We start from the raw sequence: 288358 nt of genomic DNA on the forward strand, positions 1-288358 counted from the left end.
CTGGGAAAACCCTGAAGTAAGTAAAGAAGATCATTCTGTGGAAGTATTTTTAAATGTGTAAGCTCACATGTGCCCATAGAAGTAAACCTATGATACTTCTACATAAAATGTTTTAAAATCATATACTGTCGTGGTATGATGGCCCTAAGGATCATAACACAATAGCATTTCAGAAAACATGACGTTGGACAATGATTCTTTGTCTGTCAGTCTGCGACAATCTTAAATACTTCTTCTTTTGAGAATAGACCAACTTCAGGGCCACCACACAAGTGTCAAAGTCATTCAATTAGTGCACAATTAATGCAAACCCTAGTGCCCCCACTGGTCCGAGATGTCAGCATATCACAGAGTGACTCCTAGGACCTAGCATGGTTTATTCCCTCACTGTATTAGGGGTGTGCGTGAGCATGAACTCATTACATGTTCATGGGAGAAATTAAGAAAAAGTTTGATTAATGCCACACTGGTGTTTGTTTTTCCATCTTGTGTCAACACAGGTCTTTGACCCACTGCGTTTTCTCCCGGAGAATGTTTCCAAGAGGCCTCCTCAAGCATTTGTGCCCTTCTCTGCTGGGCCAAGGTTTGTCCTCATATGATACCGTGTGACTAGCTTACAAAAAATAGGGCTACAGCTAAGTTTACAACACATTACAATACAATAGCCCTGCAGTAAAAACATATTTGGCAAACACGAAAGGCTTACTGAAAGGCTGTTGCTGTTGCCTTCTTGTCCAACCTATTCCAATATTATGTCAATCAAAAATATATATATTATTTGGTATTGACTGTTCATCTGATTTCCATAACCTTAAGTGCTGTCTTCCTATATGATGTTACTTTAAAGCTTAATTTGTCACCATATTCCACTCATGGTGCTGTTTTCCTCACTCAGAAACTGCATTGGTCAGAACTTTGCCATGAACGAGCTGAAAGTGTCAACAGCGCTGACACTGCAGAGATACCATCTGATCGAGGACCCGACGCAAACACCACAGATAATTAATCGACTGGTGCTTCGTTCACTTAATGGCCTCCACATCAAAATAAAACCTGTAGACCCATGAGTGAAAATGGAAATAACTGTTGAAAGAAAACCTGGGAAATAAATGACTCATAAGGGAACTTCTTCTATGATTTGACTAAACTTTTAAACTAACAAAGAATCATAAACAGATACTAATGAAGTGATTAACTGTTAAGTATTTTATCAAGTATCTAATCATTATTTACACTGGAACCTGTGTTAATGAGACATTTATCGCACTTGACTTTACATATAAAAGGAATATGACTTTTGTGATCGTCAAAAGGAAAACCTAAGTAACATTTTCATTTCATCATTTATAATTGCATCTCAACTGGTTTAGCTGATCTTTGTACAGAGCACCTTGACTTATGTAAATGTATCATGGAAATGTTAGTGTGACCTTTAACAGGTCAGAGGCACTCTTATTGCATCTAGTACATGTTTACCTCAGGAGAAACCTGATTGGAGTTATGCAAAAACATTTAGCTTACCTTTGCTCTCATTCTGTGTAGGGTTTGAGTCGTCATATGATTAGCTGACACTGTGCTGCAATCCCTACTCCGAAATATTATGTTACTACTTAAACACAATCTAAATAATTGACAATGTAGAATGCTGTAAAATCGTTGTACTTAAAGAATGCAGGTGTTGGGAGACAATAGGCGCGTTCACACCGGAGTACTTTTACCCGTACTTTTCCCGTTTAGTTCCGTTAGTGCCTGGAATTTTGCATTCACACCAAAAGAGAACTTAGTTCAGAGAACTCTTACCCCCATTTTTACTGCCTGCTAGAGAGGTGGGACTATCCTGGGGAGAAAAAAGTACCAATTTCTGATTGGCTGGGCGAATTGCAAACCACGGCCCGTAAAACTCTGAAAAGTTTTTTGAAGCCGCCATTGTATTTGCTGACATTAGCATTATTAGCATTAGCCCCCCCGTTGACAATTCACTAGCACCCCTCCCCCCATTGACAATGCACGTGGTGGGGGGTCGCCAGGAGAGTACCACCTCTCAGCAGGCACTAAAAATGGGGGTAAAAGTTCCCGGCACTAAGTACTCTTTTTGGTGTGAACGCGACATAAGGGGTACTAACGGAACTAAACGGGAAAAGTATGGGGAAAAGTACTCCGGTGTGAACGCGCCTTAGTGTTCTTTTTAACCAATATCTCTCAGAGGGGCGTGGGGAGTGGCTCCTTATTTTCATACTTTACACCATAGACCAGGGGTTCCCAAAGTGGGGGTCGCGAGATGAAAACATTTTTTTTAATTATTATTATTATTATTATTAATAACGTGTGCATAGAAATTTTTCAGGGGCGGACTGGCCATCTGTAGAATGTCCCCGCAGTAAGGCTCCCCCCGTTGACAATTCACGTGGTGGGGGGGTCGCCAGTCTCTGGCACTGTTATTTTGGGGGTCGCGGGCTGAAAAGTTTGGGAACCCCTGACAAAGGTTTTACACCCGAAAGAAGGGAGCCTCCTTCGGCTGTGAGTATGACTACTAGTGATGTGTCGGTCGCGAACGAGCCGATTCTTTTGAACGGCTCTTTGGTACGAACGAGGGGAACCGAGTCGTACTTGGTGAGAGCCGTTCTTGTTATCGTTCAATCGTTGGTCCGCACTCACTGCCTGCCAAAATCCACTCGCCTTTTAAAAAGCTTGATTTTGTTCCCCAAACGTATTCTGTGAAGACCCGCCCCTACTCTGATTGGTAGGTTTCAGCACGAGGAGTGAGATGGGGTGGGTCTTAACGGAATATGCGAGAGAGAGAAGTCATAACAAGTGGTACAGGACAGGTAGACGACGTGTTTTTCGGATGGAAAATGAGCCAAACACGAAAACGCAGCAGCATTTGGATGCACTTCAAGCAAAACCCAGGCAGTGATAAAGCTCACCATTTGTAAAGGCAAAATATCCTTTAAAGGGCCCATGTCATGGCCATTTCCACTGATCATAATTACATTGTTGAGGTATACTAAAATAGATTTATACTGTGCAATTTTCCAAACTCACATTGGTTTCGCATACAGCATCTCTGTCAAGCATGTGTATTCAGCAGTATTCACTTTCTCCACTAAACGACTCGTTGGAGCTCTTGCCCCCCCCCTCCCTGTGAGCCTAGTGTGCTCCGATTGGTCAGCTCGGCCACTCGTTCTGATTAGTCAACCACCAGAGAGGCTGCGCCCATGTCTAACAGTGCTTTTCCCGGCTGCTCTCAGCGTAACATCAGTCTTATCATGGCGTCGGTACAGCGGTATATTTTATATACATATATATTTTTAACTGTTGTTATAGAAGAGTGTGACGGCCCCAGGGCCTTTGTCTTACGATGGGGTGGAGCTGAAGAGGCTAATCAGCACGATCACGGACACCTCCGGACACTACGGCCCCAGTCTCTCTCCAAGCGGCTGCAGGAAGACTAACTCTGCGATCCTCTCAACCACCTATCTTTGCATTTACCACAATAAATGTGCCGTGGTTTTGTAAACTCGTGTATGTCTCCTTGTCTTTCCGTTGTGGCCTACGAGCTACTCTCATAACAAAGAGTAAGTTATTTTTAACCCGTTATAAACTACTACTGTTTGATGAGAAATCAAATCATGGTTTGCTATATATGAATTCAGGGAAGAAAGGATAGGCCTACTAAGTATTTCCATTAAACTTTATTTTTAGAAATGTACAAAATGAACATAAATATACATATATACACGGTATATCATCCATTCCTCCTCTTGCCTGCGCACAGCCGGTGCGGTGCGGTGCCTTTTAGCACGAGGCCTCAGTAGTAGTAGAATCCCTTCCCCGTCATGGATTGTCCGCCAGGATCTGGCTGGACGAAATCAAATGCAAATCACAAAATATTAGAGAAACTTAGTTGTTTTAGATTCGTTAGTAGTAGTTGTGTAATGAACAGCTTGCCTGCTAATATGCTAACCTAGCTTTGTTTACCTTGGTAGCTAACACGATATGAACGTTAGCTTGGAGGAAAGGCAACTATAATGCAGTGTAATAAAACTACTATGAACAAAAGCTAGTGGTTCATATTAGGCTAGCAATAACGTGTTTATAATTGCAATCGTATACGGGTATTCTGCTACCATACAATGTAACTTGCATGAATACATTGTTTTGCGCTAGCATACAGCTAGCCTCGTTAGCTACATGCAGTATATGTACGGTCACAATGTACGGTAAACCGGAGTATACTGTATGAGTATTCCGTGTGTGTGACTGCAGACATTCTCCTGCCATGACAAACATGTAAGGCCATCTGCTGACATTGTAGTTGATATATTTAAACGCTAGCAACGTAGCATCACAAAAATGTTTTTCTGACCAAAACTAGCTCTAGCTCCGTGTGTTAGATCGCTACGCCAGCTATAATGTAATTATGTTTCGCGACTGACCGGCAAATCACCCGCAGTATACTGTCAATAGGTATTTTGTGTGTGAATGCAGACATTCTCCTGCTATGAGATACATGTATGCAAGGCCATCTGCTGATATTAGAGTTGATATATGGAAACTCTAGCAACTTAGTTAGCACAGTTAGCACTGTGTCAATGGCTTAGCAGTCCAACACAGTTTACACATTTAAACAGTCTTGTTTGATAAATACACAAATAACAATGCAAACTTACAGGTTGTATACCCAGATCTTCCCCTGCTCCAAACGGTCCAAACAAGCTGTGCATATCCGGCCTCAAACTGGGCAATGTTTTGGAAGCTTTCGTCTGTGAAATGCCGGTTCTTCGAACCTCTGGAGGAGGAACACGCCGCTGCTGGTGTGGCAATAGCTCTTCGGGATTGGTCCATTTCGTTCCGGGTACCGCATGACATCAGGCGGTACCCGGAACTAAATGGAAGACTCAAATGGGCAGTGACGTATCTCCAACGAGGCGTTTTGGGGAGGTATTTTCTGTGTTAGAGTTTTACTCGCTACAGGGTGTACTTTGAGGGTTTTGACTCTGCACACCGTTTACATGCATAAAAACCTTCATAACACTGTTGATAATTTGTGATCTTCTCGCTCCCAGGAAAGAAACTTAAAATAACGAGACTAATGGAGTCTCTGAAAAGGTTCAAATGGGTAGTTTAATTAAGTAACGTGGTTAAAGCACAAGCATGGTGAATGGAGAGACAAAGCCGGTGTTGTCTTGAGGGAGGCTGCAGCGAAGGGAAGAGAGTGCGTTATCTTTCGTCCTGCCTTTTTATCCACGTCTCGTTGTCCCCCGCTGTGCAAATAGTGGGTGGCCCCCTACTCATTTGCCGGTTCGATATCGCGAGAGCACAGATGATTTCGACATTGATATTCTCTGCCTACTTCCTTAAGCATTTTCTCCTCATTATCTCTGTCATGACTTTCTATTTAATACCTTATAAACAGCTGTAATACTTAGTTTAGAAGTCCTAGTGGTTCCGCTCCGGCACAGTTCTTATTTTACGGAAATTCCCTCTGACGTCATAGCTTCTCACGTATCTGTAAACACTACGATCGACTAGACCTTCATTTAATATTCAGCAGTAATAATATCTTAACGTCTATCGATGTAGTGTTAAAGTCCGTACGTTTGTGTGTAACACTCCAAGTCATTTTCACTTTACATTCAGAAAACGCAACATTAGTCACAAGCTAACCGGATAAAGGATTTTTCAGAATAAAAGCTTGGCATTGATTTCCTGAGAACTTCCGGGCTTTTCCACAATAAAACAGCTTTAAACTGACGATATGTTTTAGACTGAATTATGCTGTTTAACATTGATTTTAATTTCTAACAATCCCTCCTTTCACACCATTTAAGGTGTGAACACAATACTAAAAGTAATAAGTTCTTCATCTGACTGCTTTTAAACTGACGGTATGTTTTAGACTAAATCATGCCATAAAACATTGAATTTTAATTTCTAACAATCCCTCCTTTCACACCTTTTAAGGTGTGAACACAATACTGAAATCAATGAGTTCTTCATCTGAACTTTGCATAGTACATAACTCATATCAAAAACATACTATCAAAATGGAATGGTTCAAATAACCGTCATCAAAAATACAAACAATACATTGGTTGGTCTTCTGGTGTAAAAGTTTTCCCTTGTGCATAACTTTTAGTTTTAACATTCAATATCACTTTTAAAATAGCAGCAACTTGTGGTATTAGAACATTTCTTACTCCCTCCTTTCACAGAAACCGTTCCCATACCACATTCAGTGTTAAGGCACTTGTTTTACAAAGTATAAAAACATACTATTTAAAAAATCACATCACTAATAACAGTATAAAACATAAAAGTTAGAAACCTTTTTTTGAATAGTGCAAAGTAATACCACTTTGTAGCTGGTTCTTCATTCTAATGATTTCATCATTTGAAATATATTTCATCATTTGAAATATCACATGATTTGGACATTCTTTGAACAATCTCATCATTTATCATCCATATCATTTAACATCATTTACACACTGTCTTCATTTTCATCAATATCTGTATATGGGTTGAGTCGTCTTGTTCTGCTAGCAATTGAAACTGTTCCCTTATGAGAAATTTACCCTCCCCCCCTTTCATACTTTTTAAAGTATGAAAGTAATATGTTCTCTAGAAAAGGCCGTGGTGATCAATCGGTACGTTAGGGTGCGGGTACATGGAATGCAACTCCAACATCTAGCACTCCCCTGGGCACCCCTATGCTATCCTTGTACACTGTCGAGCCTAAACTCCCTCCTTTGACTGGTCTCTTAGCCCTACTGGTTTTGGGGCGTTTCGCCATGTTAATTAACTGCCCCACTGTCATTGGTACTGCATATAAAACATCACTGGCTGTACAAGTGCACAGGTCCCAGTCTAATCCTGTAGCAAGACTGCATACAAGGGTTTAGTTCCATGATACCATCAAACATCTACTCTGGGATACGGCATTTCAGACAGTCATTTCTGGGAGAAGATTTTGGTCAGTTACAACAATTGGAGAATTTCATCACTTATGGTTCCTACTTCAGTACCTTTTGGTGGTCCGTTCTAATGCAGTGATAAAGTTCCTTAAATGGTGTGAAAACCGGTGGAATATCAATAACTCATTTCACTAATTTATCTTCAATTCTAGTCTGTTTAAAGAACTATGCTAACCCCTTTAACAGTGTGTGGAACCTTGGGTGTCCGAGCATGTAACAGTTACTCCCTCCTCTATCAAGGATTTTAAAAACAGTAGTTATTTCATCCATGGTTTGTAGTTCAATTTAGGAATTTTCACTTATGGCGGATATGTTTCTACTTTAAATAACATCTCTAAATTTCAGGTCATCCCTGATTAAATGGATGACCATCAGGAGGTGGTGGCGCTTGTCTTTTAAACTCATAATTTGGTGCCGTGCGCTCCCTGTGAAGCTACAAGTAAGATTTAAAACAACTGCTGGGTGGGTTGAGTGACCCCTTCTCTCTAAACGATATGGGTTGTCAAAAATATGCATCATTGCAATGAGTGATCCAAGGCCCCGCATGTATTACTCCCAATTATATTGCTTTTTCCAAAATTAAATTTGCAATCGCTCTTTGCCCAGTGTCCTTTAAAACTCTACATCTTGGACAAACAAATGTTATTTCCACCTTAACAGTTCTCCTATGGTAATAACTATGCTACAATGGCGAAAACAATACTTTAGATTGGGATACTATATTTGGCTTGGTATTAGCTCTCCCTTTAACATTGTCCAACTAACACAGATTTGTCTGTTCTTATAGAGTGGTCACTAAAACTATCCCTTTAGCTGTAGATCAATATTGTAACACATTAGATCTCTACCAAATTCACCCATGAATAAAATCTTTTAGGGAATAATTCGTTTACATGATGGAAAGATTGAAAAATATGTTCTACTCCTAAGTTCCACAACACTCACTGCTTATAGTGTAAAGTGTGGTGAATATTTCCATCATGTCTACCCCTTTATCTCACAGTACCCTCAGTGTGTTTTAGGATTATTTCCTCATTTTACTTTAACAGTTTCCTCTTTATTACTATTTTAATTTACCAATTTATTAATTCATGGCTAATAAATCTTTTTGTCTTTACGTATTTATCAAGTCAATTCAAGTTTGTTTGTGAATAAGTGTGTTTATGTATAAACTCACTCACTCCCGTTTTCCTTTTCTCCTCCTCTTGTTGTCTCAAGCCACGACCCCCTCACATTCTGTTAGACCATGCCAACTCCTCTGGTTCCGTCTTCTCCTCAGTCCATCAGCTCTTAAATCCTTTCGCTGGTACTCTTTTCAGTGGCCCAACTGCTTTGCATTTCATCTCCTTCTTTACAGTCTCTTCGCTGTTGTATGGAGGGCGTATTCTGCTTTCATGTCCCACACTCTGCTCTTGTGCCAAATCTCGTGGCTCAGCTTGGAACTTCATGTCCTGGGTTAGGGACTGATGAGAGTATGCCTCTTTATGTCAGCATGCTGTTCTGGTTCTGGATGCCGCAGGTGGAGAAGGTTCTGGATGCAGTCTTGTCGTTGTTGGTTCAGCTCTGGTTCTCTGTCTGTTCGATGGAGGAGGAGGAGGAGTCTCCTGTAGTGAGGTCTTTTGTCTGATAGGGGTCGTAGCAGTCTGACAGGCAGAGAGAGAGAGAGAGTCCAGGTCTCGGGACGCATTACCTATAGAAATTCTAACACACTGAGGTAAAGTAAATCTAACCTTCTCCACTCTATCTTCTAATCATACTATCTGTTTTAAATGTTAAATGCCATCTAAACACAATTAATGTCTACTAATAAATGTACTATATCTCTAAACATTGTTTTTTTCTCCCACTGTAACACATCTACTCCAAATAACTCTTTCAGGAAACCATTTTCTTCTATAAATTGAAATACTTACATGTTTCAAGCACCACATGTTTCACACACTATAAAAGGACGTCTCCATATATTCTCCAATATGTTAAATCTCACTATTACTTAGAACAATAGTAACTTTTGTGACTGGATACATCTGTGCAGTCGCCACAATCTGTTGGGGAATTTTGTTCATAGAGTTTGTACATACAGTTGTCCTCGTGGGTTAGTACCCTGTTTATACTGTAATAACTTTTCAATAATTTTGCTCAGGTCACCAGTCGGTTGTCCATAGTCTTAACGGGGGTGTTTCTGGTACAGACTAAAACATGGATCCAGTGTATTTGGAGATTCCCCTAAATTGTAAATTCCCATCACTTAAATATTCCGATCACTTAAACCCATCTCATCATTTGATACAAGAACTGCATATAGGGGGGGTGAATGATCTTGATTGTAACCTCCTCATCTTTGGGAACGAGTATTTCTAACTCCTCCTCTTGTTGCTCAACTGATCTTTTGGCTCTGGGGATAAGTGAAAGTCTCTGAAACACAGCTGGTGTTTTGTTAGTGATGTGGGCATTTTCTACGAGTGAACTAATGGATCCATGTCTTTCATGATATTGTACTCCCCATCCAACCAGAAAGGTGCCAAGTGTAATGAGCACAATCAACAATGCTATTCTGACTCTTATCCCTAGGGGACCCCATAATTGCTTTGGCTTTGTTCTTGACATTTTATCCATGGTTGTGTCAGTTATAAAATGTAAATGAGTACAAAAATAACGTATACGAAAATGGAAACAAAACGTTGGACTCTTTTTCAGGTGAAAAAACAAAATAGGTTTTCACTTTAGTGTACAATCTATAAAAATCTAAAGACAATTCGTCTCTTGAGCTGTTGATCTTAATCGTATTTCTATTTATTGTTTTTGTTCCAGCTCTGCCAAATCAGTCCTAGCTTCCAATAACTTCTCTGGAAGTTGCCAGTGAAGGGTGACAATGTGTGAGGTGGTGTCAATTTGCTCCTTTTCCTTTACCTTTAAACCGGAGCGCGTGGGAAGTTCTTTACAACTTGTCACGGTTCCGACCACCGGGGATCAGCCCACTGTGTTTTGGGAACTTTCACCCTTACCCAATCACCTGGCCGAACAGGAGTCTCTTCTGATGTCTCGTCTGGTATCTGTGCAGTCTTTCCTAGCCTGTGTAGACAAAAACTTGGAAAATATTACTCAAAGCTCTGACATATTCATCCACTTCTATTTGTCTAATATCTAAAACTGGACCACTCCCTCCTTGGAGGAGGCCCAAGCTTTGGTATACCTTTTGTTGTTATGCGACCTATTGTTGACAGCATGTTAGTATTTATCAACTACAACGTTACCGAAATCCATTATCTGACTAATCATGACCTTCCCTCCTTTGAGCATAACATGCTCAATTAATATCGCAATGATTACTCTATTATGAATAGGACATGGAAAACCCATAACGTCGTAGCAAACACATATAAATCCTCTGTGTACCCACAAGGCGTACAAAGATGTTGTGTGATGTATCGTCTTCCAATGGTATAATGCACCTTGACTAAAAATCTGTCATTAGTACAAAAATATAGTTTACTTCTTGTTGGTTCAATAATGGCTTTTGTCATGGTACTATGTATCAGTGTTGCTGCGAAAAAACCACACTGGTGTTGCTAATACGTCTTAATAGCTCTAGTATTAGAGATTGGCTGACACTGTTAAACAAACAAATCATGACAGAATAATATGTCTTTAAACTAGTGGGAAATACGAACTACTCTCACAGAGGGTTGCACGCAGAAGAACATGAAGGGCTGATGTCCCTCACTTAAAAATAGATATTGCTTTATGCACTACTTTATAAATCAACAAATTCACTTGAACATAAATAAATGAAGACTGATTCTTGAAACTGTTGTAAAAAAAAACCCTACAACTTCTTCATCCAAGCTCAGTGTTATGTTATTTAGTTGGCAGCTCATGCCTTAAATCAGAAACTTCAGACCTATTATAAAAATGTGTTTATGAGAGAATGTAATCTGACTCCATATATACCTCAACTTAATAAATGAAGTTCCCCTTTAAACACAGCCCCGGTCTTCTGACGGGGTCTATCTATGGTGGCTGGTAAATGTTGTGCCAGTTTCTGTCACTCTGTCACTGTTCTCCCGCTAACAGTCACTCTCTAGTTCTGCTGGGTTCTTGTTGACTTCTTCACTGGTTTGAGACAAGCGATCTTATTGAAACACCTCCCTTTGTAGCCAGACTTCACCACAGCAGAATCGAGTTTCTGTTTTTTGGTCTTAGCAGCTGCACATCAGGTGTAGCCTGTACTGCCCCTTGAACTGCAGTCGATTTAAACAGGAGGACTTGGTAAGGACCCTCCGTCTTGGGCGAGGACTAGGCTTTCATCTTCATCTTTTGGGCGTAAACCCATTTTCTTGACCTCACTAGCTGTGTGGGCACAATAGTTTTCTGTGTGGGGGAACAACATCACTCGTAATCTCTTTCCTTCTCATAATTACAAAAATAGTCTGCTAAATTTTCTACTATGTTTTAATCTTCTTATACTAATCTGTGGATGATTTATATTTAAATGCAGTATGCTACTCACTATTATTAAATAACATTCAACACATTCATGTTTGGAAATACTATTCCTCTTTGCCATCCCTGAGACCCCCTGCCTCTGTTATAGTCATGGAAACCTCCCCTTGGGTAACTTTGTGGAGGGCCGTTGTTTGGTGCAATGTTCTGCGGACACTCTCTGGACCAATGTGTCAGCTGACCACATTTGAAGCATCCTTCACTTGGGAACCTCTTGCTGTTGATTGAAAACGTCCTCCTCCTCTGCCCCTTCGTTGTATGGGAGGGTATACCTGTGTTTGCGGCTGTACTTGGGTAGGAAGATACACAGGTGCTTGCTGTTGAAGATACTGTGGTGCTTGTGGCTGTACTTGGGTAGGAAGATACACAGGTGCTTGCTGTTGACGGAGTTGTGTGGGACATTCATTGGACCAATGTGACGTCTGACCACATGTGTAGCAGCCACCATTCTGGAAACGTCTTCCTCTGAAACTTCCTCCTCCGCTTTGTTGGTTCTGCATTTGATTCTCTGGTTCTTCCTGAGTTTGAACTGTTGGAGGTGTTCGCCCTGCCTTCTCTGGTTCTATGGCTATCTCTGAAAGCTTCTCCTCCCTTCTCCTTGTCTTCTTCCTACAAGCCTCAATGTCTTTCACAGCTACCTGTATCTTCAAAAGTCTTATCTGTAGCGCTTCCCGCTCTGTGTTTTGTGTTTCTCTTTCTCGTCGTCTTTCTTCTGTGATTTCTTCTAATCGTCTTTTCTCTTCCATCAGCTGTTTGGATTTACTGGTTAGCACTCTTACTTCATACTCCAATTCTTTGACACTTTTGTCCGTGGAGACTCCATTGAACTGCAATACTTCTATAAATTCAACACTTGGAAAGGGAGGAGGGACTTCGGCCAGGCTTAGATACAGCTTTGGAGTTTGGATAACTTGAGCGTCTTTAGTTTTTTCTGCTATGTCTTCCTTCACTGGCCGATCTGCCGCTTCTAACACATGTATGCTGTTTGTCAATCCCTGGCTGGCATATTTCAGATGGAGCAGCAGACTTGTAACTGTCGTTTTTCTTTTTTCAGCTTTGTTCATAGCGCTTTTTTCAGGTCCATACCAAAAGGGGTGTCTGGTGTGGATCCATGCTTCTTGCTGGTCTAAGTATCTCTCATTCTCATAAGCAACTACAGCTTTTCTATGGGCTTTTGTTGGGCCAGGTTGATCATCTGCTGGAATCAATCCTCTCGTCTGCCATTGATCAAACAATTCCTGTATCTGTTTCCAGTTGTTTTCTCTGTCTGATGCATGTGTTGTGGCATCTGATCTGACATGTACCTTTGCCTTGATGTCTGCAGTTGACCCTGGCTCTGCGGGTGCTCCTAACTTAGTGTATTTTGGCGACATATTGCTTAAGTAGTTGGATATAGTTATTAAATGTATCCAAGATGAATCACTAATCTTCTGAATAGTACCTTCGCTCCTGATAGAAAATATCCTATGTCATCCGAACTTAACTTCAATACCTGGGTTTTTTTTTTTTTTTTTTTTTAAAGATTAATAAAGTAAATAAAAATATGCAAAAAAGTTTTTAATTTTTAATTTTTTTTTTTTTTTTTTTTTTTTTTTTTTTTTTTTTTTTTTTTTTTAAACCTTGTACAGTGGCTTGGCTTTGAAATATGCAAATAGAAATCTCGTAAAAATCTAGCTTTACTGTGTATAGTGTATTCCAAAGTGCATGAAATTATGCTAATGTCATAAACTATGTTTTTACTTCAATTGTGTGGTGTTTAGGTATTCTACAGTCTAGGTTGAAAGACTTATGTAAGGTTTCTTATCTTAATATCAGGAACCACCTGTGATTCTATCTATGTGTGATGAAGTACGTGTTCATCTATAATACTTGAAAGTAAACCTTAGCATAATTATAATCAATTGGTGTTGTATTTATACGTTTGTCCTTTTACCCCTATTTCTTGTGCAACAATTCTGTACAACCAGCAGAGTGTGCTGTTGTAATTTTTCAGCTTTTTTCCACCCTTTTTTAGCTCTTCTAAAAACGGACTTCTTTTTAACAAGAAGCTTATTTTCTTAATAACTACCTTTGATATGGGAAAGAAATTGACTTTATGATTAAACAGTCAAACTTAAACCAGCGAATACACTTGCAATCACAATGTTTCGGATTAATGGACAAAGCATAAAAACAGCCATCAGCACACACAATTTTTAGGATTAATCAACAAAGCATATCCCAGCCACACCACATTGCACAGTATAAGCATAAGCAGGTAAAACTCCTTTGCAAGGACTAATATTTCAAAAATCAGATTTGAGCTTTTTAGAAAATACAATAATCTTTTTCTTCAAAAACCAAACTCCAACGGTATAGATAACCTGATTCAGCAAAATGGAATATCTAATTCCAACTTTGACTCAAGAAGAATGATTTTTTTCTACACACTATGGAGGTCATGAATATTGAATTAGCCTCATGTGAGTGAAACTGAATGGATTTCAAAAAGACAACAACTGGTCCTCTGAATTTACATTTCACAGAATGGCGACTGCCATGTCATTGTTTGTCAACATGAGGTCAAAACAAGATGGCAACTGATTTCAAATGCTGACCTGCAGAACAAAGAGTTTTTTGCAAGAAGAATGGCTGTCTCTGATGCGTTGAAATCCTGGAGGTGTTGATCTCAACAAGGAGACCTCATTCCAGGCTAAACTTCAGAGCAGTATAACAGCACGACGCTCTCAATATGCTATACAATTTAAACAAGTTAATACAAAATAGTTAGAGACCATCAAAACTATTTAGCCTATGGTCGTCTGAGCAACTCTCACGCTATTATGCGACCAAATGGGAAGCCAGTCAAACACTATTAGGAGAATATCGTCTATCTAACGCACGAATGCCGCATTTCTTTCCGTAATGCACACGCAATGATTAAAGAGTATACTTCAGACTTCCACAGACTCTTATCACCAATTAAACAAGAGACCATCTCACTTATTTGGGACAATGAAACAAGACGATTCCATCTGATCTTGAGACTAAAAACGAGACGATGCCATCAACTCTCTTTAACAAGAAGATTCCATCTTTAACTTGCTAATAACGAGAAAAGATACCATCTATTTCTCTGTCAAGAAGATACCATCTGTCTTGAGAATATACAAAACGACAAGAGTCCATCTATAAGTCGTCAAACACAATATAATAAGTAGTTTGGATATAGTCCTTAAATGTATCAAAGATGAATCACTAATCTACTGAATAGTACCTTCGCTCCTGATAACAAATATCCTATGTCATCCGAACTTAACTTCAATATCTGGGATTGGTTTATTTTTTTTTTATTAATTTTATTTTATTTATTTTTTTTATTATTATTTTTTTTTTAAAAGATTATATAAATACCGGCTTAAAAGCACATTAATATATCCGGCTTGGAAAACACACACATTATAATCATGCAGTTGGTTTAAAAAACATGCAGTTGGTTAATGAATCAAAGAAAGGAAAATAGACTCACCCTGCTTGCTCTAAAACAACGCCACGTGGTTTGGTTTAAATTTATATTTAACATTAAATTAACAGCTGTTCTCAGGATGTCCTGCTCGCCGCAAAACACACAAATCTAAATGGTTCTATATAAGCTATTGGAGAATTTGATATAACTGGCTTCTCCTTACCGTTCGCATATGGGCCCTTTGTGTGTCTTTTGGTTGGCGGAATCTCCGTCGAAACTAGCGATTTCTCTCCCAGTGTTGATATCACACGTCTGGGTCAGCCAAATGTTGATAATTTGTGATCTTCTCGCTCCCAGGAAAGAAACTTAAAATAACGAGACTAATGGAGTCTCTGAAAAGGTTCAAATGGGTAGTTTAATTAAGTAACGTGGTTAAAGAACAAGCATGGTGAATGGAGAGACAAAGCCGGTGTTGTCTTGAGGGAGGCTGCAGCGAAGGGAAGAGAGTGCGTTATCTTTCGTCCTGCCTTTTTATCCACGTCTCGTTGTCCCCCGCTGTGCAAATAGTGGGTGGCCCCCTACTCATTTGCCGGTTCGATATCGCGAGAGCACAGATGATTTCGACATTGATATTCTCTGCCTACTTCCTTAAGCATTTTCTCCTCATTATCTCTGTCATGACTTTCTATTTAATACCTTATAAACAGCTGTAATACTTAGTTTAGAAGTCCTAGTGGTTCCGCTCCGGCACAGTTCTTATTTTACGGAAATTCCCTCTGACGTCATAGCTTCTCACGTATCTGTAAACACTACGATCGACTAGACCTTCATTTAATATTCAGCAGTAATAATATCTTAACGTCTATCGATGTAGTGTTAAAGTCCGTACGTTTGTGTGTAACACTCCAAGTCATTTTCACTTTACATTCAGAAAACGCAACATTAGTCACAAGCTAACCGGATAAAGGATTTTTCAGAATAAAAGCTTGGCATTGATTTCCTGAGAACTTCCGGGCTTTTCCACAATAAAACAGCTTTAAACTGACGATATGTTTTAGACTGAATTATGCTGTTTAACATTGATTTTAATTTCTAACACACACAAGGGGACGGGTAATAACCGGAAAAGCATGACATGGGAGCTTTAAAGCAGGGTCAACAAATAATCTCCATCGCCACTTAAAAACACACTATCTAATATTAAGAGTTGCATGAATTTCATTCCAGGCAAGGCAACTTTATTTACTTAAAGTGGACCTATCATGCTATATTTGAATAATATAGTGTAGGACCATACCTATATAAGGCATATTTATACTTTTTTTTTTTCAAAATACCAAACAGATCATGCATTTTAGCCATGCCTCATTTTGCTCAATTTGACAATTTATAGCTCTGTTTGTGCAGGGGCAGATTCAGTGAGAACAGCACCATCTACTGGCCTGGCATATGTACTACAGCGTCTCCAGCGCTTTCGAACGGCAATGGCCGTGGCGGTCTCCTCCTGATTGGTGGAGTTGGCCCAATAGCCGTAGCGCCACCGTCCTGACGTCAGGACAGTGTTCAAATCTGGATCAGTTTTTATCAGATCCGTTGCAGCCCCTTTTTTAGAGATTTGGGTATGGAGGAAAATAGAGAGGGTTGTGTTTTCTGACACTTGGTGAGTTCCCTGAAACACCGGGGATACATATTCATGTATAAAAGACGTACAAAAGTGCATTTTGCATGATAGCCCTGCTGAAAAAACCAGCTAAGACCAACAAGGCTGGTCAGGCTGGTCAGGCTGGTTTACCTGCTGTAACCACAACAATTTCCCAATTTGGGATCAATAAAGTACTATCTATGCAGGACGGAGTCCAGAACAAAATGTCCTTACGGGGACAATAAAGTATATCGTATCGTATGAAGATTAACTTTGAAAACAGTTATTTGTATTGAGTCAAGCTTGCACAAATGAACCTGTTAACCTTCATGATTTGAATTATAGCAGCAGGTTTGCAAAATTGTCTCAAACATAATATATTAATTGTTTTTCCCTGCACAATCTTATTACAAATACATTTTTGTTTTGCTCTTATTTGTAGGGAGTCATATTGGAACAAGTGTGTATTCGCTTCACAGGAATGCAACTGTCTGGGAAAACCCTGAAGTAAGTAAAGAAGATCATTCTGTGGAAGTATTTTTAAATGTGTAAGCTCACATGTGCCCATAGAAGTAAACCTATGATACTTCTACATAAAATGTTTTAAAATCATATACTGTCGTGGTATGATGGCCCTAAGGATCATAACACAATAGCATTTCAGAAAACATGACGTTGGACGATGATTCTTTGTCTGTCAGTCTGCGACAATCTTAAATACTTCTTCTTTTGAGAATAGACCAACTTCAGGGCCACCACACAAGTGTCAAAGTCATTCAATTAGTGCACAATTAATGCAAACCCTAGTGCCCCCACTGGACCGAGATGTCAGCATATCACAGAGTGACTCCTAGGACCTAGCATGGTTTATTCCCTCACTGTATTAGGGGTGTGCGTGAGCATGAACTCATTAAATGTTCATGGGAGAAATTAAGAAAAAGTTTGATTAATGCCACACTGGTGTTTGTTTTTCCATCTTGTGTCAACACAGGTCTTTGACCCACTGCGTTTTCTCCCGGAGAATGTTTCCAAGAGGCCTCCTCACACATTCGTGCCCTTCTCTGCTGGGCCAAGGTTTGTCCTCATATGATACCGTGTGACTAGCTTACTAAAAATAGGGCTACAGCTAAGTTTACAACACCAGCACCATCTACTGGCCTGGCATATGTACTACAGCGTCTCCAGCGCTTTCGAACGGCAATGGCCGTGGCGGTCTCCTCCTGATTGGTGGAGTTGGCCCAATAGCCGTAGCGCCACCGTCCTGACGTCAGGAGAGTGTTCAAATCTGGATCAGTTTTTATCAGATCCGTTGCAGCCCCTTTTTTAGAGATTTGGGTATGGAGGAAAATAGAGAGGGTTGTGTTTTCTGACACTTGGTGAGTTCCCTGAAACACCGGGGACACATATTCATGTATAAAAGACGTACAAAAGTGCATTTTGCATGATCCCCTTTAACACATACAGAGGGTAAATTCAAAGTAGTACATTCACTGACATGAATGACATGGATATGGCGCCACCTTGTGTCATGTTTACAATGCAGATTATTGACATTACGTCTGGCAATACAGTCAATCATTATCCTGGTGATTATTTCGCAGATAAACCTAGTAACCCCGCCCCCTTTAAAAAAAAACGGCTCTTTTGAACGGCTCTTTGAAAGGAACGGAGCCATAAGATCCGGCTCCCTTCAAAGAGCCATAATTCCCATCACTAATGACAACAGACGGAGCTGTAGTGGTGTTCGGGGCAGGCCACATTCTCCACCCACATTCCGGTGGTTACATCACACACACTCACACACACAAAACTAGGCTTGTTTGAGACAAGCGAGACCTGCGCAGATCTGCGCAATTGCGATCAACGTCTTGCTAGTGCGTTGCATGATGGTTAGTCATTTTGTCCGACTTGCTCAGGAGGCTCGCCTACATGAGTCGTTGAAATCTCGCGGGACAAAGACGCCCGCAGACTTGAGAGCGAGGCGCGGCGAGGCGGCGCAGTTTCTCTCCACGGGCTGCGGAAGCTAAATGCTTGATGGGAAACGACCATGGATGTATAATAAGAACGGAAACGACTCGCTGGTATCTCGAGCTGAACGCTCATTGGTGGTTTTTACCCCGTGCTGGTGATGAAACTCTCCATTGGCTCGGCAAAAGTTTGTTGTTGTTTTGTGTCAGTTTTACGTCGCCACTTCCATTCACATTTTTCATCATTGTTCCACAATGTTTATCATCATGACATTAATATCTATATATTTTATACTATACTGTTAGAAATGAAAATCAATGTTTAAATAGCATAATTCAGTCTAAAACATATCGTCAGTTTAAAAGCTGTTTTATTGTGGAAAAATCCGGAAGTTCTCAGGAAATCTCAATGCCAAGCTTTTATTCTGAAAATCCTTCATATCCGGACAGTATGTAGAATGTAGCTAACAATGTGTTTTCTGAATGTAAAGTGAAAATGACATGGAGTGTTACACACCAAAACGTACGGACTTTAACACTACATCGATAGACGTTGAGATATTATTACGGCTGAATATTAAATGAAGGTACAGTTGATCGTAGAGTGTTTACACATACGTGAGTAGCTATGACGTCAGAGGGAGTTACCCTAAATGAGAACTGTGCCGTAGAGGTGTTTCTAGGACTTCTAAACTAACTATTACAGCTGTTTATAAGGTATTAAATAGAAAGTCATGACAGAGATAAGGAGGAGAAAAGGCTTAAGGAAGTAGGCAGGGAATACAGAATGTCGAAATCATCTGTTCTCTCGCGATATCGAACATTGAAGATGAGAAGGGCGGTCCCACTATCACCACGGGAGAGAACGAGAAGAGGATAAAGGAGATGTGGGAGGACAACCCGGGCTCTTTTCCTACGCTGCAGCTCCCTGGAGACATCACCGGTTTTGTCTCTTCCTTACCCTTTGTTTGTTTCACTACCACGCTGCTTAAATTAAAGTAACCAATTTGAACCCTTTCAGAGACTCATTTGTCTCTTAATCTTTAAACTTCTTCCTGGACGCGAGAGAATCAGCACACATCAATAATACTTGCACTGCTTACCGTTTTCATACTTTATATATCTTAGCATATTCATATCCCTCACTGTGTATTCGTCATTCAATTCATTCTATATTTTATTCTGTAGATTGTGTACATTACTTTTCACTTTACTGCTTTTTGCACTCCTGGTTAGAAGCTAAACTGCATTTCGTTGTACTGTAATCTGTGCAATAACAATAAAGTTGAATCTAATCTTGAGCAGGAACAAATGTATTTACTTAGTACATATCTGACATTAACGATTAAACACATTTGTGCATGAAGAGAGAAACTTGCTCTGTCATAGGCCTACTGGGTCAGGCTACAAGGAAGTGGAGAGGAAAATATCACAAACAGAATACTACAGGATTGCTGGGAATATACAAAGTTCCAGGGGCGTGGGTTTGGCTGGACAAGTAAGGAGAGAACGAGGGCATATGGAGTGGAGACCATAAAGTTTGCCAAAGCAAGCCCATTTAGCAGTGTTCCCCCATGGCTTTCCCCAGAAGCTAATATAGATGTGAGTATCATAGAAAGGAAAAAAGAGTGGCAAATAAATGAAGTGGGAATTAAAACGAGTATGTACCTGAACGAAAAGTATTACAATTACCTCAAAATGTATACAGGTGGATCTAAGAAGCAAGAATGCGTGGGGATAGGCGTTGTATATACCAGAATTCAAAATATCAATCTCAAAACGAGTGTCACATAACTTATCAGTTTATACAGCAGAAATACTCGCAGCAATTATTGGACTACAATAGGTTGAAGAGACCTGATAGGGTGGTGATATGCACAGACTCACGATCTGCTTTGGAAAGCATACAGTCCACAATAACTGTTAGAGAAGATTTAATCATTGAACTTAACCATTGCTTACTGAGACTTCAGAGGAGGGGAATAGATGTGCAGTTATGCTGGGTGCCTGCACATGAGGGGGTTCAAGGGAATGAGCATGCTGATAAATTAGCGAAAGATGCGTTACAGAAGGAAATAGCAATACCAGTTTCACTTGGAAAAGGAGAAGGAAAAGCAATAATTAAGAAGAAGGGTATGGAAATATGGCAGAAAAGGTGGGAGGAAGATCAGAAAGGGAGGAGATACCACAAGTTACAGAAATCAGTCATAATAAAGATCTATACAGAAAGGAACAGACGGGAGGAGATCATCATCACTATAACTCAGATTGGATCATACAGGATTAAACGGCACAATGTTTATAATGGTAAAAGCGAAGTTGAAGAATGCAGGGGGTGTGGAGTGAAAGAAAATGTGGAACACATCGTATTACACTGCAACATGTACAAAACAGAGAGGGAAAAACTAAGAGACAGGGTCAGAGAGGCAGGAAGGGAGTGGAGCCTGATGGGGACACTGGGGACAGAAGGTGAGGGCGTAAGAGCTACCAGGAAGGCCATTCTTAAATATTTGAATGAAACAGGATTGATTGGAAGAATTTAAAACAACGTAAATACATGGTATAATTCCACAAGTGGTGATAGGATGATATGGTGATACACACTCTTGTACAGTAGATGGCGGTATGCACCTTAAAGTTGTTTGCAATCCGCCAAAAAACCGAGAGAAGAAGAAGAAGCCGACTCCGAGCTGTCCGACTTCAGGCGAGCTTTTTGAGACCTCCCCCGGCTGCAATCGGCTATTCTCGTCTACTTTCGAGACGAGCCGCAGCTACAACAAGCCTACTGTGTTGTGTGAATCACTGATCATCATCAAGGAAGTCGCAAGCATGGAGTCAACTGAGGGTTTCGTGAAGTATCAGCTGGGCTTACCCCACATGCACCACTTGATCGCGGTGCTCTGTGTTGTTGCCGTTGTTTATAAGTTGACAGTCTTGCTCGCCCAAAGAAGAGCTGCGATGCAAAGTATGGAATTGTTTCCAGGACCACCGTCGCACTGGCTTTTTGGACATCTAAAGGAGGTAACGTGTATAATGACTGCTCAGTGACGCAGAAGCAAGTGCAAGAATCAATTAATAATAATAATGTATTAATAATAATAGAATCTCTGACTTACTGACCAATTTATTTTAATACCCTCACACTCACGCAATTGTTTAATACTCAACAGAATTCTACAAATGGTCTTCTTTAGTATTCACTAAGCACAAGAGCAGACAACAAACTAGTACAATTAATAGTTATTAAATGAGCAGCCAACAATCAAAATTATGAAGTTACTGTTTAAGGACATTACAGGCAAAAAGATCGTTTTTTCATGTACTTGTTATTTTGGTTTATTTTGCTTCCATGTTTTCTTTCACTCTAATGGAAATAAAACTTCCAAGAAACACATATAAATGATGTTCGTTTTACTACCCTGTCATTTAAAGATGATTAAATGTAACATATAATTTGTTTATTTGCATGGGAGAATGGTCATTTCAGCAGCAGATATAGAATGTGTCTTCCTGTCCTCACTCTAGCATGTTTCTGATCAGAGGAATAAGAATGAATGCAACCACTGCAAGTCCACTGAGACAAATGTAACATTTGTGATATTGGGCTATATAAATAAACATTGATTGATTGATTGATGAACCGTCCCTTTTTGCAGCTTCCCCAGTGTTGCAACTGTCAAAGGTCATCCCCAGTCTCATCATGTGCCAACAGACTCAGATTTGCAATAAGAAAAGCCTGAGAAAACACTGCGAAAAAAGGAAATTCAAAGCGTATTCTTATGTTATTATTATTATTATTGGTGTTATTTAATTTGGGTTGTCCCTGATTTGAACTTCTTTACATTTATTTAAGTAACAATTTGGATGCAATTAAGGCTTAAACTTAGCAGTTGAGTATTAGTTTATAGAGCATCACAACTCAGGGGATAACTTTGTCCTCTTCAGGCTCCAGCATATTGGTTAAGCTTAATCTATGTTTTTATGTTTTCACTTTCAGTTTAAACAGGATGGGTCGGACTTGAAAAAGATTGTGAAATGGGGACAGCAGTACCCTTATGCTTTCCCGATGTGGTTTGGTCCCTTTCTTTGTTTCCTCAACATTCACCATCCAGACTATGTGAAAAACTATATTGACATCTACAGGTGTGTGAGCCATTGTTTTATATCTTTACTGAAGTCATAAACCTTTACAATGTAGCAGTTAAGTCAAATTCATCTTTTGACAATGCTTTTTACTACGTCGTATACATGTAGACTCATATTGGTTTATTATCTGCATTTCAATAAACAAAGGTCAATGTAACATAATCTGTAATTGTTTGTTTCGTAACAGAGCCAAAAGATAATATGGCATATACTTTTATTAAGCCTTGGATTGGTAAGATTGCTTTTTACTTTCTCCCTACAGCATATTTTGGTTTACTGCACAGTATTTTCTGTTAAGCTGCTTCCCTCACTGATCCATACTGCCTCTGTCTGTCTTCAGGTGATGGCTTATTGGTGTCTGATGGTCAGAAGTGGTTTCGCAACAGAAGGCTCTTGACCCCAGGTTTCCATTTTGAAGTTTTGAAACCCTACGTAAATCTGATGTCAGACTCTGTTAAAACCATGCTGGTACGTTAATGACAGTTTTTTTTGTTTATAAAATCAGTGTCTGTTTTTTTTGCCAAGTTGCATTTCACATAATTTGTACAAGGAAAATGCTTTTGTGTAAAGTGCTATAATAAGTAGTCAATGGTGAAGTGATGTGGAGGAAATATAGGCTTAGGCTTTCCAGATGCTGCAGCTATTTTATGTCAAAGTTGTTCCAGCTAAGTGTGTTGAAGTCTTTTTCCACGTCCTGCTGAGACCTCACATCCGTTCTTTCACTGTTGCCAGGACAAATGGGAGAGTTATGCAAAAACCAATGAGTCCTTTGAATTGTTTAACCACGTGAGCCTTATGACACTGGACAGCATCATGAAGTGTGCGTTCAGCTACAACAGCAACTGTCAGACCGAGAGGCGGAGTCCATACAAACGTTTTCCCGCCATTCACAATTACAGGTTTATGTTCTCAGTTGTCTGAAACTGTTTGTCTACGTTCTTATTTCAGCGGAACAAATGAATACATCAAGGCAGTGTATGAGCTCAGTAATTTGATTAACCTGCGGTTCAGGACGTTTCCATACCACAATGACCTCATTTTCTACCTCAGCCCACATGGCTTCAGACTAAGAAAAGCATGCAAGGTGGCTCACAGTCACACAGGTAAGATGTTCACAGATATTACCTTCATGACAATCTAAAACTGAATTTAGCTTGCCCATATATCGAAATTGTATAGGCTCTAAACTGTAGGTTTATGGTTGCTGCATTTTAAGAGTTACTGGGGATATGCTCATTAATTATTCTCTTATTTTGAAGGGGAAGTCATACGAAAGAGGAAAGAAGCACTCAAGGAGGAGAACGAGCTGGATCGCGTACAGGGAAAGAGAAACGTGGACTTTCTGGACATCCTTCTCTTAGCGAGAGTATGTTATGTGCCATGTATTGAATTCACAAAATGAGACACTTCTGATCAATGAAAAAAAACAACATACGTAAAAACTGCAATTGTCAAAGCAGCAAGCTCTCTATAGAGATAATGAATTAATAATCGTGAACATTTTAGTAATGAGATATTTAAAGCATGAACAGTCTTAAAGTTGCCGCACATTAAAAAAGCGTAGTTGTGTCATGTTTATAACCTGAGATGACGCAAATATTATACTGTATGTGCTTAACCTGCAAGGGGCAAAAAACTAGGGCAAAAGGAAACGCAGAAGGTTTTTCGAATGAGCATTGATATGCTGAGCATGAGGCCACTGGTACAAAGGCAACAGTCTGGTTATTTTACTCTTATGAGGGACTCTTGAGCAGCAACTTAAAAGTTATACATTTCTGTTGTGCACATATAATCAATATGACACAATAAGCTACTCAAGGACACCTCTGTAACTCGGTAACTAAAATGTCAAGTCCTTTCTTTCCAAACACAGTTGACCTGTAAAAGGATCGACAGACATTAGCTGTTTCTGTGCCAATTCCAATAGGCCTGCAACTTGTACGGTTTTTAATTGGAGTAGTAGTGTCACATTAAGACATAATATGTTCATTACTAATGTTTTAAGTTTGCCTTTTATTTAAGGATGAGAACAAACAGGGTCTGTCAGATGAAGATATACAAGCAGAGGTGGACACCTTCATGTTTGAAGGCCATGACACTACAGCCAGTGCCATGTCCTTCATCCTCTACTCTCTGGCCTGCCACCCAGAGTACCAGAAGATGTGCCGGGATGAGGTCCTTCAAGCCCTGGATGGCAAGGACACCATGGAGTGGTGGGCTTACATTTGAAAACAATGCAAATGTATGTCAGTGCTGCCAATTGTTGAACTAACACTTGTCTGTTTACTTTTTAGGGAGGATCTCAGTAAAATTCCATACACTACAATGTTCATAAAAGAGTCCCTCCGCCTTTACCCTCCGGTACCAGGAATGTCCAGAATCACCAACCAAGACCATTACCTTTTTTGATGGAAGGACTTTGCCTGCAGGTTTGTCTTTAATGGTTCTTTGCAGATGAATGTGAATAAAACAGCATACAGTTGCATGCATCAAACGTTTATACCCTGTGGTAAAAGATAAGGTAAAGGTATGCGGAACTGCAGGACGGAGTCCAGAACAAAATGTCCTTACGGGGACAATAAAGTATATCGTATCGTATGAAGATTAACTTTGAAAACATTTATTTTTATTGAGTCAAGCTTGCACAAATGAACCTGTTAACCTTCATGATTTGAATTATAGCAGCAGGTTTGCAAAATTGTCTCAAACATAATATATTAATTGTTTTTCCCTGCACAATCTTATTACAAATACATTTTTGTTTTGCTCTTATTTGTAGGGAGTCATATTGGAACAGGTGTGTATTCGCTTCACAGGAATGCAACTGTCTGGGAAAACCCTGAAGTAAGTAAAGAAGATCATTCTGTGGAAGTATTTTTAAATGTGTAAGCTCACATGTGCCCATAGAAGTAAACCTATGATACTTCTACATACATTTTTTTAAAAATCATATACTGTCGTGGTATGATGGCCCTAAGGATCATAACACAATAGCATTTCAGAAAACATGACGTTGGACGATGATTCTTTGTCTGTCAGTCTGCGACAATCTTAAATACTTCTTCTTTTGAGAATAGACCAACTTCAGGGCCACCACACAAGTATCAAAGTCATTCAATTAGTGCACAATTAATGCAAACCCTAGTGCCCCCCACTGGTCCGAGATGTCAGCATATCACAGAGTGACTCCTAGGACCTAGCATGGTTTATTCCCTCACTGTATTAGGGGTGTGCGTGAGCATGAACTCATTACATGTTCATGGGAGAAATTAAGAAAAAGTTTGATTAATGCCACACTGGTGTTTGTTTTTCCATCTTGTGTCAACACAGGTCTTTGACCCACTGCGATTTTCTCCCGGAGAATGTTTCCAAGAGGCCTCCTCACGCATTCGTACCCTTCTCTGCTGGGCCAAGGTTTGTCCTCATATGATACCGTGTGACTAGCTTACTAAAAAATAGGGCTACAGCTAAGTTTACAACACATTACAATACAATAGCCCTGCAGTAAAAACATATTTGGCAAACACGAAAGGCTTACTGAAAGGCTGTTGCTGTTGCCTTCTTGTCCAACCTATTCCAATATTATGTCAATACAAAAATATATATATCATTTGGTATTGACTGTTCATCTGATTTCCATAACCTTAAGTGCTGTCTTCCTATATGATGTTACTTTAAAGCTTAATTTGTCACCATATTCCACTCATTGGTGCTGTTTTCCTCACTCAGAAACTGCATTGGTCAGAACTTTGCCATGAACGAGCTGAAAGTGTCAACAGCGCTGACCACTGCAGAGATACCATCTGATCGAGGACCCGACGCAAACACCACAGATAATTCCTCGACTAGTGCTTCGTTCACTTAATGGCCTCCACATCAAAATAAAACCTGTAGACCCATGAGTGAAAATGGAAATAACTGTTGAAAGAAAACCTGGGAAATAAATGACTCATAAGGGAACTTCTTCTATGATTTGACTAAACTTTTTAAACTAACAAAGAATCATAAACAGATACTAATGAAGTGATTAACTGTTAAGTATTTTATCAAGTATCTAATCATTATTTACACTGGAACCTGTGTTAATGAGACATTTATCGCACTTGACTTTACATATAAAAGGAATATGACTTTTGTGATCGTCAAAAGGAAAACCTAAGTAACATTTTCATTTCATCATTTATAAATGCATCTCAACTGGTTTAGCTGATCTTTGTACAGAGCACCTTGACTTATGTAAATGTATCATGGAAATGTTAGTGTGACCTTTAACAGGTCAGAGGCACTCTTATTGCATCTAGTACATGTTTACCTCAGGAGAAACCTGATTGGAGTTATGCAAAAACATTTAGCTTACCTTTGCTCTCATTCTGTGTAGGGTTTGAGTCGTCATATGATTAGCTGACACTGTGCTGCAATCCCTACTCCGAAATATTATGTTACTACTTAAACACAATCTAAATAATTGACAATGTAGAATGCTGTAAAATCGTTGTACTTAAAGAATGCAGGTGTTGGGAGACAATAGGCGCGTTCACACCGGAGTACTTTTACCCGTACTTTTCCCGTTTAGTTCCGTTAGTGCCTGGAATTTTGCATTCACACCAAAAAGAGAACTTAGTTCAGAGAACTCTTACCCCCCATTTTTACTGCCTGCTAGAGAGGTGGGACTATCCCTGGGGAGAAAAAAGTACCAATTTTCTGATTGGCTGGGCGAATTGCAAACCACGGCCCGTAAAACTCTGAAAAGTTTTTTGAAGCCGCCATTGTATTTGCTGACATTAGCATTATTAGCATTAGCCCCCCGTTGACAATTCACTAGCCACCCCTCCCCCCATGACAATGCACGTGGTGGGGGGGTCGCCAGGAGAGTACCACCTCTCAGCAGGCACTAAAAATGGGGGTAAAAGTTCCCGGCACTAAGTACTCTTTTTGGTGTTGAACGCGACATAAGGGGTACTAACGGAACTAAACGGGAAAAGTATGGGGAAAAGTACTCCGGTGTGAACGCGCCTTAGTGTTCTTTTTAACCAATATCTCTCAGAGGGGCGTGGGGAGTGGCTCCTTATTTTCATACTTTACACCATAGACCAGGGGTTCCCAAAGTGTGGGTCGCAAGATGAAACATTTTTTTTTAATTATTATTATTATTATTATTAATAACGTGTGCATAGACATTTTTCAGGGGCGGACTGGCCATCTGTAGAATGTCCCCGCAGTAAGGCTCCCCCCGTTGACAATTCACGTGGTGGGGGGTCGCCAGTCTCTGGCACTGTTATTTTGGGGGTCGCGGGCTGAAAAGTTTGGGAACCCCTGACAAAGGTTTTACACCCGAAAGAAGGGAGCCTCCTTCGGCTGTGAGTATGACTACTAGTGATGTGTCGGTCCTGCGAACGAGCCCGATTCTTTTTGAATGGCTCTTTGGTACGAACGAGGGGAACCGAGTCGTACTTGGTGAGAGCCGTTCTTGTTATCGTTCAATCGTTGGTCCGCACTCACTGCCTGCCAAAATCCACTCGCCTTTTAAAAAGCTTGATTTTGTTCCCCAAACGTATTCTGTGAAGACCCGCCCCTACTCTGATTGGTAGGTTTCAGCACGAGGAGTGAGATGGGGTGGGTCTTAACGGAATATGCGAGAGAGAGAAGTCATAACAAGTGGTACAGGACAGGTAGACGACGTGTTTTTCGGATGGAAAATGAGCCAAACACGAAAACGCAGCAGCATTTGGATGCACTTCAAGCAAAACCCAGGCAGTGATAAAGCTCACCATTTGTAAAGGCAAAATATCCTTTAAAGGGCCCATGTCATGGCCATTTCCACTGATCATAATTACATTGTTGAGTATACTAAAATAGATTTATACTGTGCAATTTTCCAAAACTCACATTGGTTTCGCATACAGCATCTCTGTCAAGCATGTGTATTCAGCAGTATTCACTTTCTCCACTAAACGACTCGTTGGAGCTCTTGCCCCCCCCTCCCTGTGAGCCTAGTGTGCTCCGATTGGTCAGCTCGGCCACTCGTTCTGATTAGTCAACCACCAGAGAGGCTGCGCCCATGTCTAACAGTGCTTTTCCCGGCTGCTCTCAGCGTAACATCAGTCTTATCATGGCGTCGGTACAGCGGTTATATTTTATATAAATATATATTTTTAACTGTTGTTATAGAAGAGTGTGACGGCCCCAGGCCTTTGTCTTACGATGGGGTGGAGCTGAAGAGGCTAATCAGCACGATCACGGACACCTCCGGACACTACGGCCCCAGTCTCTCTCCAAAGCGGCTGCAGGAAGGGACTAACTCTGCGATCCTCTCAACCACCTATCTTTGCATTTACCACAATAAATGTGCCGTGGTTTTGTAAACTCGTGTATGTCTCCTTGTCTTTCCGTTGTGGCCTACGAGCTACTCTCATAACAAGAGTAAGTTATTTTTACCCGTTATAAACTACTACTGTTTGATGAGAAATCAAATCATGGTTTGCTATATATGAATTCAGGGAAGAAAGGATAGGCCTACTAAGTATTTCCATTAAACTTTATTTTTAGACATGTACAAAATGAACATAAATATACATATATACACGGTATATCATCCATTCCTCCTCTTGCCTGCGCACAGCCGGTGCGGTGCGGTGCCTTTTAGCACGAGGCCTCAGATAGTAGTAGAATCCCTTCCCCGTCATGGATTGTCCGCCAGGATCTGGCTGGACGAAATCAAATGCAAATCACAAAATATTAGAGAACCTAGTTGTTTTAGATTCGTTAGTAGAGTTGTGTAATGAACAGCTTTGCCTGCTAATATGCTAAACCTAGCTTTGTTTACCTTGGTAGCTAACACGATATGAACGTTAGCTTGGAGGAAAGGCAACTATAATGCAGTGTAATAAAAACTACTATGAACAAAAGCTAGTGGTTCATATTAGGCTAGCAATAACGTGTTTATAATTGCAATCGTATACGGGTATTCTGCTACCATACAATGTAACTTGCATGAATACATTGTTTTGCGCTAGCATACAGCTAGCCTCGTTAGCTACATGCAGTATATGTACGGTCACAATGTACGGTAAACCGGAGTATACTGTATGAGTATTCCGTGTGTGTGACTGCAGACATTCTCCTGCCATGACAAACATGTAAGGCCATCTGCTGACATTGTAGTTGATATATTTAAACGCTAGCAACGTAGCATCACAAAAAATGTTTTTCTGACCAAAACTAGCTCTAGATCCGTGTGTTAGATCGCTACGCCAGCTATAATGTAATTACGTTTCGCGACTGACCGGCAAATCACCCGCAGTATACTGTCAATAGGTATTTTGTGTGTGAATGCAGACATTCTCCTGCTATGAGATACATGTATGCAAGGCCATCTGCTGATATTAGAGTTGATATATGGAAACTCTAGCAACTTAGTTAGCACAGTTAGCACTGTGTCAATGGCTTAGCAGTCCAACACAGTTTACACATTTAAACAGTCTTGTTTGATAAATACACAAATAACAAATGCAAACTTACAGGTTGTATACCCAGATCTTCCCCTGCTCCAAACGGTCCAAACAAGCTGTGCATATCCGGCCTCAAACTGGGCAATGTTTTGGAAGCTTTCGTCTGTGAAATGCCGGTTCTTCTTCGAACCTCTGGAGGAGGAAACACGCCGCTGCTGGTGTGGCCATAGCTCTTCGGGATTGGTCCATTTCGTTCCGGGTACCGGCATGACATCAGGCGGTACCCGGAACTAAATGGAAGAAGCCTCAAATGGGCAGTGACGTATCTCCAACGAGGCGTTTTGGGGAGGTATTTTCTGTGTTAGAGTTCTTTACCTCGCTACAGGGTTGTACTTTGAGGGTTTGGACTCTGCACACACCGTTTCCATGCATAAAAACCTTCATAAACACACAAGGGGACGGGTAATAACCGGAAAAGCATAGACATGGGAGCTTTAAAAGCAGGGTCAACAAATAATCTCCCATCGCCACTTAAAAACACACTATCTAATATTAAGAGTTGCATGAATTTCATTCCAGGCAAGGCAACTTTATTTACTTAAAGTGGACCTATCATGCTATATTTGAATAATATAGTGTAGGACCATACCTATATAAGGCATATTTATACTTTTTTTTTTCAAAAATACCAAACAGATCATGCATTTTAGCCATGCCTCATTTGCTCAATTTGACAATTTATAGCTCTGTTTGTGCAGGGGCAGATTCAGTGAGAACAGCACCATCTACTGGCCTGGCATATGTACTACAGCGTCTCCAGCGCTTTCGAACGGCAATGGCCGTGGCGGTCTCCTCCTGATTGGTGGAAGTTGGCCCAATAGCCGTAGCGCCACCGTCCTGACGTCAGGACAGTGTTCAAATCTGGATCAGTTTTATCAGATCCGTTGCAGCCCCTTTTTTAGAGATTTGGGTATGGAGGAAAAATAGAGAGGGTTGTGTTTTTCTGACACTTGGTGAGTTCCCTGAAACACCGGGGATACATATTCATGTATAAAAGACGTACAAAAGTGCATTTTGCATGATAGCCCTGCTGAAAAACCAGCTAAGACCAACAAGGCTGGTCAGGCTGGTCAGGCTGGTTTACCTGCTGTAACCACAACAATTTCCCAATTTGGGATCAATAAAAGTACTATCTATGCAGGACGGAGTCCAGAACAAAATGTCCCTTACGGGGACAATAAAGTATATCGTATCGTATGAAGATTAACTTTGAAAACAGTTATTTGTATGAGTCAAGCTTGCACAAATGAACCTGTTAACCTTCATGATTTGAATTATAGCAGCAGGTTTGCAAAATTGTCTCAAACATAATATATTAATTGTTTTTCCCCTGCACAATCTTATTACAAATACATTTTGTTTTGCTCTTATTTGTAGGGAGTCATATTGGAACAAGTGTGTATTCGCTTCACAGGAATGCAACTGTCTGGGAAAACCCTGAAGTAAGTAAAGAAGATCATTCTGTGGGAAGTATTTTTAAATGTGTAAGCTCACATGTGCCCATAGAAGTAAACCTATGATACTTCTACATAAAATGTTTTAAAATCATATACTGTCGTGGTATGATGGCCCTAAGGATCATAACACAATAGCATTTCAGCAAAACATGACGTTGGACGATGATTCTTTGTCTGTCAGTCTGCGACAATCTTAAATACTTCTTCTTTGAGAATAGACCAAACTTCAGGGCCACCACACAAGTGTCAAAGTCATTCAATTAGTGCACAATTAAGCAAACCCTAGTGGCCCCCCACTTGACCGAGATGTCAGCATATCACAGAGTGACTCCTAGGACCTAGCATGGTTTATTCCCTCACTGTATTAGGGGTGTGCGTGAGCATGAAACTCATTAAATGTCATGGGAGAAATTAAGAAAAAGTTTGATTAATGCCACACTGGTGTTTGTTTTTCCATCTTGTGTTCACACGGTCTTTGACCCCACTGCGTTTTCTCCCGGAGAATGTTTCCAAGAGGCCTCCTCACACATTCGTGCCCTTCTCTGCGGGCCAAGGGTTGTCCTCATATGATACCGTGTGACTAGCTTACTAAAAATAGGGCTACAGCTAAAGTTTACAACACCAGCACCATCTACTGGCCTGGCATATGTACTACAGCGGTCTTCCAGCGCTTTCGACGGACAATGGCCGTGGCGGTTCTCCTCCTGATTGGTGGAGTTGGCCCCAATAGCCGTAGCGCCACCGTCCTGACGTCAGGACAGTGTTCATAAATCTGATCAGTTTTTATCAGATCCCGTTGCAGCCCCCTTTTTTAGAGATTTGGGTATGGAGGAAAATAGAGAGGGTTGTGTTTTCTGACACTTGGTGAGTTCCCTGAAACACCGGGGACACATATTCATGTATAAAAGACGTACAAAAGTGCATTTTGCATGATCCCCTTTAACACATACAGAGGGTAAATTCAAAGTAGTACATTCACTGACATGAATGACATGGATATGGCGCCACCTTGTGTCATGTTTACAATGCAGATTATTGACATTACGTCTGGCAATACAGTCAATCATTATCCTGGTGATTATTTCGCAGATAAACCTAGTAACCACCCCGCCCCCTTTAAAAAAAAAAACGGCTCCTTTGAACGGCTCTTTGAAAGGAACGGAGCCATAAGATCCGGCTCCCTTCAAAGAGCCATAATTCCCATCACTAATGACAACAGACGGAGCTGTAGTGGTGTTCGGGGCAGGCCACATTCTCACCCACTTCCGGTGGTTACATCACACACACTCACACACACAAAACTAGGCTTGTTTGAGACAAGCGAGACCTGCGCAGATCTGCGCAATTGCGATCAACGTCTTGCTAGTGCGTTGCATGATGGTTAGTCATTTTGTCCGACTTGCTCAGGGAGGCTCGCCCTACATGAGTCGTTGAAAATCTCGCGGGACAAAGACGCCCGCAGACTTGAGAGCGAGGCGCGGGCGAGGCGGCGCAGTGTTCTCTCTCCACGGGCTTGCGGAAGCTAAATGCTTGATGGGAAACGACCATGGATGTATAATAAGAACGGAAAACGACTCGCTGGTATCCTCGAGCTGAACGCTCATTGGTGGTTTTTACCCCGTGCTGGTGATGAAACTCTCCATTGGCTCGGCAAAAGTTTGTTGTTGTTTTGTGTCAGTTTTACGGTCGCCACTTCCATTCACATTTTTCATCATTGTTCCACAATGTTTATCATCATGACATTAATATCTATATATTTTATACTATACTGTTAGAAATGAAATCATTTTAAATAGCATAATTCAGTCTAAAACATATCGTCAGTTTAAAAGCTGTTTTATTGTGGGAAAAATCCGGAAGTTCTCAGGAAATCTCAATGCCAAGCTTTTATTCTGAAAATCCTTCATATCCGAACAGTATGTAGAATGTAGCTAACAATGTGTTTTCTGAATGTAAAGTGAAAATGACATGGAGTGTTACACAACCAAAACGTACGGACTTTAACACTACATCGATAGACGTTTGAGATATTATTACGGCTGAATATTAAATGAAGGTACAGTTGATCGTAGAGTGTTTACACATACGTGAGTAGCTATGACGTCAGAGGGAGTTACCCTAAATGAGAACTGTGCCGTAGAGGTGTTTCCTAGGACTTCTAAAACTAACTATTACAGCTGTTTATAAGGTATTAAATAGAAAGTCATGACAGAGATAAGGAGGAGAAAAGGCTTAAGGAAGTAGGCAGGGAATACAGAATGTTCGAAATCATCTGTTCTCTCGCGATATCGAACATTGAAGATGAGAAGGGGGGCGGTCCCACTATTCACCACGGGAGAGAACGAGAAGAGGATCAAGGAGATGTGGGGAGGACAACCCGGGCTCTTTTTCCTACGCTGCAGCTCCCTGGAGACATCACCGGTTTTGTCTCTTCCTTACCCTTTGTTTGTTTCACTACCACGCTGCTTAATTAAAGTAACCAATTTGAACCCTTTCAGAGACTCATTTGTCTCTTAATCTTTAAACTTCTTCCTGGACGCGAGAGAATCAGCACACATCATAATACTTACTTGCACTGCTTACCGTTTTCATACTTTATATATCTTAGCATATTCATATCCCTCACTGTCCATTCAATTCATTCTATATTTTATTCTGGTAGATTGGGTACATTACTTTTCACTTTACTGCTTTTTGCACTCCTGGTTAGAAGCTAAACTGCATTTCGTTGTACTGTAATCTGTGCAAATAACAATAAAGTTGAATCTAATCTTGAGCAGGAACAATGTATTTACTTAGTAACATATCTGACATTAACGATTAACACATTTGTGCATGAAGAGAGAAACTTGCTCTGTCATAGGCCTACTGGGTCAGGCTACACAGGAAGTGGAGAGGAAAATATCACAAACAGAATACTACAGGATTGCTGGGAATATACAAAGTCCAGGGGCGTGGGTTTGGCTGGACAAGTAGGAGATAACGAGGGCATATGGAGTGGAGACCATAAAGTTTGCCAAAGCAAGCCCATTAGCAGTGTTCCCCCATGGCTTTCCCCAGAAGCTAATATAGATGTTGAGTATCATAGAAAGGAAAAAGAGTGGCAATAAATGAAGTGGGAATTTAAAACGATTATGTACCTTGAACGAAAAAGTATACAATTACCTCAAAAATGTATACAGGTGGATCTAAGAAGCAAGAATGCGTGGGGATAGGCGTGTATATACCAGAATTCAAAATATCAAATCTCAAAACGAGTGTCACATAACTTATCAGTTTATACAGCAGAAATACTCGCAGCAATTATTGGACTACAATAGGTTGAAGAGAGACCTGATAGGGTGGTGATATGCACAGACTCACGATCTGCTTTGGAAAGCATACAGTCCACAATAACTGTTAGAGAAGATTTAATCATTAGAACTAACCATTGCTACTGAGACTTCAGAGGAGGGGAATAGATGTGCAGTTATGCTGGGTGCCTGGCACATTAGAGGGGTTCAAGGAATGAGCATGCTGATAATTAGCGAAAGATGCGTTACAGAAGGAAATAGCAATACCAGTTTCACTTGGAAAAGGAGAAGGAAAAGCAATAATTAGAAGAAGGGGTATGGAAATATGGCAGAAAAAGGTGGGAGGAAGATCAGAAAGGGAGGAGATACCACAAGTTACAGAAATCAGTCATAATAAAGATCTATACAGAAAGGAACAGACGGGAGGAGATCATCATCACTATAACTCAGATTGGATCATCCAGGATTAAACGGCACAATGTTTATAATGGTAAAAAGCGAAGTTGAAGAATGCAGGGGGTGTGGAGTGAAAGAAAATGTGGAACACATCGTATTACACTGCAACATGTACAAAACAGAGAGGGAAAAAACTAAGAGACAGGGTCAGAGAGGCAGGAAGGGAGTGGAGCCTGATGGGGACACTGGGGACAGAAGGTGAGGGCGTAAGAGCTACCAGGAAGGCCATTCTTAAATATTTGAATGAAACAGGATTGATTGGAAAAATTTAAAACAACGTAAATACATGGTATAATTCCACAAGTGGTGATAGGATGATATGGTGATACACACTTTGTACAGTAGATGGCGGTATGCACCTTAAAGTTGTTTGCAATCCGCCAAAAAACCGAGAGAAGAAGAAGAAGCCGACTCCGAGGTTGCATTCGAATAGTCCATTTAGCTTAGGAACCTTCCTAACGGAGTGAAATGACCCGGAAGTCCCTCAGTGGCAGCCATGATAAGTGCCGTTCGAATTCTCTAAATTAAAAGGAAAGGAGGTTTCAAACTTCCTTTATAACCTCCTTTAGCTTAGGAACCACTGGACCTCCCTAACCGAAAGGAGAGGAGAAAATGCTAACCCACAATGCCTTGCAGCCGCAGCATTTGCCGTCACAACAGTCGGCCGTTCACGGAAACAACCGATTATGAACGAGAAATGATATCGGTATAAAGTTACGGTGCTTATTAAGCAATTTAAAACGTATGTGGTAAGTTGCCAAAGTGCTTTGTTTTGAACGTTCATCAGTATTATAATCAAAAAGAGAAATATGAACGTTAGTTTTTACTGAAATGATCAAATAAAGTCAATTTTCACAGTCTTTACTGAGCTGTGTGGGGTTTGTTCAACTTTTAAAAGATGTTTGAATGGTGATATACACAGTGATAGATGTTAAGGACTAACGTTATAATAAATACATTTGTATTGATTTTAAGATCTTTTCATACAATCATACGTATTGGGATCATTTGTATTAATGTGGACCGGAGGGAGAGGGTGACGAGCATAAGTTTCACTTTCCTTTTTTATTTCAATTCCAACTTTGGTCATGAAGAATATGTTTCTCTGTTGTCCCTGTTCATAAAGCATAAAACAACAGCATCAGAGCACGGTGCGGTGCAGAGTCTCTAGATGAGTTTACAGTAGTCCCTCGTTCTTATTAAACATCCATGTTGTAGTCCGCTGTATAGAAAACTGTAGTTTCCATAGTTTCCCCACAGCAGCAGGCGCACATTTATGACCTCCGCTGGCGCATCATAAACACGTCGGATAGTGAAAGTGCAGTCGGATTCTCTAAAGTGCCGCAGTCTCTTCTCCTAAATCCTTTTGAATTCTCCTATCCACTATCCCTTAACCCCATGACGTTTCACTCCGAGGTCAAGGAATAGACGATAGGGTTAGAACTTAGGAGCTGTTTTTTGGAGTATTCGAACGCAACCCGAGCTGTCCGACTTCAGGCGAGCTTTTTGAGACCTCCCCCGGCTGCAATCGGCTATTCTTGTCTACTTTCGAGACGAGCCGCAGCTACAACAAGCCTACTGTGTTGTGTGAATCACTGATCATCATCAAGGAAGTCGCAAGCATGGAGTCAACTGAGGGTTTCGTGAAGTATCAGCTGGGCTTACCCCACATGCACCACTTGATCGCGGTGCTCTGTGTTGTTGCCGTTGTTTATAAGTTGACAGTCTTGCTCGCCCAAAGAAGAGCTGCGATGCAAAGTATGGAATTGTTTCCAGGACCACCGTCGCACTGGCTTTTTGGACATCTAAAGGAGGTAACGTGTATAATGACTGCTCAGTGACGCAGAAGCAAGTGCAAGAATCAATTAATAATAATAATGTATTAAATAATAGAATCTCTGACTTACTGACCAATTTATTTTAATACCCTCACACTCACGCAATTGTGTAATACTCAACAGAATTCTACAAATGGTCTTCTTTAGTATTCACTAAGCACAAGAGCAGACAACAAACTAGTCAAATTAATAGTTATTAAATGAGCAGCCAACAATCAAAATTATGAAGTTACTGTTTAAGGACATTACAGGCAAAAAGATCGTTTTTTCATGTACTTGTTATTTTGGTTTATTTTGCTTCCATGTTTTCTTTCACTCTAATGGAAATAAAACTTCCAAGAAACACATATAAATGATGTTCGTTTTACTACCCTGTCATTTAAAGATGATTAAATGTAACATATCATTTGTTTATTTGCATGGGAGAATAGTCATTTCAGCAGCAGATGTAGAATGTGTCTTCCTGTCCTCACTCTAGCATGTTTCTGATCAGAGGAATAAGAATGAATGCAACCACTGCAAGTCCACTGAGACAAATGTAACATTTGTGATATTGGGCTATATACATAAACATTGATTGATTGATTGATGAACCGTCCCTTTTTGCAGCTTCCCCAGTGTTTGCAACTGTCAAAGGTCATCCCCAGTCTCATCATGTGCAACAGACTCAGATTTAGCAATAAGAAAAGCCTGAGAAAAACACTGCGAAAAAAGGAAATTCAAAGCGTATTCTTATGTTATTATTATTATTATTGGTGTTATTTAATTGGGTTGTCCCTGATTTGAACTTCTTTACATTTATTTAAGTACAATTTGGATGCAATTAAGGCTTAAACTTAGCAGTTGAGTATTAGTTTATAGAGCATCACAACTCAGGGGATAACTTTGTCCTCTTCAGGCTCCAGCATATTGGTTAAGCTTAATCTATGTTTTTATGTTTTCACTTTCAGTTTAAACAGGATGGGTCGGACTTGAAAAAAGATTGTGAAATGGGGACAGCAGTACCCTTATGCTTTCCCGATGTGGTTTGGTCCCTTTCTTTGTTTCCTCAACATTCACCATCCAGACTATGTGAAAAACTATATTGACATCTACAGGTGTGTGAGCCATTGTTTTATATCTTTACTGAAGTCATAAACCTTTACAATGTAGCAGTTAAGTCAAATTCATCTTTTGACAATGCTTTTTACTACGTCGTATACATGTAGACTCATATTGGTTTATTATCTGCATTTCAATAAACAAAGGTCAATGTAACATAATCTGTAATTGTTTTGTTTCGTAACAGAGCCAAAAGATAATATGGCATATACTTTTATTAAGCCTTGGATTGGTAAGATTGCTTTTACTTTCTCCTACAGCATATTTGGTTTACTGCACAGTATTTTCTGTTAAGCTGCTTCCCTCGCTGATCCATACTGCCTCTGTCTGTCTTCAGGTGATGGCTTATTGGTGTCTGATGGTCAGAAGTGGTTTCGCCAGAGAAGGCTCTTGACCCCAGGTTTCCATTTTGAAGTTTTGAAACCCTACGTAAATCTGATGTCAGACTCTGTTTAAAACCATGCTGGTACGTTAATGACAGTTTTTTTTGTTTATAAAATCAGTGTCTGTTTTTTTTGCCAAGTTGCATTTCACATAATTTGTACAAGGAAAATGCTTTTGTGTAAAGTGCTATAATAAGTAGTCAATGGTGAAGTGATGTGGAGGAAATATAGGCTTAGGCTTTCCAGATGCTGCAGCTATTTTATGTCAAAGTTGTTCCAGCTAAGTGTGTTGAAGTTTTTTCCACGTCCTGCTGAGACCTCACATCCGTTCTTTCACTGTTGCCAGGACAAATGGGAGAGTTATGCAAAAACCAATGAGTCCTTTGAATTGTTTAACCACGTGAGCCTTATGACACTGGACAGCATCATGAAGTGTTGCGTTCAGCTACAACAGCAACTGTCAGACCGAGAGGCGAGTCCATACAAACGTTTTCCCGCCATTCACAATTACAGGTTTATGTTCTCAGTTGTCTGAACTGTTTGTCTACGTTCTTATTTCAGCGGAACAAATGAATACATCAAGGCAGTGTATGAGCTCAGTAATTTGATTAACCTGCGGTTCAGGACGTTTCCATACCACAATGACCTCATTTTCTACCTCAGCCCACATGGCTTCAGACTAAGAAAAGCATGCAAGGTGGCTCACAGTCACACAGGTAAGATGTTCACAGATATTACCTTCATGACAATCTAAAACTGAATTTAGCTTGCCCATATATCGAAATTGTATAGGCTCTAAACTGTAGGTTTATGGTTGCTGCATTTTAAGAGTTACTGGGGATATGCTCATTAATTATTCTCTTATTTTGAAGGGGAAGTCATACGAAAGAGGAAAGAAGCACTCAAGGAGGAGAACGAGCTGGATCGCGTACAGGGAAAGAGAAACGTGGACTTTCTGGACATCCTTCTCTTAGCGAGAGTATGTTATGTGCCATGTATTGAATTCACAAAATGAGACACTTCTGATCAATGAAAAAAACAACATACGTAAAAAACTGCAATTGTCAAAGCAGCAAGCTCTCTATAGAGAATAATGAATTAATAATCGTGAACATTTTAGTAATGAGATATTTAAAGCATGAACAGTCTTAAAGTTGCCGCACATTAAAAAAGCGTAGTTGTGTCATGTTTATAACCTGAGATGACGCAAATATTATACTGTATGTGCTTAACCTGCAAGGGGCAAAAAACTAGGGCAAAAGGAAACGCAGAAGGTTTTTCGAATGAGCATTGATATGCTGAGCATGAGGCCACTGGTACAAAGGCAACAGTCTGGTTATTTTACTCTTATGAGGGACTCTTGAGCAGCAACTTAAAAGTTATACATTTCTGTTGTGCACATATAATCAATATGACACAATAAGCTACTCAAGGACACCTCTGTAACTCGGTAACTAAAATGTCAAGTCCTTTCTTTCCAAACACAGTTGACCTGTAAAAGGATCTGACAGACATTAGCTGTTTCTGTGCCAATTCCAATAGGCCTGCAACTTGTACGGTTTTTAATTGGAGTAGTAGTGTCACATTAAGACATAATATGTTCATTACTAATGTTTTAAGTTTGCCTTTTATTTAAGGATGAGAACAAACAGGGTCTGTCAGATGAAGATATACAAGCAGAGGTGGACACCTTCATGTTTGAAGGCCATGACACTACAGCCAGTGCCATGTCCTTCATCCTCTACTCTCTGGCCTGCCACCCAGAGTACCAGAAGATGTGCCGGGATGAGGTCCTTCAAGCCCTGGATGGCAAGGACACCATGGAGTGGTGGGCTTACATTTGAAAACAATGCAAATGTATGTCGTGCTGCCAATTGTTGAACTAACACTTGTCTGTTTACTTTTTAGGGAGGATCTCAGTAAAATTCCATACACTACAATGTTCATAAAAGAGTCCCTCCGCCTTTACCCTCCGGTACCAGGAATGTCCAGAATCACCACCAAGACCATTACCTTTTTTGATGGAAGGACTTTGCCTGCAGGTTTGTCTTTAATGGTTCTTTGCAGATGAATGTGAATAAAACAGCATACAGTTGCATGCATCAAACGTTTATACCCTGTGGTAAAAGATAAGGTAAAGGTATGCGGAACTGCAGGACGGAGTCCAGAACAAAATGTCCTTACGGGGACAATAAAGTATATCGTATCGTATGAAGATTAACTTTGAAAACATTTATTTTTATTGAGTCAAGCTTGCACAAATGAACCTGTTAACCTTCATGATTTGAATTATAGCAGCAGGTTTGCAAAATTGTCTCAAACATAATATATTAATTGTTTTTCCCTGCACAATCTTATTACAAATACATTTTTGTTTTGCTCTTATTTGTAGGGAGTCATATTGGAACAGGTGTGTATTCGCTTCACAGGAATGCAACTGTCTGGGAAAACCCTGAAGTAAGTAAAGAAGATCATTCTGTGGAAGTATTTTTAAATGTGTAAGCTCACATGTGCCCATAGAAGTAAACCTATGATACTTCTACATACATTTTTTAAAAATCATATACTGTCGTGGTATGATGGCCCTAAGGATCATAACACAATAGCATTTCAGAAAACATGACGTTGGACGATGATTCTTTGTCTGTCAGTCTGCGACAATCTTAAATACTTCTTCTTTTGAGAATAGACCAACTTCAGGGCCACCACACAAGTATCAAAGTCATTCAATTAGTGCACAATTAATGCAAACCCTAGTGCCCCCACTGGTCCGAGATGTCAGCATATCACAGAGTGACTTCTAGGACCTAGCATGGTTTATTCCCTCACTGTATTAGGGGTGTGCGTGAGCATGAACTCATTACATGTTCATGGGAGAAATTAAGAAAAAGTTTGATTAATGCCACACTGGTGTTTGTTTTTCCATCTTGTGTCAACACAGGTCTTTGACCCACTGCGATTTCTCCCGGAGAATGTTTCCAAGAGGCCTCCTCACGCATTCGTACCCTTCTCTGCTGGGCCAAGGTTTGTCCTCATATGATACCGTGTGACTAGCTTACTAAAAATAGGGCTACAGCTAAGTTTACAACACATTACAATACAATAGCCCTGCAGTAAAAACATATTTGGCAAACACGAAAGGCTTACTGAAAGGCTGTTGCTGTTGCCTTCTTGTCCAACCTATTCCAATATTATGTCAATCAAAAATATATATATCATTTGGTATTGACTGTTCATCTGATTTCCATAACCTTAAGTGCTGTCTTCCTATATGATGTTACTTTAAAGCTTAATTTGTCACCATATTCCACTCATTGGTGCTGTTTTCCTCACTCAGAAACTGCATTGGTCAGAACTTTGCCATGAACGAGCTGAAAGTGTCAACAGCGCTGACACTGCAGAGATACCATCTGATCGAGGACCCGACGCAAACACCACAGATAATTCCTCGACTAGTGCTTCGTTCACTTAATGGCCTCCACATCAAAATAAAACCTGTAGACCCATGAGTGAAAATGGAAATAACTGTTGAAAGAAAACCTGGGAAATAAATGACTCATAAGGGAACTTCTTCTATGATTTGACTAAACTTTTAAACTAACAAAGAATCATAAACAGATACTAATGAAGTGATTAACTGTTAAGTATTTTATCAAGTATCTAATCATTATTTACACTGGAACCTGTGTTAATGAGACATTTATCGCACTTGACTTTACATATAAAAGGAATATGACTTTTGTGATCGTCAAAAGGAAAACCTAAGTAACATTTTCATTTCATCATTTATAATTGCATCTCAACTGGTTTAGCTGATCTTTGTACAGAGCACCTTGACTTATGTAAATGTATCATGGAAATGTTAGTGTGACCTTTAACAGGTCAGAGGCACTCTTATTGCATCTAGTACATGTTTACCTCAGGAGAAACCTGATTGGAGTTATGCAAAAACATTTAGCTTACCTTTGCTCTCATTCTGTGTAGGGTTTGAGTCGTCATATGATTAGCTGACACTGTGCTGCAATCCCTACTCCGAAATATTATGTTACTACTTAAACACAATCTAAATAATTGACAATGTAGAATGCTGTAAAATCGTTGTACTTAAAGAATGCAGGTGTTGGGAGACAATAGGCGCGTTCACACCGGAGTACTTTTACCCGTACTTTTCCCGTTTAGTTCCGTTAGTGCCTGGAATTTTGCATTCACACCAAAAGAGAACTTAGTTCAGAGAACTCTTACCCCCATTTTTACTGCCTGCTAGAGAGGTGGGACTATCCTGGGAGAAAAAAGTACCAATTTCTGATTGGCTGGGCGAATTGCAAACCACGGCCCGTAAAACTCTGAAAAGTTTTTTGAAGCCGCCATTGTATTTGCTGACATTAGCATTATTAGCATTAGCCCCCCCGTTGACAATTCACTAGCACCCCTCCCCCCATTGACAATGCACGTGGTGGGGGGTCGCCAGGAGAGTACCACCTCTCAGCAGGCACTAAAAATGGGGGTAAAAGTTCCCGGCACTAAGTACTCTTTTTGGTGTGAACGCGACATAAGGGGTACTAACGGAACTAAACGGGAAAAGTATGGGGAAAAGTACTCCGGTGTGAACGCGCCTTAGTGTTCTTTTTAACCAATATCTCTCAGAGGGGCGTGGGGAGTGGCTCCTTATTTTCATACTTTACACCATAGACCAGGGGTTCCCAAAGTGTGGGTCGCAAGATGAAAACATTTTTTTTAATTATTATTATTATTATTATTAATAACGTGTGCATAGACATTTTTCAGGGGCGGACTGGCCATCTGTAGAATGTCCCCGCAGTAAGGCTCCCCCCGTTGACAATTCACGTGGTGGGGGGTCGCCAGTCTCTGGCACTGTTATTTTGGGGGTCGCGGGCTGAAAAGTTTGGGAACCCCTGACAAAGGTTTTACACCCGAAAGAAGGGAGCCTCCTTCGGCTGTGAGTATGACTACTAGTGATGTGTCGGTCGCGAACGAGCCGATTCTTTTGAATGGCTCTTTGGTACGAACGAGGGGAACCGAGTCGTACTTGGTGAGAGCCGTTCTTGTTATCGTTCAATCGTTGGTCCGCACTCACTGCCTGCCAAAATCCACTCGCCTTTTAAAAAGCTTGATTTTGTTCCCCAAACGTATTCTGTGAAGACCCGCCCCTACTCTGATTGGTAGGTTTCAGCACGAGGAGTGAGATGGGGTGGGTCTTAACGGAATATGCGAGAGAGAGAAGTCATAACAAGTGGTACAGGACAGGTAGACGACGTGTTTTTTCGGATGGAAAATGAGCCAAACACGAAAACGCAGCAGCATTTGGATGCACTTCAAGCAAAACCCAGGCAGTGATAAAGCTCACCATTTGTAAAGGCAAAATATCCTTTAAAGGGCCCATGTCATGGCCATTTCCACTGATCATAATTACATTGTTGAGGTATACTAAAATAGATTTATACTGTGCAATTTTCCAAACTCACATTGGTTTCGCATACAGCATCTCTGTCAAGCATGTGTATTCAGCAGTATTCACTTTCTCCACTAAACGACTCGTTGGAGCTCTTGCCCCCCCCTCCCTGTGAGCCTAGTGTGCTCCGATTGGTCAGCTCGGCCACTCGTTCTGATTAGTCAACCACCAGAGAGGCTGCGCCCATGTCTAACAGTGCTTTTCCCGGCTGCTCTCAGCGTAACATCAGTCTTATCATGGCGTCGGTACAGCGGTATATTTTATATACATATATATTTTTAACTGTTGTTATAGAAGAGTGTGACGGCCCCAGGGCCTTTGTCTTACGATGGGGTGGAGCTGAAGAGGCTAATCAGCACGATCACGGACACCTCCGGACACTACGGCCCCAGTCTCTCTCCAAAGCGGCTGCAGGAAGACTAACTCTGCGATCCTCTCAACCACCTATCTTTGCATTTACCACAATAAATGTGCCGTGGTTTTGTAAACTCGTGTATGTCTCCTTGTCTTTCCGTTGTGGCCTACGAGCTACTCTCATAACAAAGAGTAAGTTATTTTTACCCGTTATAAACTACTACTGTTTGATGAGAAATCAAATCATGGTTTGCTATATATGAATTCAGGGAAGAAAGGATAGGCCTACTAAGTATTTCCATTAAACTTTATTTTTAGAAATGTACAAAATGAACATAAATATACATATATACACGGTATATCATCCATTCCTCCTCTTGCCTGCGCACAGCCGGTGCGGTGCGGTGCCTTTTAGCACGAGGCCTCAGTAGTAGTAGAATCCCTTCCCCGTCATGGATTGTCCGCCAGGATCTGGCTGGACGAAATCAAATGCAAATCACAAAATATTAGAGAAACTTAGTTGTTTTAGATTCGTTAGTAGTAGTTGTGTAATGAACAGCTTGCCTGCTAATATGCTAACCTAGCTTTGTTTACCTTGGTAGCTAACACGATATGAACGTTAGCTTGGAGGAAAGGCAACTATAATGCAGTGTAATAAAACTACTATGAACAAAAGCTAGTGGTTCATATTAGGCTAGCAATAACGTGTTTATAATTGCAATCGTATACGGGTATTCTGCTACCATACAATGTAACTTGCATGAATACATTGTTTTGCGCTAGCATACAGCTAGCCTCGTTAGCTACATGCAGTATATGTACGGTCACAATGTACGGTAAACCGGAGTATACTGTATGAGTATTCCGTGTGTGTGACTGCAGACATTCTCCTGCCATGACAAACATGTAAGGCCATCTGCTGACATTGTAGTTGATATATTTAAACGCTAGCAACGTAGCATCACAAAAATGTTTTTCTGACCAAAACTAGCTCTAGCTCCGTGTGTTAGATCGCTACGCCAGCTATAATGTAATTACGTTTCGCGACTGACCGGCAAATCACCCGCAGTATACTGTCAATAGGTATTTTGTGTGTGAATGCAGACATTCTCCTGCTATGAGATACATGTATGCAAGGCCATCTGCTGATATTAGAGTTGATATATGGAAACTCTAGCAACTTAGTTAGCACAGTTAGCACTGTGTCAATGGCTTAGCAGTCCAACACAGTTTACACATTTAAACAGTCTTGTTTGATAAATACACAAATAACAATGCAAACTTACAGGTTGTATACCCAGATCTTCCCCTGCTCCAAACGGTCCAAACAAGCTGTGCATATCCGGCCTCAAACTGGGCAATGTTTTGGAAGCTTTCGTCTGTGAAATGCCGGTTCTTCGAACCTCTGGAGGAGGAACACGCCGCTGCTGGTGTGGCCATAGCTCTTCGGGATTGGTCCATTTCGTTCCGGGTACCGCATGACATCAGGCGGTACCCGGAACTAAATGGAAGACTCAAATGGGCAGTGACGTATCTCCAACGAGGCGTTTTGGGGAGGTATTTTCTGTGTTAGAGTTTTACTCGCTACAGGGTGTACTTTGAGGGTTTTGACTCTGCACACCGTTTACATGCATAAAAACCTTCATAACACACAAGGGGACGGGTAATAACCGGAAAAGCATGACATGGGAGCTTTAAAGCAGGGTCAACAAATAATCTCCATCGCCACTTAAAAACACACTATCTAATATTAAGAGTTGCATGAATTTCATTCCAGGCAAGGCAACTTTATTTACTTAAAGTGGACCTATCATGCTATATTTGAATAATATAGTGTAGGACCATACCTATATAAGGCATATTTATACTTTTTTTTTTTCAAAATACCAAACAGATCATGCATTTTAGCCATGCCTCATTTTGCTCAATTTGACAATTTATAGCTCTGTTTGTGCAGGGGCAGATTCAGTGAGAACAGCACCATCTACTGGCCTGGCATATGTACTACAGCGTCTCCAGCGCTTTCGAACGGCAATGGCCGTGGCGGTCTCCTCCTGATTGGTGGAGTTGGCCCAATAGCCGTAGCGCCACCGTCCTGACGTCAGGACAGTGTTCAAATCTGGATCAGTTTTTATCAGATCCGTTGCAGCCCCTTTTTTAGAGATTTGGGTATGGAGGAAAATAGAGAGGGTTGTGTTTTCTGACACTTGGTGAGTTCCCTGAAACACCGGGGATACATATTCATGTATAAAAGACGTACAAAAGTGCATTTTGCATGATAGCCCTGCTGAAAAAACCAGCTAAGACCAACAAGGCTGGTCAGGCTGGTCAGGCTGGTTTACCTGCTGTAACCACAACAATTTCCCAATTTGGGATCAATAAAGTACTATCTATGCAGGACGGAGTCCAGAACAAAATGTCCTTACGGGGACAATAAAGTATATCGTATCGTATGAAGATTAACTTTGAAAACAGTTATTTGTATTGAGTCAAGCTTGCACAAATGAACCTGTTAACCTTCATGATTTGAATTATAGCAGCAGGTTTGCAAAATTGTCTCAAACATAATATATTAATTGTTTTTCCCTGCACAATCTTATTACAAATACATTTTTGTTTTGCTCTTATTTGTAGGGAGTCATATTGGAACAAGTGTGTATTCGCTTCACAGGAATGCAACTGTCTGGGAAAACCCTGAAGTAAGTAAAGAAGATCATTCTGTGGAAGTATTTTTAAATGTGTAAGCTCACATGTGCCCATAGAAGTAAACCTATGATACTTCTACATAAAATGTTTTTAAAATCATATACTGTCGTGGTATGATGGCCCTAAGGATCATAACACAATAGCATTTCAGAAAACATGACGTTGGACGATGATTCTTTGTCTGTCAGTCTGCGACAATCTTAAATACTTCTTCTTTTGAGAATAGACCAACTTCAGGGCCACCACACAAGTGTCAAAGTCATTCAATTAGTGCACAATTAATGCAAACCCTAGTGCCCCCACTGGACCGAGATGTCAGCATATCACAGAGTGACTCCTAGGACCTAGCATGGTTTATTCCCTCACTGTATTAGGGGTGTGCGTGAGCATGAACTCATTAAATGTTCATGGGAGAAATTAAGAAAAAGTTTGATTAATGCCACACTGGTGTTTGTTTTTCCATCTTGTGTCAACACAGGTCTTTGACCCACTGCGTTTTCTCCCGGAGAATGTTTCCAAGAGGCCTCCTCACACATTCGTGCCCTTCTCTGCTGGGCCAAGGTTTGTCCTCATATGATACCGTGTGACTAGCTTACTAAAATAGGGCTACAGCTAAGTTTACAACACCCAGCACCATCTACTGGCCTGGCATATGTACTACAGCGTCTCCAGCGCTTTCGAACGGCAATGGCCGTGGCGGTCTCCTCCTGATTGGTGGAGTTGGCCCAATAGCCGTAGCGCCACCGTCCTGACGTCAGGACAGTGTTCAAATCTGGATCAGTTTTTATCAGATCCGTTGCAGCCCCTTTTTTAGAGATTTGGGTATGGAGGAAAATAGAGAGGGTTGTGTTTTCTGACACTTGGTGAGTTCCCTGAAACACCGGGGACACATATTCATGTATAAAAGACGTACAAAAGTGCATTTTGCATGATCCCCTTTAACACATACAGAGGGTAAATTCAAAGTAGTACATTCACTGACATGAATGACATGGATATGGCGCCACCTTGTGTCATGTTTACAATGCAGATTATTGACATTACGTCTGGCAATACAGTCAATCATTATCCTGGTGATTATTTCGCAGATAAACCTAGTAACCCCGCCCCCTTTAAAAAAAAACGGCTCCTTTGAACGGCTCTTTGAAAGGAACGGAGCCATAAGATCCGGCTCCCTTCAAAGAGCCATAATTCCCATCACTAATGACAACAGACGGAGCTGTAGTGGTGTTCGGGGCAGGCCACATTCTCCACCCACATTCCGGTGGTTACATCACACACACTCACACACACAAAACTAGGCTTGTTTGAGACAAGCGAGACCTGCGCAGATCTGCGCAATTGCGATCAACGTCTTGCTAGTGCGTTGCATGATGGTTAGTCATTTTGTCCGACTTGCTCAGGAGGCTCGCCTACATGAGTCGTTGAAATCTCGCGGGACAAAGACGCCCGCAGACTTGAGAGCGAGGCGCGGCGAGGCGGCGCAGTTTCTCTCCACTGGCCTGCGGGAGCTAAATGCTTGATGGGAAACGACCATGGATGTATAATAAGAACGGAAACGACTCGCTGGTATCTCGAGCTGAACGCTCATTGGTGGTTTTTACCCCGTGCTGGTGATGAAACTCTCCATTGGCTCGGCAAAAGTTTGTTGTTGTTTTGTGTCAGTTTTACGTCGCCACTTCCATTCACATTTTTCATCATTGTTCCACAATGTTTATCATCATGACATTAATATCTATATATTTTATACTATACTGTTAGAAATGAAAATCAATGTTTAAATAGCATAATTCAGTCTAAAACATATCGTCAGTTTAAAAGCTGTTTTATTGTGGAAAAATCCGGAAGTTCTCAGGAAATCTCAATGCCAAGCTTTTATTCTGAAAATCCTTCATATCCGAACAGTATGTAGAATGTAGCTAACAATGTGTTTTCTGAATGTAAAGTGAAAATGACATGGAGTGTTACACACCAAAACGTACGGACTTTAACACTACATCGATAGACGTTGAGATATTATTACGGCTGAATATTAAATGAAGGTACAGTTGATCGTAGAGTGTTTACACATACGTGAGTAGCTATGACGTCAGAGGGAGTTACCCTAAATGAGAACTGTGCCGTAGAGGTGTTTCTAGGACTTCTAAACTAACTATTACAGCTGTTTATAAGGTATTAAATAGAAAGTCATGACAGAGATAAGGAGGAGAAAAGGCTTAAGGAAGTAGGCAGGGAATACAGAATGTCGAAATCATCTGTTCTCTCGCGATATCGAACATTGAAGATGAGAAGGGCGGTCCCACTATCACCACGGGAGAGAACGAGAAGAGGATCAAGGAGATGTGGGAGGACAACCCGGGCTCTTTTCCTACGCTGCAGCTCCCTGGAGACATCACCGGTTTTGTCTCTTCCTTACCCTTTGTTTGTTTCACTACCACGCTGCTTAAATTAAAGTAACCAATTTGAACCCTTTCAGAGACTCATTTGTCTCTTAATCTTTAAACTTCTTCCTGGACGCGAGAGAATCAGCACACATCAATAATACTTGCACTGCTTACCGTTTTCATACTTTATATATCTTAGCATATTCATATCCCTCACTGTCATTCAATTCATTCTATATTTTATTCTGTAGATTGTGTACATTACTTTTCACTTTACTGCTTTTTGCACTCCTGGTTAGAAGCTAAACTGCATTTCGTTGTACTGTAATCTGTGCAATAACAATAAAGTTGAATCTAATCTTGAGCAGGAACAAATGTATTTACTTAGTACATATCTGACATTAACGATTAAACACATTTGTGCATGAAGAGAGAAACTTGCTCTGTCATAGGCCTACTGGGTCAGGCTACAAGGAAGTGGAGAGGAAAATATCACAAACAGAATACTACAGGATTGCTGGGAATATACAAAGTTCCAGGGGCGTGGGTTTGGCTGGACAAGTAAGGAGAGAACGAGGGCATATGGAGTGGAGACCATAAAGTTTGCCAAAGCAAGCCCATTTAGCAGTGTTCCCCCATGGCTTTCCCCAGAAGCTAATATAGATGTGAGTATCATAGAAAGGAAAAAAGAGTGGCAAATAAATGAAGTGGGAATTAAAACGAGTATGTACCTGAACGAAAAGTATTACAATTACCTCAAAATGTATACAGGTGGATCTAAGAAGCAAGAATGCGTGGGGATAGGCGTGTATATACCAGAATTCAAAATATCAATCTCAAAACGAGTGTCACATAACTTATCAGTTTATACAGCAGAAATACTCGCAGCAATTATTGGACTACAATAGGTTGAAGAGACCTGATAGGGTGGTGATATGCACAGACTCACGATCTGCTTTGGAAAGCATACAGTCCACAATAACTGTTAGAGAAGATTTAATCATTGAACTTAACCATTGCTTACTGAGACTTCAGAGGAGGGGAATAGATGTGCAGTTATGCTGGGTGCCTGCACATGAGGGGGTTCAAGGGAATGAGCATGCTGATAAATTAGCGAAAGATGCGTTACAGAAGGAAATAGCAATACCAGTTTCACTTGGAAAAGGAGAAGGAAAAGCAATAATTAAGAAGAAGGGTATGGAAATATGGCAGAAAAGGTGGGAGGAAGATCAGAAAGGGAGGAGATACCACAAGTTACAGAAATCAGTCATAATAAAGATCTATACAGAAAGGAACAGACGGGAGGAGATCATCATCACTATAACTCAGATTGGATCATACAGGATTAAACGGCACAATGTTTATAATGGTAAAAAGCGAAGTTGAAGAATGCAGGGGGTGTGGAGTGAAAGAAAATGTGGAACACATCGTATTACACTGCAACATGTACAAAACAGAGAGGGAAAAACTAAGAGACAGGGTCAGAGAGGCAGGAAGGGAGTGGAGCCTGATGGGGACACTGGGGACAGAAGGTGAGGGCGTAAGAGCTACCAGGAAGGCCATTCTTAAATATTTGAATGAAACAGGATTGATTGGAAAAATTTAAAACAACGTAAATACATGGTATAATTCCACAAGTGGTGATAGGATGATATGGTGATACACACTCTTGTACAGTAGATGGCGGTATGCACCTTAAAGTTGTTTGCAATCCGCCAAAAAACCGAGAGAAGAAGAAGAAGCCGACTCCGAGGTTGCATTCGAATAGTCCATTTAGCTTAGGAACCTTCCTAACGGAGTGAAATGACCCGGAAGTCCCTCAGTGGCAGCCATGATAAGTGCCGTTCGAATTCTCTAAATTAAAAGGAAAGGAGGTTTCAAACTTCCTTTATAACCTCCTTTAGCCTAGGAACCACTGGACCTCCCTAACCGAAAGGAGAGGAGAAAATGCTGCCCCACAATGCCTTGCGGCCGCAGCATTTGCCGTCACACAACAGTCGGCCGTTCACGGAAACAACCGATTATGAACGAGAAATGATATCGGTATAAAGTTACGGTGCTTATTAAGCAATTTAAAACGTATGTGGTAAGTTGCCAAAGTGCTTTGTTTTGAACGTTCATCAGTATTATAATCAAAAAGAGAAATATGAACGTTAGTTTTTACTGAAATGATCAAATAAAGTCAACATTTCACAGTCTTTACTGAGCTGTGTGGGGTTTGTTCAACTTTTAAAAGATGTTTGAATGGTGATATACACAGTGATAGATGTTAAGGACTAACGTTTATAATAAATACATTTGTATTGATTTTAAGATCTTTTCATACAATCATACGTATTGGGATCATTTGTATTAATGTGGACCGGAGGGAGAGGGTGACGAGCATAAGTTTCACTTTCCTTTTTTATTTCAATTCCAACTTTGGTCATGAAGAATATGTTTCTCTGTTGTCCCTGTTCATAAAGCATAAAACAACAGCATCAGAGCACGGTGCAGAGTCTCTAGATGAGTTTACAGTAGTCCCTCGTTCTTATTAAACATCCATGTTGTAGTCCGCTGTATAGAAAACTGTAGTTTCCATAGTTTCCCCACAGCAGCAGGCGCACATTTATGACCTCCGCTGGCGCATCATAAACACGTCGGATAGTGAAAGTGCAGTCGGATTCTCTAAAGTGCCGCAGTCTCTTCTCCTAAATCCTTTTGAATTCTCCTATCCACTATCCCTTAACCCCATGACGTTTCACTCCGAGGTCAAGGAATAGACGATAGGGTTAGAACTTAGGAGCTGTTTTTTTGGAGTATTCGAACGCAACCCGAGCTGTCCGACTTCAGGCGAGCTTTTTGAGACCTCCCCCGGCTGCAATCGGCTATTCTTGTCTACTTTCGAGACGAGCCGCAGCTACAACAAGCCTACTGTGTTGTGTGAATCACTGATCATCATCAAGGAAGTCGCAAGCATGGAGTCAACTGAGGGTTTCGTGAAGTATCAGCTGGGCTTACCCCACATGCACCACTTGATCGCGGTGCTCTGTGTTGTTGCCGTTGTTTATAAGTTGACAGTCTTGCTCGCCCAAAGAAGAGCTGCGATGCAAAGTATGGAATTGTTTCCAGGACCACCGTCGCACTGGCTTTTTGGACATCTAAAGGAGGTAACGTGTATAATGACTGCTCAGTGACGCAGAAGCAAGTGCAAGAATCAATTAATAATAATAATGTATTAATAATAATAGAATCTCTGACTTACTGACCAATTTATTTTAATACCCTCACACTCACGCAATTGTTTAATACTCAACAGAATTCTACAAATGGTCTTCTTTAGTATTCACTAAGCACAAGAGCAGACAACAAACTAGTACAATTAATAGTTATTAAATGAGCAGCCAACAATCAAAATTATGAAGTTACTGTTTAAGGACATTACAGGCAAAAAGATAGTTTTTTCATGTACTTGTTATTTTGGTTTATTTTGCTTCCATGTTTTCTTTCACTCTAATGGAAATAAAACTTCCAAGAAACACATATAAATGATGTTCGTTTTACTACCCTGTCATTTAAAGATGATTAAATGTAACATATCATTTGTTTATTTGCATGGGAGAATGGTCATTTCAGCAGCAGATATAGAATGTGTCTTCCTGTCCTCACTCTAGCATGTTTCTGATCAGAGGAATAAGAATGAATGCAACCACTGCAAGTCCACTGAGACAAATGTAACATTTGTGATATTGGGCTATATAAATAAACATTGATTGATTGATTGATGAACCGTCCCTTTTTGCAGCTTCCCCAGTGTTGCAACTGTCAAAGGTCATCCCCAGTCTCATCATGTGCCAACAGACTCAGATTTGCAATAAGAAAAGCCTGAGAAAACACTGCGAAAAAAGGAAATTCAAAGCGTATTCTTATGTTATTATTATTATTATTATTATTGGTGTTATTTAATTTGGGTTGTCCCTGATTTGAACTTCTTTACATTTATTTAAGTAACAATTTGGATGCAATTAAGGCTTAAACTTAGCAGTTGAGTATTAGTTTATAGAGCATCACAACTCAGGGGATAACTTTGTCCTCTTCAGGCTCCAGCATATTGGTTAAGCTTAATCTATGTTTTTATGTTTTTACTTTCAGTTTAAACAGGATGGGTCGGACTTGAAAAAGATTGTGAAATGGGGACAGCAGTACCCTTATGCTTTCCCGATGTGGTTTGGTCCCTTTCTTTGTTTCCTCAACATTCACCATCCAGACTATGTGAAAACTATATTGACATCTACAGGTGTGTGAGCCATTGTTTTATATCTTTACTGAAGTCATAAACCTTTACAATGTAGCAGTTAAGTCAAATTCATCTTTTGACAATGCTTTTTACTACGTCGTATACATGTAGACTCATATTGGTTTATTATCTGCATTTCAATAAACAAAGGTCAATGTAACATAATCTGTAATTGTTTGTTTCGTAACAGAGCCAAAAGATAATATGGCATATACTTTTATTAAGCCTTGGATTGGTAAGATTGCTTTTACTTTCTCCTACAGCATATTTTGGTTTACTGCACAGTATTTTCTGTTAAGCTGCTTCCCTCACTGATCCATACTGCCTCTGTCTGTCTTCAGGTGATGGCTTATTGGTGTCTGATGGTCAGAAGTGGTTTCGCAACAGAAGGCTCTTGACCCCAGGTTTCCATTTTGAAGTTTTGAAACCCTACGTAAATCTGATGTCAGACTCTGTTAAAACCATGCTGGTACGTTAATGACAGTTTTTTTTGTTTATAAAATCAGTGTCTGTTTTTTTGCCAAGTTGCATTTCACATAATTTGTACAAGGAAAATGCTTTTGTGTAAAGTGCTATAATAAGTAGTCAATGGTGAAGTGATGTGGAGGAAATATAGGCTTAGGCTTTCCAGATGCTGCAGCTATTTTATGTCAAAGTTGTTCCAGCTAAGTGTGTTGAAGTTTTTTCCACGTCCTGCTCAGAGCTCACATCTGTTCTTTCACTGTTGCCAGGACAAATGGGAGAGTTATGCAAAAACCAATGAGTCCTTTGAATTGTTTAACCACGTGAGCCTTATGACACTGGACAGCATCATGAAGTGTGCGTTCAGCTACAACAGCAACTGTCAGACCGAGAGGCGAGTCCATACAAACGTTTTCCCGCCATTCACAATTACAGGTTTATGTTCTCAGTTGTCTGAACTGTTTGTCTACGTTCTTATTTCAGCGGAACAAATGAATACATCAAGGCAGTGTATGAGCTCAGTTATTTGATTAACCTGCGGTTCAGGACGTTTCCATACCACAATGACCTCATTTTCTACCTCAGCCCACATGGCTTCAGACTAAGAAAAGCATGCAAGGTGGCTCACAGTCACACAGGTAAGATGTTCACAGATATTACCTTCATGACAATCTAAAACTGAATTTAGCTTGCCCATACATCGAAATTGTATAGGCTCTAAACTGTAGGTTTATGGTTGCTGCATTTTAAGAGTTACTGGGGATATGCTCATTAATTATTCTCTTATTTTGAAGGGGAAGTCATACGAAAGAGGAAAGAAGCACTCAAGGAGGAGAACGAGCTGGATCGCGTACAGGGAAAGAGAAACGTGGACTTTCTGGACATCCTTCTCTTAGCGAGAGTATGTTATGTGCCATGTATTGAATTCACAAAATGAGACACTTCTGATCAATGAAAAAAAACAACATACGTAAAAACTGCAATTGTCAAAGCAGCAAGCTCTCTATAGAGATAATGAATTTATAATCGTGAACATTTTAGTAATGAGATATTTAAAGCATGAACAGTCTTAAAGTTGCCGCACATTAAAAAAGCGTAGTTGTGTCATGTTTATAACCTGAGATGACGCAAATATTATACTGTATGTGCTTAACCTGCAAGGGGCAAAAAACTAGGGCAAAAGGAAACGCAGAAGGTTTTTCGAATGAGCATTGATATGCTGAGCATGAGGCCACTGGTCAATGGCCACTGGTACAAAGGCAACAGTCTGGTTATTTTACTCTTATGAGGGACTCTTGAGCAGCAACTTAAAAGTTATACATTTCTGTTGTGCACATATAATCAATATGACACAATAAGCTACTCAAGGACACCTCTGTAACTCGGTAACTAAAATGTCAAGTCCTTTCTTTCCAAACACAGTTGACCTGTAAAAGGATCCGACAGACATTAGCTGTTTCTGTGCCAATTCCAATAGGCCTGCAACTTGTACGGTTTTTAATTGGAGTAGTAGTGTCACATTAAGACATAATATGTTCATTACTAATGTTTTAAGTTTGCCTTTTATTTAAGGATGAGAACAAACAGGGTCTGTCAGATGAAGATATACAAGCAGAGGTGGACACCTTCATGTTTGAAGGCCATGACACTACAGCCAGTGCCATGTCCTTCATCCTCTACTCTCTGGCCTGCCACCCAGAGTACCAGAAGATGTGCCGGGATGAGGTCCTTCAAGCCCTGGATGGCAAGGACACCATGGAGTGGTGGGCTTACATTTGAAAACAATGCAAATGTATGTCAGTGCTGCCAATTGTTGAACTAACACTTGTCTGTTTACTTTTTAGGGAGGATCTCAGTAAAATTCCATACACTACAATGTTCATAAAAGAGTCCCTCCGCCTTTACCCTCCGGTACCAGGAATGTCCAGAATCACCACCAAGACCATTACCTTTTTTGATGGAAGGACTTTGCCTGCAGGTTTGTCTTTAATGGTTCTTTGCAGATGAATGTGAATAAAACAGCATACAGTTGCATGCATCAAACGTTTATACCCTGTGGTAAAAGATAAGGTAAAGATATGCGGAACTGCAGGACGGAGTCCAGAACAAAATGTCCTTACGGGGACAATAAAGTATATCGTATCGTATGAAGATTAACTTTGAAAACAGTTATTTTTATTGAGTCAAGCTTGCACAAATGAACCTGTTAACCTTCATGGTTTGAATTATAGCAGCAGGTTTGCAAAATTGTCTCAAACATAATATATTAATTGTTTTTCCCTGCACAATCTTATTACAAATACATTTTTGTTTTGCTCTTATTTGTAGGGAGTCATATTGGAACAAGTGTGTATTCACTTCACAGGAATGCAACTGTCTGGGAAAACCCTGAAGTAAGTAAAGAAGATCATTCTGTGGAAGTATTTTTAAATGTGTAAGCTCACATGTGCCCATAGAAGTAAACCTATGATACTTCTACATACATTTTTTAAAAATCATATACTGTCGTGGTATGATGGCCCTAAGGATCATAACACAATAGCATTTCAGAAAACATGACGTTCGACGATGATTCTTTGTCTGTCAGTCTGCGACAATCTTAAATACTTCTTCTTTTGAGAATAGACCAACTTCAGGGCCACCACACAAGTATCAAAGTCATTCAATTAGTGCACAATTAATGCAAACCCTAGTGCCCCCACTGGTCCGAGATGTCAGCATATCACAGAGTGACTTCTAGGACCTAGCATGGTTTATTCCCTCACTGTATTAGGGGTGTGCGTGAGCATGAACTCATTACATGTTCATGGGAGAAATTAAGAAAAAGTTTGATTAATGCCACACTGGTGTTTGTTTTTCCATCTTGTGTCAACACAGGTCTTTGACCCACTGCGTTTTCTCCCGGAGAATGTTTCCAAGAGGCCTCCTCACGCATTCGTACCCTTCTCTGCTGGGCCAAGGTTTGTCCTCATATGATACCGTGTGACTAGCTTACTAAAAATAGGGCTACAGCTAAGTTTACAACACATTACAATACAATAGCCCTGCAGTAAAAACATATTTGGCAAACACGAAAGGCTTACTGAAAGGCTGTTGCTGTTGCCTTCTTGTCCAACCTATTCCAATATTATGTCAATCAAAAATATATATATCATTTGGTATTGACTGTTCATCTGATTTCCATAACCTTAAGTGCTGTCTTCCTATATGATGTTACTTTAAAGCTTAATTTGTCACCATATTCCACTCATTGGTGCTGTTTTCCTCACTCAGAAACTGCATTGGTCAGAACTTTGCCATGAACGAGCTGAAAGTGTCAACAGCGCTGACACTGCAGAGATACCATCTGATCGAGGACCCGACGCAAACACCACAGATAATTCCTCGACTAGTGCTTCGTTCACTTAATGGCCTCCACATCAAAATAAAACCTGTAGACCCATGAGTGAAAATGGAAATAACTGTTGAAAGAAAACCTGGGAAATAAATGACTCGTAAGGGAACTTCTTCTATGATTTGACTAAACTTTTAAACTAACAAAGAATCATAAACAGATACTAATGAAGTGATTAACTGTTAAGTATTTTATCAAGTATCTAATCATTATTTACACTGGAACCTGTGTTAATGAGACATTTATCGCACTTTACATATAAAAGGAATATGACTTTTGTGATCGTCAAAAGGAAAACCTAAGTAACATTTTCATTTAATCATTTATAAATGCATCTCAACTGGTTTAGCTGAGCTTTGTACAGAGCACCTTGACTTATGTAAATGTCTCATGGAAATGTTAGTGTGACCTTTAACAGGTCAGAAGCACTCTTATTGCATCTAGTACATTTTTTTACAGTTATGCAAAAACATTTAGCTTACCTTTGCTCTCATTCTGTGTAGGGTTTGAGTCGTCATATGATTAGCTGACACTGTGCTGCAATCCCTACTCCGAAATATTATGTTACTACTTAAACACAATCTAAATAATTGACAATGTAGAATGCTGTAAAATCGTTGTACTTAAAGAATGCAGGTGTTGGGAGACAATAGGCGCGTTCACACCGGAGTACTTTGACCCGTACTTTTCCCGTTTAGTTCCGTTAGTGCCTGGAATTTTGCATTCACACCAAAAAGAGAACTTAGTTCAGAGAACTTTTACCCCCATGTTTACTGCCTGCTAGAGAGGTGACACTATCCTGGGGAGAAAAAAGTACCAATTTCTGATTGGCTGGGCGAATTGCAAACCACGGCCCGTAAAACTCTGAAAAGTTTTTTGAAGCCGCCATTGTATTTGCTGACATTAGCATTATTAGCATTAGCCCCGCGCACCAACGGAGAGAGAATAACTTATGGCAACACACAAAAAAACATGGGAGCGGTGGAGGTGTCGGCGTTCTGGCGATTTACTCGGAAGGCTTCAGTAGAAGCTGCTGGGAGTCCCAGCAGCTTCTACTGAAGCCAGTCCCCAACTCCGGGGACTTCCGGCCGGGGACTTCGGGTGGCAGTATACGCCGTGAAGTTGTTTGCGGCCTGCCAGTAAACCCAAAGCAGAAGAAGAAGAAGAAGTGACGTCAGCGGCTCATTTGCGTAATCTTCCCTCAGGGAACTTATTCCGGTGTGAATGCGATCGGCTCTTAGTTCCATGGGGGTACTAAGTGCTTGGAACTAAGTACGGCAAAGTACTTGGTGTGAAAGCGGCTAATAGGCGCTTTCACACCAAGTACTTTTCCCAGGAATAGTTCCCGGAACTTTTCCCCGGAACTATCTAGTAAATCGCGTTCACACTGGAATAAGTCCCTGAGGGAGGATTACGCAAATGAAGCATGAAATTAAGACGCTGACGTCACTTCTTCTTCTGCTTTGGGTTTACTGGCAGGCCGCAAACAACTTCACGGCGTATACTGCCACCCTAAGTCTCGGAGTCCGGGACTTTGGGTGGCAGTAAATCTCCACCCGAAGCCCCGGGCAAATCACCAGAAGCGCCGACACCTCCTCATCACTCCACCGACCCCACGTTTTATTTTGTGTTGCCATAAGTTAGTCTGTCTCTGTTGATGCGCTGGGCTAATGCTAATGCTAATAATGCAAGGAAATAAAATGGCGGCTTCACAAAAACTTTTCAGAGTTTTACGGGGCGTGGTTTGCAATTCGCCCAGCCAATCAGAAATTGGAACCTTTTTCTCCCAGGAAAATGTCCCTCCTCTTTTTGGTGTGAACGCAACATCCCAGGAACTATCGGAACTATTTCTGGGAAAAGTACGGGAAAAGTACTCCGGTGTGAAAGTGCCTAATGGCCTACAAATCATTTAAAACTCAATATACTGTGAAAAGACAAATATTATGATCTTACTGCCACGTTCATCGAATAGCAAGTGTACATTTTGACCAAGGTTAAGGTCGGTGCAACAGGCCTGACACAAATCTGCAACCAAACTTCTCTGAAAACTCTGATCATCGTGCACAAGTTGCCATCTAGTGGCTTAGTGGACAAATACAAGACATTTCAGTTGATGTAATGTGGTGTAATCGTTCACAATGAATCATTAGGTTTTCAAAATCAGCCGTGTTTTGATTCTTTAACTTTCCTGACTCCTCACGTTAAATATTTTCTAATAAAGCACTTTTTCCATTCTATTCATTTTCCATTTTTTTTAAATCAAAACACAGAATAAATAAAACATTTGAAACGTGTGAAAAATTAATTGTTTCATGGTGTATAGGCAGATCATATTGGCACAAATGAAACATTATTATAATCCCGGCTAAAAACATTCCAGAGTTATGATTCAAAAGTAATTCATTTTTTATTTACAGTCATATGATTACAAAATCCACACTCCTACAAGGACATTTAGTCACCAGCACAGTTTGTAAACGTGAAACACCTCGTTTTTTGTTGATTTATCATATCTCCAATCTTTCGAAAAGATCCCATGAAATGGCCACTTGAGCTTCCTATAAAACATTAAGGCCATGTGATATTTCCATCAACTAAGGCTCGTTTTTTAAACAACAACTCACCCATTTGTTTACAGCAAGATTGATAGCTTATGGTTTAATGTCCCCCTGTGATAAGGACTTCTGTTCCAGGGCACTTCCCCCTCTCCTCCCCTTCATTTCCTGTCCACACTACAGTCAAGCTTTGAATGAAAACCCCAGAAGTAAGGACACCATTTCATGGGATGACAGTGTTCACCAGGTGGACACTCGGATGTTCTGCTACTGTGCAAAGGCTGTTATGTGTCACTGTCAGTTAAGGGTCAAATGCACCGCACTGTTTGATTTGAAAATATCAACACACTAAATTAACATTAAAACGTATTAAATCTGTTTTGTTTTCACTACCTTTTTTGATTGTACAGCAAAGTTTGTTTTTGTTACTGTGCTGCCATTTCAACTCTTCAACACTCTGTTACTACGTAGCGTCAATCCAATGAATTGCCAACATAGAAACTGTCAAATCCTTGTAGGTATAGTATGCGGAGAAAAACCATTTTCAACTCATTATACTGGAAAAGCACTACTTGAATGGGATACCAAGTATTGGCCAAAGGTTAAAGTTAGTGCAACAGGCCATCGACTGCAACTAAACCAGACTGAAAACTCTGACCATTGTCTACAAGTCGCCATCTAGTGGCTAATTGGACAAATACATAACGCAGTTGTGATAATAACGGTCTAATACATGTATTGAAAATGTTTCACATTGAATCATTAGGTTTTCCAAATAAAAAGCAGCCCTGTGTTGTGAAACTGACTTCATGTCTGGATTCTCTGACTTCTCACAGTCAAATATTTTATATAAAAAGTACATTTGTTTAACAGCATTATCAAAACATGGGAGTGAAAAGAAAATCTGAAACATGTTAAGTAAAAAAATTCCAACGTTACATCCAAAATATAACTCAGCATCATCCATCCCACCCAGGTAGCCGTCACTCACACACCGACATGTGTCACTCCGAGACTCGCATGCTACGTCCTGTAAATGTTCGTTAATTGTGTTCACAATCAACAAGCCTTTGCCGTTTTCTGACCAACTGCTGCCTTGGTGACGTACAGTAGATATCTTATGACAGACCACAAGGACATTGTGTTGATCCTTTTTTCGATGACAACGAGTAACAAATTAAAAAAAGGAGATTGAGAATGAACGACTCCATCTCAGCCAGGTCACAGTCCATGATGTATCTGCTGGGAACTTCAACAGACCCGTTAGATGAGTAGTGAAGGGGTGGGTTTTTTCCCCGGCCAAGCTTCTTTGGCATACTTCTTTTTGCGTGGCTCGTTGTGGGTCTCTGGAAGGTAGGGGGCTATGACGGGGGTGGGGTTGAGTGTGATAGGAGGCTGGTGGGCTTCTCGGTCCAGGTCCACCTCTGGTGCTGGGTTAGGGAAGGGCAGAGGAAGCCCTCCCTGCATAGAAGCCCCTCCTGGAGCTCCTGTCGGCTGGTTCTCATGACTGGTGGGAGGCAAGTCCCCGTAGAGACCACTGCCCAAGTTGTAGCTGTGGATGCGCTTTGAAGTCATGTCATCGAGACCCAGCGTGTTGTGGCCCTCTGATCTGCGTTTCTGCAGCAGGGAGGGACAGAGTCAAGTCATTAAGGATGGACCAAATACGTTTCCGGGGTTCAAATGCAGCAAACACTGTCATGTGGTGGCTATTAAAACGTATACCTTTATTACTGTAGCACTATGACAGATTTACACTCATCAGAATCGGAGAAGGAAGCTCAGGGGTTGGACTGAGAACAGCACAGGCTAACGGCTATTCCACTAGCCAGCCTGCTCATGGCTGATGTTAGTCACAGGAAAATAAGACTCAGGCTAACGCAGTAACGGGAGATTTGGCCACATTTTTTTACAGACACCTGGCTCCATCGTGGCATCTCGGGTCAAGCTTTTGGCTGGCGAACCACAAAGCCAAAAAGCAGGAATTTGGAGGAAGACTGAGTTCCTATTTGGTGCTCATATGTAGGGCTGCTCAATTAATCGTATTTCAATCGCAATTACGATTTTGGCTTGCAACGATTATGAAAACAACATAATCGTTGCAATTATTATTTTTTATTGGTTTTTCAGTTGAATTATACTTAAAGTTCAGGGTAATCAACTGTTAAAAACATACTGTTCCAATTTTTCTTTTCAATAAATGGATGTTTTCAAAGTAAATGGATAATCGTTTTTAATAATCGTGATATCAATTATTGACCCAAATAATCGAGATTATGATTTTTGCCATAATCGAGTAGCCCTACTCATATTCACCAAGTTGTTCACATTCGTCCTGATGCTAATTTAAAAAATGCACTACAGGAATGCACTTCTCATTTTGTTTTACCGTGTTTTTTGTGCAAATCAACTACAATTGCATTTCGTTTTGCAACCCTGTCTGGTACAATAACAATATTCTTGAAAGCCTGAAGCAGCTCTTATATATGGGTCAATTAACTTGCCCCACTTTGTAAAATAGTTTGTAATATTGTGTTGCAATAAATAGGAAATGGTATTGTGTTACAGTAAAACGGTTATTAATGCAACATTGGACTTTAATTAGTCAACTCTGGGCTCTTGTGTTGTAACACCACGGCGGATATTTATATGTAACCAAGTTTATTTCATTGGCTTATTAGTTTTACTACATGACATTCCTCAAACTTTAAAACTGGATGAAGCCCCATGTTAAGAGCCAAATGACTTTGAAGCTTTGGACATCATCAGTCACATGGCGTTAGAAATGAAACACAAGCTCCTAATATATCTAAATAGTGTGTTTGGCAGCAGTAAAACAAGCTTTGTTATTATTCACAAAGCTCTACAGGTCACACATTTAGCCCATTCCAAATAATCAAATTGTTATACAAAATGAGTAAACTTTTTCATTGAAATGGATTAGTTATACCAGCTGCATCTGACATTTTGAAGGACAAAACTGAAGCTTACCTTGATCGGGATGACAGCAGTCTGCACCATGTTTCTAAACCGTCCCACCGAGGGGTCTATGTCCTCTGTAAGAATTTAAAAGAAAGTGTTACAACGTATTTGACAGTGCATTTCTTCTCTTAAAAGGTAGAACTGTACGGGGAATAGCTTGGTTATATATTTACAGTAAGCAAGTTAGATCACTTAACTAAAACACATTATTAATGTTACCTGTTTGTAAAAAATCTAATCCTCTTTAATCATTTCTTTCTCAGTTAAATGAAACGTCAAGATTCTTACAAATAATTTACCAAGGGACGACTTAAAAAGGAGAGCAATCAACTACAAAAATCCGTAACAGTTAGAAGGACAGATGTTTTGTTTTTACAGTTATACCGCCTGTCACTTTTGCGGCTTTCACACCAGCGCTTTTCCCTTTCTAGCTCCTAGCTAGAGCTTTTCTGGTTCAGCTCCGGTTTCCCTTTTCAGCTCCCGCTCTGTTCACACCGCCCAGCTGCCGCTGCTGCGTCATGACGTCACCGTTTACATCGCTGATTTTCTCCCCAACGGAGCTCAGAACAACAACAACAACGGGGGGGGGACTGCGTCGGGTCGATGATCGTGTTGCTTTTAATCATACGAAGCCAGATTAAATTAAATAACGACTTCTCCAACCTTATACTTTTCTCCAGAGTGCCGTGGTTCATTGTTTATTAATGTGTTTCAGCGGCATTTACCGACCGCTGCAGTGCTGGCTGCTCTTCCACGGGAGTTTATTCTCCCGTTAGCTCCGGGTTAGCTCACACGGCTCTAAAGTATTCACTGTCTGACTGTCACGCAAGCAGCTGATACATATCCCCAGTTCCCCTCAAGTGAATGTGTGTCAGTCTGAATTGACGCTGTTTGGCATCACAACGCTGTTATGAAAGTTTCTCTGGTATAACATGGGTGATGTTAGCATAGCAACCGAAGCTAAACTGACTACTTGCTAAGCAGTTTTCTACAGGCACATTTTACCGGCGTATTTTTCATTATGATTCTACTTGTGATAGTCGGACATGACAACCTGTGCAGCCCATGTATTGATTCCATCCGATAGCTGCTATAATAACAAACAAAACGTCTGCCTGCTCTCCACAATGATCAATAACAGCGAACGGATGGTCAAAGTAAGGTACAAATAAACAGAATCACACGAAGCCTGGTTAGTGTTGCCTGACTTTATAAAGTGTGTTTTTTTTTTTTATAGGTGTGTGGTTGCCCTCTAGTCACTTTGCTCAGCGCTACTGCTTGTAGGCAGGCATGACGAGACTCTTCAGTCAACCCATGTTCAGGGGAGGTGGGTTTAGTTTCCTGCACGCCTCGACGTAAGAGAGACGTAAGCGACGCCGCGTCATAGCTCCGAAGCTCTTGCCTCTAGACCGACAATTTTTTGGAGCTGGAAGTGAACCGCATTCCGGAGCTATGACGCGGCGCCGCTGCGGTGTGAACAGGAAAAACCGGTACTTTTCAGGCTCCAGCTCCGAGCCGGAGCTGGAGCCTGAAAAGCGCCGGTGTGAAAGGGGCATTTGAGTCGTACCTGGGTTGATGATGGAGTCGTCCTCGTTGAAGGTGACCCTGGAGTTTCTCCGTTTCCTCTTAGGTCTCTGGATTTCCAGATTGCCCTCCTCGATGGTCAGTAGGGAGATGCGCTTGTTGTGTGCCGTGTTGAACTCCGTCAGGTTCTGAAAGGAGGCAGACAGAAAATATATTAATTTCAAGATGTAACTACTTTACAACAGGACAAAATACCAGAATGAGTCGGTTAATAAACAGCTTCATACACCCAGGAAAAAGACAGCATTTGTTAAGAGGAAATAAACAGGAATTGTAATCATCTTAGGCTCTAGTGCGTTGGTGTGGCGCAGTGGAATTGTGCGTTGGTGTTCGGATCAGGGGAGCACAGGTTCAAACCCCACAGCAGTCAGCATGTCGTTGTGTCCCTTGGCAAGACACTTCACCCCAAATTGCTCCTGTGGGGATTGTCCCCATTGAGTATGTAAGTCGCTTTGGATAAAAGCTTCTAACAAGTAACATGTAATGTAATGTAATCTTATGTTAAAGGTAGGGTAGGTAAGTTTGAGAAACCGGCTCGAGATCGCTAGAATTTGAAAATACACAACCGGAGAAAATCTACCACTTCCTTACAGAGCTCCTCCTCCAACACACACGAACGCGCACATGACCAATGAGGGCACGAGATAAGTTTGTACACAGATGGAAGGCTGACAGGCAGGTAGGCCATCCAGTTATTTTAGCCGGGCCGGCTAAAATGATTGGTCGTACTTGTTACAGTACTACGGCTTCCACAGATGACATTCTTTTATGGATTTTTTGTCAAAGCACTTAAGATATTCATTGCTATCGGGATGTTAAGAGCATTCCATGGAATATAACAAAAAGTGTATCTCGAGCCGGTTTCTCAAACTTACCTACCACCTTTAATGCTATGTTCCTCAAATTGTGGCAAACGGATTTGTGCTTTTCTACCACTCATACAAGCTTTGAAAAGATGACACTGATATCTGAGTAATCTAAACTGCTCGCAGTCACACATTTGACTATGAGTTTGAGGCTATCTTTGGAAATGACATTTTGGAACTATGCTAATCATAAGGATATTTTTTGCACATCAAATTCTAAATGCTGTGAACCTGATATCTAGGAAAGAGGAACAGATTTGACTGAATAATCGTATCTTTATTTATTTGAGTGAAAAAGGACTGAAACATATAAACAGTGTGGTGCATCTATTACACTGTTCCCATCAGCAAAGACACGTCGGTTTGCTATCCTGGCTCCAAAATGGTGGAATGAGCTCCCCATTGACATCAGGACAGCAGAAAGCTTACACATCTTCCGGCGCAAACTGAAAACTCATCTCTTTCGACTCCACTTCGAGCGATAGAATTACTAACAAAGCACTTATATGCTAACACTTATCTAAAGCTAGTTGAGTAGCACTTGAAATGGTTTGGCTCTATGAAACCTGATATGATACTTATATGATTCTGTTTTCTTCAAGTTTGTATCTAGTTGGTCGAATGCACTTATTGTAAGTCGCTTTGGATAAAAGCGTCAGCTAAATGCAATGTAATGTAATGTAATATTAGCAGTCTACCTAAAACAGCAATTTGCAGGCAACAAATGTTATAATTAAAACACAAGATGCATCCATTTTATTTCTCCTTTATACAGTTCATGTTTTAGAGCATGATGATATTGTTATTATTGAGAAACTAGACGTACCTCCAGCTCTGTCTCTTCCTCAGGAAGCCCTAGCAGTCCTTTCAGCTCCTCATCCTCTCCGGTCTTACTGTCTCCTGTGCCGGCGGTGCCCTGGGTTTGGGGTTTCTCTCTGATGGTGTAGGTTCTTGTTGACGCCCCAAAAGATATCGTCGAGTCTATGGGAACTTGCTGAGGCTTTTGTCCCTCCAAACGGATGTGTCCAAGGTAGGTACCGTGTGCTAAAATAAAAACAATTCAATAAAGAGGTTTGCATATGTAAGGACAGATTACTTGACAGATTTGTTACATTATAGTGGAACTGAATGAAATGTGATTCATAATTATTACTTTTTCTATAAACACAGAAACGAGATGGTTAAAAAAAGTCAATTACAATGTTTCCAAATCCAAAAGTAAAATGCTCCAAATGCTTTTTCATTTCAAAATCAAATGAACACTTAAAGATGTTTGAGACAGAAGAGGTGGAACACTTGAGGAGCAAAGTGATGTTAACTAAATTACAAAAGATATTACCAGAATAGTTGCAAATACATGTTCTGTCAATCGAGTCTCAAGCAAATAACCTCTGATAGTTGTATTAGTTTTTCCGCCATTTGAACATGTATATCAAACATTTAAAGTGTAACGGAGAATGATGACTTACTGCTGTTGAGGTCAATGAGAAAGACCCTTTTCAGGTGTTTGTGGTAGATCAGGGCAGCGTGGACACGCGAGCACGACTGATGGTCGATGGTGAAGTCGCACCAGTCGGGGTTTCTCCCAAACAAGTAATACTTCTTTTCGTCTATGATCAGTTTCTAAAAGGGAGAGACAGTTTCTATAAGTCATAGTCATTTTCAAACTGGGTAAACATTTCTGTAAACACTCCGCAATCTGTCTGTGCCTCTGAGCCATAACTCATACAGTGTTGCTTTCCACTGAAAAGCTTAAATGTCAGGGCTGATTATGTTCTCGCACCATTTGAAGCCATGCAGCCATAGAAAGTCCCAGAAGTGTTCAACACCTCTGGGACCAAGTGGACTGTCAGGCGTGTATCTGGTGCATTCAACTGTCCTACAGTTGTATCAATTACATGCAGCGGTCCAATGTAGTGAAGTACATTTACCCAAGTATTGTACTTAAGTACGATTTTGGGGTACTTGAGTATTTTTATTGTATGCTTCTGACTCCTCTACATCTTGGAAGCCAATACTATACTTTTTACTCCACTACATGTATTTGACAAAATGAGTTACTAAACTAACCTTACAGATGTATGGCAAGGTCACTGATACATGAAGTAAAAAATAAAACCTTAAAAGTTACCTCCATTAATTTGTCTCCCTTCATCACGTCTAGATGGAGTCCCTGGGGTGGCTTTCCTGCCCTGAAAGGAAAAAGATTATGAACTTTTTGAACATTTAAAGAGTCTACCTTTGGTGCATTTGTGCAAAGGTGGTATTTAAAGGTTTGTTGCTGTAAATCATCTCATGAAAACGTTAACATTGAAGCGGTCGTCATCTATGCAATGCTATAACAGACAAATACAATTTTAAAACGCCCTATCGTTATAACTGGACGGCTTCTGCTCATAAACGACACTTTTAAAACCATGCATATGCAGCAACTTGTTTAAAAAAAGACGAAGAAGAAAAAGGACACCAGCGTTCATTGGTTAGCATGCTAGCTAGCTTAGTTGCTAATGATAGCTACAGTAACTACAAGCTTTTCTCTAGGTTAAAGGTCAGTTATATAAATGAGGGTACGCGGCTCTGCTCATGTGCCTTTGGTATGGCATTACAAACAAACAGTTACAACTTTAGCATGTGCATTTTGCTCACCATGATGGACAATCAAAGGGAGGAGCACTCTCTTTGCTTATTTTAGTCGCCATCTTGCCTCATCTTCTCACAGCCGAGATGCATGTTGGGAAAACGTCACTTTGGTTAACTGGCCTGGGAGTTGTAGTCTTAAAACTCTCTCTGTCAAACTCAAATACACAGTGGGCCAACATTTAAAAAAACGGTACTAGTCGAGGGCCGGACTGGTTCAATGTTTATTGCAAAACGTATTGAAATGAACTTATTGCACATATTAAACCTGGAACTAACAAAGCTTAAATGATTGCATATAAAAACAACATTAAACATTGAATAATCAGTAGCATTCATTTCTTATGGCTCTATCTGCAGCTTTTCCGGAGTCATTTCTTATGATTACATTTTTCCACAGGCTAACAACAGCTTCAAAAAAACAATTTCCCTCAAAGAAAAACCCAAACATACACTGTTGTCGCAAGAAAAAAAGTGCAGAAGGAAACATCCATTGAAACTCAGTTTGCTGAGCGGAGGAAATCCTCAGGATTGAGTGAAGGTGTGTGGGCCAGATCTAATAGTAATTAGAAATTATCCTGCGGGACGAAATTAAATCTACCAAGGGCCTGACTTGAGTTTGACACATGTGCTCTAACACGTTACATAAAAATAAAACCATCAAATATTTTAAATGAAACTTTTATGTCCACGATTTAAACTGAATGAAATTTAGCAAAGTTATCATGATCATAGTCTCCCTGTGTTAATTTCAAATGAGGGACAATACAGTAAACAAGACTTTACTTGTAATAAACCTAACTAGGCCTATGTATACTGGAGGAGGTTCTCATATTGTAGACTTCTGACCCAAAATAGGCAGAGGTGGAAGAAGTACTCAAATGGTATACTTATAAATACCAAAGAGCAGGAATACTCAAGTAAAAGTACTGCAATCAATATCTTACTAAAGTAAAAGTATAAAAGTATTGGCATCAAAGTACCAAAAGTTCTGCTCATTGAGCAGATTGGCCCATTTCAAAATATGCTATATGTTTTGATTATAATTATTGATGCAATAATGTGCTATCACGGTGCAGCTCATTTAAATTCCTTTGTACAGTGCAAGGTAACAGGTGAATGTGTCTCCAGGTGTAACTAAAGTCTGATTTAAGTGTTGATTTTATTTCATAATATTCATTAAAATCTGGAAAGTAACAAAAGGTATAAAAGAAATGTAGTGGAGTAAAAGTACATGATTTACCTCTGAATTGTAGTGAAGTAGGAGTACAAAGTCCCTCAACATTTTACTTATGTACAGTACTTGAGTAAACATCACTGAAAATAGGTGTGTTGCAGAAAGAAAACTGATTTGAGTTGTTATGGATTGGAGAGCTGGTGGTTTTATAAACCTGAAAAACACAAGTTTGTCTGATGTCATATTTTGTTGCAGGGCGCTTTGCATCTTAATTCTCGACTGTGCTTGCTGAATAACACATACATCCATTTCAGTACATGAGTGGTTTTGTAAAGATAGCATTTGGGGCAGGGGTTGCTAAAGAGATTCAACAAGGGTTTCATTAGGAAAGTGTCGTGGGTTTTGTCCGATACTGCAGGGTTATTGTGTCGTGTCATAGAGGTGGGAGGAGATCAGCAGAAGGAAGTGTGGGTGCTGTCTCTTTCTCAAGTGAACAGAGGGTACGTTCCTTGCATGGAGGCTGTGTCATAGGGTACTTTGTAGGACTAAAATTAGCTCCTAAACAGCTCAAGGAAACCCTTTTCTGGTTGTCTGGGTTAAACATGTAGCCTCTGTCATTTCTGTCAAGTACAAACTATTATTTGTGTGGTTTTGTGTCAGTGTTTTGCAATAGATTGGGGAACAAATGATATTCGGCCCTGTGAAATCCTTCCGCACAGTCTATACAAGATACAACACTTTGTGGTTTCAGCAAGACAACGTTTGCACCTGCTCGACATGCAACAACATGATGATGTGTCTTGGAATTTTTAGTCCTTGAAACTACATTTATTACACTTGTCATATATGTACATTTTATTGTACCAGGAATTGTAGCCTATGTATGTATTGTATGTATCAACACACAAACACGTGTGTAAAGTTTGACCCATTTCCTTTAAATAGTCTGGATTAGAATATCAGCTTCTATGTTCTTTATGTGAAAACAAATCAATTTATAATTTAGAAATATTAATTACACATCAACAGTACTACAAAGAATTACTCATAGAATCGGTCCTCCGCCTGTACATGCAACGTGCAAAGATATCCTGTTACTTCCTCATTCAATTTTGTGGTTTTGACTGAGAGGCAACAACCTTTTATGCTTGGGTTGTCACTCTCTGTCAGCCTTCACTTCTGATCGCAGCTCACTGAAGCAGCAGTGATGGCAGGCACGACTGCGCTGTCACTTCAACAGTTCATTGCTTCATTGGACAAATCTTGTCTACCAAAGATTTTACAAGTTTGCTCTGGAGTGTATTTCCAAGGTAGGCATTTGATTGTTTTATTCATTGTGAACTGATAATGTGAGAGTAGATGAGGTGAGGACAGAGCTGAGTGGGTTAGAGATTATCTGAAGAGATAAAATGGCTACACATGGTAAACTGTCTGGATTGTTATATTATCTGTTTATATCTATACTTTTAAATCTATATTGTATTTATGTTTCCTTCTTTGCCAAATCCCAAATCAGACCTATTTGTGGAAAGACACAAAACACAGAGCATTATCTTTTTGTTGGTTATTCGTGCTTAAAATATCTGCTCACTGTTAAATGATGATCTTGGTATTTAGCTTTGCTCTATTTCCCATTCTCCGTTTCAGGGTCTATATATGAACTTTCTGGGAGTGAAGTCTGCTTTTCTACTGGGGATCTAATAAAGGTCATTGACATTGAGCTCCTATCGGTTTCCTGCGAAGACATCAGCAACAATGAGAAGTTTGAGCTCCCTATCAACCACACAGGTCGGTCTGAGCTACAGATAAGATTCTGGTGAGAACAGCTCATTTTGTGTCTCAGCTGAACACCGACACTTGTTTCTCTTTCTCAGGTTTGTTCAAGGTTGTTCCAGAGGATATGCCGTACACTTCAGTGGAGGAGATGGTGAGCCTGAGGCCCCTGGACCTGGAGTCCTGTCTTCCCTTCACTTTCACCAACCGCTCAAAGATAACTGTTGGAAACTTCACACTGGGGGCAGGCCGAGCTTTGACAGTGCTCTCCATCGAGCGGCGTGAGGGTGAGGTGGATCATGTGCGCTGCCATGTGAAAGGACAACAGGAAACCTCTGCAGAAGTGTGTATCCCACTTTCTGCCCAAGGGGAGTTCAAAGAGTGTGAAAGTGAGGAGCGCTTCACTCTGAGAGAGATCATGTCCTCGCAATGCCTGTGCAGTCGAAAGTTTCGCTTCATCAACACAACCAAGTGTGATCGGCCCCTGGTCCTCTGTCCAATATACCAGGTCCACGCCATCATGAGCAGTAAGAATACCCTAATATTTTCTTTCAAAAGTGATCTGCATCTGGGCTATATCATGGTTATTATTTTCACTTTGTTTATCTGTTGATTGAAATTGAATCAAATGAATGTAAATGACATGTGAATGTACTCAAGTACTGCACTCTATTATGATTAATAATTACAGTTTTAAATTGTAACTATTTAATGCCTCACACATCTGAGAGGTAATTTTTTACTTTCACCACCACATTTAGTAGTTGTATAGCTATATATTTGACAAAATCAATGTTGATCTCATTATAGGGGCCCTAATATGCTCATTTTCAGGATCATATATTTTGTGCCTCTACTGAGACTTGTTTATATGCTCTAATGTTCAAAAAGTGCTTAATTTTTTTCATACCGCCTCTTTTCACCCTGAAAGGAGAGCCCAGTCTGCTCTGATTGGTTAACTTGCCGGCTCTGTTGTGATTGCTCAGCCTCTTAGAGATGTCTTGAGGAAGTGAAACTCTCTTTGGAGGGAACATTTGGGATTTTAGCCTTTGCAGAGTATTAACATGCACGAAACCTATATAACACACTAGAGGAAAGGGAAAGCTCAAAAAGCATAACAGGGCCCCTTCTAATATGGTGCATTGTTTTAGATGACATTACCTGACACTAAATAGAGTATTACAAATGTGAGCCACCTTAACCAGGGTCAATACATAAGTGTTCAAAAATATAATACACTCAATAATAATATACACTCATCTTGACAGATTGTGATCTGCATAATGAGAACTTGTGAGTGGGACTTTCCGAACGGTCTGATGTTGAAGACCATATTAGGTTTATTTACCTAATGGAGGCGTATTTTTTAAACAGTACTGCTAAATGTACACGCACTACCAATACTTAGAGGAACAGTTTTTTCATTTTTTTCCATCACTGATAAAGCACAATTGTTTCTCTTTTACAGTGAGGAAGAACGTGTTGAAGTTTCCCTCCAGCTTAGAGGTGGATGTGGTCGATGCCACTGAGCTGTGTGAGGACGTGAACTTTGTGACGCCGCTCAGTCTGACAGAGGTCTTTTCCCAGCCGGAAGAATCCTTCCCTGCTGTAGTGGAGATACTGGAAGTCCCTGAGACGCGCTCTCTGTTCAAGTGCAGCTGGCTGTCAGAAATGAAATTGGGCAGTAACCTGATTTTCCACAAGAAAAGCTCCACAGCCATGGTTCTGTTATCCAGCCTGAAGAGCCGAAAGTCTCAGCAGTTCTTCCTGGTGTCTCAGCAATACAGTGGACGATTCCGCAGGCGGCCAAGAGAGTTTAATTCAGTGTACGAGCTGCATGTTGCTTCATCCCAGGCACCAGCTCTGAAAGTGGGTGTCACGAGGAGCTGTGAGGAGGTGGAGGAGGAGGGCCTGCCTGCGCTCAGTGTGGGGGATCAGCTGGAGGTTGTTCGCTGTGAGACCATGAGGCTGCCTTGTGAAAGCAACAAGGAACAGACGCAGTTTGTCGAGGCTCTGCTGTGTCGGCGTCTCCAGGACCCAGACGATGGGGATGATGATGATGATGATGATGAAGATGAAGATGAGGTGAAGCAGGAGAATGGCAAAGAGGAGATTTTTCTGCCTCTGTACATGCAGGGTCACTTTGTGGAAGTACTCAGTGATAGCAAGAAATACAAACTCAAGGACTTGGGTAAGGAGTTTAGTTTGCCCCTGAATGTTAAAGTGGTGAGCCGGGACACTGAACTCGAAGCCGATCCACTCGCTGGGTTTGCGTGTCTCAGAATAGAGGCTGCCATGTTGGAGCCCACCATCCAGGCAAGCTTTGCACACAGGCCGGAACACTGTTTTGAAATCCCAACGGAGTGGCTCTCTATGTCTGTCCATTTTACCAAGGACCCCCTTCCATGGCCCAGCAGCCAACCCCCTAAATGCCATTTGGACAGAGTCACTGAGGTGACAGACATGTTCTTTTATGAATTTCGCAAACAGGGCAACTCCGACGCAGCTCCTCCACCCCGACCCCCTAAGCGAAATATGTCAACTTCAAAGTCTCTCAAAACCCCATCAAAACCCTCAAAAAAGTCAATCAAAATGTCATCCAACAAGAGCGTCCCGAGCACAGAGTTAGCCACTTTGACTTTGGATAGCAAGCGAAGGCCCCCAGCCCCCCCGGCTCCAGTAAGTATGGATTTTAGTTATTTATTTGTGCATTTCAAATGTAAGAGTGGAAATATTATTAAGTAAATGCACAGGAGGGATAAACAGTAACCTGAGGGCTTGTAAAAGGAACCCACCAACACTGATATTAAATAGAAAAAAATAACTTTATACTATAGAAAAAACAGTGAGATAAAAGTTGATCCGAGACATAGTTACCATGAAACTGTTTCAGGGAATATGGAAGTGAATTGTCAAGAAATTGAAATACAGAAGTACCCATTTAAAGAAAGAGCTGGAGAAAATGAGCTTTTTCATATTCTTTTGTGATTAAAACATTGAATGGATACTAGTTTTATATGTCCATATTTTAAAGTACTAGCAATTATGTGTTAAAGAAACAAAATCATATTTAAGTACAGAAATATTACTCATTAGGCAGATGATAAATGGTCAATGTCAGTGTATATTATTTTACAGTATACCGTATTTAGTTTACTTTAATTCACAAGGTATGTAAAGATATAATATAGAGTTATTAGATACAGAAAGTTTTGTATAGATAACATGTTTTAATTGCCAAACAATACCAATATTTCAACAACTTTTTGGACACATAAAAATGTTTTCTGGTAAAGTAGATCTTAAATGATTTACCCTTAAATCTTTGCATGCAACTTTTCATGCAGGAAACAGGATCTATTCGAAGTTGTGGTTCGGCGGTCTCTTTTAACATGTTTCTTGTCATGTGTCTCAACTAATTCTATGAAACCCACCACAATGTGACTTTTGACTTAGAGAACACATTTTTCTCTCTCAGTGAACTGGACAGAAACAACATCTGAGTATTCAAACTCAAACACAATGCTTCCACTTTTCGCTGTGGTGAAGAAGTGGTGTGTTTAATCAAGCTGAATGTGTCTAACTTCCTCTTTTTGTGCAGGGTATTTTGACTGGTCAACCTCCACCATTAGTACCCCGAAAGCACTCAGCGGCTGAGGTGACTAAAGGCAATGCTCGGCCGAACACCTATGTGCAAAGGGAGGACTCCAAGAAAAAAGGTGGAGAACCGGATGCAGAAGTTCAAAAATAAATTGTTTCTCATTAAAAAAAACTAACACTATTGTTTGTAACTCAAGCAGGAGGAAATGTATTTGGGTGTTTTTTCAGATGCAAATTAAAACACAGTGGTTCTCTAGTCTAAATTGATTCATAACACAAGGACAGTGTATGTGGCATTGACACAACATCCCTAATATCAGATACCCATGTGAACAAGGAAGTCGAACATTGTGAAACATTGAAATAGAGCTCGATGACTGAGAGGATTAGCCTTATCATATCAACTCATTACTTGTTTGTGTTTATTGGATTTGCTGACAAGAGGAACAATATTGCAAATAAACAACATTACTGATTAAAAAATAAACTGTACTTCTCTTTTCCCACAGTGCATCTGCCTGAAATCGCACCAGATGTGGACAGCGACCATGACTACGAAACTGTGGATGAGACTTTTGTCACGATCCTGAAGGCCGCGCAAGAGAATGTCATGTTTTACTGAAATGATGTTCTGCCGCGACAGAAACAAATCAAATATAGGCTGTGGGAACTGAAAAGAAAATGGCATATTGCAGCTCTTCCATCTTGATTTATTTTAGAGAAGAATGGGTTTAAATAAGGTTAGATATTTCAGTTGAAGAGGCCCTATCATGCTTTTGGGGGTTTTCCCTTTCCTATAGTGTGTTAAGATAAGATAAGATAAGATGGTACTTTATTGATCCCAATTTGGGACATTTTTTGTTAAATGGGTTTTTGTGCATTTAACTGAAACGCCTCAATTGGACTCCTTTGTTTACGTCTGTAACATAGTGACATCACTCGTTCTTCTGTAAGCTAGCGCTCCATCTCTAAGCGGTTGACCAATCACAACCAGCCCAACATACTGGGCTCTGGTTTCAGACAGAGGGTGAAAAGAGGTACTGGCAGCATGAGAACAATTAAGAGCTTTTTGATCATTAAAGCAGGGACACATGTCACAGGAGAGACATTAAATACAAATATGAAACTGAAAATGAGAATGATATGTCCTCTTTAAATATTAAATTAATCAAACATAAGCTCCTACCGGTACTGCATTTGATCATTTACAGGATTTATAACACCCCACAGGGCTTTTGGTGGCTTGTGTCCTGACTTGTTTTAATCAGACGTTTACCAGAGTGCAAACAAAGTGAACAATAGGCAAGAACATGGGAAGTCATTCAGTTTGGGGACAGTTTGATTAGCTGATGTTTGCCCACACATTGTCTCGCAGTGTATCAAAACATACCAACCTTGCTTCTGATGTGGTCAGCGAAACACTTTCAGTCTCCAACCATTTGTTTCTGCGCTCTAACCACTGTATTCTCCTCATGATTGAATGTGGCTGCAGCTGTGTCGCAAACTTTGATCATAAACATACTGCCCTTGTCATATTTATTGTTGTTGTACCATTTGTTGGACTATGTATCAGTATATTTGTGCTTTTTAATCAAGCTTGTGAGAATATTGTGTACTATATAAGAGTTTAAGGGGCTATAGCTTGTCATTTTGTGTATAATAACGTCTGATTGTGCAATACAACAGCCGTTACTCTGAATATACCATCCTGAAGAGACAGCAACGCTTCCCAGTATTACACGACAACCCTTGTAAAACACGTGTTGAATATTGGGTCAAAAAACGCATATTTACGAGTTTCGCAATGGGAACCTTCAACGTGCAAACTTCACAGTGTATACGAGTTAACAAAAGCTGGGTGGGTCTTTCTTAACCACATTTACCACAAAATAGCAGTACTCCCCTGGAAGTCACAGCAAACAAATGGGTGAGAAACATTGTAACACTCTTTTTTTGGTATTTATGAAATGAAAAAGTTAATAGTATTTCCCCATTTCATTAATTTTTGGTTTATATTTTTTCTTCAAATACAAACGTACTGTACATGTATTTGTCTGTATTGTTATTTTGTACTTAAGATGTTTGTCTCAACAACATTGAGGCTTCATAATCCACTCACTCGTTTGAATTTTGTTAAAAACAGTTGAGCGCTCCAACACACTGTACAAGACATCTCTAAGCGGTTGACCAAACACAACCAGCCCAACATACTGGCCTCTGGTTTCAGACAGAGGGTGAAAAGAGGTGCTGTTTAGATATTTATAGTCAGATATTTTTGCTCTACATGTCTGCATCCTGCCCACAACTGAACTGAACAACAGGTGGACTTATTCAAGTAAAGACAGACATCTGAAGTGGGAGGATAATAAAATGTGGCTGTCACAACTTAATACTTGTGTAAATAAAGTGCTCCTGTATTTTAACACATTTCTACAAATTGCTTGTTGTTATTGAGACTTGTGTGTTGATGGCTCATTGTCTTAAATTCAGATTTAAAATGTCTTGAATAATCTCTAAACAGACTACATGAAGTAAGAAGAATATCACAAGTGTTAATTATACAATATTTTATTATGGCAAAAGTTAGTTAAACAGACAAAGAAAACGAAGTACTTGCTTTCAAAATCTTTTAAAATTACAAAATGCTTTACAAAGAAATGGTGGGAAATACAGAAAAACAGCATTTACTACCAACAACAACTTCCTCAAAAAGCAACACCTCTGGGACTGGCAAAAATACAGAAGCAACCTTAAGGATACAGGATGTGTCAGCCAACAGCCTCACCAACATAAACCATGTGTTCTTCAACTAACACCGACCGCAGTGCCGTGACTCACACGGATCATGGGAAGTCACTCAGTTTTAGCATTGGCACGGGCAGAGAGGTTGTGTTTAAGGGGAAAGCTTTGAGTTATTATTAAACAGATACTGAAGGACATATCAGATTCAACTCAAACAACTGGATCTAATCATCGCTGTCTGTCGATTTGTAGTGATCTTCGTCGATGGTGGAGAAGATGTGACCTTCGTTGCTTAGGAATTCCACTGCTTGCCTGTTAGAGAACGAAGAAATACAAATGTTTTAGGGTCTTTTCATATGAATTTCAAGCAATACAAATAACATGGTCAACATTTACAACGGCAGCTGCAACCATAAGTACATCAAGAGAAAAATAGATTGGCTATTTTTTATAACATTTTGCCTCTTCTAGCAAAATATGCAAAACATTTTTGTTGGTTCCAAGCTCTCAGCCGTGAGAATGATACATGATGAAGTAGGAAGTGATTCAAAAGAGATTAAAAGAGTATAGATTAGAAAGAAGACTTTAAATCACATGTGTCAAACTCAAGGCCCGGGGGCCAAATCAGGCCCTTGGTGGATTTCATTTCGGCCCGCAGGATAATTTCTAATGACTATTAGCTCTGGCCCGCCGGTATATTGCACGCACACCTTCACTCAATCCTGAGGATCTCCTCAGCTCAGAGCCTGACCCCAAACATTGATGAACTTGCACCCAAGATGAGATGCCAAGTATCTGGCTTAGTGTGCATCACAGAGCAGCACACTGAGTTTCAATGGATGTTTCCTTCTGCACTTTTCTTCTTGCAACAACAGGGCATGTTTGTTTTTTCTTTGAGGGAAATAGTTTTTTTGAAGCTGTTGTTGGCCTTTGGAAAAATGTAATCATAAGAAATGACTCCAGAAAAGCTGCAGATAGAGCCATAAGAAATGAATGCTACTGATTATTTAATGTTGTTTTTATAGGCAATAATTTAAGCTTTGTTAGTTCCAGGTTTAATATGTGCAATAAGTTCATTTCAATACGTTTTGCAATAAACATTGAACCAGTCCGGCCCTCGACTAGTACCCATTTTTTAAATGTTGGCCCACTGTGTATTTGAGTTTGACACCCCTGCTTTAAATAGTATAACATTCATCATATAAAATTAATACAAATACAAATAACGAAGTATAAAATAGAGACATATTTGGGATACCATAAAGGTAAATAACAAAAATAAATGAAAGTCTATCAAATAAAAAGTGACTGGTTGCCTGGCAGTTTATCAGATTATATTTAAGCCACTTTTACTCCTTAACATAAACAAATAACAGCTACCAGGTTCCTAAATCTTCGGCTGATCCAGGGCCTGTTCATGCTGAAAACAAATAGTTAGTAGCATCATTCAAATAGGCAGCTTCCCTTTCCTGTAACAGATGTATTCTTACCCAATAAAGCCACCCAATGGTGCAGGAGAGCGCCCTTACAATGTGGATAAGCTTCTGTGAAAATCCTGACTATGCATTATATGCTAAAGAACAACAAGCTTTAATATTTGCATTATATATCATTATTAAATCGTTTAGGATTCTTCACCCCGTTTGTCTCTTCTTAAAAGGAAAGCTATGAAAACAAAGTGCAAACAATGAGATCATTGTCAATGAGTCATCGTCTAAAAGTCCCCCGATAGCATCACTGATCGGACGCTCGGATATTAATATGGGTGCGACGCAGTAAATAGACTTCACTTTTTGTTTTGTTCACAAGATATAAAAAAGGGGAACTTGACTTACTTTATGACAAGGAGACTCGTTCCTCCCAGTCTCTGCTTCAGGTCCTGGATGCTGATGCCCTGCGGCTCGGGGCAGCCTCTTATCAAACTCAGCACCTTGTGAGACGAGAAATGACACATTCAAACCTGCACGCAGCGTCACAGAGGAAATACAGAAGTATCCTTCAGCTCCAGAAACTGAAACCAAATATAATTTGTTCCCCTCAGTAAACCATGTTCATGCATTTCAGATATAATAAGGAGGGGCAAGACATAACAAATTACACATCTTCTTAATGTCCTTCTCCACATTCATTTGTACGCTTGTCTGATAATAACTGCAGCTTTTCTGTCCAGAGATCATTGTTGAATGTGTTCGATTCAGAGGTTGAAACTGTATGGTTCTTTTGCGTGCCATTTTTCTTAATTATTCACATCTATTTTAACTTTCATTGTCAGTGTTAGGTCAGCACACACCGCCTGAGTATGGTGGCTGTGGCGCAGTGGACTAGTGCGTGGGTGTTCGGATCAGGGGCCCTGTGTCCCTGGGCAAGACACTTCACCCCAAATTGCTCCTGTGGGGATTGCCCACAGTACTGAGTATGTAAGTCACTTTGGATAAAAGCGTCTAACAAGTGACATGTAATGTAATGTATAAGGAGTACTACCGAATACCATTGTATTCTCTCATTGTTTTCCATCAGGCTGTCAGGAGGCTGAACTCCCTCCCCCCTGCCACTAACTCCCCACACACTCAGACACTCAATTCCAGCGCCAGACACTTTTTACGCTGCTATGGACAATCTGACTGTTATTTTGTATATATTGATTGTTATGCTTTTAATTGCTCTTAATGTGTGCACATGTAAAAAATGTGATTCTGTGTATATAGGTATAAACACACACACATATTTTTATATACATTTGTTTTTATATTCGGGATTGTGGGAAACGGTATTTCGATGTCTCTGTCTGTACACACAAACTGGAAGATTGACAATAAAGTTGACTTTGTAATTCTAATTGACTACATCGTTAAGGCTCACCTGATTCTGGTTTGCACTCAACCCGTTGTTAACCATGTCAGTGGCGCCTGCATAGCCTTCTCCCTTGCTTCCTGTGTCCTGTCGTGAGGTGGGCATGACCTTAGCGCCCCCTCCAGCACTGAACTGAAAGAGAAACAAAAATAAATTCTGTCAGCATATTGCCTGGCAACAGCACAAAAAACATCCCTAAAGACAATAGTAAGACAGATACTTAGAAACATGATATGATCAAACGTGACTTCCTCATGTCCCTTCAGGGAAAAACACACAGTTTACTCTGCTCTGCTAGAGGGTATGCTACTCACGTCATTCACAGAATGGCAATCATTTTCAGAATCAAACTGATGTGTTTCTGTATTGATTAAAATAAAGAATACTTTAACATATTTTTAAGCACTAAGAGCTAAACTGTCTTCCTAAAAAAAAAAAGGGGGTTTTCAGCAAGCACCAATTTCCAGGTAGCCGGACGTTTTTTTAAATGGCTCGAGGAGGGAGTTCATCTCCATAGACCCCGATGTTAAAATTCCTAATTTTACTTAAAAAATAAACATTTTAACAGCCTTGAATAATGACAGTTTGGGTTATTATATTCATGATAACTGTATCCGGGGTGAATTTATATTTAACTCATCAGTTAAAACTAGGGCTGTCAAGTTAACGCATTAATAAAACAATTTTTTTTAACGCCACTAATTATTTTAACGTGCGATTAACGCATGTGTATTTGTCCTCGGCCCGCCCCGTAGTTTCAGAGCCCAAAGGCTTGATGTTGTTGTTGTTAGTTGGATGGAGGCAGATTCTAGCGAGAGATATGGATACAAAAAAAGGTGTTTTAAACAGCAAGCCAAGCACACAGCTGATGCTGACAGCCCCGCTCCTGCCGCTCGCTTGCGGCAGACCACGCTTGAAAGTTTGCCGGGGAGATGCCTGGACACGGCGTCTACGAGCAGCAAGCTTTCAACAGCGATAGCTAAATGGGTGGCGGTGGCTACAGCTTGCAGGACAATTAACATTGTGGAGAACGAGGGACTGTGTGAGATAATTCGGATCGCATCCAACGTGTCGACTGCACATCACAGCGCATTATTTTGACCCACAGTGGGAACTTCAGTCTCATGCTTTGACTGTTATGAAGACAGAGGAGCGGCATTTCGCCGACAACTGTAAACAGGCTTGTCTGTTTGAGCAACTGGCTCAGTGCAAAGAAGTAGACAGGGTTGGGAGAGAGTGAAGAGAGAGAGAGGTTCCAGGTTGTTGTGTTGAGAATATTCAGGGGAATATTTGTCATTGTTCCAATGATAATAAACAAACATTTGCATAAAGCATATTTGTCCACTCATATGTTGATAAGAGTATTACAAATATTCCTCTAAGGTACATTTAGAACAGATAAAATATGACTTAATCGCGATTAACTATGGACATTATGCGATTAAATATTTTAATCGACTGACAGCCCTAGTTAAAACGTATCTTAAGGCTAAAAGGGACACATTACTAGAGGCGTGGTTGCCTCTTCCGAAACCGTATCAGATGCTACGTCTATACTTAATACAGTCTATGGTTTGCTTCGACCATGAATAAAGACTGCAGAGGTTTATGCTTCAGATTGCCCACCTGGCTCTGAGGTTTGCCGAGCATCATGTGCGCTTGAACGACCTCCAGCATATGAGAGGTGATCTCATTCATGTCCTCCAGGGGCCTGACGCCAAAGGCCACGACAGATCTGTGATTCTGAGAGAGGAAACAAACGATTCACACTCTCGCTTAGCTATAAAACAGACACATTTACAGAGGAACTACTACGCTATAAACTAGAATAACATGAATAAAACTGCTCATGAAACAAGCTTATCTAAAAGCAATTGATCATAAAGTTAAAGTTCCTATTAGTTTCTTGTTGCTGTGGAGAGGATGCGAGGATGGTAAACTCACCTGGAAGGAGCGCAGGTTCCCAGAGACTTTGACATACGTGCCTGGAGGCAGAACAGTGCTGTCCACACTGGGATCCTGTACAAACAAAACACATTCACACATCGTACTAAGGGACTTCCCTTGTGAAGTTCACCAAAATAAGATATGCTAAACCATCTGAATAAGTGAGAATACAACCATGTCTTATTTTTTTAAAGGACTATGTTGAGTTGTTGCAAAAGAAGAGGGATTACACCACAGCATCAATTATATCGCAATATAATTTAGTTTGAGTCTTGATTTCACATTCTTAATTTATGTAGTTTTAAAGTGTTTGTTATTGGATTATTTTCAATGTACTTTATAAAGGATGAGAAGTGAAACTAAAAGCTGACTATCATTTCTGGTCAGCATTGAGTTTGAAAAATGAGAATAGCCCATTTCTTAAAAATGTGTCCAAAGAACCGCAGAAGAACAGAAACCCCCAACTTTGACTTCTTGGTATTGGGTTTTAGTAATCTCGTGTTTAATACATTTTATTCTTTTTTATTTTTTTTAAGGCACCTTTCATGACACCGTACAATTAGTTAAATATTCTAAGAGGTAAAAAGCAAGTGTCTACGGCTCTCTCACCAGGGATTGAAGGTTGTGTGCAAAGATAAAAGCAGCGTCACTGACCTCTGTGTCGACCCACTGCTTCACATCCATGGGAGCGCCTGTCATGTCGTCCACCTTGTACTGGATGTTGGTCATGGATTTGTCCGTGCTCCTGATAATACCCACAATGGTAACCTAGGATACAGAACAGGAAATGTTATCCAAAAGTGAGATCGACAAGTTTAATTGTTACATTATGATTATAGCGGTGAAGACATAGAGAGGCCCATGGGACCTTATTTCGGAAAAATTATGTATTGAAGTCAATGGGGAGAGAAAGATTATCTTTCTATCCCGTTTGAATTGTGCCACGAATTACACATATGATGTTTGTCAATCTTAAAAATTAATTTACATGTCAACAAAGTCAGTTTGTCATAAAACTGTTGAAATATAAGACTATGAAAAATATGCAACTAGAAAGACTACAAATACCAGAATCCCGGTCCCGCATGCTGGCTCTTACGGAACCGACTAACTCCCCTTTTGTGTATGTGCAGCTCTCAACATGCCCAGACTTGTAGTGATTTTCACCTCGTTTAATACTTTTCGCCTCATACTGAAAGAAAGAAGTGAAATGTGCCAACGTGACGGCCGTCTTGGTGTGTGGTGCGAGACGGGAGATGTAGTTCATTGAGCGGTTTCACACAAAAAAAAGTGTTACTTCACATTTTTTATTTTTTTACTTGCAAAATTATCTTTTAAATTGACAAACATCACATGTGTAATTCGTGGCACAATTCAAACGGGATCGAAAGATAATCTTTCTCTCCCCATTGACTTCAATACATACTTTTTCTGAAATAAGGTCCCATGGAGGTCCCCCGGAAAGGGAGGGACTTCGCCTCTCTATTGGTTGTAGAGTTACCATCTCTTAAAGAAGTTAAAAATGCACCAAGAAAATGGATCTATTTCCTTTCAATTTGGCGGTTTTACTATTTTACCTAATGGTTTATTCTCCTGGAACTGTAGTCATTTTCAGTGAAGTGAAAAGTACCGACCATTTGAACCACTATAATCTCACAACTACAGAAGCTACTAACGATTGTTTCCAGTAATGATTGATCCATTGATTGTTGATCTTTATTAAAAGTCCGAAAATAGATGAAAAAAGGTCAATTAGTTTTTTTCTCAGTACCCATCATTTTGAATTTGAATAGCTGGTTTATCCAACAGTCCAACCCCGAGATGTTCAATTTAATATGATATGGTTTAAGAGAACTAAACCCTCCCACATTAGAAGCTACACGCTGTAAACATGTGTCATTTTTTTCCTTGAGGATTTACTGATACAATCAAATCAAAATGGTTACAGTTTACCTGGGTCACTTCCACATCGCCCACTTTGAAGGACTCTTCAGCCTGAGAGGCCGACATCAGTTGAGACACGTTGCAGGGGATTATCTGTGTGGCACGAGTTCTCTGCAAAACACACACAAACACAGAAGTAAGCTAATAGTGTAAATACAGTATTATAAATCCAATGATGCAAGAAGTACGAAATACAAGTCATTGTCAAAACACTAATCAAACAGACATTTACTGTATGTTATTGGATTATACTTTTTTTTTCTAACGTTGCAGCTCGTTAAGGCAGGGCTCATTTGAATGACTTAATTTAGTGTTGGGTAGGTTAAGCTGTATTGTTTTTAACGGCTGGTATTACTAATATAAATCCAAAAGTAACAAAAGCTTTACAATTAATGTAGTGAGAGTAGTGGAGTAACAATCACAATATCTGCGTCTAAATGATAGTGAAGTAGAAATTAGGTAAAGCTAATGTCTAAAAAAACTAGTACTTGAAGTATATTACTAACCATTTGATTAATTTAACCAACTTAAAATATGAATGTACAACTTAAGGGACAATGTATCATTGATTGGTTGATGTTAAGCACCATATGTCATGCTTTATATCAGTTTTAACATTATGTGTTGTGTAGATGTGGCATAAACAGTCATATAACGCAAGATAATTAACTAGTGATACTTTTAAAGCGAAAAATAATAGACATTTCTGACGTTTTCTTTGTGTTCGTGGTAAGAATTAGTACATTTTAGTTGCAGTTTAGAGAGCAATGTTGTGCTTTAGTACAAACCCCTTTCTTCTCTCCTCCCTGGGAAGCAGCAGGTGATGCAAAGCCTCCTGGAGACTGAGTGTAACCTCCAACTGTACTTGAGTCATTGTTGGACCCTCCTGGAAAACAAAACAAGGCAGAGATAAGCTTAGATAAGGAGGTTAAGGTTCTTTATTCCCATGTAAAACAGTCGTTTTCACCATCAGAGCCACATCAACAAAGAGGCATGTCAAGCTAACGTTAGCTGCAACCAGACAACGTCAACAAACCGAGCTGAACATTTTACTCAAAGTAACAGTGAGGACATAAAGCTTACCTTGATTCCACATGCTGGCAACGTTTTATTAACTAAATGAAGTCAAATGTAAAATGTTTCAAACACTGTGGAGCAGAGACAACAGCCGCACGGAGTTCTGTAGACTTCCTTGAGCAGTCCCGCGCGCTAAACTCAATATACTGCGCATGCGCGTAGCAGAAGTCCCGCGAAACCTACACAAGTCGGCCACAGGGATATTTCAGCCCCGGTTTTAGGCTCTCAGGCAGTTTGGATACGTACAATTGTTGATTTTACGGAGGATCTTAACCTTGACAACGGCCCTTAACATACACAGCGCGTGTTTTTAGAAATGCGTTTTGATATAGCTTGTTGGGGAGCGATTTAATCAATTTCCGAAGGGAATGCCTAAAAGGCAAAGCTTGGGGAACCAATTGTGTTCGTAAGGTGCCAAGGCGGTGCTGCCTTCAAGTCCTGTTGGAAACATTGCGTTTGATACTATGTAAAAGAGGCAACGCTTACTATTTTCTTTGCCTGTTTACTTTATATCCTGTTTTAATATTTTGGTTTTGTGTATGCAGGCCAATATATTACATTTAAATCTCAACAATAAGGTCAATGGCAATATTACGACCCGATCTCCGGGAAGTACGTGCATCCCGCGAAGGCAGCACGCCTACCTCAAAACTGCTCGAGAGATGCTTCTTTATATTCAATAAACACTACATTTACAATGGAAAATGGAAACTCTACTCGCTAACTAAAGCAACAAAAGCGCACCCATATATGCTGTGATAGCCCAAAGCTCAATAGGTCACCTGAAAACTCAATAATGTATATGCCATAGCATAGAGTACAATTCAATTAGCCTACTTTATCTTTAGCCCACATATAAATGTTTGTATTAAGGGATGTATGTGTCTGGTGCCTTTAAATCAGGGGTCTCCAACCTTTCTTCATCTGAGAGCTACTTTCAAAAAATGAAAGTGGCCAAGAGCTACTTGCATCACATCGCTTACATTTATTCACATAGCCCTCATCAGTTGAATTAAGCTATACTTTTGTACACGTGTGAAATTGCAATACCTAAAGCTTATCAAAAATAAGGTCCAAGAAAACGAAGATTTCTCACATATTATTATGGCCCACATAATAAGTACATCACTGAACATTCACATAAGTGTCCTTAATCACCACCTTACAAGCATTTCACTCTTTTGTTAGTGAGATTAATGGCACTGCATACAGTCCACCATAGAGGTGTATGCTGGACCCACTTAGGTTCACTTAATAGAGTCATTTAAATGTTCATCAGTCGGTCTTGTTCTGTATTTAGATTTCATTCATGTCAGAAAAAGCTGCTTCACAAAGGTATGTAGAACAGAACCAAATAAAGCAGACATTTTCAGTGCTGCTTGGTGAATGTTCTTATAGTTTTCTGGGTCTACAAGGCTCCAGAAATGTTGTGAGTTTTGCTGAGACTTAAGCTGAACATTATTTTGGAGATCTCCACAGGATTGACACTGAACAGTTGTTCAGCCATCTTTTTCTTCTTCTTCTTCGTCTTGACATTAAATTATAAACCATAATAAATCAATTGTATAGGTCTAGCCTCCCTATATCTGTGTGTGAAAATGGTTCCATCCTCAAAAACAAAAAACTAATACTTCTGCAGTCTAGCTGCAGCTTCTAGCTACGGTCTTCTGTTAAAAAAAAGACACACATGACTTGAGTCTGAAAACAGCAGGAGTATTTACAATAGCATTATTAGCACACTTACATTCTCTGTCTTACTGTTACATAAATCCCATGAATGTATGAGATTAAGTTAGCTTCATCATATCTCAATCAGTGATTAAGTGAATAATAAAGTTTCTATCGGGTCACTATCAGCCTGTCACTCATTATTTTCAGGGAGGGGGCGGGGTTTGGAGGAACGGAGAGGAGACGGTGATCGCGGAAGCTTTCCTCCTGCCTTCACAAACTTTACACAAGTATTTATCAACTGAAAATAGCAAGAGGACATTCATACTCTGCAATCCAAGACTTGATTAAATCCACCAAAAACCTGACATGACGATAACGAGTGTTTTTCAAAAAACACAAATCCCTCCCTGTGTGTCTGTGAGGCGCAGCGACAGGGCCTGATTCAGAGCGGGTCATTCTACTGTTAGTTCTGGACTCGTGCTGGTGGAGAAAGCAGACTGCTCCGTGTGTGTTGTCGCTGTGCTGCTGTCACGTCTGTTCCTTGATCTCTGCGTCACCGACCATTTGATATTCGTGTGACAGAAAAAAATCTAAAATAAAAAAACGTTATTGTCCAGCCGCGGCCGAAAAATCAATAAGCAACCTTACTACGCTATAATCGATAATCGAGCGGCGAGCTACTGAAAAGCTGCCCGCGAGCTACCGGTAGCTCGCGATCGACGTGTTGGAGAGCCCTGCTTTAAATATATCGTCATTACCATTATCATTATCATTAAATCTTTGGAGCCTATACATTGTTTTTGCATAGTCTGACAACTTCATTGTGGCCTACTACAGTTGTATGCTTCTCCTGCTGCAAATAAATAATAATAAATAATGTCCTCCCACTTCTCCTTTTAAATCATAAAACAAATCCCATTGGGGTTTAAAAAAAAATCTTAAATAGAAGAAACGAGGTGTAACCTGCAGAGGAAGTAGTAATCGACCACCTTCAGGCAGAAGACGCGTCATGATTAACTCAGTCTTATCTTTATAGACTTACCTCTCAAACCTGGACTTGACTTGACTTCTGTCGGACTTTTGCATTCCTCACTTATTTCAACATGTCCACAGTAAGGCTGCTCTTATCGTGTCTGCTTTTTAAGGAGGTCATCTCATTGTCAGGTAAGAAACCTGGTTATATTGTTGTAGAAAAATGTTTACTGGTAAACTCACGTAATCGTGGGGAAAAGACTCCATGTGCGCAATTACGCATCGTTTGTATCCAGGAAACTTCTGGCACATCACGGATCTGCACTGGGACCCGACCTACGAACTGAGCGATGATCCTCAACTGGTTTGCAAATCAAGTGGCAAACGACCCGCAGCCAATGCTGGAAAGTTTGGAGACTATGCTTGTGACTCGCCATGGCTCCTTATAAACTCCTCTGTGTATGCCATGAAGGATATTCTACCAGATCCGGACTTCATCGTTTGGACAGGGTATGTATATGCTTGAGGTTGATAGTAAAACAGTTTAATTGTTTGGTGCTGTTTTGTTGAGTCCCAAGTTCATTTAGAGAAATGCATCTTATCTTAAGTATCTTCTATCTTTTGTTTTGCTGCACAGAGATGACACACCACATGCAGATCTGGGAGAGGAAGTAGTGCTTCCCATTATCAGCAACCTTACCCACATCATAAGTCAAGTGTTTCCAAGTAAGTGGAACCTCAGGGACTCGTTTATTCTGGGAGAAAAACCCAACATTAACTTGTATCATTTATGAACTGATATTATTGATGAATACTTTACACCCCTTCCTTCCTTAGACACTAAAGTGTACTCTGCCCTGGGCAACCATGACTTCCACCCTAAAAGCCAGCTTCCTGCAGGCCCAGATGACATCTATGACCAAACAGCAGAAATGTGGCAGGACTGGTTGGATCCAGCGTCCAAGGAAACTTTTAAAAAAGGTGGACAGAGCCTCTTGCAAATAACACATTGAGATTTGTTGTTTGGATATATAAACAGTTGCCTTCCTGAGAAAATCAGCTTTTTGACACATGGCATTTTGCATTTAAAAGCACACGTCCAATTGTGTCATGCATGTTCTACAAATCTTTTCTTCACATAGGTGGATATTACACCGAGAAGCTGCTAAATCGAACGGGTTTCAGGATGCTGGTACTAAACACAAACCTCTACTATGACCAGAACAAGAATATCAAGAACATGGTGGACCCAGCGGGACAGTTTACCTGGGCGGATCAGGTTCTTACAGAGGCCGCCAACAACAAAGAAAAGGCAAAGCATCTTTACTACCGTTGCATTGCAACAGGGGTTAAATTGGATCTAAAGTCAAGTTTGAATTACAGATTACTAGGGCAAACAAACATTCAATAAGTAATAAAAACCTCATTCCTCTTTTTAACATGGTTACCAAGGTAATTAGGAAGTATATTTTGTATTTACATCCCCAGTATGAGTAATTATCTCACAGGAAGTGGATCTACTTTTACAACAAGATACTCAAGCATTGCAAAAACGATGTATTGATCTTTAACTACTTTACATGAAATTAGACTATTTTTGCCAATTCTACATCGGTTTCTCTCCCAGGTGTACATCATTGGCCACGTCCCCCCAGGTTTCTTTGAGAAGAAGAGAAATAAGCCGTGGTTTGTGCCGGGATTCAACAAGCTGTACCTGGATTTAATTCAGAGGCATCATTCAGTCATAATGGGACAGTTTTTTGGCCATCATCACACCGATAGCTTCCGAATGTTCTACAACTCAACGGGTAAGGATGGACTGTGTTATATTGCTCAGTCGTGGAAGAAAATATTTTGTTAAGTTGAGGTTGCCAGAAAAAAAAATCCTGCATGTTACTTTCACAAAGGTACAAAAGAATAAGCATCATATTGTAATTTAAGTACTTGAAGTTTAACTTGTCACTCCTTTGTAAAAGGCATTTTCTATGTGATATACTGCTGGGCTGGGGAACTTAACCTATAATAATACAACATACTTTATCAGTTGATATATGCTTTCTTCTTTTATTCATTTGAACTTGAAAATAACTAGTAAGTTAGTAAGTGAGGTAAAATGAAGCTACAATATTAATATAATATAATAATAAGATAACATTCCACCCCTGATACTAATACTACTGCTTTTCTTCTTTGGTTTGTATTTAGGTTACTTAGTTTTTACTCTTCAATGCATTCAATGTGATGCACAGTGATTCTCACATCTCATTTTGTGCTTATTATTGTGATAATCTGAGGTGATGGCCTTTCTGTTTCCACAGGCTCTCCCATCAGTACGATGTTCCTCAGCCCAGGTGTCACACCGTGGAAAACATCCCTCCCTGGAGTCCTGGACGGAGCCAACAACCCTGGAATTCGTGTCTTTGAATATGACACCCAAACACTCCTTGTCAAAGTAAGTAACAGCCAGTCTGCAAAACATCCCTTTACATGTAGTAGCTGCAATATAAACCTTCTGCAGAAAAAAAAAAACATCTCTCTTATGACTCTGGTTTCTATTTCTTAAACAGGATGTGGTGACTTATTATCTGAACCTCACTCGCGCGAATGCAGGCGATGGGCGCTGGGAGGAGGAGTATCGCCTCACAGAGAGCTTCAGACTGCCAGATGCCTCCCCGGCCTCCATGCATCAGGCTCTGGGGCGCATTGCCTCTGACCGCGGCTACCTTCAGAAGTACTATGAGTTCAACTCTGTCAACTACGATTTGACAGAGTGCAACAGTGACTGCCGTGTTGACCACGTGTGTGCAGCCAGGGAGGTAGACTTTGACAGGTATGAACGCTGCCTGGTAACAGAAGGGGCAGCTGCCATTTACAGCGGGTTGCTTCCTGTCCTCTCTGTGGCTGTAAGTGTGCTGCTCGCCAATTGGTAAAGATATTTGACCTATCGCTGATGTTTAAAATGTATTATTGAAGCTTCAAGGAGTCATTGAATGGACACTGATATTTAAGTTCAAGATAATTGAGGTCATGTAAATATTTAACATCACAGGAAATGTTTTTCTTGTTTTAAATCATATGACATCTATAATTCAGGTGAGTCACGCCTTAAATATACTTAACCAGGGAAAAACAACCTTTGGCTTCAGCAATCTTTGGTTGACCTTGGTTTATTTGTTGTGGTTGCTTCCCTGTCAAACTATACTATATTTAATAAAACCAGAAAAAGGCCTAAACTGTTTCTTATTGGTTGAATGTTTTTTCGCAGCAAGAATCAATGCACCGTTAATATCAGTATTGTCGCAAGGGTACATATTTTAATGAATAACAATTGCACTTACTCATGCCCATATAACTCAGAAACAATTAAACATTTACCATTTGATATGCTGCATTATCTTGGTTTTATAATGCTTCCTGTTATGCCATAGCTTTATAAAGGCTTAGTGACTTTTGAATACCTGTCGGTAAAATATCATAACGTGAAAGATGCTGGACTTTGAGCCTGTTGTGAGGACACATTTATTGACTATGTGCTTCATTCACACATTGACAATAATGTGGCAGTCTTCGGGTTACACTTTGGTCATGAGAGTGAAGTGATTAATTAGTTGGTCTGTTCACATAATGAAGACCTGTTTAGCCGAGGTGAACGGCTGCATAGCTGCGTCCAGAGCTTTGTTGAAGTCTTGGAGGCTGACCTCAGTGCAGGCAGGAGCCGTCAGCTTCCCCTGCCGGATGAGCTGGCACAGTTCATCCAGCATGGCTCTGAAGGCCCTTCCATCTAAGGGGAAATGTCATATCATTCAATTTAGTCTTCAAGATTTATTTCACGAAAGAAGAAATGTAACGCAATGTAACGCCATCTCACCGCTCGAGTGATCTCTCTTCCACTGTGTGACCCAAAATCCTCGAACCTTCACATCCTTGAAAATAAGAGCGCTCTGCAGAGAACAAGTTCAGTTCAGTTTCTCTGTAAAATGTAATGTTAAACCTAGGAGGTCGTACAAGCTTCCATCTTACCACAGGAACAGTGACTGGCTTTTTGGCCATCCCTCCATACGTCACCATAGATCCTCCAAACCTGGAATCAATCAATCAATTAAGCTTTATTGTCCCCAAAGGGCAAATCAGGGGCCACATAAAGACAACAAATGGGGATAAAAGTACTGTACATTAGAAAAAAGTAAAACACTAATAACAAGACGTATACTGTAGATACAGCAGCAACTAAGACCAAAATAACAATTATTAGCAGACATTAATTTAGCAATGATTAAGTTCTAGTATGTACTGTAAGTCTCTTGGAAAATAGACAATGTGGCATATAATCAGATATTTTCTTTAGTGTAAGATATTTGATCATGTCAATAAAGATGATCCTCACTGTAGATGACGGAGCAGCTCTGTTGCACTCTGGCCTCCGACTCCATTCAGCGCCAGTTTAGGCTTTGGGCAGGTCTTTTTAAAACAAAAAATAAAACCCATTATGATATGATAAGCAACAGTGTTTGTCAACAAATACCCAAAGCCACATGATGACTTTTTTAAAGATGTCTTCACAGACCTTGAACAGTTCCCTCATCTCAGGCCGCCTCAGCACTTCTTCTTTGATCACATGAGTGCCTCCGATGGCCTTCAGCCTATCACTGAGCTGTGTGAACTCTGGCCTTTGAAAAGGAAGAAACAATTAGGAAGTTCATTACACTCGTAAATTACAACACACACACAACTCTTTCTCTCTGTTACCTTTGGACAAATACCGAATGTATGTAAGTCGCTTTGGATAAAAGCATCTAACAAATGACATGTAATGTAATGTAATATACTCGAGTCACCTGTCTCTGATGACGTTGATAGTGTTGATTCCCCTCGCAGCAGCAATCTGTATCACAGCCTGCCCGACTCCACTGTTGGCTGCGTTCTGGATCACAGAATCACCTGCAAGAGCAACAGATCGAGGAAAACTGTCACATGATGACTAAAACAGCTGCACAGCGTGTGGTGTTTTAGAGATAACTGAGGCAGGATTAGTGCATCCTCATATCTACTCCAGATTAGTACTCAACAGGTTTATAATGCTTTGAAGGTGCAGAATTCTTTCTTAATCAATTTCAAACTTCAAATCCCGGTCCATACATTTAAACATTACATTACATGTCATTTGTTAGACGCTTTTATCCAAAGCGACTTACATACATTCAGCACTGTGGACAATCCCCACAGGAGCAATTTGGGGTGAAGTGTCTTGCCCAGGGACACAACGACATGCTGACTGCAGTGGGGTTTGAACCTGTGACCCCCCTGATCCGAACACCAACGCACAACGCACAACCCACTGCGCCACATGCCTCCACTTCAAATCCCGGTCCATACATTTAAACAAACTAAATTAACCGACTGAAAAGTAAGAACTACTCTGGTTTGAAACACACATGATAACAAATGAAAATTGAATATTTAAAAATGGGGGTAGTAGGCCTGAACACTTACTCCATCAACAAAAATGTATTACTTACAACATTTTGTTCCTAGTTGGATCTTTGTCAAGTAAAAATATAGTCAATAAAAAAAACACTTGTTGAATAAAATGCAATTACACCCAAAATGCCCCTTTTTAAAGTAGAATATTACTTTTGTAAAATATCTCTAGCTTCTACTTCTATCTGTGTATAGAGGCTTGTGAATCTTTAAAGAAAACAACCTTATCAACCTTGATTTGGTGATAAATACCTGGCTTGAGCTCTTCAAAGTCAGAGAGCATCCTGAAGGCGGTGCAGGGGTTCACTCCCAGGGTTGCAGCAGACAGCAAGGGAATATCATTTGACAGCGAGATGACATCGCCCTCTGCTAGCACCGCCTCTGTCCTCCACGTGCCTGCTCACACAAACACACAGAAATCCTAAGAGATCATGTTGAAGACACAATTGTGACACTGGATTTATTCATGTGATTAAATCAGTTGTTTTACCTAGACCAGCGTCTTTGGGAATAACCCAGTCTCCTGTTTTTAGGGAGGTTACGTTGCGGCCCACTTCTACCACCTGGGCCACGCCTTCGTTGCCCCCGACAGCTGGGAGGTCAGGGAGGATGGCATAAGTACCTGATGGGAATATACTCAATAAGTCATTTCCAACCCTTTCAACAAAAAAAATATGTGTTTGGTTTTCTTGGTTATATTGTTACTGTTGGTTTTGTTTTGTTACCTTGAATCATGTTGATGTCAGATGGGTTGATTGGAGCTGCCAGCATTTTAACAAGAACATCCTTTTCACCTATGGGGGGCAGATCTACATCCTCTAACCTGGCAACCAAATAAGAAACCTTGCATGTATTACAGCTTGTATACATATAGTCATTTAAGGTTTGGAGGCAGCATTCTCATGTATGAAAAATATCACATTTTGTCACAGATACAACAACTGAGTACAGGAAATCTTTCCAATGTGGCCCCTGGTGTTTATCAATAGGTGACTGGTTTAACATGTCTGACCAAATAAATATTGGCAACTTAAAAAGGGAAAATTGTAATCCTAAAGCATACAGATATTTAATAAAAAGCAGGCTTAGTATCCAAGATATTCCATACCATACAAATCCTAGACAATTGATGAACACATTGATCAATAATGAAAAAGGTTGTTAGTTAAAGCCCTAAATAAAGTGGTATTCAGTTTAGCTATAACGCTCACTATTAGTTTTAAGCAGAACATGGCACAAAACTAAAATCATCATCTTCTGAACTTAAAAAGTTTAAATAAAATAATTGTAATAAAGCATAAAGGTCACATGTGTTTCCCACTCAGACATTATTGCACCTTGGGGGGTGAAAAAGACAACTACAATTTTGAACAATTTATTTATACTGTATCAAAAGTCTTTTCAAGCTGTATTTAGCCATTTTATGAGAGAAAGCACTTTAAGAATGAAGACTCACTGGTTTCTATGGGAAATGCACGCCTGTTTATTCGCCACACCTCCAATACAGAGCATGTCAAGCCACATATATCAACTGTAGCTATTGCATTTGCATGTGTCATATAAACAATGCATTTATTTAAACGGACTTACTGTATGACTTTAGAAGGGTCTCCGTGGTTCCTGAACTGAAGAGCCTTGCATGTTTGTGCTGCAGCTGAATGACTGAAGAGAGACACGTTTTCCCTGTGCTTTGAACATTTTAAAAGAGCACTAGCAACGCTTCTTCTGCACACTGTCCGGCTTCCTAAACACACTGTGTGAAAGGGCAGCCACATTGTAAGCCCAGCAGTTCACTTAAATAGAAAAATAGCCCCCGCTAAGCCAAACTGTTTCTCATTTGAACTATGAGTTTTGTTAGCATTCCTCTCACTGTGCGGCCATATTGGATTTGAGGTTGTGTCATTGAAACATAAACAGAGAACAGCGCCTCTTGTGGTTAAACACTGGTATTCGCAAGACACAGTACTTTTGGTTGAGTACCAGCAAAAGAGGAACTCGTGGTTTTTCTGAGTATTCACTGCGAAGTAACAACGTTTCTCACACTATTTGCAACACCGGGGTAATGAAACTCAATTCACTCAAATGCGAATCAATCTTGTGGTGTATTTCCTGGAAGTCTTCTAACGGCTTCTTTTCATTTAGTACATTTAACAAGGAAGTATTATAAGACTGCAACACGTGAAATTGTAAATAGAATAACACAATCGAATGATTTAGATTGGATTAAACTATTTAAAACATATTTTATCATGATTGTTATGATGCCATCAAAAATGTAGGACTCGTGATTTCATCTTCATATCTATGTATGTCAAACAAATAAATAATACATGTACAATGAATATAGTTTAAGGTGAAAAGCAGTACATTCTAATTTCTAAGGAATGAATGTGTGTTATTTTGCTTGATAAAGGACTCAAAGGATGAATTGACTAGTCTGGCTTTACGTATTTGGCCTTCATTTTCTGTTAAAGTTCCAGCACTACAGTCTCTTCCGTTTACACTGCAATATTTGAATGTTAATATGGCTTACCTTTAATTCTTTTTGTTTTTAATTCAAAGTGTATTGCTATTTTAATATTTCAGCATTTCAATCAGGAGAGACTTCATTTTATTTAAAGAACATTTATTGACACATGTCATGTAAATATTTAACATCACAGGAAATGTTTTTCTTGTTTTAAATCATATGACATCTATAATTCAGGTGAGTCACGCCTTAAATATACTTAACCAGGGAAAAACAACCTTTGGCTTCAGCAATCTTTGGTTGACCTTGGTTTATTTGTTGTGGTTGCTTCCCTGTCAAACTATACTATATTTAATAAAACCAGAAAAAGGCCTAAACGGTTTCTTATTAGTTGAATGCTTTTTCGCAGCAAGAATCAATGCACCGTTAATATCAGCATTATCGCAAGAGTACATATTTTAATGAATAACAATTGCACTTACTCATGCCCATATAACTCAGAAACAATTAAACATTTACCATTTGATATGCTGCATTATCTTGGTTTTATAATGCTTCCTGTTATGCCATAGCTTTATAAAGGCTTAGTGACTTTTTAATACCTGTTGGTAAAATAAAAAATATCATAACGTGAAAGATGCTGGACTTTGAGCCTGTTGTGAGGACACATTTATTGACTATGTGCTTCATTCACACATTGACAATAATGTGGCAGTCTTCGGGTTACACTTTGGTCATGAGAGTGAAGTGATTAGTTAGTTGGTCTGTTCACATAATGAAGACCTGTTTAGCCGAGGTGAACGGCTGCATAGCTGCGTCCAGAGCTTTGTTGAAGTCTTGGAGGCTGACCTCAGTGCAGGCAGGAGCCGTCAGCTTCCCCTGCCGGATGAGCTGGCACAGTTCATCCAGCATGGCTCTGAAGGCCCTTCCATCTAAGGGGAAATGTCATATCATTCAATTTAGTCTTCAAGATTTATTTCACGAAAGAAGAAATGTAACGCCAACTCACCGCTCGAGTGATCTCTCTTCCACTGTGTGACCCAAAATCCTCGAACCTTCACATCCTTGAAAATAAGAGCGCTCTGCAGAGAACAAGTTCAGTTCAGTTTCTCTGTAAAATGTAATGTTAAACCTAGGAGGTCGTACAAGCTTCCATCTTACCACAGGAACAGTGACTGGCTTTTTGGCCATCCCTCCATACGTCACCATAGATCTTCCAAACCTGGAATCAATCAATCAATTAAGCTTTATTGTCCCCAAAGGGCAAATCAGGGGCCACATAAAGACAACAAATGGGGATAAAAGTACTGTACATTAGAAAAAAGTAAAACACGAATAACAAGACGTATACTGTAGATACAGCAGCAACTAAGACCAAAATAACAATTATTAGCAGACATTAATTTAGCAATGATTAAGTTCTAGTATGTACTGTAAGTCTCTTGGAAAATAGACAATGTGGCATACTATAATCAGATATTTTCTTTAGTGTAAGATATTTGATCATGTCAATAAAGATGATCCTCACTGTAGATGACGGAGCAGCTCTGTTGCACTCTTGCCTCCAACTCCATTCAGCACCAGTTTAGGCTTTGGGCAGGTCTTTTTAAAACAAAAATAAAACCCATTATTATATGATAAGCAACAGTGTTTGTCAACAAATACCCAAAGCCACATGATGACTTTTTTAAAGATGTCTTCAGACCCACAGACCTTGAACAGTTCCCTCATCTCAGGCCGCCTCAGCGCTTCTTCTTTGATCACATGAGTGCCTCCGATGGCCTTCAGCCTATCACTGAGCTGTGTGAACTCTGGCCTTTGAAAAGGAAGAAACAATTAGGAAGTAAAACACACACAACTCTTTCTCTCTGTTACCTTTGGACAAAACACCTCATTATCTCAGTTAGAAAGACTGATAACCTGAGCCAGTGATTAGGACTGTAACATTTCGTTCGTGAAGAGACATGATATACTCGAGTCACCTGTCTCTGATGACGTTGATAGTGTTGATTCCCCTCGCAGCAGCAATCTGTATCACAGCCTGCCCGACTCCACTGTTGGCTGCGTTCTGGATCACAGAATCACCTGCAAGAGCAACAGATCGAGGAAACCTGTCACATGATGACAAACAGCTGCACAGCGTGTGGTGTTTTAGAGATAACTGAGGCAGGATTAGTGCATCCTCATATCTACTCCAGATTAGTACTCAACAGGTTTATAATGCTTTGAAGGTGCAGAATTCTTTCTTAATCAACTTCAAACTTCAAATCCCGGTCCATACATTTAAACATTACATTACATGTCATTTGTTAGACGCTTTTATCCAAAGCGACTTACATACATTCAGCACTGTGGACAATCCCCACAGGAGCAATTTGGGGTGAAGTGTCTTGCCCAGGGACACAACGACATGCTGACTGCAGTGGTACTCGAACTTGCTACCCCCCTGATTCGAAGTCCAGCACACCACCCACTGAGCCACAGCCTCCCAAAGCAGTGGCTTTAAATTAACCGACAGAAAAGAAAGAACTACTCTGGTTTGAAACACACATGATAACAAATGAAAATTGAATATTTAAAAATGGGGGTAGTTACATTATGACTGAGAGTTGGTGTTATGAGATGGAGAAGATCAATTACTAACACACATTACATTACATTACATTACATGTCACTTGTTAGACGCTTTTATCCAAAGCACAATACTGTGGACAATACCCACAGGAGCAATTTGGGGTGAAGTGTCTTGCCCAGGGACACACCACATCATAGGTGCAAGGCCCTAAAAAAAACAGCATCAATAGGGAAAAGGGAAGGCCTGAACGTCTTACTCCATCAACAAAAATGTATTACTTACAACATTTTGTTCCTAGTTGGATCTTTGTCTAGTAAAAATATAGTCAATAAAAAAAACACTTGTTGAATAAAATGCAATTACACCCAAAATGCCCCTTTTTAAAGTAGAATATTACTTTTGTAAAATATCTCGAGCTTCTACTTCTATCTGTGTATAGAGGCTTGTGAATCTTTAAAGAAAACAACCTTATCAACCTTGATTTGGTGATAAATACCTGGCTTGAGCTCTTCAAAGTCAGAGAGCATCCTGAAGGCGGTGCAGGGGTTCACTCCCAGGGTTGCAGCAGACAGCAAGGGAATATCATTTGGCAGCAAGATGACATCGCCCTCTGCTAGCACCGCCTCTGTCCTCCACGTGCCTGCTCACACAAACACACAGAAATCCTAAGAGATCATGTTGAAGACACAATTGTGACACTGTGGATTTATTCATGTGATTAAATCAGTTGTTTTACCTAGACCAGCGTCTTTGGGAATAACCCAGTCTCCTGTTTTTAGGGAGGTTACGTTGCGGCCCACTTCTACCACCTGGGCCACGCCTTCGTTGCCCCCGACAGCTGGGAGGTCAGGGAGGATGGCATAAGTACCTGATGGGAATATACTCAATAAGTAATTTCCAACCCTTTCAACAAAAAAAATATGTGTTTGGTTTTCTTGGTTATATTGTTACTGTTGGTTTTGTTTTGTTACCTTGAATCATGTTGATATCAGCTGGGTTGATTGGAGCTGCCAGCATTTTAACAAGAACATCCTTTTCACCTATAGGGGGCAGATCTACATCCTCTAACCTGGCAACCAAAAAAAAAACCTTGCATGTATTGAAGCTTGTATACATATAGTCATTTAAAGGTGGGGTAGGTAATTTTGGAGAAACCAGCTTGAGTGCGCTAGAATTTGAAAATACACAGCTGAAAAAAATCTGCCACTTCCTTATAGAGCCCCTCCTCCAACACACACGAACGCGCACATGACCAATGAGGGCACGAGATAAGTTTGTGCACAGATGGAAGGCTGACAGGCAGGTAGGCCATCCAGTTATTTTAGCCGGGCCGGCTAAAATGATTGGTCGTGCTTTTTACAGCGCTACGGCTTCCACAGATTACATCTTTTTATGGATTTTTTGTCAAAGCACTTAAGATATTCATTGCTATCGGGATGTTAAGAGCATTCCATTGAATATAACAAAAAGTGTATCTCGAGCCGGTTTCTCAAACTTACCTACCCCACCTTTAAGGTTTGGAGGCAGCATTCTCATGTACGAAAAATATCACATTTTGTCACAGATACAACAACTGAGTACAGGAAATCTTTCCAATGTGGCCCCTGGTGTGTATCAATATGTGACTGGTTTAACATGTCTGACCAAATAAATATTGGCAACTTAAAAAGGGAAATTGTAATCCTAAAGCATACAGATATTTAATAAAAAGCAGGCTTAGTATCCAATATATTCCATAGCATACAAATCCTAGACAATTGATGAACACATTGATCAATAATGAAAAAGGTTGTTAGTTAGAGCCCTAAATAAAGTGGTATTCAGTTTAGCTATAACGCTCACTATTAGTTTTAAGCAGAACATGGCACAAAACTAAAATCATCATCTTCTGAAATTAAAAAGTTGAAATAAACTAATTTTAAAAAAGCATAAAGGTCACATGTGTTTCCCACTCAGACATTATTGCACCTTGGGGGGTGAAAAAGACAACTACAATTTTGAACAATTTAGTACCAGTAGGTGTTATTCGCCCTCCGACCTAAGGGGGGCATTAATGAGCACAGTAAGAAGATGTCGCACAAAAAACTACAAGTGTCAAAAAAAGGATGATATTTATACTGTATCAGAAGTCTTTTCAAGCTGTATTTAGCCATTTTATGAGAGAAAGCACTTTAAGAATGAAGACTGACTGGTTTCTATGGGAAATGCACGTCTGTTCATTGGTTTATTCGCCACACCTCCAGTACCAAAAGCACGAGCAGTGAACTCCAGGCCCACGTGACTGAACTAAAAATTGAAAGAACTAAAAATTGAAAGAAACAGACTAAGAAATGACGTAAGCTCCATGATCAAAACTGCCAAAAAGAATTTCATCAATGACAAAACTGAGGAAAACAAAAATAAACCCCGTGAACTTTGGAAATTACTCAATAACCAGCTTGGCTGCAGTAAAAAACTCAAAACGAGATTTTCAAACGTAAACATAAAGACAGATAACAGGCTCATCACAGACAAACTGGATGTGGCCAAGTACTTGAACATTTTTTTCACAAACATAGCCACAACTCTTGTAAATAAATTACCCTCCCACTCAGGGCTTTTTGGAGTAGATCACATCATGACCTACTACAAAAACCTAGGGGTACGCAAAGATGATTTCAGTCTAGCAAGGGTAACAACAGCAGAGGTACTCATTAAACTGAGCGCCCTCAAACCTAACAAGGCCACTGGCCACGACAATATCCCCTCCAAATTCCTCAGAGACACAGCAACCGCCATCTCACCAGTCATAGCTCACATAATTAACCTCTCCATAAAACAGGGAAAAGTACCCAAAGACTTCAAAATTGCAAGAGTAACCCCCCTGCACAAAAAGGGCAGCAAATTGGACCCAGGCAACTACCGCCCTGTTTCTATACTTACCTCCATCTCGAAAGTCATGGAAAAAATAGTATATGAACAGGTCGAAAAGTACCTCGCAGAAAAGAAACTAATCTATGAATTTCAATCTGGCTTTAGAACATCCCACTCCACTGACACATGCCTTCTTTATTTGACCGACCACATCAAACAAGAGGTGGACGAGGGTAAATACTGCGGCATGGTGATGCTGGACCTACAAAAGGCTTTCGACACTGTCAATCACCCCATTCTGATTGACAAGCTAAAAGCAATTGGTTTTGATAAACTATCGGTGAGCTGGATGCAATCCTACCTGGAGGGGAGAGAACAGATGGTGGAGGTAAACGGTACTCTGTCCCCCCCCCCCTCCCAGTGAGCTGTGGTGTTCCACAAGGAAGCATATTAGGTCCGTTACTGTTCCTAATTTATGCAAATGACATGTCATCAGCATGTGACTGCAACTTGTTCCTGTTCGCGGACGACTCAGCCCTGCTGGTCTCTGACAGGAGCAGATTGCAGGTTGAAAAAACCCTCAGCTCCGAGCTCGGCAGAATCTGCACCTGGCTCGCCGATAATAAATTATCATTACACCTGGGTAAAACAGAGTCCATTCTCTTCGGTTCGAAACATAATCTCAGCAAATCCGACGACTTCTCAGTTGCAGTGGGTGACATTATTGTCACAAGTAAGAAGGAAATTACATACCTAGGATCTATTCTTGAGGCAAACCTCTCCTGTGACAAAATGGCATCCAATGTAATAAAAAAAGTCAATCAAAGAACTAGATTCCTATACCGGATCTCCTCTCTGGTAAACAAAAACACCCTGAAAACTCTGGCAGGAGCACTCATTCAAGGGTACTATGACTATGCTTGCACGTCATGGTACCATAGCACCTCCAAGGCGCTAAAAACAAAACTTCAAACATCGCAAAATAAACTGGTCAGACTACTGCTTGAACTTTCATCTAGAACCCACCTCACCTCTGCCCACTTTGACAACCTAGGATGGCTTAGAGTAGACGACAGAGTACAGCTACTTGCAATGGGCCTGGTCTACAAGATCCACTACACCTCTATGGTACCCATGTACATGTCAAAATTCTTCCCAAAGGTCAAGGAATACCATGATCATAACACCAGAGGGAGCTCCACAAATCATGTAAAACCCAGATTTGGCACAAAAAAAGGGGAATACACGTTTCGCAATTATGCCACATCAAGGTGGAACGCTCTTCCCACAACTGTAAAGGAAAGTAAAACTATACTTACCTTCAAAACCTCTCTTAAAGAGCACCTTCGGGGGAAAGCATTGCAAAACTGGCCCCGGTAATGGTACAAATCTCAACCTGTCGTACAATGGACAGCTTCCCCCCCCCCATCTATGTATATACTCGCATTTTAGACTCTGTTACTAACTGTATATCTGTAGACTTGGTATGTCTTAAATGTCCGGTTAGGATGTATTAGAACGAAATCTAAAATGAAAATTGTAAATAATCCATCTGTATGTAAAAAACCACCTGTATGTAAATTGTAAATAAGCCATCTGTATGTCATATATGTCTTATATGTCTTAAATGATATGATGAATTGGAAATGGGGGACCCTGATGTAAACAAGACGAAAGTCTTTCTCTGGTCTGCATCCCCTTAACAATTGTATGTTTTGAGCTGTACTGTACTGTACCCAATATACAAGCTGTTAATAAACTTTTCAATCAATCAATCAATCAAACTGTAGCTCTTGCATTTGCATGCGTCATATAAACAATGCATTTATTTTACTGATGACTGACTGATTCTATAATTTAGGGTACATTTCTCATCAACAAAACAGTACAACAAAAGTGTTCTTTCTCAATAGAACAATCAGTGGTTCAAGTTAGTATATTCCTCAGTGTAACATATCCACTAGTTGCAAAGCTTAAACATTTTTTTATTTTAAAGGATGTTTTCACTACTCAGTTTGTCAACTATGTTATGGACAAACTTGATGTCATTACAATCATTTGATTAAGTCCTGCACTTCAAGTAAAATACAACTTGAAAGGCTATACCATCCAATCATTTTTAAAAGTTAAAAAAATAATTGTATTCAAGTTTTGTTTTTTCATGTGATATGTTCAGCACTGTCATTAAGAATAGGGATATTTTTTATTATAAAAACTACCATACAGGTCATTTTGATAGTTTTAAGAGATGTCATGTAAAACTCCAACCTGTGTAGATGTACATTATACTATAAAGGATATCAGAAGCACTATTTTAGATATTTAAAATTTGAAAGAATGAGGTGCAACATAGTTGACAATGAAAGTCAAACATTTGACGCAAATAACTTAGTTGACTGGACACATTATTAACCATCAGCACTATGTTCATTTCAAGGCAGAAGTGCACAATTCAATTGATAATGATGTCTACATGTCATTCAAATTGTCAACTAGGTTACCTGTCAACTAAGTTACTACAGTTATTACAGTACTGGGTAACTTAGTTGACAATTTCCCTATTTTGACCCATAATTTCAATGGTAGGTTTCAACAGGTTAACATCACATTTGAACATATAATTGAATTAAAATCATTAAGCAATTGTAAACCATAACAATGTACGTAACATTGTTGATGGTCAATTAATATACTCATTGACAATGTGCTATTATACATAGAATATTGTAAAAAATTAGAGGACAATCACCACAGTGTGTTCAAAATGTCTGCCAAAGAGGAACATGGCATCATGTGATGCTGGTGACATGGTATTGGGACAAACCATTTTTGAGTTAGTATTTAGACTTTTGAAATAAATGAATACTTTTTTTAATTTACTTTAATGGTTTTTATTCATTATTTTGAAACCAAGACACCCTCAACTGAAAAACGGACATAGCAAAAACTGACAATTTAAGAACATCATGACACATTTCAAGCTAAATAAAGCATAGGATGCACATAATGTGTGTGATATTATAACAAGCTTTCCAATAATAGGCAAAATATGATATTTATGAAGAAAATAGTTAGAATAATTATAATTATCATCAATGGACATCAACGGACATGGAATGTACCCTAAATTGTAGAATCACTGTTAAACGGACTTACTGTACGACTTTAGAAGGGTCTCCGTGGTTCCTGAACCGAACAGCCTTGCATGTTTGTGCTGCAACTGAATGACTGAAAAGAGACACGTTTTCCCTGTGCTTTGAACATTTTAAAAGAGCAGCAGCAACGCTTCTTCTGCTCACTGTCCGGCTTCCTAAACACACTGTGTGAAAGGGCAGCCACATTGTAAACCCAGCAGTTCACTAGAAAAATAACCCCCGCTAAGCCAAACTGTTTCTCATTTGAACTATGGTTGCAGTCGAATAGTCCAAAAATCAGCTCCTAACGTCTATCCCTATCGTGGGTGCGTTTCACTTCTCTTATTTTTCATTTCCTTCCTTGCGTCTCTCTGGCTGCGTCTCAGGCAGTAGCGTAGGCAGAAATGTACTTTAGGGTGGGCCAGCTTTTTCCAGGGGGAAAAATGACTTTAAATTAGGCCTGGCCTATAATAACAATATATAATAATGCCCATTGCCAAGCATCGTTGTATAGCATTTCCCTCCGAATAATGGTCGAAGACCTGACTGATGATATGAATTCATTGAAATCTCCAATATCAACGTAAGAGCTATAAAGACACAAAAATAACAAATACATAGGCTCCATCCGTATTAGAATCACTTTAGCATACTACCAAAAGTGAACTGTAAACAGACAGCAAAGCTACAAAACAGCATACAAACGAATTAGGACACAACCTACATGTTTATATTATAGTTAATACCAACCTTGTGCCTCTAAACTTAAACATAAACTTTATCCTTTACTTTTTCCGTCTTAGATGTCAACCAACCACATGTTGGTGGTCTACCATATTAGAGAAATCAATTTGACTTGTATGTCATCCTAAGGAGCCAGTCTGCCCGATGATTTACTTTTGAAACCAATTTGACTTGTATGTCATCCTAAGGAGCCAGTCTGCCCGATGATTTACTTTTGAAACCATAACACACCCTGCCGATAAAATGTGTTCACATTTATACCAAAACGATTTTCAATGAAGGATTTTCTCTTTGTAAGAGCAGGAGAACAAAATCAAACACAAGACACATGAATATTGATATATTTACTAGGAAATGGAGCAGATCTTTACATATAGAAACGTAATCACAGTAATACTTTGAAAAGCCTACATGCTGCTCATCATTGACAAATTAGCCATTAAATCAACATAAGATAGATCAAGATAGACGTAGTTTCATGGCAGTAAACATTGATACAATCATCAGTAATAAATGCACATATTTTTTGGAAGTAGCTCTAGCCAATAATCTTATAAAATACAACACCACAGATTAATGGCTGATGGTCACAAACAAGATGTACCATGAAAAGCACACATAGCGCAAACTGTGGTACAGGATGCTTCGATGTGCTTCAAATGTCTCCCTGAGCACATAGTCTTACAAATCCTTGGATTTTCAAGGTATATCTGACCCATTAAACATCCCACATTGAAATCACAATCACACACCACTGAGGGGTCAAACAGGTTTGTTGCAGTCAGAACGGACTTACTTCTAATGGATTAGTTTCCAAATGATACTTTGAAAACACCACTAAGTTCAGCAGAATGTTGCAAACATTACAATACAACACTTTCATTCAACCTTTATCAAAGTAGTGGGTGTCAGAATCCAAGTTTGACAGTCAGTGGTTTCGGGGATTTTAAACAAAGTTAGTTACAGATTGATCACAAAGTCATCCATGTATGTCCCTTTTTAAATGGAGAGAAAGTAAAGTGTTCAAGTTAGAGAAAATACTGGCACTGCAATCATAAAAGGTCATTTCAACATAAAAATAGACAGAAATGTAAACCGTTCTATCTAATCAGAGCACTTTAACAATCTTTCTGTCAATCAAATCCTGAGTGTAGTCTTCAAAACTGTTTTTTATTTTTTTTTTAAATCAGGTATTAAACGTATATATATATCATCACCTAACAGCAGAGTAGGAACGTTTTTTTGAGTTTTCATCCATGACACATTCTTTTTGTCTTAAGCATTGATAGTCTGAAACACTAAAGTCTTGGCCATGTGTTGAGATGAGACAACCCCAGATTATATACTACTAGCCCCCATCCCTGTTACAATATTCTACTACATCCCCATCTACAACGATTATAGAGGAAAAAAATACAATAATAGTGGAACATTTTTCTTCATATCATGTCATATCACGGCAGGTTAGGTCAAAGAGGAGAAAATATAAAGATCATCATCACACGGGAGGCATGGAAAGATGACAAAGTATAAAAGTCACGCATAAAAATTTCAACGTGACCATTTCACAAATTATTGAATTTTGGGCCACAATCCTAGTTATTTTTTTCTTAAAAAGGTCAAACAAAATTGTTGCACCATCATATTACGAAAAACCCCTTTTTACTTTGGCATCTTTATCATACGCTTCACATCGTGCGGATGAACATTCGGTTTCTACTTTTTCCTGAATAAACACTCCTCGACTCCTTCTAAGCAATCTGAAGCATTCCCTGAGTTTTCAGATTGGCAATTCCTGAGGTGAGCCTAAGAGTGGGTTTTTTATTTATTTCAACCAACCAGCGACTGACTGTATGTGGTATATGAAAATCTAAAAAAATACAATATAAAATATGCAACATATATTTGAAAGTAAAGATTGAAATGAATACAAAAATTAATTAATGCATCTTACACATGATTAGTGCAGAGTAACATTGCATTGGTTTTGGCATAGATAAGAATAACAACGGGGCTCTCTTCCGAGAGGCTCATTGTGAACAAAAAACAAAGAATTTAAAAAAGAAAAATCATACAAGGCAAAAAAAAACAAACTCAGTTACCGTCACTCCTCATAATACTATGTACCTGCACAGAATTGACTGTATAATGTTACTTGTGCGTTGCAATATATTACTGTTCAATACGGCTTTGAACTATTGTTAAGGACAATGATTTATCAAGCACTTTTGTACACAGCAATACAAGTACCTGGTTGTTAAAATGTGTTACCCAAATATATTCTCATGTCACATATAGCTTTGAATGACATTTGGTTGCTGAGAGGCTTCAACAGGAGCAGAAGGGGGAAGCTGCAGCACTCTTGGATGAAAATAAATAAGTAGAATGACTTTTTAAAAAGGCTTTAGAATAATTTCACATATATATTAATTCGGTGTAAAAGTCGTGTCAGCGTCTCCTGTAGAACGGGAGTAAATCGCCGAGTCGCTAGCTAGTTCTACATGCTCCTCCGTGCAGGCTTGGTGTTCCTGAGCTATAACCCTCCTAAGGGTCATAGGGAGGTAATGTCTTAAATAACTACCTAGAAATGAATCACACTGAATATAAACAAAACACCAGCCATCCCACTGGCGACATCCTGTTTGATTCTGCCTAATTTTATTCAAGTATCAAGAAGAGAGCTCATTCAGCCATTGATGGAAATTAATTAAGCTCCCGGAAACATAAAAGAGAAACTAGACTAATTGAGGGCCGGCCTACAAAAGAAAACGGACTTTCCTTGTTAAACCGTGTTGACCAAATTTGTTATCGTAATTATCTAAATTGATGTGCCCATCATATTCTCTATTTTTCCCAAACCTGACATTAACATGTTTTAGGAAAGGTGTTAAGTTCATCCTTAATTGGGTTTTTATTCATTTTAGTGGAAATTCTGTGTAAATACTGTAGTGCAAAAAGGATTTGATTTCATCCCAATAATCTCCAAAGCTGTATTATGAGAATATTTGGTTTACCATCAGCAGTTAGAATGAGTTTTGGTAGCAGACCATGAGGTAGATCGGCACATTTAGACAGCCAGCAAAAGGCTGGACGAAAATAATGAAAATGACAAAAAAATGAATCTGACCGACAGTTTGAAAAACCACTTCTGGTCTGACATTCATTTCGCCCCAGGATCACTGGATGGTCGATTGCAATATTGACATACGCCAATACATTGCCTAAAGCTATACCGTAAAACCCATCCCATATGTTTTCACAAACCCTCCCTCTCCCCATGCGATATGCAAAGTAACATTCATTACAGAGGTCCCAACTTTAAAGTCTCTGCCTTGTCGGATAGTCAGGTGTAACAGTCAGGAAGGAGACTAATTGGTAAGGCAGCAAAAGTGTAACTCTAATACTTAAACACACTTACTGAGTATTACGCAAAAAAAATGAGGTAGACCACCCACTGTAAGGGCAGTTTCACATAAAAACAAAACAGATTCTACTTAAAAAAGATAATCTGTTATATGGCACTACAATCTCAACGCCTCAAACAGCAGTGATTCGAACATTTAGAAAGCGTCCTGAGTGCAATAATACAGCAGTATTCCTGAGTGTTACACCAACGTAAAACAAATCAACAAAAACTTTAGCAACATTCTTCATCAGCATTTTTTTTTTTTTTAACCTGAGGTAGTTTCAAAAGCAGCTTCGACAGGTGGAAGGGGATCCACGTGTCCCGTCTCACCATCGAAGCAGTTTGATTGGCCTCTGCCCTTCCCCGATAACTCGCCTAATCAGAGGCTTCGGGAGGGGGTGCCGCGAGGCTGTGCTCCTCCTCCTGCTCCACGTTGTCTCCTTTCGAGGGGGACGGTTTTTCCTGAGATCCTGGCGACGACTGTTGTGCTTTGATTGGGCAGTTGGCAACCATGTGGTCGATGCTCTGGCAGAAATGGCACTTCTTGGGCTGGGGTGGCAACTTGCACTCTTTGGCATGGTGGTCCAGGTCTCCACAGTTATAGCACCTTAAAAAAGAACAGAGCAATACATAAATTGCATGTAGTGTGTGCTTGAGAATGCAATAATGTATTGTTTGGCCACTTTGGGGGTCGCGGAAAAGAAGCTTGGTACACAATAGAGACATCATTACAGGGTTTTAGGATGAAATGACCGACTACAAGTTCTATAGAGCAACATTTTTACTAAATTGAGTGTCTTATTGGTGGCCACCTGGTCATTTTGAGGCCAATATTCACTCTAATTTATCTCAGTTTTTCATCTTATTCTTAAAAGGAAATATCTGTCTCTTTAGCTGCTAAATACTGCTCGGATCTGTCTTCTACAGCTTTACAAAGGTCCTATAGAGCCATGGGAAACTAAAACAACCTCTCCAAAAAAGTTGAAATATAAAGAAACACCCCCTAGGAGTCACAGTCATTAATTGTATGAATGTCGTTAATTGGCTCGGGTGGTTTTGGTACCCGTTTTCGCATTGAAAGAGAAACCAGGTGAGCCAGGGAGTGAATATTTTGGGTTGACCGCTCAAATGCAAGACATTGTAAGACTCAGTAATGGGTACCTCTTGGATTTTTATGCTATTAGGGGTCAAAACACTTTTTAATCAGTCAATCTCATAAGCCGCGTTCACACCAAGTACTTTGCCGTACTTAGTGCCCCGGCACGTATTACCCCAGGGCACTAAGTACAGATCGCGTTCACACCGGAATAAGTTCCCTGAGGGAAGATTACGCAAATGAGCCGCTGACGTCACTTCGTCTTCTTCTGTTTTGGGTTTACTGGCAGGCCGCAAACAACTTCACGGTGTATACTGCCACCCGAAGTCCCCGGCCGGAAGTCCCCGGAGTTGGAGACTGGTAAATCACCAGAACGCCGACACCTCCTCATCTCCACCGCTCCCATGTTTTATTTTGTGTTGCCATAAGTTAGTCTCTCTGCGTTTGTGCACTGGGCGAATGCTAATAATGCTAATGCGAGGATAATAAAATGGCGGCTCTACAAAACATTTCAGAGTTGTACGGGGCGTGGTTTGCAATTCGCCCACCCAATCAGAACTGGGGCACTTTTTTACCCCCAGGAAAGTACCATCTCTCAGCAGGCACTAAAAATGGGGGTAAAAGTTCCCGGCTTGAAGTACTCTTTTTGGTGTGAACGCGACATAAGGGGTACTAACGGAACTAAACACGAAAAGTATGGGGAAAAGTACTCCGGTGTGAACGCGGCTACACAAAGGCCTTTAGTCTTAACACAAAAAAGCTACATTAAATTGATTGCTAACCAGACACCATTCTCACTGAAATCCCAAATGCTTCAATACATTTTTTAACTGTAATTAATAATTGCTATATTCAATAAATGTGCTACCTCAAAAATGTGGACACATTGAGTATTGAATGTTGATTGGCTTCCAAACTAATCTTCAGCAAATTCATCAAAAAACAGCTTTCTAGTGTGAAAGTGCACAGTAAATATAAAACATCCAAATGAATCCACAATAGCCAAAACACGATTTTGAGTAGAGGGGGATTTCAAGATGCTCCTTTTTGCCACTAGATGGCCACATTTCACCTGGAATGACTTGACATAAATCTTGCAAGGGGCATTTCAGGTCACACCACACAGCTCAGTGGAGGAGCACCCTACTACAGAAGGTCTAAATGTGAAAGTGACCAAATGGTGCATTTATGACATTAGAATCCTTAAAGCGAGAAGTTTTTCTCCAAAGTTTACCAATGAAGTGGACTATTATAGTCTTATGCAAGAATTAACTGGCAAGTCTCTTATTACATGGACCTGGTATGGTTACCATGACTCATTTACTCAAGCTATCCCCAACAGCTTGTCCTATTTGTCAGTTTGTCACTGCAGAAAGCTTCCCATTGGCCTCCATTGTACCAAAGTAAGACATGTGTTTCATTGGCATTGAACTTTAGAAATGGACAACTATAAGGCGTCAGCGGGAGCCATCACGGGGGCCATCGGCCAACCTCTGTTCAAACATAACACTAAAGAATGGCCACGCGTGCAGGGGCGTAAGACAGATGGGTGGTGGGCGTGGGGGCGATCACTCTGTGCCACTGCGGACCCCCTGCCACCATTGTAGTAGCAGATGACGTTTGAACGGGGCGGCTGCCGAGGGGTCAGTGTGGCCGTTGGGGCCGGTGTCAAGGTCTAAACCATCACTTCACAGAAGCTCCCCACATCAGCATCCATCAGGAGGAAAGTGGAGGGAAGGGGAAGTGGTCCCTTTGTCTAAAAAAGCTGCAGTAATGACCTCTGAACCCTGCCCTCCCCGCCCTCTCCTCACTTCTCTAACCCCCCAATCCCATCCCAGCCCCCAGTCCCTCCTTTGCATTTACTCATACGATGTTGCCATGGTAGCAGTGACCTTTCACCCCCTCGCCCGGGCTCTTACATCTGTTATCAATTAAATGGACAGGAGCTTTTTTTCCCCACCCTTACTCATATATATACACACAAGCACTCACAAAGGTGGTCTATAACATGTTGGACGGAAAAACAGCTGTTCACTTTGATGGTGATGGTGGTGGTGGTGGCAAAACCACCCTTGTATCAAAAGAGATCCATGGTCTTGATCAATCAATCGCAAACCAATGAAATCCAGTTGCATATTGAAATACGCTATAGGGGAACGATATCTTATCCATGGATCAGTGTGGTCCAGGGAGAGGTATTGAGCCACAGCAGGCCTCCCAGGACTCTTTGAGGCGGTAATGATCTCTGTTCTCACACCGGCTACTCTCTGGCTCTAATCACAACTGACAGGGAGGTGAAGTTGATACACCTCTAACCCTACATCGATATTCAAAGAAGGACCAAAAAAATCAAGATCCCTGTGGCTCTACTTTCTTTCACTTGGGGGACAATGTTGCCTTTTCATGAAACCCTTGCACCTTCAGAAGAAATGCTTCAAAAATGTATCTTTGCTGATTGATCACCACCAGGAACACTTTAAACTAGGTTCAGATAAAATGAAAATATGTTGTAAAAACACGTATTTTGCCGTGATGAGGAATGACCACAACATAAAGTTGGTATACTTGATAAAATAACTAAGCAAACACAATTTTTTTACATTATTCAAATTAAGATAATCTTCTTTGTTATGAGATTGGTTTTGGAGTAACAAATCACATTTGTGGTTGAGGAAGGGAGAGAGAGAGTCAGTGGGTGTGAATTCACCAGGGGCCAGCAGATTTAAACAGTTATTGATCCAGGTCACACGTCAAGCCTGCTGCTGTGACCCTTGCTAGGGCTAGGGCTAGAGGTGGGGGTTGGGGGTTGAGGAAGAGGAAGCAAAATGGGGAGAAACTAAAACGTCGTCGTATATCCGATCCCAACTGGAAACAACAAAGAGTCTACATGTTTGAAGACTCCTGAGAAATAAAGCCTCTAAGGGTGTCCAATGTAAAAGGTGAGTCATCGTTTCTTGGCCAATGAAAATCATACATCTCCACATTTGATTCAGATTTGTTTTTAGATAAATAGAGGTTTTTTCCACTTTCTTACCTATCTCCCTTTGAGCGTCGCTTCTGGACCTTCTTGCCTTTGGGTCTCCTCTCGCTGCCCACACAGTGGATGCCATCGGGCCCGGTAACTTGCTGCGACTCCAGGCCCTTTGATGACTTCTTGAAGCTAAAATCGACCGCTTCGCCTTCCTTCAGGCTGCGGAAGCCCTCCATGTGCAACTTGCTCTGAAAGGAGACAAGAAAAAGGGTTCAGCATCAAAAATATTGTTTGGTGGGGATTTTATTACGTGTAATGGTGACTGAGGTTTACCGAAACCTATGGCTTTTTCCCATGAAATTGATCTTATTGTAATATATGTAAAGAACTGATTGTGTTTTTCAGAAACTGCCATATTACCCAACCAGTGACCAAATCACCCCCCCATTGCGCCTGTGAATACTTTAGAGCAACCCCCCACCCATTCCTAGCTGAGTGATACCATCAGAGCCCTACAGGACTTATCAGGTATTTTAATGTGATCATGATGTCCCACCTGATAAACAAACGCCACAAAGCTTGATGTCTCCCCCCTCCCTCTCTACTGACATTTACACACACTATACCTTGAATAAAAAGGCACTGTTCTCTTAATGCTGCATTGTCTTTTTGCAGTGTTTGAGTGGTAAACCTGACTAGGATAACCTTCAACCCATCCCCCCCTCCGGAGGAACGGCATTCCTCACTGCTGCCCCCACCCCATCTCTCTTCCCACCCACATCACAAAGCTCCACTAACACACTGACCACCACCACTAACCCTAAACTGCAGGATGCAGGGGTTAGTGCAGCAGTTGGGGGTGGGGTGAGAAGGCAGCGTGGTTCTCTGGGAGGTTGGGGGTCAGGGTGACATTCCTTGGATAGTTGTTTGGCAGAAAGACGTGGAAGATAAAAGTTAAAGGGAAAGCACAATTGATTGATATCTTCCTTTGATAACAGAATGTGAATGGCTAACATTTTTTGGGGAAATGAATGACATGATCTTATTGCATTTGCTTATAGTGAACATTTACTTAGCCTCCTGCTAAGCTACATATTCACTGAGACTATATTTACCTGAAGTGACCTTTCATACTTTCAAACCATGATGAAGGGAAGGAAAGGTGTGGAGCAGTTTTAAGGATAAAACTCAGATTGGGAAACATGGGAAACCCCTCTCTGAAATTCCCTTGGTGGGATTGTGAGATTAACTTGTCACAACTATAGAAGCTGTTTACACAAGAACAAAGATCTATGATGTAGCAGGTTTGTTTTGATAAACATAATCCCATTTTCTTTATCTCATTTTTGAGTAAAGTCACATCCATCATGAACGATGAGCTGCACTCTGTGTTTATCAAAACCACCGGAGATCAAAATGATCTTCTCAAAGCATCCAGTTTGATGTGAGGATAGTCTAGGCTTAGCTTTAAACTGAATCCAACAGAAGGATCCTTTAGGACGGTTTAGTAATTAAAGGATACAAGGGGGTACGATAATAACTACTAATGTTGTATGCAATTAGAAAACAAAACCAAACAAAAGCACCATCCTTTCTAATCCTGCGACAGTTGTGAGCATCTGCTGCAAAAGTAGTGAGCCATGACATCTGAGTGGCAACAAGGACGTCCACAAAGCCTCAATCCCATCAGGCCTCTCTTCTTTGGTGACCGTTAACCCACTTCCTCTTCCATGTGTGACCATCCCCACCCCCATGACAGACCCTCAATAGCCACATCAGGTTATCCACACACACAGTGCAGGTACAAGGGCTTAACTTCAATTATGTAATGTCCAGGTGTATTTTAGGGGGTCTACTGTAAACTTTAACCTTTTCCCAGAATGTGTCTAGAAGCCAAGTGAGGCAGAGAAAGACATCAGAGCCGAGGGGGACAAAAGCAGGGCTGCTGCTGAGACAAAGAGGGGCTTGGTCACGGCCGAGGGGTGCTTCATTCGGATGCATGGCTCTATTGTCCACCTGCACAAAGGCCAGAGGACCCTGGGAGTTCATTTTCCTTGACACGCGGCCACTAATTTTAGGGTTGAAGCCTTTTACGTTGCCATAACCTCGCAACATCTATCATTGACACGCGTCTCTCTTCCTTTTTCAGTGACAGAGATGCAAGTACGTCATTAGTTGCCCATTTCTTGTGAATATATTGAGAGCACAGTGTGGGGTTATTGCTGAGAATGAACCGTTTTCACTTTAAATGTAAGCAAAAAATCAACTGTTTTCATCAAAGAAATTGAAGTTTTTTTGTGGAGATGCAAATAATGAATGTTCACTTCTAGTAGAACATCTTGTTCATCTCAATTTTCTTGTTAAACTACCTGGGCACCAAACTGTAGGTTTCTGTCTCGTGTTGAACTCATGTTTTGATTTGCATTATGATTAATCAGGCACCCACTTCCTGTGTATAGTCAAATAATATTCCAGTTACAACGGCTGCAAAGAGCAATTTCTCAATATGCATCATCAAAAGCAGAGAGCAGATAAAACAGAGATGAGTAAGAGTGGGAAACTGGCTTCCACTTAATTTGAAAATGCAGGTTTTTAAGACTAAAATGTAACCTCATAAGGATATATATAGCATATAAAGTTATATCTTTAAAAAAAGGGCACTGTGGGAGACAAATGTCCCCACAGCATGAGGTCCTGGGGGGTCATGGCCTGGTGTGGCCAAGGGAAATTTACCTAAAATAAACCCTGATATCTTCTTCCCTCTTTAAAGCTAGTATAACAGATGCCACACACACTGAGGGGGTTGGGCAGACATCAAAGAGCCTTTAATCACTTTATGACAGGAACCTTGAGGTGAATGAGCAGCTAGTGAAGACGCCTCTCATTCACATGCTAAGCTTTTATCTTATCAGACGGCAATGGAGACGCTCACCCACATGAGAAGTAGGGGGGAAATACACCCCCACCCCCCAAAGCTCTCTACCTCCCACTCGGTATGTAAGAAGGTGAATGAAGGCGTTGGGTAAACTTGGATGAAGTGAGAAGTTTTCTTTTATCTCTTCAATTTGAGAAAGAAACAATGAAATCTCGAGTGGAAACATCACCAACCATAACATTCACAGTTAGATTTGGCCCAAAAATACAGTCAGGGTGGTCATACATGCATAAATGTGAAATGATTGTTAGCCTGGTGAAGTCATACAAAAGGCAAAATCATTAATATTGCCAGACAAAAGGTGTGTGTGTCTAAGAAGCATATTCTAACCTTTAAAAATAAGTGGTCAATAATCAATGTGGAGATGGTGTGTCTTTTCACTGAGGTCAAACAATGTATGACTAATTTGAAAAGCTTCCACTTTGTGAAAAGATGTAATGCTAAATGGGAAATCTACTCCTCATTTTCCAAACAAATACTTCATTATATCGATGTTGAAATGGCTTCAGGAGAGGATCAATTGAACGTTTCCTTCTTCTTAAAAGAGCAGTTTTCATGCAGCTCACACAGCACTCACTGGGATCTATATTCACCATCTTATAAGCATTGATGCCAACCTATTGGAGCGTGCAAGCTCTAACCACAAGTTGGTTTTTACCTCACATAAAACAAATCACGAGGGAGGCCGGCAGATCTCCTCTGGCTGCAACACGTGTTCCCTGATGGAGAAACACCCACCACACTACAAACACCCGGTTAAAACATCTCATTTAAATTAACTTGAATCAACCTTCATTGGGTATTGAGTATTAGGTTTTCGGTTAACTTAACATGGCAATTTTTTTGGGTGTCGTTTTTCAAGGACTAATGACTCATTGGTGACTACTGACTAGTTTCAACAATGCAAAAAAAAACACACATTTATCTGTATTAGAAACGGGTGGGACGATCTCACTGTTGCTGGTTGGAAAGTGGATTTTCAGCCCCCCAGGTGTTGATACTTTTTTTTGCAATGTTGAGATGCATCTCCAGTTTGGGGTTTCCGGCCATTGAATTTCACAATTTTCAAAAGGCACCGAGATAAAGTCATCCTACCTGATGGACAAATACGTCGACCGGTTCTTCCAGAGGCACTCCCTCTCGGTCCGTCATGGACAGGAACCCGAAGCCCATGCGGACGTTGAACCATTTGCACACGCCGACTCCGTGGAAAGACTGGCAGTCCTCCTCGGTGCACGGTCCTTCATCCTCCTCGGGCTTACACACTCCTGCAATACATAAAAAATAAGCATTATTAATGAAAAACCTACTTATTTTTCTCTTAAAATAATACTGTTTTCCAAAAAAAAGGCTTCATTTCAATAGTGAAACTTTTCTCCCCTTTCTTTCGCGTCGCTGCATCACCAATCAATACAAATCAATGAAATGAGTAACAAGCTGAGGCTGCATTTTGGCTTCATTTCGATCATCACAAATGTCATAAAAGCAACTAATCAAGATTATTTCTGAATGACTATCCCATTTTTCTGAGCTAAAAAGGCGATTTACAGGGTTTTCAGGATGTAATAATCTCTACAAAACCTATCGATAGTCGCTCGTATCGACCCTCACGTGCACGAACAATGCCTTTTAAATTATCCACTACGATCAGGTAGCGAAAGCCCCATCAGAAAACAAGTTAATTAACTCGTACAAAAACAGCAAAAAGCAGTTTATTTTGTTACTCCACCTGGGAATTCCTGGTTTGAAACGGAGCCCATGTCTTCAGTTCTGCCTTGAGTCAAAATAAGCACTCAAGCTACAGTAGGCCTATCCTTTTTCTCTAGCCCTCAAACTGGGTAATCCTCACAGATTGCCACTTTCATGCAAAATGCAGCTGAAGCCAGAAACTGTGCAGTGAGAGGGAAAGCGGGAGAGGGAGGTAAACAAAAGGGGGCTGGCAACCTATTCCTCCTAAACAATGAGAGGTGGAGGGGGTGGGGGTCATCGGGCAGGCTTTTTACTGAAGAATCCCCCCCCCAAAAAAAGGAAAAACTTGTAAAACAATGCAAGAAGAGATAACTCCACCCCAAAGCTCCCAACATACCTTCTGCCATGTTTGTGGGCCAGTTTACTCCTGGTGTCTTTCTTTCTTTCTTGCAAAGCCTTTTCCTCCTCTCTCTCTTCTGCAGTGGTCAGCTCGGTGTGTTGGTCAATACAAATGACCATTTCTCATCCAACAAACCCCCCACACACTCTCGGTCATGTCCACGTGATTCACAATTATATTCCCCAAGGATGTATTGGATATTGTGTGATAGAAGGGCCTAGATGTGGGAAGTGACCAACACTCCTCACGAAAAATGCTTAGGTTTTAATGGTATTTCTTTCAGTTTTAAGAGACTCTCAGGAAGATAGTGTCTTAAATATTTTTACAAAATACCCTTTTGTTTAAAAATGACAATTTGTAGTAATTTGGTTGAAGGACAGGGCTTATTTATGTATAAAACAAGTTAAACCTCCTTTAATCAGGTATTTCTCAATGTCCAACACCCAATAGATAAATGTTTAAATCATATCACGGAAATAGGCAGAAATAAATAACACATTTTACATCCTTTGAAGTGTGATCAAAATGTAGAAAATACTAAGGAAATAAACCTGAAACCGACAGGGTTTTTTGTAAGACTGATTTGGTTTAATATATGGGTTTTACTTGGTTTAATTATCTTTAGGACAATATGATTTACTTTATTGCAAGTTACCTTTGTCCATTTGCTTATTTTATGTGTTCCACTCATGGCAATTAAGACACAAAAGTGTGCTTGATGTAATATCGTGTTTTGTTTCTCGTCGTGATTGCGTTTGTTTCTTTGCTATCAGTGGGCTGCTGTCCTAGCAGAGGTTTGTAATGCTAATCCAGATGAAACATGGCGGGGGGAAGTGTTGTCCTCCCAGGAAGGAGCGGAGAAGCAGCTAAACTGACTCAAACCTCCGAGGCAAAGACCTTCAAATATACAAGAAAACGAAAGTTAACTTGACCTAAACAAGACACAAACGAATAAATAACTGATATTTTGTTTTACTCCCCAAAATACAAGATGGCAGCATGTAAACAAGCCAAGCTGGCCAAACGAATTCATGGATCGATAGTGATTGATCACATGCATCACGTAAAGATGTTGACTCGTGTCCTTGTAGAGTGATGGATGAATCAAAGACACAGGAAAGTGATCTCCCAACCAAGCTTGAAAGAAAACCATCCAGCTACGAAATAACCAACATGTAGGCCTAGCTTTTTTTGGTATAATTAAATCCTATTAAATAAGAAGTTTAGCCTAATTGTCCTCCTGTGAGAAGGAGAAATACCTTCAGTTCAATTAGTTACAATTATCTTTACTTAACTTTACCAGGTATCAGTCTTTTAAAAAATATATTTTTTGGTGAATGAAAACAGCTCCACCTCTGTGTGCGGCCTGATGGGTGTTTCAGAGGTGACCTGTCGATTTCATCACAAGTACACAACGACCCCTTGTGGACCCGCAAAACACCGATCTGTGGCTCCAAACATTACATAATCGACAGAACTACATTTACCACATTAGATAAATGACAAAAGGATAAATCAAAGAAAGCTATGCACAACGCCAAAGTGTTAAGTAGTGCTACCAATAAACTCTTTTGAAAAATACATCAACATCTTTGAATAAAAATATGTTTATAAACAGGCTTCCCTATACAGATTTAAGCTAAAACATGTTTGTTATTTAGCCGATTATAACCACGCAAGCCAACATATAGATTTGTACCAGAAATGAAGTCGTTTTTATGAGTTTGGGAAACTGGCATTCTATTATGAGATGGTGAAATTTAAAAAGGTCTTTTCATGTGGTATTTTTAAATCTCAAAAACGACGGGCATATTATAAAAATCTTGTTGATCCTGCAGTTTTTGAAGCTTTAAAAGTACCTCTGTGAATACAAAAATTAACTAACCAAGAGACTAAGAAGATAAGAAAAAACGATCCATCTAATCTATTCATTTTTGCATCTTTTGGAGATAAACATACATAATTTAGAATTGTAAGAACAAACTTCACATTATAAAAGCTGTATATTTACGCTACATTATTATACATTTTGGTATCATACTTCATGTGTCCTTCAACAATTTGCTCGACAATGGGATGGAGTTTTTTGGACAAATCTCTGAAAATGTCAGTCATTTATATTTAATTAAACGCCTAACACCATATATACACTCAAAACTTCGGTTGCACGAATATATAACATTGCATGCCTATAATAAACTGCTCAGTAGACCATTTAAGTACACTCTAATGAAGTATCATGAGCCGGATCATTTTCAGTGGAGGGGTTAGTATTTGAAGTGCTGCCTCAGATTATTCTGGCTTGAAGCCAAGATCTCCCTGCTGGACTCCAGCCACGGTTCAACGAGTTATGAACTGCAAAGATGACTGTCTTTTGTTAATTAATCAAGTGTGTTTTTTTAACTAACATTGCTTTCCTTTAGGCAATATGAATTAGAGCAAACCGCAGGAGGTCCTTCTGCCGATGTTACTTTCTAGGAATCCTTCTAAACTCCAGCATTGTTCTGCCAGAAGTCATAAATACAGAATAAATGGATACATGCTTTCGATCAAAAAATTAATTAATGATAATAATAACAATAATATTAATAACATATTATTTGAAATCACTCAATAGTAATATTTTCATTATTTGAAACTACTACTAATTTTCAACACAGTTTTTCTAATTCCGTATTGTATGCTACGTTGTACTTCTACTCCAGAACAATTCAGAGGTGAATATTGTGCTTTTACTCCACTACATTTATTTCATACCTTTAGTTACTTTACAGATTTCGAATAATGATGTGAAATATATTCAACACTTAAATCAGACTTTAGTTCCACCTGGAGTACATTTACAAGCTACCCTGCAGTATACAAAGTCATTAAAACTAGCTGCACCTTTACCAGCTTTTATAACACTTTAATGCATCAATAATTATAATCAAAATATATAATATAGTAGTATTCTGAAATGGGCCAATCTGCATAATGAGTACTTTTACTCCTCGTACTTTAAGTATATTTTGATGCCAATTGTTGTACTTGAGACACATTTTGGTTGAAGGACTTTTAGTTGTGAGAGAGTATTCCCATTAGATAGATCTGAGTATTTATCTCTCTGCATATTAAACATCACAGCATCTAGAAATCTATATCCCGGCAGTACCTGAAGGCAGCACTGTGAAGTAATCGTTGTGTTTAATGAACTGACCGCTAGATGTCAGTATAACTCTGAACTCACTGTGTAGTCAACACATAAATGTGAAAACCAATTCTCACATTTGACAGCGTGTGATGTGCTAAAGAGATTAGTCTCTGTTAAGAGTCATAATGGCATAAAGGCTGTACTCTGTAGCTTGTGCGCAGACAACACTTACATTTTTTGTTTGTATAGATTTGTGTATGCGCATGGTTTTGCAGCCACTTACAAAAAGCAAAACAGAGATGAGATGAGCCCCGCCTGTTTGATATCCTAAACGCACTGTGTGGAGCAGAAACTAACCAACCACGGAGGCTGGACAGTCCCCCGGACACCATCACCGGATAGCATCATTCACCGGATAGGATCACCGGATAGCATCACCGGATAGCATCACCGGAGAACCTCAAAGTCTGCATCCCAACACCGGTCGCCTGTCCGGGATCAGCTGCTGGGTGGGACTCTGCAGCCAGCTGGAGGATTGACAGTTTGGAGATCAGTGAGTGTAGCGTTTGAATGGAAACGGCATCGGCAACTTCTGTCCGGATGCATCGTTAAAATACAGCATATTTCTAGAAAGTCTCCCATCAGCTGTAGAGAGAACACGTTATTTGCTTATGTATTCCCATTGTAAAGTGCGTAACAAGCGCTTTGCAAAGTGAGTTTCCTCACAGGCTTCACTACGCAGTTTAGCAGAATGCAAACCATGAAGCTGCAGAAGAAAGTTAGAGATCTAAAAGCAAACTGCGTCAGATAGTCTGCTGCTACTAGACTGCAACCATGTAGCTAGTTTGTTTTGGTTATTCATTCAGCAGAATATGACATTTGCAGTTACCATGCAAGACACTTTTGAAGAGTAGCCCGTAGGTTGTGAGTGAACTATAGGAAGCAGAATCAGTAAAGAGAGGTTTATCTGCGCTCCCATCCACGCAGTTTGCAGCTTCTGCTCCTCCTGACAAACATGGCAAGACTACGGAGGAAAGCTTGCATAGCTCTGTTTCTCTTTACGCTGTTTATCTTTGGAGCCATGATGGGGCTGCGGACCCTGAAGCCCACTGACGGCTTCTCGGATCTGTCTCCGGGCGTGGAGCTCCTGCCGATGATCGGGGGGAAGATGGACCGGAGATCCGTGTCCCGTGACGCCTCCGCTGCTCCTGGTGAAGCCCAACCGGGAGCTAGCAACACCAAAGCAGTTCTGTCCAACTCCGGACCCGAGGGGACTATATTTTATGATGTTCATATTTTTTACTACACCTGGTACGGTAACCCAAACTTGGACGGTAAATACATTCATTGGGACCACATACTGGTTCCTCACTGGGACATCAAAGTAGCTTCAAGCTATCCGAGAGGGAGACACATGCCACCCGAGGACATCGGTTCCAGTTTCTACCCCGAACTTAATCCGTACAGCTCGAGGGACCCGGACGTGTTGGAGTCCCACATGGAGCAGATCGGGGCATCTGCTGCAGGTACAATACAGTTCAGAGAAGCAACGGACTTATGTTGAAAAGATAAAGAAAAAACAGAGTGTGTTCTCTGTAGCTACTTGAGGGCTAAACTCATTTCAGCACCACATCCAGTGGACAGCTCCCTACACGCTCAGCTCAAAGTCCTGAAAAACCTGCTGCAGCACTTTTTCTGCTGCACAGGGATACACTTTATGGCTTTAAAGGCTACAGTAAGCAATATATTAACTCTTTAAGACTATATTATGTCTAAACTACATTTCCTGGCTATCACAATAAATAAAAAAAAGAGAAGTGTGATTCAATTTAGTCTGTTTTCAGCATAGCATAACCCTGGGCTGGGTAATATCAGGATTCAAAATACTTTAAAAAATGTTTCACATGGAAAAGTCATAATTTCAAATCTTTAACATGATTTTCCACAATGAAAGATACTATACTCAAGAACTCAAAGGAAATAAAGATATGGAATAGGGAAAAAGAATAGTGCAAAGAGACATTTTGATGCATTTTGAGAACTTAAGGCTCAGATCCCTTCATTGGACATCTCTTGACAAATTGATCTGTTTGTTGTCTTTTTAAAAACACATATGGCTTCCCTAAAAGAGAGCAAAGTCCTGCAGCCTGGTGTCGAGTAACAGCCGGGTGTACCCAGCTGTCTGCAGCCTACACATGATAGGCCCTGATGTTTCCGTCATGCGGCTCACGAGGTTATTGTACACCATGCGTAATGACCAGGCCAACCATCCCTTTTGTAACATCAACTCCCTGACAGATGGATCATGGGAGTGCTGGCCCACAATGCTTAGTAAAAAGAATCCATTTAATTAGACACCACAGTCTGCCAAACTCTAAATACTTCCATTTGGCTTGATGACTGATTCCCCACCACTTCAGAAGGCCCATAAATAAAAGGAATAGCAGCGGCCATATACTTAATACACACAGACATAGTTGGGTATTGTAATCTAACAGTCTTACACAAAACAGACATACATTGAATGATTGAGCTCTTAGTGCAGTATCTGATGTGCCAAATCCTCTCTGGTCTCAGTCGCCATTGTGGCCAATATGTTTCTCTGTCAGAGCATGAGGACGCATTTCACTACTGGAATTTATGAGCCGTCATAAACTCAAACTGCGTGGAGAGATTGCCACTAAAACAAAAGATAATAAATAGTTCAAAGTTGACAGTTCATATTCATCAATCAGGCACTGGATGAGTGGAAAGAAGGCATTCACTCTCCTCCATACAGCCATGAATGGATTACTGAACTGGCCTACTTTGACTCTATTTGAAGTGAATGTCAACATTTGTTACGGGCAACAAACTGACGGCTTGTAAGAGTGTTCCTATGTCAAAGCAGGTCTCATAATTAATGCATAAACAGCATTGGAGCAACAACCAACACAAATAAAGGTAAAGAGAAAAAAAAACACCATACAGAGAGACGATAAACAAGCAGGATTGAAAAACGAACACCAAAAGTTGCAAAATGGCCACAAAGAAACCCAATACGATCACAAAGAGACATGTTTTGCTCCTTTTTAGATGGGTTTACATATTGGTGCCTAAGGATCCACAGTCGTATAATTTATCCACGCTTACAGCATCACATCACACACCTTACCAGCATCTGTCTGCTCCTATAAAACATAACTACCCTTAGATTGTAATTACCCTAATGGATTACCAGGGCAGAATTCGCCCAGTGTGTTCATTTCATTTAATTTAATTTCAAACCTTTATTTAACCAGATTGGTCCCATTGAGATCATAGATCTCTTTTTCAAGGGAGACCTGCTAATTCAGTTCAATAAGAGCACAGCTGAATGTGTTCGTTCAGTGGTCTCAAATGTAAAACTGTGTAAAGGGCGGCATGAAAACCTCCTCGTAGATTAATAAAAGCAAACATTTTTCAGCTCAGGTTCCTCCCCACAGGGTTGTCAGCATTTTTTAACAATGAGCATGAAATCTATACGTCATTAAAACAATGCCTCAGATAACACTTTTATTGGTTAATTTGCATTTTGGACATCAGCAGTAGGTGTTCTATGAGGTATTACCAGTGTCTTACGTAGAGGAAGGATGATCAGACTCATGAGTTTCTGTGCGTCTCCAGGGGTTCTGGTCCTGTCCTGGTATCCTCCGGGCTTTGCTGACGACAACGGGGAACCCACTGAGGATTTGGTACCATCTGTACTGGATGCTGCATATAGACACAACCTCAAGGTAAAAGGCATCAGTACATTTTGAGTGAGTGTGTTGGAAAGTGTGTGTGCGTCAGATATGAAACAAAGTGGGGAAAGAGTCCAAGGCTGGATGAAGAGCAATAAATCAAATCCTTTGTGAGTCATGACATTCAGCTCCCTCTTTACGCACACTGCAAGTTGTCACAGGGAAATGAGTGTTGATTTTTCAATGATTTGTCCATTTTGAATCAGCAGCAGTGAGAGAAAAGTTGGTTTTCCATTAGTAATGCTGCAATGGGCGTTGCAGTGGGTATTCCAAATCGTATCTTTCTTTATTGTTGTATTTATTTAACATTTACATAAACAGGTGAAAAACATTGAACCAGCCTCTCTTACATGAAGACCAGAGAAGACAGATAAGCAATACTAAAAACACATAATACTAAAAACAGATTGAAAGCAGCCAAAACAAATGTTACAGAAGCTATATGTCTTACAGGTATTTTTTTTAGGGATATATATTTAATAAACTCAGAATGGGTTAAAAAAAAAAAATGAAAATATACCATGGACAAACCGGATGTCTTAAAAATGTGATAACTTCAGTCTCAGGTTGCTTAAAAGAAGACACACATCAGGCCACATATCTATATATTGTAACAAGTAACACATTATGAAGTCTTTCCCTTAGCTGTAGGCTAGCATTATAAAACAACATAGTTAGCGTAGTTAGGTTAGTTATGTAGAAGTTAGCTTTTATTGAGTTTTGTACTAGTTTGAGTAGTGATCACAGATCGCCAAATATTAAGGGTTGACTGTATTCATTAAGTGTATCTGGTAGAGAAGATCCACAGCTAAACATCTTATCATATGCATAGATTTGATTTGTTAAATGCACATTAAAGCCTAAATCGTATAGAGAAAATAAAAGTAGGCCGAGCACAGAACCTTGAGGAACTCCATTAACTACAGTGCTTTTTTTCAAACACAACCAACTCAACAACCTAAAACAAGGCAACAACTTCCACAGACAATGTGCTATATGGCAAGCAGCTTGATCAACTTCAATGGCAATGCTTGGACAGATCCCTATCACTTCATTTCTGAATCATTGCCAGATCGATGTCTACATTTGACAATCTGTCTATTATCTCTCCATCCATTTATCTCACTAAGAGCACAGTGACAAAGGGGCTAGAAAAAGGATGAATGATGCTTCACAGAGGTGAGCAGAGAGTTTCAAACTGCACATGGTAGTAATCTCAACACAGACATGGTGCTGTGGGTGTTTCTCAATGTCGAGGACGCTTCCTTGGTAAGTCCCTCCGAGTCAGGTCCTTCAGAGGCGATGCAAGAATCCTTCCTAGCCTCGGAAAACGAAGAATTGTGGAACAGGCTAACAGGTGTGCAGGTGTGCAGGTGTGCGTCATATGCGAGGCCCCGCCTTAAATGGAGCGCGATTTCTGCCAAAGATTTGGAAATTGGTCCGTGCGCAAAGCATTGTGGGGATTTTAAGACCGCAGAGGATACACATGTGCAGCCTCAACATTTCCCGCAACGAAGGACGCCGGCCTCCGTAGAATTCCAAGCATCCTGGACATTGGAACAGTCCTTCGGCGGGACTCGATGACGTAGCATCCTTGAAATAGTGGCTCTGGAGCAGCCTTCCTCGACATTGAGAAACACCCTGTGTATACATAAGCCACGGTTTGTTTTTAGAAAGTTAGTACGTTTCAGAGATTTAGAACCTGGCGTGGTGCTTCTTTTAAAGCTATCTGTGCTTCTTAGTGATTTGATGTTTGCAGCTGCAGTGACATCTCGAGAATTACAGAAAAATAGGTCAAATAGCTGCTGCTGGATCAGTAGGGGATTGAATGAGCTCGGGAGCACATCAGCAGGGCAGAGAGGTGGGGGGGGGGTTGCAAAACCACATGACCAATTTGCCAATTAGGCTGGAAAATGGCACATTGAAGGGAATAACCACCCACTATGTTGGCCTATCTGCCTGCTGTTTCTGTATCGAAGGCCTTATTAAACTTTTACGGGCTAAGCTTGCGGGTAATGCGATACAATTCCTGTCAGATGCTCCCCAGATAAAGAGCGAGGGAAAGTGTAACGAAACATAAGAGGCTATGACACCATGATCAGAGTTGGAGGTGTTTTTTGTCAGACTTTCACATAGAAATTCTCTAAAACGAGGTGTTGAAAAAGATACATCATGTGGATTTGTGCATATTTACAGCTACTCAGAAGCTTTCTGTATGAATTTGATATGACATATAAGAGAGACAGGCGCTTAAGAGTTTTCTTATGTCAAAGCAGGTGCAGTGAATAATTCAAAACAGCATTTGCGCCAAACACTGAATGTCTACAGAAAATAAAAAGCAGCCAACCGACAAGATCAAAGCATCAGCATTTCTTTCAGGTCAAGTGTCAGTATTTTGATGATTTGATTATTGGTTTTAAGAATTTTAAAGCAAAATGAATATAAACTCTTCTATGTAGCCTCTCCAACATTAATATCGTCTGCTTTTCTTTGTAGTGTAATTTAAATGCAGAAGTTGCGATGGGCATTATTTTTGTTTATCAGTATTTTATTGACTTATGAATAATTTAAAGAAGGAGTTAACCACTAATGTATAATGGAACTAACAACCCTTATGACATCCATAGGAAATTAAAGGCCAAAAAAAGCCATGGCTTGATGTTATTTTTCATTTCATTTAATCGTTTATTTGAACAGGGACAGTGCACATTGATGAACACTTGAAACAAATAATGCGTCAAGTGTAAACATGCCGGATTTTAGCTTTGAGCTAATTTCCATCCGTAGTCCCTCACATGACATTTATATACATAGCAAAAAATAAATACATGATATGCAGAAAGAGCATGAGCAGCATACACAAGTATTTATGACATGGCAGTACAATGTAGCAGCTACGACATATAGAGTGCAAGAGATGATACAAGTGCTACATAAAGTGCCAGAGATGATACCCCTGTGTTAAAGTGCATTTAGCGGTGATTGCACGTCTGTTTGTTTCTTAACCATTCTTTGAGTTGACATTTGAAGCTATTGAGAGTGGGACAATCCTGTATCTCAGTTGGGAGGCTATTCCACAATGAGCTGCCTTTAATGGAGAGGACATTTTGTCCAAAAGTGCGTGGACTTCACAGTCTCCTCTGGTTTCTGACCTAGTGCAGCGTCCAGTGTGTTTTCATGTTCCTATTTTAGTGTAAAGGACCAAAAATCACTGACTTAAGGTAACACGTTGTTTGTACAACTTCTTAAAAGTTGTTACCAAGGTTAATTAGAAAGCTCAGTCATTGTAAAGATCGTAACAAAATGAATTACGACGGCAGTGTCTGTATCCTGATGTGAGGGGTAAAGATAATTTATTTTCCCGCTGCGTTTGTGCCACATATTGGCCTGGTCTTCCCCATAAACAACTCTGATGAGAGGCAGTAAGTCTGTCAGGCCACTCTGTCAGATTTGATATTGCATTTGTTTAGTGTTCTGGTTGGCTGCAGGCAGAGACATAATGTATCTTTGCAAGGGCAAGACAAGAAAGCCTGGATTAGACATGCAACACTGAGCTGATGAGGTTTTACACATAATGCTGTCAGGAGAGACGCTAATACATTGAATTTAATGCCATGCTTTATTTTCACGAGTGACCGAGCATGCACGACATTTTCATAAAAAGCGTGGAGGAAGCGCGCGTGGAAAGACAGACCGAGGCTTTCTACAAATAAACCTCACATTTAGGAACCTCGCTGACATAAGCAGGAAGTGATGACTTATGAAAGCACGTGGAAAGGTCACAGCAGAGCAGAGAGAGAGAGAATATGTTCGGTGTGTGTACCGCAGCATGGTTTATTTATTTAATCGTTTATTTGAACAGGGACAATGCACATTAATGAACACTTGAAACAAATAATGCGTCAAGTGTAAATATGCCGGATTTTAGCTTTGAGCTAATTTCCATCCGTAGTCCCTGACATACAACATTTAAGAACATGACATTTATATACATAGCAAAAATAAATACATGACATTAGGGCTGTGCAATTAATCGTATTTTAATCGCAATTACGATTTTGGCCTGCCACAATTACGAAAACAACATAATCGTAAAAAAACGATTATTTTGCTTTGCTAGGTTGTGACAGTGCACTGCAACATATTTGATCTAATTTATTTTAGTCTAATTTATTTGTATTTATCATATTTACATATGTTTAGTAGCTTGTTGAAGTGCGCTCCAAAATATTTGTTGATCTTGTTTATTGGTATTTATTATTTTGATATTATTTATTTAAATGTAAATATAAATGTATAATTTTATTTATTTTTGTATTGGTTTTTCAGTTGAATTATACGTTCAGGGTAATCAACAGTTAAAAAGATACTGTTCAAATTATTATTTGTATTTGTTTTAAAGTTCAATAAATGGATGTTTTCAAAGTCAATGAATAATCTTATTTAATAATCGTGATATCAATTATTGACCAAAATAATCGTGATTATGATTTTTGCCATAATCGCACAGCCCTACATGACATGCAGAAAGAGCAAGAGCAGCACACACAAGCATTTACCACATGGTAATACAATATAGCAGCTACGACATATAGAGTGCAAGAGATGATACAAGTGCTACATTAAGTGCAAGAGATGATACCCCTGTGTTAAAGTGCATTTAGCGGTGATTGCACGTCTCTTTGTTTCTCAACCATTCTTTGAGTTGACCTTTGAAGCTATTGAGAGTGGGACAATCCCGTATCTCAGTTGGGAGGCTATTCCACAATGAGCTGCCTTTAATGGAGAGGACATTTTGTCCAAAAGTGGTCCGTCTACGGTGGACTTCACAGTCTCCTCTGGTTTCTGACCTAGTGCAGCGTCCAGTGTCTCGTTAGTGGATGAATTCCCCTAAGGGAGGGGGGGCAGTCCATGTAAACATTTATTAAAAAAACACATACTTTTAAAAGACTTAAAATTGTCAAAACTCAAGAAATTGTGTTTCTCAAGGATGGCACAGTGGTGGTATGAATTAGGCTTTCTGTCAAACACCTTGATAGCTCTCTTGTACAGCTGTTCTATGGGTTTCAGGTTTGTGGCACAAGCAAACGAGCAGTTTGTAAAACAGTATTCAATGTGGGATAGACTCATACAGTGGAGGTATGACTTTGCAGCATTGACCGTTTAGAAGGGTCTGATTACAGCAGCACTGCACAGAAGGACACTCATCTTTTGGAGTTCTTCTTCTTGCATCATTTCAGTAAAATGCTGGCTCAGTTATAATTATCTAAAAGTAACAACATTAAATAATGTCTTTGCTCTTCTCCACTCAAAAGGAGGCAGGGAATCCCAAGTGAGGACAGATGGTCCCACCGTGGGCAACAGCCAACAATGTATCAGATCAGGATTCAGGAAACAAACATATAAGCAATCTGCTTTTAGTAGAAAGGTGGCCACCAGCCAGGGATGAGCAGTTTTGTTTTGAAACAGCAGGCCCTTGGAGAATCTTTATAATATACAAAGATAACATAATGTCACAGAGAAAAGATTAGCAAATGATACAGAGATGAGGCAAAGGCAGAGCTCTCAGAATGCATGCCTTAAAACAAATTCAATCTATTACTGTGAAAGGGGGATAGGCTGCCTCTCCATACACACTCCGTTATCCATCTTATATCTTTTTCCCTCCTTATCCTCCGTTTCCTAATCTTACTTGTCTCCTATCTGAGGATGGCAGTCTTCCTAACTAACTGCTACACAGCATTTGAATGAGTCCTTACAGTGGAGTTATGTTGCTCACCGGGGCATTAACCTGTACAAGATTCATGGCCCGATGAACTGCTTGAATTTATTTAAGAGAATGCACATTTGGATTGAGAGCACATATTAACCAGGCCCGCACCTAGCTCCCAACATGTTTCTTTCACTATACATCAATTGCGTTGTCTATAAATGTGGAAATGTGCTGTTTTAGTTTCAACTTGATGGATTCACAATGCTAGTTTGATTCAAATGTATCGTGTTATTAACAGCCTAATCCCTTAAAATGTTTTGTTTACTCGAATACAAGACTGGGAAAGTGTCAAATTGGAGTAGTGGAGGACTGTCAACTGACATCTTAACACTCAGTCCCCACTATGAAACTACTTTGCAACATACAAAAAACGACAAGCTAATATTCAAGTATGATGGTCGAGTTGATCTGCTGTATCTGTAGTCTTCTCAAGCTAAATTGGATAAAGTTATGTATAAACCCCACTAGCTCAGGACCGAACCCATCCACATATGACCTCAGACGCTCATTTGAATTGATCTCCGATGCAGCCTCGCCATTAGAGATCAATACATCATGGTAAATAGAGCTTGTGCACAAATCATGGTACATGGAGCTTTGAAGAGACACTCGAAACTGCACATTTGGAATGACTGCGAGCGTTAGAATTGAGACGAATGGAAACAGGAACTGAGCTATCTTTTCACCAAATCCAACTTCCATCACACAGGCAGTCCCACAGCACTCAGCTAAAAACACACTGATGTTTTTTTTTGAGTAACGCTCCACAAGAAAGCAATGTACTTTTGCTTATATAAGTTGAACAGTATTCCAGCAGCACCCACACACACAGCTCGTGTTTTTTTTGTACGCCAAAGCTGGAGAGCGGATCACATGGAGAGCGGCTGCTCGACCTCAGATTGAAGAGGAGCTGAAATAGTCCTTCTGCCCAGGGGACGGTGGGGGCGGCTGCATGGGGACAGGGTGGGGGGTGTGGGATGTGGGGGTTGATTGGAAGCTGGAGCAGAGGGGAAATGTGCATCATGGGTCCCATGACTCAGTATGCCTCTCTGAACAATCTGCACCCTGAGGGGCTGCACAAGTCCTATCCAGTAAGTAGGCCATGTACACAGGGGGAATTAGGCCCATTGGTGCCCTGTGATGGCATCATCCACACTTTCTTTGACCACTGAGTGAAACTGACACTTTCTCATAAAGGAAATGTGCCCAGCTTTTGGGAAATGGATCTAATTGTTATAACTGAAGTTTTATCTTTGTGTTGGCTCGCATGCCTCCTTTAGTGCTTTCTGCATGACATGACATGGCACTACATTCCTCTCTGCTCAGCATGTATCAGGCTGGGGTGTTTCTGGCTCATGTTTTCAGTGTTTATGAGGTATTAAAATGTGTCGACGCCGTCTCATTTACTTCTAAATTACCACAGAGTAATGGGCCAGTGCGTTTGGAAAATGAGCTTCTCTAGTGGCCTGCGTTCTGCTGCTGTGATCAGGATAGCAGCTTTTTCCCGCCTCTATGCTTTCACCTCAGCGAAAACCTTTTTCCAAATAGGTTTATATTTGATCTGCCTTTACTTTGCTCTCAATTTCCAGAGAGAGTATTATGGCTTCATAAACGCGGTCTCAAAGTTTACTATGATGCAAAGGATATTCCTCATCTTTTTCTTCAAGTTTGATATTTTGTCAGCAAAGTGCATCTAACCCCATCCAAAGATATGCTTTGTAGCGCATAAAAGCACTTCGTATCTGCATTAGTGGTTTCGTTTTTCTAGCCTTCAGTCTTCTTGACAGTTTAAGTATAGACATTTGCAGTTTAAAACTATTTTCTAGGCTTAGCCAATTCAAAAACATCACTTCATCACTTCAACCATTAGTGCACTTATTGTAGATGCCATAGTGACAGCAAATGAAGGAAACTGTCTGCGGAAAAGCACTTCATGTTTGCAATACAGTTTCCCAACAAACATTTGAGCAAACGGGCACACTATTATGACGTAGATTAGATGTGTGACTTACTTACATGTTGCATGACTCAAAAAAGTGTTTTAATCCTTTAGATTATCCGTCATAGAGTACCACAGTGACGCGTCCTAAAACCTGGAAGTAAGTTAGCATTTTACCACTTCCGGTTCCTTCGACAAAAAACAATAACTTTCGAATCATAAATCGAATCGATAGATTTATGATCGATAGATTTATGATTAGAAAATTATAAAAGTAGGGTAAACATGCGGATATTATCCGGCTGAACAAAATGTGATCCGTCTCTTCAATTTGTGTCAACCACAGACCTTATTTCGAGCTATTTTCCAAAATCCTATGGAGAAATTGCATTGGTTTTTGTCGAAGGAACTCCTTCCGGGTTTTAGGACGCGTCACTGTGGCGAGAAGCGAAGTCCCTCCCTTAAAATGTGTCGTAAAAATGTGAAGTAACACTTTTTTGTATGAAACCGCTCAATGAACTACATCTCCCGTCTCGCACCACACACCAAGACGGCCGTCACGTTGGCACATTTCACCTCTTTCTTTCAGAATGAGGCGAAAAGTATTAAACGAGGTGAAAATCACTCCAAGTCTGGGCGTGTTGAGAGCTGTACATACACACAAGGGGAGTTAGTTGGTTCCGTAAGAGCCAGCATGCGGGACCGGGATTCTGGGATTTGTAGTCTTTCTAGTTGCGTATTTTTCATTGTCTTATATTTCAACAGTTTTACGACAAACTATGACTTTTTTTAACATGGAAATTATTTTTTAAGATTGACAAACATCATATGTGTAATTCGTGGCACAATTCAAACGGGATTGAAAGATAATTTTTCTCTCTCCATTGACTTCAATACATAATTTTTCCGAAATAAGGTCCCATGGGGCGGAAGTAGATGGGCGAGACTTCGCCTCTCTATTGCGAGTGCTTTTCAGCTGCGTGCTGATCTATCCTGTCTGATATATCTCAATACTTATAAGATGGATTGCCATGACATTTTGCAGAGACATTCATGGTGTGGGTGCTTAAAGGGGTCCTATTGTTCAAATTTCTAGGCTCTTATTTAATTGTGTTCCTCTACTGTGACGTTTCCATGCTTTAATATTCAAAAAGCTCTTTATTTTTCTCATACTGCCTGTGCTGCAGCACTTCTTTTCACCCTCTGTCTGAAACCAGAGCCCAACCTGCTCTGATTGGTTAGCTGGCCGGCTCTGTCGTGATTGGTCAACAGCTTAGAGATACCCCTTAGCCTATCACGTACAATGTGTTGACGGGATGAAAGAAAATACCTCTGGAGGAAGCTTAATCATTTTTGCCTTTGCTGACCATTTACATGCACAAATATATCAAACTACAGGAAAGGGAAATCCCAATAGGGCCCCTTTAAAGACCTGAAGACGGTTGATCCCTTGACTTTCCCTCCAGCACCACCAGCAGACATCTAATGGTTTTGCAAAGTGAAATATTTCTGCAGCTATTGAATTGGTTCCTATGAGATTTGCTTCACAGATGCATGTCCCTCTGCGGATGAAGTGCAATAACTCCGGTCATCACTTAACATTTCCACCAGGTCAAACATGTCATGTCTAATCAGTCCTATTCTAGTTGAAGCAAAACAATGGTCTAAATTCAGACTTTCTTAAGTTTTTTTTATCAAGAATAAGAGAGGAGTTATACAACAGAGGCGATGTGTCTTACTGGATGAAATCCTTGCATCCATTTGGTTACTGTTGGCCTTCAGCATGTCAAAAAGCCCCTTTCCCTCACATTGTTCCCCATGGGTGTCCAGAGGAGAAAAGTGTTTCACTCGGATCATGCATTATTCAACTCTCTGAATTCTCCGGCCATTCGTTGAAATATTCAACCTAAGCACTTTTTGTGTACTTGTCACTTCAGGTCCCTTGTTCCTTAGCTGCGTTTGTTCGTCAATTGCAAATACACGTTTTCTTTGCCGAGGCATGAACAAAAGTCCCCAGGGGGGCAGCACTTAGGGTGAAAAACATCTACATAAGGACAGAATTCATCATGAAAATGGAGCGGTTAAAACATGGGTCTTTTTGTCACAACCTGTCTGAAAGGATCTGCTTGAGTGGCTAACTGTGGTGTGCTGTTCTCTAGGCCAAAGTCAGTCTTATTCAAGGCTTTTAAGAAAATATGTAAATATGGTCATCTGTAACATGGTAGGGCAGAGAAACTAGATGTCTGTTATCATGCCAAACTGTAGTGAAACACAAGGTCAGAAAGACTGACTTGAATTGAAAAGGTAGAACCATTTTTTTAAGATGTTGCAGTCCGATCAGCTCTCACGGCCTTTGGCTATCATATAGTGTGCATCTTATTGAGCCATTTCTTTCCTGGCAAATTCAATTTAAAACCAGATTCATATTGCCATTGTCTGGCCCTTATGAGAAGTCTCCCCCTCTGAATGTGTCAATGCAATGGAAATAATATGATAAATAAAAAACTAACCAGGTTTTCTCTCTGCATGTTTTCCTAGGTTGCATTTCACATCCAATCATACAGAGAACGAAACGACCAGAGTGTGCACGACAACATCAAGTATATCATTGACAGGTAGGCTGCACTTCTCCATCACCGACTCAATTTAAGAAGGAAGTCATTCATATTTCATGCTCAGTTAAAGGAACATTAGTTACAGAACAGACATACTTCTTGAAAGCATTTCTGATTATATAAGGCTAGTTTCATGACTTATGGATGACTTTTTCAAGCAAAATGTTAGTATCAAGGTTGCTCTGAAAAAGGACTGCAGATTAAAATAAGCCAGTATGGCTAACTCGACTCGGACTCGAAATCATGACTCCAAAAATATCCAGTTTCCAACACATTTTAACAAGAAATATTATCCTTAGTGTATTTACAAAATTAAATGTTTTGGAGCACCTCCATTTGGTTTAATTTGGAAACGATTTGCTGGACATTCATGCCGGTACCCAGAGGATAAGTATCTGGCTATTTGACAGCAGCTTAAAATACTTTTGAAGACAACATTTACTTGCCATTTAAATAAACATACTTCGGACAGATGCTTATTTACTCAAATGTAACAAACAGTTACAGAGTCATGTTTAATACAAGCCAATATTTACTATATTTTAGCTGGATTTGTTCACTTCAAAGCATCTCCATTCTTCTCTATGGTCTTGTGCATCATTTCCAAAATGTATCCAGACATATTTTGCATATTTAGAAACCTTTGGATCTCAATTAGTACATAAAAGGAAGCTCTGTTGGCCTAACACAACAATAAGCTGCATAGTATGAGTTAGTACAGACTGGCCCATGGTGGCTAATAGCTTGTTGATTGGTTTGAAGTGCCATCAGGCAAAAATAATATCCACTTGTTCCCAAGATATAATAAATAAGATTCAGGGTCCCCAGAGGATGAACTCTTCATTTTCCAACATGAGCTTTCCTCTGCTGTACTCCTCGTATTCCACATTCAACAAAACCAGGCCGATTGTGCCGACACCAGGAGAAGGGATATACACTTTGAACACATCCCATCACTGAATCTCTGTAAACAAACAAGGTTGATTATGTTGACACTAACAAACTATGTAACTGTCGTCTTTTAAAAAAGGTATGGTGACCATGGAGCCTTCTTCAAGTATACTACCAACACAGGGAAGAGCCTTCCTCTATTTTACATCTACGACTCGTACCTGACTCCTCCAGAGTCCTGGTCTGAATTCCTGACACCCACCGGTGCCCACAGTGTGCGAGACTCAGCCTACGACTCCATCTTCATCGCCCTGATAGTGGAGGAGCGCCACAAGCACGACATCCTCGCCGGGGGCTTTGATGGCATGTACACTTATTTTGCCTCCAACGGTTTCTCCTTCGGCTCTTCTCACCAGAACTGGAAGACAATCAAAGCTTTCTGTGACGGCAATAATCTCATCTTCATCCCCAGCGTTGGACCCGGTTATATCGACACTAGCATCCGGCCGTGGAACAACCACAACATGCGCAACAGGGTGAACGGTCGCTACTTTGAGACGGCCCAGCAGGCGGCGCTCAATGCCAGGCCAGAAATCGTCACCATCACTTCCTTTAATGAATGGCACGAGGGGACGCAGATAGAGAGAGCGATGCCCAAAAAAACTGTGACTCGTGTTTACTTGGACTATCAGCCACACGGACCCGATCACTACCTGGAGTTGACCCGTCGCTGGGCAGAGCAGTTCAACAAAGAGAAGCAGCAGTGGCTCATGTGAGCTTTTAGACAGACTTGAAACGGCATGCTATAGTGAAGAGTGTGTAGTGTACACATGAAGGAGAAATATAGGGGGGTGAATGTGGGGGGTGAATGTAGGAGCTGTTGAGATGTGAGTGTATAAGGACATGCTATGACCTTCAACAAGACAAGATGCGCGAGTTTCTGTGCATGCATATGTTTGTGCACACATGCTGATCTGGCAGGTTAGGACACTGTGTCCTCAGTACGAATTGTCCTGGTTGGGTTTTGGGGTAAAGCTGTAATAAAGGGTTATTCTGGGGACGTTCTGAAATGCTTCGTCAGCAGTCTCTTGCTCTTTTCTAAATTAATGCAACTTAATAAACTAAACAAACACACTAAGAAAACTGTAACCATGAAATAAAGAATCCATTACAATCCCCCGACACTTAATGCACACTTTATGTCTAACACTGTTTCTGTATACAGATGTTCCAGTTTACCAGAAGGATTGATTGAGGTGAGGACATGGTGTTTAAAAAGCAGTAAGTGAGGGTTAAGCAAGTGGCAATAACAGGTTAGTATTTTGTAAATACTTGAATTCCCTCTCTGGCAGAAGATAAGATTGATACCACTCTCATATCGGCCTGTTAAATATGACACCAGTTAGCTTAGCTTAGCATAAAGACTAGAAAAAGGGAAACAGCTCAGTTCTGTCCAATGATAACGCAATGAATTGACCAGCAGCACATTTAAAGCTCATTTATCAACACATCTTCAAATCTAGATTCCCCTCAAAGAGTCAGTTGTTATTTTGTATTATTTGAAATAACATATTTGAATTTTTGTTTTTGTAGTTATTTACGATTTTTTCAAATTTGTTTAAAGAGGCTGTGTTATTAAAACTAATGATGAGCTTAACAAACATTTCAGAAAAAGTACGTTTGTTGGCAAGTAAAATAATATACCCTGAAGTGTAAAGCATTCAGATTAGCATCAACATCAGCATAAGTCAATCCATCTGGAAGTAAAGTGAATCAGACAGCCCGTCTTATGGCTGCAAAAACAGTCCAAATATAGCAACATTTCCCTAATATTTACAGATGTACCAGTTAGCTAATCTGAGATTTGGTGTCATTTCCTTTTATGGAGAGAAGCCATGTTCATCGTGGGCAACATAACCTTCAGTTACTTTAATAAAAACAACTGAATGGGAAGTTTTAAGGCCAAGGCTCTATGTTGAAAAGTGGATAAATGAATAGAAATGTACCAATTCCTGGAGCACTCTGTTATATGGACTCGTTTGATAAAAGCCTGCTGTCTATTCAAGTAAAAGGGTACTTTAAATAAAAGTATGCTGGTACTGAGTGGTTTCTGCTGGTTGTTTTTTCTTTCTTTTCAAAAAGACTAACCTCCAGACACCTAGGGTGTTTCTCAATGTCGAGGACGCTTCCTTGGAAGGACAAGTCCCTCCGAGTCAGGTCCTTCAGAAGCGAGACAAGAATCCTTCCTAGCATCGGAAAACGAAGAATTGTGGAACAGGCTAACAGGTGTGCGTCATATGAGAGGCCCCGCCTTAAATTGAGCGTGATTTCCGCCAAAGATTTGGAAATTGGTCCGTGCGCAAAGCATTGTGGGGATTTTAAGACCGCGGAGGATACACATGTGCAGCCTCAAAGTACGCCGGCCTCGGTAGAATTCCAAGTATGCTGGACATTGGAACAGTTCTTCGGCGGCACTCAATGACGTAGCATCCTTGAAATAGTGGCTCTGGAGCAGCTTTCCTCGACATTGAGAAACACCCCTAGAAATAAAATGCGGACATACTTCTCATGCATGACGAATAAGACTTCAATACTGCAAAAAATATTTATTGTGGCAATGCCGAGGTTTTACAATCCATCAAAACAAGTTAACGTCAGCCGATGAGAATCTAAAAAATAAGTTTTAAATGAGCAAGTTGGCAGTCGTATTATTGTTTATCCATATGCTCAACATGCCAATCAACAGTAGTCAGGATGAAATAGTACAGTATTTTCAAGGTAAATGCAATGTATTTTAAGCTACAACAGCAGGATACCAATTATAGTGTAAGTCTGTCAATGTCAGATTGACAAGCGGATCAAATAAATATAGGGGATTCATAAGTTAATACAAAATAAATCTAGACTCAACAAGTTTGATGTATAATCCATGACATTCACAGAACTTCTCCCATCCCTTATTTTATTAAAGACTATTTCAAACCATAAAATAAGTGCCTTAACACCTCTTTCATTATAGAAATATTAAAATAAAAACTACATCTCATGTATTCTCTTCTTAGCCTCAAAGCTTTGACAATACAAAGAAGATAGTGTATATTTTATAGAACAACCATCAAATCCCATACTATGTAACTGACCTTTTTCTGAACGAATGGTCCAGAAATGTGAGACTCTGAAACCCCAACATAATAAGCAAGGCATGAATTGTGTTCATGGAGAGAAGAGAAGTTACTCCAGACCTTAAAGCAGCCACCAGAAAAATATCTGCCATCACGTTTTTCCTGAGTTTGAGTCCTTCCCGCAAAAGATCCATTTTGATTGTGACCATGAAAATAATTCTGGAGAAGCCCCCCCCCCCCCCGCCGGGGTCAACGCTGTTTGTGCGTCTCAGCTTGTGGAGTGTGGAGAGTTCAGACAAGGTCATTCTTCCCCGAGTCCTCTGACAGTCCGTATTTGTGCTCCAGCACATCAACCGTTGAAGAGAGGGCGCTGAAGACAGAATCAGAGTCATTTCATGTACCGAGCGTCCTGAAGAGCCATGTTTGAATCTGATGTAGAAACACCATTAATTACTACGGCATTTACATATCCTGAATCCACATGCTTTGTTTACTAGTTTCCCAGATATTCATAATCTTCATAATCACATCTGGTGCTGCAGGGGCAGCACCAGATGTGCGGTGGAGCACATTGTGATGACAGTGTTGCTTTAATAGAAAGCACAGCAGTAAACCAAAAATAACTATCTAGGAAATTAGCCTGTACTTCTCCCTTTGCTGCAAATGTACTTACCTGCAAAATCTGAAGACGTTATTACTAGTTTGCATACATGTGCTTTGTCTCTTGTGCTATGACTAACAAATGTAAGAATACGTTTCCTCTTTGCTCAACTTTTCCCTGCTAATGTGCAAGGGCAGTCATCAGGGCCTCAAATCCATACTACAGTAAGTACTAACTCTATACAGAACATGTAATACATACTGCTCCTTGTATATTTGTTACAGCAGTTCATATTGAATTCAGCAATGATGCAATATGTATAACATCAGTTGTCAATAACACTGCAACTTTGGAAAGCTACTGTTGATTTCACTTCACAAAGAAACATAAAACATTTTTTCCCAAGCTTTGTTATGGAAAGAAACAATACCTTTAAAAAAAAAAAATGTTTTAACAATGCTGTCTCAATAGTGACACTTTAGGAATGACACTTCCATGAAGTACACTGTGTACACTATTCACTTACTTGGGTAGTGCGTGAATTTCGAAGTGTCTTCTCAAATCTCAAACGGCTGTTATTGACTAGCCAGAAATGAAAATCCCAACATTTGACTGCTTCTTCTTATTTTAATGGCACATTTCAAACAGCAATTGTCACCCGCATAATATTATATCATAATATTGCTTACTTGAAATCTGTATGATTCTGGTGTTCATCGGAGCGATCGCAACACGGCTAAAGCGCTGGATAGTAAGACACTATAAGTAGCCCACACTTTGCCATACTTGTGGGTATTAACACACTAATGCACTCATAGTATCAAGTGTAAGTATGCAAATCAGGAAACAGTCAAACATTTTGTTCGAGCTTTTTTACCACCACTTAAAAAAGTATTTTTATATTTTCCACCTGTAAGCATCCTCCAAACTAGTACTCAAAACAGACTGGATTTAGTATAATATGCATACTGTCTGCTTTGAGTATACTACATGTTGTCACCTTTCCCCTTTGCATCCTAGAAAACCCCTTTAGAATCAGAATGTAAGATGAATCTGGGACACTGCATATGTATATTATGAAAATGCACATCATTACTCGGTTGATGATGTAGTGTTGTGCAATATTACATTACCAGATAACAAACTGCAGCATCAGCCTCATACAGATAGCTCTAATCAATATTTAGGAAAAAAAGACCTGATCCACCATATCACATCCTTTGTACTCAGTACTTTTGTGACCTTTATCTTTCAAATCTATTTTGTGAACATATACAGTGATAAATAGTCAAGAGGCCAAACACATATATCATTGGTTAAATGTAAAGCCACCTAAGTGCTAAAGTAATTGCTCAGTGCAATTTAAGAAAAGCTGACCATATAAGACCAAGTTTGTATTATTTGTAATAAACTTTTAATAGTTCTTTGTGTTTTGTAAAGGTTAAGTGTTCCTGTATACCATATGATTTCATATAGAGAGAAAAGGGGCACGTCTAGCCACAGCTAAAGTGTAAGTTAAGTCAATAAGAGCATGAACTCACCAGCCTGGTCTGATGATGCGGTATTTGCCGAGTACTGATAGGTCCACCACTGTTGATCCGAGGCGGCTGTGGTCTCCTATTGGTCCGTCGTCCACCACCACTGCGAGTTTGGGCCAGAGCTCCTGGAACTCCTTCAAGAAGAAAAAGGAAACACAGCAGCATTAACTAATCAACTTCAATAACAACGAGATTTGAGTGAGAGACACCCTTTCAACTGGAGTGAAGATGCTGGAAAACCTACGGGGACATTTCTAAACATATTAAATGTGAGACTGATGAAAAATCATAAATGTTTATACTTACATGCACTTCCACAGTACTGGTGTGTGAGCTGATGTTGGCGCTGGTTAGTGCCAGTGGTTCAGCGCACATCTGGCAGAGGCGTCTCATGAAGCCATGGTCTGGGATACGTACGCCAACAAGCTGAGGACAAATAAACATGAACATTTATTCATCTATAAAACTTGTGTTTGCATTTTCCTTAAGAGTCAAATCCAGATTCAAAGAGTGGACCTACTGAGGTAAAGGGGTTGAGATCTGTGTTGAGTACTTCAGATCTTTCGAACACCAGAGTGACGGGACCAGGCAGCAGGTCGGCTAGCAGCGCCTCCTTCACCTTCACTTTACAGAACCTGACCATGGAAACAAACAATGATTATGTTTAGAAGTGCTACAAAGCTGCCGGAAAACAAGTCATTATCTATGCAATGTTAGATACTACTGCACATTTCCACATTGCAATTCTGACAATATGAGGTGCTTATGAGTACTTTTCCCAGTAAAGTTCCGATATAGTTCCAAAAATTTGCGTTCACACCAAAAAAATCCGGAACTAGAACTTAGTTCATGAGAACCTTTCCACCCCCTTTTCAGTCCCTGCTAGAGAGCAGGTACTTTCATGGGAGAAAAAGGTTCCCATTTCTGATTGGCTGGGCGGATTGCAAACCACGCTCCGTAAAACTCCCAAAAAGTTTTGTGAAGCCGCCATTTTATTTGCTTGCATTAGCATTATTAGCATTAGCATCATATATATTTTATCATAATTCTATTTTATTCATTTATTTATTTATTAATCCTGGTCATCTACATGACGATCCGAAGCTGTGTGCGCTACTTGCTGGTCGTAACTGTCAGACCTTTTAATCTGTGTTTTAATATGTCTGTTTTTAAAGCACTCGCTGGAGCAGTAACTATAAATCTCGTTGTATTCTGTACAATGACAATAAAAGCTTTTGAATTTAAATTAGCCCAGCGCACCAACGGAGAGAGACTAACTTATGGCAACACAAAATAAAACGTGGGAGCGGTGGAGTGATGAGGAGATGTCACCATTCTGGCGATTTACTCGGAAGGCTGTAGAAGCTGTAGAAGCTGCTGGGAGTCCCAGCAGCTTCTACTGAAGTCAGTCCCCAACTCCGGGGACTTCCAGCCGGGGACTTCGGGTGGCAGTATACGCCGTGAAGTTGTTTGCGGCCTGCCAGTAAACCCAAAGCAGAAGAAGAAGAAGTGACGTCAGCGGCTTCATTTGCCTAATCCTCCCTCAGGGACTTATTCCGGTGTGAACGCGATCTGCTCTTTAGTTCATCAGAACTAAGTTCTGATGAACTAAGTACGGCAAAGTACTTGGTGTGAAAGCGCCTATTGTGTCATTTCTTAGTCTGCCTTGTCTCCTCTGTATTACTCTGATCTACCAACAAATGAATTCATGAATATGGTGTCTTTCTGTGACAGCAGGTGTATCTGTCACTGGAAATGTAAAATGTGTCTTGTAGGTGTGAAGAACACATCGCTTCCTCTTCTGTGTGTGACTCATCTGTGGATGACTAACATGTTTGTGCAGTTGTGTGGGTCTGCAACAAACCATCACACGTCTGAAGGACTGACACATACAGTTGGAACTGATTTTTTTTAAATTACACTAACAAATGATAGCTCTGTTTGACAAAAATCATGTCCATCAAACAACAGAATAGCCCCATATCGATCTCTAGTTGTAAAGCAGCAGTACAAACACTTACTTATAGATATCCTGGATTTCTCCGACGCAGATGGCCAGTGGTTTATTTCCATTTCGTCCTTTGATGTCGTAGATTTTTTTGACCGCTTCAGAGTTCTGGGTCAGACACGCCAGGCCATAGATGGTGTCTGTGGGAACAGCGACCACATGACCCTCCTTCAGAGCCTTCACCGTGCAACTCAGGACTTCAGCACCATCTGCAGTTCAGAAAGGGGGGGGGGCAATAAGGCATCATTCACCACAACACACACATAACAATACATTGATGAAAGAAAAATGTATAAACTATTTGAGTTGTCGATTGGGAACGGATTTTGGGGTAATTCATCAATTACATTTATTGTTTAAGATCTGCATATAAAAAGGAGAATACTGATTACACATATGAAAGCCTATGTCCTTATAATAGTAGTCATATTCAACATTATGGAAAAAGTAGAATTCAGCTATTTTGGAGCTACATATATCTCGGATTAGAGCTCCCCTATGTTTGGCATATTGCTCAACATCTTTAAGAAAAACAAAATAATACGTTTGTTTTATCGTTATTTGTATTAGCACAATAATTATGTTTAAATATGTTTCTTCTTTACTCAGGATTTTGAAGAAACCAAGCACCACATTTTCCAAAATAAAAGGAAAGTCTTCAAATATATGATCAGATAACAATTTTTGTGGTGAAAAACAAAGAAAATAAAGTAAGGTGTAACACACATTACGTTTTAAGTAGTAGCACTGCAGTCGAAAGTATTGGACTATGAAATCCGATCTGTGTAGGTGTGTATTCGGCATGTCCAAGTCATGCATGACAGGAATCTGATGTAACATGCTGCAATGTTTACGTTACTCACTGACAAGCACTGCGTGCAAATGCTTCTTCAGTGGCTAAAAATAGCTGTCAAATTCTCAAACTGATGTTATAACAGGGATGCACTTTTGCTGTGAATGTAAGCCGACCTGTGAAGCCCTCCTGATGGACAGACGGCCCGCTGCAGCTCTGCGGTAACAGTCGCAGCACTTTGGTCTTCAGCTCTTTACACATCTCTCCTCCGAGTCTAAGAGCTGCGGCTGAACTGTGAGCTCCTCTGGAGTTGATTAATTCAACAGCGATGTTACAAACAGGCCTCATAAAAGCGAAGCTACAGCAGTGGATGTCTCATTTCAGCCGGGGAGCATGTTGTCGCCTGATGAAATAACAGAGTGCTTCCGGGTTACGCCCCCAACACAATGACGCGTTTTTCTTAACGGGCCAGCAGCACGTTGCTTCATAAAAAAAGGTTTTAGTGAATTATATGTTTTTTATATTTTATTGTAATGAGTCCAAAGATGACATTAAATGAAACATTTGATACAAAAATTGATCGGTTGAAAAGTGTATTTTTGTACAGCTGTCCTTAAATTATTTGGAATATTTTTTTAACAGTTCTGTGCTTTTTTGTTATCTGTTGATGTGTTTTTTGTACTATTATGGTAAAAAACTTGTATGCCGAAAAGCACCGTCAAACAGAACCCATTTTAAAATGTAGACAACTTAATAAAAAAGTTTTGCTTTAAAGATAAATAGGCTAAATGACCAATCTTGGTATTTAATGGAACTTTTTCAAACCGTCCAGACATAGCACATTTAAAAAAACATTCCATTTGTATGCTTCCAGGTGTGTTCCTTGCTTCACTCATTAATTAGGATAATTTAAGGCACCTGCGAGCATTGACTTAAATAATCTGAAAGCAGGGGCAACATAGACATCGACAGTTTACAGGACATGAAATAACGTTTTAGTCATGGATTCAAACACAGGTAAGAAAACATGTAATTTTCAGCATACTTTAATGTTATTAAGTAGTCTCGAAGTATGTTTTAAAAAAGTTACCTGTGGTACAGAAGCCCCCCTGGCCCTGCAGACAGATGAAGGCGTTGCAACGGACAAACAGGTGAGCCACTATCTGAGCTTTTGATGTCTCTCTGTCCAAAAAGGAACTCATTTATCGACATGTTTTCCTCCACAGGAACTGGAGGATGTCAGCGACAGACTGGCGACCATTTCAGATCATATTACAATATGCGACCAAATCCTGAATGACCTCAAAGAACTAAGTGACATCCTAGTGGTAAGCTCCCTCTTTTCTCTTTGTACTTATGTGACTTAATGCAGATTTTGTTTTTTACTTTTTCTTTATTTCCGCAGAGAAAATCTCTTCAGGATGTGACATTACCTCTGCAGGACTGACCAGAAGTGAAACTCTTGAATTTGTTTTAATTCTAAATAAATAAAGATGTCAATATCAATTTGATCAGTAAGACTTCATTGAGATGGAGAAGCAAACATTTCAGTGACAATGATAAGGTTTTATTGTATTATATTGCTCTCAGTCCAGAAATGTATTTATAATATTACTTTGTACGAAACAAGCAAACATTTTCACATTATACATTCTCTTTAAAAAAAATACAAATCCTTAACAATTCATCGCTCTTTGGGTGTCAAGACATTTATTTCGAAGCGTATGGTTTTTTCTTTATTTTGCCCAAATGGAGAAATGTAAGGAAATCTTGAAGTCTATTTCCAAAAACACTTAACAAGTTGCTTCCAAACAAATGTCTCCTCCAGTGATTTCTCTTGTTAAGGTCAACTTAAACAGAAAAACCCCTGGGCCACATGTCATTTATAATGTATCTGCTTATTGATTAAACAAATAAGGGCAGCTGTTGAACTTTTATTTGTGATGAGGCAACAAATAATTATGAAGTAAAAAGCTGAGATGATTACATTAATGGCGTGAGCCCAAATAAAACATGTTTACGCGTAAAGTGTAAGAGTAAGAACAGAAAAAGAAGCTGCATACATTTGACCAAAAATAATTCTTAAAACAGAATTTAATGATTCATTCAGTAAATACTCCTTCAAACAAGTCCAGTTGGTTCGAACAGCATGTCAAAGGATCGCTGTGTTGCAACATTCATGGGATCAGTACCTTAAACACAACTCCAAATATGAAATGCAATTGACTGGAGTTCAATAAACATTGTTCTGCCTATAAGGTTGTGGCAGGATATCATTAAATAGGGGGTGGGTGGGGGGGGGGAATAAATAATCTTTATTTGAACTGGATGCCACATGTAAACTTGCATAGTTGTGTTCTTTGACTGTATGCATTTGTGATCATATGTATTGATGGGATAAACTGGCAGCCATTTTGCCGAGTGCTTCAACAGGGAAATGGTGAGTAAACGATTTTGTAATCCAAGTGCAAACTCCTGATCTCTAATACTGCATACATGGAATGGTTTAGAGCACAAAATGAGTAACTGCAGCCTTTCACAACATTTCTTACTGCCTTCTTGGCACATTTGTATCGAAGGAAAGCTTCACTGTTCAAAAGTTTGGCAGGAAAACAAAGAAAAAAAAAAGGCAAGACAAATGATGTGACATGCACATTTGATCCTACAACCCGGATCCAATATATCTTCACTCGTTACGCTGCATATCCAGTGATGACTTTCCCAACAGACGGCTGTTTCTAGTCAAACAAAAAGCTTTTTCTGTCTGGATGCGTTTGCCTCATTGTGATCTGCTGCTGTGTGATTGCCTGAGACTCAATGAAGGTGAGTGTGTCGGCGTTTCAATGGCAGGTCTGTCTGAAGCAGAGACTGTGAAGGCAAGGAGGCTCACAGGACAGTTTGTAAGGCCGAGTAGCTCCACACTCTAGTATACAGGGCTTAATGCCTACGTTCTATCATTGCATTGTGTCCCGTGTGAAACAATACTGTTGAATTATACTCTGAGCATATATATTTTGTTAATATGGGGGACTGTACATAAAGCCCAGATGCTTGATTCAACTAAACACAGCAACAACTAATCTGCATAAATGTGACTGTGTGAATGCAAGGATAGGATAGAGGGTAAGCTCCAAACTCTGAGAGTAAGTAATTCAAAAGTCTATACAAAAATACAAATTCTAGAATAATCTACAAGTTTCTCAAAGATGTTTACACTAAAATGTACTGTATTTACACTGTCGCCAGGACACCATCTTTTTTTGAATGCTACTTTACAGCAGTTGTGTACAAAAGTCTGTAGTGGTTCTGCACCTCAGCCAACAAGCTGTCAGATCACTCACTTTACAAGTGTGCATTAGCAGGGAAGAGTGCAGCCAAACGAAGGGCGAGCGAGGGGCGTCTGGTGAGAGAGCGTTTGAGGAACAAATGAAGGGAACCAGGATCACTAATGACTTGATGCATCCCTGAGAGGGTCACAACCCTATAACATATGGGATGTTGACAGTAGTTCCTTACTGTTTCATGTGGACAATCTTTGCAAACAAGAGGATCCTCGAGAGTCATTTCTTTTACTGTGCAGTCTACTGTAGAGGCCTATTTTCTCTAGCTTGCTTTTAAGCAATACCCATTACGTTCTCAACAAAAAGAGAAGTAGGAAAACATCAAATCAGTAACACAAAAACAGCTCAACACAAAAGTACAACAAGTGATTGGAATAAATTATTAGATTTCTCTCTGCTATCTTGAAGATAATTGCCAGTATAATGAAAGAATCAAGTATTTAAATAAATTAACATGTACAATTTTAAATTAGTTTAAGTTATAGGCAACTTATGAAGTATTAATTTCACTTAAAAAACAGGCAGATTGGATCCCAGGTTCTTTTCTCAATTGGTAAATAACTGTCAAAAGAAGTAAAAAAAAAAGAAGGAATAATCACATTTTCTGGACTACACTAGTCTTCCTAGGAAACAAAAACACTGAGGAATTACTTCATATTGAGTATGAGGGGTGTGTGGCCAACCCCGTCAAAGTCCTACTGGGAGCATTGCCTATTCAAATTAAATTCCTCTAATATACAGTGCATTCTGGTCCGTTGCATACCAGCTAGAAGCATTCGTTAGGACCTGTAGTACAGTACAAGGATATACAGACACGCTTTGTTTTCCTGCTCAGGTGTCTGACCTTCAAGCCAGGAACATGGAAATATGAAGTCATCAGTGCTTGGACAACACTCATTTGTTTCGATTGATTCAGAGTGAATATCGAGGGTTATCATGTACACTTTGATTATGTTCATAACAAGAGGATCTACTGCCTTTCCCTGCAATCATTAGCATTAACGTTGCTAAATCTCAATAAGCAAACTAATCCTGTTTTTAACGACTACAAAGAGACTCAACAGAAACAAAATCACTTATAGTTCATGTATATGTTGCAAAATGCCACACAGAACCGAATGCACTGCAGGTACAGGGGAGGGGTTCCACACACACACACACACACACACACACACTATATAGGGAGAAAGAAGTGGCATCGCTGTGGAGAAGCACTCGAGAAGTGGGTGGATTGGCTGCCTGTTGATGAGTGGGTGCAGCGGGGAACACATGGTGCCAGGTGCAGCGGGGAACACATGGTGCCAGGTGCAGCGGGGAACACATGGTGCCAGGTGCAGCGGGGAACACATGGTGCCAGGTGCAGCTCTTCTAAGGATTGCCATCAGTGGTCATGCTGAAGTCATGAGCTTGCAGCAGCAGAGCCTCGATGGTGTCCTCCGTCTCCGGACTCTGCAGGGAGAGGAAGTCCGACACGTCCATGTTGGCTAACCCTTCAGACAACGGAGGGTTCGTGGCCGTGCTGCTTACTATCGAGGAAAAAGTCTGAGCTCTGGAGGAGGAGGAGGAAGCAGAAGAGGGGGCCTCCGGTATCACCTCACCCACCTTTGAGGAAGACTCGGTGCTTGGAGTAGAAGTAATAGAGGAGGGTGGGTGTTGCGGAGGCTCTGGGGGTTGTGAAGGCGGGGGAGGGGGGGGGGAGGAGGAGGGGGGTTGCGGCTGTGCTGGGGTTGAAACAATGGAGGAGGCACTCTTTGAAGTCCTTTCTTTCGCTGCGTCCCTGCAGGCACACTGGCACTGGCAGGACTCCTCCTGTTTGATGATGATGACGGGCAGACTGAGGCCGATCTGCTGGACCGAGCTGCCTGAAAACACAAACACAAATTCACTGAAAACAAGAAGTACACCATTTTCCAAATCTCCTGTAAAGCATATGAAAAGAAAAGGACAATAGTTAGGATGAAATGACAGGGGGTATCTCAATATCAGATTTAACTACATGATTATCGTGGCCAAAAAAAATTATGATAAATATATTGTCAAGGTATTTATACTAAATGTAATAATATTAACATATTTATTTTTATTTTTACCCATAAAAGTAAAAAAGCAAAAACAACAATAACACCAATGGATAATATATGGTGAGAATGGAAAGAAATCAAAATGATTTAAGATCATTTTCACAATTTAATCTCATCTGTTACCATGATATGGATATTTGTTAGGGATGCTCTGATCGATATCGGCCGATACTCACTCTCTGCCGATCGATCGGTGCTCTCTATAAAGGCCGATAGTGAGAGCCGATCACATGACGTAAAATACATGACACTTTTCTCTGTGCGCGGCGAAACAAGCTCGCCAAAATGGCTTCACCGGTCTGGCAGTATTTTAAGGTGTCCGAAAACGACAATAAAATAGCGGGATGCAACGTGTGTGTGTGAAGCAGAAATCCTGCAGCTCCACCCGCTGTGACGGAGCGGTGAGCGGAGCAACACACACACACTAAGAGTTAGACCTAACACACTTAGCTATTTGATCTACCTCTGGAACAAGCTAAACTAGTTATAAATATGTTTATTCTTCACTGTCGGGTCACTCAGTACTGGATCAGTGAGCTGCATGAGACGATACTGACAGGCTGTCGGGAGAGAGAGGGAGAGAGAGGAAAAGAGAGCGCTTCCGCTCATCTCTCCCGTGTTATTATCCAAAGTTAATGTAAACTTGAATAATGTACTTCATTTGAATGTAATAATTATGTTGGTTGTTGTTTGTGGAAGCGCCAGTGAATGAGCCCCATTAACTGGGTTTTAAACATCACTTTAAATGGAAGATCCCCATAGGCCCCGCCCACTCGATCGGATTCCGGCGATCGGCCCCAAAATTGGCGATCGGAGCATCCCTAATATTTGTATTTTAGTAATATCACGGTCAGTTTTAAACTGAGAAGAAAGCAGAGGGACAATATCCCATGTACTGATAGACCTCTTGAAAAAGCAAAGATCAAAAGTTAATTATATAATATTTAGTGGGAGACTGTTTAACTGTTCTAGCACTGTGCATTAATAGAGTAAAAGCTTCTGGGCACGTGTGATTTGAATCTAGTGACAGGATGTTAGTGGAGCTCCCAGGACACCGATCTACTATGTAATGAATCCTATTAAAGCTCAATTGCATTACATGTCAAAACAAAGATGTGATTCAATTACAGGCTTTTGTCCAATGTCCAACACAGGAATTATGGTTCAGAACTCTTACCCGCACTTCCTCCCACTGGTATGGCTGTTGTGAAGAAAACCTTTTCTACTTTTGCACCTCCTGGATGTGCCTGCAAAACAAACATTAAACAGTTCAATCAGGATTAAAAAGCCAGGGACTACTGTAGAAACATACGGTCGATGTGGACAATACTTCTAACGGCCCGTCCACACAGCGGCGTGCGTTGAAAGCTTCACCATTCACTTTGAATGGGGTGACGTCACTTTTCGCCGAACTGCATTGTGGGAAGCGAAGCGGAGCTTTGCTGGCGTGGCTCGCTGCAAAAGTTGAGCAATGTTCAACTTTTGAAGCCTCGGCAGAAGCGTCAGCCAATCGAATCATATGCCAGTACAAGCTCTAGCCAATCAAACGGCTGCTTGTGTGTCAGGGGCGGGAGATTCATGTGATTGGTTGTTGGTCGAGTTTCAGACACGCCCGCCGGCAAGCTTCAACGCACGCCGCTGTGTGGACGGGCCGTAATTGTATTAAAGGACCGTCTGCGTGGTCTAACTGTTTCCTTATAAGTAATATTGATCAAATGAACACTCATTCCTTTGCTACACTTACTGCAAATACACAGTCATTTACAATAACAATTGATTTGTTAAATGTATACTCTAATTTAGTTGTAAACTGCATTGTGTGTTGCAAAGTGTAATCCTCTTACATGCACATTCTCACAATAACAAGAGAAAATGCAAATGATCCATGATAAACTTAAGGACGCATTGCACAATCATAACTGGTACAAATGAGACCTCTGTGGGAGCATTACTCACTTGGTCGGGGTTCTGCTGGTTGTTGGCAGCAGTGCTGAGGATCCACTGCAGGTTTTGGTCAGACATGACCAGGCTGGGCTGCAGTAGGTTGGAGGTGGAGCCTATGGTGATGGTGGCAGGGGTGGGAGCCAATCCCGAGCCAGGGTTTGGGACGGGGATGGAGACAGGGTTGTTGGCCAAAGGCAAAGGTTGAGCCACTGTCACAGCAGCAGTGTCTGTTGGTGGAGCTGCAACAGCCACAGACACAGGGCCTGGTGGTGCTGCGGGGCCCAGCGATGGAGCCACAGGAGGGGATGTGGAGACGGCTGGTGGTGGAGGAGCAGGCGTGATGGCGTTATCCGACTGCAGGAATGTGGGTGGCATTGCCACAAAGTGCTGGGAGGGGGCATTGTTTGGTGCTTTGGCAGGTGCCTCGGCAGGTACATCAGGGGTCTGCTGAGGCCCGGTCACTTGAACGAAAGGTGTGGAGCTGACGGTGGAAGGGGCGGGGGCGGGGGCGGGGGGGGAGGCCTGAGAGGAGGAACTGTGGATGAGCCGTGCAGGAGCCTCCAGGACAGCAGTCGAGTGTGAACAGGAAGATGAGCAGGTGGGATGGAGAGAGAAAGAGATAAGAGACGAGCCGTCAATCCCTCCCCGCGGGGTCGTCATCTCCAGGCTGAATGACTCAATAAGGCTCTCTGAGGAGGGAGAAAAACATCAATAAACAAGAACATTCAAAACGACTTCATCAGGTTCTGAAATGTACTCACCGTGCTGATGGGCATCATCTTGGCTGACACTATTTTCAGGACTCTGGAACATGAGCTCAAATATTTTCACAGGAGTCACATTGTTCAGGTCCAAATGAGCCTGTAATGAAATGAAAACTTAATAAACTCATAATTCCTAAAACAGAGACATGTTGCCAATATAGATGCCAGATTCTTGAATCTCTTGACAACTCTTCGGCTGCGTGAATGTCTGTTTGTCAAAGCTGAAGCGAAGGCCAGACTCACATTATGGATGTTCTCCCGGAGGTCTGAGTCTGTCGAGATGAGACTCAGGTCACTGAGGCACAGCGAGTGATTTGCATCCTGTAATTAAAACATGAATCAGACCTGATTAAACTCCACACTGTTATTTAGCACAATTGTAAAAGAATGCAACACCTGCTGAATAATAATGTAATTACCACACAAGCTAAACTCGCAGCTAATGCCAATCAATGACAATTATTCTTTAGAAAGCCGTGTGCAAGATGTGTTTAGTACGAGTGACTTCACCTAAATCCTTTTTTTCCATTTAAAATGTGTGGTGTAAACATCTCAAACTCCTTTTCAGACAATGGCAACACCTTGCAGGTATAGAGATGTTAGTTTTGTTTGGCCAGCACATGTCTAGAATACCTCACATCTAGTAGCAAAAGTTGACACATTTGCTTGAGAGCATAACACAAGTACTGTGTATGTGACAACATGCACGTGATGTCCCCACATCAAAAGAAATATAGAATCGAAAGAAACAACATCCGAATGCAGTGAATAATATGAGGACCACAGAGTCATGTTGCTGTCATGACTCACTTCAGAGAGCGGATGTGTGAGGGTGACGGTGAAAGGCTGTCCTTTGTCGTGGCCCCGCACGTGACTCTTCAGGCTGTACTGGCTGCTGAACGCCTTCTCACAGCCGTCACTGGTGCAGTTGAAAGGCTTCTCCCCTACAGAAGAGGAGGGGGGGGTAAGAGAGGTAAGAGCTCATCTATACAGCTTAATGAAACTACAGGAGTAACCTTAGCATATTTATAAATAGGTGGAACATGAAAGGTAGATCAGAATATAGGAACTAAGTCAGCAAGTTAGACTGTTGAACACCTGAACCTTTGAAAGAACATCCATAATATTCATGTGTTGGCAACTTATATCAATATTCCAATTACTTGTATATAGACTATTCTGTACTATTTCTATTATATTCCATTTGATTGTATTTACTTGCACTATTTAATCTGTGTTATTGTGTTGCACTGTTGGTGGAGCCTGTGACCTAAGATGTTCATTGTCATATCTACACTGTAGCTATGCACACATGACAATAAAAGCCTTGCATCTTCTTAATGGCTGCTCTTTTAAATACATTGCTACACACACACACATTTGAAAAGGTAGACATTAGCATATATTTGGTCCGGCAATTCAAACCAACTGTGTGTGGGAGGGTTTGGAAAACAATGTAAATGCAAATCAGGCAGAGCTGAACAAACAAAAATGTCCTTGTTCAAAAATATTCAAGGTTAAATAAAACAAATGAGGAATATGTACCTGTGTGTGTCCGTACATGTGTTTTTAGGTGATGACTCGCAGCAAAGGCTTTACCACAGCCATCGTGGTCACACCTGAGGGAAAAGAGGGAACATTATGTCAGATTCGCTATAAATAATACATACATTGATACATTTTGAAGACCATACATTTGAGAATTTTTCAGATTTTTCAATGCACCTGCTAAAATTAAAAGAACTTGACTCATGATATAGCGAACTATCAGATAGGTAAATAATGTGTTGAATACAGAGAGAGAGACACACTTGGTTAAACTTTTAAATAGGAAAAAAACATTGTATTTGTATAAATCAGCAAACATTAGACAGACTAAGGCCACGTTTACACGGAGACGAAACGGGTTGTATCCGCTACAGTTCTCTATCGTATGGACGGTTGGTCCACACGAGGCCGTAACGGAACCGCGGAAACGGAGCCCTCAAGTGATAACGGCTCCCAAGGTGGGTAGATCTGCGGACGAAACGCTCTGGAGGGCCAAACGGTTCCTACGTGTACGTCCTATACGATCATTTCCTGATAACGATGACGCCATAGCCCCGCCTCTCCCCACCTCTGCTGCTCACCCCCGCGTCACCCGCGTCATTGCTGATGTGTTTCACCAACAACAACAACAATGGCGGATCACAGGGTTGCTTTCGTGCTCCAGACGCTACTGACCATGCTACAGCTCCTCCACCACAACCACCAGTAACAAGTGCACATGGAGAACTACATGAACTACATGTTGCTAAATCCACCGCGGAGAATAAACAGAAGGGCAACCAGGCAACCATGCTCGGGGGGGAGTTCTTCTTTGCTGATTTTGGTGTATTTTGTGGCGGAAGTACAGCGCCACTTACAGGCCCGGCATACGTACTACAGCGTCTCCAGCGGGTCGAGCGGTCTCGTGTGGACGGACACGTTTCTGGAGCCGATTCCGTGTGGACGGAAGACTTTTTTGATATCGACTAAGGTTCGTTTTCGTCTCCGTGTAAACGTGGCCTTAGTTAAACTTTTAAATAGGAAAAAAACATTGTATCTGTATAAATCAGCAAACATTAAACAGACTAAAAGAGCTGTCTGTGAGTATCTATTAGTATCATAGCTACTAATGGATTAAAACTGGTGTGATAATGGAAATGCTCACCGGAACGGTTTCTCCCCAGTGTGTGTGCGAATGTGCTTCCTCAGGTCGCTCAGTGTGGTGAAGTACTTGGAGCATCCGTCTGATTCACAGTTGAATGTCTTGCCTGTGTGAAGTCTCTGGTGTGCTTTCAGTCTGCAGAGACAAGTAAATGCTAAGTGTTATTAAACATGCAGAGAGAAACTAACTAAACACAGTGGCAGTGAAAAAGGCAAGCTTCAAATATGAGTGGCATTGAAGATTGGCAGGAGAACCGAATCCACCACCAATGTGTGGCTTTGGTTCGCTGTCCTGAGTACGACTATCTGACAGCAGTGGCACAGCTTTACCAAGCCACAGACATGTTGCCATAGAAACTGAACCAATACCCCCCCACCCCCCATAGTAAACTCGAGAGTGAACAACACAAGATCACAGCAATATTTAAACAGTTAAAATGCTACAAAAACAGGCTTAAAATTAATCAAATATAGAATGAAATTGTAATTGGGGCCTTATGTTGCATCATTATCTGCGGTTTCAAATTCAGACAATTCAGAAAACAGATGTTCCTCATTTATAAATGACACAGAATCTTTTACTGGGATTGTCCCCATTGCAGGTTGCATGACTCTCAACCAGTCAAGTGTCAGTTTACAACCACAGCATTTATGAATGCTTTAAATATGATCAACAATGTGTCTGTATGGCAACAGTATACACATTTAAATTATATTTAATGTTGTATTGTGTCAATCTCATATTGCATATTGCAAAGTTAAACATGTCAGTACAGTGGCAACACAAGTTAGGCCATCAACTGTTCTGTAAGCAGTTTCTACAGTTTTTAAACACTGCATACAGAACCTTTACTACTTATCATGATCTGAGCCATGAGTAGAAATAAAGCATAACTCAGCAGTGTAAAGGCGTACCTGTATAACGTGTTGAAGGCCTTCTCACAGCCATGCACATCACACTCAAACGGCTTCTCCTTGGTGTGAACGCGGACATGGATCTTGAGGCTGTAGGAGGTGAGGAAGGCCTTCCCACAGCCCAGCTGATTACACACAAATGTGTACTCGCCCCGGTGCGTCTTCTGGTGCGTTCGCAGGTTTCCCGCCGTGCTGTACGTCCTGGTGCAGCCTTCGAACATGCACTGGTAGCGCTTCACCTGGAAGAGGAAGAAGACGGAGGGGATATCAGTGCCATGGTTGAATTCAAGATCAAGATTCAAGGCTTTATTGTCATGTGCACATTAGCTACAGTGTAGATATGTTCATGAAAAACCTAAGTCACAGGCTCCTCCAACAGTGCAACATGAATATATTATATAGAACAAATAAAACAGAGAAAATAGTGCAAGAGAATGTTTTGAGATGTGCAAGTAAATACAAATAAAATAGAAAGAGTGCAAGAAGAACTCTAGTGTATGCAATCATCCTGTAACTAAGGAGTAAAATCGAATGTCCTCTCTTAAAAATGAATCAAATCGTATTAAGCCTGTATTTAAAAGCAATGCAAAAGTGAGTGAAAGCAATGTGAAATATTAATCCATCTAAGTATAAATAGCATCAAAGTGTCAGTGTGACCTTTCAGTCGTTACTTGAACTCAGTGACTCAGCACATGGAGCGGGTGAACACAAAGGACAGTCATGATGACTAACCCCCACTGCAATACATCCAACTCAATTCTGTCTCACAGCACCAATCTCCACTGCAGTGTGGCGGTCTCCTGCTCTCTCCTCACACAAAAGCCCCGGGGCCGTGTGAATAAAGGCAGTTCATTCTCTGCCTGAAAAAAAATGCTGTTGAACACAAAGTCAGGAGGAGGAAGCTTGTGGCGGGCCAACAAAAGGGTCCTCTTTATCAGCTGACATCTTTCTTGTAACTGCTCTTGAATGAATGAATAAATCCACCATAAAATTGATGACACTGCTTTTTTTTACCCCTGGCCATATTAGAACAGGCTGCTGAGTGTAACATAAGAAAGAGAAAATGTCATGTTCACAGAATGTAATAATAAAAAAAACATTTTAAATCGGAATATCTGTGCACAATTTCAAAGATAGCAAGGAAACTGAAATTACATGTTTTATGACTGTGAATGTTATGACTGAATAATACACTTAGCAGTTAAATGCTACTGCATGATGATCATGATGAGAGGATGTGTTTGAATGGTAAATAACGACACATCGGTATAAACCCTACCCTGAACAAATCTAATCACACCATGAATAGGAGGACACGTTGTTGTTCATGCAGTGAAAGTGACACAGAGCTGATTCAATCTCCTTTCAGTCTTAATAACAATCACTAATCTGAGTGATGGGTAATCTTCTACGGCCATTCATTCTGATTGTAGTGATGTGGGAGAGATGATTTGTTAAGCAAACATCCGTGCAGAGCTCCTGTAGGAGGCCTGCTAAAGCTTGTCACTTGTATTCATCTCCCACACCATCGTGACTCCACCATTACTTCAATCATTGTGAGAGAGCATTGTATGCGGTGGTTTCCCACATACATAGTGGGAAAAGACTACGAGTATATTTACAGAAAAAAAATCACTCAGTGCTGGATGTTCAATGTCATTGTTTTTTCTTCTGACACTTGGTGAACAGGAGGCTGGAATCTTCTATGGTCTCACAGAAAACCGTCACTCTTGTGTCCTCTCTACTCGTCATGCTTGTCAAAGTGAGGCTTAAACCCTTCTGTGTGGTACAAACTGAATACAATGCACACGGTACAAGTTGCACCACAATGCAGTGTTTCTATATTCATATCAGACTGTGACTGCAACACTTTACTACACACACACACACACACACACACACACACACACACACACACACACACACACACACACACACACACACACACACACACACACACACACACACCACACACACACACACACACACACACACACACACACACACACACACACACACACACACACACACACACACACACACACACACACACACACACACACACACACACACACACACACACACACACACACACACACACACACACACACACACACACACACACACACACACACACACACACACTGGGATTTCATGTAAAGACTCCTTCAAAAGGAAAATGCACTTTTATGTGTTAAATCTAAATATTATTTTGGCTAAGAAGCAAGATGGAGCTTCATTTAGTTCTCCTCATTTCTGGCATGTGCAGTTCAATTTATGGATAGTGAAGTATGGTGAATAGCTTAGATCATTGTCTTCTTGGAAATTGAATCTGTGCCTAGCAAATCAAGCCATAATGTCATAACAATGACACTGGTAACCACAACAATAGATACACAACAACAACAACAATGCAATATTACATTCAGATTTAAACAAACACTGCAATACAACAGTAACACCAACAAATACGGGCCACACTCTACCGAGGTGGGGGTTTGCATTTTTGCATGTGATATTATGCTGGGGGGTTAAAAAGCCTTACAGGCACATTGCGTCACACACACAGGACTCTGTACCCTCAACCTTATTTTCACTGAAAAGAGGTTGTGATACATCAACAAAACTGTCCTTCATTGTCACAAATCAAACTCATGAAAAGTAGGTTCCTATAACTGTGCGTGGCTGTGTAATAATGTTTCACAATTTCAATATTCATTCTCCGTGCTATGGCAAAAAGGTTTTCTCCATGCTTCAAACTTGACTGACACCAACTAAGAATCCCATAGGTCCCATGCACAATTCATTTTCTCATCTTCATCGATCGAACAACGTTGGCTAGGTCATCAGAAAATAAACTATTTCAATCAGCACTGAGGAGAAAGTGATCCTTTGTCGAGGCTCTGGATAATTAACATTGGATAAAAACACAGCACTCGCTCCAGCACTCCACCTTTATGATGATTATACTATTCACATGCAACTGTAGAAATCTCTCCATCCAAACGGGAATAAACTGGGAATTTTCTAAATTGAAGGTTGGCTCTTCGTAGGGAACTTAAATATAGTTGGGGAAAGTATATTTTAGCATAATCTTGACTAAAACAAACAGATGCCATTGAAGTACACTTGAATATCCATGCCATTCCTCAATCACATGCACATAGCACACTGTTTACTGCATGGCTATTGAGACCACACCCCCTACAGGCACTGTGCATTCCTCCATCACATGCACACATGATTTCTAGAAGTAATATTTAACTCAACATGTTTTTGTTCTTCAATGAAACAAATGATTGTTCAATAAAATAATTTAAACTTGTTCTGTTCTACTTACAAATAAATCTGTTGAAATGTCATGTTTTTTTAATGAATCATTTTGCATGGATGTCTTCTTATGACAAAACAAAATGTTTATATTTATGCTTGGATATGATACAATTCGATTACTTTACCCTCAATTCCCATAAATAGTTTCCAATATGGAATATTTCCAAAATTCCCCAGCTTAACTTCCCATGGAAATTTAACGCAAACTTACCGGAAATGTACCGTCCCTTTGCAACCCTACTAAAAACACAGGGATTTTTTCTTTCCTGCAATCTTTCAGCACTCTTACTATTACTCAGCAAGGGCCAGCTGCTGACACAGATGGTTTTATAGTCCACTTGCAATAATTAGACTGGGATAGCTGTCCAAATATGTCAAATCACCACAAGAACACGGAGAATATGCAGTGTGTTGTGAGTGGGTTTAGCTAAAGACTAGCAGTGGGGAAGCAGGGGGACACCATTAGCAGACACAAGCTGAACTATATCGCAATCAGCCATTCTTATATTGTTATGCCCTATTTGCAATTGTACTCTGCATTCCACCAGGGAAAGGCATATAAATAATAACACTTGCTGTATTGTTACATTATGCATCTCAAAGTGTATAGACCATTAGCCACGTTTAATCTTTAAAGTTTAAAGCATCTGCTGTTCTGTTTAGCTAAAATGACAAGAAGACCCTCCACAAAACAAACCAAACTATTGCTTCAGCACTAACCAAACACATCTAGAAATGATCCAGCTGCCCACATTCTACCCTCATCTGTGTTCTAAGAGGTGGGAAAATAAATGGACATAATGTGTTACTGAATTGCAGCACACAAGCTTGGTACAAAATGAAGAACTGCTTTTTTAAATCATTGTGCAGCTGTGTTCAGACTGAACATTCAAAAGGAAAGGCCTCACTTTAGAGAATTCCACAAAAGAGATGCCCTTGGTTACCCAACAAGCAGCACATTTGTATGAAACTAGCCTTATATTCTTGGGAGGAGATGCACTTTTAGGGCTTACCTCTCTCATCTTGGTCTCGGGGCACTCTGAGTGCAGCGTGAGGGTGGCCCCCTCGATGTTGCGCGGCATACGAGTGGAGCCTGGATTTATCGTGAACTGGATCTGGTCTGGAGAAATAGTGTGGTGCACATAACCCTGTGACATCCCAACAGGGTCCGACATAAAAACCATAGAGCCATCCTCCTCATCTGCTTCCCCTTCAGTGAGGAAGGTGACCCCTTCCTCCTCCCCTCCACAGTGACCCTCCTCTTCACCTTCCTCATCTAGCCGGATAGGGTCCCGCTCAATGAGTACTGTGGTGCGGTCGTACACCCGACCAGATGACGACGAAGACTCGCCGAGCAGGTTATCATCTTTGTCAAAGTGGATCTTGTCTTCGTCTTCATCTTCATCATCCCGCCCCAGGTGTTCCACCTCTACCTCAAAGTACATCGTCGCCTCAGTATGAGGACCATTCTCACTCATGGTCCCTGGTGCCTCTCCTTCCTTGGCAAGGAGGACTGCACACTCACACTGTAGACGTTACAGCCTGAAATATACATTTGAAAAAGTATTATGATATATGAATTATGTGAAGCTTTTGAAAGACATATGAAAGCATTAAAACAGTACTTAAAAGACACAATGTGGTGTAGGAGGCTCATTGCAGGATTTTAAAAGAGTCTTATTTAAGTGTTGACTGTTTTATATCATTAACCCATATTTGTAAACTAACTTTAGGCATTACATAAATGTAGTAGAGTAAAAGTATAATATTTACCTCTGAAATTACCTACTCAAGTACCTCAAAATTGTATACAAGTACATTACTTGAGTACATGTACTTGGTTACTTTACACCACTGCTGGCGAGACACATCCTAAAATATGTGTGCTATGTCTAGTGCAGGGCTTTGATAATACACTCAACACGAATGTAAACACGTCAATGTGTCAATCAAAAGGAGGTTAACTATTTCCAGTAGAGAAAAGGGGAATAGTCCATAGTAAGCCAGCGATTATTAGGACACATTTTAGGGGAAACAAACGTTACTGAAACCAAACCGAGATCTAGAACTTTCTGATTTCGATGACAGTCACGAGACTACAGCAGCGGCTAAACCCAACTAATAAACATGATTATTTCTAATCGATTAAAGCTCTCAGGTTACCTTTTCATAAAACGTTATAAGTCTGAAAGATGTCACATTCACAAGACAATGCCAGTTTACATTTCAGTACTTGACATGACTAGCTAACGTTTACAAACACAACAGTAGCTTGATAAACACGCAGTGATTCTCAGGTTTATAGACTGACAATACAGTAATGTTAACTTAATGTCACGGTACTTAGGTTAATAGCCTTCACTGTTAACAGGCTGTATACAAAAATCCGCTGTTTGATACTGACCTGACGTTGTCTCACACAGTACATCTTGGTTACTAGCCTCAGAGATATGTCGCTAGCTTCCTGCTGCGAATATCAAACAGTAGGTCGTGTAGATTAAATAATATTATTATTAGCACTTCTTAACGTTGTGCGACTTCTTTGCACAGTCCACATAACAGTTGTGTATTTAGCTTGCGCGCTCCAGAAAGCAAAATATACGTACTAGCTTTAACGTTAGCCAAGTTATCCTGTTTTTCTCTGCACATGCATAGCTTTCCTAGCTAGCAACAGTTTTGACGTACAGCTAAGCTAGGGAGCCACATCAAGCCCCCAGGAAGTGCGTCGGACGTTGAAGCAAATGTTCGTAGTGGCCAAACGGTGGTACTACAACTCACTGGGCCCATACATACTTCTTCCACATTGACTTACATTGGGAAAGAGACGTCTGTAAATCAGCGAATATATGTTGTTTAACCAAATAAACTTAACAGCACGAATAATTTCATAGCCCCTTGTTTAAATCACTAGTCTAATCTTTTAAGTAGCGCTGAAAGCGGGGATCCAGAGTTACCTCTGACTGAACCGAGAGCTGGAGATCGGAGGCGTGGCTTAAGGAAAACTCGAGTGCGCATGCTCCATGGGCCCACATACGGGTACTTTTTGGCTTCAAGCGTCAATGAGCAACTTTCATAGGAATTAACGGGGTCCCGCCTCCAACACTGTATCTCGTTCCCTTACACAGAGAGCTACATTCTGCTTCACAGCTAAGCTAGACAGTTAGCTAGAAACGTTAGCCAGTCGACACAGTTGACATAACCTATCTAACCAGCAAAAATAACAAGTATCATGTTACCAAGTGCTAAACTGACTACACACAGCACTGCGCTAACGCTTCAGTTTAGTAGTCTCAAAAAGGAAATGACAATAACATATATTTACCTGTTAAAATGTAAGCCTTATCCCTATGCTTTGGATGTTCAGCACTTTCTTCCTATCCCCTCCCTAGGATACCAAACAACGTCACAGATTCACTCATTCGTGATGAATCATGGGAAATTAAATAGCATTACTAATGTTTAAATAAAGCATATTTTTGTATGTGACTTTTCACTTTTTATTTGGCAAATTTGATTCTATTGGCTACATTTAGAGAAGTGTATCCTCAGACAAACACACCTTATGAAATAACTAAACCTATTATTTTAGTGTTCTCTATTGCTGAAAAAGAGACACAGATATTGTTTTCAACATTTTTATATATAAAACAATATGCTGTTGAAATCAGAAACATTAAAATATGCATTCTTTTTTAAATAAAAAATACAAATAAAAAAATGTTAGGTCTCTACAGATTTGCCATGATATACATTTTACTTTGTGCCTCAACATATCACAAACATTGCCATCTGTGAAACAAGCTTATATAAGACCCGTCGCTTACAATAATTATACTATATATCTATACAAAGAGCCATCTAAGAATATAAGAAATTATTCCATTGTTATTTCAATACGGGACTGTACAATTTGTAGTGTTCAGCTTCAGCGTGAAGGGCAAGAAGGAGAAGTCCTCCATCTAGGAGGAGCCTTAGGCCAGGAAGTGCTGGAAGAACTCCTGAGTCTTCCTCTTTTCTGCAAAATCCTGCTTCGTAGGCGACTTCAGGAGCAAGGAGGCAAAAATGGTGGCTATGCAGAAAGAAAAACAATTATTCATATTGCATCCCAGAATATAATATCTTGATTAGCAGTGACTCTCTTTTTTTGTGGAGAGATATGAAGAAAGACGATTTAATACATTATTAATTAGATAAATAAATAAAAATGTCATATGTACGTTGCAACATTTCATTTTGTTCTATAGTTTATTTCATAATCAACCATTATTTTGGGTAGGTTAGGTGAACGGACATTCTATTTAACAGAAACTAATTGTTTTACTATTAAGTATTAAAACATATTTAGTGCAAACAGTCCTTGAGTCATAATCAAAACATAATATTAAAGTGCACCTATCATGCTATTTTTAGGCAATAGCATAGGTCTCAGATATATAAAAAAAATATAAAAAACATGTCTATGAAGTGTTTTGCTCAAAACACCAAACAGATCACCCATTCTAGCCATGCCTCATATCCCTCTATTTCACTTCCTGTTTCAAAAGTGCAGATTTTGGGTATAAAGCTTTAAAAAAAATAAGAAAAAAAAAGAGGAGGGGGCTGAGCTCATGCGGGACCCGGCAGCTACTGTCTAAACTAAATACTGCGGTGATGAAACGCCATATCATGGATTATCAAGGATTATTTCTGAAACAGTATGGAGCGCAAAGGCTTTCTCTCTTGCCGGTTATACCACAAGGTCAGTTCCTTTTTATTTCCTGCTTCTTCACACACGCTCTCCAGTACAGGTTAGCTCTGAGTGTTAGCGATGCTAATGTAAACACCGACCATATTACGTCCAAAACAGTCGGGCATTGTTTCTGATAGCAACTTTCTGATAGTGCCGTGGGTCCACATTTCCGATATTACGTCATATCGGACGCAAATCTGGATCAGCTCCGTTGTACCCCCGTTTTTAGAGATTTGGGTACGGAGGAAAAGAGAGAGGGTTTTATTTTCTGACGCTGCGTGAGTTCCCCGACACACCAGGGACACATATTTATGTATAAAAGTGCATTTTGCATGATAGGTCCCCTTTAAAAACAGGATTTATATTCATTTCACTTTCGTATTTGTCAGTTTCTCTTCACTTTTTCAACATGCTGACTAAAGCAAAAGGCATCAGCTCAAAAATAACACACGCACAAGTGAAAGAGACTGAAATGCGACCCGCTTCCTTTTCTTACCCAAGATGTTGACATCTAATCGATTGCTAGCAGAATTCTTCAACAGCTCACGGAGAAAGGCAGCTAAATAGTTGAACACATTTTTATGGCACTGAGGTAGCATGGAAATGATCTGAAGACAGAAAAAGTAAACATCTTTTAAAAAGGATAATGATTTACTTGCATAATTTAACATATAGTAATTGATAAATAGTGATCAGAGATTAACCACATGAGGTCTTACTCACTTTCTCACACTGACTGGCATTGGAGCAGCTTTCTAGGCACTGCTGGTAAAAGGAGAAAGGAACCACAGGCTGCGGGAGGGCATCTAGGAAGAGAAGCAAGGCCTCTGCTACCGAGTGGTTACTGCCCGCTGTGCGACAATACAGAGTCAAGGACAAAATACTAGCGCAGAGTCTGCATTTTTTTAAATTTGTAGCTGCAAAAAAAGTATGTAATTCATTTAAAAAGTCCAGCCTCACCATGAATAAGAAAAAAAACCCAGTAAGAAATACTTTTGCAAGTGCTTTAATTAGACAGAAGTACCCATGTCCCTTTTGTGCTACACTGTTCAAATATAATAAACATACACAAGGCTGTTTTCGATTGATAGTAATGATTGAAACAGTGTTGAAGGATACGAAGAGAATCTGGTATGCCAGTATCAAGGCAATCCCTTATCACTGCAAATTCACTCCGGAGCCCAGGTTGCTGAAATATGTCTTCCTGCAAATAGAGGACAGAAACATTCAAATAGTTTTAATAATATTAAGAAAATTGCTCACTTTGTTTGAGGTGTAGTGGAGCTGCAATAGACTTAATTAAAATGGTTCAAAAGGACAATGGTATGTTTAAATTAGTAGAAATAGAGATTAATTATATTAACCACATGAAGACCACTCAAAGATCTACGGATAAGTTTTTCTTCCAATTTGTTTTGTACATTTTTTGTGGACTCATCGAAAATCTTTAAAACTTTTTTGTATAATAATAATAATAATAACATAATTAAATTTAAGGATATAACCCTGCATACAAAAAAAATTCTCCAAAAGAACCAAATCGGACTATAGTGTTCATTGTTTTGATTAAAAGGAGAACATTTTGTTTTGTTTTCTCACCTGTTTGAGTGCACTGCGGAACAAGTGATCCACCATCATCCACAGTTCTTTAGGAATGTCTAGAGGCTTTTCTGTGTTTTCAGCATTCTCATCTCCAGACTTCTCCGCCTGATGTTAAAAACAAACAGATCAAAGATAAGCAGTTCAGTCAAAATGGATTCAACAATGTTTAAAATCAAACATGCACTCCTAATACATTTAAACTACTATGCTGTAGCCTAAGACAACTCAGAATGGACAAGAGGTAGTTCAAGCACACCGTGGCTGCTCTGGACATGGGAGCACTAACCATTTCTCGAAGAGTCTCTTGTGGCATGTCCTGGATTGGCTCTTTTAGCTGACACAATGAATGGATGGAGGAACCGTAGCAGCTGGGCAGGTAGTTTCCTGAGATAGAAATGAAGTAGTCCTTTCCACGCTCCAAGTGGAGCACCAGGATGTCTTCGATCTGCTCCTGGCCAGAGTTAAGTTCAGGCGCGGTTGAACGGTTTACAAAAGCCTCAAAGTCAATGTCCACCGTCCCACCTGGAGGTCGAGAGAGATGCACATTTATGCAAAGGGGAAAATAAACGGGAAATCTTCTGGCCCAAAGTAATTTATTTCTTGCCATTTTACAAATGGTTTCATTTATAAGATTCTATGAAATAACAAAGACTTAAGTTAATTGTCACGTAGAATCTTTATCTTAGTAAATTATTTTTGAGTTTCACCCACATCCTCTAAAGCAGGGGGCCAAATCCAGCCCGCGACCTAATTTTATGTGGCCCGCAACAGCTTGCAAAGAATATAATATACAATACAATTGGTGTAATTGTTGAATATTTACTTTCAATTATTTGCCCTAGACTTTTGCTTTCAGACGTAGTTATTTAGGAAGATATTACCAGAACTGATAATAATCCAATGCAGGGCCAACAATGTAATATAATACATTATTTAATATATATTATATATTTACATATGTATATTTATATATCATTAAAATTACAACCGGCCCTTTGAGTGCAACCATAATGCTGATGTGGCCAGGGATGAAATTGAGTTTGACCCCCCTGCTCTAAAGCCACCATACCGATCTCCTGATTCCAGGATAATTGAGTTGTACTTCATAGTTCATGAGCTCTGTATTTACCCAGCGCCTTTTTTATGTGCCCAGCACAGCACAGCAACACTCAGAGAGATGAGAAGCAAGGAATATATAGCTTCATTTATCCAGAGAAAAAACATGCATTTAAAACTTTTTTCACCAAATGCCTGATTTAGTGATTACTTATCTCGCAAGACAAAAACCTGCCATTGTAAGTCAAAACCAAAGAGATCTGGCCTCACAGCTCATAAAGTACGTCACCATTTCTCAAACCTTAAGGCAGGAAACTGAAAGACGGTAGATCAGAAAAATAAATGTGACTGGGATGAAACTCTGTACTTATGTGCTACTCACCGTTGGCGATGAAGCCTTTGGAGGGGTTGGCCGTGAGCCAGGCCTTGCAGTATGTGGACTCATTGGGTTTCTGGATAAACTCAAACTGACACGGGACCTGCCCGTCATTGAAGAGGCTCAAAGTTTCGGCCTGGTGCTGCATGTATTTCAGATCCGTAAAGTGAAACTGAGAGGAGAGGAAAGGGTTCATGAGGCAGGAGAGAAAAAGTCTACTCTATGTAATGTAACTGTATCCATTAGGATAACAGCCCTTAATCAATACACACATTCATTAGTGGTCGTTCACTTGAGGAGTCAAATGAATTGTGCAGGGCTTATCAGAGAGGCACTGTAATCAAACTGGAATTGATGGGAAATGTTTACCTCACGCTTGGATAAGGTTACAGATGGAATACACTCATTCTCCATTTTGTCTATATTGCGTACAATCTCTTCAAAGGTCCTCTTATAGTCATCAGGATTGACTCTCTTAATCTGTGGGAGCAGTACAAAAACAGACATGTAAGAGGCAGAGTAACAGTGCAGCATAAATATCTGTTTTATGACCTTTAAGTCATACAAAAAAATACCCTATATGACATTTGCAAAAAAATTAAAGCCTATTAAGCGACAACATTTGTATCGAAATGCATTTTTTATTGATTTATTGATTTAATCTGGATTCCGCATCTATCTCACAACGGAAACAAAATGAAAGAAATTGAAGATGAAAAAACGTAGAAGGCTGAATCACTAACCCCGATCTGGAGCAGGGAGCTGACTGGTTTATGGTCACTGGTCTTCAGAGCCATGTGACTCTGATAATGCTTTTGCACGATGTTCTTCCCTCTGTACAGGATACGGTCACACCATGCTGGCACGCGGCATTTTTCACTAAATGCAGAAGAAACAAAATGTGTTAATTCTCAAGCATGTTTATAACGTTATGCATTAGCTAAACTAAAGTATCTCAATATGGTGAACATTACATACTTTCTAAAGTTTATTTGCACATACAAACAGTAAAGGTACCAGACAACTATACTCCTGAATGAGCTATGAGGCACAGCTACTGATAATCTTAAGAGCCTAAAAACAGGGTGCCAAAAACATTTGTTATTCCTGCCTGTGCCCATTAAAGGTAGGGTAGGTAAGTTTGAGAAACCGGCTCGAGATCGCTAGAATTTGAAAATACACAACCGGAGAAAATCTGCCACTTCCTTACAGAGCCCCTCCTCCAACACACACGAACGCGCACATGACCAATGAGGGCACGAGATAAGTTTGTGCACAGATGGAAGGCTGACAGGCAGGTAGGCCATCCAGTTATTTTAGCCGGGCCGGCTCAGATGATTGGTCGTGCTTTTTACAGCGCTACGGCTTCCACAGATGAATTCTTTTTATGGATTTTTTGTCAAAGCACTTAAGATATTCATTGCTATCGGGATGTTAAGAGCATTCCATGGAATATAACAAAAACTGTATCTCGAGCCGGTTTCTCAAACTTACCTACCCCACCTTTAATGTTGTTGATTTTTTAAGATTTAAAAAGTGAGAAACTCCTTTAATATGTTTAACAGGTGAAACATGTAAAACATTGCTTCAGGGCACACATATAGAGGCTATTTCCCGTTTGTATTGTATTTACATTACATTACAATATCAGCTTTCCTTTCTGAACCCCATATTTCTATCATAACGGCACTGGGAGATCCTCTAGTGCCAATCTTTGTGTGAATACTCGAATAAAAGTGGTTTTAACAAAGAGAAAAACAGACATTGGAACTTACAAATGGAGAGATGTATGAACATAACCGTATCTGTGATAAATGTTATGTATATGCATTCTGCCATTTACAGTCAGACCTTCATATCACTTTACCTTGTATCCCACAAGTCAGAGCCGGTGTCATATTTATAAGTGGGCTGGAAATCAATGTCTCCCTCCACAAAACCAACAAACACGGCCTCCTCATCGATCTGTCTCTTGAGCTGAGAAGTATAGGGAGCCGGTAAGTATCACACACTGCTGATAAACATGAATAAAGAGACCCTCCTTTACGTTACCTGATCATAATTGTGCAGCGTTTCAAAGTCCTTGTTGCTGATTAGCGCTTTCACATTGGAGACGTCAAGTTCAGTGATTCTGTAGTTGAGGTCCCCAATCCATAAAATCACACTGAGGAACAGAGAGACAGGCATTACAAAAAGTTAAATATGTATAACAAAATTGTCACAGTTGGATATAAATGTGTAAGATCTCATTCAACTACAACAAAAATACACTTGTATACAAACATATGTGGACTTAAAGCAAAAGCATTTTTATGATCACATTTAATGCATATGACGACACTGTAAGTCTGTAATAGTTCATTGGTTTCATACTCGTGCTTCATGATAGTGAGTGGGGGTTGATTGGGGTCGAGCTGGCGAAACTGGAGACGACTGCAGATGTCCTTGTAGTCTTGATTACGTCTCTCGTATTCTTCGATGTGGGCAGCCAAGTGAGAGTTGACCACGCAGATATCAGAGTTGTGGAAGCGAAAACGGATGGACACAGCACCCTTATTTCCCTGCAGATCAATGAGACATTTAGTCAGAATAAAGTGAGCAACATAATCTAAATCCTGCGAACTGATTTAGGCAAACACAATGTTTTAGATTCTATGAAGTTATGTTTTCTATATTCCAAATCAAGCACACACTTGGCATGCTTTAGATGGTTTGTGGTTCAAAGCAAAGGCTTCACTGGTTACCAGCCAGCTCTGCTCTGCAGGGACTGCTAAGCATGGCCGCACATAAAACAAAAATATATCTATTCTGCAGGAGGAGTTAAAGTGTATGCAAACAGGTAAAAGGAGGAAGCAGACAAGATTTGAATGTTTGTCATTACAGCAGAAAAACAACACAGTCATTGTATTATCCCAATGTTTGTTCTCTGCTTCGCCCATTTGCTTTAATAACCTGGTGTTAATGTGTGAAGCTACTGTGGATAGGATTGCCACACTACCAGCGTTTCCGCCAGGGGGGCGTCTTGCCGTCATTTGACGCCCTTATTCAGCTCGGAACGCCCTGAACTCGAGCCGAGGGCGTCCAAAAAATAAAATAATTTGAGAGAAGATCAAGAGTTTTTATCGCTTGAAATGACGAAAAGGAAAAAGGACAAGGACATCCCTCTGTTGGAGGGGCAAAGGAGTCTGGTGTGATTCTTTTCGCCACCAGCAAAGCGTGTTTCTGTGGCGGAAAGTATACTGCCGGCGAGCCTTGACGGGGGGTGCTAGTGGAGCACGCGGGTGAACTGCGAGCGCCGGAGCCTCGCAGCGGCAAAACTGAGGCTCCGTGGTAAACTGTGGTAACATGAAGAGCCGTTTAGGAGCTGAAAGAGCCGGCTCTTCTTAGTGAGCCGAGCCAAATGATCCGGCTCACTAAAAAGAGCCGGAATTCCCATCACTAATACGTAAAGAGATAGTATCTATAAAGGGACGGCTCAATTCAAAATTCAAGTCACGTGACACAACGTGACGTCACACCTCCCGCTCTCGGGGTGGACGCCCTCTCAGCCCTGGTCTGGTGGAAACACTGGTTATAACTAATGCATTTATATGGCAATGGCAATGGACGACCTTTTCATGAAGACAAAACCAGGGATGTTACTAAAACTTGGTTTGAAAGTCTCCAAGAATAAAAAGCTTTTTATGAAATCTCTGATGAAGCAAGAAAAAAGTGATTCAATCAGCAGCAACAGGGGAAAGAGATGGAGATGAGGGACACCTGAAGCATGGACTCTCTCGGATCATAGCTGCTCAACAACTCCCAGATCAGAATGTAAATATTATAATATACACAACATGGGGGACCTTAAAGAATAAGCCCTTCAAATGCAGTCCTTACCATCCTCCCCATGATGCCTGTGCCTACTGTCTCAGCCTCCACATCAGAGATGAACGCCGCATGCTCATTCTTCACATAGAAGATCAGCATGATACCGACCAGACGCACCAACTTCACCTGGAGAAGATGAGTAGAAGCAAAAATGTCAATTTTAAACAGGAAAGGGAACATATACACATTGAAATGCAGACTTTGCTGGGTAATTTCCCTTAATGCGCAGGCAGTGCTTAAGTGCTGGAATACAGTTTTTTGCTGCATAAATTAGCATCTTAATCTTATCTCCAGAAAACAGAACCAAACGGCACTTCTGAGAATCGAAGCAGCTGTGCATAGGGGGAAGCAAAAATAGTTTGGTAAGCCTCCCTCCCTGTCAAACCTAGACCAATCATAATTCAAACTTGAAGGTAAAAAGCCATTTTGTTTGGCTTCCTGAACTACACCGTGTCAGTTACAGATCAGCCATGCATCCTTCATTTAGAGCATTGAGAGTGAATGAAGAAACGTTGTCTATAGACCCCCTACGTGACTTAAAGACATCCTGTAATGGCCAAGAAAGGAGGAAGCTAAAATCTAGATTCAGCATTCTGAGAAAGGGGAAGTAGATGGAAGCTAATAAAAGGAAAGAGAAGAAATTAAAAGGCTTTACTAAGTTCCCGTCTAACATTCTGCATAATCTAAATGGTACACTGTTAATTTAAGCAGTTACTAAAGCCACAGGCAGACGTTGCATGAGCCATCTGCCAGTTCATTGTAACACTTAAACACAATCAAAGAAAAAATATGTTACCAGCGCCCCTTTTAAGAAAGGTCTAACAAGCTTTGGAGCAAATATATACAGTCCCAGTCTAAAAACTTGTGGTTAATAACTCTTATACCATAACAATACGTATATGTTGATGTTGCTTTTTGAACACTGGATGGACTATTGGTTCAACAGGTGATACAAGTGAGCTCACCAGGCGGCAGTGATTGGGGCTGGGGTGAGCACACCGTTTTTGACCGAGTAGCCATGTATACACTATTGTTTTTGTTGGTATTGCAAGTAAATACCGGCATTGTTGTTCAGTGCACACGTTTAAACTAGTTTTACCCAGTTGAGCAATCCCTCAGTGACATTGAGTATCAATAGAAATAACTATACAAATATTTCAGGAAGGATAAAAATGAATTAAAAAAAGGTTTTTCTTACTAAGGCATACTTGGCATCTGGATGCAAGGCCTCGGACACGGCCTTCGTCCACTCCAGCTCTTTGGGGGTGTCGTTGAAGAAGAAAGCCTCTTTGCTGAGGTCAAGCTCCTGAAAACTATCAAGAAGGACAACGTTTTTGTTACTCTTAAAACTGTTTCACATCAAAGTAGCAAACTGAAACGTAGGCAGGATTAAACACCGAGCTGTGGGTGGGCACGTTCTCCAACTTAAAACCAGTTCAATGGTACATTCAGAGGTGTGAGCAGTATGGGTATCTGTCTGTGTAATGGGATTAAGGGGAGAATTGAAAGGCTATTGTCCCGCAGGGTGGATGTGACTTACCCCACGCAGTACATGTCAGGAGGGTCTGAAGTGCAGTTCAGCCAAGGGAAGAGGCTTTCCTTCGGTGTCTGTCCGTTCACATTGTATGTGCCGAGAAAAAAACTGAAACAGAATGGGAAGGAGTGAGAAGTAAGCACAAAGGGAGACGTGTGGCGCAGTGGAATAGTGCGTTGGTGTTTCGGATCAGGGGGTCACAGGTTCAAACCCCACTGCAGTCAGCATGTCATTGTTGCCCACAGTATTGAGTATGTAAGTCGCTTTGGATAAAAGCGTCTAACAAGTAAAGGAGAGGAATACAAAGCCACAGTTTGATTGCACACTATTTTGAGTTGAATCTCCAGATGGTTACGGATTCTAGCAAAGCCCGTCTGTTCTTTATTTTTACGGTTCATATCAGGGGAGATTTAAATAGAGAAACAATTACCTCAATCTCAGTTTAGACCCCTTGGTGCTTTACTGCATTGCTCACTCGCTCATTATACTTTATGAAGGATAAATGAGCCTACCTTTTTCAGCAAAGTTTACTCAGTCAGAACTTTTGGTTGGATAAGTGAATAGCTTCGAAAACCCCGTCTGATGGCTGGATGCAACCATATCTGTAACTTTCTCAAACGAATGATGAAAGAACATTCAGACCAACTTCTACAAGGAACTAGGGTTTGAAGATCTCTTGTTTTCTTTTTAAATGTTGCCAGAACTATCTATGCCTTTTCCTGTGTACGACCAAATGCAACACTATGATTGTCTTCCAGGAGAAACTGTATGAATAGGTGTGTTGCTATCCTCATATGTAGGACTACTTTTCACAGCCCTTTTGTATGTAGCTGTTATAAACACTTTTGATTTCAGACGTGTATACCTAGACACTTGCACTAATAAACAGCTTAACAGAGGAGCTGTCTACACTGCAAGGCAACAGTATAGAACAACAATAGACCTCTGAGCAGCCTCACTTAAACATAAGGGACTTGTGGAAAAGCACCTAAATTGTGACCTTTTCATTTACCTCCCCATTGAGATGTATTCTCTACATTAAAGATCAGCTTTCTTGCATTCAATAGCCCTCTTCTCTGACGTTCAGGCAGCTGCTGCTCATACTGCTGCGCAAGAGCAGCACAGAGCTCTTTATTTTGTGCTGACTACCATGGCACAGTAAAACCCTTTCTGCTCTAATGGCACCTCCCTTAGCTAACTTGAAAGATGCTGAAGATGTTTTATATCATAGTCTAGGGAGTGCTGTTTTCATGACGTACATATTTGCATTTTCAGTATGTACTGCAATATAAGGTGAAAACAGGCAATGCACGTGATTCAGTACAATGTCAAATCAGAAACTTTGCTTTTTCCGATTAAAAAACCTTTCAGGATAATAAGACAAACAGCACATAATGCGTCATTTCTTCTGTGTATTGCTTTAAGGGTCATGCAGGGACAGGAGCACTACAAGCACCTTAGATATGTTGCAACACACTCACTTGTCTAACACAAGCACATTCAGTTTCACACATACAAACTATTTAGAGACCACAATTATCATGAGCTTCATGTCTGGTGTGTGGGAGGGAATCAAAACAGCCAGGGGAAACTTGTACTCTGCATGCAAATTACACCCAGAAAGCAATGTTGGAACCAAACATGGAAACTTCTGGGCATCATCCACTGAGCCGACATGCTGCCAACGCCACACAAAAGGCTCCTTGATATTCCCAGCTCTTACCTTTTACATTAAATAGCATTTATACAGTATCCCCCTATTGAGTTATAACAGAGTTTAAAACGTCTCTAAGATCTAAGATTGCTTGTTTCATTCCAATTAAATATATATTGTTGTTTATTCTTTGCTAAATTCTTGTGTGCAAGTAAACATTAGGCACTGTTTTACCAGCAGGAGGCAGTAACAACACCATAGCTACTGTAAACATCGACATTGAAATTGTTATTTTTTTACACTTGATAGACACAAAAACAACCCTTAATATAATTGTCAAGGCTTCTACAGTATATTCATTTCTATAATAAGTAAGAAGAACAAAGACCACATCGTTTTCCACCCACATGCCTGAACCAAACACATGTGTGTTTATGCAACACATTCAAAACAAGTTGTTAAATTACCTGAAGTTCTGTAGGTAAGTGTAAATGTCCTCATTCTTCATCAGCTCACACTTGATGAGGTTGTCGCGCAGGCCGAACTGCGGCATGGCGAGTATCTGTGCTTTGTTGGACGTGGTGTGGCTGGAGGAGCGCACCAGGTCATCCCGGTCCTCCCGACTGGAGAGGCCCTGACTGAACACCAGGAGAGAAGAGAGAGAAGAGAGAGCAGTGAGGCGCGGAGCTGAGACAGACCAAGATAGAAACAGGGGAATATTATCAGGCTGCTGTCATCTCACGTACCCTAATGCGAACAGTTACATGCGAACCTTACTGCATCAAGCAATAGCTTCCCTAAAAAGCTGGAAATAAAATCATGACAAAGCAGAAAGCATTTCACTCTGCTCCAGACTACCAGCCTAATGTACAGTAGAGCCTCACAGTGATAAAAAGAACTCAATCTATGAAGTAAAGCTCTATTTCCATGTTGCCAATGTGGAATGAAGCTGAGGGGTGAGGAAGAAATGTGATGTGACCCAACCCTGTAATCTTCCAGGGAAAAGCTGCAACTAAAATCCATCTTACATAAGCATATAAAAGCATTAATCTTAAAAGTGTCAGCAATAGTTTCCAGGTACTGAAGTTAGCAAATTTGCACTTTGACAACTTTAAATAAATTAAATACTCATCTTCAGCTGCTGCCAGGCAAGTACGCAGTGTGTGTGGTAAAACTGGTTGGGGTAAGTGATCAAATCAACATAATTCTGCTTTTTTACGCACTCATACTTCACTTACTAACAACATAGTATAAGTTTAAGGCTTTAATCTTCAAAAGTTAACTTTTAAGCTTTTAAAGAGTAATATTATAGAGGCACATGGTGAAGTGTTTGAGCTCCAGTTGTGATATGGAGCAAGGTTTTGAGTTTGTCCCCAATTCACGGATCTACAGCAGGAGGTCATGTACCAAGAAAGACAGCTATACAGGTAAACATGGATTATGTAAAGACAATAAACAAGTTTTAAAACATAACCTCTCTATTAGAATCTGGGCAAACATTTTGGATTATGGAAATGTACCAAGATCTTTATATGGATGTGAGATCTGGGGCCCGCTCAGTCCAAAAAACAGGACACATGGGACACATGGAGGCACTTCACACTGAATTAAGATGAAGTACTTTTTGAAGTACCTTCAAAGAAACCAAAAAACGCCTGCCAAGCAGAACTGGTAGGTTTCCCCACTACTTTCAGGCCCCGGCTCCACGAGGACGAAAACGGGTTGAATCCGCATATTTGTCATGCGTATAGCCCTCTAAGCTCGACGACGCCGTAAGGGAAACGTAGAAACAGACCCCGCAAACGACAACGGGTCCAAAGGTGGATAGATCTGGGAACGGAGCGCTCTGGGGGGTCCAACGGGGCCGTGGAGTCGCCTATACGGTCATTCGTTTTCATAGCCCCGCCTCTCCCCCGCAGGGTTGCTATCGTGCTCCAGTCGCTACTGACCATGCTACAGTTGTTTGTGCAACATCTACAGGAGCTCCTCCTTGAATTCAGTTTATTTATCTTTATCTCAATATGGACATAAACGCGAGTGAAGTCTAATCTGACAGGACGGAGACACGCAGCTCCTGCCGCTGTGATGCAGCGGGAGCAAAACACACACTTCAAGTCAGATCATCACCCTTAGCTATTTTAATTACCTCTCAAACTAAACTAGTTATAAATATGTTCATTTTTACTGTCGGGTCACTCATTACAGGATCAGCTGCTGCATGAGACAGACACTGACGCTGTGAGAAGAGAGGAAAAAGAGACAGGCTCTGTGTATTTGATGATTATATATCATTATATCGTCATTATTCATTTGTTTTAAAGCTCAATAAATAACAATGAAGACCTTTGACCGGCACTTTTATAATTTTGTCCGGAAGATTTAAACTTTAACACACGCTGACCGGCGAAAAACTCTGCCCGGTTCTGTCGGCCCCCACCGCGGAGAATACACAGAAGTGCAGCCATGACAACCATTCTTCTTCGCTGCTTTTGTGGAGGAAGTTGCTGCTTTTGTGGAGGAAGTTACAGCGCCACGTACAGGTTCGGCATATGTACTGCAGCTTTTCCAGCGTTTGGATGTAAACGGAGCCGTCTCGTGGAGCTTGACACAATCCGGTGTATATTGCGTGGGGACGGAAGGTTTTTTGCGGTTGCATTTGCGTTACTCCGATGCGTTTTGCCGTATTTGTCCTCGTGGAGCCGGGGCCTTAAACATACAAAAATAGGCAAAACATGTTGGGACAGATCTTAAATTCAAGGCAAAGAGACACACTCATGTTCAACAAATTCAAAAAATGCAAGAACTAAATCCAACATACTCATTATCACTGAATCAAAACAAAGTCATACCAATAATATATATCAAAAGATATATAATTTAAACATTGGAAACAAGTATCTTCCATGTTTATCTGCACTGTGCAAATAAACATGTATAGGCCTGCCACAGCCTGAGATCCCCTTAAATTAAGGGTTTCTATAAGTACTTGTATTAAATGTAAAAAAATACAAGCACTGACAGGACTCTGGGGAGCGTTAATGAAAAGTCGTTTTGAAAGAGGCTTTAAAGACTATCCCAGCAGGGAAATGGCCATCGATGTATAGAGAAAGTCAGTGGTAGCGAACAAAGGTACATATGGAGGGGATAATAATACGAGTCTTTCAACCATAATGTCAAAAAACATAGTTGTGTAAAGAAATGTTGTCTTGAGCGCTCTCACATGTGAATAAATAAAAAGGCCTTACCTCTCTTGGCTGGAATATGCTCTGGTCTTCTGCGTGCCACTGTTAGAAGACCCTTTGTCCCTTTCTAAAGATCCCTTTTGGTCTGATGGTTTCTCTGTTCGGGAAGAGAAGGAGCGAAAAGGAAAATTCATGTTGTCATTCGTTTCAAATGTTTATCAGATCATGAAGATAAAAGGTCAGCATTGTAGCACAGCTTTTCCGCACAACGTCCATCAGAACTTCCTGCACGTTGATCCCAAACTGCAATATTCTTTGCCGGTTGCGAGTTAAGACTGTCAAAGCGTCGTGCCAGCTGCAGGGAGTCCTTCCCATCAACATTATCTTAAACTCAGCCCCAGGTATTGACAGCCTGGGACGAATCACTCTAATAAGAAAGAAGAACTCAACCCTGAGCAAACACATTTTTCAACTGATAGGGAGAACACTAGCTAATAATCACTCAGAATAAAAACATCCAACACATAAGTCGGCCATAAAAGGGCAAAGTCAGGTTTAAGTTGTCGCGGTCAATCGACTGTAGCTGCCTTTTGCAGTTGGTTACAGTTAATGCATCCCAAGTAGCTGATTTAATGGACGGGTGTGAGGTATGAGACAGCATGGCCCCTGTCTCCTGCAGCTTGGCAGGGAACACAGCTGGCTGCTCTGAAAGGGAAGCCCTGGTTTCTGAGCAGGAAATTAAACTCTACGAAGTTATAACGTGCCACATTAAGAGTGCACCTGACCAGAATACGAGATACACAACAGGCTTTTACTTTGGTAATCTTTTTATAACATGACTGTATTTGGAAAACTGAAAGCCAACTTGACTCTCTTTCCAGTTTGTGAGCAACATTTAACTTAAGAACCCTGCGGCTCAAATACACTGACTTTAAGTGACTAGACATGGATATCAACAGTACTATTGCTAAAATAAATATACAACAATTTACAAAACGAGCAGCAAACTGTGAAATACTTGAGGGACTGTGCATAGGAATACTTCATCCAGATGGTGAACATCTCCGTATGCATGACGTCATGCGGTTCCCGGAACCAAAATGGACCAATCCGCGGAGCTCCTCACACACTAGGAGGGGTGGGGACCTTTAGCGTAAATGTTCAACTAACAGGGAGTCCCATTGACTTGCATAGATCTCCATGGTTGGTAATAGACGAGTTTGCTTGTGATGGATGCTCTCCGCAGACCCATTCTCACAGCGTTTATAAACCTTTTTCTTACTCAATATCAAGCCACACTTATTGTTTTTACTTCGGCTGTGAGTGTTTGTGTGTGCTCAGGATGAGTTTTGCGCTGTCCTGCTGTATCGCCGGCCCGGAAACCACACCAGTAAGCCAGCTCGCTGAGCAGCGAGCCTTGCAACGTCCCGACCAATCAGAGCACACTGGGCTCACAGGGAGGGGGGGCAGGAGCTCCAACAAGCCGTTTAGGACAGAGAGTGAATACACATACTATACAGAGATGCTGTATGAGAAACCAATGTGAGTTTGGAAAATTGCACAATATAAATCTATTTGAGTAGACCTCAACAATGGAATTATGATCAGTAGAAATGGCCATGACATGGGACCTTTAAGGCATATTTTACATTCCTGCTCATGCTTTAGTGTTCTTTAACAGCTAATGAGCTTTACTAAACTTTCAACCACCAAGCTGCAAGTTGCATGAAGTCTGACCAACTGCAATTTCACACGCCTATGTCTCTCTATCTGCGGTTGATCACAAGTCAGCATAAATGTCAAGTTGTATCAGGCCTCAGGCTTCTCAGTATTAAAACAGTCATAGCTTTACTGCATGTGCACAAAGTTCAACTTTGCATGACTTCCCCTCATGATTTAAAACTATAGGTAATTTCACTGATGATTAACCTTTTTTGTATTTTTTCTCATCTCATTCATCTTTGATCAAAGTAAATGTACTCAAGTACTGTACTTGAGTAACACTTTAAGGTACTTTACTTACGTATTTCCAGTTTATGCTACTTTGTATTTCCACTCCTCTACAATTCAAAGGTACATATTGTATTTTTACTCCACTACATTTATGAAGTACCTTTGAATACTTTCCTCTTGCAAATGAGACCCCAACAAGCTACCCTGCAGCATACAACGTGAGTAAAACTAGCTGCTCCTTTACCAACTTGAACAACACATTAATACATCAATAATCATAATCAAAACATATAATACATATTATTCTGAAATCTGCATAATGAGTACTTTGACTTTTGGTACTTTGTTGGTAAATGTTGATGCTAATACTTTTGAACTTGAGTTACATTTTTTAATTAAGGACTTGTTCTAACAGAGTATTCATACACTTTGGAATTTCTACCTTTACATAAGTACACGATCTGAGTACTTCTTCCACCCCTGATCATGTAAATTATACGCTAGGATAATATGCAGCTGAATGACAGAGAGACTTTTCTAACGTGTGAGCAGACAGTAATTTAAAAAACCTGCTTCTCACTGAAAGGGCAGTAGGAATAAAGTTTACAGACAACTGATTTGAGCTGGCTAAAGTTAGCTTAGAGGATGAGCCACAAGAGAAAGTCTATCACCAAACTAAATAAAAAAGCACACTGCACAAGCACCAAGACCCAAACAACGACTCACTTAATGACACAATTCCGTGTCACTAAAACACGTTATTGCACCACCAAGCACAACAGGTGTGTCATTTTCACATAGCAACACCATGACCATTTATCCGCATTAGCTCTTAAATTATGAATGTAATAACCACCTTCACTGGCTAACATTCCCGGTAGCTTCATATCGAGTTAACAGATACTAGAAACTGGTAAAAACTAACCAATATTTCGCTTGGCTATTAAGCTAATATGGCTAAAATTAGCTTATTTAGAACGAACTACCATCGATGCTACTCGTTAGCATTTGCTGGGAAGCTTGCTAATCAGCAAAGACTGAATGCTTCAGAGTAGTCCGATGGCGTTTCGTTTCAGCACCTCGAACAACAGTGTAAATAATAGTTTTCATACCAGAGTCTTTCATTATCCTAGACATCTCCATGCACCGCTCCCACGCATTCTGTGCAGAAGAGCAATGTCCACTTTGTGTCAGACCTGCCCATGCTAACGTTGTAGGAGGAGTTTAGCTTCCCCTGCTGCAGAGAGACAGGAGGCTGGACCATGGGCAGAACAAACAATAATCTACTATGCAGAAAATGCGACCGGGAAATGCTTCATCACATCAGGAAGTAAAACTCATGCACTTCAAGTAGACACATAAATGGTTACATTTACAGCCTTTTAGGACTAGCTTGATGATAAGATTTGCATATTATAAACATTAGATTTTTTTTTGTTCCATTATTATATATGCATCATAATCATGCACTTTATAAACTGCATTGGTCTAATCTAGCATGCAAATACATATTGCATGTAAATTGTGTGAAATGGACTTTCCACATACAAATGAGACCTTTCACAACAATAAAGGTGTCCTTATTTGGAATATTGTTGCAGATGTTTTACATGAGGCTGCCTTTTTTGTGTAAATTATTTAATATCTTTATGGTTAGAAGGTACTTATAATGTTGTAATTGTAAAAACAATGCACGCTTTGCTGTCTAAATTCTGGAAAAAATCTCCCTTCCCTTTTTACAGTTTGGTATAGTCTGTGCCACATTTCAACTTCAAAACCTTAGAACCTCCTGTATAAACTGAGAGCTTTTTTTTTTTTTTAACTTATAACTCAAATCATTATGTTGTATTTTTGATTTGTCGATGTAGGTAGGCCTATTGTATAATCCAGAAACTTAATAACTTACTTTTCAGGAACTAATTATTAAACATTCATAATAAGTGCACTGCATTTAGTTTTGTCCCGGCTATGCTGTTTTACATGCTGGCTCACTATCATCATAGCTAAATTGAATGGAGTCATAATAACTGAATTTTCTGCTAAAACAGATCTAACTTAATGTGTGACTAGCGTCTTTCTCCACGGCTCTATGAGTAAATGTGTTACAGCTCATACATAGGTTGGGCCAACTGCATTTAAGGGAAGTGGGACTTGCAAAACCGCCGGGTTTTATCTTGCAACCCTTTGATATAGACTTTTATCTGTGTGAGGCTATCTATGCCAAAAAAGAGCAAGCACTTAAGTAATACACATAACTATCTCCTGTCATCCACTGCACTGTTAGGCCTATTCCAAATAATTGAAGTTTGATAGGAAATGAAATTCTGCAAATAAAAACAAGATGACAAACCTGTTTTCTTGTGCTCGTTGAGTTGAGTGAGTGTTGAGCCGAGGGGAGAGGGGGCCTGTTTGACAACTCCCTGGCCTCTGGTGTTTTTGTGGTACTTGCTGATCCACTCAAACCTGGGTGCCTGTGTGGTCGACTTGCAAACATCTAAAGAAAGACAGACATAGAGAAACTTTGTGAGCGAACAATACAACAAGAACCGTATCTGAACTCCTGCTTTGTTTTCAGGCTAAAGTAGAGAAGGTATAGCAACAGCAACAGAAGAATGAATGGTTTAAACAAGAGTGTTTATTCATTTACTCAACTTAAAGCATTTATATGTCTTGCTCTTACATCTGGGTCTTACTTTGAGGTTGTGAGACCATTTCCCCAATTTGTATTCTAGTGCTTTACATTTAAATCCAAGTTACAGGACGCTTTTGTCTGCGTACCTTTACCACACTCTTCTTTTTAAGAACAACAGGTGTCAGGTCATTTCATATTTCCATCCCTGGTCTGCCTCACCAGATTAACACAGTGTGGTCACCACAAAACACAAATAGCAAATCAGTCTTCTCATGTGTAGTTTCCACTGTGAAAAATAGTGAGCCAGTGGCAAAAGTGACACTCCCCTAACAAAACAGACTGTCTGTTAACCACCTAACCAATTCCATGTTTAAACTGTTCTAATTTGTTTGCCATTGCCAATAAATGCTACACACACCATCCAGACTCCACCTCTTCTCTCTTTGTCAGCATCTTTGTCTTTTTGTCAGCCATGTGTCATGTCCAACATAAAGTAACTGACAGATGAAGTAACCAAACCTGTTAGTGCTTCTAAAATTGGCACAAGTTCAACATAGTTATCATCCGTCTCAGACATATTTCTGTGTACCGCTTTTAAATGTTTTTTCCAATAAACTAATGCCACTTTTTAAATATAGGTTTTATATAACACAATGTCAACACAGGGCAGATGAAGACTGGCTGAGCAGGTTTCCTCTAAACAGATGGTTAGAGCAGATTATTTGTACTTCTTCACTCATGGATGCCTCCTACATTGTTTCGAAAATAAAATCTTAAAATATGAACTACCAAACCCAAATGTATGCAAAAAGGGGAGGGTTCACGTAAATGTACTATTTTAACAGATTCAAACCATTAATTTACATGGGCATTTTTCTTTTTACATTTCCAAGAACTTCATGGACATTTTCAAAGGCTTTGAAGCAATTACAGCAGGACATCCTGTGAAAATATCCCACATCTCTGAGGGCTGACCTACCACTCCACGCCCTGTTGACCTCACTCAGGAAGAGCCGGGAGTGGGACCCAAAAGGAAGTCGGAGCTCTAATTCCTCTTCCTGGTGGCTTACTCTCACTCTAGTATCAGCACCTAGAAATCCGATGAAGAACAAAGGAGTAAATACCATGTTCAGTTTCCTTCTGTGGATCAGTAATTTAGCACATTATGATTAAGCAAAAATGGACTCACCCACGACCGCAAGTTCCTCTGGTGAAGAAACTAAAAAAAGAGTGAAGGGTGAGAAATGTGTGCGAGGGCACTTCTGAGAAACGACTGTAATTGTATCACTAGAACCCATAGTTATTTAGAGAACGCATTATTATCTGCAATAAGGTAAAACATAGACAAGCAGCTCACCCTCCACAACAGCAAAGTCGAGGGAGATGGGTATGATGTCCTCCAGCGACACGTCATCAGCAGTAATAGCCATCCTTCGATGGGTATAAATAAAGATTCTACAAAATATGACAACAGGAATTTAATGGCAGTGGGATGCACATGCAGGGGTGGACAAGATAAAAAGACACCTTTATTAAAATACAATTAAAACCACTACAGTACAGGCTTGCGACTTGGCAATAAATGCTTCCCTTTTCATATATCAGTTTGTTATAGAGGCTGATGCAACTCACTGGTCATTGTAGTGTCAGTTTGTGTTGTTGATTGCATGATACAGTCACTCCCTCTACTTACAAAATGACATGGCTTTGAATAATATACAGGAGCCTTTTTAAGACTTACGCATGCTCTTTTGTAGACTCCACCAATCCCAGCAGTCTGCTCTCTGTAACGTTATCAAAGAAGACATCGCATTGGACAGCATGTTTACAGTTTAGTTAAGGATAATGTGGAAACATGTTCTTGTGTTCCTTCAGTGGCCTTCATATTTCATCTGAAAATATGACCTACTTCTGGTTTTCACTCATTTCTTTCTGTACAATGGCAAACATTTTAAATGTGTTTTCTTACAGTAAGTGGTGCTTTTAATTGAGTATTTCCATTTCATACTTATTCCTTAATTTTCACAGAGAAATATTGTACTTTTTAACCCCACTTTGTATCTGATGGCTGTAGTTACTTTGCAAATGATCATTTACATATTACATCAACAACTTGTAAAAGATGTGTCAAGTTTGACTTCTAAAGAAAATGGTTAAGGTTAGCTTCCCCTCCACCAGATGCAGCATTACATTGCTGCTTACATGTTTGTGCTTATTAATAATAATCAAAAAGCGGAATATAGCATTTTCTGCTGCATAAAAGTACTTTTAATTTTTGATAATATTCATGATAATACAAGGACTTCATCAAATGTATGAATCCATTACATTTTACTTGTAATGAGTCATTTTTAATAATTATTTTTTAGGTTTACTGAAAGTGAATTACTACCCCTATTGCTTCACCACTACCTTTGCATTATGAAAAGCAGCAAAGTGCCATCTTGTGGCTGAAAGGTCTCACTACATACATTGGCACAAACCCCTGGGAAGTCACACCCGACTAAACCCACACCACCCACACACACTATAAAATCGTACAGTGTGAATGCACAGCCCGGATTGAAATCACAGTGAGGTTGTGGGTAACTATAAATAGATGTCAACCGAGTGGCAGCGCCCTAATCTGACAAGCCTCTCCCAGAGCTCTGATATTCTTTCAATTCAACTTGAAGCAGGAAATCCTTCATTTGAAGTGTTTAAAATCCATAAAATAGCACGGGAACTTTGCAAAGGATACTATAATGCAGTTTTCTTTCCTTTCCAAAGTTTCTTGAATTGCGACGGATTGATCCATGGTGAAGATTTGCGTGTCAACTCCTGCCTCCACGCTTCCCACACTCGTAAATCCCCGGTGGAGCTTCGAGAAACTCCAGTTATTTTTCTGTAAATGCACAGCAGGAAGAGAGACACTTCAGGAGCCTCGTGTAATCCGACATTATTCCCTTCAGGTCCAGATGTTTTCTTCTTCCTGCTGGTCCGGCCCAGTCTGCTGCCACGCACTGGTTCAGGATCAGTGCTCTGACGTCACATCTGGGCTGTCATCAACAATTTGGATTAGGCCTCAGGCGTTTCATCCAAACCGGATTATGTCTCACTATGAAGCAGATACAACCCAACAAACAGAGTTTTGTCAATGTTTTTCTGAGGTTTTATGATCCAGCAGGTCAACCAGGTTTAAATGGGTTTATAGTTTTAAAGGAAAACAATTTACATTTTTTCAGTATAAAATGTAGGAAATATACTTTTATTTTGAGTTAAATGTAGTTTTTAGTACAATAGTGAACTTTTTTTATTTGCAAATGGCCGTCTTTTTGGAGGACTAACATAAGGTAGATTTAAAAAAAGAAACACATAAATAAATAAGCTTTTTTGGTAAGACTGACAATAAAAAAAAAGGATTGTATTGTTTGATCAGCTCATCCCCTATATCTTGTTTTTTTATGTAAAACCTTACGCTTAACATTCATCAGTAACTATATAAAAGTAGAGGTAAATCCACTTAGTTAGGTCACACCACTTTAACACCAGGAATCAATTATTTAACCGTTTGATTAAGTAGGCAAAAGGTTGCAGAAAACACCAAACAGACAAAAATGACAGGACCTAAGATTTCATATGTGAATTATTCAAATGAATATTCACGATATATAGTTTATTATAGCTCATTTAATTATAAGGCACAATCATATTTTACACAGTACACACAACTAGAATACATTTTAACATTTCTAATTGCATTTAACATTTACATGACACCATTATACCTTAAAATATTCTCTGTAAACCACACAATATAGACACCTCAAAATTCACAAAAATATCAACTAAAGAGTAGCTCAAAGTACTAAATTGCACACTTCATTAAACCTTCAGCAAACCTTCACAACACCCTGTAACAGCTCAACATGTGTGTGTTTCATAAAGTGCATTTAGAGTCAAAGCTGTGATACTCTCACAATGGCAGAGAAGATAATCTAGGGAGAGTTTAAAGTAATAAAACATTTCTAACCACATCAATAAAAAAAAACGTGTTTAGGCTCACTCACCCGGAAAAAAGTAATTCCGATAGGTGCAAACAAAAACAGTTTTAGCTTTCTTCAAGAGAACAGTTCCTGAATTCAGTTATGGGCAAGTTCATGTCTCAAATAAATTACATGGTGATTCAAAAATATTTCTTAAAAATCCACTGAGAAAAAAGGTTTAAAGTGAAAAATAATTGTTAATTTTAGAGGTGATTTGCACCTAAAATGTAAAGTGATTCCTGAAGTTATATAAGATATAATTTTTCATTTACAAATACTGTTCAAGCCATTTTGGTTGTTCTTGAACTAGAGATAAAAAGGGATTTAGAAATGTAAAAAAAAAAAGGAGACACAAAGTCAACATTGTAACTGAGGCTTTACACATTCCCTTACATATATACATTACAATCACATGTGAATATCAGTGAGATAAATGAAGTAGTGGTATCCTCTGCACTGCTAAGCTTGTTCTCTGGAGGAATGACACAAAGCTCTGATTACCTAATGACCCGCAGAGCAGCTGAGCTAGCTCCTACTCAGAGACTCAGAGCAGTAAATTGATGGCGAGCAGGCAAAATAAGGAAGCAACCAATTCTGTGTGGAGATGAGGACCTCTTGTGGAGAAATTAGGGACATTCAGCGTGCCGTTCAACCACAGGCAGGAGGTCATAGTGGCGTTGCAGCACTCCAGGTGACATGGAGGTTCTATGGAGGCCTTGCATGGAGTCTGGGCAGAACAGTTGGTGGTGCAGCCTGCGGTCCACTTCAAAACAGACTCCTTTTTCTCCTTTTTCAGCTGAAAAGGCAATAGTGAGTGAGAAAAAACATTGAAGGACAAGTGGTTGAAAGTCTAAATAAGAGTGTGTGTTGTCGGTCTATTCATTCGAGAATACAATGAGCATATTGTATACATAGAAACTTAACTTTATTAGAATATCTTAAAGAAACAAGCAGAAAAAAAGTGCTGATACGAGCCTTTTACATAATTTAAGCCTGTGGGCTGCCAACATTTTTCGAAAGAGAATTTGAATGAATTATTAATATTTTCAGTGATTTACAAGCACAACAACTAGTTGATGTAACATGGCTTCACATAAAATACACTGTATTATAGTTTCCTTTACATTTTTCGTCACTATTTGTGTGCAGTATACAAAGGCATACGGCACATTTGTTTGTGTATCTTGGGTTTATGGCTCAGTCTAATTGAGTTTGTGCTGAAAAAAGACACCAATTGGGTAAGGACAATTTCACAGGTGCTAAACAAAGCCAACAATGAATGCATAGAATGCTGGCTACAATCTTCCTGCACTCCAGATGGTTAAACATTTAAATCAATTATATATTCATAAATATGACATTCAATATAGCCAGAGCAGTTCTCACCTGACAGTGTGGCTGTGAGGAGGTGCATGTCTGGGCTTTTTGAAAAGTTTTGTAGCAATCTGTGCCAGTACATGAACCAACATGGCATTTGTTTCCCTGAAAAAAAGAAAACAGAAGAAACAATGATACTAATGTCACACCAGACATGACTAGCAGAATTGTTCTTTAGACAGTCACATCTGTTTGCAGTTAGTGAGAAAAAACAAGAGGAGACGGAATGAACTTCAGTGATACACACAACTATAGCTTTCCTGTCACCTTATCTGCATCTATGAAAATGCGAGCAAACACAAATAAATCCCTCCGTTTGTCCTTACTTTGTCTGCCGTTGTCGTAAGAATGGTGGTTTTCATTGTGGGTTTGGTTGTTGTCGTTGGCATGACTAAAATCAGGAAAGGAAAAGAATGAACCCTTACAAAAATTGCAACCTTACAATTACAAGTATACATCTGTAAATATCATACATGAGATAAATCCTTAATTGCCTCGCTGTATTACCATCATTAAGACGTCATAACATGGTTAAAGATCAGTACCTGTGGTTGTATTCATCATCATCATGGATGCAAAAGTGCTATTAAGGCAGCCGGTAGAATTGCAGCAGTACACAGAGCAGTTGGTCTGAGAGGCGTTGACGCAGCTATCAGCACAGGACAAGCTGCAGCCAACGGTGTAACACATGTCCGTCTGTTTGATCAGCTGACACAGTGAAGAATGACATATTAGAAGACACATTTGAGATGCTTTTGCCTTTTTGAACATATCATTGACTATTAAGCAAGATATACTGACTTTCCTAAAAGAAGCAAAAGACTGTTAGGATGGTTCTTTGTTATGGACAATGCATCAAATCGTTTTGTTAAACTTTTTTTTCAGTATCATTTGCGTCCCTACCTGACACAAGCAGACACCATCAGCACATAATGTTGTATTCTGACTGGTGTACATTGTATAGCAGTCTGTGTAGTTACAGGTGAATGAGGGGCAGTACATCTGTGTTTGAGAGAGACGAAAAGTATATTATGAGGGTCAGAGGCTAAAGGGAAAATAACGCATAACATCATTACAGTTTACTCTAAATAAGGTGGACTTGCAATGCTCATCGATGTAACATTTACCATAGTGGTTCCATTCATACCAGTCATGCCACCTGCACCAAAAAGATAGATGTCATGATTAAAGATACAGAAAGATAGACAACATAATACGAAACACAATTCTCCTTTTTTCATGAAACAAATGAAGCCTTACAAGTAGAGTTTGATGAAGGAGTTGTGGACATCATTGAGGTCCAAGGACCAGAGTTTGAGGTCATGGAAGAAGAGGAGGAGGAGGAGGAGGAGGAGGCAGGCCCGGACATGGTGGTGGCTGTTAAAGCAAATGTAGAGGAGGCAGAGGTGGATCCTGGATTAATAGCATTGACTGAATTATCAGTGGTGATAGCAGCTGTAGATGCAGAATTAGCTGTGGTGCTGGTGCCAGACTGTGTGGTGGATGTGATGGAGGTTGCTATGCCTCCGGAGGTTGTTGTGGGAGACTGGGTGGCGGGTCCTGTGGATGCTGTGACTCCAGATGTTGCTGCCGGTGTAGGGGACTGGGTGGTGGATGCTGTACCTCCAGATGTTGCTGCCGGTGTAGGGGACTGGGTGGATGCTATCCCTCCAGAGGTGGTTATGGTTGTGACAGACTGGGTGGTGCTGCTAATTGTTGTACCTCCAACAGTGGTGGAGGTGGCAGGCTGGGCGGTGGGGGTTGCTGTGCTAACGGTGGGGGACTGGACCGTGGTTGTGGGTCCATTGGTGGTGGCTGCTGGGGCTCCAGTGGTCATGACAGTGGGGGACTGGGTGGTGCCGGTGGTTGTCATGGCTGCCATGGTGGTAGTAGGTGCTGCGGTTGACATGGAGGCAGTAGTGGAGGAGGACGGGATAATCGCAGACACTGAAGGCAGCAGTAGTCCAAACAGGAGGACGTACAGCATGCCTGTGCAGCCTTGTATTTTGGGGAAAAGAACATATGTATTTTATTGTATGGAAACCAGATATGAAATAAAAATCTGTTATTTAGCTGAGCTCGCACGTATTATATTTGTTTTACATTGGTTACCCAAAAAAAAATAGCCACTCAAATAATTTCTTAGAATGGCCGTGAGTTTAAAAAGTGTATTTAGGTTCAACAATACAAGTACTGTTAAGTGATTCCTAAAGAGAACGGCAAAGAAATAGCTCAAATAGACAGAATATAAACTAATAGGCATGTATGCTTGTACTTGTTTTGTCCACGCACAGAGCGCTGTGCACTGTAACTATGCCGACATGCATGTGTCATCTATTCACGAGAGCGCTACATAATGACAACTTTGCTTTTGGGACTGCGGCAATTCCCAAAGAGTCCCAAAGTTTCAATGGTTTTAACTGCATTTATTTATTTATTAACAAACACCTGTATTTTGACTTAGACAACCATTACAGTGTGTATACATTTTCTACATGGCACACTATATAATGTATAACAAGCAGTACAAGAAATAGAAAGGAGATGTTTCAGATATAAAACATTATCATTGGAGACATTTTAGGTTGTGTAAAATGTTTTTTTTAAATTTGGCTAATCTTTAATGTTTTTTTTATGCATGCTTCTTAGTTAACATTAAGCTGTCTTTGGCTCTTTTCCCGCTGTAACAAATGCAAATGTCCCCTCTGTGGGACGAATTAAGGTATTCTGATTCTCAACTCCATTAATACGATATCTACTTTAGTTTTTCCCTTTTGACTGTATTTCTTTTGATAATTTTCCTTATCTGAATTTAGAATCTCAAGATAGAGAGTGTCGCTTCTTGCATTGCAAACAAAGTTAACTTTACTTTACTGACAAGCTTGGCTCGTTCTTCTATGTAGCTCAAAGTGTTATCGTGTATGTAAGCACTGACAGTGATTTTAAATGAGCAAACACACACTCATACCTGTGTCTTTTATGAAAGCAGCAGAGGCCATCATCACATTAGCAGAAATGGAGAGAGCTCTTTGTCCAGTGTGTACTGAAGTCATTTCCTAAAAATCATAATAAAGGGAAGAGAAAAACACACAACTTACTGAGCTGAGAGATGTTCTGCTACTAATGCACTATTAGTACACAGACGTAAAATAACAAATGTCTGCTTGCAGGATAAACAGAGCTGTGACAGACAGTGCTGACAATAGATCTTTGTGAGGGATGGTAATATGGGCACAATGGAAATTGTTTACCATAGCCATGCATGACCTTTCATTGTATCCCACCTGGGCGCTTCTTTTGATATGACACTCAGCTGAGTCTTATCTGTTTACAATCCTCTAATTGTTCAGGTAAACTGATCTCATAATTGTTTAGTTGACAATAAGACATTGATAAATGTGAGATTTAAAGCTACAATAATATTCTTTTATATTTGTACCCACAGTTTTTCACATTATATTGGTCTTGTAACATTATCAGCACTATTTATTACTTTGTTTTGTCTTGCATGGATATGTATAGTTTTCTTCTTCCATTTGTTTTATAATTATGTTGCTTTGTTGGAGGTTTCTTTCCCATTATACACTGTAGCTTCTGTGCATATGAACTCAAAGCCTTTGAACCTAGTTTCATCTAGAACAAAAGCTTAGTCATAACATTTTAAATCAAGCATGAGAAGCAATTTCCATCAATGGTCTCCCCTGCATGAGGTCATTTTTGCCAAGACTAATTCTGTGTAGTGACTTGCAATTATATCATATATCTGTTTGCAGTGGTTTATTATTGAAGACAATTAAAATGTGTTTGTTCCTCCATCAGTCCCCCTGGGAGAGACGCTGAGCTGCACGGCTTGTTTTTTCCGCTCTCCCCTGGAACCCAGCCCGGCCTCCTATGGGCTCTACACCCTGGAAACTGGGTGACAACAGTGGCCATTTTGGCCTCTGGGTGAAAATGCATGAGTTTAATTGGAAAAAGGGAATATAATATATCCAAGAGAATATTCAGATTGATGAATAGCATCAAGAGGTGTGTTCGGGTGTTACATTTTCATGCTGTTAATTACACCTTCCTGGGGTTTGCATTTTAATTATGTTGTACTGGTGATCGGATTCAAGATTGAATTTCAGGACTATTCAAACGAAAACAAAATGAACCCTCAACATAATCCAAATGTAATGTAAATATTTGTGTCAATGTGATTTTTGAGATGAGGAAAGGCTACAAGCGGAAAACCGGAAATGTTAGAGTTTGTCACAATCAGCCAAAACATTAATCTTAAGGATATGACTCATCCTTATGAGATTTAGCGACTACAAAACATGTTAAAATTGCCTGAAATACAGACAAATTTACTCTGAAGTGAAAATGATTGTAAATGAAATCCTCGATATAAGTTATTGTTTTAGAGAAACATTTGGACCAGAAGCATCAAAACATAACTGATACCACAAATTCCCCCGCTGCTGTATCATTCTCAGGCTACAAAAGCACCACTGTTTCTGACCAGCATCTCCCTGTGCACAAACATCAAAGCTCTATTTAGCTGAATTCAAATCATGCTCACAAAATCTAACATTTAAAATCAGAAAGGTTCCTATTGAAGTCCACTCACCTGCTGTGAACTCTCTGGGTTTTTTGTTGTCAGCTGTGGTTGAAGTGAAGGACCTCTCTCTCTCTCTCTGGCTTTCCTATCTCTGTTGCTCTCTGTCACCACCCCCCCTTCGCTTCCTGCCGACACTCAAGTGGTAACGTAATAAGAGGAAACTCTCACCTGCACAGCTTTAATGTTGTGAGAGGAGGAGACTAAAGGCCTGTGGTTGCTGGGTGGGTCTAAAGACGCCCTATAATTGATGTGGAAATGATTCTTGGAAAAAGGTACTTTGGGTATTTTCAAGGTGAAAATACATAATCAAAACAAAAAAAACATGTTTCATAATTTTCGCTAAATGACCTTTTATGAGTTTTGATGTCAACATAGAATGACTTGCTTGATTTAAACACCAATTAATTGAAATTGTAAAGAAGTATTTATAAAAAATGTGCTGTATTTCATATTGCTCCATGGGATCAACAGGTGCATAAACACTTTTAAACAACGTTTCTACCTTCAGGGATCAACATATCTTGTGCACTGTACAGTATGAATCAACATAAAAGAAGATATTACGTGACAGTACTTTGCATTGTTTCGGTTGCTTTGGTTATAGTTTGTTTAAACTGTGCACCCAGCATTTAAAGATTTACTAAAATAACTCAGCGGATTAAGCCTTTGTGAGTCTATACGAGTACAGGTGAGATTTCACTGCCCTGTGGGGTGATTGTATAGGAAACTCCTGGTTTCTGTTCAACACAATGTGAAATCAGACCCTCTCTCTCCCTCTGCCATAAAGCCCCCACACACTACAATTACCTCTTTGTGGACTAAAGACCGTAGAATTCTTGGGCACCACACAAAAGGCACAATTCAGGTGACAGAAGTCCTTCCCTTTTACATCACAGCTCCATGAGACACGCAAAATGGTGTCTGCTGTGTTTGGATTATTCAATGTGTTGATACAAATGATACACAAAGGTTCAAGAGAAAATTATGTTAGTAAAATCAAGTCTGGCTTGCAATTCTACTTGTGATGTACGATATTTTATTATTTCTGGAGTTGTATACAGTCAGAAAAAAGCTTTTTACGTATCAGAAAACACTTGAAGGATACAAAAATGATGTAAACTATGTGTCCAAAAGACTGTGTCTGCACCATCTGTGCATCATTGCTGTTGTCAGTGGGGTAAAATGTACAGCAGGTGTAACAAAATGCCTTTAAAACAGTACTAACATTTATTCATATATGTCAGTACAGCAGTAATGTTACATCTGCCAATGAGGTATGTTCAGTGTGTTTGTGTGACTGTCAGCAGGATAACTGCACTACTATGAGCCCAATTTACATGAAACCTGGTTGTAAGGTGAATCAATGGGGAAAAACCCATTTAATTTTAGACCAGATCCAAATCACAGGCCGCAAACACAAAGGATTATTCACTTTTGTTGATGGAACATTTGGCCTATGCAAAAGTCTGTGCCCCTCAAGTAAAGTGAAATGCCTTTGGTTTCCTTTTACGTGAGGGAAGCAGTTTGTGCCCACACTTCTGTTTGGAATACAGTTAAATAATTAAATAATAACTATTGTAATGTACTTAAACATATAAGTACTATTTTAACCCTTCTCTTGCGTTAGGTCATACTATTTTCGGTTAAAATTGACGGGTGTGTTTTGCACAGTGATATCTCTGGAACCCCTAATCCAATTTTGATGGTTGACCTCTCATTTGAACAGTCAAAGCAAGTAGAATCAAGGGGTGGCAGACAGAATGACACCAGGGGTGAATTTCAAGTTATACTTTTGCAGTAAGTTCAAAGATAGTGCTTACTGTACATTACTGTATATGATAGAAATGCTTGCCATGTAGGGTGTGTTTACTGGAGATGGAAATGCTTTAGTTGGTGTTGTAGCTGAGATTCTTCCCGTTCCAATGATGTATGGGATGTATTGATTTGATACAAGCAAGTCAGTGTTTCATTGTGTACTTTCAACTACAGTATATGGTCCGGACCCACCGGTGGGCCCATCATGTTCAGCATTCACTGCATTCACTGTGAGGAATATAAAATAAGATACTGATAATGTTTTCCTCAATGAACATTTAGAGAAAAATAAATATTCAGAGCTCCTCTCCCTCAGGGGCCTCTTCCTGGTCTGTTGACTGTTGGTCAGGCTCATAGTCTGGATCGCTGTTGTCTTCCATTTCTGAGACATCGTCGTCTATGTCTGGTTCAATCTCCTCTTCATTTGGTTCAAAACATTTGTCCAGAGCCTCTCTGACAGAAAATTGCCTAATCGGTCGCCTACTCATTGTGTCAATGAGTCAAATGTGAGCAAGGCACAAATATAACTGCATGAGAGACAGTAATGGAGGGGCATTTACTGCGAGAAAGTGAGAGGTTTTTCTTTCTCGAGGGGCACAGAGCTTGCACCTGTGAGAAGGTATGATACATTGTATCATACAGCGCGAGAAAGTGAAAGGTTCCAGTAACTTAGAGTAAATTGTTTTTTCTGGAAGGTGTGGGGGGACATAAGCACAAGAAGTGTGTGTGTGTGTGTGTGTGTGTGTGTGTGTGTGTGTGTGTGTGTGTGTGTGTGTGTGTGTGTGTGTGTGTGTGTGTGTATGGAGATGTTCCATCAGCAGGATGAACATAACACACTCATATTCATTTCCTATGGCGGTCAATTCTGACCGAAAACATCATGGGTGTTTCACTGTTGAATACATCACTAATAAAATCAATGCAAGTGGTGGTCATCAATTGTATATGTTCAGAGGCCTAGTGTGGAGGATAACATAAGGTCTTGAGGCAATTGGATGAAAAACACAATATTTATGATCAAAAACAAAGTCACTCGGTCACTTTTGACCCGAAACGCAAGAGAAGGGTTAAGACAGACCTCTAACATTTGAACCTTTTTTTTTAAACACAAGAGTGCAAGACCTATCAAGACTGTACATATTAGTCTTTTAGTAGATAGCTCCAGTCTTTAATGTCCCGTGAGGGAGATTTGTTTCACACATATACACAAAGCATACATGCAAAGCCCTGCGCACTTTTTTGCCTAGCATATGCAAAAAAATATCCTCATTATTAGCATAGTTCCAAAATGTCAATGTCATTTCCAAAGTTAGCCTCATAGTCAAATTTGTGACTGTGTGCAGCTTAGATTACTCAGATATCATTGTTATTTTTTTGCACCTGGGATGTAGTATCAGTATATTATTTGTTTGCATGCACATGGATAATTTTTGTATGAGTACATGACCCGAGAGTGTTCTCCGTCTCTCTGAATGACAGATACACGCAGCACACCTGAACACAAGCTGACCATGCAAGGGCTGAATTTAAACGGCTATTCATGCACAACAATTAACCATGTAGATATTGTTCGCAGGCTCGTATTTCACTTGAATGCCCAGATTTACTTTGAAACCAAAGACTCTTGTACGATTCAACCAGGGAGAAATGCTGCCTCATTTTCACACTTGATTTCCTAACAATAAGACATGAAAACATATCTTTAATAAGGTTTCTGACTGGCTAAAAATGTTATTATGTTTATAATAAAGAGGGTCAAGATATGTAAATGTTTTTAGTATAATGTAAGTCTGGGTTGCATTCTTACTTCTAATATTTTTCTGGGGGACGGTCTTATAATTATAGACTTTCTGTACAATGTCATATACAAAGTGTCATTTCTATGGCATTATTTCAGTTGTGTGAAGCTCTCTATCCAAATCTTTTTTAGAAATGAAATGAATGGTCTAAACCAGGGGGGTCAAACTCAAATACACAGTGGGCCAAAATAAAAAAATCGGTACTAGTCGAGGGCCGGACTGGTTCAATGTTTATTGCAAAACTTATTGAAATGAACTTATTGCACATATTAAACCTGGAACTAACAAATCTTAAATGATTGCCTATAAAAACAACATTAAACATTAAATAATCAGTTGCATTCATTTCTTATGGCTCTATCTGCAGATTTTCCAAAGTCATTTCTTATGATTACATTTTTCCACAGGCCAACAACAGCTTCAAAAAAACTATTTCCCTCAAAGAAAAAACAAACATGCCCTGTTGTTGCAAGAAAAAAAGTGCAGAAGGAAACACCCATTGAAACTCAGTTTGCTGCTCGGTGATGCACACTAAGCCAGATACTTGGCATCTCATCTTGGGTGCAAGTTCATCAATGTTTGGGGTCAGGCTCTGAGCTGAGGAAGGTGTGCGTGCAATATACCGGCGGGCCAGATCTAATAGTAATTAAAAATTATACTGCGGGCCGAAATTAAATCCACCAAGGGCCTGATTTGGCCCCCGGGCCTTGAGTTTGACACATGTGGTCTAAACCACAACATGAGGATTTGTTAATGGCAATACATTTATAATATTTTGTTAAATAATAAACACAAAGCACCGTGTCCACACACATTTTGGGTTCATGCTCCAGCAATTTGGATATTAATACAAGGTTTACAATGTCAAATTTGAGTTTAACATCCACACTAAACACAGAACAGCAGGGTTTTGTATGCATGCAGTAACACAAAACAACCAGACAACATTCCTAGCTTCAAGTCTCTAAGCCCTGATTTTGTAGGTTATTTGATTTAAAGATGATCATATCAAACAATGTTGTCCCTTAAAACTAAATATATAATACAATCAATATAAACAGCATTAGACATCAATTCATCCCCATGACATGCTCAAAGGTGGGGTAGGTAATTTTGGAGAAACCAGCTCGAGTGCGCTAGAATTTGAAAATACACAACCGGAAAAAATCTGCCACTTCCTTACAGAGACCCTCCTCCAACACACACGAACGTGCACATGACCAATGAGCGCACGAGATAAGTTTGTGCACAGATGGAAGGCTGACAGGCAGGTAGGCCATCCAGTTATTTTAGCCGGGCCGGCTAAAATGATTGGTCGTGCTTTTTACAGCGTCACGGCTTCCACAGATGACATTTTTTTAATGTATTTATTGTCAAAGCATTTAATATATTCATTGCTATCGGGATGTTAAGAGCATTCCATGGAATATAACAAAAAGTGTTTCTGAAATAAATGACATACCCCACCTTTAATCTTAAACTCCCCTGCAATGGGCATTAGTTCAGTCTTTACAATTACCTCATGTTGTTTGTATAAACATTGTTTTATTTTTTATTTAAATCAAGTGGAGATACCAAAGTCACCAAAAATACAAAACATTTCCGGTTGATTTTTAGGAACAATTGTGAAGAATAACACAAAGACATCTTGAATAGTATATACAGTATATTAGGCTTAATATTTTTTATTTTTCATTTAACTTATCACTGGACAGCAAGTGTCACTGTCCACTTACTTGAAAGCTGTTATCTGTTCTTTATGGTAAACTATGCACACATACCTCCATGACCATTGAGGAAAAGTCTAAAGTCTAAAGTTGGGTTTTAATATTTTACTTAGAGTAAAAACTCAGGAGTCAAATTACGAGGTAGTACAGGCAGAAGAAAACATATGTGTGATGTCACAGTTTGTAAAATATGCGCCAAGTATGTTGACAAATAAGTGGGAAATCTAGATTTAAAAAAAAATAAGCATATTTGTTGGCCTACATTTAGCATAGTATGTCTTCAGCTCTTACAACTGAACCTAAGGACCCTGAATCCTCTAACAGGAGTTACAGTTGCACTGCATGTGGAGGCTTATTCACATTGTTTATAGATAAAGCCCAGTAGCCCAAATTAAGCAACCTGGATGCAACTGGCCTGTGTCACTGCATGACTAAGAGGATTAGAGAAGATTTACCTGCCAGGTTCACACACACTTGCTACATATCAACAGGTCAGTTAGCCTTGTGCGCCACATTAGCATTCACAATGGACTAGGACAGCATTGAGCAGACATGGGCGCCATTTCCTTGTGACCACACATAGGATATTTTCCTCCCATCCTACAGATGAGCTTCTGGCAAAGGTCAGTGTTTAGCTCCATCTGTTTATTCCCATAGAAAGCTTCCCTGCATGTTTGTTTGTGTTTAAGATCATAGCGTGTTAGCACCAAGCTGCAGACGGCCTACTTTTCTTCAACAGCCTACACCTGATCTCTTGAGTCATTTAACCACAAACAGCAACTTTGGTCATTAATACACTGTATTTGAGAGATCTGACCTAATTGTAGATTAAGTACCTCTCCTATTTATGAGCTTCAATCTGAGCGGGGACAGAGCACTAAGATCTTTTACTTAAGCAAAAGTGGCATTACCAAAGTGTAGACATACTTACAACTAAAAGTCTTGCATTATAAAATGTAACTAAGTAAAAGTACACAAGTATAAGCATAACAATACCAAGTAATCACTCTACACAACAGTCCATATACAAATTATATTATTGAATAATTGATGCAATATTGTTTTTGAACACTTACATTTTACAGTTGTTTAAGTTTGAGTATTTTTTACGACATTAATGTTTTGTATTAATATTCTGAATCTTCAATGTAACCAAAGTTATCTAATAAATGTAGAGAAGTACAGTATTTGCCTATAAAAGGTATAAAGTAGCAGGAAATAGATGTACAAGTAAAGTAGGATTACCTTGTTAATTGTATTAAAGAACAGCAATTGAGTAAGTGCATGACGTTACTGTTCACCACTGGCTGTAGCAGGTAAATCACATTAACAGTAATCATGTTTATCCCAGTCAGAACAGCACAATGTGAAGTGAACATGCTTCATCATGACCTCATATATCCTGTTGACTGCGTTTACCTGGACATTCAAGGGGATCTTGTGCACCTGCAGGTTCCTCTGGGTAAGTGTTAGCTCTGTGAAATGTGCCATTTAAAGGGGACCTATCATGCAAAATGCACTTTTGTACGTCTTTTATACATGAATATGTGTCCCCGGTGTTCCAGGGAACTCACCAAGTGTCAGAAAACACAACCCTCTCTATTTTCCTCCATACCCAAATCTTTAAAAAAGGGGCTGCAACGGATCTGATAAAAACTGATCCAGATTTGAACACTGTCCTGACGTCAGGACGGTGGCGCTACGGCTATTGGGCCAACTCCACCAATCAGGAGGAGACAGCCACGGCCATTGCCGTTCGAAAGCGCTGGAGACGCTGTAGTACATATGCCAGGCCTGTAAGTGGCGCTGTAGTCTGCCACAAAAGCAGCGAAGAAGACTTGGTTACCATGGTTACCCTTCTGTTTATTCTCCGTTGTGGCTTTCTTTCTCCCTCCCCGAGGCAAGCGTTTGCTCCCGCTGCAATGCAATCCCTCCCCGTCGAGGCAAGCACTGTAATTCTCTCCGGTTAGTCCACCAGCAGATGACAAACACCCACCTCTCCGCCTCTTCCAAGGAACGAGGGGACCGTGCGGCAGAGTTTCAGTTTCAGTTTGTTTCGCCGGTCAAGATGTCCGTTAAAGTTTAAGTCTTCCGGACAAAATTAGAAAAGTGCCGGTCAAAGGTCGTCTTTGTTATTTATTGAGCTTTAAAACAAATGAATAACGACTCTATATAATAAAACACGAGGACGGAGATCTCTTTTTCTCCCCCTCTTCTGACAGCCCAGCAGCTGATCAGAGCACGTCTCCCCTCTCCTGCAGGGGGGCGTGGTCAGCAGAATCAGACCCGTAGACAGCAAACAGCACATAGAGCGAAATTAGGCATGGCTAAAATGCATGATCTGTTTGGTATTTTGAAAACAGAAACGTATAAATATACCTTATATAGGTATGGCCCTACAATATATCATTTAAATATAGCATGATAGGTTTCTTTTAAATGTTCTATCAATAACACATTTTGATCATTGTTGTATTTTTTATGGTGACTATAAACCGTCATTATTTGCATTTCAGATATGCCCATATAATGCCATCAAATTCTTGCCTAGGGAGAGGCACATTCAAGAACACACAAGCCGACAGCTGAAACAACTTGTGGGTAAGGATCTCATAAACTCAGCAATAAACACTGCCCAATAAAATCGTTACTTTTAATTAAAACATATTTAGTAGGCTTAAATATATTCAGATATGCTGATGTGTTTTAGCTCCACAAGCATTAAATGTGCATTGGTCCTTATGGTTTTTTATGGGAGACAATAAAAGTTAATCTTCCAGTATCACTCTAATTAAAATGTAATGACGGAAAAAAGATTATATATCAAGGTAATCCAACAACAAGCTGTATTGTCTTATCAAGTTTGTGAGGCCAAAGGTATATTTGCATTCTACTAATAATTATACTTTACATCTGTGTAGGCAGAGATATGATGTGTTGAGCTCATTTTACTTTATTTATCAGGCTCTGAAAGTAAAGGGTTTGCAGTCATACCAGGCAGCCCAGACCGCGAAGGAGCTCTTCATAAAAGGCTGACAAAAACCGAGAAAGAGATTCTGGCAATCAAGGCCAGGGCCGCCTGTGAGAAAGCATCATGGGAGAGGAGGTTTACGCAGCTGCAGAGAAAGCACGAGGATCTATGTAATCAGGTGTGTTTGTGAACGTGTGTGTTTGCATGTGGTTAAAGTAGTGAGTAGTATTCAATGGTTTACGTACGTTTAAGTAGCAATACCAGTCCTGCATCCACAATTTCATGTAAGAAAAAGTACAGAAGTATTGGAAGCAGAAGTTTTAAACATAAAAAATACATAATACAAATAGTCACAAAGCAGAGTGGCTAGTCAAATGTGAGTGAATTAATAATATATATTGGTCTTTCATAGAACTGTCTAATTTATCTAGAACATTTTATGTTTCGTATTCTTTGTGGTTCATGTACTGTAGATATGTTTATTTGCCGCTGTTTATTGTTTTTATTTTATTATTTCATTACGTTCATAACTTATTTCCAACGTTTTTTAACGCCTAAACACCCTGCTGCTACTGTAACTAAATCATTTCCCATCTATCTATCTATCTAGAGCTGATTTGAACTACTTCACAGTTTAATCGGTAACAATGATGATATTTTAGACCCTGATCATATTTTCATGTATGTTTTTGTAGTTGGAAGGTATCTATAGCACTACGAACTTCAGTAAATGTTCTTTGTTACTTTCCACCAGTGGTAATAATAATTTCTCTTCTCTCCCCAGCTGGCCTCTCAGGCTGTGTTGGTGAGAGAGGCTGGTTGTGATGAAGAGTCGGTGGGGAACAATGGAGAAACACTTGAGGAGTGTTCAAGTAAATGACAGTAACACACTGAGCTCATTCAGATGCTTTCATACATGTATGCTTTCTAAATTCAATAACAATGTCAACTCTCATGTACAGGAGGTCTCTCAAGAATGATGCGCCAACACAAAGGGTCTGATGTGTCATCAAGAGGCGACGTAAGCAGTTTGTCAGGCAGCCAGTTTTTCTCATCAGTGACTCTGAGCCCAAGACCTTCCTCCTCCTCCTCCTCCTCCTCCTCATCTTCAGCCTCCAGGTGCAGTGATTGGTAGAGAGTTGGTTTAGATTAATATTGACCATTCTCATATCTGTACAGCACATAACAAGCAGCAGCTAGAGTTAGATTATCTCAGCACAGTGACCTGAAACAGGGAAACAGCGACCTCTATAGGTCACTGATTTATTGACCTCTTTAAAACGACACAGCTATATCACTTTTAAATTATGAAAACTGTTTTTCTTTTTTTGTATTTTTTGTATTTTTCTTTACTTTAAATGTTCCAAATGTTTACAAAACACATGTCACACTATATATTTGCTCTTAACTTCTTACTTCCTCTTACTGGATTAATGTATACACCATTATCACCTAAAGTAAATTCCATGTCTGTCTAAACTTGCTTAGCGTGACCTGATTCTTACCCTGATTTGCATAAACTGCACCCAGAAACAGTTTACGAGGGTTGTGTGCAGGACTGTTTCCTGGTTAGGAGGGAGGGAGCATTACTTTCATACAGTCTTTACAGGCTTCCTAATACCTGCTTCCAGGCAGGAACTTGTCCAGTACTGTAAATCATGTTTTACTATTCAGTTATGTGCAGATTAACAGAGGCGAATAATGCAAATTAGTAGGATTTCCAGCTGCTACAGTATGAGGTGGATTTCACTACTTTGCTGTACACAGCTTCATGCTGTACGGACGTGTCTTAGTCTCACTGAGAAATGCTGAATTGTAGGTGCAAGGTCATGTTTGGTTGAAAAAACTTCAACAATGACAGCCCTTGGTTATAGCAGGTCATAAAAACAGGTTTTGCACTGTGCACAAAATGTGTTTCATGCCCTGAGTTAAACACTCAAACATGTTCACAATGTTAATAACATGTTAATGTTGTGCAGGTATGTTTACCAAAACTTACTGCGTTATTGTAACATGTAAACATGCTCACATTTGCTGATTACCTTAAACAGTAATACAACTGAAGTACAGCAGAGATTGATGGGAACGTCATTAGTGTTTCAGGTATTGCTGTCATATCTCCCAAATGTCAAAATGACACTGAATCAGAATCAGAATCAGAAACAGGTTTATTACCAGGTAGGTTGACACACACGTGGAATTTGACTTGGTGTTGTGGTGCATACATAAAAGTAAAAAAAACTAAAGAAAACACAGATAGCAAACTATTTTAAGAACACTATAATAACATTACAAAAAAAGACAAAATATAGTAAAATAGATAATAATATAAAGCAGTCATTTACATTGAAATAAAATGCAATAAAATATAAAATACGTGCAGTAAGCAAACCAGATATTGTCAACATTGTGTGCATACGCTATGATGTTGCTGAGGTGAAGTGGTCTAAGATTTAATAAATGTTACATATTTTTAAATGTATTTCACTGGACTACTAAAAAAAACGTTTTATATGATATCACTTATGTTTTAAAGAAGTAAACCCTCTCTCCCTCCAGTGTGAGGTCATGGAGGTCGTCCAAAGGTCCTCACCGGGTTTTTGTTCCCCATTCCCCCATGGACCTGGAGCTGGGTCACCGGGTCAGGATCATGCTGCCGTCGGGACGGGTCAGCACGGGAACGATCCGTTACCTGGGCCACCTGCAGGGGGAGGCAGAGCTCCATCTGGGGGTGCAGCTGCTGACACCTGATCACGGATTGCATGATGGCAGCCACAGGGGACACAGCTACTTTGAATGGTAACTGATCTCATTTGCCTACTGTGTGAACACAAGCAACACGTTGCATCTCAGGGTGTGTGACCTGACATTCAGTGCTGCTCCGGGATTTATTGGGTTCCCCACTGCGTCACCCGGATATCACATTACAGATTTATATCTTTGCTATTAACTAAATGTTCTGGCAGGATCGTCTGAAATTAAACTCTTATTGTCGAACATCTGGCTCGTTGAGTTAAGGCATAAGACTACAGCCCGTAGGTATTCAGCTGCCTCCAGACACACTCACTCAAATTATTTGCACTTAGAGGTAAACTTGTCAACCGCTCAATAACAGTCTTTCGAGGTGAAGCATTAACCTGTCATGTGAAGTGTGAACTCATTTGACTGTAGAGTGACACATTCTTCTCCTAGTTCATGGAAACAGGTTTCATATGTAGTCTTCTCTTCAAAGACTCAGTAGGGAAATACAAAAAACACATGAACTACACATGGAAAATTGAAAACAAATCTTTTCTTTACCTTCTTGTGACTAAAGCTCATTAACTCATGAATATGAACTTTTAATGTATGACTTCAGGACTGTAATGGAAATATGTCTTCATAGCGATATCTTGATGATTTTTCAGTAGTGTCTGTATTTCATTTATCTCTTAAAAATGTGTTATTTCTCTCCCTTAAAGCAATCCTGGCTATGGCGCCTTTGTACCTTTCAACAAACTACTGATGGCCTGGGAGTGACAGAAGTACAGGCTCCTGATTTAGAGCCAACTGGATGCATGGCAAGAGGGCCAAGAAAGCAAAAGAGTAGTTACATTAATGAATTCTAAAAATGTATTATAAAGAGATAAATCTTTGTATCAAAGTATTTAAAAAAAAGTGTGTATTGTCTTATGTCTTATTGTCTTATTCCCAATAACAATACCTTGTTGAATACTTCTGTTTTGTGTGCTTTGGTACACAGTAATGTTGGACTTGCAGAAATAAATGGCTGTTCTTTTGTTGAGTTAGTCGGTGGATTAGTCCTCTCACTAAACAGGCCATACAGTGTCTTAGTCCCACTGACAAATGAGAGCAAGGACATGCTTGGTTGAAAAACTTCAACAATGACAGCCCTTGGTTATAGGTCATACAAAAAGGTTGTGCACTGTGCCCAAAATCTGCTTCATGCCCTAAGCTAAACACTTAAACATGCTCACAATGTTAACAACATGTTTGTGTTTAGTAGGGATTTTTACCACAATTGTGTTATTTTAGCCTGAAAACATGATCAAATGTGCTGATTACCAAACACAGTAGTACCACTGAAGTACAGTAGGGACTGATGGGAACGTCATTAATGTTTCAGGTATTTGGTTGAAAACCAATGCTGTCAGGAGATTCAGAATCAGAATCAGAATCAGAACACCTTTATTAGTCCCAAGGAGGGGACATTTGCGTAGTTACAGCAGGAAAAAGAGCCACAGACAGCTTAATGTTACATACTGTATGTTAAATATGTGACATGCATTTAAAAAAAGTACTAAGTTATGATATAATAAAACAAATATATAATAAAAAATAAAAAGTTACATAATTTAAAAAAATACACATCCTGTAACAGTTCTTAGGATTTAGCAGCCAGGCATATATTACACAGTTATTAACGGCATCTATATATATTGCACATCTAGCCCATATTGCACATAGGTAGAGTTACTATCCCTCTTCTGGGGACCATGAATGTGTTCACCCAAATTCCAAGTAATCCATCCTGACAGTGTTTCTAGAGGTAAACTCAGAAGATCACTGAAGTCTGTATGTCTGTGCGAAATGTAATCAAAATCAATCATATAGTTGTCAAGCTTGCTGTGTAAATCAACAGGAACTCAAGAGCAGCCATAAACTGTGTTAATTCGATAAGTATTTAATTTAAGTGAACATAGAAACACACACGCAGTCTGACCTTCCCCCCCCTCAGGCAGTTTTTTTATTTAGCTTGCAACATCAGTGAACATTACTCAGTTTGTAAAACTCCAGACTTTTAAGAAAAATGATTGAAGTAAGACTAAGAGACCTACTTGTGAAATTGAGTAAGGGAGTTTGGTAGAAAGATCTTAGGCAATGTGTTATGATGTAAGCGAAAGTATTTGCCAATATTAAGTTCCTGATAAACTTTAGAGACTTATTCACAGAGGCATTAGCCAAGATCAAAAAAGTACGACACACTCCATTTCATACATGACATGTTTTTATTTTGAATATGTTTTTTTTAAGACACGCTTACTGTAAATTGATCTAACAGAACATATTTACACAACACTTGTTCCGGGAGTGTTTCATGAAACTGATGCAGATTTACAGGAAAGGTTGATGACACACAGGGAAATGACTTTCGCTTGTACTCAATAAAAGTTTTCACAGTTTCCTTGTTCCTTGTGAGTTATTATAAATACAATTTTGGAGCGGGGATCCAGCTTCAACCAGCCTAATGTGGCTAAAGCTTAAAAAATATAACATACTTATTTCTCAGGTATAATACAGAAAAACCCAATTTTCTGGAGAACTAGAGTGAAATAAAAAAATAAAAAAATAAAACTTTACACAGCCATTTCTTATTGCATGAGAACTTCTTTTGGAAATAGATTAAAATATATAACATTTGACACAATATGCATCAACAGTCAAAACTCTAGAAGCACTAGGCTTAACTTTTTTTGGTAAAGTAGCACATTTCATCCAAATGATTGGATCACAAGGTCACATTTGACGATAATGTCATACACATACATAGCACAGATGTCTTAACTGTTCATAAATAGGAAGGCACATTTGCAAACTAATGGTTGATCTGACCATTAAAATATTATCATATCGTATCCATAGACACAATTAAGCTTTTCAAGCAAATCCTTGTTTGCTTTGAGAGAGTCAACACAAATGTTATGGTAGTTCTGACTTAAAAGAAAGCGATGGTAGAAAATCATCAGAGGATTATCAGAAAATCCCTCTCTGAGCCTTCAGGTTGAGGATTTCTGCTGCCAGTTTCTCCGCATTCGTCACATGAGGATACATTTCCATGACGGTATCCACCTGACTGGGGTTGAAGATGGCTTGCAGTTTCTTGCGGAGATCCATCCTTTTTTGTGGGTCAAACGCATCAGGGGATCCATGCGTTGGGCCCCAGGAGTGGTACTGCTGGCCTTTGTAAGAGCCGCTGTTGGAGTGTGAGGAGTGGGCCGAAGAGGGGAGACTACACGGTGTCCTGGCTTGGGGAAACCCCTGAAATGGATCCGACCAGTAACTTTGCTGATGATGCGGGGCTCCACCGTAATGCTGATGGCTGTTTTGGGGAGGCACACTAGGCGGGAACATTTGAGGAGGGTAGCTGTCATATTGGGAATGACCCTTGCAGTCTGGGTTTCCATGAGGCTGCTGGTAAACTGTTGAGGGGCCTACATGGGAACAGCACCTGCAAGACTGGCTGCTGTTGTTGTTCTCTAAATGCACTGGGGCCTGTCTGGGTCCGGCGAGGGCAGTTAGCTGCTGGGGCCTGGGTCTGTTGGGGTTACTGAGGCAATGCGAATAGTCAGAGTACTGACTGTCATAAGAGCCAATGCCAGAATCAAGGTACTCGTGAGACACGTTGGCATAGTATTGACTGGGCATGGAGTGCATCCCAGGCCAATCTGTGTGACACTGGTTTACAGGACAGGGCATTTGATTAGGACTTTTTCTCTGATCCTCCCAGTACAGCAGTGTATTTTCACAAACCTGACTGGGATGTGAAGGACTTTGCCTGTCTCTTGTGTGCTCTTTGGTAGAGTCTAGAGGATAGGAAAAGGCATTATGAGCAGGATCGGACTGGTGCTGTCTTGGTGATAATCTGGCATTTCTTTCTTCTTTTACAGTAGAAATCTGGGCTTTTTCTCTCAGTTCATCCGCCAAGGACAGGTAAGACTGGCTCGACCGCTCTGGATGGTAGAACTTACATTTGATACCATAAGTGCACTTTTTGTCTGAGGAAAACAGAAACAGATACACAAAAATAAGTTAACGGTCATGTCATTTAGGATACAGTTTACTTCCTTGTCCAAATCTTAAAATAGCGGAGCTCGGTGCTTATCAAATCTTACCATAAGGACAGAGCTGTCTCTTCTGCTCTGTAGGCAGAGGATTTTTCCGAAGGAAGTTGTCAAGACTGGGGCCATGGCGACCCAGAGGGTCATCTGGGGGCATGAACCTGGGGGGAAAGAAATGATAAATTGCTGATTTCTTTCTTTATTTGAGACAAATCAGCTGGGTGCTGCACGATTATCTGTTGCTTACTTGTCATTCACAAAGGAGAACATGAGAAGCCTCTCCTCGATGCATTTCTTCCACTCAGGTCTTTCTCCTTGGAGGTCACGGTAGGTGTCATTGGATACGATCACTCCATCCGACTCATATGCCACCTTGACGATAAAGCGGTCATCATAGCAAACCACCCGCTTACCACCAACACGGCGCGATGGAGTGAAGACCAATATTTTCCTTTTTTCAAGCTCCATCAAAAAGTGTTGATCTGAAAGTGCAAACAATCACTGTTGAAATGGCTGTGGAGAGTATAGAGCAGGTACATGTTCTCCCCTATTTGTTGAATGGTACATAAAGAGAATAGCTTTGTTCTGTGACATGATCCAAAACCACATGTAGATACATAAACCACTGAGCATTTTACAAAGCCACAACAATCAAATATAGGAAACAAAAGACGTCAAACAAAGTATCACCTGTACAAACATAACTATCTAATATGTACATTATATCATTGTACTCTACCTGTAATATGACTAGGTACAAAATATGAGTTAAAACACAATACGTAAGTGCTTTTTAGGTAATTCGAAAGTTAAATGAACCATAAAATCTGAATGAATGAACAAGAGGCCACGTCTCATGAAAGCTGGATGTTTTGTATGTCTGAGCAACTACTTTTCAGACAATAAAGCCACTTTTCTAACTGAATGTCTCTCAGGTAGACTGTCTTCACCTAAGCTCTTTAAGTACACTAGGTGTGGAAGAAAAAACACAGCTGTACTTCCTGTTGGGGGTTTTCCAGGAATGACTGCAGGCTGAATTTTACTTCCTTGTTCACGGATTGAAAATAGAACCTTTGGATTGCTCCACCCAGGCTCACACTTACTAACTCGTGAGAGCCACAGGGTTTTTTGTAAGGATGTTCCACCCTTTATTATTGTGGTTTGAGATCTCAAAAGGGCAGCTTCTCTACTCAAAGAGATGGGGTAGTGTAGATATGATATGGATCTGGTTTGTAAAGATACACCCAAACATTTCAGTGATTCAGCTCTCTGAAATGTAAAGCATTTGTGCTGTGTTCCTCTGCAAGAGATTATCACACAGATGAACCCACAAAGAAACTATTGCTTCAAATAATTGTCAGCATATGGAAACATCAGTTGGGATTCAATTGGGTAAACCTGTTGCCCAATATTTAATTTGTTGCCCAATGGCTTTGGGATGAGTTCAGTGTTTTAACATTGAACATTGAAACAGCTTGTGGCTTGTGGTTAATTTGGTATTGCTTCACAGATAAAACAAAATGCATACCTACAGCTCCAGTTTCATGGGGAGATTTAAAGTGCACCTATCATGCTATTTTTAGGCAATAGGTCTCAGATATATAAAAATATATAAAAAACATGTCTATGAAGTGTTTTGCTCAAAATACCAAACAGATCACCCATTCTAGCCATGCCTCATATATCCCTCTATTTCACTTCCTGTTTCAAAAGTGCTGATTTGGGGTATAAAGCTTTAAAAAAAAAAGAAATTTGATTAAAAAAAAGGACGGGGCTGAGCTCATGCGGGAGATTCTACCGGCAGATTCTGCCATGATGAAATGCCATATCATGGATTATCAAGGACTATTTCTGAAACAGTATGGAGCTCAAAGGCTTTCTCTCTTGGTTATACCACAAGGTGAGTTCCTTTTTATTTCCTGCTTCTTCACACACATGCTCTGTGCAGTACAGGTTAGCTCTGAGTGTTAGCGATGCTAATGTAAACATGCACCGACCATATTAGGTCCAAAACAGTCGGGCATTGTTTCTGATAGCAACGTTTCTGATAGAGCCGTGGGTGTAAAGCCAGCCTACATTTCCGATATTACTTCATATCGGACGCAAATCTGGATCAGCTCCGTTGTAGCCCCGTTTTTAGAGATTTGGGTACGGAGGAAAAGAGAGAGGATTTTATTTTCTGACGCTGCTTGAGTTCCCTGACACACCGGGGACACATATTTATGTATAAAAGACATAAAAAAGTGCATTTTGCATGATAGGTCCCCTTTAAATGTCACATTTATACATCACACAGACAATGCAAACGAACAACTTGTTTCTGAATAGTTAAAGGAAGGGGTAAACATTTTGGAAAATCACAACAACACTAAATCTTGTTTGTTTAATCTAACCAAACACAGTGTAAAAAAACAATTCATTTACATGAGGATTATGTGTTGAATTATTTCTTGTGTGGAGACTAAGTCCCTTGTAAAATATCCCATTTATATATTCACACCTTAATCTTAACAGTTTCCTCCTGATTGGCATCTCCGTACTCACCTAAGCTAACCAGCGTTTAGCAGCTCTTACATCGGATCATCACTGAAATTGCAGTTTGTCTAGACTGCCTTTTTATTGGCAGTGAGTCAATAAGAGTTACAAAATGCAAACAAAATCTTTTGTCTGCGTTAGGTACATTTGATGTAAGCATAACCACAATTTCTAACCGCCATGCAAGCTATGCACTCTGGCATACAGCCCAGATTGTGTATTCCTCACTGAACAGACTTTAATGATTTATTAATATTTTTACTATCTCCAATGGATGTTCAGAACATGTATGAACAAATCTGTTTGAACACATTTTGAAACGACTGTATTGATCAACATTGTCAGTGAGCAAATCTGTAGCTTTTAGCAAAAGAGCTACTAAGCCGAAGAAAATCATTCATACACATTCAATTAATAGACTGTCGCTCTATTGAGCTATAAAGCTAGTTTTGTGCTGAACCAAATGTAACAGTATGGAAAAGAAACAATCTGAAATTCAGATAAGCCGCATAAATGTTGGGCCTTGGTAATTAGAGATGAGTTTTGCTTACTTTTGTAGACACTCAAGTACATTTGAATGGTAATCAGGCCACTTAGATAAAAAAAACAGTGACTACATCTTTGAACTCAAGTGAGTCGACTGAGCGAAGTTATTTAGGATGTGCCCCTCTACTCTCTCCTGTATGCTAAGAGTGCGAAGTCCAGTCCTGTGGCCTAACCTCACCTAGTTAGCCTAGTTGACCTGCTGGCCCCTAAAGTTTATGACTTCAAAGTTCAAGCAATTCAAATTAAAAAAGGTCAGCCTCTACTTGGTCATGGCTTAATCAATGCGATTGTTTCTGCTTTGACTGGGAAGGGTTTGTTGGCTACATCAACATCTGTAGTATCTGTCTGCTTGGTTGTACACTTATAGGATCCTCACCTGTTATCGGGGCATCAGGTCTGGGCTGCTCTTTGCGCCAAGTTGGGACAAACACGGTAATGGTATTATGACCTCTGTCCAAGAAGAAGTTTACTGCGAGCTGGATGCCTCGACATGAGAACACTTCCTTGTTCCCATGACTGTAAAAGAAAGAAGTCGGGTTGGATGAGTTCAAATCATTTGACTATAAATACATTTAAAGAGAGAAGTACAAATTCCGTTGATCTGTGTAAACACCACACGCCTTCAAATGTTCTTTCAAAGGGAACCTTCCCTCTGGGTTATCCGGAAGCAAACTTCCTTTACAACAATTCAAACATATTGGAGGGTGGAGATTTGTAGGTGTGTGCCTAGAATTTGCGTATTGCAGCAGTGTCTTTGAAAAAAATACATGCACAGGCAAGGTGGTAAACGCCCATTTTAAAGTGACACAACAAAGCATGTTTCAGGGTCAGGGTTGAATGACAACAAGACAATGATTGATTCAACTAAATTCCACAAACAATTGACAGGCCGAGGGTTAACAACACTTGCTTTAATCGTCATATTTATGTTGTAGTTTGTAAATTAGGATTTAAGTCATAATAATTAATCCAATAAAAGAAGAAAAAAGCTAATTTAGATTACCTCATAGCAACGTTGCTGCCGTCAATAACAATAGGTCTCAATTCAGTATCTGAATGATTCCATTCCACTGGTTTCTGTGTGATTCGGGAGGGTCCAACAGCCCAACTGGGGGGCAGCAGAGGGTCTTTTTGGCTCCTGTCATCGCTGTCGGAGCTGCAGGGTGCCGTGCCGGTCCTGCTCCGAACCAGCTCCCCCAGCACCGAGTTAGTGTCTGTGTTCAGGTCGAGCTTCTTCAGAGCAGCCCTAACCTCTGCTGAGGAGTACCCCAGCTTCCTGAAGAAGTCCACTCTGAGACTCAGCTCCTCGCTGTCGGCCTCCAGCAGGTCGGACGCTGGGCTCTGGCTGGGAAGTGCCTGATCCATCCTGGAGCATTTGGGCCTCTTTTCATCAGCATAGAAGACGTGGTGGATACTCATGGACTGACTGGAGGAAAATTACATTTAATTAGGGTTAAATGTTTATTTGACTGAATCCAGTTTTGTATCATGTTATACACCCCCCCCAAATTCTGCCAGGTCCATAAATCATCATTTTGATTTGGATGTTCTTAGTATTATATTAAAGTACATTTTGTATTTTGTTTGTGAGTGTTTGGCAACACAAGACATTTCATGATGTCACCATCCGGCTCAAGGATACAGATTTTTTTAAAGACAAAACTATTATTGATTGATCAAGAACATAATAGGCTGATTTACATAATATAAAACTAATATCACTTAATACTTTAAATTACTTCTTTAGTATTTTCATAAATAATTTCCTGTAAAAGTCTACCAATAATTTCCATCACTTCTTCATATGCTCTTGTCATAATAATCAATTGGCTTTTATGTTATTATGTGGGCTTAATCTCCACATAATAACAATTAATTGTATGTCTATGTCTTTAAAAGTGTATTTTGTCACATTTGAGAATGAGAGATTAAAACAACATGCAAATAGCTCACATCACCTACCAAACAGTTCCAGGTATATGAGGGCCGTGCTTAGACTTTACTGTAAAACTTGCTTCCCTCTCATGTTAAAAAGTGACAGCTGAACAACAGGAAACTACGCCGCTTCACCGTATCATTTCTCGGCTATGATACTTTTAAACGACAAATACACACCCTACAAGGAGGAATCTACCGGACTCAGGTACGTTTTCCAACGGGATATTTCCGCCGCTAACCGGCAGGCCTTCTGGGTAACATCTCATACCGTGAACAAAAGTTAAACCGACAACTCACCTTCACTGCTCGTGTCTGTCTCCTCGTGTCCGGTATGTCCGCAGAAGTCTCTCAGTCAGTCAGAAGTCCCTCAGAAGTCCCATTAATGTTTGGATGTACAGTAACTTTGACACGGTTCAGACTTTGTAGCGCCTCCCTCTTAGAGAATAATTTCTTCCCCTTTCCTCCTGCTGACGGAGGCATGCTGAGCCTTGAAATATTTGCATATCATAGATAAGATAAGGTGCTGCTTTTCCTTTGGCTGTCAGTCAGTAACGCAGTAGTACACCGGTTATTTCCTTTCACTCCGTGTGTGTGTGTGTGTGTGTGTGTGTGTGTGTGTGTGTGTGTGTGTGTGTGTGTGTGTGAGTGTGTAGTTAGTATGTCTTTGTTGTTGCTGTTGACCCTTCAGGCGATATACGGAATAAAACAAAATACAAATGAAAGCAAGGAATCTGATTGAAGTATTATAGATGTAGCAACCACAATTAAAATCACATCAGACCAAATTAAAAATATAAAAAACTAATTTATTTCATTTAAATATCATTAAAAAAAGATGAAACACTATATATAATATACTGAGGTTATATTTTGGATGTATGATGTTCACTAGTTTATAATACATTTTGATTTATGTCTTTTATGGATTAAACTTGATGATGGGAAGATTCATGTGAGGAACCATTAGTTTGGGGCATAGGCTAATATTATAAAATGGTTGGTGGTGTTGGAGTTAAGCTCAAAGCTTGTTACTGGAACAAAACTTCTCTCGTTTTTTTTAGTAACCTTACACCTATATGTATTAAATATCTGTGAATCCCCTCTTCTACTTTTCATATTGCGAAAGAAAAAACATATATACGACGCCCCCTTGTGGATTCAGGGTATAGTGACAAAATCCATCCAACGTATTTTTTATTTTTTAGTATTCTGATTTTTGCTAATGTGAAAAAGTCACACAAAAAAGCCATATTATATTATTTTAAATTGATACAAATAGTCATTGTAAATTATACTCTTAGAAAAAGTAATTGAGAAATATCACTCGTATAAAAAAATACTGAAAAATGCATCACAATTTAGTCATACTTTCTTTAAAATGAAAATGGTGACATAATTATAATATTGTATGTTTCTGTTTTTTATGTGGCAGGTGTGGAAATATTACTTAATATGTAACTGAGTATTTTGAGGTAGGCCTACATGTAATGCTAATTAAAAAAACTTTTGGCAGAAATTGTATTCTAAACAGTTGGAAAAAACAACCCACTTCTCAACAGCACATGATTAAAGTTTGTTTGAGGTGTTTCGTAATTGTAGAGGAAGTGTCAGTCATGATGAAGCAGAATCAGAGAGAGCGAGGGACTTTATCCTGATGTGAACTTCCCCCTTTAACTTTAAGTGATGTGTTTACACAGTCTCTAGTTTCTATGAGACTTATCTATACTAATTATTCTGAATTATTTAACTGTTCGTGTATGTCATTCTTGAAACTATAAAAAAGGGCCATAAAAGGATAGTACATAATGATTTGAATACTACCGTTTCTTGCTTTTCTATTAACCATTTTGATCGCTGTTAATACAAGTTTCCGACTGTCCATCCATACAGTATAAAAAGGTAGGCTATAAGTTTAACACTCTTTTGGTTGTAAAGAAGAAATAAATCAGATGTTTCATAACTCAAACAGGCTAAAACATTTTCAACTTATATAATTGTTATGTGGGGTATTTTATATTTTTTTATATATGTATGACCTATGGAAAAAAACGTGAATTTCTCCCTATCTTTTCTGTAGTTCAGCTTGTTGTTGGCTTTCAGAGCAGCATCCCAAACACTGATCATACATTAATTAATGTATGATCATTAAGTAATGGCTTAACAAACACATAGCACTATCAAACTGATAAACCATAGCTCACCTTTAGACACACTTAACAAGCATGGAACACAGGTTGGGTTGGTGGAAAAGCAAAGAGAAAAATGTTTCCTCTTCGATGTTATAAAACACTGATTCAGAGCAGATTGAGTTCACGTGTGGCTCCACCCAGAGCTTATCAGGATCAGGGCAAACATGGAAGACTTACAACACACAAAAACGCATTGTTGATAATAACAATCCATTCAGATGACACATATGAATACAATGCTCTGAATAGGGTAACTCCATCTGTTATTAATGACGACAGTTTTATTTAACAAAGCACTACCAGTATTAAACCCAAATGAGTCATATTATAATGTATTATTAAAGGTCAAACATTGGGTAAGACTATTTTGGGATGTAACTGAACCCTCACACAAGTCACTAAATAAACTGTACATGTCTTTGTCTTTAAATGACTTACTGCCTCATACTCAAACATAAATGACTCACATAAATACGTTTTACAATATTGAAAACATTTATGACTTTGCCATTCTAAATATAACTTTTACAAATACAGAATGGAGCCAGTGGGACCACATTAAAAGGGGGATACAGTACATTTGACCAATTCCCAAAGGTTAATACCAACACATTATCTCACAAACTGGGCTATGCAAAACCATACTGTAGCCTCCATACTGAAATCACATTGAAACACCTCCATATTTTAAATGTGAGGGCATCTTCCTAGCCTTTTTAACCCTGTTTATATCTGTAATAATAACACACTGCAACAACCCTTTACACTCATGCCTGATTGTTCTATAATTTGGCCAGTAGATGTCACCCACGCTTCATGTGAACACACTCCACACTCAATGCAGAGTTAATGGAAGACGTTGGTCTGCAGATGGTTGTGGTCTCAGTAGGCCTCTGGTTAAGCTGTGAAGTTCTGTCTAGTACATGTGTGTGTGTGTGTGTGTGTGTGTGTGTGTGTGTGTGTGTGTGTGTGTGTGTGTGCGCGCACGTTTGTAAACAACCCTTTGTGTACAGGGTTGATGGCATGGTCGAGTTGGGATCACACGGCGTGCAGCTGGTTAATGGCATATACAGAGTTGAGTTCCGGAGAGTGGAGAAAGTAATCAGGAGCCGGTTGCCAGGCGGTTGCCTCCTCTGAGGGCCACACCACCGGCCCCAGGTGTTTGCAAGGCCTGATATTACTGCAGGGCAATGAGCTGCAACCAGTGGCGATGAGTTGGGGTGAATACACACGCTCACACACGTGCAAACACACATACATTCAAGCTCAGACTAAAACACAGAAAGATACAGAGAGCAAACGTCAAGTCTCACCTTTGTACTGGTGAGTTTTCAAGTGCATTTAATCCGATCTACAAAAGCTCCGGCTAGCATTGTGTATTGTTTTATAATTGTGTGGTAAGATTATATTGGAAGCCATCATTGGCATCCAAAAAGCTTTTCTTCAGTAATGCAAATTTCAACCCTTGCTGAGAATCCAGGTGCTCAAGATCGGACGAGATTAGTCCAGATTGGGTATTGTGAACATCAAACACTTATTTCCTTAACATCTTGGGGGGAGGCATTGCCCCGCTCAAAGGCATATCTTTTTCCTCCAGGCAGGTGTAGTTTGGCAAGGCTTGTTAAACCCGAGACAGTTGATCAAATATTCAGCCAGGCTCATTGTGCTGCTGAGAGCTTTTGGATGTCTCTGGGACAGTGCAGTGCTGATAAAAAACAGCTTTGTAGTACCTCAGTGCTAGCCTCCCTTTGCTTTCCCTTTTTCGATGACTGCCCGGGTTATCCGTCTGTCAGCGAAATTAATTTTTGTATGATTTCCTTAAAAATAACCAAAGTAAAGAAAAGGCAGCCTTGAACTGGAGTAATCCATCTTGCGCCAATGGTGTCAGAGTGATTCACGATTTCCAATTTAGCCATGTTTGAATCCAAAGTAAATCAGACAGGACGGCTCCACCCTTTGTGCAGCCGGACGACAAACCCTCAGTGACAAGAGCTTTCAAACTAACATATCCCCCACATTCATCTTGTTCATTTATTACTTTACTTGTCCTACATAGATCAGCAAGCAAGGACCCCCCTGGTATTGTGTGGGGTTGCAGAGAAGGCATTAAAGCTGCGTGGCTGAAGCACTGATTGATCGGACAAGATCAGACAAAAGAGCAGTGGAATGGATAGGGCCCGGGTTTTTAACTCTATGTTTAATTACATTTGCTTTGATTAGTGACAACTGAATTCCCTGAGCAGGATGTGATCGCAATTTAGTGGATACTGCAGTCTGCTGATCATAGACATCCACCCGCTGTGATATACTGTTGAAGCATTTTCATTAATCACATACACCGACTGGTTTCTCTAAATGTGAGTGGCTTATATACCTTCTTACTGGCCATCAATCAATTACATTTTTTTCATTTCTTGTGCCTCTTTAAGATATTATTTTTACTGACCATATGCCGAGTCATTGCCACACTGCGAAACATACAGACTTAATAGAAAGGTAACTTAATAAGATTGGTGCTACAATCAATATATATATGTTTTACAATGGCACTACATTGCCACCACTCCCAACCCCAAAACAAAAAAGGTCAACTTGCAAAGAGTAGTTACATATAAAGCTATTGCCCAGGAGGCATACACTTAAACAAAAATACAATCAAGCTTTGGACAAAACAGATCAATTTCTTCATATAGAGATTTTGAATCAGAAGAAATATAATCTAAAACCTTTTGTACCTGAATTGTCATGTGTCTGTCCATTTCAAAATGAAAGTGCTGGGCATGTTGTGATGCAGATCCGTTTGATGTACCCTCAGAGCAAGAACAGGAACACAGGAATGGCTTTCATGATTGCTGACTTTAACGATCTTTGGAGTAGAAAGACGATCATAGAGCAAGGAATTTGAATAGGCATGTACAGAGGGGCTAGTTTTAAGTGTTTTTCAATACGGCATGATTTTGATTTGGTAAATTATGGCCCCATTTGGAGTAAAATAGATAGTCGACAACGTCATACAGTGTGTTTTAGGGCAGGAAAACCTTGTGATTGTCAGGTTACTACCACAGAGTTGTCCTGTTTGTTTGCCTTAAAAAAGGTAAACAAACAGCCCTCACTTCTGGTTGCAAAAAAGCAACGGCCAAAAACCAAGATGGCGATGGCCAAAAAGCCAAAACCAAGTGTTTTATCCATAGCCCTCAAACCAATGAGTTATGTCCCTGTGTCCACTTATTTTATGCATGTAACCCATGTGTGTATTGTCATCACATTTTTATAATGTTTAACCTCTGAACTTACACTCATTTGTGGCTTCTATGTCAAATCGGTGAACTGAGTCTTTATCTATTCAACAACAATGCAAACACTTGCTTCCTTGCTTGAAAAAAATGTGGTCCAGCTGGCCATCGATCATGTAGAGATCCTTGTGTGTATGTTGACTGGCTTGCAGGTGTAACCTCAGCATGAAGTCCATCCTCGTCCAGGAGCACCAACAACGCTCTGATTAATTGTTCCTGTCAGTTTAGGTCATTTTGTTCTTCCTTTTACTCTGCATATTACTCATACCCGCCGCCAACAAAGGCGCACGCTCACAACAGTGCAGAAGGACGTACAGGTACACAGCAGTGCACACATCACAAGTACACATGGACACAGAGATGGTCACTGGCACACACTAAGACCGACAAACAAAACCGCTTCCAAAGGCCGGCCTCATGTGTGAACGCAATTCATGCTCAGGCAGCCAGGCAACGCTCCAAGGTATTCATTACTATTGATGTCAGAATCCACAACAAGAAGTGATGGCTGAACCTCCTGCAGTCTGTACTGTTTAAAACCGAGCTCCTCTCCCCCAGCTGTTGCTCTCTGTCTTCACTTAGAAAGGAGACTGTGATGATTAATGCACTCTCTGCTGGGATCTCAGGGAAAAAGAACCTGGTGTTTCTGCTGAAGTGTTTCGCTCACATTGTGGTGATTCAGTCGCACAATATGCGCACTGTGGAGCAACGCTGAAAAATCACAAAATTGAAAATCATGACGGTGTCGCATTGTGCCATGTGTGCGGCTCAAGATAGATTCTGGTGATGCCTGTTCGGTCTTGTATCATTGTTACGGGTTTATCATGGTGGTGGATCGTGTTTTATGGCAAAATAAGTAATGTTTGTATGGATGTTAAATAGAGAAAAAGAGGTGGATTTGTTCTTTGGTGTGACAGCTTTTCTCTCTTCTTTCACACATCGGGGTGATTACTTTGATGCCTGTTCCCCTCAGGACTGTTTGTTGCTGACGGTGCTCAGTGTTAGTGTTACTGATAACACAAACCTCAGTCGGCTAGCTGGTGCTGCTGAACGCTGGAGATACTGCTCATCTTGGCGAGTGCAGCTGTTCACTCCAGTCAATGCTTGTCACAAATAGCCTGCAGTGTTAGTAGCTTTGTTGTTGATTAAACAACGCTTTAATACATTGTGATAGCTTATTACTTCTGCTCTCATGATAAACAATAGCTTACAATACATTAATACATACATACTTTTTTAATATTGTTTTGTTGTACCAGAAAAGCAAGTCATGATAAGAGAAAGGGGCACACCAGTGTTGTTCCGTAGATTGAAGGCTTGCCGTGGATTGAAGCCCTGTTCGCAAGGCTGACGTCATTTCAATTATTGGGCATTTCGTCTAAGCAGAAGAACGAAATAAATGATTTACTATTGTTAATGTATCTGTGCCTCTCTCACACTGTTAATGTTCTTTTTGTTTTAGACAGGGTTAATCCTGGTGTCAATAGGGAAGATCTGCACGGTTCTCTACAGCCCATGTTCAGCAGAACACGTGGTGCAGCTGTTTATTTTTTGCTGTCAACTAATGACGTAGGCTGACACGTGTTTATAAGCAGTTCTGAGTAAAGGTGAAATAAATACTTTACATTAAGTTATTTTCGCGTTTTGTAAATAATGATGTAATGCTTTGGAAAGGCAAAGAATAATTAAAACAGATATATATATGTACATTTCACCTTTATTTTTTATTTTACGATTGCAGGGAAAAATTCAGCACATGCATAATAAATGATTATGCAAAAATACCAATGTCAACAATGATGAACACTAATATTAAGAACAATACAAATGTATTATTGGTATTAGTATTGTAATTAGCTTCACAAACCTAATGTAATCAATAGAGAAGATACCACAAATGTAGACAATTTGGGTTAGCGTAGGTGTGTGCACAGGTGAACAGCAAACACCAGTGTGAGTTTGGTGACAGTACGACTATCTTGGACAAAGTTATAGTGGGGGTGCCAAATCCCGCAGAACCAACACCTGGTCTGCCACATGTGGAAGCCCCTCTTTAGTTTCTCACCTGCTGAGCCCAGAGTAAAATGCTTGTGTGTGCACAAACTAGAGGTGAACAGCAAACACCAGTGTGAATTTGGTGACAGTACGACCACGCTTGACAAAGTTATAGTGGGGGTTCCAACTGTTCTGCTGAACATGGGCTGTAGAGAACCGTGCAGATCTTCCCTATTGACACCAGGATTAACCTTGTCTAAAAAGAACATTAACAGGGTGAGAGAGGCACAGATACAATAACAAAAATACATTTGATTTGAGGGCACCTTTCAAAACATTCAATGTCACCTTACAATACACAAATAAATAAAATACGTAATTGGCATTACAATACAAAAATGTGTTGCATAGAAAACCACAGAGGAAAATTACATTCTAAGGAGCAATTACAGTGAGTAAAGCCAGTTTGAACTAATTATTCGTTAGGCTTTATATGAAATAACACAGTGTCTGACTATGTCATACATGTGATGACATTACTTGTCATTTTTTACGTATTTTGTATTCGTGGTTATCAAGTATCAGACACTTAAACGACAGAGAATGTTTTATAAAATAGTAGCCTATACTGACAAAACACGTCAGCCTTGCGCGTCCCCGCGAACAGGGCTTCAATCCACGGCAAGCCTTCAATCTACGGCACAACACTTGTACAATAAATGCAATACAGATGGTCAAAATAATAACATATTGAGGCTGGCCAACATTATCTCTGACCCCAACCATGTATTGAACAGTGAATATGAATTGTTACCATTAAATCGGAGATACAAGGTTAGACTAAAGCACTTTTTTGTGCACCAGTCGATCCTCAAATTAAAGGCACATGTTAAATCACAGGTCAGGGTGTCGACTCCTCCCCCTTCTGCCAGTCTGTGCTCCCTGCCTTGCTGTCCTCTGGCATGTATTTGGGAGTGTCGTCCTGTTTGTGCCCGCCCATATAGGGGCGGAGCTTCAAGAAGGCATAAACGCCTGCCCAGCTGGAAGGTTCAGTCTCTCTGATCCTGGCCTGCTGCAGCAACCTCAGCCTTCTTCCTGTTTTGGGTTTGATGCACCATCCAACATGCCTACAGCACACTTTCACACACTGCTGAAACAACTGACAATCTTATTCTTACATACCCAACTTACTAAGAGGTACTTTAAGTTAATTGTGTTAAATAAACAACTTATTGGCATATAACTCTGTGTAGCCTCCCTCTTTGTTGCCAGCCTTAAGGAAGGTTGTAACAGAGGGTCTTGAGCATGTTGTCATCATACATTACATTGTCTTGCTTTCACTCAGCGCTAGCAAAGCCTTTGGTGTGGGCAGCACTCAAGTGTTCTAAAAGGTGCAAAATATGTAAATAAGGACAAGATTTGGATAGCTATAAAACCTAAGATATGGATTTGGAAATGTGGTACATGCAGAGAGATGTCATAACAAAGACTTAAACAAACTGTGCTTAAAGCAACATCTGTCCAAATCATCATCTACCTGAATAAAAGAGTGGCAAAACATAACAAAAACAGATGTTTTCATACCGAGCATGAGGCGGCACTGACTAGTATGAGTATAAAAATGATGTGAATCATATTTTATGGCCCTTATGACTGCGAGAGCCTGAAATAAGTGTTTGAATTATGTTTACAAGGCTGATATTAAAATATTCCTTCCCCGACCAATTCAATACGCTCAGCCAAACGCTGAAGAGGGAAACGATTGTTAGTGGTAAAAGGCTAAAGAGGTGTTTTAAAAAGAAATAACAGCCATCATTTTCAACTGCGACCCTGATCTTTCTCTCTTCTCTTTCTTTCTGTTGCCAGTTTATACCCACGGGGTCATGGTGGGGTGTTGACAGCCCTTGTGCTGCACTCTGTGTGTGTGGGCATTAGTTTGCCGTCAGTAGCGCTTCCATGGGGCGACTGCTGCCATTAGCTGTTAGATTTCTGATTCACACCCAGTGGGAGTGGGCTTTCAGGAGCCAGGCTGCCAACTGGCTGAGATCATGTACAATTATAATAATATATATTATATATAATATATATAATTATATATATGATAATGTCCTTTATGACCATTGACTGAAACTAGAGCTGCAGCTAAAGATTTTTAATAAAGGATAATCTGGGGATTGTTTTTGATTCAATATTCATCACTATTTTCTGAGTCTTGTTTTCTGAGAAATAGTCAAAAAAACAAACAAATTCAATTTACAATTGTTGTTAAAAAAGCATTTGATAAGCTGGAACCTTTATTCTTATCAAAATGTATTTTTATTGACTAATATAACATGTTTTAGCTTTAAAATAAATGTTTTTAACTGGCTGTTGTTACCGGATAAGCATACCTTGTCAACCTTTAAGATGTATTTATATTATTTCTAAATGCTCATTTGCATTTATGTTTTTCCTCCAGGTTGCTTTAATTTTATTTGGGTATTTGTTTCATTTTTTACTAAACTTTGAAAGGATTTCATGTGACAGCATATTTTCTGCCAGAGTTTGGAATTGCTTCTTTATGATTTGCTAGTGAATTTCCGCATTAATTGTATACATGTGTGAAGGGCAGATTGACATTGAGCAGGGCAAGGGGGAATACAAGTCAGACTTCCTGAGTAAAAGCATGAACTGATGGTCATTTATGAACACGTGTTGTGTTTTATCAAACACAATCTGGAGAAGCTGGGAGTGTTAGTGCTAAATGAAGGTGTTTCATGTCATGATTGATGAAGTTCTTTGGATATGACATGTGACTCGTTAATAGCTCCATTAGGATCTCCCCCAAAAAGATTGACACAGTACCTCACCCTTCCTGCGAACCACTATCATGCTTTTTACTATGTGTGCTTTGGGGGTCATACTGAGTGATTTTGATGAGCTCTAAATCACTGAGAAAAAGGCTTAAACCGCTAAGAAAGAATGATGCTTTTAGCTTTTTCTTTCCCTGGGTGTTTTTTCCAAGAGTTTAAAGAGCTTTTAACCCCACACCAGGCTTTGTTTTCTCTCCTCAGTGATGTGTAAAAAATGTAATTCTTCCTTATCATGACCCAAACATGCAGCCATTTATCCGGCAGCTGCCAGTTTCTATTTGCTCGGCTTCAGTTCGCTTGTCAGCCTCATGCCATGAATACCTGAAATGGAATTTGAGTGGTTAAACACAGGTAGTAATTCACAGTTTTTCCCTCTAATGAAAATGATTACCATACAATACTGTGCACATTATGTTGTCTTCAGCTCCAGGGGCTTATTAGGATGATCAGTTCTTGTCATTTCATTGCCAATAACTTTAATAGAATTTTTGGATAATTGCAAAAAGCATGCTAATGGGAATCAGAGTTTTTCAAATGTAAAATTGCAGAAAACAAATAATATGATCGCGGATGAACGTGTAATAGTAATAGCATTTGCTAATATCAGTGGGAATACAAATAGAATTGCACTTTAATGTGTTTCTACGCAAGAAGTGTTTACGACCCAGAAGACAGAGAGGGAGTATAAATCACATGAGCATCAAGATATTAGTCAGAATATAAATCGAAATTGATACAATGATACGATGCTCAGAAAAGAAAGGGTCAACAATAAACAATCATGCCGACGGTACGGATTTGCGAGACATAAGCAGTCTCGATCTCTTGTGTAGCGGGACTGGAGGGAGAAATGGGGAACGCTTCAATTACAGTATACATGGAAAGGGCATCTCGGCAGCAGGATTGATATGTCATTCTTACAATGTCCAATTAAAAAGGGAGAATGCTTCCATTATTCATTTATTAAAAGACCCGTGCCTGAAACTGCATTGAAAGACATGCACATTCCCGGTTAAAGGTGAAACTCCATCAGGCGTGAAATGAGTACAGCACACATAAAATAATTCGTATTTCCCCATGGCCACCATAAAATTAGCTTTGCAATTATATTGAATGAGTTTATGTGCGTGTGTTTGTGTTTTCATGCCATTGAAACATGCAAATTAGGACTTTTATGATTGGTTTTCTATTCATATAATGTGATTTATCATGTATTTCCATTTCCTAATATCTGCAATAAGGCTCAGAGTTAGCTTAAAAGGCTAATAGAGAGAGATAGTTCAGATTTAATAGTAGTACTTATAAACAACAGATTTGTACTAGATTTCATAACATCATTATTTGCAGATCCATTACATCAGACATAACTTCATAAATACTTTTTTTCTGAATAAATGCCGCCCCCCCCCCTCCTTCCCTCTTTCATTTGGCCAACATCACAAAATCACAGAATGATGATTGTAGAAAAGTCCATCATCTTCTCACTTTACACACAGGTCCCAAGTGTGATGCTTGTTCGATTAGTTGATTAATTAAATGGAAGATTAATTGGTAGCTTTCATGATATTCCACTGACTATTCCTTTTGAGTCATTTTACAAAGAAAGTATGAATTATTAAAAGAATTATGCTACGAAATGATCTGGTTCCAGCCGCTCCAACATCTCAGAGTTTTAGCTTGGCTCTATATTATATAATTATTAACTGAATGTCTCTGAATTTGGGCCAATAGTTGGACAAATAAAAAAGCAGCAGAAATGAATACATATGATTTGGACAACTGTTTCAATTTTGTAAAATGTTTTATAGACTAAACCAGGGATATACTCAACCAAAATGGCTGATAATGAAAATAAGTTTTATTTTAGTTGCATTATATTGAGAGGAAACTAAAGCAGCATTTGTAGGGTTATATTCACAGCCTGCAGGAGGCGCTGCTTTCAGAGCTGCAGGGGCGTACATTGATTTTATTTGTTGAATTCGGCATCTTGTGCTGGAGTGACGCTGTGTGTCGTTATTGACTGATAGTCGAATGTGCTTAGAGAAAGAGGGCAATAGTTCATATGAAAATTAACTTTCCTTGAGTATCTGCTGTGTAACTGGCACGCCATTTAAGGAATACTTATGCAAAGAGAAATGGCCTGCGGGGTCTTTATCGTGACCCAGTTCAAACTTTGCGGGAGGCGAGAAAATTCCTCATAGCTTCTCTTCTTCTCAAATCCAGCGGAAAAGATGGAATACATTAATGCCAATGGAGGACTATGACCTGACACAAAAATCAATGGCGGTGAATATGTGCCCGACAAATCTAAAGGAGATGGTAGAGCGTTCTGTTGGTTCCCCAGTGACATCGGGTAGAACTGGCTTACTGAGTGGGGAATAGCTCAAGTGCTTAACAATACGGTAAAAAATGCAGGCTGATTGAATCCATGCACTCCCACTCCAGCAGCTTCCTCCTCCAGATACTACATTGGACCTAATTATCCCGGGTAAGCAGCTGCCTGGGGATAAGCTGCATCTGAATACTCAAAACTGTCTGTTATACCTCGCAATTTAAACCTGCGTAACTCTGGTTATCAGCATTTTCTCCTGCTTCAAGCTCCTCTGTCCATTTCCTAAAGAGCGTAATTGCCTTGATACGCTCGTCACGTGTGGCATGAAATGTTGATTCCTCCTTAATTATCTTCCCCAGGGGTCATCGCGGTGACTTCTGCAAAGTAAATAAAGCAGCGCCGCATGCACACAGGCGAGCCTCGCAGTGTTAGTTACCCGCTGAGCTCTTTTTAAAGTCGGAGCCCAAATGAGTGCCTCGTTCGCCATAATTAAACCTCCACCTTGACACATTTCAACAATTACCTTTTAATCACTTGGATCTTCCTAAATCAAAATCTCATGGCAGACGTTTATAACTCAGTCTTCTCTGTGGCTGGAGCGAAGGGTCAGTCTCATCAAATGAAATTTTAAATAAATCATGTCAGGTAATTGAGAGTGTGAGAGGAGCCAGTCTCATCTGGTGACAAAACATGTCGTCTCAGCAGAGCGTGATGGCAGCTGGGAAGTCCGGAGTAACTTCCAACTGAACCCATTAGGTGCATGTTATTTAAAGGTCCCCTATTATACTGTTTTTCATCAATATAGTATAGGTCTCAGATATATACAAAACATGTCTCTGAAATGTTTGGACCTAAATACCAAACAGATCATCCCATAATCCCCTCTGTTTCAGCCCTGTTTCAAAAGTGCTGATTCTCTGTCTGTTACTTTAGATCAGGGGTGTCAAACTCAAGGCCCGGGGGCCAAATCCGGCCTGCGACTTCATTTTATGTGGCCCACAAGAGCTTGCAAAGAATATAATATGTGACCTGCTCTATCGAAATCATTCGCATTGACCTGAAGACACATTTTGAGTTGTATACACTGTTGGAAAGAGGAGATTCCTAGCTTTCTAATGATATCAGGATTATTGTTGTACTCCAAATATTAAGCAAAATGGATTACTGGTCTGGGGGAAGAAAACACCGGCTGTTGTTATGTCTGCTGTGACGTCAAGTTACTCCGTTCTCCGCTTGTAATTATGCCGTTACAAGCTTCAAAGTTGTATTTATCATCTAAATTTGCAGAAACAAGTTTAATATTCTGAAAGCCAAGATTTTGTTTATTTGAAATCAGATGAAAACACACTGTAACGGACCCTGCCGTGTTATCTATGATTACTATACGCCTTGCATTCATAATGTCAGCCGGAGGGAGGGGGAGCTGCGCTCCGGAAGAGCAGATTGCGAGTGAGAGGTGCCTGTCATCTTCCCTTTACAAGCTTCAACAATGTATTTATCGTGTGATTTTGGAAATAAAAGTTTCATATTCTGAAAGCCAAGACGTTGTTTAATTAAAATCAAACAAAACACCCGAACCCCGAAAAACTATTTTTTTATACAAATCCACGTTTATTTTTAAATGAGCCGTTGCGACTTCTGACTGATTTTGATAGAGCGGGTCACATATGTTTATTATACGGTTACATGTCGATTTACAGAGGCATGTTGCCCATACATGGAGTACAATGCATCTCAAATTGGACTTTTTTCTCAGAATTTGATTTTTTTTCTTCAAAATATGCCTTTTTTCTCAGAATTTGACTTTTTTTTTTTTTTAAATGTTACTTTTTTTTTGAAAATGTCACTTCTTTTTTTCCAGAATTTGGCTTTTCTTTTAAAATCATTTTGTGACATTCTCACTGAAGAGAATTGCAATTATTTGCCCTAGACTTCTGCTTTCAGTCGTAGTTAATCATAAAGTTATTATTACCTTATCCGATGATAATCCAATGCAGAGGCAATAATGTAATTAATACATTATTTTATAGATATGATATATTTATATATATATTTTTATATAGTCTTAAAGTTACAACCGGCCCTTTGAGTGCAACCATAATGCTGATGTGGCCCGCGATGAAATTGAGTTTGACACCCCTGCTTTAGATGAAAATAAGGAGCCACTCCCCACGCCCCTCTGAGAGATATTTGGTTAAAAATAACACAATGGTGCTCTAGGAGGAGATTCAGGTGATAAGGTGTGTGTGTGTGTGGGGGGGGGGGGTTACCTTGGTTAATTGGCTAATGGTGACACAAGCCTAAAAATCGTTATGTCATCATAAAGTGGCCAAAATCTGATCAGCTCATTTTCAGACAGGTTTTTATAGAAATGGATCAGGACAAAAAGAGAGAGAATCTTTGTTCCTGAAACTTTCAGAATCTCTTCACACAGAGGGGACACATGGTTATATATAAAAGACATGAACAAGTGGATTTTGGATAATAGGTGACCTTTAATAATTTACCTTCTGAAAAATGAAATAAGTTCATTTAAGTAACTTTGAGTCCTGCCTAATAGAAGTGCTGTTGTACATGAAATCAGATGCTCCCTACAAACCTTCTCCTCACCTTTTTCTAGAAAACCTCTGTTCCACTCCTTCAGCTGAATCCACTTGACAAAATCGGTAATGTCATGATGCCTTTAGTGAATGATGAAAGCCAAGAAAAAAATCCTAGTTCATATTACCATTCCCATCTGCATACGTCTTATTCATTCTTTTCACTCTGTAGCAAATTAGACTTGAAGTCAAGCTCGGGACATTTTTTCTACACTGAAACCCAATTACACTTCACTTAGTGTAGACAGCATGGCACCCTGCACTCTACATTTCAAAGGACATCTCTGCTGCCTCTGTCACAACTTAAGCGTTTTTGCAAATTTAAGATGATTCACTCTTCTCTGTTTTGTCTTGCACCAGCAACGGCAGGATAAATACAATGATATCAACTTTGTTCCTCACAATGTGTAAGTTACTCAGTGGTTTCAGCAGCAAATGTAAAGTCCAATCTGTTTGAATTAGTATAAATCCATTCTACAAAGTCTTGGACTATTATGCTAATGTTCAGATTCATATTTGCATTTTTGTTCATAATATTCAAAAAGCTCTTTATTTTTCTCATACTGCCTGTGCTGCATCACCTCTTTTCACCCTCTGTCTGAAACCAGAGCCCAGTCTGCTCTGATTGGTTAGCTGGCCTGCTCTGTTGTGATTGGTCAACTGCTTAGAGATGTCCCGCCCCATAGCCTATCACGTACAATGAGTTGGAGCGCGAGCCAATTGAAGCACAAGTGTTACATAGTGATGTCACTATTCAGGTAGTAAACAAAGGAGTCCAAAGGAGGCGTTTCAGGCAGGGGGGGGGGGGGAGTGTGCAGAAGAGAAACACCCCAAGGAGGGAAGACAGGGATTTTAGCCTTTGCAAACCATTTAATTTCACAAAAACCTATATTTACAGAAGAGGGAAAACCCCAAAGAGATGAATAGGGCCCCTTTAAAGCGAGATGAGGTTGAGCATGCACATTTATTTGTACTGCTAAATGAACTTCACTATAAGACACAAACATAGATAGACTTAATCATTTCTAAGCTATAGCCAATAGTCATCAAAAATGGTGGCGCGATTTTACATTATTGTTTATCATTAACGAATTAAACTATGAGATAGGGACAAAACAACATTTAGTTTATTAAGACACAACTGCAGCTTACATTGTGGCATTACATTGATTTTTAATAAGCCTGCACACCAATTAAGGACGTATCTTTGTAATGTGGCTTTTTATTTGGGTTAAATTACTGGTAGCATTATTATGTTTTGTGTGAGTTTTTCTCCTACATTGCTATTTTTGTCTGATCTTTTGGGCTGCAGCTTTGCATGAAAAACAAAAAAATAAATACAAATGTTCTTTAAAAAACAGCCAGTGTGCACACATAATATTTATATTATCTTATTCATCAAGTATATCTTCGTTAAAGATATTCTAATGCGTTGTATTATGGGTAATGAAGTGAATAATCTGAGTTCTTCTTACACAACTGCACATTTATAGACACATTTTTTATCTGAGACCAAAATAAAAATCCTGAGGAGGCACTGATTTCCAGCTACAACTTTTAGAGTATAGAGCCTTTTAATGACAGCTGTACATTAGCTATAAAAGAGAAGAAGGAAACGCTGTGGAGATGTGAAGCAAGGAGACTAACCCCACCTGCTGACTGGTGCTACTTCCCACGAGAGGAGGGAGAGCAGGGGGCAAATATGGCCCCGAGACAGAGGGTCTGTCACAGTGTAGCCAGTGCCAGGCTGATTTCACGCTTGATGTCCTCCAGAGAAGAGAAAGATGTGCCATTACTCCCTGCAAGTATATCCTCCACCAACAGGGGTCACTCTGTGTTTAGGAAAAAAAAACTAAACCGGCAGCTGATGGGGAAAAAGAGTAACAAGAGGGAGAAAAGGGTAATCAGGATGCAGCTTGAACGAAGGTGAGATTGGAGGGAAAATAACACGGGTGAGGGTCGGTGGTCAAGGGGGAAATGACACAGGAGATGAGTGTGGACATTTGTAGGGGAGAACAGATTGATCGGGGCAAATGAACCGAGCTACATACAGATGGACGGGTCCAAAAAGACAAAGGGAGAGATGGACAGCAGGGGCTAGAATAAAATACAAATCGGAGGTGAGGAAGGGACTCCAGTGGGCTGCATACCATTTGGCACTAACTTCCTCCAGTGTTTTTTGCTTCTTGAAAACTGGTCAGTGAACAGACTGGAAAGTTTCAAAAAAATCCCACCAGCTCTGTGATGGCTGTGGAGCTATGATCCTCAGGGAGTGAAAAGGATGGATTAGTTCATTTTTATTGCTTGGCAAACGCACCCAACAGCCCTGTCTGCTCATCAATCATTCACAGTATACTCCTATTCCCCAGTAAGCTAACCCCTCGTCCTCTCTTTCCAAATCCTCCCTTTCCCATTCTTCTTTCGTTCTGTCTGTTCTCCATCGTCAGTCCTCAGAGCCTCGAAGCACACGTTGAGATACATTAAAGATGAATGTGCACGGATCTTCCCATAGGATCCTGTCTTAAGTTTGTGGAGTGAAGTCTGTCTCACTGTCTCACACTTCACTGTATTGGTTGGACTGAATGTGACGTGAGAGTCGAAGACTGTTCTCAAGGTAACCCTCCTCCCTGACAATTAGCGGGAGCTTAACGGGCATCCAGCCAAATAGATTTTACTCACAATTAAACAGCCAGGAAATCTCATCTTTAGAGAACTGCACTTTGATGTCACTGTTTACACAACAGGTAAAGTGGAGCAGAATAAAAGTAGAAAGCTCCACCTCTCCAGAGACAAAACTGAGTTTTTTTTGTCGTGCAGGGTTAGCCACTGAGCTGTGGCCTTGCAAACAAACATCCCCATATCTTATGCTAATGCTTTATAGATTTAAAGATCCAAATATTTGAGATTTTTTGAGGCCCTTAACCCTCCTGTTGTCTTCGGGTCAAATCTGACCGATTTACTATTTTCATCAATCATAACTTTTTTGTTTTACATTCGATTGCATTAAGGCTTTATGATATCCTTCACAGTAGACATTTGAACATATACAATTGCTGATCACCACTTTCATTGAACTTTGTAACACCCATGGTGTTCCCGGTCACACACACACACACACACACACACACACACACACACACACACACACACACACACACACACACACACACACACACACACACACACACACACACACACACACACACACACACACACACACCACACACACACACACACACACACACACACACACACACACACACACACACACACACACACACACACACACACACACACACACACACACACACACACACACACACACACACACACACACACACACACACACACTAGATGTGTCCCCACCCCCCTTATGTGCCCATCCCCCCACATGGATCACACCTGGCACACGCAATACATGTTCAGTGTCTATTATTTGTATATTTACTGCAGTCTTTCATGTATACCAGTAGTCTGATACAATATTTACAGTTTGAAAGGGTGTTAAATGAAATTTGGTGATGATTAATGGTTTTTGTGTTAATGTAATAGCAGTTAAAACAGGACCGGTCAAATTTGACCGCGAACACCAAAGTAAGGGGGGGAAAACTAAGACAATAGGAAGGTTAAGTTACTTCACCAGAAATAGGCCTTTATTTGACTTGCACTGAATAGCTTCATAGTCTAGCCAGTTTTCAGCACAAAATGCAATTAAGTTTTATATGTATACCAATTAATTTCTCAAATGAGAAACGAGAAGCCAGGCCATTTTGGAATAATAGGTTATGCATGTTAACGCACTAAAACACTGCCCTGTGGACAGCTTCATTGTGCTTTTCTTTCCCCTTTGACATCAGTTTTAGCTTGGTCAAAAAACTGAATTAATGTTTCTTCTCTGCTCAGAGATTGGAAAGTAATTTCACTCTTCCCCCCCTTTTTTTATTTGAGGAGCAAATTAATTTTCCATGCAAGCCACCGTGCTCTCTCTTTCCTAACAGATGTTTGGGTGTGTGTGCAGCATCCTGGGTGATTAACCCTGGATTTCGTTCGACTAAATTTGGATGCTCCAGATTTTCGTCTGCACTGTTATGGGATCTAAGTACTCTCACGTAACACTGAGGTGCTTCCTTATCTATTTTTAATATCAGCGATGGAGGAAGAATTCATCCTGTAGTTATTGCTCAAGTAAAGGTACTCAAACCACACTATAAAAATACTCTGTTAAAGTAAAAGTCCTGCTAAAATGTGTAATAATATATGTAGTCATTAAACTATTTGTACTCATGCAATAATATAAAAGTAGGATTACAAATACAGGACTGAAACTAATGATTATTTCTTCAAATCTGTGATATTTTTCACAATCAATGGATTGCTTGGTTTGTAAAAATTAGTATATAATTGCAAAAAATCTGTCACAGTTAGGCCAAAGTTACATCTTCACAAGGCCTGATATTTGTCTTATCAAAACCTAAAGATTATTAAAATAGATTGAAACTATATTAAAGGTGGGGTAGGTAATTCACTTCAGAAACACTTTTTGTTATATTCCATGGAATGCTCTTAACATCCCGATAGCAATGAATATATGAAATGCTTTGACAATAAATACATAAAAAAATGTCATCTGTGGAAGCCGTGGCGCTGTAAAAAGCACGACCAATCATCTGAGCCGGCCCGGCTAAAATAACTGGATGGCCTACCTGCCTGTCAGCCTTCCATCTGTGCACAAACTTATCTCGTGCCCTCATTGGTCATGTGCGCGTTCGTGTGTGTTGGAGGAGGGGCTCTGTAAGGAAGTCTGAAGGAAGGGGCAGATTTTTTCCGGGCTGCGTACTTTCAAATTCTAGCGCACTCGAGCTGGTTTCTCCATTCTTACCTACCCTACCTTTAAGCAACATGTGCTGATCCTCACATTCGTGATGCCTGAATCAGGAAATACTCAGCTATTTTGCTCAATTAATTTACTGTCCATCAATAAATCAGTTAATCTATGCAATGATTAATCGCTCATATGTTTAGTATGCATCAATTTGTAAAGAAGCAACAAGTAACTCAATATTGTAAATATTCTAAATACTGAAAAGTGCAATATTTACCTCTAAAAGAAAGTGGAGTAGAAGTAAAATGTCCCATGAAGACAACATAAAGAAGAGAAGTAAAGTATATACCCCATATTTTGTACTTAAGAATACAGTAATTGAGTAAATGTTCTTTGTCACATATCGCCACTGAAATACATGATCTAAAAATAATAAGGAGCGCATCAAGCCATCACTGTGAACATCATCACAGTCCATTATTTGAGGCAGCGAGACTCATTTTGTCTCTTAAAAGCCTCCTCCATTATTCCCTGCAAACAGCAGTGTTTTTCCAAACAACACTGGTGTAAATTAGTGTACTCTGTGCTTTGGGAACACCTCTTGAAATCAAACAACTCACAAAAGTAGGCTGTGCTTGTTTTCGTGATGTAAGGCGTCCTCAAAAGAAGTGTCTTCCTCTTAATGTGTGTGTGTTTTTGAGAGTGGATTGGCTACAGCTCCCTTGTGCACAGTTAAGCTACAAGAGCTCCCCATGTCAATATTAGTGTTTAAATTCACACTCAACTGTGACTCACTTTGGTACTTCTGAGGATGGATGGTTAATCTTGCCTTATGTCACTCTTAACATCCTTGGCAAATGGCCGGATTTATAGACTAATGACTGTGTTTCTGTGGGCTGGGACCAGCAATTAATTCAGCACAGTGTTGGTGGAGGGAATCAGTAACGTCTGCTATCTTTTCCTCAGTGACGATGGCTTTTTATTCATGCTTATAGCTCTATGTGTTCTGGTGAGTTCAGCTTACTATTAAGGCACAACAATAAAATCAATCAGGTATCAGATACTGTGGAAATCTCTTATAGTGATCAAGTCTATCCAGCTCCATGGGTGATTATTATACCCAATATTATGTTCTTTTTCTCCCATATAACTATTTTATTTACATATTAGTCGTGAAATAGGCAGCTTTGCCATTTGATGAATTGCATTGACTACTACTGTGCTGTGTGTATTTATATTCAAATACACTATAATACAGTCCAGTATAAAGCACTAAGTTAACTGTTGTTCAAATGATATATAGGGCATTGCCAAAACAGTAATGACCTCTTCACACATTCAGTAAAATCAGTAGTGCACATAGGCTACTAAGTTTGGCTGTGAATTCACTTCATTTCAACATAATAGTATCTTTTGGCTCTTTATTTGAGTTTAAAGGCCTGCAATTCACTCTTTAGTTTCAGAATCAAAGCTGTTATCAATGTTGTTTTCAGCCAAAGCAGACAGCAAATAACATTAGAGACTAGCAGGTGAACAAGGTGGAGCATTTTGCAAATAAAGAGCCAGATATTTTTCTCAAGAGTTGTTGGAGTCCAAAACAGAGCCACAATGTTAGTGACAGTTAGATACATGTCTATTGAAGGAAAAATAAGAAATGCATTTGTATGTCTATTTGTGTTTAAAGATTGTTCAGCTGGCAAAAAAAATAAAAATAGGGCTTCAATCTGTATTTATTGAATATATATACATTACATTACATTACATGTCACTTGTTAGACGCTTTTATCCAAAGCGACTTACATACTCAATACTGTGGGCAATCCCCACAGGAGCAATTTGGGGTGAAGTGTCTTGCCCAGGGACACAACGACATGCTGACTGCAGTGGGGTTTGAACCTGTGACCCCCTGATCCCAACACCAACGCACAATCCACTGCACCACACGCCTCCCATATATATATATTTTTGTGTGTGGCACGGAGCTAGACAGAGCCCATGCTTTTCATTCAGTTCTATTACACTGCTTCAAAGAAATACAAATACAGTTGAACATTGAATTTAAACTATTAATGGCATGCCACTAAGCAAAGCACCAGAAAAAAAGGAACATTTCTATAAAAAAAAAGGTGAGAAAATGCAGGAGTAACTTTACTGAATGACTTCTTTTTCAAATTGTTGCTTTAAATAAGAACATTTTCTTCACCAGTTAATTAGGGTTTAAAGGAATATGCTCAGGACTTTTGTGTTTGCGCTTCACATCCATCACAGGAAAGTAATGTGTGTGTCTTTCTAATCTGCGGTTTTATAGAGTCGCCTTTGGAGATAAATCGAGAGAGCACATGCCACATCAAAGCCATCAAAGCAGACTGAGATGCAGATGGACTTTGTGTCCCTTCATTACACATGCACTAAACCTCTTGGCTGCGATTTCACTTGCCACTGGTGAAGGGATATGTGGCCACTTAACCAGCTGTAGAGCTTGAGCCCATTGTGACAAATGGTCAAACACGTTTATTGCTCTCAATCAATACGACTGCCGATTACTAAAAGCTCTTTATAGAAGATAATTTCCTCAGATCATTCTTCCCCCTTTTGTTTCCCGTCTGTCTTCCTGTCTCCATTTTTCTTCACACACACACACACACACACACACACACACAACACACACACACACACACACACACACACACACACACACACACACACACACACACACACACACACACACACACACACACACACACCACACACACACACACACACACACACACCACACACACACACACACACACACACACACACACACACACACACACACACACACACACACACACACACACACACACACACACACACACACACACACACACACACACACACACACACACACACACACACACACACACACACACACACACACACACACACACACACACACACACACACACACACACACACACACACACACACACACACACACCAGTTCATGTGTAAGTATGGGATCTGGGTGCCATGACAACAGGGCACATCAAAATCCAATTAAATGGAACTTCCTCCTACTTCAGCAGACCGACAAATAACTTCCTCCCACCCCCTTCTCCCCCTTTGCTTGTAAAATGTGTGACGTTTAAGTTATTCACATCTGCACTCTTCTAAAGTTAATAAGATTTAAGCATCAAATCAAACTGGTGGAGGAAATGGGGGAGGGGGGGCATTTTAAACGTTATACAGCATAAACAAGTGGTAGCCTGCAGCACAAATGCAATTTCTCCGGACATGACGCTGCACTGCATGACACCAAAACGGAGTGATAATGCTCCAATAACTGCATAATAACACTCATGCATTACATCTGACACTTAATGCATATCAAATCTGTGAAAAATGTGGAATATTTAAACAGGCTTCACACTTTATGCCTCCAGAGTGATACTTTAAATCATTAGTTACCCCTCTCCTGACACGTGTCATTAGATGTTCAAAGGGATGATCTACATGAGGAAAGATAGTGCGATTGTAAAACAACACACTGACACACTGTTGCCACAATGACTTCCTCCAGCCCTGGGTGTGTGTAGCTTTGCATAGAAGCATGTATCAGTAGATCCCCATCTGCCGCTGGGTTTCCACAGTGTGTTAAACGGAGTGGGCATCATCAATCACTGCCACCCCCACATGGGCACTGCCAAGCCCCCAGAGAGAGAAGCAAGAGCCGGGGCAAGACGGAGAACCAGGCTCCCTGCCTCCAGTGAGGAGCAGCTTACACATTACACATCCAAGGGGGTGGCCGGGTAATGTCCCTCCAGGGCGGCCATCACGCTGTGCTCAGTGGCTGCTGGGGGACAGGCTGCCGCGGCAACGCTTAATGCATGAGACTGAACATCACATTAAGGCCGGGGCGAGCCTTGGGAGGCCTGCCACTGGAGATGGAGAGGCCGGGCCCGCCACCACAATTAAAAGGAAAATGATTAACAATTAGCCTGCCAGAGAGAAATAAACAAGCGGTTTGCTGAGACAACTTTTCCACTGCTGTAGACCCATTTGTGTAACTGGGGAGCATGTGTATTCTGCTGAAGAACGTGAAGTGCTCTCCATGTGCTGATGAGTGTGCGTAGCCCACGGGGCTCAGCAGGTTTTGTGCCTCCTACACCACGCCGCCCAAACCCACGCACTCCACTCGTCTGAGCAGAGAGAGGAGAGAGAGGAAGGTCATTTGTTTAGTTTGTAGCATAGTGTTGGCCTCAGCACCACTCATGCTTTTCTGATGTGACTACTCTACAATTTGCAAAAATTAATAGATTCTTTGTAAAATGCTATTTCCTATCGTTTGGTAACCGTTGAGTTCTGCACCCTGGATGTTTTCCTGGAAGTTTGCTGTGTGTGGGCCGCGATGACATTTGTCGAATGCTGACTCAGAGTGACTTTTATAAATTGTAAAATAAATCAAAAGACACAGGAGAAAACATACTTGATAAAATCCTCTGACAATTGAATGATACATTTGCTGCCCCTTACTCGAGTGTGCTCCGGATTGCCTGGAGGTTATTGCTGTGTACTTTATCCACTGTTGGTCATTCATCACCTGCATGGGCTCGGTATCAGCCGCAGTCTCCCAGTCACATATGCAGAGAGGGAGGGAGGGGGGGGGGAAACAAATACAGGCTGCCTCACTGCTATAAGGAGTATTTATGTGTTTAGAGCTAACCCAAGTCTCCTCCAGTCTTAAAACATTTCTTATTTACATTGCTTTTTACCATGTGCAGCATAGCAAATCTTAGAGCGCCCGATTAAAGAGAATGTGTTTGGTTGGTTGTATTAAGGGGGTAAGGTATATCTTGTGTACGTGTCTAATTGATGCTCAAGTTGACTGCCTGAATTCGCTCACAGGCTTCCCTCCAAGTTTTGATTAAAACAGTTAATTCAGGAAGTAAGTGCTGCTCAAATGTTGTGAGTAACACAAACTTAATCCCATTTACCGTGAATGTATTTTCGGGTAGAGAAATCTCCAAGTTGTGTAGCATAGAACAGGAACTATCTTCATGGCTACTAGACACACTGAAAGTGGCAATTGCTTTTTTCTCATTTAGTTGAAATGACCCTAGGAAATGATCAAATCTAGAATGAACATTTATGATGCAAAATGTACGGGGTGCAAAATGTTTTATTAACCCTAATAGTTCAGGATGTAAAAGAACAGAGTTGATTTTTGGCACAGAAACATATGTCGAAACATGATGGCACAACCCAGCATTGCTATTTATCAAGTAGCACTGCCATTCTCCATCTATCACATCCTTTAGTTTGATTTGTGCATCTGAATTGAATTCAAATGTGAGACATACACATACACAATGTCTTTGAGTTGCAGAAAAGACTGCCTGTTGAGAGCCTATGCGACACAATATAAGGACACAACCATAGATGCACATTAAGATGATAGCAATAAATTGCGAGCGGTGGCAGACAGCTTATCTGTAATCATAAATAATAATTGTCGTTTCCACCCCGTTGTGTGACCACCTGCTGGTTCTGACACCGGGAAGACACGTGAACGTACATGCTACATCTCATCTCAGCTTTGCTTGTTTACTTATGAATATATTAAGAGCGTCTCTCCATCAGTTACCCCGGCGAAGCAACATTGTGATGTTCGAAACCCTTTGCTTGGAAAATTCCCAAACAGCCTGGAAGTCTCCCAGATTTAAAGTATGCATATTCATGAATCCTTATCATGGCTGAGGCTCTGTAAAACGTCATTACATATGCGTACACAGGGACTTTTCTTATATACACAAGTTAAACTACTTTATGATAACTCTACCTTACAACAGAATACTAATTTAATAGTCGAAAAATTGAATTCCTGCTCAAGTTTAAGGTCAATGTGCTCTTTATTTATCGGTGGTAGACTAACTACAATTACAATACTTGAAGTAGAATGACCTGGATGTATTTTTGACAAGAGGGAACTTGGATTAAACATGTTAACCTTCAGAAAGCTTCTTACACATTATTACTGTGAGCCTAACAAGTGCTGCATTTGTTTTCTTGGCCCTTAAACTGGAATTTGAGTGCTGCCACAGAGAGATGCAATTAAGATAGTCTGAGTAAAAGAAATAGAACAAAACAGAGACCAAAGATATCATAAAAATGGCTAACAGATACTACAAAAAGAAAGAAGTGACAAAGCTCTGACTGTCATTTCAAACAGTGGACATCTTGGCAAACGTCTTACTTTGGGCTTACAGGTAGAGCGCTTTCTTTTGAGCTGCTGCCGTTTATTTCTCATCCATCCGTCAAGAGAAAGCTGCAGCATGTTGGCGGAGCACTCGCCGCCTTTGTCTTGTAAATTCAACTTCTGACATCCGCGAGACTGCAGAGGGTTGTCGCTCGACAGAAATAGACTTGTGTTTTTGTTTTTCGGTCTTTTTTTCATCGTTCACGAACAACAAAGCACCTCTATATCAAAACCGCAAAGGGTGTACCTTGAAGTAGGAGCCATATATAGAAATCTTGTAAATCAGGCATGAATTAACACTGAGGTGGCTGTTGGCTTGGAACATTTCAAACACCCTCAGAATAGTGATGATGTTGGCGATGACAGAGGAAAGGATTTATTATGAAAGTGGCAAGCAAGACAACAAAATGCCCTTTGTACTAATGCGGCGCGGGAACATTGTGCTAGTACCTGGGATCATTTCATGGAAACAAATACACTTTTCATTACAATGGTAACAATTAATGCCCCTGTGACTCTGATATTGCTTATAGAGCTGAAAATGACTCCCTTTCAAACTAAACTTGTATGTATTTTGGAGCAAAAATGAAAAGTTTTTCACAATCAATACATAATAGCCCGAGATTTAAAAAATACTGTGCCGCTACACTGCACAGTCTGATGCCGGATCAATAGAGAAACGCATCTGGTTCACAGCAGGAGAGATTGAGGGTGGATCAATAATAAGCAAATTTCCATGAATTGCAAGCGGTATCGACTATTTAATTAGCCATTTCTCTCAAAAGGTGCATCAAAGACTCATGATAAAAAAAAAAACGCTAATGGGTCTTTGTGAGGAATGTAGACTACATCGTGCAGATGAGTGGACGCGTGTTTCAGGAGAGAGAAGAGAAGCCTTAACATCAAAGCCATACTAACCCTTTGGACAAACTTCATAAACTTGCAGAAGAAATACAAGTTTTCTCTCTGTCTGTTTTGGGAATTTGGGGATGCACTGCAAGTATTGGGATATTCTTAATGATTTCTATTTGCCAACAAACCCCATGAAAGGACTACAATTAAACTGATTCTGGTCAAAACAACTGCAGAGACTCATGCACAGCAGTGCTTCTCTCCTGGGTGCAAGCTCGTGCGGGGTGAACCAAAATAAATCAAAGTGTTGCAGCGCACACCAGGATACTAGGCACAATTTTATCAACAGATATCATTAAAAAACTAAAATAATATCCTGATGTGCGCTGGAACTTTGATTTCTTTTGGAAACACTTTTGTGATCTTTTCATGGGATTTGTTGAAAGTAAGAAAATCACCAGCCTTACCCTGCATATAGGAGTATTATGTCTAAACATGTATGCCTGAATATGTCCTTGAAGATGACATTGGCAACCAATAAGATCGCATTTAAAGCCCAGACATGAGTGGGTGTGATTAGCCAATGAATGCCGACATTTAAAATCTGGCACTTAAGAACTTAAAAGCATCGACACGATCTGAGAAAAGCCGCAGACTTGGAACAAAAACGACTTTTTCCGCTTTAAAATGTTTCTGCAGTAAATTGTGGAATTTCAATTTAGCTTGTTGTTTCCTATCCAAGAGCGTCACGTCTCTATGCGAGGTGAACATTAACTCGGAGGGGTTTTAACACGGAGCTATCACAGAGAGAAGATCAGAAGATAGAATCATATGTGCGCCAAGGGATGCAGTTCCACCTTTCCTGGCTAGCGTGCAAAAAACATGAACACAAAACAGATGCATCATGAAAAACAGAAAATAAAACCAAGAAGAAAAACCTGATGGATGCCTTTGTGAGCAGAAAATGCTTACACACCGACGCTGAGTGACGCTTATGGGCATTGGAGTTTTTTCTTCTGATGACTCCACTCATGATTTATGTAGGTAGAAGCTTCTCCTCTGACCTTGAGAGACACTCCACTTTGTGCTGATGTTCGGGTTAACTGGGGATTGTGGGAATTGGAGGACCCTCTGAGGGATCTTTTTTTCCTGACCTCACACAGGCTTTTGGTGTGTGCAGGTATCATGATCAATATCCCCCTCAGTTCATGTGGGTTTTTCAGAGATATAAGGTACTGATGATGGATTGAGGGTTTGATTTTCCTTTGAACCCACCTTGCACGAAAAAATCTCTTTTGATATTTCGCCAGAATGCAGAAACATTGCTAGAAACTATGATATTATGATCATTAAAAGGGCAGTATTATGATGTGTGGGTTTTTGCTTTAATGTAGTGTGTTATATAGGTTTTTGTGCATGTCAATGGTAAAGCACATTAACATGTCACGGTAGAGGCACAAATTACAATAATGAAACCTGAAAATGAGCATAATAGAGTTCCTGTTTAACCTTTGCTTTTTCATTAACATTAAATCAGAACGTTTACAAATATTTCTCTTTATAAAGTCTCCTTTCCCTACATACTAATAATAATTTCCCCGTAACGGACAGTCTTTACTATCATACGACATCTCTTTTCTGTCATTTCAAAGATTAATGATGATCAACTGAATGATAAATTCTCATCAGCAGCCCGAGGGGCATGTTCAAAGCTACTAAATCAGCGTATTCATTCAAAGATTTTAAATATTCAGATGAGTCCCTGAGGCTTCGATGCAATAAAAGCTTATTTACCGGTGCACGGGAAACACACCTTGCATCTTAATACACTGACAAAGTGAGGAGATGAATAGCGTGGTTACATCTGTATCATGTTCACGGTAGATCAATCTGTCACTCTGTCGCGGCCGGTTATTCAATATTGTCCTTGGCCTTAAACTGCACCAAGTGAGATTTATGCTGTCAGAGCGAGCTTGGGGGAAGAACAGACTAAATTAAGGCTCAAAGTACTACAGAGGTATTAGATTTCCTTCATTTGAATTCATCACTTCACTAATGGAATAAGCATCCAGGCATCTTTCCATTATTTCTTTTCAAAATCACTCATGATAAATGTTGTCATTCTGAGCGCAATACACTGCCGAATCTTTCATCAGCACTGTAGACAGTTCAGTAAATCTCCAAAAAGAATGATTAACATGAAAACCATCCTCTTTGGAAAGAAAATAAATCACTGCTTATGGCAACAAGAAAAATACAATTTCCTCTGAGACTGAACATGAAACATAGGCGAAGTCACACATCCAGTTGTTTCAATTTTCAGTGTCAGATGAAAGTTTCTTGCCATCATCCCAGTTTCGAGTATGTTTACTTATCCTCGAATAAATAACCCTGCCTAATTTGAAGTAAGGGTGTAAAAAGCAGGACAGAATACATGTATACCCTGCAGATCTCGGCAACAATAACAACCTCATAGTTCTGACGAGTGAAATCTTTATAAATTACATGTTACTTGTTAGACACTTTTATCCAAAGCGACTGTGAAATGTCCCTCTTGTTCCACCTCCATGGCACATGATTAAATGCTAAGGACGTCTAATCATCTCCAGGGCCTATGTTATGTAAAACAAACAGGCAAGGTTAGCCTGAGTCACTTAAGTGTTGTTTCTAAAAAATATATATATATGAAACTAATTATTCCAAACAGTGTGCGACAAGTCAAGGCCTCTTAAAAGTCCCAGACTACTTTGGTTGTGATCATAACCCTCATACAAACTATATCACTAACAAACTCAGTTTACCTTAACCCTAACAAAGTGCTTTGATTCTTCGAAACATGAATGTGAAATAAACATCATTTCATTTTCAAGAGTTGATATTTTATTTTTTATTTCATTATTACATTATTGTCTAACTGATGTATTGTTTCTTGGGGTTGATTTGTTAGCAATCGCAGGGTAAATGTAATGTATTGTATTGTATTGCTGCTGTCTTTGTGTATTGAAAATCTCAAAAATAAATCATATATAAAAGAAAGAGTTGATATTGAGACTGGAATCAAAAAATATATTATGAAGAAATCTGGCATATAGTTGTATTTCTCGAAAATGGATAAAATGCGACCGGATTCAGGATTTGTCAGGATTTATGGAGGTACCGCTTGGAAAACTGTTATTGGTCAGTTTATGTCCCTTGTGTTTTCTCCAATAAGGTTGTGTTGCTAGTAGGAATGACTGAAAGAAAATACAACATTAAAGGGGCTCTATTAGGCTTTTTGGGGTTTCCCTTTCCTGTAGTATGTCATATAGTTTTTAGTGCATGTAAATGGTCAACAAAGGCTAAAATCCCAAAGTTTCCTTCTCTCCCAAACCTTCCCCCCCTGTCTGAAACGCCTCGATTGGAATTTTGCTTCAGTAACATAATGACATCACTATGTAAATCTCACGCTCCTATTGGCTAGCGCTCCAACACATTGTACGTGATAGGCTAAGGCACATGTGTCAAACTCAAGGCCCGGGGGCCAAATCAGGCCCTTGGTGGATTTAATTTCGGCCCGCAGGATAATTTCTAATTACTATTAGATCTGGCCCGCCGGTATATTGCACGCACACCTTCACTCAATCCTGAGGATTTCCTCAGCTCAGAGCCTGACCCCAAACATTGATGAACTTGCACCCAAGATGAGATGCCAAGTATCTGGCTTGAACTAGCATCACAGAGCAGCACACTGATTCAATGGATGTTTCCTTCTGCACTTTCTTTCTTGCAACAACAGGGCATGTTTGGTTTTTTCTTTGAGGGAAATAGTTTTGTTGAAGCTGTTGTTGGCCTGTGGAAAAATGTAATCATAAGAAATGACTCCGGAAAAGCTGCAGATAGAGCCATAAGAAATGAATGCAACTGATTATTTAATGTTTAATGTTGTTTTTATAGGCAATCATTTAAGCTTTGTTAGTTCCAGGTTTAATATGTGCAATAAGTTCATTTCAATAAGTTTTGCAATAAACATTGAACCAGTCCGGCCCTCGACTAGTACCCATTTTTTTATTTTGGCCCACTGTGTATTTGAGTTTGACACCCCTGGGATGGGACATCTCTAAGCGGTTGACGAATCACAACAGAGCTAACCAATCAGAGCAGACTGGGCTCTGGTTTCAGACAGAGGGTGAAAAGAGGTGCTGCAGCACAGGCAGTATGGGAAAAATAAAGAGGTTTTTGAACATTAAAGCATGGAGACATGTCCCAGTAGAGACACAAAGTACTAATATGAACCCTGAAAATGAGCATAATGGGCCCCATTAAAGAAAAATAAGGAAAAACTCAGCAACACACACATACTTTCTTTGCTACAAAAATTCTGACCACAAACTGACACTTTTCTCATGGTGAATAAAGTAATGGAAATATGGCGACTACACAGAAACATATCATATTCATCCATGACACGAGGCAGACCTACCACTGTCAGACTTTGCATTCGGTCAAAAGTAATCTAAGCACCATACAGCCTGCTGATGTAAAATCCATCCCTCTGGTTAGGTGACGCGGTCAAGGGATGAAAACACTTAACTATTAATCAAAAGCCGCGCCTTAGATATCTACATTCAAGAATATCCAGGTCTAAATCCAGTTTAGCTGTTACATGTTTAATCTACATCGGCGTCTGTGCTAATGGAGCTGGATTCAGGCGGGAACATGAAGTCATTTGCGTCATCCATGTGAGCTGATCATGAGCTGATCTTCCTAAGTGCCACATAAAAAACCTAAAAGTATCTCCAAACATCTGTTACTGCTGCTGCTGCTTTTCACTAACCAGCAGCTGAAGTAGCTCCACACCAGCCTCCACCAACCTTTTAGCTGCTAATTAACTAGACTAGTTTGACTTCCGGTAAGAATCTAAATATATATTTCTGCTTTGGATTACCTTGTCACGTGCAAATGAACAACTTTGTACCTCCTGTTCCCCTTGAGGGTTTAGTTTTGAGCCACTACTGCACATTCAGGCTGCAACTGCTGTATGACGAGAGTGTTTCTGACTGGAGTGAAGTTAAAATAACTCAAATTACAGTGCCGTCATCCCCTCGCGCTGGCCTCTGAGCATCAGACAGCAGATGTTGCCGGATGACACAAAGTGTAAAGGCTCCCAAGTTAATGAGGTCTCAGAGGTTTCCTAACCCCCCTAACTGCTTCTTTCCTCAGTGTTGTTTTTTATTCTCACACACATGCACCCCACATATACTTACTACCCACACAAATGTGTCTGTATGCTGCTGATGGCTGCCGGCTGTAGAGGTCACACAGTGGGTCATGTTGGAGGTCAAAGGTGGCTGCAAGATGAGCGTGAATCTTGGGAAAGCTTATTATTCATCAAATTCCTATTTTAAAGTATTGTTTGCAGAGGACAACTGATTTCTTTCTTCGCCAACCCGCTGCCTTTTACTTAACTGCCTATTGGCTCACAATTAATCTGCTGATGATCCTATTTACCCGTGGTTTGCTTCCCTCTGTATTGGTGAGCAGTGACACTCCCAACTTCACAGATTTCCATTCACATGTATTCATATCTTCATCACGTTAAACAATTCCCTCTCCACGAGCCTGTTTTCCATTCAGCAAATCTAACATCATCAAGCTCAAGCTGATGTGGTTCAAAGAGGATCCGTTCCAGCAATATGACTCTTGGGTTCTGCCATTTCCCAGCCAGAAGTGAACATGAGGGAGCAAAAGAGTGGCAATATATTTTGAATATAATTACAGCCTGTGTGTTATAAAGTCTGGACCCCCAATTCCCTTATTAGTTATTGAAATAAAATGAAAAGCGCTCTAATTGACTGAGCTTCTAGTGATTAAAGGAGACAAATAACAACCCGACCCTGAGCAGTAACGGAAAATAAATGTGGATCGTCGATGCTCGGCACTCTCCCCTCGATACGTCCGAAACCAAACCATGCTCTCTTCCAATGCGCGGTAGACATCGCTGTATTCGTCAAGCAAATGAGCATTTTAGATTTACAGAGCGGTAATGTGACATAATCATGTTATAATTTATCAATTAGAATAATTAGGAGGCAGATCCAATTTAATTAAAGTGTTGAAAAGGCTCAGAGGAAGCCAGCCACACATAAATGAGCCTGTGTGGGTTTTTTCTTTTTCCCTGGTTGTGGCTTCAGATGCTCGGGTGAGTTTACTGTCATTCTCATTCACTCTCCATCTAATTGAATTAAGATCTGTGCAGGAATAGAGCATATAGCTCTTCCAATTGCTCCTTCGTTCAGACAAAGCTAGGGAAAGAGGAAAGATCTAAAAAAAAAAAAAAAAACGTAAAATGTAATGCCTTGTGGCATTATGACTTAGAGTGTGGCTGTGCGTCAGTGGACACTAATGAATTGGCACTGTCAGCGGTGTGAACTGTACACCCGACAGTGGGGATGTGCTTAGTGGTCGTGCTGAAGCATGTCAGCAGGCTAGGCCCAGTGAGCTTGTAAGACAGAAATGAGAGAATGAGATAGAGAGAAGGGGGCACAGAGAGAGAGAAAGAAAAGAACGCCGCCAGCAAAGGCCCCATCAGCCATGATACAATCAGCTGGCTCTGCTCCTGGTGTTAAGGGTGTAGGATCCCTCTCCACCTGCCCAAGTGCACACACTCACACTCAAGATTACCTCTCATAATTTGGTGTTGGATCAGGCGTGGAAAATGCTCTCTCAGTCATTTAAAGCGAAGGGAGGATTTATTTTCTCTCTTTACATTACCCTCCCTTTCTCCCCTCGTTCCTGCGTCCCTCGCCCTTTCCTGCCTCCCTCCATCTCCTCCTCCCTTTTCATTCTACCACTCCCCCTTCTTCTTCCTCCCCTTGTCCTTTTTTGCCTCATACTTGAGGGCAAACGGCTCACAAAAGCAACTTGACGCCTCTCACAATGACAAACGGTCATTTAAAAAGGCCAACCTGTCAGGCATACCGCACCGCAGAAGCATTGCAGAGACGAATGAAGGAAAAATATACTCAAGGTAAAGGAGACAAACGATCAGGGCGAGTTGAAGAGGAAGGGATGAAGAAGAAGCTGGAGGAGATGAAGACTGCTTGGAGGAAAAAGACTGGAGGTTTCTGACTCTCTGTAGTTTAAAGCAGCCGTACTATATTTTGAAACATAGTTATTTATATCGATGCGTGCTGCTGACTTCATATTTGGAGCCTGCATGCATTCACTTTATATTTGAAAAGTTCCAAGATGAGCAAGCCTCTCCTGTGAATTAGCTGGATGTCACCATAAATAATCATTTCAAAGTGATCATATAAACCCATAAATAAACAAATTAATAATTCAGTTTGGAAGTCAATCCATCAAACATTCATCCAACCACGTTATCCCCTATGGATGGAAACATTTAGTGAATATAGTCCAAGCAAGTTAATGTTTTTTTCCCTGTCAAAAGCAGAGAGAAGAGTAGAGATTGTACAATAATAATATTGAAATTCCGAGCTGAACAGCCAAGTAGATGATTGTATGTGTCTGTAATACAACTGTAGTGCTGTGGATATTACACTGGCAATAGATAACATGTTTGCTTTGACATTTTATTATGATGAATGAAAAACGACAGCGTGTCCTTTGGTCGTTTATGGTGATCCGTTTACTGCTAACTTGGCTAGCCATTAGAGAAGACGTTAGACAAGTCCTCATGTATGTTCAGATAGAATAAGAGTCACCTTTATACTGGGGTTGATCACATGTAAATGTAATGAAAGGCTGCAAATGTATGCCAGTGGAGGGGCTAACTCAGTAAAAGACATGTTCTCATGAGATGAAGATCGCTCAACTTGAACTAAATTGTGCTTATTCTGCTTCATAAACGACAGATATGGGAGGACAAATGATAAAGACTGGAGGGGAATAAAAGTCAGGTTCAGGGTTTATTTAGAGGCTGAGCTGCCCTGTAAAACATACAGGCACTCCCCATACACACGGTTCGTTTCTAACACGCTTAACAGCTAGCGTCAGTTGGTAAATATTCTTTATATGATGTGTTTTCGCTGTGTAGCTTTGCAGCTTTTGAGTTCACTCAGTATGCAGTAAAGGATTGTAGTTCACCATTTAGTACTGACAAGAAATGAAACAAGGACTGCCCAGAAGGATGTCAATCAAACTGCTATTTTAGAAAAGCTACTGCCAATTAAATTGAACAAAGACAAAGGAAATTGTGTTTCCTCAGATGTAATACTTTAGTTTTGGCTTTCATAGACATTCCTGGAGCTGTCCTGCCTGTTTCAACAGTTTGATGTATTCTCTCCAGCTGTGAAAAGCTCCTCTGTTCCCTTTGTGCGATGTCTTGTGTGGGACTATGGAGTCCATCGAGACAAAAGCACACACAAAAAACAAGTTAATTTAAAACTGTATGTACACTTAATTTGTACAAATGTAGGAAGAAGTGTCTATAGAAGCAGGACACAGCTAAAGAGTACATATTTTCCTCTTATGTCCTTTGAAGATACATATTTTCCTTTACAGAGGCTTTAAAAAAATCATGTGTTATCTGGGATAGCATACATATAAGATGATAGGTGCATCAACGCAATCAATGTTTAATGTTCTACCCTTTTCCACGAAGAAGCTGATTTTTTTCCCCCGACTTCAGTTCCACCAGCAGCCGAACTTCTCCCTGCAGCAAACTGTAAAAGTAAAAGAAATAAAACAAACTTTCCATCTTTAAATATTCTTTTTTTCTTATATTTAACTTCAATTTGACACCATTTTTCTCCTTGAAAACTTTTGAGTTTAATTCAACCGCACATTTCTCTCCCAACTTTGTAACAGTGGTTGCAGACAGCTATAGTAGAGGGAGGAGACCTTCACATTGCACCCAAGTCACACAATGCATGTGGGGCTTCGCCATATGAATTCAATTTTCATTACCCCCCCTGTAATACATGCGGTGTGAATCCTAGGAGGCCATGGCAGCAAAAAAATAAATCTTATACATGAATAAACGATGTCCCCGGGGAAGCAGGCTCCTCCTTTGTGAGGAAGATTGACTTTTCCAAGACGGGACACATCAGCCACGAGGAACGGAAACAGAAATAGAAACTGCAGACAGAAAGACGCTTTCTGACAGACTTTCTGTTCAGCCCGCCAACCAATCTCAGAGCTGTATATAATAATAATAATAATAATACATATTCCATGCAGTGTGACTGGAAGCCATCAAATTCTCCCAGAAGTCAGCACTTTTGTAATTTTCCACACTATGAAAATGTAATTAAACTTTGACACAGAAACTTAGTCACTGCACTTCGTTCTCCGTGTCTTCAGTCTACCCGAATCATTTCTGAGATGCATGTGCGGGGTGATGTTGTTGTTTACACATTTACGACTTTGTCAGGTTCCTAGAGAGTCAAGGATGTGCTGTTGAATTATATTTTCATCTCACTTCAGCTGCAACACTTTGCGACTACAATGCTACTTTTGAGTTGTTCTGGTGTACTTTAGCAGCCTCAGAAAACATCAACACATCTTTGTTTGGTGGTATTTTTGCCCCTAAGCTATTTCTTATTGACAGACTAGTAACATGTTTATGTTTACCTCAACAACACTGGCTGTTAGTCTACTGTCATCATCACAGATGGTGGGGTGACACTCGCTGCTACATGCACATATTTGATATTATTTCAAAGTTGCAATACAGGATGTTGGAGATTTTGGTGGACAGTAAACTCAGCCTGCCAGGTATGTTTTATCTGGGATGCTTTTCAGAAATGCTGCCTAGAAACAACAAAGCTCGGAAAAAATAGAGAACTGTATCTAAATAGTTATGGTCAATACACTAATTTTGCGAAATGAATGACAGAATACTTCATATTTAAATGCATTTTTGGGTTTTATATTACCTTTGGTGTGTTATAGGTTTTTGTGCATGTAAATTATCTGCAAAGGCTACAATCCCAAAGTTCCTTTCAGAGGGAGTTTTCTCTGCCTGAAACGCCTCCATTGGACTCTTTTGGTCACTTCTAGTGGCATCACTAAGTTACAATCGCGCTTCTATTGGCTAGAGCTCAAACACATTTTATGTGATAGGCTAAGGGGCAGGACATTTCTAAGCGGAGCTAAGAGCCAGCTAACCAATCAGAGCAGACTGGCCTCTGGTTTCAGACAGAAGGTGAACATTAATGCATGGAGACATGTCCCAGTAGAGGCACACAATACAAATGTGAACCTGAAAATGAGCATATTAGGCCCCCTTTAAGACAATATGAAGAGTTATAAGAGATCACTCCGCCATCATCTTACTCACTCTGTGCTGGAAGTGCAACCTCAATAACTTTCACAGAGCATTTCAATAATATTTAATTAATCCCCAAATCTCTGAGGAAACAAACACTCCATTTACAAATCGGTCCACGCTACTGTGGCGAATCTCACTGAGGGCTATTAGCTCAACCACTGAATTCAACCTTCTGCAACCCCTCCCAATCTGGCGTCACAGCAGATGGGCGGAGGTCTGTGATCTGTTGAGGCAATTTTGTGCATGGCTGCCATGGCCTGTCCTGGTGTGACATCTCCTGCTGCTTGTCGGCCTGTACCCTGACCTTCACACTGGGCTGGTGTACAGCTGTCTGGTTGGGAAATGCACACACTTACACCCCATGCACACACACACATACACATAACACACTTGAAATCCCCAGGGAAGAGCAAAAAGTTTACTTGGGAGGGAGGTTTTGGTGTTATGTGTTATTGCATTGGCTGGCTACAGTAGACAACTAGCTGGCAGGCAAAAGGGCAACACGCTCTGTTGAACAAAATGTCAAATGTGGCTCCAAACATTGGTGCTTAGCTGGTCACAGATTTGACACAGATGATGGAGATTGGGAAAAGATCATATGCATTTGTGAAGCAATTCAGGCTGTGGAAAATGTCAAATGCAGGGTACAGAAAAAGAGGATACACAACCAAACACTCACACATAGATTGCACACACATGGGTAAATACACAACCCCCAGCTTTTGCGCTTCCTATTTGTCGGGTTAGAGCACGAGGACACATAACGTAAACCCAAAGAGACACTTCCTCCATGGGGAGAGATCTCCTCTCATTACGAGCAGGATTGACACTGGGCCTGCCCTGTCCAGAGGGAGGTCTAAACCAATAAGAGAGTAATTGAAAGAGGCGCTTGACTTCCCGTCTGTAACAGCTTACAGACCGGGGTTGATGTGCCTCTAGGAGCATGGCGTTTAGAAAACAGATGGGCAAAGACAAACACCATGAAAGTTGGCTCAGAATTGCAGGGGAAGAAAAAACAATTCAGAGAGCGTCGGCATTTTCACCCCGGCGTGGATTATCACGATTGTCTCCACATATCAGTGTGTGTGATGCCTTATCTCAAACTGGTGCTGATTTCCCAAGTAGATACGTGATTAACATCCTGTCACATTTTCCTTGGGTAATGTACAAAAACAGACTGGCTGGATAAAGCTTTAAGAAAAATACCGTGGAGAAACGTGGAAGAGTGTTTCATGGCTTTCCAATATCCCCAGAGCGGCTGTGGTCCTAAGTGTCAACTGCTTGAGTCATAATGTGGAGAGGTAGAGGCTGAGCCATTGCATCTTGTCTAACTGAGGTGTGTGTGTTGATTCCCGGCAGCTAGACTTGTTACGGAGATGACAGCATGTTTTGTTTCACTACACAGCCTTCGCGCTGACAGTCTGAAAGCCTGGAGCCAAACAAACAGAGGCAGCAGCGATGCCACGTATCTCAAGATCTCTCTCTCTCTCTCTCTCACACACACATAGAAAACATACACATGCAGGCAGTACACATTCACATTTCAGGAGACACACACACAATATAGCATGAAGAAAACCCAGACACGTACATATCTCCAAGTAAACCCATTTTATTTGTAACACCTGCGTCATTGCAGTACTTGGCTGGTAGAAAAATGATGCAATCCCTGCTCTTTTCATACCACAATAATTCAACGATCATTATTTTACACCTAAGAAGCTATGATTAAATACATATTAGTGGTTATCTATGGCATCCAATGGACTGTTACAGCAAATACAATCTTACCAGTGAATATTGCTTAAAATATACAGACCGCAACCCAGTGGGGATGAGTAGATGCAGGCTATGCATCATTTACCATACTGTACGCACCTGTGAAGCATCAATAATTCAAGCAGCACTTGAACCCCAGATGAAGAAACAAGGCAGGCCTTGAAACATTCCTGGAGAAACTGCAGTACTTCTCAGATTGACGTAACACTCGACACGATCTAGAAACCGAGCTGGCAGAGTGAACACGCTTCACACAATGTTATCCAAGACTTGTGGAGTTTTACCCAGAAGCTGCTCACGGTGCAGTCCTCCGCTACTGCAATAATCCAGTTCTTTGGAGCCTAAGCATTTACAGGAAAGGAGGCCGCAAGCTAAAGGTTAGAAAGGGTGGGCTCGTGAGTGAAAGAGTTTGAATCCCTGGACTGGTGGTGGAAACACAGTTTTAAAAATTCAAAATTCCAACCCTTCAAATATGTTCTTTAACAATGTTTTCTGTACTGAAAAAATAATGCTATTGTGTATAATACAGTATACATGAGAAGCAAGGCACTGCTGACAAATCTTATACTGTAGGCTATTAGAAGTTGTTTCTATGAAGAGTTGAGTGAACTGTGCACACTGTGTACATTTGACCCTGTTGGCATTCAAAGCAGCGAAGGGCTTGAAAGCAGTACGACTTCTTTGGAGGCTGCAGTCATCATGGAAAACTTTTAAACATGATCTTATGAGAATACACATTAATATGGGTGTGGGAGTCATTAAATATCCACATCCATGATAACAGTCCCATTCAGTGATGCATGATGAAAGAGCTTCCTTTCCCTCTCCCTTCATCTTCTTCCTTTGACCGAGCTTTCCTCCTCTCTGACTATCATCTCCACCGTAACCAAAGCAGAGAATGAGCGTGAAATATTGATAGTGTGGCAGTAATGAAGTCTTAATAAGAGGGATCCAATCCAAACAATGAGGGGGAGGGTCATCCTGGGGTAGAGGAAAGTGTGACGCCCAGTGCGCCACAGCAGAGCCATCTCTCTTGTTATTTTATAAGGTCAACTCAATTATGTGATAACCGCAGGTAATTGATTCAATTGGCACACTTAATAAACACTGGAGGGGATTTTCACGCAAGCTCCGAGTGTGGACTCTGTCACTTGCAATTTAAATGATAGACCTGACTCGGAGGTACGAGTTGCTGAAAACAGGCAACAGGTAATGATCTATTGCTTTAAAGGAGGCTGCCAAAGAGAAAAAAGAGCTGGTTGGGGAGTTGGGAAATGGGAGGGGCCTTATTTAGCAACGTCTATTTCCATATCCACAATGAAAACAAAGGGAAGAACAAAAGAAAAGTACCTCTTGAATTACTGTGGGGAGCTGGCACACTTGTTTTCTGTGCTCTGTGTTGGAATAAAAGATTTGTCTGAGTATAATTTATTCCAGTACTCCCTTTGCCATTTCCCTCTCCTTCCCCCAGTGATACACACAGAGGCCTTTTGTGGTAGAATTCCAGATGATAAATACTGCACATTTATAAAAAGTTGAGAGGGGGTATTTAGAACAGAGGAAGATACTGCATAAGGCCTTATGCTTTATTCACGTCCCTGTGGGAGCCGCGGTATCCAGGGAGACGTTATGTAAAACTGGTCAAAGCCATGCTAATGTGATTTTGAATGCATGACTTCATCATCTGTGTACCACAGGTATCGCCCTGCAGAACAGGTTGCTCAGACTAATACAGCATGTCACGCAGAACCAAACACCTCTTACAGGGATCAATACATAATTCTATAAATAAAGCCTACATTGCAGCTTCATATTCATTAAGTTTAGTAAAAAAAAACGTTGTATTTGAGACTCTCATGCAGGATGTGTGGGGACAAGAGAAGGAAGAAGTAATGGTTCTATAAATGTGATTAACTATATCTGATGATGTGCAATTAAAATCAGAGCTTTTGCATTTGTACATTACTCCAACCCCTAACAGTCTTGCTATTTTGGAGTGTGTTGTAACGTTGGATAATGCTTGTGGGAATGGACTTGTCACCAAGGGGAATAGATACTGTTGAAATGAAGCATGTGGGTGTACATTTGGTGTATTGCTGTCTTCGCCCGAAGCAAGAGATGAGAATATCGGAATAAAGAGACGACTCAGAACATCTCATCTTTTTTTTGGTTCAACACTGATACGCACACTGCCCGAGAAAGAAATGATGACACATCCACATGCAGAGAAACCTACCTCACATGCTTCATACATAACAACACTCTTGGAGAAATATCATAACTAATCTATACTGATTTGTTGCCGCTTATTTTACATTTCCCTGTCATGTCAATTAAGGACCAAACTGTTGTAACACAGATGGAGTCCTTGGAAAGCTCTGATCTGGATGAGGCTGGACAGACAAAATAAATGACCCATTGAAGGTTTATGAGGTGTCCTGACATTCATACAGTAGCTGTGCCAAACCAAGTGTCCAGTCTAGATGAGAAGTCACTCAATAAGGCACAGGGTCCGTGCACCCAGAGCCACAAATGCTAAAAAATAATAGTCTGTTAAACCAGCAGTGAAATGAAATGGAGGACGGACAAGATTAGATTAGATGTCAGACATTACCAATAGAGATTTGTGTGACATGCCTCGATGTGACTCCATTGTCCTCCAGTGAAATAATATAATATGTGACACTGAGGATCTATTTATGAACGGAGGAGTGTAAAACCAAAATATGTTTTTACATTTCCCAGCACATAATGTTACAACACTAAGCGGAGTGGCTGTAATTTATTTTGGCACAATAATGGGAACAGAAGTGAGCATTTAACAAGGTCACTAGTTGGAATTTTGGCTCGAGAGGGTGAGTATAATAAGAGGCGCTCTCGACAACTTCTTACTAAGTGCCCTTGATCAAAGAAAGACCCAACTGCTTACATTTTGCTACATGGCAACACATGATTGGAGTAGGCAACTTTCCCTGAAAGTACTTGTCCCCTGTAGTGCTGTAAATATGTACACAAAGGTTAACAATGCAGAAAATATATGAAATAAGTCTTAAAAAGTTGGTTCAGTCCAGTAGGAATGCAGCCAGTTGAGGTGTTGTCCATGGGGCTGAAACTAATGGGTCGAAATACACCTTGTTTTGTGTTGTTGTCTGTACTTGTGTTCTTGTAGACTTCAGGAATCAGTGACAGCCCAAGCACTGTCCCAATTTAAAGTCCTCATTTAGCCAAGTTTGGTCCAAATCCCTGTGTGTTTCAATCAAGGCTGCTCAGGGAGTTGAGTTGTGTTAACTTGGCAAAAACAAGTATCTTAGAAGACATTTCACATCAGTTAGTGGTGATGGTGGAGGATATGAGCCCCACTTCAGGCAAATGGTAAGGTTGCAGCAAAATGAATTACTTCCAATAAAATCGGCACAATCAGGGTACCTGCTAGACGAGGCAACATTTATCTTGTGAATAGATGTTATGCTAGAGCTTAAAGGTGGGGTAGGTAAGTTTGAGAAACCGGCTCGAGATACACTTGTTATATTCCATGGAATGCTCTTAACATCCCGATAGCAATGAATTTTTTACGGTTGTGTATTTTCAAATTCTAGCACACTCGAGCTGGTTTCTCCAAAATTACCTACCCCACCTTTAACTTTGGTAAACTTTGACATGAAAATTCAAACTTGCAAATTCTTGATGGTGTTGGCTTTGAAGGAAGCGGAGAGTCCAAAATAGTTCCCTCGTTGCACTATACAACCACCTTTACTGCAGTTTGCTTTAAAGATACTGGAGTCTATGATGTATGATGCATTTAAAGTAAATTGTGAAAACATATTAGCGATAACAACCAAGGTGTAGTAATCTAATAAGCTAGCAAGAAACCAACTAGCCCGAGGAGTCCTTCAGCACCGAGCTTCCAGCCCCACTGATTTAATGTGGACGAGCCAATGACACTTTGAGGTGTGACCTTCATGAGACGGGAATTGAAACGTTGCATCATCTGTATCGAGAAAGGCTTTATGTCCACTTCCTATTTCACACAGGATTTGACTGCTAATGATCTGTAAAGGTTTGACCGCCCTCACTGTGGAGCAGAAAGATTATTCAAGTCTATAGAGATGTATAGAGGGCGCTGCCACTGCTCAAAGAACAAAGGAAACGCTGCACCTTTGTTATGGCTTGATTCATACATTATTAATTTTAAAGTGTATTTAATAATAGAAATACAAAAGTCAACATAGCAAAAAGCTCACATGGGAAAGTCAGTAAGATCTTAAAGGGGCCATTTCATGCTTTTCTTGTTATTACCTGTCCCCTTGTGTGTTATGAAGGTTTTTATGCATGTAAACGGTCTGCAGAGTCACAAACCCTCAAAGTACACCCTGTAGCGAGTAAAACTCTAACACAGAAAAGACCTGTCTATGCTGCCCCAGAACGCCTCGTTGGGGATTTCTCTTTTTCCATTGTTTGCTTCCTGGGTTCTGTGACGTGTGAACACCCAAATCAACAACAAATGACCGGATTGGCCCAAATGGACCAATCCGGGGAGCACCGCACACACCAGGATCCCTTGGCTAACTAACAGGGAGTCCCCATTGACTTGCATAGAGCTCCCTGAACGCTGGTAATAGACGAGTTGGGATCGCGGAGAAATGCTCTCCGCAGATTCTCACAGCGTTATAAACCTTTATCTTACTCAATATCAAGCCACACTTATTGTTTTTACTTCGGCTGTGAGTGTTTGTGTGTGTTCAGGATGAGTTTCGCTTGTTCTCGCTGTATCGCGGACCCGGAAACCTGTCCGCTCCTCGCAGCAGCAGCCTCGCAACGTCCCGACCAATCAGAGGACACTGGGCTCACAGGGAGGGGGGGGGGGGGCAGGAGCTCCAACAAGCCGTTTAGGACAGAGAGTGAATACCTGGTGAATACACATACTATACAGAGATGCTGTATGAGAAACCAATGTGAGTTTGGAAAATTGCACAATTTAAATCTATTCTAGTAGACCTCTACAATGGAAATATGATCAGTAGAAATGGCCGTGACATGGGACCTTTAACTATTCAGTAATTTGTCTTTTAAGTTAAAAAGACTGTACATTATTAGAGTGAGATACAGTGTTATGGGATCGATAGAAACTTTTCTCATCTAACTTTGATGTTACCTGCCACACCTTTAGACTTTTCATCCGGTGGCACCACTTTAAATATTCATGACTGTGGTCCTTTGTGATAATCATCAGGAAATCCCTCGTGGTTCCTCTCCTTTGTTCAGCGGGCAGAGACTAGTCATATCCCATGGTACTATTTAAAGTTTCTGCCCCTGAACTTTTCCACTCATTTCCCAGTCTATTACATTTCGACCAGAAGCTACATCATAATGAAGGCTACTGAAAATTCACTTGTTTAGTATTTATACATTATTATTATTATTATTATTATATCATTTTTTTGACAACAGGGGTTTCACTAGCTGCACCAAAGCAGTGGTGTTAGCTTGACATTTCATGTTATAACCTGCATTTTTTAATAAGCAAATAGCTGATTCTCTATTTCATTATAGAAAACACATTTAGAATGTACTCATGTGTTATATGTGATAAAAGATTGTATTATCATGTACCTGTATTATCATGTTTACCATAAAGATGAGCAAATGTGGTGTATTCTATTAGCTAATCAAGTATTTATGATGATTAAACAAAGCATTGTGTGGGCCTCTGGTCATTTCATAATCATGTTTGTACTGTAAACACTGGCTCTCCTACTGGCTGACACCGTGACATTCAGATGAGGACCATCATTGCCATTCATTCAGAAATGTACAGTAAATCCACTTAACCCTTAAAGGTGGGGTAGGTAAGTTTGAGAAACCGGCTTGAGATACACTTTTTGTTATATTCCATGGAATGCTCTTAACATCCCGATAGCAATGAATATCTTAAGTGCTTTGACAAATAATCCATAAAAAAATGTAATCTGTGGAAGCCGTAGTACTGTAAAAAGCACGACCAATCATTTTAGCCGGCCCGGCTAAAATAACTGGATGGCCTACCTGCCTGTCAGCCTTCCATCTGTGCACAAACTTATCTCGTGCCCTCATTGGTCATGTGCGCGTTCGTGTGTGTTGGAGGAGGGGCTCTGGAAGTGGCAGATTTCTTCCGGTTGCGTATTTTCAAATTCTAGCGCACTCGAGCTGGTTTCTCCAAAATTACCTACCCCACCTTTAAGTTTGTTTCTTCATTCGTGCTACCATTGGATCTCTGATAACCCTTCCCATCATTACAACCAATCATATCCCTCCACTGAACCAGCAAAATATTTGAATATTAGTAATCATGTTGTAAATCCCTGTCTATAGACTGTGGGCCTGGCCCGCACTATTGCTGATGTTTCCCTTGGAATAATACTCCTTAAATGATTCAGGGGGCCAAATAGAGCCTGGGTGACGAATAGAAAATGTCACGTTATAGAAAAGCTGGTGTCTGAATTAATTTTGCAATGCAGTTTTTGGGGGTAGGATGTGTGATTTTCACCCTTTGCTGTCTTACTGTGCTTAGTTTAGTAGTATATGCAACACATTTAGAGCCCAGATACCAGAAGTCAACACTGAACAAACTGTTAGTTATTGTCTTAAATGTCCTTTCAAAAACTCACAACTTATTTTTTTTTTTAAATGAAAACACTGAGTCTTAAAGGACCACTTCGTATTAAAATGTTACCCTAGCATAACAGGTGCCCAAGTACCCCATGGTGAATGGAAGGGGACCCATTATTTGCAAAACGTCCACTACATTTAAATGATAAACTACATATTTAAAGAATTCGGAGGAAACCCAATTGGTTATTTGGATACATCAGTATTTTTTGATTCCAGTCCTAAGTGAGCGTCAGTGTGTGTCCGAATTCAATCAACCTCCCCATTCTTCCCTCCATCATTCTGTTTAAGGACTTTAAACCAGATAATTGAAGCCTCATCATCAGGCACAATGTGCTTTCTTTAGGCTATTGTCATCTCATCAGTAAAGTGCTGCAACCAATTTATATGAAGGTTAGCGTGTCACTTGGGCGCTGTGCACAATATTCATCCTTTAATGGGGCAGCGAACATGACTTTCTGTTCTCATATTGTGTTTGTGGGATAATTTTGCATGCGAGTAATTATTGCTTCTGATTGCTGTTGTTGTTCAGCTGGTTTAATACCGTCTGCAATGCCATGATTTCCCACTGTCAAACCACGAGAGATACAAACGTAGAGCAGTCATAAACCTGTGTTTCTTTGCCACATTCTGTTCAGTGTGATGCAACATCGGATCATTCATGCTTCCTGAATACAGCTTCTTTGCCCACTGATTTCATTTTACAGGCTGGCTCCCCCTACAGCAGGAGCAGTGTTTGTTTTATATGAACTCACCGCTGACCCTGCTGACCACAAATCATGTTGAAAGAGGAGTGAGAGTAGAATAAACCTCCATCACGGGCCTTTTAAGATCAGTCAAAGCCTTTGCTAATAGGGGTTATCCATCCAGGGCTTTCAAAATGTCACATCTGAGCCTCGGCCATTTGCATAACCTCTAAAGCAGCCCGGAGAGTGTGCGGCGCATTGATTTAGCCAGCGGTTTGGGAGATGCTTTCCTTGTTGACACAGTCGTCTAAGTGAGTGTGACTGTGGCACTCCTTAATCCACTAAACTGTGTGGCGAGTATGTACTCTGCTGCAGTTTTACAACCCCATCATTCCCACACACTCAGCCCTCCTAATCTGCTGACAACTCCTGGGTAAATATCATTATTTGATCTTTGATAAATCATGAATATGTCTCGTAATAGCTCGCTGAAATGAGTTTATGGTCTGAACTATGAAGAGCTGTGTGTGACTTTGAGAGCCTAACTCAGCAACTTTCAAGTCCATTAATGGATGATTTCCAAAACAGCAGCTGTAAGTGCCTTGAACATTATGAGGGTTTACAAATGTTATGTTACACCAAAGGAGAGGGACTCAAAATGAAAGTACATTGAGGGGGGTTGAGCCACTTCCCACTGATTAACCTTTGCATGTGTAGAAAATATAAATGTATATATGAAACCACAGTTTTAACTACATGTTTTTATTACAATTTGGTGGTCAAATGTAATGCCATGATATATATATATATACATAAACATACATATATAGACATTACAATGTTTTTCTTGGAAGTTAAAAGATAATTTGTGACCTTGTAATTAATAAAACACTCTTTCTCAGCAGATTCAATTAATAGCTTTTCTGGAGCTTTCAATCAAGTGTTCAACTGATGTTCAAGAATATAATTTGAACGTCTGCTTTTCATTTTATGCCACTTTTATTCTTTCTCTTTAAGCCTTACATTGGAAGAAAGAGTCAAATATGGCCTTATTTTGGGTTGCAAGCTCCTATTCCTGGTCTATAAAAAGAGAGATTTGATCTTCACAGAAGAGAAAACATATCTGTAGCAACTCAACCTGACCTCAGATTGCCTTTCAAGTGTTTTATTTTCAGTCCTCGATGTGGATAACACATACGAAAGGAAAGAGCTGAGAGAACACGAGGGAGAGGGAGCTAGACAATATTGTTTCCTTGACAAATATGCTCGCTCTCAGGAATGCGTTCTGCCTCAGCACTCGGAAATGCATAAAGAAATCGGCCAGAATAAGAAAATCCTTGTAACTTTTGTTGCACCTAGAAGTACTGGATAATATTGGAATCTAAGCGGGGAACAGTCCATGTTGTTAATAAGGCAACACACTTTTTAATGACAGAAAAGTGTTTATACTTGTGCACCATTATCTTTTAGTTTGGTGCTAATGTTAGGACATATTTAATTGTTGCAGAGATGAATGGTTGGGGTTACAGTATAGGTTTTGGTTTAGGTTAAGCATAAAACAGCTGGTGGTGGTAAACATTACATTACATTGCATTTAGCTGACGCTTTTATCCAAAGCGACTTACAATAAGTGCATTCGACCAACAAGATACAAACTTGAAGAAAACAGAATCATATAAGTACATCAGGTTTCATGGAGCTAAAACATTTCAAGTGCTACTCAACTGGCTTTAGATAAGCCAGTTCTTTGTTAGTATATAAGTGCTTTGTTAGCAATTCTTTGTTAGTGCTTCTATCGCTCGAAGCGGAGTCGAAATAGATGAGTTTTAAAGAATTTAAAACATGGTTAACACTACAACAAAAGCTGGAGACTGCTTTTTCACTGGATGTAATGTTAGCCTAGTAAGCTACACTTAACTGCACAAATGAAGCATTTATCTCAAGTAGATTCAACCTTCTTCTAACAATCACTAACATATTGATAGCCACTGGCCAGAAATGAAAGTCCCTTGTATACAGTATGTGTCATATGTTGTTAGATAAGTTGCATTTTAACTGTAAAATTGGATATTTGACATGCGAGAATGGTCAAATTGGGCCATTTAAAAAAATGGATCAGGACAATCTAACTTCGTATAAAAATATACGAAGAGGCTGATTCAATATAAGCCTTTCTCCTTTCCTTATGAGACACAATGTGAGGGTTCACCGCAGCCTTTGCAGTAAGATAAAACCACCTCAGGGTAAGACTGACGGATTGAAATGGATATGTGCAACTTGAGACGTATAACAAACAGAAAGCTCTTCAGCTCAGAGGAGTCACACCAAACAGAATCTCATGAATGGCCCTTTTTTTCAATGTTGCTTTCAACACCATCAAGATATTGTTTCTCACACAGATCACCTTATGGATTGTCGACACGTTCCGCCACAACTAAAAGTCATTTTAAAGCATTGAATTGGTTCCAAATCATCACTTCATATTATCACGTTAAAATCCTTCACTCTTGGATGCCTCACAGCATCAATAGCGATCATTCTGGTTAGCTGTCGGCTGTCGGCAAACACCCGCAGTGAAGAAACTTTAATCCTCTACTTTTGCAGGAAGGTCAGTAGCCATAATTGAAGTTTGAGGATATGTGCTGTTTTAAAATGTGTGTTTTCCACGATGAACATCAAACACAATAGACGGTAAGATAATGGAGCGTCTGAGTGCAGCGAGCAGGAGAAATGATGGCGAGTGAACAGGAGTTAATTTGTACAGTCTCAGACAGGGGGCTGTCAAAGCATCGTTTATCACCACCTCCATCTCCCCAGTTATTAATCCCTTATGGCATTGTTTCCACAGATAGAGATCACTATGACACCAGATTCTGGTAAAAGGAAATTAGAAAAGACACAGTCGGGGAAGTTTAGTAAGTAGACCCGACCCACTGGTGCGTTGAAAGGAAAAACTGATAACTTCAACTGTGCTGCTCATATGATCCACCTGAACTCAAAGGAAAGGTTTCAGTTGATATGACACATTGCTAAAGTAAGCTGAGACACCTGTTCATTACACCTACTGATATAAATGTTACTTTTTTGCATATCTTGTTTTTATCATAGTGGAGCATTAGAAGCTTAACAGCCATATATTTTGGTGAAAAACTAAATGGAACTTAAAGAAAGTCAACATAAGATTTACAATCATGAGCCAGCATCATGACTGAAAATGATATCTATGGTGCCCTTTGTCTTGGAGATGTGAATAGACTGTTTGCTAACACATTTACCACAACATAATAAAGTGATAATGTGAAATATGTTTGTTTTTTAAGTGTTCTATCGTCATAAATTGATCGTCTTCGACTGCTTGATCTGCAAAAACACATTTTAAAGGGGATCTTTCATGCTCATTTTCAGGTTCATATTTGTATTTTGTGCCTTCATGTTTACATGCTGTAATGTTCAAAAGGGATTTTAGCCTCTGCAGACCATTTACATGCAGCAAAAGCTATATAACACACTAGAGGAAAGGGAAAACCCAAAACGCATAGTAGGGTCCCTTTAAAAGGTAAATTGTAATGGCAATTTTATGATATATCATTAAATAACTTTTGTATTTATTCTTGAAAACAGAAACTATTACAAATGTATATCTAATATATATAATTTGCACAAACAATAAATACAATTCCCTAAATCACTTTTTCTGGTTGTATTTATTGAATGTTTTGGTTACTTTAAGTTAGCTAAAAGTATACTTTCAGGTTATACAAAAGTTGGATGTTGATTATTTCCCCATTCCCATATTCTCTAGGTTTTATTGTCATCAACAGCGACTTAGCTGTCAAACTCTGTGAGTTATCTCAGCCTTGCAAACTACAATTAATACTTTTGACAATAACCAAACCGCACAATACAAGTTCATTCTGCAAAACAATAAACCATTAGCATGCATGATTGTGATGTATTATACTGAAAATAAAACAGCGCCGTACTTCATATGCTAGGGGCACTGAATCGATTCAGAGTTGCAACATCAGCTGGAGTGCATACGTGTTTGTGTGTGTGTGTGTGTGTGTGTGTGTGTGTGTGTGTGTGTGTGTGTGTGTGTGTGTGTGTGTGTGTGTGTGTGTGTGTGTGTGTGTGTGTGTGTGTGTGTGTGTGTGTGTGTATGTGAGAGAGAGAGAGACAGAGAGTGAAAGAGAAAGAGAGAGAATGATTCATGGGGGAAAGGGCTGGGGGAGGTTTAGGAATGATGATGAAAATCGATAAGGAATAATAAATGAGAAACAACTGGGCAGATTATGGAGGTTATTAGGACGTGGAAAAAGACTTGCTTCGTCCTTTCAATTCACACGAGAGCACAGTGGGAGACAAATACTTTATTATTATAATAAAGCATGGAAAACACCTTTATGAGGTAATGCTGGATTGCATTGTTCAGTACTGGAGCTTGTTCACTGCTTCCTTTTTGTACAACAGAGGGTGGTTGTAGCCTCAAGGTTAGAGAGGCAAGATTGTGAGTGGAAGGTCACGGGATTGAACTTCTCTGAGTGCAGGATGGGAGTGAATAATCTCTTGCCCCGAACTACTAATTAGGTGCCCTTGAGCAAGGTCTTCAACCCCTCCAATGCATATACTCAGGGGTGCATTGTAGGGGCATCTCCCAGGTGTAAGTGTGCTGGTGAAGAAAAAGAGCTCTGTCTTCCTGGGTTTTAAGAAAAGCGCCGTAGCTGAAAAACAATGAGTTGTAGTGTGACCTTGCAGAATTGAAAGTTTGATGAATACATACAGCGCTGTTAGTAGAAATCCAATCACAGGCACAAACAATGCTAGGAAATTAAAAAGCAGGCGCTGCTTTTGCCTTTCTTTATCTTTAAGAGAACATACAGAGGCTGGCTGCAGATTAATTAAAACCTTACGGTGTATTGATTAGAATATGCCGGTGGAAGAATAATGACAAATACATAGACAGCTCGCCCCTTTCAAGGAAATTCTCACGCTTTGACAAAAACAAACTCAGACTTATTTAACAGACAGGTGAAAACAGAGATAGCCAAAAAAGAAAAGAATATTAATCGTCATGAAACAGCCCTAACAGGAGGGAGGATTGGGAAACACCGGTGTTTAGTGTGTGCCTGGAATCACAATCACTGTGTTTTTCCACACAAATGTGATGTAGCATGTATTATTCCGTTTTTTAAACTTCTGTTAACCTCATCACTTACATGAATCACTGAGATATCATATTGATAGACGGCATCAGCTTTAAATAAGGTCTTGATTAAGTATTTCATAAACACATTACACACTTTTACTTTTCTAAATTGAACACATTTAAGCTTTCACAAAAATGTCTGACAATTTCAGATAAAATATAACTTCATGATTAGTTTTGATTTAAGTTTCTTGCTGCTATTCATTAAAACCATATTGATCTTTTTGACCCTCGGAGCAGCACAACAAGGTGAAACGTATTATTTAAAAGTCGAAATAGCAAACATAGCACATCAATCCAAACATCGGGAATATTTAGAGCAACATCAGCATTCACTGGATGTTGTGTTCTCCAGTTACTGACTGCAAAACTAGTATTGGCTAATTAGCAAAGGTTAGCAAAATACTCAGTTTTTTTGCAAATATTATACAAACTGTCCATTTCACTTTTACAGTTAACTGACTGCAAAACCAAAATCCGGGTCTTAAAATGATTCCCTTTTGGCCAGGGTTTATACGTATTGAAAAATAACAATTAGTGCAAAAACAAGAACAAAACAAAGCAAGGATATCTTTAGGTAGGTAACTACTGATGAAGGAAATAGGGCTGATCAGAGCAATAAGAATGCACTAAAAATAGAAAAACATTAATAATGAACTGCAAGATGCTAAAATGCTCAATAGAGATGAAGGGAACTGAAGAGTCTGGTAAATACTCTCTGTTAGTCACCACGAACAACGCTCTTCCCTTCACATGTAGAAATCTGACCCAATTTGAATATCAAAAATATGGATGAGTGCAGCTTTAAAGTGTTTTGGTTGAATCATTTAGCAAAACCTTCATAGATCAAAAGAATGGTAAAATGAATATCCAATGTGGAAAATAAAACACGTCTGAATCAATACTAGACTGAAACTGGCCCTCACCCGTTCCAAGGCCAGGTCGACCTCATATCATTTAACAGCACTCATTCAATACAGCACAATTACAGCAGCTGCAGCAACAAGCACCCACCAATATCTCATATAACTCAGACCACCGGCTCAGTTTTTATGGTTGCATTTTGCATTACCCGGACATGAGGCCATGCATTTCAAGAAACCCAGATTCTCAGGGGACTGTGGCCGGTGTTTTCTTTTACCATAAAAGAATGACCAGGTGCTTTGATGAAATTGCAGAGGCCATGCACAGCTGGCTGTAGCGGATGAGGGTGGGGGAGGTGGGGGTGAGATGGCAGGGCTGAAGGAGGTAGACTCCGAGCTGAGAGCCCACCTCAGAGAGCTCCATCTGTTCCCTCCGTCAAGTCCTGATGGGCAGGGGTTCCCGTGCCAGGATCCTGCTGGATGCCCCTCCTACTGGCAATGAACACACACACACACACACACACACACACACACACACACACACACAACACACACACACAACACACACACACACACACAACACACACACACACACAACACACACACACACACACACACACACACACACACACACACACACACACACACACACACACACACACACCACACACACACACACACACACACACACACACACACACACACACACACACACACACACACACACACACACACACACACGTTTTATTGTCATATGCACAAAGAAATGCAATGAGATGAGCTCCTCCAACAATGCCACATATATAATAACATTCATTTAAAAATACACACTACCGCCAGGACAGGAGCTCAAATAAACATAAACCCACAATCACTCTGCGACTGTAATTGAAAAGTGCACTCAGGATGTGGCTTGTCAGAAAATGTAAGAACTCATTTTTCCACCGCTCCATCATCCTCTTGTCCTTGACCTCTTGACCTCAGGGCCAGAGGACTCGCACTGACTCAGCAGGGGAGCAAATGTTCAGCCTCTCATTCGACCGGGGAATAACCGTCTGCTTTTGATGCAGCTTTACCACGGTAGCCACATTTGAATTCACCCACACAAACAAGGTTGGGACTTTTCAAAGATGACACCCGATACTCTGTCATCTCTCGTGGAGGAAAACACGCTTCAGTCTCATCTGCAGCGGCTAAGAGGATTTGTCTCAGCGAGGTGCCTCTGCTGTAAGTTTTAAATCACTGTTGACACCAGAGTTTCTCCCTGGATTAGATCTCCAGTTTCATTACGATAGCATCTCCTGCTGAATTGATAGAAGGTGGTTTTATTATTTGACACTAAAATGTTTCCCCCCCCCCCGTGCCAGACTGAAATTAATTCCAAGTTAAAAGAGACTTGTGTTGCCTGGATGTAGGACAGCCATATATTGCCTTTTGGAGTAAAGTGATAAAATGCTTCCTTTGAACTTGCACGTCAATTAGTAGTTCTCTGTAGATTTGATCTATTGTTTTTTAGAAGTGCACGCTGTGTGGGTGGACACCATTGTGTTCAGAGCTGCATGTGTGAAATACAAAGATACAAGCGGGGAATTGACTGCTCGACAGTGTCACTTCAGCGCGGTACAATTCGTTTTAGAGCTACAGTATGAGGACAGTGTGTGAATGTAGCCGAGTAGAAAGCCTACCACAGTGTGGATATGTTTTTATGTGATAGTATACATGTTCAGAACATTTGCAAAAGTTTGTTGTTTGTAGAGAAAATCTGACAATGTTGGTGGCATGCATTACTGTGTCTTTTCTGATTCTACTTTTAAAGAGACATTGTTGCTGTACTGCATGTGTGTGTTACACATCAAGTCGTACAAATTAGGTTTTACAATCTAGAACTGACGCAATATTTCAGTTGATGCTCTATTGACCAAGAAAAACATCTACCAACTGTTTAGGTTATTTTGTAAAACATTTCTCCATGTGTTTAATTGTAAAGATGTGCTGCTTTTCTTCTGACAAATAGTTCAGTTTTGGACAGAGGACATCGGATGGCACCACTTTGGGCTTTAGATTGACATTTTTCAGACATTTTAAAGGCCAGGCAATAAATTAGTTATCGAAGAAAATAATTAGCACATTATTTGATAAGGGAAGATATTGCTGCAGGTCTAAAAAGACCCCATACATAATGTATAGCATGGCAGAGTCCTACTATATGCTAAGACTGTTGGGTAACAATACTTTTTTCTATTTTTGATACTTTAAAGAGGCCCTGGCCAACACATTGTACGTTGTGGCTAAGGGGCAGGACTTGTCTAAGTGGTTGACCAATAACAACAGAGCCGGACAGCTAACCAATCAGAAGAGACACGGCCCTGGTTTCAAACATGTCAAAGTAGAGGAAAACAATTAAAATATAAAACCTAAACTGGATCATAGTAGGGCCCCTTTATAATGACAAAGTACTTGGCTGTCAGACAAGATTATTGAGATACAGTAAGACAACTGTGGATGCTCAGCAACTGTTGTTTAAAATCATCTTAATTAACTCTCAGTTACAACATAAGAGAATTGCCCCTGAGGGGACATTTGTAAAATAACTTTGTTTTCCCCAAGTTGTGAGTGGGAAACCACAAGAAACGTATAAGAAACTTGCGTATAAGAAACGTGTGTACACTAAACATGCTCATATTGCCTTAGGGGCTCTATAGTTTTCATCATTAAGTTTAGGCAACTGAAAACACTTACTTAAGGTCAGGGAAAGATAGATGGATACTTCAAAAATAAAAAGGTGTTTGGTTAATAGCGTGTAACTGTTGCTGCATAGTTTCTTACTTTGTACAGTAGGAGTATATGGTTGATGTGAATGTCATGCAGTGAAATATTGCTTGAAGTAGATTAAAAAGTGAGAGAGTAATGGAGAAAGGTACCACAGGCCCTCAGTTATGGGCCCATCTTCTGTGTAACAAGATACTGGGTTAAAGGTCTAGTACAACTGTCTGAGGAAATCAGGGGCTGTAAAGAATTAATGAAGGTTGCTCTCCACCCCTTTAACCATTTTGTAATTCACAGATTCAAATCTCATTTGTGGGCTGTAATAGCGGGGATATCCTGTCATAACACAAGTGCGACAGGGAGCTGCCTGCCTCAGTTGGGCCAACTCATGCTTGATAGTGCATTATCATTAGCAAGGAGCCGCAGATTAATATTTCATTAGGACTGTGGCTTTGCAGGGGCTTCCAGACATACCGAGTGATATGTTATTCCCTGCTTCACACCTATTACTCTCTCACAGGCAGGGCTTGGATACAAGAGCTCTTATTATGATGGACAGAGCAGTGGAGCAAGGTGTTCAGGAATAAAAAGAGATATCCCTATTTAACGGTGAGTAAGCATGGCCGGCCAAAGCGGGGTATCATCACTTTTCATGGCATGGCTATAACAAACCATTATTGGGCTGCTGGGGGTGGTGAGGAGGGGAAACCATTCTTAACAGTAACGCTTGTCATGGATAGCAGGGATGGCTAACTCCCTTAAGGATTCAAATGTGAAAAGGAAAAAAAAACAGCGTGGAGGGTTAGGTTAGTTATATACCCATAAAGTTATAGTAAGTCACTTGGATAGATGGTAAGTGCAGGTACTACTGTAGTAAGATTATTTATCCAACTTTTATCAGAGAATGGGAATTAGATGTTGCTCAACTAATGCAAGTTTAGTGCAGAGTTTTATGGGCAAAAAAGCACTTGATGTTGTTACTAGGGGTCAAAATCTGCAGAGGGCAAGGGTCAAAAGGGCTCAGCTTGAAGTTGCTGTCGCTAATCCTAGGCATACGAATACACCCCCAATATATAATATAATATTCACTTTTTTATGTCCATTTGCATCTCTTTCTGACTCGCCCCACACTCCCAGCACCCCTCCTGTACTATGGACAAAGACATTGGTAACCCTCCATTAACTTTCTTTAATGTATCTAATAATAGTTAAGGGACATTTTCAAAATTAACATTTCAAAGCCCACCTGTTATGAATTACGAGAGACACGAAGCATGTTCAAAATAAGGGTTACAGTTAATTACCTGGCAATCTAAGTAATGCTTTTACCTCAGAAAAAAATGTATCATATTAATATTTCTGAGTTTTTGTCATAAATAAAACATTGTATTATAGTTGAATAATAGTGATTTTGATTACCCCTCATTCATTTATAGGTCTATTTTTTTACTTTTTTACCTCGCTTACTGATACATAGCTTTTCAAATCCTGATTTGACATTTTACCTCCATTTAAAAACTCAACACCTTCCTTGCTATAATCTCCGCCTGGTATTTCAGAGACAGTTTGACAGACGTGTAAACAGGTTACAAGAAGAAAACAGAATAACTTGAGCTCGTGGATGCTTGTACTTTGTGATAGGCGGCATCAGATATCATCTAAAAAAAACCCTGTTTGATTAAACCTAAGCAAATCCTTCTCTCTGCAGAGTGCCAGTATTATTTTTGACATTTTCTAGGAACTGGGTGTCTTCAAAGACGGCGTGTTTAAACCTAGAAGTGTTTGAAATATCAAAGCGCTGGTACGGCAACTTTCTAAATGTCACCGTGGGGGATCTTCCTCTCGTTTGATGCTCATTTCACGAGGAGCAGTAATGACAGGTCTGAAGGTGTTTCAGCAACCCTATCAATGCAGAGGCGCTACTCTTATGTCACTCCTGTTCGAATACTCACTTTGAGGATATGATCATGAATTGTTATATCATTCCCTAAACCTGCAAATGTTTCATCTTTTGAATGATGTAAATTCATGACTTACAGGGTAATGGCAATTGTCACTTTCCTGGATTTCCAATGCCCCTATCAGAGGTGTCTATTACAGTCTAAAGACATTATGCATATAAAGCTGGAGGATTTAATCCACACCTAAAGGACATACTGCAGTCTAATCTCATTTATTAGGTAGATTCTAATATAAAAAGAGTAAATGTGGAATCTCTTTATTGCTACGAGTATTGCTGCATGCCCCAAGGTTGCTATTGACTGACTAATGATAGATATACAAGCTGATGGGCTGAGCAGCGAGGGTTTTATGTAGAAATGTGAGCTCCACTTAATGGCTGCATTGACCCAACAGGGTGTATGCATACAAAAGGCAATCCTCCCCCTGAGTAATGTCTCCATTTTATAATTTGGGGCTGAGACAACATGATTGTTACTCTATTTGATGGTTATCCCGCTCACAGAACACTTTTCATTTGTCAGTGTCTGCTCCATTCATTTCTATTCTATGCAGTGCTGATCCAATCCACCTCACAGAATGTCTAATAGGCTTTAATTAAGTTCATCAAACCTCCCTCTCCCCTCTCCTGCCATCCGTTCGGGACGAGGATGGCTGCAGATAAAAATATATTGCTATGCACACAATGTGCCCTCTGACTTCATGACCAGCTAATCAGCCCATCAATGGTGTTAATGAGCATTTGCTGCGGTAATTTATATCAACAGCCCAGTCAGAAAGGAGTAAAATGTCACCTTCAGGGGACCCAATGTCTCACGTAGGAACCCTTGTGTTCAGTGATTGTAAAACAGCAGGATCACAAACTCAAAAAAGTTAGAGGTTTAACATCTGTGTTTGACTGATAAACAGCCAAACTGACTCTGTTTAAGATTTGAAATAAATAGAAAAATGAAAAAAACAAGAATGAAAAAGTTAAACTTAATTATTTTTGATTCAAAAGATCCAAATGACTGCTCAATCAAAGGATATGGAACACTGCATTCAACACAGTGAAGCTTTACAGATGCACAGATTAGATTTGCGACAAGAAGTGGATCAGTTATAAAGCGAATATTTGATTGACAGGTTGGCGTCGTCCCAGGTCACGAGACATAGCTGTCGGCTCTGCTGCGTCACACGGGTGACTCATTGCATATTTTTTGGATGAGCTGGTAGTTTGGTGACGGCCTGAGCCCACCACATTGGCTTCACAACACCTCAACAGAAACCTGTGTGAAGTCTCAGAGATAAAGTCAAGGTCTGAAGTCTATAAAACATTTATTTTGTATAGGAACAAATATTACAGTGGTATCAAGAAAGAAAAATAAGCATATTTCCCTGAAAAATATTTCTTCAACTGACAGGATATAGATTTGCTTTGCACTCTTCACGAAGAGATACATATTTTGTGAGGGAAATGTATGCATTTATTGACCAATATTGGTTTTAGTATGAGTTTAAGCTAGTTACAGTGTCTGCCTCATTATCTTGGGTTTTCATGAAATGTCAGTGTCGACAGTTCTCAGGGATACAGTGTCGGCAATGCCCCTGACCACCAGATTATATATTTGAGTGGGAAGGAGTAGTTCACATGTGCTGTGCACCTGGGAACAATCCAATGCACTTACGTTATTGCACTCCATTTGGTACCGCTGGCCTTTCTGTCCATTATTGTTCACAGAAGGACAGCTACTGATGTTATAAGGTAGACTGACAGCTGTGCACACTGGCATTCACAGTATACACACAGGTCTTCTCCCGTATACAACGTTAACAAATCACTCCTGCTGATATTTAAAGTAATGTTACCTATTATCAGAATCTGTCCAGACAGACAATGACTGTTATTATTGCTGTTTTAGCATCTTTCCCACTATCCTCTGTGATGTTTCAGCGTTTCCTTCTGCATGCAGAGCCTAGTCGATGCCATGCTGACCTGATCAGGTCATTGTGTGCTGTAGTTGTTGGAAAAAGAGCAAAAATAGTTCAGTCAACAGTCTGCTGCTGGCTGAGAGCAGAGCTGTGCTGCTGCCTCGTCTGGTCCACTGTGTCTTCCCCTCAGTTTGACATTCAGCATGGTTTCCCCCATGCTACCGACCTTTGACCTCTTCACATCCTTGTTCCAGGCTGTGGTGACTCCTTCTGACCCGAGTAGTGGGCTCAGCAAAAGAAGAACTGGGAAGCATCCTACACCAACAACATCAATATTTTATCTTCCAGGGGGGCACATCCAGGGAGTATGAGTGCGGCCTTCTTAAGTTCATTTTATTTAATGATGCATTACTGCCCTCTGTTTTGATAGAAATAACAACACAGTATCTGTAAAAAAGGGCTGCAGAGAGTTTGTTATCAGATGCAGATATGTTTAGCTTTCTCTTAAAGGTCCCATGTCATGCTTTTCCGGTTATTACCCGTCCCCTTGTGTGTTATGAAGGTTTTTATGCATGTAAACGGTCTGCAGAGTCAAAAACCCTCAAAATACACCCTGTAGCGAGTAAAACTCTAACACAGAAAATACCTCCCCAAAACACCTCGTTGGAGATTTCTAATTTTCCATTGTTTACTTCCTGGGTATCGCTACGTAGGGATACCCAGTAGCCACACCCAGAGCTATGGCCGCACCCTCTGCCAGCTTTTCACGTAACAAAGCTTACCAAAACCTTTCAGCGATTCATGCCGGATATGTACAGCGTAGGGCACTGAAGAACGATGCTGTTCCTACTTTGTTTGGACCAGTGGGAGATTCGGGTACACAACCTGTAAGTATTCATTGTTGTTTGTGTATTTATGATGTTTAAAACAAACAAGGTATCTACCACGACTGTTTAAATGGGTAAACGTTTTTCTACGTTGAAATGCTCTCCCCAGACCCATGCTCACAGCGTTACAAACCTTTTTCTTACTCAATATCAAGCCACACTTATTGTTTTTACTTCGGCTGTGAGTGTTTGTGTGTGCTCAGGATGAGTTTCGCTTGTTCTAGCTGTATCGCCAAGCCTGTCTGCTCCTCCAGCAGTGTGTGTGTCTGTGTGTGTGCGAGCAGTGCTAACAGGGCTAACTAAGTTGCTAGCGTTTCCATATATCAAGTCCAATGTTAGCAGATGGCCTTACATGTATCTCATAGCTGGAGAATGTCTGCAATCACACACGAAATACTCATAGACAGTATACTCCGGGTGATTTACCATACGGTCAGTACATTATAGTTGGCGTTCCTGGCGTGTATGCTACCGAGCTACCGTTCATAGCGTGTATGCTACATAGCTAAACAAGAAGGCTAGCTAGAGCTAGACATGCTAGGGAAAACATTGTTTTCATTCCAGCTACAATGAATGACCGAACGTAGCAGACTACCCGTATAAGATTGCAATTGTAAACATGTTCTTGCTAGCCTAGACTAGCTGTTGTTCATAGTAGATTGGCATATTACACTGAACAACTAGCAAACGTAGGTTAGCATATTAGCTGGCAAGCTAACTGTGTTGATTAGATAGATGGATTAGATAGATCCACACTCCTACCACAACTACTACTAACGAATCTAAAACAACTACGTTTCTCTAATATTTTGTGATTTGCATTTGATTTCGTCCAGCCAGATCAGGAAACTCCTGGCGTATCTGGCGGACAACACACACACGGGATGACCACTCTGATGCCTCGTCCTAAAAAGCCCCGGCAGCAGCTCACAAAGCTGCAATAGGCAAGATGCCGAAAACGCCTATAAGGGGAGGAATGGATGATATACAGTGTATATATGTATATTTACACATGTTAATTTTGTACATTTCTAAAAATAAAGTTTGATGGAAATACTTAGTATCCTTTCTTCCCTGAATGATTTGCTCCTATAACATATCATTCATATACTGTATAGCAAACCAAGATTTGATTTCTCATCAAACAGTAGTAGTTTATTACAGGTAAAAATAACTTACTCTTCTATAACAACAGTTGTAGGTACAGTTCGGTTAGTTAGCGTATAAAATATACGGCTGTACGGACGCCATTATAAGACTGATGTTCCGCTCAGAGCGAGCCGAAAAAAGCACTGTTAGACATGGGCGGAGCCTCTCTGGTGGTTGACTAATCAGAAAAGAGTGGCCGAGCTGACCAATCGGAACACATTGGGCTCACAGGGAGGGGGGGGGGCAAGAGCTCCAACGAGCCGTTTAGGACAGAGAGTGAATACTGCTGAATACACATACTTTACAGAGATGCTGTATGCAAAACCAATGTGAGTTTGGAAAATTGCACAGTATAAATCTATTTTAGTAGACCTCAACAATGGAATTATGATCAGTGGAAATGGCCATGACATGGGACCTTTAATGTTAAACCCTGAATACATGTTCTATACATATTGACTGTTCACAATTAAATATGTCAATCAATCCTATGGGGGAAAAAGTACACACAGTTTGACTGCACAATGTACCTTTACCTGATTCACTAAATTAGGTATTTCCAGTTCATATTAAAGAAAATATTCGAAGGGCATTGAACATTATTTCTCTCGTCCCCCCCACACAGTTCGCTGGTAAAGGTTCTTCCTACACATTGTCAGATTAATTGCCTTTTTCATACACTTGTAAAATAGAACAGGCAGGAAAGGGGACATCTGGTTGGTATCTCAAGCGACTTTTTCCTAAGTTAACAGAAGCTCTCTCTACTTATTATCCTGAAAACAGTCAAATTCCCAGGACACTTTTGTTACAATTTCTCTGTTACTCTGCATGGTTGATGTTATGGCTTCAAGAGGGTCCTCTGAAGTCCCCAGCTCCGCAGAGCCGATGCAGCGTGGAGTTGGAACCATCAGGAAACAAAGGACTGAGGGAGCATAAGCTCTCATTTTCCAGAGCAAGTTAAAAGCAGCACAGCTTCTTCTAATGCTCAGAGGCCTATTTTAGATATAGGGAGCTTTTAATGTGTAATGCACAGTGCTGGGCTCACTGGCAATGTGGATGGTAAAAGAGGGACTTCAAAAAAGCAACAAACATGGAGCGTTCCACATTTTTTGAAAGAAAGATGTGCTGCCTGCTGAATGAGGTGCAAATTATGTAATTTAAGTGAAAGTTGCAAAACATTGGTACATTTCAGTTTTTTATATATTGTTGAAATTAATAGTGTATATTATTTTTCACAAGTTGGGCTGCTGTGAAAACATCAATTCTCACCATGTACTAAGTAGGACTGTTTGTGTGGGGAGAGATGCGGTAAAATGCTTTGCTCTGCTCTCAGGTCAAACACATACAGGCCTATGTAAATGATATGGAACAAATGTCCACTGAGAGTTTGCATTATTATTATTGGGTGGCATTATTATCATTATTTATTTGTATGAGATAGTGATAATGCCTGACCAGGACACAACTTCTTTAAATAAAATAAATTAAAGTAAATAATCATGATTTGTAAACTGTATAACTGTTTGTTAATTTATTGAAGGTTACATTACAATTGTGCTCCTATAAAACGTTTTATTCTGAAAAGTAAACATATTAAATCACATTGTATATTAAAGGTGGGGTAGGTAATTTTGGAGAAACCAGCTCGAGTGCGCTAGAATTTGAAAATACACAGCCGGAACAAATCTGCCACTTCCTTATGGAGCCCCTCCTCCAAAACACACGAACGTGCACATGACCAATGAGGGCACGAGATAAGTTTGTGCACAGATGGAAGGCTGACGGGCAGGTAGGCCATCCAGTTATTTTAGCCGGGCCGGCTAAAATGATTGGTCGTACTTTTTACAGCGCTACGGCTTCCACAGATTACATCTTTTTATGGATTTTTTGTCAAAGCACTTAAAGGCCCTGACACACCAGGCAGTCACCAGAGAACTCACCGACACCGACAGTTCCATCGACGAGTTCTCCTGCGTCTTGACCATGTGTCGCACTGGAAATCACTGCAAAGACTTCAGCCGAGCACGTACGAACTGCGCATGCGTGAGTGGCAATAACTCTCCTTACCAGCAGGCGGCGGTAGTGTGTATTCGTCATTCAAAATAGGCAACAACCGGAAGACAGAGAAGAAGAACAGACTGATATAAACAAACAAATAGCGTGTGCGTTCCATTTTCACTCTCGTCCATCGAAAACATGTTTTAGAATATAAAAATACATGAATGATGAAATGAGCACATAAAGTGCAGACATACTATAAAATCACAGTTAATAGACCTGCAGCTGATGATCGCAGTGTTCTGGCGGGTGTGTAGTTTATTGAGTCAGCAATGTAATAATGGCCACTTCTTGCTAAATTTACGATGAGATGAAAAACCGGACTTGACCAAACAAATCACGGAGCTCTCAGCAGAGGACAGCCGGGGACGCTCCCGCCGATATCAGAGATGTCCCTGCTATGTGTGGGAGGTAAGAGAGGACATTTAAGGGCTATGTTTGATGTCTTTTAAGTATCACCTGCTGGGGTTTAGCTGCTGTCCTGTGCCTTTTTTAATCGTTTGTCTACGTCCCTCACTTCCGTTTCGCTTCTCATTTGCTAGCTGAACAGCTGATCAGAGTGGTTTCTTGGCCCGATAGCTTGTGGCCGTATTTTGGCCGATTCAACATGTTGAATCGGCCGGGTGTCGACCGTGAAAGGCCAAATAAGGCGTGTCACGGCCGAGGGTTCGGGACACACCAAATTGACTTTGGGCGACAAGGAACCCGTTGTCGCCAGACAACGCAAGACGGCCGAATACGGCCTGGTGTGTCAGGGCCTTAAGATATTCATTGCTATCGGGATGTTAAGAGCATTCCATGGAATATAACAAAAAGTGTATCTCGAGCCGGTTTCTCAAACTTACAGTACCTACCCCACCTTTAACAAGTTGAGTATAAATCATATATTTAACGTTCACTAAGATAAACATAGCTTCTTGATGTGAAGATATGTCCTCTTTCCTCCAACTTTTCTCCCAAATGCACAGCAGCAGATTAAATCTCCTCAGACTAAGGAGAGCTCTCGAGGAAACATCTTAAAAATGAACAGAGTCCAATTGCTTTTGATGTCAAAGGTTTAAGGGCTCTTCATTATGTCACTTCCAATAAAGACAAGGTCCTTAATGTCCAAATTCACCAGCGTTCAGGCCTTAATCTTGGGTTCCTCTTGTGATCCTCCTCCACACCTTTAACTAAGTGACTTCAACAATGGATTGTGGGGTGTCGGCACATTATTCACCCGGTAAGCCATACACCATGTTGCTGTAAAGAGCAGGGTGATTACCTGCTTATTTACTGTCGCCGTATATCAGGCCTGTGCTTTGTTCTTCCTCTGTTCTTCCTGAATGGTTTCTATTTTTTTCAGTGTGTTACAGAACATATTGCAATGTTCAAGCCTCTCCTCTGAAAGGAAAGTAAAACCTTGAAGTGTATCAGCCCTATCATTTTCATCACCATTGTTTTCAAGTTTCATATTTTTTATTGTATTTTCGCACCAAGAGAAATTCTGTCTTGCTTCAATCATGTTGTAGTGTAGAGTGGATGTCTGCCATTTTTATTTTCCCTTACAAGTCATGATGAGAGCTCATGTTGTAAGGCTTGATAAAACACTCTCACCCAACTCAATTGCTGTAGCTTTCACACACTACAGCCTCAGTGTTGAGAGAGCTGTGCGATAACAATCATCTGTGGTGATCTGTAATGACAGGGCAGGGGTACGCAGGTCTGATGGAGCAGAGCTGATGAATGAAGTGGGAAGGGAAGCAAAATGGCAAACAGGGAATCCATCTGGCCAGGAGAGGGCTCTGGATGTCAGGAAAAAAACTGCAGAGAAGGAAATGTCAGGATTTAGAAAGCTGATTAGTTAGGCCTGCCATCATCTTCATCTCATCTCTTATAAACACAGGTTTTTCTCTACCTCCTCTTCTTTCCAACACTTCTTCTTTCACCCTCATCCTCCGTCCTGTGCACCAAGACGCCGAGCATTAACACCCCGGTCTAGTCTCTGACTGCTGTTGAATATTTCAATATAGCTCTGCTTATCTGGCAGCCCCTATGACCTGCCTGGATGAGCGAGGGAGAGGAAGAGATTCGCATGGCGAGCTGTGGAATGGACACTATACACAGTCATATATAAGTGAAGAAGTTGCCTCGAGGTGAGCAAGCACATGAATACCAGATCTCCCCGCACTCTCATTTGTGTGGACGGGCACCGAATTCCATAACAGACACTGAAATCCAGCCTTCTTGGGATTTTTTTTCTCAATGTTTGCTTTAAAAGCCCAGGCAGAAAAGAAAACTGAAAGTGAAATTGCCATGAGAGTCACCATTTTATTTTTTTTATTTCATCATAGCTGTCACAAGAGATTGAAATATTGAACTTAAATGCTGCATAGTCCAGCTCCGTCACTTTCATAGTGCTCTGTTCAGCACAAATCATTTCACCCCTGGATAATGATGCAGGTCCTGTGAGATGGAGGCTTGGGGTCAATTCACTGAATGAATAATACTATGAGCTAAATACTTCAGTATATGGCTGCAACTACTGATTCTATAAATATCCTTTCATCTACTGATTATATTCTATATCAAATGTAGGAAAATAGCAAAAAATGGCCATTACAAGCTCCCAAAGTTCATGCTGATGTTTTAACATTTCTTATTTTGTCCAGACACAAACCCATATTTATTCAGAATCAGACCTATTGCCAAGTAAGTGCGTGCGCATGCCAGGAATGTGTCTTTTGAATTGGTGTGATTGGACAGAATAAGTCCCAACAGCTTATATAATAAATAAGAGGTTTTTCAGAATATTTGTGATACTATTTTATAGATTGACCAATCGTTTCAGCTCTAAAGCGGCTACAATGTCACACTAAGCATTTAACTGAGAGACTGATCACTTGTTATTTATGTTTTGTAAATAGCAGCAATTCTATGAGATGCAGCAGAGACTCCAGCCACTGCTCTACAGACTGCAGTGAACCGCAAATACCATCAAACTAGATTGCCTACTTGTCAATATCTATTACCATTAGAGGGGTGATTTCATATATATATAGTCCCTGCATTTTAAACACACTGCCTTGTCTGTCCTTGAGTGGTGACTGACGTGTTACCAGAATGCACAATGAGATCGGGGAATACACTGACCATCGAATCCCGTGGAAAAAAAACCCAACTCCGCATTGCAAGTCTACTTTACTCGGTGGTTAGTGATCTAGAGACTTCTGAGTTTGTGTGTTGCTGTCAACAAACAGTGTGGGCTCACCACAGACCTGCAAGCTGCCAATCGAGGGGGTCTCGGCTGACCGCTGGGGGTCTCGGCAGTAGACCACAGAGAATAGGAAGAAGGGCCTGGACATCGGATAAAGAATGGTAGCCCCAACATTAGGGGGGCAATGTTCTGGGGAATGATTTGACTCCGACCAATGGAGAGGAGTTAAAGGATCATGGGATAGCAGCTTGGGGGGGGGTGGACAGGGAGGGTAGAGGACACCATGCCGCCTCTAATTGGTTTCTCTTTCTGGAACATCCATTGCTCCCTTTCTCTTGGAGAGCTGCTGTGCTCGGAGAGCCACAACTGAGAGCCCAGCAAAGCCTATTGGATTTAACGGGAATCTGTATCTTAAAGGGGTGCTGGGCTGCAGGAGGAGGAGGAGGGGGGGGGGGGGGGGGGGGGCGTTACAATCAATAATTCATAAGGCCTTTCCTTATTAGGGCTTCTTCTGACTGGGCTAGTGGTTCTTATGCCCAGCTCTGTGTCGGATGAGAAGCTTCTTGGAAGGCAAAGCCGCACAGGAACTGCCAGCTCTACGTTGTTCCTACTGTGCCATTCCCCAAACTCGCCCTCCCCCGTTCACTCTGCTCAGAAGCCTTTGTTACTCATGGTTTCTCAAACCCTTCAAATATGAATCCAGCCTCTATCCCTCTTAGCATAACAACGTGGACGGTATAGAGCACTCGACATGTAAAGAGGTGTTTGCATAAATAGATGGAACAGGCAGTTGTGAGAACCGTTTTGTTTGTTAAAAGAAAAACAATTGCATGTTACAAAAGTGTACATTGTTGTTTATAATGATTTAGTGGAAAAGGTTTTTCTGACGCTTGTGAGAAACCAATAAGAAATTCCAAGCACTTAAGAGTGGATGTCTGAGTTGAATACCGCATGTTTTTATGGGTGAATTTATTTTGTTTGTGATCCTGCCTCCACATGGAAACTCATTCTTCATGAATGACAACAAAATCCTGCTGCCCTTTCAAAAATGATGAATGATCCTGTGTAATTTAAAATCATGTTGGGAAGAAGTAGACAGCTATTAAGATAAGATAATGTTTCTTTCGCTTTTCTTTTTACATTTTGAGTAGTGAAGAGCATCTCTTGGTTGTTCAAACGGTTGGGTTATTTTCACCACAGTAAACATGAGACTACTGTGTACTTGAAGGCACCATTAGCATCTGAGCAACAAGCATTCAAGTGGATAAATGACTGAATAAACTTACAATAGCCCTGCAACAAAAATAACCATCTGGAAACGTAAACTATATTTCATTGAGACTGATACTACTGTATATGATGGTTCTTTTTTATGAAGTGTTGTTACATTAATGCACACAATGTTGACAATATCTGTTTTTTTTTACTGCACACATTTTGGATTTTATTCCATTCTATTTCAATGTAAATAATGCTTTTGTGGCGGCTCAATCCCCAGTTGCGTTTGAGTCGCCGAGAGGCTAAACTTGGCTATAAACTGTGACGCGTTTTCGAAGAGAAAGTCCATAGTGAAGCAAGATAGTTTTTGGGATATTTAATAAACAAAATCATAACATGGACAAAACGGTCAACAGAAAAAATGACAGCACAAGCTCACCCTCTGTCATCCGCACTCAACATGAAACAGGTGACTTAAATACACAAACCACACCCATGTGACAATTACCGGAAGTGCTCAACAAACAAACATACTTTTATGTATGCACCAGGACACAAATTCCTCGTACGTGTCAACCTACCTGGTAATAAACCCGTTTCTGATTCTGATTACTGAACAAATACACAAATAAGTGTCTTTCAGTCATTTTACGATTTGATCCAGAACTACATCCAGACATCCAGAACTACTGCGGTTGGACACAATGTACTGTATTTCACGTGGAAGATACAAGAAAAGAAAACCCTTTGTGTCGGCCCTCCACACATTTGAGGTGACCGATAGCTGCAGAGTTGTGGGGAGCGGGGGTCCAGGTCTCCTCTCTGGACCCCTCTCATTAGACTGCAGCTGCAGCACATTAACAGCAGATGAATAACTCATCTGCCATGTGGTGAGATCTAATCACGACCACGCAGCTCCTCTGGATGCCTTTACATCATTAGCTTCCCCCAGGTTTTCCCTCACTGCTTGTTTGGCTCATCATCCCAACCCATAAACTTAACTAGATGTATTATCCTGAGCAGCACTTAGAGAAGTTACCTTGCAGTAACTGAACCTTTCACCCGGTTGGGTTTAAATGTCTTTCTTTTACGCCTCACTATTCCAAAATATGATGTATTGCGATCACCTTGCAGTGGTGAATGCGTTCTTAAGTATATTTCGTATAAGGTCTAGGAGGAACGGTGCTAGAGGGGATTTTTTCAGGCACATTGAATTCCACATGTTCATTTAATGGCACTAAAAGTGACTGTTGTGCAGGTAAGAGCTATGATGCGAAATAGATAAACAGTGATTACGCTCACTGTGATAAATGAAAGGGCAGATCGCCAATGAGAGGAATTTTACTCACCATAGATCACAATTTGTAAGTGCTGCTTGCTTGGGATGCCAGAGCGGAGTGGAAGCCAGCTCTTTTTTATCCAATCAATACGATTTTATGCAGTTGTATGCTATACATTAAAAAGGTGGCTGCAAAGCAAAACACCCAGCCTCTGAGCACATGTGAAAATAATTCAGTCCATACTACCATAATGTTGGCATCTGTTATAAGGATATACATGGGATAGGAAGCAAAACGTTGCATTTGTTTTATCTGTGATCAGCAAACATTTTCAACTATTTTTCTCCTTTCAAAAAGCTACAAGATATATTTGATCCGTTTGCTTTTCATACAAATGTTTCAACTGTTCAAGAATAATAAAAAAATATTGCATCAACAAAAGATATCACCAGTGATGAACTATATGTATATTTACCTCAGAAAAGATAACACAAATGCTATATATACATACTTTTTCCAGCTGGAGTTATGTGTTTCTGCTTACATTTCAAATAATGTACTTAATAAATACTTTCTAATCCATTCCTGACACTGTTACTTATTCAGTAAAGGACACTCTTCCACCACTGTATGTACAGCTGTGTACAGCGCTATACGAGACATATACATGTAACATCACCTGTCCACTCATGCAACAATGATGAAGACAGAAAGACACTAAACATGTGCCTGGTCCTAAGTATATGTCATAAATTACTCAAGGTTAACCAAGCTGCTCCTGACTTGAATAATGCATGTTATATGTGGGGCAGAAGAAGCACTGAACTGGGTGCAGTGAGGAGCCCTGCACTTTACTGCATGTTTCAGTGACTACAGCTAATCTTGATTGACAAGCTAAAGAGTTACACATGATGAAAGTTTGGTTGTACAAGCTTACACTTCAAAGACAAGCCGTATAGAGCTATTTTAGCTATGTGCTATAATTAAATATGCAGAACTATGGTTTATGTTTTTCATTGAGCATCTTGGCTTTAATGAAATGAAGACACTCTTTAAAGCAATGAATCAGCTTTCTTGGCGAGATTAGAAGATGAGAATCACTTAGACATCTCAGACATGTCTGCATGAACAATCTGTAGCTATAGAGCCAGGAGATGGTTAGCTTAGCTTCAGCACCATTTCTATCGCCTCACTTTTTCTTTACTGTACTGTGTTTCAATGCAGAGTAACCTTAGTAACACACATGCCAGGAGATTGTTAGCTTAGTTTACCCTAAAGACTTGAAGCAGGGATAAAGTCTCTGCTGACTCCTCTAAAACCTTAATTTTCATTAAAGCTGTTGGTAGTTTTCATTTGTTTTATTTTGGACAGAGTCAGGTTATCTGTCCCCCCCTGCTTTCCATCTTACAAGCTACTTTCTTTAGCTTCATAATTAACTAAAAGACATGAGAGCAGCCTTGATCTTCTCAACTAACTCTGAGCAAGAAAGCATATTTCCCAAAATGTCATAATACTCTTTTAACCCTTAGATGCATAAGTGGGTATTTTTTGACCCGGTGAGGTGGTTTTCTTAGAGTATCTTTGTAATTACATTTTTTTATCATTTCATATTCCAGCTATTCCTCAAAAAACACGTTTTGGATATCATGCCATTCAAATTTTAAATTAAAATGTTAAGAAATTGTACTTTTCGTATTACTACCCCAAGCTTCCATAAGTGGGTGAAAAATTACCCGCATGCATTTTCTATGGAATTTCGTTTTTTTCTCAAAATGTAAAAAAAAATTCAAAATAGTGAAAAATTAAATATAAAATAATTCTAGTGTGAACCAAAATATAATACTAAACATTATACAAGTGATTTTTCTTAACCAAAATGACAAAAATGGCATAAAAACACATATTATTCTAATACGGATCCTTTTTGACCCACTTAAGGAAGAGTGTAGGGTCCAGTCACTCGTGCATCTAAGGGTTAACAAACCAACAACAAAAATGACAAACTACTTTTGAGGTAAATAAAAGGTAAAAACAGATTCTCAAGCTTCCTGGAAACAATTTAATAATCACATTTATTGCATTACAGTGACATGTTCCAGCTGAGTAAGAGAACCTTTTAAATGATTCAACTACTTGAGGCCAGTGCCACGTAAATACCCCATTTGTATCAATTTAGTGGGAGGGTTCAGGCGTCACTGACTTCGTACCTGTCTTATCCGCTACTCATCAGTGGAATGCAAAGTGGCCGCCTTCATGATCCACCAAGAATGAGATTTTAATGTATTCTCTTTTTCATGCACCTTAAACATCTGCATGAAAGGAAGGAGTAAGTGTTGGGGCTGGTGAGGATCAGAGAGAGATCTCCCACCAGCGCAGCACTGTTTACTCCGCCTGGCCAAATAACCTTTCCCTCCAGAAAAAGAAAGAGTGCTTGAGTGCTCTTTGAAGTAGATGATATCTCCAAGTCAGTAACCAGGCTGATTTTGTCCTTATGGGAACACCACCTGTTTGAATTAAGCCCTCCTCTGTTAGCTGTGACTCTAAATGCCTCAGTCTGACTTCAAAATATTAACTTAAGTAATTATTAATACCTCACAGAGCTGAGGGGGAATCTGACAAAAACATCTCCTTCCTTTCACTTGGAAATGTGAAGTTTTAAACGCTGGGTTTTAAGCTGACGGTTTACTAAGAACAAACTCACACTTCAAAAACACTCTTTGTACTTGATCTTTTTGCTGCAGAATGCTTTGTTTTTCCCGACAACTATAATATCATTTGTTGTTTTATGCCAATAATTGTCGGATTTTCAGGGGGGAGGGGGGGGGGGGGGGGGTATTGCTGCATGAAAGATGTCTCTGTGTGTTGTGAAGATATTCCAAAATAATCTCAAACAAGACAGGATATGCCATGGATATTAATCAGACTTTGTTTATCGAAAGAACATCTTAATGTCTTATTCTCTTTGAAATAATGAACTGCAACAAGATGAAAACAAGTTGATTTCTTAATGCATTCCCCGTTTCGCATTGCCCTATTACCCTTGAGTATTAGCAAGTGTTTTGTTCTTGTATTTCCGGAAAACAACAAAAGTGCTTTTTCTACTTTCAATTATCTTGGTGCTTATTTGTGTTGGTTTGTGTACTCTTGCCTGTTTAATAGGGTTATTATGATATGCTACAGTCAGATAATGAATTATGACTATTATGGTATGTCACACAGTCACATTACTCAGTATTTTTTAATCTCTAAGCTTTACTTTGCTGCTTTCTCTAAATGCAAACTCTGTACAACAATGGTGGTGGTCAGCTTATTTTTTCATTTATTGTTAAAACCTAGTGTGTCAATGCAGAGTAATCTAAATAACTGTATGTGTTTTTAAAAGCTACCTTCAACCTCCTAATATGTCGTCACATGCACCAGCTGTACAAAAGGACAGAGTTCTTAATGTTATTTTGTATTTCAAAGGACAGAATGGGACTTGTGAAATAACCCGGGGTACAGAAATAATTATTCTGAAGAGTTCTTTTGTTGTTCCATGAGGGACACTGAGAATTGCACTCTGTCTGATACTGTCAGATTCATGTTTCAAAAATATCAGCAAGAACTCAAACCAGAAGAGGCAGCAGACCCAGATATACTGTATTTCTTATGCCATTACCTATAACGCAAGCCGGTCAGCTGATGTTGCATGGAGCTGCTCGCCTGAACCAAAAACCAGGAGCAGTCAACCAAGGTCTGATGATCTCATTTCTTTCTTAGTCCATTTTGTTACATATTCAAACTTGTAGTATTTGACCTTTACCAACACTGCCTCCAGTGACATCACTTGCTCTAGGCAAAATGTTTAGCTAGGACATGCAGGAAATTGTATATTTCTCATATATTAAGCAATCATTCTCCATATCTTACAATGCAGCTGCAGAAATATGCTGCTCTCCTGCAGTATCTCAGGTGACCTAGGTAATTCATTGTTTATAAAAAAAAAAGTGGCCTGTGTGCAGAGGGAGTTGTGTCAGCACTTTGGGGGGGCTGGGGCTTTGCCAAACTGTTGGAGTTAAAATGACATGACAGAGGAAAGAAAATGGCCATTGACTGCTGTCCACCGAAACGGAACAATGTCCCTTCGTAAACGGCTACTCTGCATTATCATCAGTTAAATTGTATTTGTAGGTATGTCTGTCCATTCACCTTTCATTAACCTTCTTTCCTCTTCTTTAATGGCAGCGGCTGTGAGTGGGCAGACTACAAAAAAAACAAAAAAAACAGCTGACATCTCGGCATTATGAAGGTGTTCTGCTTAAATGAATGTTGACTGCTCACATCCACTCATTGTTTTGTCACACAGAGGGTTGTTATGATTCCTTTTTCATGTCAGTGCCTTTAGTTTCCTGTGCACTTCATCTCTGCACTGTCACCTGGCTGTTTTTTTTTTTTAGCTGATATAAATAGCTCTACTTTCTTCAGCTGTGTGTATTGTTAGTCAGTGTCGCTGTCAGAGCCTGTTTACGCCACAAACAGCCTCCCACTAAGGTCTGCGGTCCTCATACTGTCACATGTGATTGGCCGTCTGCTGCTCGATGGCCCATTCTGCCAACATGCTGCAGAGGGAGGGAGGAGTTGTGAAAAACCCCGAAGCCCCGGCAGTCACTGTCATATCTGGGCCTGACTCTGGGCTTAGTGAAGAAGTGAAGGTAAAGATTGATAGATGACATGAACAGAGTGTTGTAGGGGAGATGGGGGGCTGCTGACAGAATATGCTTCGGATTGGAGAGGTCCTGAGAGGGCTAGCTTGACTTCAACCACACATGACTAACAACCCCGAAAGCAGGTAGAGAAAAGGCCCTGTCATAGCCTATTACTGTATCTCAGCTCTCCAGGCAACATTACAGCTACACAGCAAACACATCTACGCCTTCTGTACGGGGCTGAGGAGAGAGGGTTTGAAGTATCTGTGCTAGTTGAACAAAAAAAAAGAGTTGTGCTGCATGTTAAATCACACGCAACACACATTCACTTGAATCCCATGAGTGTGTGGCTCTGCTCTGCCTAAGACATGTTTATCATGAAAATCAATATGGCGTTCTCCTGGAACCACTTGGAGTGAAAGGTGTCACATTATCACTCTGAAGGATTCAATAAAACAATGGTGCCCAAGCTAAATGTGCTAATAGAGGACATTAAGCACGATTATGTGATGCAGAGCTGAAATAAAAACACATTTTGAGAGGATTTATTTTGTATGAGCTGCATGATATGCTCTAAGCTGCATCAGTCGAGCGCTGCTGCAACACAACCGCGCTGACAGCAGTGAAGCGCTCATCTTGCTGCAAGGTGCACGTGTAATCCTCAGTCAGCGACAGAATTAGTCACATTTTAACACTTGCTCTATAAAAGGAAAAGGGGTGTGTGTTTTTCCTAATCTCCCTCTTTCCCTTGTTCAACAACTATGTTATTTGAACATACCGTCCTTTGAAAAAAAAGAGGTTTATCAGGATACAGTTGTCCATTATAAAGTGTTCAATATGATAGGGTTTTAAAATTACTCGGTGTAGCCCAGAATAAGGGATCAATGGAACAGAGGACATTTGGGAAACATCCCAGGCTTTTTATTATGTAAATTCCTCCCGTCTGGATTCTAGCATCTATTGACAGCTACGCGTGCTTATACTATTTCCTTCATGTATTTCCAGGTACATTAAGACAAAATGAATCATCCGTGAAGACTAGATTGTGTCCCAATGTGACTACTAGCAGAATAAATGTGTTCATCAAAGAGATTTAGATTATAAAAACATGGATCCTATTAGAGGGCAAGTCAGCTGTCTGCCTGAGGGTGAGCCTCAGGTGTAGCTCGCAATGAAAATGAAGACATTTCAGACGGTGATGCCCTGACTGACTGGTCACCGAACGGGTTGATTTGATCTAAGTGGCATGGGTTGCACTGCTCGGGGAGGGAAGGGCAGGGGGGTAGCCTGGGTGTATTTGCACCTTTATGTTTTAATTTAATTATTTTGTATTTATTTGTATTATTTTTATTAGATGTACACACTTTTTTATGATTATTATCATTATGACATATTTTTTTCTTAACCTTTGTTTTGAAGTTATTATTATTATTTTATTTATATATGTTTTCCTCAATATGAAAAATATGTTGGTATTCCTGCTTGTCCTGTAATGTTTCTTTCGGTTGTTCTGTATATCTTCTATGTTGGAAAAAAGACAAGCTTTATATCCACCCCACAGAAGTCTGTACTCTGCTATGTCAGCTTCTTAATACAAATATTTGAAACAGATGTATCACAGAGATGGGACTGAGGGGCTTCACGAACTCTGATCGGCCTTCTTGTGAAGCAGAACGATGAGCTGACGTCAGCATGAAACCCTTCACATCAGCTGCTAGTAGTAAGCTAATTGGAATAAAAATAGTAACACATGAATCATTTAGATAGTGTGTAGTGAGGTCCACGTGGTTTACAAAGGATTATGATAGTAATTCTACAAGAATTGAGAGCCAGTACTTTAAATCAGAGTTTTTAATCATTCATCTTACGATTGGGAAGGGATACGAAGGCGGAAATTAAACAGAAGAGCTGGATTACACGCTGTAATATTTGCATTTGCATCCCTCGACATATGTAGGCAATCTGAATCCAGCGTGGTAATGGCAGCCACTAACAATGAAAACTATTACATAAAGATGTTATTAGAATGTAAGTGCATTAAATGGCTATTGCTCAACAAATTCAGACCACAAATTGATGATGATTGTTGAAGATGAGTATAGGGGGATGTGTGCAGAAATAATGAGAGCTTAAGCTACAAAAAGGGACACAATGGAGAAGTAACTGTGTAAAACCATCAGGCACCAGTCTAGATCAGTGGGTTTTTCTAAATCAGTCAACAGAAAAAATCAATTTTTAAAAATAATTTAGGGTTGAGACTGACTTTTCAGAGAGTTTAAAGTGATCGATGTTTTTGTGATCATTATTATTACACCTTTCCTGTATTTCTTTATCCGGTCGGTTGCGTTTCCCTGATCCATGAAGTGGTCATTCAAGTGTCACTCCATGAATAGGAGGCTGATCAAGCGGAGGCTGTTGTCATAGCAACTGCCAGGGGTACACAGGTAAGGGCATGGATGATTGCCCGAACTGAAGAGTGCTTGATGAGAGGTAGGGGCCACTGTACAATCACTGCTCTGTGTGTCAGGCTCCATGCGACACAAAAGAGAAAGACATTTGGGATGGTGCAGCTGCAAATCCCAAATGTCTAAAAATCACTGGTCTTTTGTCTGATTGACCAACCAGATCTGTCCGTCTTCACACCTTTTGACTGTTCTATCTGAAACCCCACAGGATGAGGACTCTGGTGGTTTGAAGTCCGGGTCTTTTTGAACATTGAGTGGACTCAGAA

At 40.2% G+C, this 288358-nt stretch overlaps 16 protein-coding genes, 1 long non-coding RNA gene, 1 other non-coding gene and 2 pseudogenes across 22 annotated transcripts; 9 read left to right on the forward strand and 11 right to left on the reverse strand.

Moving 5' to 3' along the window:
* Nucleotides 1-1125, forward strand: part of LOC117468626 — a 6320-nt pseudogene extending 5195 nt beyond the window's left edge.
* A 20142-nt stretch (nt 1126-21267) lies between these two features.
* Nucleotides 21268-26640, forward strand: LOC117500580 (cytochrome P450 4B1-like). Its single transcript, XM_034112612.1, is given in 16 exon segments — nt 21268-21555; nt 22532-22654; nt 22656-22677; nt 22868-22912; nt 23021-23148; nt 23413-23537; nt 23629-23783; nt 23940-24046; nt 24703-24893; nt 24975-25059; nt 25061-25109; nt 25460-25524; nt 26011-26034; nt 26036-26094; nt 26410-26467; nt 26469-26640. Coding segments are annotated over 16 exon segments (1542 nt in total). The 5' UTR covers nt 21268-21363; the 3' UTR covers nt 26583-26640.
* Nucleotides 26641-36861: 10221 nt separating this feature from the next.
* LOC117500579 lies at nt 36862-42283 on the forward strand (annotated as a pseudogene).
* A 10140-nt stretch (nt 42284-52423) lies between these two features.
* On the forward strand, nt 52424-58547 carry LOC117500578 (cytochrome P450 4B1-like). Its single transcript, XM_034153482.1, has 12 exons — nt 52424-52779; nt 53762-53906; nt 54097-54141; nt 54248-54375; nt 54638-54762; nt 54852-55006; nt 55163-55269; nt 55941-56131; nt 56213-56346; nt 56697-56761; nt 57246-57328; nt 57642-58547. Exons 1-12 carry the CDS (start codon nt 52588-52590, stop codon nt 57811-57813), a joined length of 1542 nt encoding a protein of 513 aa, XP_034009373.1. The 5' UTR covers nt 52424-52587; the 3' UTR covers nt 57814-58547.
* A 1597-nt stretch (nt 58548-60144) lies between these two features.
* Nucleotides 60145-68527, reverse strand: ppp1r8b (protein phosphatase 1, regulatory subunit 8b). The gene is made up of 7 exons (XM_034112613.1): nt 68393-68527; nt 67878-67938; nt 67216-67369; nt 66573-66790; nt 64864-65008; nt 63306-63370; nt 60145-61934 (listed from the first exon to the last, which is right to left on the reverse strand). The coding sequence occupies exons 1-7, from the start codon at nt 68443-68445 to the stop codon at nt 61581-61583; spliced, it is 1050 nt and encodes a 349-aa protein (XP_033968504.1). The 5' UTR covers nt 68446-68527; the 3' UTR covers nt 60145-61580.
* On the reverse strand, nt 67448-67616 carry LOC117468627. The gene has a single exon (XR_004554500.1).
* A 2200-nt stretch (nt 68528-70727) lies between the features above and the next one.
* Nucleotides 70728-77360, forward strand: themis2 (thymocyte selection associated family member 2). The gene is made up of 6 exons (XM_034112614.1): nt 70728-70870; nt 71208-71348; nt 71435-71860; nt 72802-74012; nt 74935-75052; nt 75443-77360. Exons 1-6 carry the CDS (start codon nt 70768-70770, stop codon nt 75553-75555), a joined length of 2112 nt encoding a protein of 703 aa, XP_033968505.1. The 5' UTR covers nt 70728-70767; the 3' UTR covers nt 75556-77360.
* A 123-nt stretch (nt 77361-77483) lies between these two features.
* On the reverse strand, nt 77484-85670 carry rpa2 (replication protein A2). Its single transcript, XM_034112615.1, has 9 exons — nt 85500-85670; nt 85205-85302; nt 84426-84527; nt 83127-83240; nt 82470-82544; nt 82152-82268; nt 80535-80657; nt 79511-79605; nt 77484-77987 (listed from the first exon to the last, which is right to left on the reverse strand). Exons 1-9 carry the CDS (start codon nt 85510-85512, stop codon nt 77900-77902), a joined length of 825 nt encoding a protein of 274 aa, XP_033968506.1. The 5' UTR covers nt 85513-85670; the 3' UTR covers nt 77484-77899.
* Nucleotides 85671-87829: 2159 nt separating this feature from the next.
* smpdl3b (sphingomyelin phosphodiesterase acid like 3B) lies at nt 87830-91437 on the forward strand. The gene is made up of 8 exons (XM_034112616.1): nt 87830-88328; nt 88433-88646; nt 88774-88862; nt 88974-89117; nt 89279-89448; nt 89764-89944; nt 90455-90588; nt 90704-91437. Exons 1-8 carry the CDS (start codon nt 88268-88270, stop codon nt 91064-91066), a joined length of 1356 nt encoding a protein of 451 aa, XP_033968507.1. The 5' UTR covers nt 87830-88267; the 3' UTR covers nt 91067-91437.
* A 201-nt stretch (nt 91438-91638) lies between these two features.
* mecr (mitochondrial trans-2-enoyl-CoA reductase) lies at nt 91639-95516 on the reverse strand. Its single transcript, XM_034112618.1, has 10 exons — nt 95205-95516; nt 94340-94437; nt 94105-94236; nt 93867-94010; nt 92972-93074; nt 92701-92803; nt 92521-92594; nt 92157-92217; nt 92005-92077; nt 91639-91917 (listed from the first exon to the last, which is right to left on the reverse strand). Exons 1-10 carry the CDS (start codon nt 95387-95389, stop codon nt 91754-91756), a joined length of 1137 nt encoding a protein of 378 aa, XP_033968509.1. The 5' UTR covers nt 95390-95516; the 3' UTR covers nt 91639-91753.
* A 1220-nt stretch (nt 95517-96736) lies between these two features.
* On the reverse strand, nt 96737-104960 carry LOC117468474 (enoyl-[acyl-carrier-protein] reductase, mitochondrial-like). The gene is made up of 10 exons (XM_034112617.1): nt 104669-104960; nt 99631-99728; nt 99396-99527; nt 99156-99299; nt 98067-98169; nt 97798-97900; nt 97613-97686; nt 97246-97306; nt 97094-97166; nt 96737-97016 (listed from the first exon to the last, which is right to left on the reverse strand). Exons 1-10 carry the CDS (start codon nt 104851-104853, stop codon nt 96853-96855), a joined length of 1137 nt encoding a protein of 378 aa, XP_033968508.1. The 5' UTR covers nt 104854-104960; the 3' UTR covers nt 96737-96852.
* Nucleotides 104961-105719: 759 nt separating this feature from the next.
* Nucleotides 105720-118117, reverse strand: si:ch1073-284b18.2 (protein lin-28 homolog A). Of its 2 annotated transcripts, none has more exons than XM_034153404.1 (4): nt 117885-118117; nt 116894-117066; nt 112927-113111; nt 105720-109403 (listed from the first exon to the last, which is right to left on the reverse strand). In XM_034153404.1, exons 1-4 carry the CDS (start codon nt 117892-117894, stop codon nt 109172-109174), a joined length of 600 nt encoding a protein of 199 aa, XP_034009295.1. In that variant the 5' UTR covers nt 117895-118117; the 3' UTR covers nt 105720-109171. The 2 variants fall into 2 exon arrangements, with proteins under 2 accessions (XP_034009295.1, XP_034009294.1); XM_034153403.1 differs by lacking the exon at nt 117885-118117 and adding an exon at nt 117528-117723.
* Nucleotides 118118-121506: 3389 nt separating this feature from the next.
* On the forward strand, nt 121507-138100 carry LOC117468480 (glycoprotein endo-alpha-1,2-mannosidase-like protein). The gene is made up of 4 exons (XM_034112627.1): nt 121507-122546; nt 124666-124775; nt 135032-135108; nt 136139-138100. Exons 1-4 carry the CDS (start codon nt 122036-122038, stop codon nt 136773-136775), a joined length of 1335 nt encoding a protein of 444 aa, XP_033968518.1. The 5' UTR covers nt 121507-122035; the 3' UTR covers nt 136776-138100.
* Nucleotides 138101-138590: 490 nt separating this feature from the next.
* yrdc (yrdC N(6)-threonylcarbamoyltransferase domain containing) lies at nt 138591-144495 on the reverse strand. Its single transcript, XM_034112632.1, has 6 exons — nt 144238-144495; nt 143282-143477; nt 141781-141895; nt 141567-141686; nt 141264-141394; nt 138591-139491 (listed from the first exon to the last, which is right to left on the reverse strand). Exons 1-6 carry the CDS (start codon nt 144407-144409, stop codon nt 139413-139415), a joined length of 813 nt encoding a protein of 270 aa, XP_033968523.1. The 5' UTR covers nt 144410-144495; the 3' UTR covers nt 138591-139412.
* Nucleotides 144496-144946: 451 nt separating this feature from the next.
* Nucleotides 144947-145572, forward strand: LOC117468484. The gene is made up of 4 exons (XR_004554493.1): nt 144947-145078; nt 145163-145212; nt 145288-145389; nt 145467-145572. It is a non-coding gene; the product is annotated as an uncharacterized LOC117468484 (long non-coding RNA).
* A 73-nt stretch (nt 145573-145645) lies between these two features.
* Nucleotides 145646-162512, reverse strand: mtf1 (metal-regulatory transcription factor 1). 4 transcript variants are annotated; one of them, XM_034112629.1, is made up of 11 exons: nt 162450-162512; nt 160141-160669; nt 155795-156033; nt 154884-155015; nt 153737-153810; nt 153002-153135; nt 152435-152512; nt 152189-152288; nt 151440-152116; nt 150661-150730; nt 148771-149264 (listed from the first exon to the last, which is right to left on the reverse strand). In XM_034112629.1, exons 2-11 carry the CDS (start codon nt 160603-160605, stop codon nt 148771-148773), a joined length of 2463 nt encoding a protein of 820 aa, XP_033968520.1. In that variant the 5' UTR covers nt 160606-160669; nt 162450-162512. The 4 variants fall into 4 exon arrangements, with proteins under 4 accessions (XP_033968522.1, XP_033968520.1, XP_033968521.1 ...); XM_034112630.1 differs by lacking the exon at nt 162450-162512 and adding an exon at nt 161734-161805; XM_034112628.1 differs by lacking the exon at nt 162450-162512 and adding an exon at nt 161532-161802.
* Nucleotides 162513-162748: 236 nt separating this feature from the next.
* On the reverse strand, nt 162749-180329 carry inpp5b (inositol polyphosphate-5-phosphatase B). Its single transcript, XM_034153429.1, has 18 exons — nt 180196-180329; nt 177194-177287; nt 174416-174586; nt 172301-172402; nt 171959-172073; nt 170770-170886; nt 169264-169451; nt 168943-169054; nt 168758-168867; nt 167634-167769; nt 167260-167370; nt 166897-167062; nt 165745-165980; nt 165456-165563; nt 164976-165060; nt 164580-164707; nt 164353-164464; nt 162749-163196 (listed from the first exon to the last, which is right to left on the reverse strand). Exons 1-18 carry the CDS (start codon nt 180224-180226, stop codon nt 163099-163101), a joined length of 2220 nt encoding a protein of 739 aa, XP_034009320.1. The 5' UTR covers nt 180227-180329; the 3' UTR covers nt 162749-163098.
* Nucleotides 180330-185364: 5035 nt separating this feature from the next.
* LOC117500545 (cell wall protein DAN4) lies at nt 185365-191842 on the reverse strand. Its single transcript, XM_034153430.1, has 9 exons — nt 191730-191842; nt 190086-190173; nt 188378-189115; nt 188245-188276; nt 188021-188119; nt 187663-187825; nt 187444-187508; nt 187127-187222; nt 185365-186536 (listed from the first exon to the last, which is right to left on the reverse strand). The coding sequence occupies exons 2-9, from the start codon at nt 190168-190170 to the stop codon at nt 186285-186287; spliced, it is 1530 nt and encodes a 509-aa protein (XP_034009321.1). The 5' UTR covers nt 190171-190173; nt 191730-191842; the 3' UTR covers nt 185365-186284.
* A 10775-nt stretch (nt 191843-202617) lies between these two features.
* LOC117500546 (tubulin-folding cofactor B) lies at nt 202618-203575 on the forward strand. The gene is made up of 2 exons (XM_034153431.1): nt 202618-202831; nt 203494-203575. Exons 1-2 carry the CDS (start codon nt 202650-202652, stop codon nt 203549-203551), a joined length of 240 nt encoding a protein of 79 aa, XP_034009322.1. The 5' UTR covers nt 202618-202649; the 3' UTR covers nt 203552-203575.
* A 1443-nt stretch (nt 203576-205018) lies between these two features.
* On the reverse strand, nt 205019-212383 carry LOC117500547 (endoribonuclease ZC3H12A). The gene is made up of 6 exons (XM_034153432.1): nt 212188-212383; nt 210956-211378; nt 210329-210468; nt 207119-207353; nt 206926-207032; nt 205019-206808 (listed from the first exon to the last, which is right to left on the reverse strand). The coding sequence occupies exons 2-6, from the start codon at nt 211369-211371 to the stop codon at nt 205787-205789; spliced, it is 1920 nt and encodes a 639-aa protein (XP_034009323.1). The 5' UTR covers nt 211372-211378; nt 212188-212383; the 3' UTR covers nt 205019-205786.
* Between the last annotated feature and the right edge of the window lie 75975 nt (nt 212384-288358).

The sequence above is a fragment of the Trematomus bernacchii genome, unplaced genomic scaffold (assembly GCF_902827165.1).
Source record: "Trematomus bernacchii unplaced genomic scaffold, fTreBer1.1, whole genome shotgun sequence".
In the NCBI taxonomy this organism is placed as follows: domain Eukaryota; kingdom Metazoa; phylum Chordata; class Actinopteri; order Perciformes; family Nototheniidae; genus Trematomus; species Trematomus bernacchii.

What these genes read in the sequence shown, in the direction of transcription:
- smpdl3b (XM_034112616.1), top strand. Translation starts at nt 88,268, where the DNA reads ATGTCCACAGTAAGGCTGCTCTTATCGTGTCTGCTTTTTAAGGAGGTC. An exon ending in GGAGGTCATCTCATTGTCAG is followed by an intron (nt 88,329 to 88,432) that starts GTAAGAAACCTG and finishes GTTTGTATCCAG; the next exon opens with GAAACTTCTGGCACATCACG. An exon ending in CATAAGTCAAGTGTTTCCAA is followed by an intron (nt 88,863 to 88,973) that starts GTAAGTGGAACC and finishes TTCCTTCCTTAG; the next exon opens with ACACTAAAGTGTACTCTGCC.
- mecr (XM_034112618.1), bottom strand. Translation starts at nt 95,389, where the DNA reads ATGTGGCTGCCCTTTCACACAGTGTGTTTAGGAAGCCGGACAGTGTGC. An exon ending in GACCCTTCTAAAGTCATACA is followed by an intron (nt 94,438 to 95,204) that starts GTAAGTCCGTTT and finishes TTTGGTTGCCAG; the next exon opens with GTTAGAGGATGTAGATCTGC. An exon ending in GAAGAGAGATCACTCGAGCG is followed by an intron (nt 91,918 to 92,004) that starts GTGAGATGGCGT and finishes ATTTCCCCTTAG; the next exon opens with ATGGAAGGGCCTTCAGAGCC.
- ppp1r8b (XM_034112613.1), bottom strand. Translation starts at nt 68,445, where the DNA reads ATGGCGACTAAAATAAGCAAAGAGAGTGCTCCTCCCTTTGATTGTCCA. An exon ending in CGACTCCATCATCAACCCAG is followed by an intron (nt 63,371 to 64,863) that starts GTACGACTCAAA and finishes AAATTCTTACAG; the next exon opens with AGGACATAGACCCCTCGGTG. An exon ending in CTGCTGTCATCCCGATCAAG is followed by an intron (nt 61,935 to 63,305) that starts GTAAGCTTCAGT and finishes TCCCTGCTGCAG; the next exon opens with AAACGCAGATCAGAGGGCCA.
- yrdc (XM_034112632.1), bottom strand. Translation starts at nt 144,409, where the DNA reads ATGAGGCCTGTTTGTAACATCGCTGTTGAATTAATCAACTCCAGAGGA. An exon ending in ATCTCAACCCCTTTACCTCA is followed by an intron (nt 141,687 to 141,780) that starts GTAGGTCCACTC and finishes ATTTGTCCTCAG; the next exon opens with CTTGTTGGCGTACGTATCCC. An exon ending in CCAGTACTGTGGAAGTGCAT is followed by an intron (nt 141,395 to 141,566) that starts GTAAGTATAAAC and finishes TTCTTCTTGAAG; the next exon opens with GAGTTCCAGGAGCTCTGGCC.
- LOC117468474 (XM_034112617.1), bottom strand. Translation starts at nt 104,853, where the DNA reads ATGTGGCTGCCCTTTCACACAGTGTGTTTAGGAAGCCGGACAGTGAGC. An exon ending in TCCCAAAGACGCTGGTCTAG is followed by an intron (nt 99,300 to 99,395) that starts GTAAAACAACTG and finishes TTGTGTGAGCAG; the next exon opens with GCACGTGGAGGACAGAGGCG. An exon ending in GAGCTGCTCCGTCATCTACA is followed by an intron (nt 97,307 to 97,612) that starts GTGAGGATCATC and finishes GATTGATTCCAG; the next exon opens with GTTTGGAAGATCTATGGTGA.
- LOC117500547 (XM_034153432.1), bottom strand. Translation starts at nt 211,371, where the DNA reads ATGAGTATCCACCACGTCTTCTATGCTGATGAAAAGAGGCCCAAATGC. An exon ending in ACCTGATGCCCCGATAACAG is followed by an intron (nt 207,354 to 210,328) that starts GTGAGGATCCTA and finishes TTGCACTTTCAG; the next exon opens with ATCAACACTTTTTGATGGAG. An exon ending in GAGACAGCTCTGTCCTTATG is followed by an intron (nt 206,809 to 206,925) that starts GTAAGATTTGAT and finishes TGTTTTCCTCAG; the next exon opens with ACAAAAAGTGCACTTATGGT.
- LOC117468480 (XM_034112627.1), top strand. Translation starts at nt 122,036, where the DNA reads ATGGCAAGACTACGGAGGAAAGCTTGCATAGCTCTGTTTCTCTTTACG. An exon ending in GATCGGGGCATCTGCTGCAG is followed by an intron (nt 122,547 to 124,665) that starts GTACAATACAGT and finishes GTGCGTCTCCAG; the next exon opens with GGGTTCTGGTCCTGTCCTGG. An exon ending in ATCAAGTATATCATTGACAG is followed by an intron (nt 135,109 to 136,138) that starts GTAGGCTGCACT and finishes CTTTTAAAAAAG; the next exon opens with GTATGGTGACCATGGAGCCT.
- si:ch1073-284b18.2 (XM_034153403.1), bottom strand. Translation starts at nt 117,558, where the DNA reads ATGGGCTCCGTTTCAAACCAGGAATTCCCAG. An exon ending in TTCAAACCAGGAATTCCCAG is followed by an intron (nt 117,067 to 117,527) that starts GTGGAGTAACAA and finishes TATGTATTGCAG; the next exon opens with GAGTGTGTAAGCCCGAGGAG. An exon ending in CGACGCTCAAAGGGAGATAG is followed by an intron (nt 109,404 to 112,926) that starts GTAAGAAAGTGG and finishes TTCTTTTTTAAG; the next exon opens with GTGCTATAACTGTGGAGACC.
- themis2 (XM_034112614.1), top strand. Translation starts at nt 70,768, where the DNA reads ATGGCAGGCACGACTGCGCTGTCACTTCAACAGTTCATTGCTTCATTG. An exon ending in GCTCCCTATCAACCACACAG is followed by an intron (nt 71,349 to 71,434) that starts GTCGGTCTGAGC and finishes TCTCTTTCTCAG; the next exon opens with GTTTGTTCAAGGTTGTTCCA. An exon ending in GGTCCACGCCATCATGAGCA is followed by an intron (nt 71,861 to 72,801) that starts GTAAGAATACCC and finishes TCTCTTTTACAG; the next exon opens with TGAGGAAGAACGTGTTGAAG.
- inpp5b (XM_034153429.1), bottom strand. Translation starts at nt 180,226, where the DNA reads ATGGAGATGTCTAGGATAATGAAAGACTCTG. An exon ending in TAGGATAATGAAAGACTCTG is followed by an intron (nt 177,288 to 180,195) that starts GTATGAAAACTA and finishes CTTCCCGAACAG; the next exon opens with AGAAACCATCAGACCAAAAG. An exon ending in CGCTGCACAATTATGATCAG is followed by an intron (nt 168,868 to 168,942) that starts GTAACGTAAAGG and finishes TATACTTCTCAG; the next exon opens with CTCAAGAGACAGATCGATGA.
- LOC117500578 (XM_034153482.1), top strand. Translation starts at nt 52,588, where the DNA reads ATGGAGTCAACTGAGGGTTTCGTGAAGTATCAGCTGGGCTTACCCCAC. An exon ending in ACTCTGTTAAAACCATGCTG is followed by an intron (nt 54,376 to 54,637) that starts GTACGTTAATGA and finishes CACTGTTGCCAG; the next exon opens with GACAAATGGGAGAGTTATGC. An exon ending in CTGTCTGGGAAAACCCTGAA is followed by an intron (nt 56,762 to 57,245) that starts GTAAGTAAAGAA and finishes GTGTCAACACAG; the next exon opens with GTCTTTGACCCACTGCGTTT.
- mtf1 (XM_034112631.1), bottom strand. Translation starts at nt 160,605, where the DNA reads ATGAGTGAGAATGGTCCTCATACTGAGGCGACGATGTACTTTGAGGTA. An exon ending in TCACACATCCGCTCTCTGAA is followed by an intron (nt 152,513 to 153,001) that starts GTGAGTCATGAC and finishes TTTTAATTACAG; the next exon opens with GATGCAAATCACTCGCTGTG. An exon ending in ACCAGCAGAACCCCGACCAA is followed by an intron (nt 150,731 to 151,439) that starts GTGAGTAATGCT and finishes TTTGTTTTGCAG; the next exon opens with GCACATCCAGGAGGTGCAAA.
- rpa2 (XM_034112615.1), bottom strand. An exon ending in AGGGAGGAGAGAAGAAAGGG is followed by an intron (nt 84,528 to 85,204) that starts GTTTGTACTAAA and finishes TGTGTTTTGCAG; the next exon opens with AGAACTCGTGCCACACAGAT. An exon ending in AGCAGTGGGTCGACACAGAG is followed by an intron (nt 82,545 to 83,126) that starts GTCAGTGACGCT and finishes TTGTTTGTACAG; the next exon opens with GATCCCAGTGTGGACAGCAC.
- LOC117500546 (XM_034153431.1), top strand. Translation starts at nt 202,650, where the DNA reads ATGGACCTGGAGCTGGGTCACCGGGTCAGGATCATGCTGCCGTCGGGA. An exon ending in GGACACAGCTACTTTGAATG is followed by an intron (nt 202,832 to 203,493) that starts GTAACTGATCTC and finishes TCTCCCTTAAAG; the next exon opens with CAATCCTGGCTATGGCGCCT.
- LOC117500545 (XM_034153430.1), bottom strand. Translation starts at nt 190,170, where the DNA reads ATGACTTCAGTACACACTGGACAAAGAGCTCTCTCCATTTCTGCTAAT. An exon ending in TTACGACAACGGCAGACAAA is followed by an intron (nt 187,223 to 187,443) that starts GTAAGGACAAAC and finishes TCTTTTTTTCAG; the next exon opens with GGAAACAAATGCCATGTTGG. An exon ending in CCTCACAGCCACACTGTCAG is followed by an intron (nt 186,537 to 187,126) that starts GTGAGAACTGCT and finishes TTGCCTTTTCAG; the next exon opens with CTGAAAAAGGAGAAAAAGGA.